The sequence below is a fragment of the Pinus tabuliformis genome, chromosome 7, assembly GCF_031772625.1.
Source record: "Pinus tabuliformis cultivar Carrire ecotype Pingquan chromosome 7, CPIR1, whole genome shotgun sequence".
Classification (NCBI taxonomy): Eukaryota; Viridiplantae; Streptophyta; class Pinopsida; order Pinales; family Pinaceae; genus Pinus; species Pinus tabuliformis.
In genome coordinates, this window is record NC_142293.1 from 11,352,698 (window position 1) to 11,641,055 (window position 288,358).

Sequence of the window (288,358 nt, forward strand, 5' to 3'; positions counted from 1 at the left end):
CCTGGCTGGACATTCCATACACTTGATGTGAGAGGTCGATCTGGGGGATGCGCCATGGGATTCAATAACAAAACCATCAAATTAGACAATATATGGGGAAGTGAAGGTGTATTGGGAGCTGATATTATAGCTATTGAACTAGATGCACCACTCAGATTGATTAATATATATGGACCCTATCATAATAGGGTGGGATTTTGGGATAAACTGATGACTACATCTTTTATGGATAATGACAATATCATTATCGGAGGAGATCTGAACTTCTCCTTGGGACATGTAAAATCTTGGGGTACTCGGGCTCAGACTGATCCCTTGATGGAGTATTTTGAGCACCTATTGGATAATCATAACCTCATGAATATAGACTTAGCCAAGATCCAGCCTACCTAGCGAAATAGGAGAATAGGTGTGGATGCACTGGCTAGAAGATTGGATCGATTTATCATTAAAGCACCTTTGGTGGAGAATATGGACAGAATTAGACAGTGGGTGGGATCGGGTGGTATATCTTATCATTTCCTGATATTTTTGGAAATCATGAACTCCAATTACAAGCCAAATTCTCCTTTCAAATTTAACTCGGTTTGGCTGGAGGAAGCAAAATTGCATAATATTGTAAAGGAATCCTAGATTCACTGTGGACAAGACAATAACTCCTCACCGATCGAGGTCATAGTAAGTAATTTATCACGGGACAAGATAACAACTCCTCATCGACCGAGGTCATAGTAAGTAATTTATCACAGATCAAGCACAGGACAATATTATGGGCAAAAAGGAAAAAGATAAAGGACGATGCTACAATACTAAAAATTGAAGCAAAAATTAAGGAGATGGAGGGCACTAGTAATGCAGGTTATACAACAAATGAAAGAAAGGAACAACTGATCAGGATGGAAACATAGAAGATTAGACTCTTGAGACAACAAGAGGAGACTTGGAGATTAAAGAGAAGAGCTATTTGGCTAAAGGTTGGGGATGAAAACACAAAATTATTTCAACAATGTGCCAGGGGGAGGAAACTGACCAATACAATATGGAGTTTAAGAGATCATAATGGCAGGGAAGCCAACACTTTCAGTCAGCTTGCCGACATGGGCACCAGACATTTCTCCCAAATGTTTAGAGCACCTAGAGAAGTTACCATTGTTGAAGTACTTCGCATTGCCGGGACAATGCCTCGATTTGTGGAGGGAGAGGATGAGGAGACACTAAACAAGCCAGTCACACTAGGGGAGATCGAAGTTGTACTGAAATGGTTCAAAAAAGATAAAAGTTTGGGACCTGATGGATGGCCAATTGAATTCTACCTTACCTTTTTTGACCATATTGGAACTGACCTCCTCATGGCCATCGAGGACTGTAGGCTTTTGGGGAAAATGCATGAGGGGTTCAATTCTACATTCATTGCACTCATTCCCAAAGCTGATAACCCTCAGACATTTGATGACTATTGACCTATCTCCTTATGCAATTGCATATACAAAATCATATCTAAGATCATTGCTATCCGCATCAAGCCCATCTTATCCAAGATGATATCCAAGGAGCAATTTGCATTCCTCAATCATCAACAGATTCATGAAGCCATTGGTACTGCACAAGAAGGGATTCACTCCATTAAGCACAAGAACATTAAGAGTATCATTCTTAATATTGACCTATCAAAAGCATTTGACAGAGCTAGTTGGACATACTTACAACTTATATTGACCCATATTGGCTTTCCACACTCATTCATAAAATGGATTATGTGTTGTTTTACATATGCATCATATAGCATACTCATCAATGGGGCTGCATCCAATTTTTTCCATGCTGAGTGTGGCCTTAGACAGGGATGTCCACTATCACCCCTATTATTCCTCCTGATCATGGAAGGGTTAAGTCGACTCATATCCAATGCCCGAGCAAACGGGTCTTTATGTGGTGTCAAGATGACAGATGTATCCTATCTAACGCATCTTTTATTTGTTGATGATGTACTAATTTTTTTAGATGGATCTATATGTGACACCACTTGCTTCAAGAATATATTGTCCCTGTTTTGTAAAGCTATAGGAATGATGCCCAATTTCAACAAATCAACCATAATGCATGTGTGTTGTTTACTAAATGAGCAAAGACATGCACTACAACAATTTCAATTCACGAGGCAAGACATGGAGGCCGGTCTCAAGTATCTTGGATTCAGACTCAAGCCTAATGATTACCGCATTGTGGACTGGACTTGGCTCATTGCAAAAATTGAAGGGCGCATCAACATCTGGCAGCAATGATGGCTATCTAGAGCAAGCATATTGATCCTAATTAAATTTGTATTGGAGGCCATACCAGTATACTAGATGGCTTTGGCCTAGATACCAAAAGGCATCATCAACAAAATACAAAAAATATGTTGTAGATTCTTATGGGGGGGAAACATGTTGGTAGGACTTTTGCCTGGGCCAAAAAATGGGGAGGATGGGGCATAAAGGATTTGAATATATTTGCATCGACTCTTGCAGTAAAAATGGGCTGGCAGATAATCACATCTGACAGTTTATGGAAAGAGGTGGTTTATCACAAATATATATACCCTCTTACAGTTATGGAATGGATTCGAAGGCCGAACAGGGGAATTACTGGTTCCTCCATCATATGGAAAGCTATCACTCACTCCATATCAGTCATTAAGAGAGGATTGGCATGGCAGATTGGAACATGTGAGTTTGTTCGCCTTGGTATAGATGCTTGGTTGGGATGTGGAAATGCACATATACTACCAATGGAGCTCAAACAATATCTTGAATTGGTTGGTATCACTTAGCTCTCTCAAATTGCAGATGGGAGAAACACTACATGGCTCTCACAGGCTTGGTTATCTGCACAGGACCTCATGTTACTAGATATTTGGAGTATGGATTGGAATAGATTCATAGGGGCACTAGAAGAGTCACATGTTAGAATAACTGATCGGGAGGATGAAATCATCTAGGCTGCAGCCCCTCATGGTCGTTATACACCTTAGGATGGATACACCTTCCTTATTTCAGAACAGGAACCAATGGAGGTGGTTTGGTGGTGGCGACATCTCTGGAAGCTTAAGGCACCACACAAAGCCTGATTGTTCATGTGGTGCATACTATCAAACAAAGCACCTACAGATGATAACCTAAATCGTCAGGCCATACATGGACCATCACGATGTTGTCTTTGCAAGGAACAGGCTGAAGACATAGACCATCTCTTCCTTCAATTCCTAGTGATGAATCAGGTGTGGCATCAAATATATCTCTCCCTTGATATCAACATCAAATGGAATGGGACTCAACTCACAAATTCTTGGCATAATTGGTGGATCGCAGCAGCATCACAAAAAAATTGAAATCTTCCCCTACTAGTCTGCTGGGGTATATGGTTGGTCAGGAATCAGACCATATTCTAGGACTCTCCCATGCATTGGATATCGACATGCAATAACATTGTTGCACTATATCAATTAGTACCTTAGAAAATGGCATCAAAATCCACCCGAGACATTACTCCTGAAGTAATCGATCACACCTTCCCATGGGAATTTTTTGATGGATCGGCACCAACAATTATTATGAACTTAAAAGTCTCAAACACCTACTTATTTTTCCACTTGAGAGAAATTACAATAGGATACAGATCTTTGGGGACTCAAAAATTGTTATCAATTGGTTCAACTTTGCCTCTCATTATCACGTGCACACACTCAGGGGATTGTTGGATGAGGTCATCACACTAAAATCACAATTTGATTTTATTGTCTGCTCGCATATTTACAGGGAAAGGAATGAGATTTCTGACAGTCTTTCCAAGGAGGCCGCACAACAACTTAGGGGGCAGTGGATAATTCATGAACATAGAGATCAAGATATTCATCAGTTCTACCATAGGCCTTTCATCGAGCATGCTGGGGGAGATATACCGAATGATCAACCATGATCATTCGACTGTTATTTTGCTTTTTGTATATGATGTAGACTTTTTTGACTGATTATGATGTTATTTACATGTTTATTTTATATGCCTTTTATGTAAATATTTATGGTCCTAACTGAACATGACACTGGATAGATGGCTTGGTCCATCTTTGATAATTTAGCATATCCTTTATGCAGATGATACAACATGTAGTTTTCTTTTTTATAATGGAAATTACGATTTTTTTCTTGGAAAAAAAAAGATAGAAACGTATGAGAGAGCATATAAACATGCCCCCTACACTGTAGAGACCAAGAGAGGGCATGCCTCTCACAGACATCAAAACCCTAGTTTCCCTCCATAGTTCGACAACCGCCACCAATCTCCAGTTTCAAAAAATAATAATAATATATAAGTTAAATACATATACATTTAACAAACATGTAATAAGATTTTTAACCATGGAGATTTATAATCTATAAATAGGCTTTGTTTCAATATCATGGGTCAATAACATGTCTTATCAATACCACATGTCCAAAAAACCATATCTCATTTCATATGGCACTTGTTCATATGATTTATTTATTTTTAATTTAATTAATATAATTAAAATGACAAAATAAACATAACTACTTTTGAGATGAATATGAACCTTTGATATGTGAATATTATTAAGAATATTCTACAGAAGTTAAATCCCTACCATCCACCTAATAATTATTGATTATTAAATTAAAATTTTGACAATATTTTATTTATTTATTTTGTAAGTCGAAGTTCTATTCATTCATCAAAAAAGAAGTACATCAGTAGCAAAATGCAAGTAGTCTCAACCCTACCAAGTTTTTTGAATATCGCTATCAACATATGACAAAGAAATAGAAGAAAAACTAGAGACAAAATACACAACTAAGGAGGTAAAAAGCATCAGAAAACACTTAAAACAAGTAAAACACCTGTGACCATGCCTAGTCATTAGAGGTAATAGAAGTAGGATTGTCTTGAGCAGTCCTTAGAGGAGGAGGAGGACAGACGAAACATTGGGTGTGCTCTTCAAAGTGAGCCATCCACGAATCCAACTTCTCCACCTTTTGAGATAGCGGATTATGACCACGCCATACCACCACGACCCTCTCCCGTACATGACATTGAAAGTAATGCATCTTGTTCAATGTAGGAATAAGCTCTACATGTTCTTCCTATCGAGCCCTCTCAGAATTTTCCAGGTGGTCCATTACAGACTAAATCAGATCCCGACAATTTTCCAAACATCAATGTTGATCCGTAGTCTCCCCACGCCCAAATCGTCGCACCTTACCCCATCTTCCAGTGCCACCTATATGCGTCGTTCCACCCCTCTTCGATGTCTGCGTGGTTCGCCCCCCACGACTGGCCAACGAGCCACCTCGACCACCATGAGTCCCCGAAGCCGCCTGACCCGAGTTGTCGGTAGTTCGACCACACCGACCATAACTTGGAGGCTCCTCAACTGCCATTACCACCTGCAGATACGAGCTCTGCCCCCCTGGCTGGCTGAAATTCTCTTTGATGGGGGAAGAGAGCGAGCATTATGCGACACAAGGTGCATTGTAACAAAACAAAAGGCACCAATTAACTACGGAGCGGGTCAACCATTAACAAAGCATGCCAATGAAATGAATGCAAAGAAACTCCTCAAACACACGAGAGGGTCACCTACAAACCTGACCGAGGGAGCTACAGGAAATAGAGACACAAGTCCAACGATAAAATACTTAGCCATCGATTTACAAACCCTCGCAGATAAATCACTAATTGGAAGTCCTTAGGACAAACAACCTTCCACCAACCCAAGTATCTAATTGTCCAACCATGGTTCGTAGACGGCCATGAAAATCCCTTAAGAATACAGAACCCCAGAGGAAAACCACTTGATAGGGTAGACCGACTGCCCCAAAAGCACAAAAGAAAACCAAGAGCAGAATTACCCAACCACCCATGATAAGGCTTATGGTCATTCCAATAACCAAATGCAGAGCACTGAGACCACTTAGAAAAGCCAGAAACTGCACACAGGAAAGGAAACCTTCTAATTTTGTGACCCTAATGTTGAGGAGGGGCGTTAACTGCGGAAGCGCCACCATTCCCAAACAGGGCACCAACGAAAGAGGTCAAGAAGGCCACCAAATCTCAATCGATGCCCATCAAACCACCACAAAACCATAGTTGCATACTAGACCGGAAGAGCGCCACCCTCCATATACCAACATCGTTCACCTGCTCCCACTCCCAATGAGGATGATGGGAATTTCTCACACCAAACATTTACTCCCCGTGCTTAGAGTGTGGTGAGAGGAAAGGGAGGCCGACCCCCGCACTAACGACCAAGTGTTCAATGTCATCGACCATGCATTTAGATACCCTCTAGATTTATCACCCCATCAAAGATATAAAAATTTCATTTCAAAATAAACATACCTACCAATTTAATAAGCAGTGTTAAATCATAATTAATAATATTATTTTAAAAGCATTAATATAGGATCAATAATATTTTTAAGATCATAAAATATATATATATATATATATATATATATATAATATAAATAAAATAAAATAATAACATTTAGTATTAACATCACATGGAAAATCATTTCAAGCCAACTAAGCTACACAAGAATGAAATCAACTCAATTATTACAAAACGACAACATAAATATCAAACTATTGAAAAAGAAAGGGGTATTAAAATAAAGTAAAATCTCAACATAGATTATGATACGTAATTATTGTGCTGAAATTAAAAACAATTTCAAAAAAAGTAAATGATAGGATATGACATAGATGTTAATATTAAATTGAGGTGATGAAATTACATCAATTTTAAAATTAAAATTATTTTACAATTGGACAATTTTTTCAAAATGAAAGAATAATATAAAAGGCATTGTATAAGTTTATATAAGGTTGCATCATGAAATAATAAAAGTCAATTTCAAACCCTAAGATAAGATGATAATTTTTTTTTTTAATAAAAATAATAAAATATATATTTTTAACATAAAATTAAGAAGAAATATAATTATCAGTGATCTTCGTATTTAATATGAAGATCTCAAGAGTGATGGTACATTTATAGTATACATTTTGATGTCATATTATATCTATGTCTACATCGAAATGTTGAAAAGTTAATTTATTTACTAAAACTATATCCTTACATATTATATATATATATAAAATAATGTACATTAGTTATCTTTGTATCAGCACAAGTAAAAATATCGGAATATAGTCAACTTTATTTGGAATAAAGAGGTGCATGGTATTCCAGCGTGATTTTTTTTTATGTTTTTTTTTTATGTTGGTGTAATAGCGGTTTTTTAAAAATTATGATAAATAATTAAAATAGATAATTTGTTTTGTTAGGTCCGATAGACCATTATTTGGTCTTAGCGGACGTTAAGTATCATCATCATCATTATATATTAAATTTAAATTCGAAAGAAAGGACATTTTTATTTGGAATAAAAAGGTGTATGGTATTTAAGCTTTTGGATTGCATTTTTTATTTTTTCTCGCGGTGAAATAGTGGTTTTTTAAAAATTATGAAAAAATAATTAATTTAATATTTTGTTATTATATATTAAATTTAAATCTAAATTTGAAGAAAAGGACATCTTTATTTGGAATAAAGAGGTGCATGGTATTCAAGCATTTGGATTGTATTTTTTATTTTTCCTTGTGGTTTATTAAAAAGAAGTTAATTTAGCATATATTTAATCTAATTAGTCAATGTAACAAAAAGAAATATCATTCTTGGTCATGTTTATAACAACTCTGGGTGCGGCAACTTTTAACAATCTACAATCTAATTCTTATAATTTTGATTTTTTATATATTTTCTAATCAATTTTACTTTAAATTTGACCAATATTTATTAAATTATAATTTTTAATTATATAATTTATATAATTTAAATATTAATTATTTTTCAAAATTTTAAATCTATTTATATAATCAAAAATATATTTTAAATAACTAAAAATCACCATCTATTTCAAAATTATATTAAAAAAACATTTAGCAAATTCCAAACCACTGACCACGATCCAAAACTAATAACCACGATCGATTCAACATCCAATCACGCATATCAATGTCTCACATTGTCGTCAAACCAACACGCGGCACCACTACAGAGACAGTAATGGCTAACAACTGTTTCTGTTGTAACTACTTCAGATTCATGCGAGCCCCACGAAAACGAGGCGAGGTAATGGAATCCCAACCGAGACAGCACAATAATAGGAAACCCTGGTATTTTATCATGTCATGCCAGCAGCGAAATGCGAAATTAGCGGCACGCACGCTTTTCGGCTCTTTAATCCGTATTCGAGCGGCGCCGTACTTTATTAGACTACTATAGATTGTTACAAAGTCCAGCGAATGTGTCCCGACTCCCATGTCGTCCAAGTTGGCAGTGGTTTACTTGTATCTAAGAGATCCACGAAAATTTAATGGAATCTTCTTGAATATGCGGCCATCAGGGGTTCGAAACCCTGGAAAGCTTCGAAAAATGGGCAATCATCAAAGCTATGTTGAATTCTATGACAACTGAGTGGAGTTTGTTTGAAACCTTGGACCGCTGAGTTAAATTATGTTGAATTCTATGACAACTTAGTGGAGTTTGTTTGAAACCTTGGACCGCTGAGTTAAATTGGCGGAGATTATTTCATTTGGTGGACCACTGGTTAATTTTCGTGAGGCAATTCAAAGGAGGAAGAATTGCGCTGTTGAATGCTGTGAGAATTCAAGTAAATTTACTGAAGATTTGGGTGATCTCAGTTCAGATATGGCGATCGAAGAAAGAATGGATCTGGATGAAAAGCTGCTGCCTTCCGTTAATCCTTCCTGTCCTCGACCCGTCTTTGATTGGTAATGTAAATAGAAGCATCGCACTTTCTTGTTTGAATTTGAAGAATTTTGTTATCCATTCGTCCGATGTCTTTTTTAATTTGCAGAAACCCGAAATCCATAATTTTTTCAAATAATAATTAAAGATGCAGCTTGAATTTGCAGAAACCTGAAATCCATATTTTGTTTTTCAAATAATGACTAAAAATCTAGATTGAATTTGCAGGAATTGTTAATCTTGTTTGAAGTTGCAGACTTTTGTTATCTATTGGTCTGATCATTTCCTTCTAACAATAATTAAAATGTTCCATCCTCTCTTCTTCTGCCTCTATCATTTAGGATAATTTTGGGCGAATTACATGTATGGCCTGGAATATGGTTCAGATAAGTTTTGTTCTTACCATTCCTTTGATCTGTGAGATCTGCTATTAGTTCTCTCACTTTATTTGATCTCGTCCACTGCAAGTCAGCGCTCAAATAGGAGCGAATTATCTAGCCTGAGCAGCATGCATATCCCATATGACCAGCATGTGCAGTTAATTGGAGAGAGTGCCTTTTTTAATATGTTAAATCTCTTGTTTCTGAAATTGAAAAAGATTGGCACCATTACCCTGATCTTTCATCGACATTTTGGTGTGGCCTAAAGGGCACTCGTTCCACTCTCCTCACCACATTTTGGTATGAATTTGGAGGGAATTCTTATGAAAATCAATCCAACCACAACCGCATTCTCGCTTACCATAAACTGTGATTTGAAGGTATAATCGGGTCTCTAAACCGGACCAGAAACTGCGGTCTGAGCAACAGGAATATGCGATTTGAGGACGCCGAATTTCGGAAAGATTGCTGGAAACGGGACACTATGAATTCCAGTTATAAATGCCCAACAGTTTCTCAGCTTCTTCGCAACCTTGGGAGGATTCATAACAACAACAAACCAAAATTAGTAGAGGAGACCTTGAGCCCTTGTACTAATATAGAACAGCAAACTAAGATCAAGCTAGGAATGTCTGTGCCAATATCTAATTGCACTGGCAGAAGGTAAATATAACATGATTTAAATTAAACTTAAATTGAATGGTCGATATACTAACTAGGCTCCAACAGCCGATATGGAAACCAAACAACAAAATAAGAGTAGACTACCTTGGATGGGTTTATTGACTAGGCTGTCTGGAATCATCATGACTGTGATCTGGTGCTTTGCACTCAATTGAAATCCATGCCAAACTAGTGCATGTTGCTACTTGCGAGCCATTAGGTTGTAAATTCACTTGTCGGTCTCTCTGAAAAAAATTCACTTGTCGTTGCCGCCATAACAGTGTAGAGGTTATAGCTCCATGACTCCCCCCTAGGCAAGCAACAGGGGATATACGGCCCTTCTTGCGCATTAAATGGTTCCAACATTCCTCAACGGAACCTCAGGAATATATTTTGAAACAGAGTTGTTTACAGATGTGGAGGAATTGCCCACACGGTTAAAAGTGGCCGTAATTCAGGCAAAAAAGTTTCACAAAATTTTTTAAAGGCAGTGTTTGAACATGTTTTTATGGTGGAAATGGAATCAGCACCATCAAAAACTTTTAGGGCACCTAAAATTATGAAGTTTGACGGCTTTTATTTGGATTTACAAAAATCCCTGCCAGATTTTTTGAAAATATGGCTGGAATTTCCATAACTTTCAGCGCAAAAAAGTAGTGTCATTAGACTACGGCTTTTGAAACTCGACGTTATCATCGATAAGATTGTGTCAACCACCATTGATCTATGGCACACTCATAGGATTTGTCTAACTATTTATCATTCCGAGTGTATCTTTGCTCGATTCAATAAAATAATTTTGTGGCTTGATCGTATTTTTTTTGTTATTTAAAATTTCCTTTTAATGTATAAATAGATTCAACACCTGAAAAACTCGCGTAAGTACTCGACTTTAGAAATTAACCTTGTGATCCCAACAAATTCCTAACAAATTTTAAACAGATTTAACTGAAAATATATATGCTAAAAAACTCCAAAATGTAAAACGTTTAAGCTACTACCACACTAACCCAATCATTATAGTCATAATGATATGGAGCTTAAACTCCAAATCCATTCAAAGTTCTTGTTGTTGGGCAAGTCATAAGGGAACAAACCACTCTTCGCAAGCATTTGATAGTTCCAAAATTCCATTGAGGATGACATTTTAGACCAACTAAAATTTGTTTTTTATGCATATTAAGGTTAGATATCAAAGTTAAGATGGATCTATGAATGGTCTTTACAAAGGTCCCAGGGGTTTTTTATTTCAATTGATTCAAACCACTCTTCGCGGGCATTCAATAGTTCCAAAATTCCATTGAGGATGATATTTTAGAGCAACTAAAATTTGTTTTTCATGCATATTAAGGTTAGATATCAAAGTTAAGATGGATGTATGAATTGTCTTTACAAATTCCGAGGGGTTTTTTATTTCAATTGATTCCTAGCCTTAACTTTCCATCATATCCTTTATCTATCGAATGATGATATTTAGATTTTTGCTTAAAGGTATTTACATTACTTAAGCCTCTCTAGGCATGAGGTTACGAAGGAGGGGTACCATTTCTTGTTGGAAGATTAATTAGAGGACGGGTTAAAATTTTGGTTAGAGAGTGCAGGAAAAGAAATAGCAACACTAGTGGGTCGATATAACACACAAAGCAATAGGATTAGAATGCAGAGTTGAAGGAACTGAAGTGTCAAATAGATATGAGACATTGGGTAACTAGTGGGTAGGGGATCCAAGTATTGGAACCTCACATGTGAGGATATATTTGAATAGAGGGAGAAAAGCATATCTATGATTGCATGCAGGGGAAATGTGTCATCAATCTCATTAATGATAATGTCACTGGGAGGTCTTGAGGAGGAAAGTAATAATGTGAAAAAAAAAGACACTTTTTTTTAATGCAAGAGGATTAATCATGAATGAGTAAGTCATTAAAGAGGTGATAAAGGATGCTTATTATCAACATCTACAAGGATAACCAGCCTTTTTCCAAAAATACAAATTAGCCCTTAGTGGTTAAGAAGGGTGAAACACACACACACAAGAATTAGTTGGCTTCTATATTAAACAAAAAGAAGTATAAACAACATATCTTGGGGCTTGGCATCTAGGACACTAAGATGTTAGGAGTCACAAGATATCAAACCACAAACAATAATGTTGTCCTTACTAACTAAAAACTGAAATAACTATCTTCCTATTCTATTATCACTAGAAAAACAAGCATAACAACAATGATGGAGAGGTTGGTTAGCGCTCCCTCTTTTTAAAGACCTAATGACCATGATAAACTATGTTGGAGGTTCATCCTCCTAATGCAAGCTTCCTCCTTTGCAATTCTGATCAATAACCTCCTCCTCAACTATGATAGGATTGGAGGGAGAGGCTCCATATGCTTGGAAAGGATCAATGCTTTCCATGGGAGAACAAAGCAAGTCCATTTAAGTAGCCATTAACATTCAATGTTGAAAATCTCCCTACACAAAGTGTCAAAGTTTTTGTCCATAACATGTAGTTTATCCTAGATGCTTTGTTGATCCAATACAATTAGTATAAAAATTTTGGTGGCCCTAGTTTAAGAATGCCCAAGATCATGAATCAATCCTTGAATTATACGTCCAATTGCTCCCTAGGGAGCTCTTGCCTTTGTCATTTTATTTTCTTCTCCATATCCTCATTCTCCTTTTTTGTGACCTTAAAGAAGCAAAGATGGAAGATTGAGGCTACCCTTAATGCATCATGCTAAGCTTGGGTAAGGCATCATGGGATCTTTCCAAGAGGAGAAGGTTTAGGAGCTACAAGCATGCCCATGAAGAAGTTTATTTCTACTATAAATAGAACTTGTAGCCTAGCTAGCAGGTTTCATAGTATAGACTATAGTGTAACTAGGAAACACCACTTGAACACTCAAAATCGAGAATAAGAAGAATAAAACCACTTGCCAAAGATAGAGGATGAGACCACCCAACAATTCTAAACTAAGGAAGAGCAAACAATGATTGATAGAGCACAATGTCAATGGATTTTTGAATCCTTTCCTCTATTAACCTATCCCACCACCACACATACAACAATGCTACCATCCAGAATAAATCTCCCCTAGACTGAGAATAGTGTAAGAGTTGTACCCATTAAATTGGATGTTACCTAGGGTTAGGAACTAAACTAGTTAGGGCAATGGGTCTTTGTTGTGCAATGACAAAAAGCAAACCAGGGTTCAGGAAGAGAAAAAAAAAGAGCTTCCTTTCTAGAGAGCACCTTTGTCACCCAATAATCTCAATAAATACACCAAAGTCAACCTGAATGCATATGTAGATGAAACAAAGCCCAAACTAATAAACCGTGAAGAAAACTACTATGTAGGAGCAACAAAATATACCTAGTGTTGTGCGAATTAAACCTCAAATTCTTGATTCTAAAGAAGGGCAAGGTTGCAAGTCCTACAAATATGTTCACTTAGCTAGCATTTGCATTAGATATAAAACCTTTGCAACTGTAGAATTTCCAAGAAATTATGATCTATTGATAAGAACAACATGAAAAACACTTTCTTTTCTTACAAACACCAAATTTCTCTCCTCAATTTGCATCAGAATTAGGAACAAAAATAAAACAAAATCACATAATTCAAGACAATTTTTTTTACTAGGGAACCCAACTCGGAAAACCCTCTGCTTGATGATAATTTTATTGATAGAAAAACTGAGGAATTGATCTCTTACAAATACAACTGTTTCAAATTGAAAACAACCTAGTTTTCTTGCCTTGAACAAGGCTTGAAACCCTTGCAATGTTGAAGAATCTAGGGCAGTTAGAGTTAGAGTGATTCTTCTTCACTTGATAACTATTTGTGAGGTGTTTCAACTTATTCTTCTTATTCAATATTCACTTGTTATTATTAGAGTGTGTATTCATTAGTTCCTCAAATAGCTATCAAAAAACAAAGAGAAAAGAACACAAGATGTTGGCATTTTGCCAGGTCCAAAACCTCTCCCTCTTGGAGAGGAAAACCCACACAAAATTCTTCTTATAGAGATTCCAATTGATGAATACCAAGACCATGACACTTGACCTTCTACGCCACTCCAAGACCAAGACTCCAATCCTATTCTTTGTGTTAAACACACATGGACAGCAAAGAATAGGAAAGATAAATCATGTGAGTGCATTTTTTTTATTAACATCAGATGTACATTTATAATACAATGTTGTGACTCTTGGGTTTCAGATCCCAAGGTCTCTTGGACTTCTTTGTCCATTCGACTTCCACACTAACCCATTAGGATTAGGTGTCCAACATTCCCCCCCTTAATCCGAAGGGTTATGTATGAGTCCAAGAAGAGAGCTGTAATACAAAACGTGCAAATATGCATGGCAGCACTAGGCTGAATGTGCTCTATGAAATGTGGTATAAAGGGCGGTGGTTTAAGGATGACCACCAACACTGGAACGCTTAGTGAAGTTCCCAGAACTCTTCCAAAACTGGCAAGAAGCTGGAGTCTTCTGCTAGAGGAAGTGCTCCTATTGTTTTGAAGAGGGAAACCTTCAACCATGAAAGGGAGGCCTCACCTCGCATAAAAGGTAAAACTTCAACCTGAAAAGGGAAGTCTCAACCTGTGATGGTTTAAGGATAACCAACAACTCTGGAATGCTTAATGCAATTCCTGGAACTCTTCCAAAACTGGCAAGAAGCTGGAGTCTTCTGCTAGAGGAAGTGTTCTTAATCTGTGATGGTTTAAGGATGACCAACAACTCTGCAATTCCTGGAATTCTTCCAAAACTGGCAAGAAGCTGGAGTCTTCTCCTAGAGGAAGTGTCCCAGATTGCCAACTGAAGGCATGTTCGGGAATCTTTGTCTCTGGCTACAACTCTGAAACTGGTGTGGCAGGTTGTGGCTCAGGCTCGCTTGATGTGACTTTGAAGCTTGTAGATGACCATCATTTCCCCCCCTGTCAGGTACAAGGTGAGAAGATGGAGAAAACTCAACTGCAAGACTGTTCAATATTCTGGAACAAGTTCTGACATGTGTTTGGAATATCTTCTTGGCTGTTGATGCCCATTGCCAAGAAGCGATCCATCCAAGATGAATCTTTGTTCTTGCAGGACGTTTGTTTTTTAAGCATCTGTGTGAAGAATGGCTGGTTTTATGACAGTGCTCACATGGATGAAGATCAAAACAGTGATCTTTCAGATGGCCAACTCGATCACAGTGTTGGCATTTCTCAATCTGTTGTTGTTGTTGTTGCTGTGGAAGAGGAGTAGAATCTGGAACAGCTGAAACTGAACTATCATAAGGAGCAGGTGAACTGTCATAAATGAATCCAGCACTCTGAAACTGAATGGGCTTGGCATAGTCTGGAATATGAAAGGACAAGTCCTTGTCATATCCAAGACCAGTTCTGTGCTTGTTGTGGGCAAGCTGTTCCCAAGGTCTGATGATGGGCTTGGGAAGTGCAGACTGAGTTTCTGCATCTGCATGTACAGCTGCTGCTTTATGGGGTACTAAATCTGAATGAACTGTAACATTATTAACATGCTGCTGATGGGTGGTTGTCTCAATGTTCTGAACAAAAATAGGTTCAGAATGGTGTCTATTTTGATGTAGCTCTTCTTGCTGTAGCTGTGATTCAAGCTGCAAAAAATCGATCTTTTCTTGTGCATTTTGTAAACATGTCTGAATTTCTGAGAGAGATCCTTTGCTGATTTGTAATGTGTCATCAGTAGATAATATCAAAGTTTTAAGGAACTGTAATACTTCACTGGTTTTGGCCATCTGTCTTAATGCAGAAAAATAATATCTACTCACAGTAAATGTCAGCAAATGATCAGTGTGCAGTATAAAAGATTACAATCAGCTCACCAAAATCTTTTATAGATCCACGCATCCAAAAAACTCTGTGGGTCCTCAAAAACCTGTCTGTGTGCCGCACTGCATATTATTCATTTATAAGTAAAGTAGTCTCTCCAGAATCCTTGTGGAAGGCATGGGTAAATATCACTTTTCCTCCTCTACTAAAGCTGACAATGATATGTAGTTTATACACACCCAAGTGCTTGGCAAATGTGCAAAAATCGAGAAGCAAAAACTAATGGCAGGATCATATGATAGTTTCAAATATCACTGGACAGCGCGCATTTCAATATTTAAAAAACAACGCACATTCAATATTTAAAACGTTTCACATATCATTGTGTAACCATGCTACCTCAAAAGTGTTGTTCAGGTTCTTTAGTTCTGCGCTCCTGCTTTCTCTTGCAACAACAATAATAACGCTCAGTATCAAACGAATCTCTGGTTTTTCTTCAGTTGTAAATCTTCCATGGCAGTTCCTCAGAAAGAAGGGACTGGACTGTAGCAGCAGCTCAAAGATGCATCAATATCGGAGACTAAACAAGAATGGCGTCCCTTATTAGCCAATTCAAGAAAAAATATCGGAAAATTTTTTTTATATTTCTGTGGTCACTTTACTCATCAATACACAAAATTTCATCAATAAGAACTTTGACTTGGTTCAGGTCAAACCCTGAACCTTGATATACATTTCCTGATCAGAGAACACAGGTTTTTACACTACATTGTGCATTTCTTCACTTCCAAATATGATATAAAATTTCTTTCCAATTCAGGGCAACAAAATTAGCTGAGAAATAAAGACCGAGGAGAATTTTAACTCTGAAATTTTATAATTTTCTAAGCAGCTTAGCCTGCCTTGAGCTAATGAAACGCTTCAATCTCCTCTCTAAACAATTTAAGAAGTTCATCCATACTCCTTACTTCATGTGTTGATTTATCTCGGATGCGAACACTAACCTGTCCAGTGTTTGCTTCCTCTTCACCAACAACTAAAATATAGTTGTATTGTGCTAGCTGTGCCTCCCGGACCTTCTTCTGAATCTTTCTGTCTGACGTATCAACATCAACATAATAACCAGCTTGATGAATCTGATCACGAACTCTCAATGCATACTCTGAAGATTTCTCTGACACCGGGCATACAATTGCCTGCCGAGGACTGAGCCAGAAAGGCCATTTCCCTGCATAATGCTCCAAAAGTATTGCAAGCATGCGCTCAACAGAACCAAGTATGGCCTCGAGTAATACTAGGCTCGAGTGACAAACGCTCTGAGCCGTCACTCCTCACACACGAGAAGCGGGGGGAGGAGCTGAAGAGTCTCCTTACAGTTCTACACCGAAAATTGATGGTTGAAATGAAATGTCCCACAACAGCTTACTGTTTTGGGCGTTACAATCAAAAACAGATTCTCATTGGATATCTCTCTGGTCACCAGAGCCGAGCCTCGGCATGAGGAAAATCGAACCACGAGCGAAATCAGCTTTCTTCTACTCCACTTCTCCAGATCCAACGAAACAAGAAAGACCCACAGGATATTCTATATAGTATTTTAGGTCTAGAAGTAACAGAAAGGAATGGAATGAAGCATTGTGCGAAAGCTTGTGGCTACCATTCGGGTCAAGGACATTCTGGGATGAAGGACAACTGCAGGAATAAACACGAAACACCCGAGAGTTACTTCACTTCTCCGAAATGAAATGAAGACGACTCACATGATATCACTGACAGTTGGAGAGACTTAGGCCCCGAAATAAACAGAAGAGTAGAGAGTCTCCCATCGATTCTTCGAAAAAACGGAAGAGTAGTGAGTCTCAGAGAGTAATGACGTCCTCCCAATACTTCCCTCCGTGGTTGAAACAAAAGTTGTAAACACTATAGCATTTACCTATACATAGACATGTTGAGCTATGCTGCATCCATTAGCAAGTCGACACTGGGGATGGTTTTGGGAAACGGGTGTCCTCCCAGAATTTCAGCAACCAAATCAGTGCAGGCACAGTATCTGCACTTTCAACACATGCACGAATATCTTCACTGTGATTACAAAGATTCCCAATAAACCACATACAACTTGATTCAAGATTTGATACCTATGTTACAAACTACGACCATAACCTATCCAAATGCTCAAAGGGACCAAAGAAATCCATTTTACCAAGCTGCTTGTGAATACATGCAGCACGCATCATAACCAGTGACTGCTCAGTTTTCTAATACATATAAATCATATACACAACGACCTGCTGATACACGCGAATAAGAAATTCTTCCTCTCTGGATATCCGAAGAAAACAGGAAACTTCTGAGAGAAACCGGTTATGGAGCAGCGTAACAGTCGAAGGAGCGTTTGTATGCAGGTGGAGTAGCTACAGCAGCAACGCGTTATGGTCAGAGGTGAGCAGCGACTGTGAAGGGTCAGGTCGAATAGCTCTGAGCAGGTAAGGGGCGTTACAAACGCTCAATGCACCAGGATTATATAGCAGGCCCACCAAATTCAATTGTCAGGACAACGCTTTTCAAAACGTTTATAAACAGTAAAGAGCGCAGGCATGATTTAAAGGACAGAGATGTCAGTCAGGAGTAGCGCGTTAGCAATAAAAACGTACACAGTGACAGAGATAATGAAGACCACATCAGTGCTATTCAAGGCAGCTCAGACACAAAATTATGGGCAGAGGTGCAGGGCTGACATGCACATAACAGGCCACAGAAAAACAAGCGGCTCCGATACCATGTTAAACACACATGGACAACAAAGAATAGGAAAGATAAATCATGTGAGTGCATTTTTTTTATTAACATCAGATGTACATTTATAATACAATGTTGTGACTCTTGGGTTTCAGATCCCAAGGTCTCTTGGACTGCTTTGTCCATTCGACTTCCACACTAACCCATTAGGATTAGGTGTCCAACACTTTGTCACTGTTGAGATCTTCATTATTGTTTCCATCACTATTGCATCTTCATAGAGACCTTCACCATATCAATGAGGTCATCATATCGTTCTTCATTATGACCTTATCTTCGGTAGGATATTGTGTTGAGATCATGACTGTGTATATTACGTTGAGAGAGTATTATTGTGGGATCACAATTATGTCGAGACAATGATCAGTGTCTTATAGAGTGTATCATCTTCATCTTTAACATGCCTAGACAATGATCAACACTGAGGTCTTCATCATCATATCTATACTGAGATTGTGACTGTCTTCCTTGCACCCTAGACTGTCACCACCGAGAAGGAGAAGACTGTAACTTTCTTCCTAAAATTATACACGAGATTGCAGGGGTATCCGAGAGGTGTCTTCCTGTAATGCGAGTTTCAGACTTCTGTACTTATCCGAGAGAATCCGAGGTCTTGTAATTTATCCGAAGTTTCAGAGATCCGAGATTCTTGTTTCTCCTTTTCTGCGCAGACCCTGACTAGGTATATATAGTGGTTTTCCCCTGTATTTGAGCCGACATGTCCACCAAAAAGATGTGTCTCCATATGTGAGCTAACTTGATGTTAATATTCATTTTGAGGCTGACTTAACTGTTCTCTTCATCATTTTACAGGCAGATTTCTTTGTGCTTGTCTTGGAGGATTGTGCTTGGTCTTGGAGGGCTAATCTAGTCACTATGTACACTCATATACATTACATATATGCTCAAGAAGATATCTTTACACATGTTTTTGACTCTTTGACTTTCCTAGACCTATGGAATGAGCAAGAAACTCATTCTTATAATTTACAAAAATAATATTTTCTTTTTCTTGACAAGTACAAAGATCAAAATTACATTTGTGAATATCAAACCTAATTATACTTTCTTCAACACTCCCTCTTAAATAGGGAGGTATTTATAATGGTACTTGGTCATTCTCAATCTGAAGAATTTATCATAAGAAGAATCAGATTGGTAACCCATTTGTTATAGCATTATAGTAACCAACATTATTTATAGCAAGGCCTTGACTAACAAGTATATCTCTCATAAGATCAGAGCACAATGTTGGCGAGAACAATGATTTATAGACACCTTTATCATTGTCTCTCAAGGTAGATACCCACCTGGGTGTTCATTGAGTATGACCTTCTAGGACTATTCTTATCTTGGGTTCCCAGCCCTCAAAGAATATCGGTCCTCTTGCCTACTCTTATCTTGGATGCCCTACACATCCTCAAAGAGCATCAGATGCTAGATTATTACCCAATCCTCCATTATTTCTTCCCAGGTGAAGACAAGAATGTTGTGTCTATGTTTACATTCATGGCCTTCGCCTAGACATACGGTTGTTAGTCCTGGTCTAGTGCATGACACATGAGATAGAAAAACACAATTGTCACTCCTTTTTAATCAAGGGTGATCTAATCCAAGCTCCCTCTTGATCAGGGACCTGTTAGAGCTCCCTCTTAGCTAGGGACTCTTCTATACATCAACAACTTCTTCTTTTTGGGTCCTTCAGCTGCTTGATCAACTTCTCTCCTTGATGTCATGAAAGTTAGTTGAGCTTCTTTCTTGTAGGGCAACAGTCATCGATCACTTTCCTCCTTAGTTAGTCATGTCATTCCTTTCTTCATGGAAAGTGGCCTTCTTCATGTCTGGAACCTTTGTCATATGACTGCTTCTTTCTCATCATGCTTCTTCCATTCATCACATGAATGCTAGTTGTACTTATAAGTAGCCCTGCATGAACTTATCCAAATATTATTCAAGAAATCAAATATATCATTAAATCAAATCATACCCTACTAGGTGGTTCTTCATCATGACATCTTTATGTCGGTATCAACATCGTGCATTCATGTTGATACATCTCCCAAAGATATCCATTGTCAAGGGTTTACATCTTTTCCATTAGAGTCTTCATATCTTTGTGGGAGATTTTCTAGTCAAGTCTTCTCAATCTTTTTGGATGTTGATTGCCTTCATCAGGGTTTCATATCTCACGATCTCTTCCTTCCTTACACATTCCATTCCCAGGTGCCTTTTAATCAGATTTTCTTAGTTGTGATCAGCCACCTCATACTTCATATGGGGACATATTATGTTGATTTCATCTAGTGTGTCTTATGCCTTCCTGCATCCTTTCAGAGGAGGAGATACTTTTTCTCTTGATCATTCTTCTCAAGATAGAAGTAATGATCCATTTTACCTGCAACCATATGACATGACATTATAATTTTAAACACAAGCATACATACCTGATTTTACCTTTAGGTCATCGAGCCTTCTTCTACCAACTTCCTTGATTGAAGAGATCTTCAATCCCTTGATCTACTTCATGTCATCACATCACCATCTCATGGATTCCATAAGTTGGAGTTCCTGTTGAAACACTTGCTTCCTTTCTAGATTAGAAAACCCTACGATGAGGATTCCATCAGAGAATTTTTGAGGAACTTGTATATCCCTAATTGGCAGATGTTTCCTTTTTGACTTGATTTATGATGAGCCTTGTCCTAGATGACTTCTTCCTTTCTTTCAATGTCCACTGAGGTTCCCAAGAGCTATAGCCTTCATGTTTTGTTTGTCATGGATTTTTTCCTTCATGACTCCCATGGTGATGTCATGATCTCTTGTTTCTGATGCTTCCATGATGCTATGATGCATCTTATCATCATTGTCATATATTATAACAAAAGCTTATGATAGGACACCTTTGTTAGGGATACTATCCCAATCATAGAGATTTGTTACTCCCTCTTTCCTTGGCCCTTTTCTTTAGCTTCATCCATCTATCTGGTGACATGAGCTTCCATAATTTTTATCTATATCTATTATGCCTTGTTTGAGGACCAAACTTCCATTTTCTTTTTGCACATGATTTAGTCCTTTACCCTTCAATACGTTTGCCATCAACCTGGCTTTCTCTATTTAGCATAGAGACCATAAGCTGTCAAATGAGGTAACCTTCTTATCCCGTGGATATTTGTTACCTTGATTATCTGTTAGTGCATTATGGTTATCTTCCTCTCTAGGTCTTGTAGATGTAAGATATCCTACATCCTTTGATACCCTTTACTTTCATGTAGATCAGATTTCATGTGACCTTCTTCATTACATCTTTAGAGAATGAGTTTATCATCTACATCACTTTGATGTCTCCAATATTTCTATGTGAGGGGATCTTTCATAAGCGTCCCTTTCCATAAATTCAAAGGATACATATTGATATGTTTAATGACTTCAGCTACTTAGAGGACTATGACTATCCTCCTTATTCATGCAAGGAATCTCCATGACCCATCCAACCTACGTATTTCCTTGCAATCATGAAATCATTTAACCAAACTTAATTATAGAATGAAAAGATACTTACTTGTCATGTGAAGATGAAATCTTCTCCTTGATCATGTTGGAAGTGGTTGAAGCAGATGCATTGATACTTCCTCTGGATGAGATCCTTGTTGCACTGATAGGAAGATTGCCTTATTTTCCTTCGAGTTACTTCAACTTATACATCTGACAAACTATTGATGTACATGGGATGGCATTGCATTGCTATCACATAAGTAGACCATGGAACCTTGTAGTATGCAACATTGTGTAGAATCATAGAGTATTGAGGTCGCTTTCCATGATGTATAGAGACCCATTAGTTAGAATTGTTGTATCATAGGACTTCTTCATTTTATATTGAGTATTGTTCATATAAACTTCTATATATATTCCCTTGAATATATATCATCAAGCTATGAGAATCTGAGATTTCAAGACTTTTCCTTTTATAGAAAGGATTCAATCTGAGGTTGACATCTTCATATAGAGACTGTGGATAGAATGGGACTTGTGAAATAAATGTCATATGGTTGTGTATATCCGAACAAAACTGTTGAATGAGCTCTCCTAATCGAGTCGTCTGCCTGTGTGATCATTTGCATCTTTTGTACAATTTTTTTGAGGCTGAGAATGTGGGAAGAATCCGAGTATAGGTCATCAAGTTGAGAGAAATTGTAATTCAAAAACATGACATTGTATATTGTTGTTGTAGATTGATCCTTGAATGTCTCTTTTAGCTGCCCTTCCTTTGACTTTAGCACCTTAGCTCTGATACCATGTTGAAGAATCTAGGGCATTTAGAGTTAAAATGATTCTTCTTCACTTGATAACTATTTGTAAGGTGTTTCAACTTATTCTTCTTATTCAATATTCACTTGTTATTATTAGAGTGTGTCTTCATTAGTTCATCAAATAGCTACCAAAAAAGAAAGAGCCAAGAACATAAGATGTTGGCATTTTGCCAAGGCCAAAACCTCTCCCTCTTGGAGAGGAAAACCCGCACAAAATTCTTCTTATAGAGATTCCAATTGACAAATACCAAGACCATGACACTTGATCTTCTACGCCACTCCAAGACCAAGACACCAATCCTCTTCTTTGTCACTATGGAGACCATCATCACTGTACTGTTGAGATCTTAATTACTATTGCCATCACTGCGAACATCATTGTTGCATCTTCATAGAGACTTTCACCATATCAACAAGGTCATCATATCATTCTTTATTATGACCTTATATTCTGTAGGATATTGTGTTGAGATCATGACTATGTATATTATGTTGAGAGAGTATTATTGTGGGATCACAATTATGTCAAGACGGTGATCAGTGTCTTATAGAGTGTACCATCTTCATCTTTAACATGCTTAAACAATTATAAGCATTGAGGTCTTCATCATCATATCTATACCGAGATTGTGACTGTCTTCCTTGCACCCTAGACTGTCACCACCAAGAAGGAGAAGATTGTATCTTTCTTCCTAAAATTATACATGAGATTTTAGGGTTATCCAAGAGGTGTCTTCCTGTAATGCGAGTTTCTGACATCTGTACTTATCCGAGAGAATCCGAGGTCCCGTAATTATATGAAGTTTCAAAGATCTGAGATTCTTGTTTCTTCTTTTCTGCACAGACCTTGACTGGGTATATATAGTGGTTTTCCCACTGTATTTGAGCCTACATGTCCACCGAAATGATGTGTCTCCATATGTGAGTTGACTTGATGTTAATATTCATTTTGAGGCCGACTTAACTGTTCTCTTATTGTTTTGCAGGCAGGCTTCTTTGTGTTTGTCTTGGAGGATTGTGCTTGGTCTTGGAGAGCTAATCTAGTCACTACGTACACTCATATACATTACATATATGCTCAAGAAGATCTCTTTACACATGTCTTTGAATCTTTGACTTTCCTAGACCTATGGAATGAGCAAGAAACTCATTCTTATAATTTACAAAAATAATATTTTATTTTCCTTGACAAGTACAAAGATTAAACTTACATTTGTAAATATCGAACCTAGTTACACTTTCTTCAACATGCAAGACTGTTGATCTTTGCTACGCTCTACCAATCTGTGCACAAGCTTCTCTTGTACACTCTTCCTCCACGCACAAACTTGTGTTTCCTATTGCTTGGTCTCACCAACTCGTGCTCACCAAAATAATGATTAAACTTGTGCCTTTGTTCCTTCTTTTAAAGGCAATTCAAATGGTTAAAATTAGTGAATTTCTAATTAAGGAATTGAACCGAAGCTTTTCTAGTTAAAAAAAGTCAACATAACTAGTTAATTGGATCCTCCAAAAATTTAAGAGGCTAAATCCACTTAATCTTTCAGTTCCTAATGTAACTCACACTAGAAAATCAAGGACTTGACTTTCAATTTCAACATATCAGTTAACTGCCTCATGCACCCCTAAATTTTAGGAACTCGACTATGCACAAAAAGTAACTTGACTTTGACTCCTTGAATTAAGGCACAAATCAAGGAACCACTTTTCTTACTAATCTTCAAGAGTGACCAATATAATCCAACATTGATAACTAGCCATAACTCCTCCTTCATCATTTACATAACCACCATCCATAATTTTTTTCTTAGCTATAAAACCTTTACTACCTTCATAGTACAAATTGCACAACATTGATAGGATTAGGGGGTTCCATTTATCATAACCTCTCACTTCCCTGTGGGAGAGGCCCCCCCTTTTATAATTTCCACCCAAAAAATACAAAACATAAACTTAATCAAAATCTCAAAAAATGTTTACATACGTCCATAGTTTTAAAAACTGGCTGGTTCATTAGACAACCGAGTCGAACTAGGAAAAAAACTCGTTTTAAGGGCTGACTTCGCCAAAAAATCACAAAATCAGACCAAACTGGCTGATTTATTACTAAACCAGCCAGTTTATGGTCAAATCGATCGGTTCCATCATAAATCGGTCGGTTTATTGCCAGGCTAGTTACGAACCCCACAGAATGCAGTTTTCTAAATTTTGAAGTTTTTTGAGGGCAAATTAGGGTTGTTTTCCTCCAAAAACAACCCCTCCAAGAAAAGAATGCCTACCCTCTCATTTTCTTGACACATCTCAAACCTAGCAATGTTGGCAATTAATGGTAATGTTAAATTCTTAAAGTAAAAGTGATATTTCCTTTATTTTTCATTTTCATCCTTTTACCTAAATTTTTAAAATTACCATGAAATGACTCACGATGTTTTAGAGTGGTTTCGACCTCATTGGATTTAATATGGAGAAACTAGAATTTTAGATTTCACTCAAAATTTAGCAGACTTAATGGTTTTCAGGATTTCATGGTTTGGGGGTTTGTGATGTTTCCATTTGATTCTATCATGTACAAGGGTATGAGATTGGCATTTGATCAAGATCATTAACCCCTTTAAGAACCTTGATGTTGGTGGCATTGATTGTTGAACTTTGTTGATGTTGGTGGTATTGATTGTTGAACTCCTCTACCATAGCCTTAACAAGAATGTACCCTTCACTCAAAGGAAAACAAGTTGGTAGGCATGCTAATTTTTTTCTACCACATTGTAAGGTTGAGGAGATGAACCCTTCACTCAAACCAAAATAATTGGTTAGGCATGTTAAACATTTCAATTTCTATCATGTTATAAGGTTAAGCAATCCAAGTTTGAAGACTTTGAGCTAGATGATGTTTATGTATCTCTTGTTGATGATCCCATTTCTAGTAACGCTGAATCAATGATGAGTTTCATGAGTGACCATGTTGATCAGTGGTTTGTAGTTTTGATGTCTATTTTCGCTACTACTACTACTACTACTACTACTAAAGTTGTAGAGGAGTTTTAGGAGTTCTCAAACTCTGAGCCATATTATTTATGTAGTGGTGATGAGTTTGATCATGATGAGGAGTGATCATGTTGTTGATAACTCATATGTAAACTTGTAGTAGGTCAGTGGCCCCATATCTTAGAGCATTTTTTCAGACTCTAGAGGCCATTTAGAGCCTCATTGATTATGTATTTTGTTGCCGATATGTATTGCACTCAATGTCATTTTGATATATTCACCTTTACATGGTATATATATGAGAAAGTCTTGCATATTTTGTCTCTATAGATTTGGAATCATGGTTTTAAATCTTAAAAATAGTTTTTGGTATTAAAAACTAATTATTTCATGTATTTTTTTAAAGACCGGTTCATTGAGATTTGACTAGTCCCTATTTGACTGGTTTCGGTTTGAAACCTGATTTATTAGGTGGACTGCACTAGTCTAGTCACCGGTTACGATTTTTAAAACTATGCATATGTCTTAGATTTTTTTCATAAAAAAAATAATATATGCAAAAACATATGAATACTTACTCGATAGAGAAATAAATGTATAAATATATATGAATATTCCATATCATTGAAAGTGTTTTTGGACTCAGACCTTTTTGTCTATAATCAATAATTTAAGATATGACCAATATTCAAAATAAAAATTAGGATAAAAGGACAACATAAATGTCAAATATATGAAAATAGATAAGGGGAGTATTAAAGGGACTAGTAATGTTGAGGGAAATCCCTAGTCACTTATTATAGACATCATATGGAAAATTATTACAAGTAAAATAAACTTTATAAGAATGTTGTCAATATATGATATTAAACTTAATTTTTATAAAAGTACAAAATAGGTGTCAAATTAATGAAACAAGAAAAGGAAAGTATCAATAAAGTGAAATTTCAACATCTTTTTCTTTTCCTTATTTAGTCTTGAGTATAGGGCTAGTCTTGATATTGGATGGAAAAATGATCTACCCACTTGCAAGATGGTGTCCCAAGATTTTTTGAACCTTGGTCGAGCCTAGACACCCCATGGGACACTTTTTATCTCCCATAGGCGCCATGCACCCTAAACCCCTCCCATGAGATAAATCTCAATATCTATCATAAGAGAATTATTGTGGACATCACATTTAAAACAATTTCAAATAAAATAAATTATATAAAGATGATATGATATGGTACAGACGTTACTATTAAATTGAGGGGGGGTGCATTTGCATCCCACTTTAAAACTTGCATCTTAAAGTTAACTTGCAAATTGATAATCTTTTTAAGTGAAGAAAACCAATATATAAAGTGTTGTGTAATAGGCTTATGTAAAGGGCCAATTTCACAACCACATGATTAAGATGATACAATTTTTTTTGATCTTTCTTAATGAATAAAGACAATAAAAGATATTTTGCATCCACTTTAAAACTTGCATCTTAAAGTTAACTTGAAAATTGATAATTTTTTTAAATGAAGAAAACCAAAATATAAAGTGTTGCATAATAGGCTTATGTAAAGGGCGAATTTCACCACCACGCGACTAAGATGATACAATTTTTTGATCTTTCTTGATGAATAAAGACAATAAAAAATATTTTCTTCCAATAAAAAATGTATAAGAAGGTACATTTGAGGTTGTTATTAAGGTTCCATCAAATCCTTAATGGGGTTTGTTGTAATTGTTACCATCAATATTTGCTTTGCAACAATGAATGAGCCCACAACTATTGTATCCCTTCCATAATTTAAATATTCTAAATCATGTCTCCTCTTCCTCGTCTCTGAGAAGTCTCCTTGAAGTGAGACTAGTGGGAATGAAGTAGTCATTATAATCATGATTTATTAATGTCTTAGTTGCACCCATTGAATATGGAGACAGTAGTCATTGTTAGCACCATCAATGTAGTTTTTTTTCAATTTTGCAACTTGCATCTTAAAATTAACTTGCAAATTGACAAGTCTTTCAAAATGAAGAAAATAGATATAGAAAGTGTTGCATGATAGGCTTATGTAAGGTCCCACCATAAAGCACAAAAGGGCCAACTTCAACCATATGACTAAGATACAATAATTTTTTTTTTCTTGATGAATGAAGACAATACAAAAATATTTCATTCCAATGGAATAGTTATAAGAAGGTACAATTCTTGGTGATTCTTCACATTTAATATGAGGATCTAGGGGTGATACATATATGTGTTGTACAATTCATATCACATATATTTACACATCAAAATGTTGAAGGTGGATTTATTTGTTAAAGTCATGCCCTGACATGACTCTTTTTTAGCTTTTCCCCTTGCTTTCTCTCTTTTTGGTTCCATTAACTCAATGGGGCTTGTTGAGATTGTTATCACCAATTTTTGTTTTGTAAAAAGTGATGGACCCATAAGAATTTGATCCCTCCCATGATTTAAAGAATCTAAATCATGACTCCTCTTTCTTGTCTTTGAGAAGTATCCTTGAAGTGAGATTAGTGGGACTAAGTAGTATTTATAGTAATGCTTGTATTAGCGTCTTTGTAGCAGCCATTGAAGATAACGCAAGTAGCTATTGTTAGCAGTATCAATGTAGTTTATATTTTCAATCTTGCAAGTTGCATCTTAAAATTAACTTATAGATTGACAAATCTTTTAAAAGCAAAAAAAAATGATATAAAAAATGTTGCATGATAAGCATATGTAAGATCCCACAAGGAAGTACAAAAGGGCCAATTTCAACTTTAGAACTAAGATGATACAATATATTGTTTAATTTTTTAATAAATAAAGATAATAACATATATTTTATTCCAATAATTTTTTTTAAAGGTACAATTATTTGTGATCATTCACATTTAATATGAAAAGCCAAGGGTATATATGAACATATATACTATGTTGAAATTGTTATCATCAATTTTTTCTTTGTTGAATGGGTCCATAAACATTAAGACTCTTCCATAATTTAAAGAATCTAAATCATATTGCTTCTTTCTCATCTTTGAAATGTCTCCTTGAACTGAGACTAATAACCATGAAATTGTTAAATGTGAAACCAATTGAAGCCGATGTTGACGTAGTCAGTCGTCCTTAGTCGTCTTCTCTCCGCCGCCCACACCAAAAGATACCATGGACGCCAACCACCCTTGACTGTGCAACCATCTGAATCACTTGCAGAAAATTTTAGATCTTCCTTCTTCATCTATAAATTTGTAATCTTGCTTGAGCAAGGCCAAGGCCTATGTGTAATAGAAATCTGTGATTTTTTTCTCCATTGTAATTTTTTCTCTCTTTAATGAATTCTGCCTATTCTTGTTATCTCATTTTGTGTCTGTAATGATTTTATTCTCTGTTGTGCTTCTCTGATCTCAACAACTAGTATTATAACCTTCAGTGGATAGCACAATGGATGTGCTAGAGAAGGCGTATGAGGGCTTCATTGGATTTGCGGAGCGCATTTTGGCAGTTTGGGAATCCTCAAACACTACAAAAACACTCACAACAGAGGTCACACTCGAAAACTTCAATCAACACTCGGAGCTGCTTAGGGTTTCTCGCGACAGGGAAGAGCACTTGGTGGAGTCGGTGTGGTAGAGGATCGACTCAGAGTGCCTCATTGATGAGGTTACAGGCAGTCCTTCTTCGATCAGAGCCGACCATACTGCAGTGGGCATCCCGCTTATCAATGTCGTTAGGCTGGGGCAGATGAGTAAGGAAGTTAGGTGGCTTGTTATCAATCTCCAGCAGGGAAGAAGGAGGAGTTTCTAATTTCAACACCACTACCAATATCGTCGCTTCGTTGTCTTCTTTGCCCTGGACAGGGGCTCCGCTTGGTGTCACCTTTGGCTTCGACATGTGCTTCAAGGAGGATGCGGTGCAATAGTACGTAAAAGTCAAAGTGGGAGTGGATATGTTTCATCATAATCGTTGGAGTGTTTTATTATGGTGAAACATATATATAGTTACATGTGTTTTTAATTATGTTGAAACATATATGTTTGGACTTTTAAAGAAAATAGGGTGATATTTTTATTTGGGAAGAAATAAGAACTTAAAATATAAATCATTTTAAAAAAAGGAGATCAATTTTGGCTCTTTATTTTGAAGAGTAATAATTAAAGTTTAAAGTAGTGCTTTGATTTTTGTTGGTGTGAATTTTATTGAGAATGGAGACAACAATGGTAACTGACATGGAGAAGTTGAGCAGGGCTAATTTTTTCCTATGGAAATCACAGATGGAGGATATACAAGTTTTGAAGGATCAATATTTGTCAATTGAGGGTGTGGCAAAGAAACCCTCATTGATGACAAATGAAGAATGGAATAAGATTGATATAAAGGTGATTGCAACAATCTGCCAATATCTAGCAATGAATGTGTATTTCAATGTGTCCAGAGAAAAGATGACAAAAGGATTATAGAAGAAGTTCCATGATCTATATGAGAAGAACACGACATCAAACAAAGTGTTCTTGATGAAGAAGCTTTATAATCTCAAGATGAATGAGGGTGCTTCAATTGTTGAGCACTTGAATGAATTCAATATTATTACTAGTCAGATTACCTCTATTTAAATCATTCTGGATGATGAAATTAGAGTTATTTTATTAATGTGTTATATGTCAGACAACTGGGAAAATTTAAATGTAGCTATGAGCACTTCAGCTCCTGCAAGGACCCTGAAGTTTGATGATGTCAGCAACAATTTAATGAATGAGGAGTTGCGACGCAAGTTAATTGCAGAAAACCGGGAAGGAGAAGTTGTAGTTGTAGCTTATCGTGGTAGGAGAATTGATCGAGGCCGACAAGGGCGATCAAGATTGAGAGTTTGATCAAAATCAAGGAGGGGACGACTCCTTTTCTTTCATTGTGGCAAACCCGGGCACATGAAGAAAGAATGTCGAGTCTGGAAGAAAGGACAAAAGGATCAGAAACCGACCAATACAAATCACAAATTATCCAACACAAATGAAAGTGAGACTATTGATGTAGTCACATATTGTGATGTGTTGTTTACTTTTTCAGTAGAGGATGCATGTTTATATACATCTAGAAGTAGCTTTTATTGGATCCTTGACTCTGCGGCATCTCACCATGTAACCCCATGCAAAGATAGTTTTGTTGCATATAATCCTGGTAATGATGGTAAAGTGCATTTGGGGAATAATCATTTTTGCAGTATTGTTGGAGTGGGAGACGTCCAGATCAAGATGAAGGATGGCCAAGATATATTATTGAAACAGGTCAGGCATGTACCATAAATGTGCATGAGTTTGATCTCTATGGGACGGCTGAATGATGAACATTATTCCACAAGCTTCAGAAAAAAAGGCTAGAAAATTAGCAAAGGAGCATTGGTCGTGGCCAGAGGACCTAAGACAAGAACATTATATATATTGAAGGAAATGATAGGAAAAACATATTTGGTTGTTGTCACAAAAGAAGGAAATTCAACATATTTGTGGCATAAGCGCTTGGATCACATGAGCGAGAAGGGCTTCAAAATCCTTGTTGGTAATTATTTACTACCATGTTTGAAATCATATAATCTTGATCTTTGTAAGCATTGTATATATGGTAGACAAAGAAGGGTTTCATTCCTTAGAGGTGCCAATGACAGAAAGAAAAAAAGTGTTAAAATTGATACACTCATATGTGTTTGGGCCTGTTAACATTAAGTGATTAGGAGGAACATCATATTTTGTAACATTTATAGATTATACATCCAGGAAGGTTTAGGCCTACCCTATGAAAATTAAAAGTGAAGTGTTTGAAATATCTCAAAAGTTCCATGTTGTTGTTGAAAGAGAGACTACCAAATTGCTCAAGTGCTTGAGAACAAATAATTGTGGATAATATTGCTCAAAAGCATTCAAGGAATATTGTAATAAGTTTGGCATAAAGCATGAGAAGACTGTGCCTAGTACTCCTCAACAGAATGGTGTTGCAGAAAGGATGAATCACACCATTATGGAGAAAGTGAGAAGTATGTTGTCCAACTCTGGTTTGGAGAAGCATTTTTGGGCAGAAGCTGTAAGGACAACTGGCTATCTTATAAATCAATCTCCAACTATAGCTTTGAATGGCGACATCCCTGAAGAAGTTTGGACTGGTAAGAAGTTGAATTATTCTCATTTGAAAATGTTTGGATGTGAAGGATTTATTCACATTCCCAAAGAAAATAGAACTAAGCTAGATGATAAATCTATGAAATGCATTTTTCTAGGATACGCGGATGAAGAATTTGGTTAACGTCTATGGGATCTAGTCAAATATAAAATTATTAGAAGCAAGGATGTTATATTTAATGAGTCATAAATGTTTAAGAGGTATGTAGTTGACTTGGAGGTAAAGAAAGTTATTGACGGGTTTGAAGAGTAGCATGAAAACATCCCACCAATGCAAGAAAATGGATAGCAAATTCAAGAGCAGGATGGACAACAAGTGGAAAATGATGAACACCAAGAAGAAGGAATCTTGCAGGAACCTTTACAAGAGATTCAACCTGATAATGCACCACCACAACTAGTTCGCAGATCTTCTAGGACTCATAATTCTTCACAAAGGTATCCTCCTTTAAACTATATCTTATTGACTGATGAAGGTGAGCCTAATTGTTTTCAAGAGGCTTGTAAAGTTGAGCACATAAAGAATGGAAGAAAGCAATGGAGGAAGAAATGAACTCTTTGTTAGAAAATAAAACTTGGGAATTGGTAATGCTTCCAAAAGGTAGAGAGGCTCTACAACAAAATGGGTTTACATGATTAAGCATGAAGGTGACGAAAATGAGAGGTATACAACAAGGCTATAGGTTTTAAACCCGTACAAAAATTACCTGCATATGAATTCTAAAACACACAAAATAAACAATAGCGAGAGCATAACACATAAAACAAATATACACAGAGATTTTCCCCTGGATCCAAAAACCGGGACTACCAAATTGATTTTTCATTATGTTCCTTTCAATGTTACAATACATATATATACATGCTGAAGCATCCAATACCATGGACCGAAAACCATCGTGCCCAAAACCATGTGCGAAAACCATGCACAAAACCATAGGTAGGTCCGCCCACCTAATATAGGGTCCAAAATAAAATTCCTCGGGCCATACCCCGGACCTCGTAGAGGGGGGCTAAACACCCCCCTCAAACCCCCTGTGACTCCCTCGCTACGCAATCAACGCAACGAAGGGAGGGCTCTACCTCCCCTCTAACCCCCCGGTTCACTAGGGGAGCTAGTCATGGAAAGAATATAACACAACCCAACAGGCTGGTGGTGAAAAGATTCACCCAAAAATAAGGTATTGACTTCACTGAGATTTTCTCACCTGTTGTCAAAATGTCATCCATTAGAGTCATTCTTGGTCTTGTCGCTGCTTTAGACTTAGAATGTGAACAATTAGATGCAAAGGTTGCTTTCCTTCATGGTGAATTGGAGGAAGAAATTTATATGGAGCAGCCAAAAGGCTTCATAGAAAAAGGCAAAGAAGACTTAGTTTGTAGGTTGAAGAAGAGTCTCTATGGGTTGAAACAGGCACCTCGACAATGGTACAAGAAATTTGATTCATTCATGCTGGAACATGGTTTTCACAGGTTGGAAGCTAACCATTGTGTCTATATCAAGAGGTATGATTAAGGAAAGTATATCATATTATTGTTATATGTGGATGACATGTTGATTTTTGGGCATGATAAGAATATGATCAATATGTTGAAGAAATATTTATGAAGAAAATTTGCAATGAAGGATTTTGGTCTAGCACAACAGATATTGGGCATAAGGATTATGCGCGACAGGAAAAACAAAAGGTTGTGGTTGTCATAAGAAAAATATACCAAGAAGGTGCTTGACGAGTTTAATATGAAGGATGCCAAGCCAATTGGTACACCCCTTGCAACCCACTTCAAGTTGAGTGTTGAGTTATGTCCTAGTGATGAGAAGGAGAAGGAAGAAATGAGTAATATTCTTTATGCTTCAGCAGTCGGCAACTTGATGTATGCCATCGTATGCACACAACTAGACATTGCATATTCAGTGGGAGTAGTGAGCTGGTTGTTTCCTAATCCAGACAAACAACATTGGCAAGCAATAAAATGGATTTTGAGGTATCTCAAGGGTACTAGTCATTATTGTTAAATTTTTGGTCATAGTGAGACTATGCTGGAAGGATTTACAGATGCAGATATGGATGGAGATATGGACACCAAAAAGTCCACTACAGGTTATTTATATATATTTGCAGGTGCAACAAAGAATAGTAACTCTCTTTACAACAAAGGTAGAGTACATAGTTACAATAGAGGCTTGTAAAGAGATGTTATGGATTCAGTGATTTCCTATGAGAGATAGGAATAAAGCAGGACACATATGTGCTATATTGTGATAGTCAGAGTGTCATTCACTTGGCGAAAAACCTAGCATTTGACTAAAAAACCAAGCACGTTGACTTAAGGTACCATTGGATCTAGCATGTGTTGGAGGAAGGGTAGTTATCTTGGAAAATATCCATACGAATAGGAACCCTGCTGGTATGCTCACTAAGATTCTACCAAGAAATAAACATGAGTTATGTAGAGGCTTGGTAGGACTCGATGTCACTTGATGCATGATTCTTCATTTGGCTTCAAGTGGGAGAATGTTAAATGTGAAACCAATTGAAGTCGACATAGCCAACGTTGATGTAGTCAACCGTCAAACCAATTGAAGTCGACATAGCCAACGTTGATGTGGTCAACCGTCCTTATCCGTCTTCTCTTTGCCACCCATGTCGAAAGATACCATTGACGCCAATCACCCTTGACTGTGCAATCATCTGAATCACATGCATAAAATTCTAGATCTTCCTTCTTCATCCATAAATTTGTTATCTTACCTAAGCAATGCAAGCCAAATTCAAGGCCTCTGTATAATAGAAATCTGTGATTTTGTTCTTCATGGTAATTTTTGCTATCTTTAATGGATTTTGCATATTCCTATTATCTCAAGCTATATCTATAATGATTTTATTCTCTATTATACTTCTCTCATCTCAACAGAAATAGTTTTCATAATCATGATTGTATTAATATATTTGTCACCCCATATTTAAAATAATAGTCTTTTTTATCACTATCAATACAGTTTATCTTTTAACATACGACTTCTTATTTCTCTTTCCAAGCTGTGAAACCTTTTAACCTTAATAACGATCAACCCAAAATTTGCGTTGAAAAGCTACATATCCAATATGAACGCATATTCGCATATTCAAAAATAAGCATCGGAAATATAGTTATCTTTATTTGGAATAACGAGGCGCATGGTATCAACGCAGTAGGGTCCTCTGGTAATAGTTCAGTCCTTGTCACGTTTGTGACAACTCCTCGCTGGGACAACCTTTCGCAAGTTCCAAGCTAATACCCACGATCTATTCATATGCAATTACGAAAATCGATGTCTGACACTGCACTCCGGGCTGACACGCGGCGCCACTTCTTATAGCAACGACTAACTACGCTTCCTGTTCCAACTACTCGAGAGTAGAGAGTCAAGCTAGCCAACGAAAACGCAGGAAGGAAATGGAATCCCGACTAATAGGGAATAATCATGGGAAACCCTACAACAAACAAAGAGTAATTTATCATGCAATGCCAGCAGCGAAATGCGAAATTAGCGGCCACCAATAGATTGCTGCAAACGCAAACGCCAGTAATATGGTTCGCGCACGCTTTTCGAGTCTTCAATTTTCTTAGTCAAGTTTGGCCGGACTTTGTTACCGTTTCATACTACAGATTGCTGCAAAGTCCAGCAAATGTGTCCCATGTTGCCCAAGCTGGCAGTGGTTTACTTGTATTTAAGAGATCCAGGAAAATTTAATGGAATCTACTTGATTATGTGGAGATCGAGGGTTTCGAACCCCGGAAAGATTCGAAAAGACGGTCAATCATCAAAGTTACGATGAATTTTGTGACAGTTTAGGGGATTTTGTTTGAAACCTAGGACTGCGGGGTTAAATTGGCGGAGATTATTTAATTTGCTGGACCATTGGTTAATTTTTGTGGGGAAATTGGAAGGAGGAAGAATTGCCTTGTTGAATGCTGTGAGAACTTAAGTAAATTTGTTGAAGATTTGCGTGATTTCAGTTCAGATATGGCAATCGAAGAAAGAATGGATCTGGAAGAGACTCTGCTGCCTTCCCTTAATCCTTCGCGTCCTCAACCCGAATTTGATTGGTAATGTAAATAGAAACATTACGCTTTGTTCTTTGAATTTGAAATTTTTTATTGATCTATTTGTCTGATCTCTTTTTAATTTGCTGAAATCTGAAATCCATATTTTTCTCAAACAGTAATTAAAAAATGTAGCTTGAATTTGCTGGAATTGTTACTGGTCTGATCCTTTTTTATATGTTAAATAGAAATGTAGTTTTGATTTGCGTAGCGTTTTTATCTTGTGGCCTGATTCCTTTTGGTTTAATGGTAAAAACTTAAGCATCTTATTTGAATTTGCAGAGTTTTGTTATCTGTTGGTCTGATCATTATTTTTTTTCAATAATAATCAAAATTCCATTCTCTCTTATTCAACCTCTACTATTTAAGATAATTTTGGGCTAATCACATGCATGGCCTATAATTAGTTACTGATAAATATGTCCTTAGCATTCCTCTGTTCCGGGACCTCTGTTATTAGTTTTCTGACTTCATTTTATCTCATCCATTGCAAGTCACTGCTCAAATAGAAGCGAATTATCCAGCCTAAGCAGCATGCATGTGGCATATGACCAGCATATGCAGTTTTTTTTTCCGAAGGTGGTAAAACCTATCAACTCAGGTGTCAAACCAACAGTGAGGACAGCCATCTTTGGCTGCTATCCGCGAATGCTGGGTTGACTCATCACTGTTAAATAGGAAAACCACGCCACCTGGCATAATTGGAAAGAGTGCCCAAATTTGAAAGGTAATTTATTTTATATAAAACACTGGCGTTATAAAGGCTGGCACTATCACCCTAAACTTTCATCAACATTTTGGTGTGGGATAACGGCACTCGTTCAGCTCCCTTCCCCACCACATTTTGGTAGAAATTCTTGTGAAAATCGATGCAACTACAAGTACAATCTTGCTCACCATAAACTGTATTTTGAAGGTAAAATTGGACCTCTAAACTGTACCAGAAATGGCGTTTTGAGCAGCAGGAATATTCGATTTTAGCAATCTCGAGTTTGCTGAATTTGGGAAAGATCGCTGGACACGTTATGAATGTCCGTTATATAAATGCCCAAAAGTCTTTGCATTTTGATTCTTCTCCAAGTTTTATTTTAAATTGTGTCTTTTTTTAGGTAGAATATATTATGTTCATAGTGAAATTACAATGCACGGAGTTTCCGCTTAAAAGGAAAATTCATGTTGTAACACTCCTTTACCTTCCTTCCCACCCTATCGAATTATCTCGAGTTATGTGAGGTGTTGTTTATGACTTAACTCAAACTTCAAAGTCTGTCTTGAAGATGGGTTTACAAAAACTTTTATTTTCTCAACCTCGTTGAATCTCAAAAATGCTTGGAGAGCTTTCTTGCAACATAAATTTCATCTCAATTTGATACCTGTTTTGAGAGTTATGACTTATTGAAGTTAGACCAATTACATAATGCCATGTGTAGCCTATATGGCCCAGCCACATCTTCCTTGTGTTTCCATGTCATACCACATCACTTTGGGTGGGGTTCCACGGTGATACCACCAATCAAACCCAGGTGGTTTTTAATACTAGACAATATTTGTTTTTGGACCCCTCCCTTGTTAACTTTGGGTAGACCATGGGGCTCTAGGATGAACAAAGATCGTTGATCATTCCCGCGCCCTAGTCAAACCCACAACGGGAATCCCCATGTTATACCCCCCTGGCCCCTCTGTTAACCCATGATGGATCAAGGGGGCCCCGAGGTATCATGGACCATTAATTGAAGCTCCTCACAATCACGATGTTCAAAGACACTCATTTGATAACGAGGTCCAAGGTGTCAAACATCGACAGGTTCCTGCATGGCCCCCACGTGGTCCTTATCAAGCCCACGTGGCATTGCCACGTCAATAGAGGCACATGGTTCCCACTAAGCCTTATCTCTTATTGTTTTATGTTATAACCAGTTCCTAGACAATTTAGGGTGTCACACAACTATTGGTATGTATAAATTGATGTTGGTATACATGGATTGTGACCACTCTCCCACTTCTCCACTCTCTCTTAGAATTGGATTTGTGTGCCCCTCTCTTCAAACCAACCAATTAAAATTCACATTTAATTTATTTTATGTTTGCACGTAATGTCTCAACCAATAATGGCTTCCATGTTGGCGTTACACAATCATAATTTTAACATTACAAAAATAAACAGTAATGGGAGGGATGTTACACAGACCAACAGGAAACCAAAATTAGGAGAGGAGCCCTTGTACTAATATAGAACAACAACCTAAGATCAAGGTAGGAATCCTTGTGCCAGTATCTAATGGTGGTAGCTCAAGGTAAACATAATCTTATTTAAACTTAAATTGAACTAGTGTAACACATAAACTATGTTGAATGGTTGATATACTAGCTAGGTTTTAAGAGTAGATACATAAGCCGCACAACAAAATAAGAGTAGATTACATTGGATGGGTTTACTGTTCATAATTAGAGCTTGTATAGAATATTATTTGAAAAATATAATGACAAAAAGGCCTAGACAACACTAGCTTTTACATGTCATAGGGAAAGGTATTTTATTGTTCAATGAGAATAATACAATCACACTTACATCCTTGATCTGATATGATCATATATTAAATACTGATGTAGAGTTGATTAGCCATTATTGAATTGAATGAAAACCGAAAGCACGGAAAACAAGGAAAACTACTGGAGCAGAACACTTTACGACACTAAACGACACTTCGAACACTTGTGTATTTGGATCGATGGATCCTCGGGATCATTCCTCTCCACTTGAAAGCTTTTGGACCACAAAATTTTGACTAATTAAATAGTAGATGAGGGTAGAACTCCCTCTCTTTCCATCTTGACCTGACGATGTACCAATGCATTCGATCAATCACCTGCAGATGATGACCCTGATGATGTTGACCATGATACCTTTTGATTCGGTGACCTATTTCTTCCATCCACAGTATGAAAAACTTGTGACGATGGGCAAACATCCTGTTATCAACATGGAAATTGTATTCTTTCCACAAAGAATCATGAGTTAGTGATTTAAAAACATCTTTGAAAACAGTATTTGTAGAACTTTGTTCAATACATCTAATGGGTATTAACAATCTACTTTCTGGAATAACTGAAATATTCAAAGACTCCTTTGATTTTGACTTCATATCAATTACTTGACTTGATTTACTTTCCTGTTGACTGATTACTAAGTGAACTTGCTGCCCATAACTCATCCAACTGTGATGTAAAGATTGTTGCAACTTATTTTGATTTTGAAAGTATCTAAGTAATTGTTGATTTACTTGAATCACTATGTCTATTAATTGATATTTCCATTGACTTACACTTTTAGTTAATGCATTAGTTTTCAAACCTTGGTAAGGAAACTTTAGATCTGCTTTTGAAAATGCTTTGTCATGAAAACTTATAGACTTCCTCTCCACTTGAAGAGAGGCTTCATTACTTCTAAAAGCATGAAATGATGATGCAATACTAAAGAAATGTGACACTGACTTTCCCCAATACTGACCTGCACCCCTGAAACTGAAAATAAACATACCATCTGAAACAAGTCTCTGATTAGACTCACATGTACCATTCCCTGCAATACACTGCTGATGATGATAGCTTCTATAATTCAGTTGAATGAATGAATTGAGATTCATTCTGTCTTTAAGAAGATGTTCGTAGGACATTAAATGTATCTCATGTTGCTTATCCTGTTCATGAATAAGACTTCTTGGAAAAGAATTAACCACCTTAACCAATTGATCTATAAACTGAATCTCGCATCTCGAACAATCAACCTTATGTTGTTCCTTAATAACCATGAGTACATATTTACTTGAACTTATAAACTGCTTAACTTGATTTGAAACAATTAAATCCAAGTTTGATTTGACTTTATGTGCCCTAACAATAAATTCAACCCCTTCTTTCTTTAGGTGATATTTATGTTCTCTTTTGTAAAACACTGCATCTTTATCATAAAGATAAGGACTCCCTAAGACAACTCCACAAATGTCTACTGGGACCACATCTAATTCCACTTCATCGATGTACTTAGATGTAATTGCAAATTTTAACCGACATTGCTTTGTGACATGTATCTGAGTTGATTTATTAATCCAACCTAATGCGTATGGTCTTAACTATGATTAACTATATGTTCAAATATTAAATTTGCTTGCGATCCACTATCAAACATTGTGTCAATCTTTGTATGCTTAGAAGTTATCCTTATGTGGAAGAGTTCAACTCGTTTATCCTCATGTGGAGGACTTATGTTTGAAGAAGATACATTAGATTTCGAACTTGAATCAGTATAAGAAGTTTTACTTGTTGTAACCATGGCGGTTATTTTCTGTTCATCACTTGAATATGAACCTAGGTCTTGCTGGATTGCTGCTATGGCCTTCTTTTCATCCTTCGCCTTAAGGAACTTTTTGGGCTTAAGTTCTGGATGAAGTTTCCAGCATTTCGATTCATCATGACCGATTCTCTGACAATGAGAACAGGTAGGTCTTTCCTTCTGAATGATCACTGATTTCTTCCTCTTCGAAATGTTCCCCTTACTGTCTCTGGATTCTTTGTTTTCCATCTCTTTGGATGGCTGAGATGACAACTTGAATGATCTGCCACCTGATTCAATATGTATGGCCTGAATACACACCTCGTCAAAATCATCAAGATTAAACATTAATAAAGTATGCTGCAAATATGAATGTAAACTTCTGATGTATTTTAACAAAGTTTCACGTGTATCCAATGAAATACCAAGCGCCAATGCTTTCTTCCTGAACTCCTGAGTAAACTCCTTAACACTCTGCCCTTTACCTTGCCGCAGATGCTGCCAATGAATAACAGCTTGTTGCATGTATCCTCAAGGATAGAAATGTTTCCTAAGAGCTTTCAAAAACTTAGACCATTAAGAGATAAGTTTTCCTGTTTGCTTTACGTCTAACTGTGTTTTGCTTTCCCACCAGATTAAAGCTGTTCTCTTCATTCTAAGTGTAGCTAACTGAATTTTAGTTTTATCTTTAGAAATGTTATGAATGCAACAATACACTTCTAACTACTTTATCCAGTTATCTAACTTTTCAGGATTCATTTCACCATCATAAACAGGTAACTCAAATTTAACATCAAGTTTCAAAAGAGATGATTTCTTAGGTTTCTTATCCGTTTTAGATGCTGCACTAGAAGAGGAAGAAGAAGAAGAGGATTATGGAGATGATGGAGGTTTATCCTTCTTTCCTTTACCTTTGTCCTTCTTCGATGCCTTCGAAGAGGATGTCATATCTCTCGCCTTCTTGTCTTCGTACAATTCTCCCAACATCTGTTGCATCGTTAAGAACGCCTGCTGAAACTGTTCCTCACTCATCTTAGTCTCAGTGTTTTCACCTGCATCAGGTCCTGACATGGTCGATTTCTGAACGACTCGTCGCTTTCCAATCTCTGGATTGATCTGCTCAAGGATTCCTTCTCCTCGTTGCGACTTAGACCTGGTTAACATTCAATGGCAACTCTACAAACGAAAACCTACTCTGATACCAAATTATATGATCTGATATGATCATATATTAAATACTGATGTAGAGTTGATTAGCCATTAGTGAATTGAATGAAAACTAAAAGCACGGAAAACAAGGAAAACTACTGGAGCAGAACACTTTACGACATTGAACGACACTTCAAACACTTGTGTATTTGGATCGATGGATCCTCCGGATCAATCCTCCACATCCTCTTGGGACTATATATCTATATTTGACTTAGTAAATCATACAAACATTACATGAACTGCTATTCGTTTTGTAAACCAACACTATTATACAAACTACCAAAAATTTACATGAATAAATTGTGTTTTCTTACAAATTCTTGAATTTTTTGTCATGAATTCTAACAATCTCTACCTTGACAACAAGTTACTTGAGACCTTGCCTGAGCCTTTTCATCACCTCATTTGTAAGCCAAGAGAACTCAAACACCATTGTAACTTCTCTACCAATACTTGTTTTATCAACATGTCTATGGAATTTTCTTGAGTGTGGACCTTTTTAAGATCTACACCACTTCCATCGATTATGTGTCTTATAAATTGGTACTTAATATTAGAATACTTAATCTTACTATGATAAACTAGATTTGTAGCCAAATGGATAGCTCTTTGACTATCACAATATACAGTTACATTGTCCTGCATTGTTCCAAGCTCACTGAGAAGACCCTTCAACCTTCCTCCTTGCAATGTGAGGCAATGATATATCCTGCCTCGGTAGTGGATGAAGTGATTCTTTCATGAAACTTTGACATCTAATTAATAGATCCTCTAGCAACAATAAATATATAACCTGAAGTAGATCTCCTCTTGTCCAAATCACTTGCAAAAGCTGAATCAACATAACTGCAGACATAATCACTATAATTGTCAAAAGCGATATAATAATCATTTGTGCCTCTAATATGCCAATGTACCCATTTTGCTGAATTCTAATGCTCTCTTACTATATTTGCTATGTATCTGCATAAAACACCCATTGCATGTAAATGTTTGGTCTAGTACATACCATCATATACATCAAACTTCCTGTTGTATTAGCATATGGTACAAAATACATATAATCCTTTTATTCCTCACTACTAGGACACAAACCTAAAGAGAGCTTAAAATGGGAAGCTAAAGGGATGTTTACAGGTTCACATTATTCATACTGAATTTCACAAGTATTTTCTCAGCATACTTTTGTTGTGAAAACCTGAGCTTACAATTTTTCGGCTTTGTGTATTTCTATGCCCAAGATTTGTTTTGCTACTCCTAGACCCTTCATATCAAAGATCTTATCCATTTGAGTTGTCAACATAATGATCTTGTTCAAAGCTTGCAACGATAATATTGTCAACATATGACACCAAGATAATGAATATACCATTCAAAATTTTGAAGTAAACATAATGGTCATACTCACTTCTAGGACAATTTGGGCTCACCATGAAGGAACCAAACTTCTTGTATTTTTTCCTGGGAGACTGCTTCAGGCCATATAACAAATTCTTGAGCTTGTCAGCTAACATTATTTTGCAATGTTGAAGAAAAATCTTTGGTTGTTCCATATATATCTCCTCATCTAAATCTCCATATAAAAATATTGTTTTAACATCTAATTTCTCTAACTACAAGTTAAGTAAAGCAATTAGTGTCAATATAAAATGAATAGATACAGGCTTAACAATTTGTGAAAATATTTCATGGAAATCTATACCTTCCATCCAGGAGTACCGCTTTGCAACCAATCGAGCTTTACACCTTTCAACATTACTATCAACGCCTTTTTTCAATCTATAGACCACTTACACCCAACAATCCTTCTATCCTTAGGAAGTTCTACTAGGTCCTAAGTTTTGTTTTCTCCCAGGCACCCATCTCTTCTTTCATTTCCATCTTCCATTTAGCATTATCGATATCATTTATTGATTCTTGATAACAAGAAGGTTCCCCATCATCGTAACTAAAGAAATAGATGAAATCAAATCAATATACCTTTTAGGAGGATTTCTCCTATGTGTAAATCTTCTCAGTGTTGGTTGTGGAATTTCCACATTTTCTTGAATATCTTCAACATCCATCGATTATTTATCTCTTCTTTCTGCTCCCAAAGTTTATGTTGATGGTTGAGTCCCTAATTGAATTTGTTGATCCTTGATACTTTTTCCTATTTCAAATCAACTTTTACAATATTTGATTTAATGAGGAGGAATTCATTAAATACTACATCTTTGCTAATGATGATTTTGTGGGTAGTAGGATCCCCCAATCTATACCCCTTAGCTACATCATCATAATTAACAAAGGAACATTTCTTCAGTCTAACTTAGAACACTAATTTTTAGGAGTAAGAGCATAAGCTTCACAACCGGAAATTTTAAAATTTGAATAATCACAAGGATGACTTTTCCATATATCTATAGGAATCACAATCTATTGCAACTGATGGTGATTGATTTACGAGATGACAAGAAAGAGTGATTCCTTCTGCCCACAACTCTTGTTGCAAATTGGCATTGCTTAGCATGTTGCTTGCTTTTCTAGAAGAGTATTGTTCATGTGTTTTACAATACAATTTTGCTGGGTAGTGTATACAATGGTTTTGTGTCTTTTCATCCCAATTTCTTTGCAATCGAATTCTAAAGATGTGAACTCACATATTTTATCCTTTCTTAAACATTTGATTGTACTTCCAATTCTCTTTTTTATCATAACTTAAAATTGTTTAAATGTATTAAACACGTCAATGTTTCTTTTCAAAACATAGACTCACATTTTTCTAGAGAAATCATGTATGAATGTTACAAAATATGAAAATCCTCCAAAAGAAATTGTAGGGGATGACCCCCAAACATCTGAATGGATATAATCATGAATACCTTTACTGATATGATTTCTTGCTTTGAAATTTTGTCCACACTACTTTCCAAATATTCAATGTAGGAATTCAAATTAAAAGATTTTAAACTTGGAAGGAATTAGTGGTTTATTAGTACCTGTAACCCTTTCTCGCTCATATGACCTATTCGTTGATGTCATAAACTAGTGGATTCATTTTCTACCTCAAATACCATCGCTACTTCATTGATTTGAGTACTTCCAACTTGTAAAGGTTTCCAATATGTGTAGCCTTCGTAACCATCAAAGCACCCTTGGACACCTTTAATGCTTCACCTTGACTTGTAAATTTGTAATCCCAAAAATCCAAAGTCCCAGAGAAATTAAATTCTTCTTTAGGTTAAGCACATGTCTAACCTCTATCAATGTCTTTATAATATCATCAAACATTTTAATTTTGATACTTCCAACCCCAATAACCTTACAAGAAACATTATTTCCTAGAAGAACAATACCATCAACAATAGCTTGATAAGAAGAAAACAAACTTCTATGTGAACACATGATGAGAAGCACTATAATATAATAACCATTATTCAAATTATTGAGGGACATTACAAATAGTTAAGACTTCATCAACCATACCTAGATTAGATACAACTGGATTTGCTTCCATTTTGGAATCTTCCTTGGATGTGTTTCTCTTCCAACAATCTTTCTTGAGATGTCTTGACTTGTTATAGTACCAATCTTTGAGTTTACTCTTCTTTCCATTCGAATTTGATCTAGATGTACCTCTCGAATTCTCTCCTTTTTCTCTAGACCTACCTCAATCCACCATTATGTTGAGAATTAAATAGGGCAATGATTATGATTAATTCTCTTTACTTGATAATTGCTTGTGATTACTTTTTACTTATTAGATTTGTTCCTTATTATTATATGTGTGAAGAATCAAACAACTACCAAAAACAAGAAGAATAATGACACAATATATAGGCTGCAAGTCAGGGCCAAAACCTCTCCTCTTGAGAGGAAAACCCTTAAATCTCTTCTCTTCCTTATAGATTCTTCAATTAACAAATTCCATGAACTTAAGACTGAGACCAACACCCTCCAAGACCGAGACCAACCTCTTTGGATGGTGTGCCAACTTCGGTCTAGTCAAACTCAGTTAAGTATCTTCTAGTAGCACCTTTTCGACCTCCTGCTGCAATATTTTCGGCCTCCTACTGCAGATCTGAAATTTCGGCCTCCCAACAACTATTGTTGCCACATGTAGGAACTTTGATCTTCTTCTAGAGTCCTCCTCTAACCTTCGCTTTCCTTTCCCTGACTTATGGAGCTTGAGAGTGACCCTTGGTGACCTTCGGTTCACCTGTTTTCCTCCTTTTCTCCAAGATCAAACTTGTAGATGGATGCCCTAGGTTTGTTGTAGAAACCGTAGTCCTTTGTAGCACGTGTGAGAGAAATATAGCCCAAACATAAGTCTCCTTTGTCTTCCTTCTTCTTTGCTAGCTCTTCCTTCGCTAGAATGAGTAGTGAGTAAGTGTACTTCAAGGAGGACAAGTTCTCTTCTATTTATAGACTCTTCAAGAGTGGACATGGCTCTTCCTTTAGGTCGACTTGCCAGCTGACAGACTGAATTGGTCTTGGAGGGTATTCCGACACTTTTAAAGACAAAAATAATTTTCTTTACAAGTTACAATGTGCCCAGTGGGGTCTTCAACCTATGACAATGACGCTTTTGACTTCTTGACCTATGACAAGCCCTAGAAGCACTCAATGGGTGCTTGACTTATAAAATAAAAGACCTTGAGCATGAAACCCATGCTCCAAAAGTAGTAATAATAATTTTATTTTATTTCATAATTTACAAGAATAAAAAAAAATTCATAGTTATGAAGACTGAACCTAGTTACACATTTTTCAACACTCCCTCTTAACTAGGGAGGTATTCATAAGAGATACATGGACATTCTCAATCTAAAGAAATATCATAAGAAGAGTCAGATTGGTAACCCATATGTCTAGCATCATATGAACCAACATTGTCACATAGCAAGGCCTTGACTAACAACTCTATCTCTCCATAAGACCAAAGCACAATGTTGATGAGACTAATGATTTATAGACACCATCATCATTGTCTCTCAAGGTACATACTCCACTCAAGTGTTCACCGAGTATGACCTTCTTTGGACTATTCTTATCTTGGATAGTTAGTCCTCAAAGAATATCGGTCCATGACTACTCTTATCTTGGATGCCCTACCTCATCCTCAAAGAGTATCAAATGCCAGATGGTTACCCAATCCTCCATTCTGTCTTCCCAAGTGAAGACAAGAATGATGTGCCTATCTCTCCCTCTCAACTAGGGAGGATATATCAACCAAGCCAAGCTTGTCTCTCAAGTATACAAGCTTCTTGTTAGGAAGAGATTTTGTCAATATGTCAGCGACCTTCTCATCAATGGAGATATATTGTAGCTACAACACACCATTTTGTACTAGCTCTTGAATATAGTGATACTTGTTGTTTATATGCTTTGTCTTTCCATGAAATATTGGGTCTTCAGAAAATTGTATACAACTGGGGTTGTCACAATGTATCACTGTAAGATCCATCTGTCCTTCAAATAAGTCAGATAACAACTTTCTTAACCGGACCACTTCTTTGCTTACTTCACATGCCGCAACATACTTAGCCTCAACACTACTCAACGCAATTGTGTCTTGCTTTCTTCTCATCCATGAGATCACGGAGGATCCCAAACTGAAACATTCTCCTGTAGTGCTTCTTCCATCCTGATTGCTGCCCCCCCAGTCAGAATCTATACATCCAATCAAGTGGACATCATTCCTCCTATCATATTTTAGGCAGTAGTGGATAGTCCCTCGTAGATATCTTAGTATATGTTTTACTGCTATCCAATGATCATGCTTTGGCTCCATTTGGAATTGATTGAGATTGTTTACTACAAAACATATGTCTGGTCGAGTATTCACCAAGTACATCAATGAGTCAATCAATTGTCCATATTTGGAAGGATCCACAAGGCTTGATTCATAACTCTTTAGTCTTTTCAAGTTTGTGATCATCAGAGTGGTCATAGGTTTGCAATCCATCATGTCAAACTTCTTCAACATCTTGATCACGTACTTTCCTTGACCTAGATAAATTTCATCAGGTCCTTGCAAAACTTCTAGTCCCAAATAGTAATGCAGCAACCCTAGATCCTTCATGTCAAATTCTACTGCTAGTTGCTTCTTACATTCTTCAATTTAACCTTCTACACCTGTTAAGAGAAGATCATCTACATACATAAAAATGATTATAGGTTCTCCATCTACAATCTTGATATAAAGGTTTGGATCAACATAATTTTTTGTGAAGCCTATGCTTTGTAGGTATGCATCCATTCTAGCATACCATGTCCGTGGAGCTTGCTTGAGGCCATATAATGCTTTTTTCAATTGCAAACATATGGCTTCTTGTCTTTAACTTCAAATCCCAAGGGTTTCTCTATATAGACTTCCTCATCAATTATGCCATTCAAAAACAGAGTCTTGACATCCATTTGATGGATGTTCCATCCCATCGATGCTGCTAGAGGCCAATGAACGAATTGTTGTATACCTTGTTGACGGAGCAAATGTCTCTTCATAGTGGATGACTTCTTGTTTAGAGAAGCCCTTAGCGACAAATATTGCCTTATACTTATCTATACTTCCATCTGTCGCATGTTTGATCTTATAGATCCACTTGGAAGTCACCACAAATTTGTCCTCGGGCCTAGGTACAATCTCCCAAGCTCAATTCTTCATTATAGATTGATACTCTTCATTCATGGCATCCTTCCATTCTTGATGATTGACAACCTCTTCAAAGGTGGAAGTTTTTGCTTCTATTAGTTTTGTCATGTATGCAACATACCCAGAATATATCTTGGGTTTCTTGCTTTCTCTAAATAAGCCTTTCATTGCCCCTGACCTTATGCATCACATAGTGTATATTTCAACCAATTTGGTCTCTTTCTTGTTTGGTGAGGACCATAGGTTGAATGGGTTCACTGGGACCCTCATCTTCATGATGAGATTCTTCTTCTTCCTTGTTAACTTCTTCTTCAAATACTGGAAGTTCTTCGTCATTAGAGTCCATGGGAAGTTCCTTAGATTTCTTGAATGCGATACTCTCGTCAAATATGACATCTCGACTTACTTCTATATGGTGTCCTTCCTTTATGTAGATTCTATAAGCCTTAGAGGAGTTGTTGTAGCCAACAAATATTCCTCTCATGCTTGATGGATCCAACTTCTTCCTTTTGTCCTTTGGTATATGAATATATACGGGACACCCAAAGATTCAGAGATGATCTAAGGTTTCTTCCCAGTGTATACTTCTTTGGGAGTCATGTTTTCTAATGACCCATGGGGACTTCGATTTTGAATATATATTATAGTCTTCGTGGCTTCTCCCCACAAAAATTTTGGTAGATCTTGATCATGTAACATCGCCTTTACACTTTCTTCAATGGATCAGTTCTTTTGTTCTGCAACTCCATTTTGTTCGAGATTATATGGGACTATCAACACCCTCTTAATCCCAGACTCCTTACAGAATGCTATAATCTCCTTGGATGTATACTCTCCTCCATTATCAGATCTTAGTATCTTGATTCTTCTTTTTGTAAGGTTCTCCACTTCAGCTTTGAATTCTTGAAATTTTGTAAATACTTCATCCTTGGTTTTCATTAAGTAAACCCAGGTCTTTTTTGAATGATCATCTATAAATGTGACATAAGATAGATGAGCTTCAAGAGGTTTAGGATTCATAGGGCCACATACATATGAGTGAATGAGATCCAAGATTTATTTTGACCATGAAGCACTGCTTCCAAATGGTCTCTTGGTTTTCTTACCCAATGCACATCCCTTACATACTCCTTCACTATCTTCTTTTAGTTCAAGTATTCCATCTACTATGGAACTTAGAGTTGGAAGGATCTTGAAATGAAGATGACCAAATATTTTATGTCATAGTTCACATGGGCTAATTTCAATGTGAACCAATGCTTGAGCTAGAGGAGATATCAACATGTAAAGTCTTCCTTCTTGAATACCAATCACTCTAGCATTCTCTATGCTTGAGTTTTTACTCCATACAACAACCTTTCCATCAATGAAATCTACTCTATCACCCTTATCCTCTAGACTTGAAATGGAAAGTAAGTTCTTATGCAAACCTGGAACAAATAGGATGTTGTTGAGGTGAATGTTGCTTCCATTTTCCAGCTCTATAGAGGTTGATCCAATACCTCTTACGGGATAGATTTTGTTATCTCCAAGTTCCACTGAATAAGAAGATTTTCCCTTTGATAAAGTCTTCAATTGTTTGTGATGACTTGTCATGTGCCTAGATGCACCACTATCAATTACCCAAATGCTCTCGTCTTGGAATGTGCCAGTGAGTGTCAAGAAGAGACCTTCATCCTTTTCCTTGATTACTTCCTTCTTTGTAGAGAATAAGAGACTCCATGCTTCCTTGATGTTTTTCTTGAGATAGCTTGCTACCTTTGAACACTTCTTGATGAACTTCTTCAATGTAGTGGAGATCTTCATGATGCCCTTAGCCAACCTTAGCTTTGATACCATGTTGAGAATTCAATAGGGCAATGATTATGATTAATTCTCTTTACTTGATAACTACTTGTGATTCCTTTTTACTTATTAGCTTTGTTCCTTATTATTATATGTGTGAAGCATCAAACAACTACCAAAAACAAGAAGAACAATGACACAATATATAGGCTGCAAGCCAGGGCCAAAACCTCTCCTCTTGAGAGGAAAACCCTTAAATCTCTTCTCTTCCTTATAGATTCTTCAATTGACGAATTCCATGACCTTAAGATTGAGACCAATACCCTCCAAGACCAAGACCAACCTCTTCGGATGATGTGCCAACTTCGATCTAGTCAAACCCAATCAAATCTCTTCCAATAGCACCTTTTCGACCTCCTGCTGCAAGATTTTCAGCCTCCTACTACAGATCTGAAATTTCAGCCTCCCAACAACTACTGCTTCCACACATAGGAACTTTGATCTTCTTCTAGAGCCCTCCTCTGAACTTCACTTTCCTTTACCTAACTTCTGGAGCTTGAGAGTGACACTTGGTGACCTTCAGTTGACCTCTTTACCTCCTTTTCTCCACGATCAAACTTGTAGATGGATGCCCTAGGTCTGCTACAAAAACCTTAGTCCTCTTTAGCATGTGTGAGAGAAAGACAACCCAAACATAGGTCTCCTTCGTCTTCCTTCTTCTTTTCTGCCTCTTCCTTCCTCTTCCTTTGCTAGAGTGTACTTCAAGGAGGATGAGTCCTCTTCTATTTATTGGCTCTTCAAGGGTGGACATGGCTCTTCCTTTAGGCCGACTTGCTAGCTTCCAGGCTGACTTGGTCTTGGAGGGTATTTTGACACTTTTAAAGACAAAAATAATTTTATTTACAAGTTACAATGTGCCTAATGGGGTCTTCAACTTATGACAATGACTCTTTTGACTTCTTGACCTAGGACAAACCCCGCAAGCACTCAATGGGTGCTTGACCTATAAAATAAAAGACCTTGAGCATGAAACCCATGCTCCAAAAATAATAATAATAATTTTCTTTCATTTCATAATTTACAAGAATAAAAAATACATTTCATACTTATGAAGACCGAACCTAGTTACACATTTTTCAACACATTACTCCCGAAGAAATTAAATTCTTCTTTAATTCAAGCACATGTATAACCTAGGTCAATATCCTTATAATACCATCAAACATTTTAATTTTGATGCGTCCAACCCCAAAAACCTTACAGAAATTGTTGTTTCCCATAAGAACAATACCACTATAAACCACTAGATAAGAACAAAACCAACTTCTATATAGACACATGTGATGAGAAACACTCGAATCTAACAACAATTCTTCATAATATTGAGGAATATTACAAATAGATATGACTTCATCGACCATACTTGGACTAGATTCAACTGGATTTGCTTCCTTTGTGGAGTCTTCCTTGGATTCTTACCTCTTCCAATAATATTTTTTGAGATGCCATGACTTGTTACAGTACCAATATTTGAGTTTATTCTTCTTTCCTTGTGACTTTGATCTAGATGTACCTCTTGACTTCTCTCATTTTTCTTTGAACATACCTCTACCCACCATTACTTCTGGTGCGAAGGCTTTAATATTGGATTTCCTCTGCACCTCCTTAGACAACAATGCTCCAACAATGATCCGGATTTAAACAGGAACGCAACAAATTACAGAGATAACCATATACACAAAGATGCAGCGGAAATAATACTTCGTTTCATTAATGGAAAATACTGAAATATGCTTACAAACAGAAATGGAAATGAACTAGCTAGGGCGATGGTAGCTTATCTCTGAGAAGAGATGTGATGGCTACATGCCTCTGAACTGTGTTACAATGAGGCTCGAAGGCCTATTTATTGTTGAGAAACAATGGAAAAACCCTTAACATTCCAAAACCTAACCTTAGGAGATGAAACGCCAAACTGTGGGCCCCGTTTGGGGGTAAGTTGGTACATCAACTTCCCGGGGTCGTAACTTTGGCATATGATCTCCGTTTGACGCGTACAATAGCTCATTAGAAAGATCTATTCGAGCACTATCATTGTTGGAACGGGCAACACCAGTCCATTCCATGGACTCGTGTTGCCCTCGGATTCCCCAAAAAACGTCGTTTAGGGCCTCAAAACGGCTCCGGAAGTTCAGGACCCAAAAAACTGCTAAAAATAGTAAGTTGTGCTACAATTAAGGAAACTGAAAATGCTGAGAAAGACAATGGTGGGGGTCTAGGTGGACTTGGCAGGTGGCCACCAATATCCACCTGGATCAAACAATAAAATCATAGTCTAGGGTATCAATTGTACTAAAGCTAATGGAAGTGACTAAATCATCCCATGATTCAGACAATGAACAAAACAATGTGAATGCCTTATTTTGCTCATTGATTGTAACATCCATACTAGTTAACTAGCATATAAGAGTATTAAATACATTAAATCATCTGTAATTTTTGTACCTTCTTTCATTTTTAGATTGTATAGTTGCCTCTTCAAGAAGATTCAATTTGTTAAGGACTTTGTCATATAAAGACTCTCCATTCAACTTCATAGGCCTACTGTTGTTACTTCTCTAATAATATTAAACATGACATCATTTGTAAGACATAACTACATGGTGCTTAGAGCTCTTTCATCCAAATCTTCCCATTCTTCATCAATCATATTTGCAGATTTCTCCCTCTTGTCATCTAACAACTTATGCAATCCTTTTTGTAATAAAAAATCTTACATGTTATTCGAAGTTATTTTTACCATTAAACTTCTGTACCTCAAATTTGACATTTGTTATTTTCGCCATTAATCTCTACATATAGACTCCCTCCAAGTTGTTTTTTCTCTTTTTTAAATATGTTGATTTGGAAATATGGAATCAAAAAAATTATGCGTACACTTTCACTTGTAGCCCAGACTTGTCTTATAAGTATTGCAAACTTTCACCATTTTTTTGGTGTGTGTTTTGCATCATGTACTATTTTTTATTGGTGAATATATATATATATATATTTATAGATATTCAATAAAGAAGTCTGACCCGCTAGTACATGACCCGAATTTTACTAGTGGGTTAGACTTCTTCATTGTGGCTTTAAGAACAATGTTAACATATTCTCATCTATGTGGCCAGATCATGCAGATTCATGCACCAAATTACTGCTTGAACTCTACTCCATATAAAGTCTCTAAGCGACAACTCGAAATAGCGTGGTCTCTTGCAACTCTAACACTTCCTCGTTTTAACAGTCACCAGACTTTGACACACGAAACTAACAATGAACAAACCCTTTTCTTGGCTACTGGGTGGCCTTTATAAACAATGGGCACGATGCATTTTTCCAAGAAATGGGCATAATTTTGACTTGGGCTCCATGGCCTTTTCACCTTGAGATGATTGAGCTCCATAGCCTCTACATTGACTTTCTCTTTTGCACGATGGACATGACATAAATAAGTAAATAGTTAGCATATTTCAACCTCTTGGACCATTTCACACATATCTACACCTTGCTCATTCAACATCTAGGGTTTGGGCTTTGGCTCTTTCTCTATGCAGGTTGGGAATAACATGACGGTTAGGACCACAACGTATTCTCTTCTAACTAGAGCTCTTACTCATATCTTTCTCCTCCTTTCTGAACTCCACAGAAATGGTGTCTAGGATTTCTACTATATCATTCCTCCTCTTCCTCTAACTAGTGCTCTAATACCACTTGTTGGTAATTAGAACCTATATAGAATATTATTTGTAGAAATATAATGAAAAAAAGATATCACAGAAGCACTAAGATGACAATGCTCCAACAATTGAATAATTGTCAAGAGTATAAGTCATACTAAAGCTAATGGAAATGACTAAATGATCCCATGATTAAGGAAATGGACACAACAATGTAAACACCTTATCTTCCTCATCAATATTAACATCTATACTAGTCAACTGGCATATAAGAGGATTGAATGCATTCAAGTGATTTTTATTTTAGTACCTTCTTTCATTTTTAGACTATACAATCGCCTCTTAAAGTAGGTTTGATTTGTCATATAAAGGCTCTCCATCTCACTCCATAACCCTATTGTTGTCGCTTTTCCAATAATATTAAACAAGACATCATCTGTAAGAAATAATTTTATGGTGTTAAGAGCTCTTGAATCTAAATATTCCATTCTTCATTAGTCGTATTTGTTAGTTTCTTCCTCTTGCCATTTAACACCTTATGCAATCCTTGTCGTACTAACAAATCTTACATTTTGAGCTTCCATAATTGGAAACTATTTTTACCATTAAACTTCTCTACCTCAAATTTGCATTCATTATTTTTACCACCAGTCTCTACCCACAAGCTCTAATAACTAACACTTACAAATTAGGTTGGTTAGAATTATCATGATGTTACTTTGGTGCTTTACACTCAATCGAAAATCCATGCCACACTACCGCATGTTTCTACTTGTGAGCAATGGCTCTTAGGGTTGTAAATTTGATTTTCATTGTTGAACTAATAGTATGGAGCTTAAGCTCCATTAAATCCATGTATTGTTATAACTCAACGACCCCCAACCACTAAGGAAGTATTAGGGGAGCATATTGTTCTTCCTATGCATTAAACAGTTCCAACATTTTGTTGAGGAAACTCACAAATGATATCCTTGATAAGATTGTGTCTGGAACCAACCACTATTGGTTTCCCCTATGTGTTAATGTCATATATCAAAACGAAGATGCATTTATGTACTGCCTTGTAGGGGGTCCTAGGGTCTTCTTCTTTAAGAGGTCGTTACCCTTCAAATTCCTTGATTTTCCTCTGTCCTCTATCCATTGAATATTGTTATCTAGACTTTTGTTGGAAAGGAATTTATGTTCCAAATATCACATAAGGTTCTTGAGGCATGCAGTTATGAAGGAGCCTTTGATGGAAGATTTGTCTTCCAAGCGGTTTCTAGAAGAACAAATTTTTTAACATAGTTGTGTAGGTGCAACCCCCAATATTTTGTGTTTTTTATTCTTAGATTTGTTAATCACGCTTTTACTTCCATCATTTGTGGAAGTTCAAACATGGGAAGAGTTGGGAGTTTTGATGACCATTGAGAGAGAAAAGAGTGGAGGAAAAAGGTGAAAACCATTGGCTAGATAGAACTCACAAAGCGATAGGATTCAAATCCAAAAGTGAAGAAACTAAAGCATAGGGTTGGGAGGTAACTATTGGGGATTGGATCCATGGATTGGAACCTCACATGTGTTGATATATTTGTAGAGGGGAGAAGGGAATTCCCATGGTTGCAATAAAGGGAAAGGTATCAATCTTAGTAATGATAAATTAAGAGGTTTGGAGGAAGAATGTATTGAATGTGCGGAAAATAAAATAAATTAAAATAAAATAAAATCTTTATTTAAATGCAAGAAATGATTATGCATGAATAGGAAAGCCATTAATGAGGGGATAAAATATGTTTATTGACAATATCTACAAGAACAACTAACCTTTTTTTTTTAAACAAATTTATTCTTCATGATTGAGAAGGGTGAAACACATGGTGACCCCATTTATTATCAACAACCATATATGCGTGTCATGAGCCATGGTGGTTTGTAAGTTTGCACACTCACTTGTGATTGCCACCATAATAGCATGGACCTTAAGCTCCATCAAATCCATGTGCTATTTTATCTCACAAAATTGTAGTTGTTGGGCCAATGTTGATGGAACATTTTTTTTTTTTTTTGTGGGGATTCAATAGTTCTAAACATTTAATTGAGGAAACTCACGACAACACTTTGAAACTTGACATTACTCTTCATAAGGTAATGTGAAAAACCAACCACAATTTGTTTCCCTTGCACATCAAGTCTAGATATTAAAGTGAAGATGGATCTATGTATTGTGTTCTTTGGGGTCTTGGGGTCTTCTTCTTGAACATAGTCCTATCCTTCAACTTCCGTGTTTTCCCCCTCTCCCCATGCTTTATCCATTGGATGGTGGTATCTAGACTTTTGTGGGAAACATATTTGCATCCCAAAGGCCACTTTAGTGTATATAGGCACAAGCTTACGAAGGAGGGGTGCCACTCCTCGTTGGAGGTCCCATAGTCGAAGGTTAAAAAAATTGGTTGGCCATGGAGAAAGAATAGAGAACAACGCTAGTGGGTGGATAAAACACACAAATCAATATGATTGGAATGTAGAGGTGAAGCAATTGAAGTTCGGGGAAGGGATGAGACATAGCCTAACTAGTGAACAATTGATATAAGGATTTGGACCTTAAACACATGGAAAAATTTGCAAAGGGGGAGAAGAGAATCATTAATGGTTGCACAAAGTGAAAAAATATCAATCCAATTCTACTAAAATGACTAGAGGTATCGAGATAGAAAGCATTGGATGAGCAAAAAAAGAAAAGAAAGATAGCTTTATTTAAATGTAGGAGGACTAATGGATCTTAAACTCCTTCAAATCCATGTGTCATTGTAGCTTTTAACCTTCTAGCTGCCATGAAGGTCATAGGGGAATATACCACCCGTCATGGGGATTTAATAGTTCCAACATTCCATTGGGGAACTTAGGACGACATTTTGAAACTTGATATTAGCTTTCATAAAATTATGTCTAAGACCAACCACACTATTTTTCATGCACATTAAGGTTATAGATCAAAGTGAAGATGAATCTATGAATTGTCTTCTCACAGGCCCCACAATCTTCTATTTCAATTGATTCCTACTCTTTGACTTCTTGATTTCCATCTTGTCCTTCATTTATTGGATGATGGTACCTACAATTTTGTTGGAAGGTATTTATATTCCAAATACTATTGAAAACAAAGTTACCAACTTAACAAGAATTTGATCAAGTTCTTTTTCTTTTTTCTTTTTTTTTTTATTTAAGTCGCATTAATGCTGATTTTTATGCTCATTTTGAAAAGTGATGATGCAACATCACCCTTTTTTTAACATTTTATTTTTTCTTTATCAATAAAGTATCATTTTTTTTCAATATTATTTTTAGTTTTTTTCAAGTTTGTTTGTTTTTGTTTTGTTTTGTTTTTGTTTTTGTTTTTGTCTTTGTTTTGTTTTTTTTGTTCTTGTTTTTGTTTTTGTGTGTTTTCAAATATTAAAATTTTCAACGTTTTTCATGTTTGTCTATTTTCCTTCAAATGTTGGTTTTTAAGTGTTTTTTCAAGTTTGTCTTCTTTTTCTTTTTAAAAGAATTCAAATTTTCGGTTTTTAAGCTTTTTTCAAGTTTGTTTGTTGATTTATTTTTTAAATTTTATTTATGTTTGGGATTGAAATTATAAACTAATTGGCATTATGAGCTCGACTACTATGGAAAGTAAAATACATAAAATTGACTTTAAATCCAAAATCTGTATTACTTTTTTTTTAATAATTCATATTACAAAATAATTAAATTGAGAAAAAATTGTAAATAATTTCTCCTTCCTTCATTTTCTTTTTTTGGAAAAATCAAATATCAAGAAAAAAAACATTTTTTTTAAACTAAATTTACCCTTAAAAATACAAAATATATTAAAAAAATCAAAATTAAGAAAATGAATAAAAAAATTAAAAACATACCTCATTCAAAAAAAATGAAAATATAAATTAAATTTCTTAAACCATTATTAATAAATTAAAAAATAAATAAATATATTTGAAAAATAAATAAATATAAAAATAAATTAAAATGCAAAAAATAAATTTAAATAAATAAGTAAAATTTAGAAAAGTAAAAGAAAAATAAAAACAAAATTTAAAACTATAATTAAAAATAATAATAGAAATATAAAACATAAAAAAATTAAAGATAAAAATTGACATTTGCTTGCTTTTATTTTAATGTTTTTTAATTATTTTATGTGTTTTTAAGTGTTATTTTTTTAATTTTTGTTTTTTTATTTATTTATCTTTTTAATTTTTTAAAAGCATTGTCTAACTATTACATGTTTCGAAGTTTTTCGTTGGAATTTGGTGAATTTTTTTTGGTCAAATCTTTATCTTTGTTGTTTAAAATTGATTTTTGACTGCATATATGAATTCAACACCTTGAAAAACCCCTACCGCTCTAGGATTGTGGAGAGATCACAACTTAAACTTGTGATTCTAACACATCCCTACTAAATTCTAGACAATTAGATCAAAAAATATATCGTGAAAACCTCCAAAAACATATAATGATGATGGTGATGATGATTAACATCCACTAAGACCAATGTGGTCTATTAAACCTTAAGAAAGTAACACATTAACTGATATTCTTTAACATTTTATTTCTATGATTGGAAAGAAGGGAGGGAAGCATTCCTAGATCACCATAGTTTTGTTGACTTAGCAAGTCAGGAAGGTTGGCAAAGATTTTGAAAATTAGAACAAACGTGAGTATGAGTTGGGCATTCCAAGAGAAAGTGATTTTCATCTTCAACCCTCTTAGTATTGTAAAGGTGACAAAGTCGTCCATCCCAAGGTGTCTTGGGAATAGACCAATGCTTGATTTCACTTTGAAGCTCATGAGAATTAGTTCTTTTCTTGACAATGTTCATTTTGTTCTTCGCATTGGTTAAGAAATAAAGATAATTTTGGTTTTTGAGATTGGGGTTGATCACCTCCTTATAATACCTCAGCTTCATTTTCCCCTCTAACTCGTTATCATCCCACAACTTATCCTTAAATTTGGAAGTTATAATATTTTTAATATTATAACAAATTAGGGGTGGCAAGAGTGGGAGGGGTGATCCTTAGCCTTAATGAAAAAACTAAGATTCAATATGCTTGGGGGTTGGACGTTGCTACCATTAATCAGCCTAAATATTTTGCTCTCTAGAAAGGATATAATTATTGATTGAAAAGAAAATATTAAATCTCATGGTTTTGGAGATTCACTAATTGTAATCTGGTAAGGAAAGCAAAAAGATCCCATAACAACAATCTCCCCCTATATTGCATAGGATTTCTATTCAACTTCATAAATTCGAAAAGATTGAATTCTTTCATGTCCTAAAGCACCTGAATTCTTTAGCGCATGCATGGCCAATAAAGGGACAAGTATGGATCAAGGCATGTTAGAGTTCAATAATAAAATTCTCTCAAATACCCCATTGCCATGACCTCTTTATTTGGAAAAGATGAAATAGTCAAGGGCCCCAAAGGTCTTTTAAGCATATTGATATATGAGGAAATTGGAGATAGGAGCACTTGTGGATGGTTATGAATTCAACCCGTTGTTTGATGAAGTTCTTTAAGGTTCATCAACATCCATTTACTACTTCGTCCCATGGAACCCTTTCTGTACTTTTGCTCAAACTACTTGCAAAGATGGAACATGATCCAAATTTATCAAGTGTACAAGTGTCTGGATATGCTCTTGTACAATATCAAATTATGGATTTTTAAAGGACCGAGATCATCAACTTTACGATCTCATTCATTTCACCTTACATCATTGTTAATTCTTCACCCTCTCTGTATCTATTCATACTCCCTACAAACATTTCGAAGTAATTTGAGATTGGGTGATTCAGTCATGTAATTAATAGCTACAAGGAGAATGTACATCGGTCGACGAGGAAGTGACATGCTTGGCTTCAAGCTTCCTAACACCTATATAATGATAAGCAAGCACTACTTAGCTATGCCGAAGATAATGAGTAAGGGAGGTTGTAGCGTCAGAACAAACTTGGTGATTAGAGACAATTATTGTGCATTGAGAAGAACGACTCCATTTTGGAGTCACGTATCTAGGTGCAGTCTCCCCATGGAGAATATAGGTTCTTCTTCCCATGATACTAAGTAGGTGGACGTGAATTCTCTACTAGACAGGATTCTTGTAGCCATGGCAGGCCTTTTGAGCAATTTCAATCAACGGAACAAGGCAAAGGAGAAGGCACAAATATCCTTTCAGACACTTATCAACACTAAACTGGAATTGATGCAAATTAAACTGAAACAATTTCAAAGTGAAAATTGAACTGAGCTAGTTGTATTAAATTGCAAAGTGGTCGAGTTGGAAGAGACTTATGTGACAGGAGCGCACTTGAAAATAGTAGAGGTCAAAGTGAGTGAATTCTCAACGCGGAAAAAAGGAAAGTGAGTCCCAGGTCCGAGTGACATGTTTGACTGATGAAAATGTCTAGAAAATAGTCTAGAATGATAGGCTAGTCATCTGTTAGTTGGACCTTTTCATTTTAATTTGACTAATGCTATGTAAGTTTTGTTTGTTACAAAGAGTATTTTATAGAGAATAGGATAGGGATCTCTTTAGTAGCACAGGGCAAAAGTGCCACAACAACAAGCTTCATTTGTTTTTGGACTTCTGAAGGCATAATCATCATGGATTTGGAATATGTAAGGTTTCTAGCCCAAATCCAACTTATGCTTTTAATAGAAAATCTCTAACCGTCCCTTTGAGAAAATATTATAACAGATAAAAGTTGGGATTTTTTTTAATATAAGGGTTTTTTTTTGTTTAATTTAAAAATTTTATTCTTTTTTTTTATTAAAAGAATTTAAAAACATTTGTTATGTTAAGTGTTTTTTTTATGATTTTGTTATATAGTGACAATTTTCTAGACCATAGTTAAAAAATGTTGCAAATTTAATGTGCCATTAAAAAGAAGGTGCCATTGGTAGTCATAGTTTCCGGTTTGATGGTTGATTTTTATGTTTTGGTTACGATGGTACAAGTTGTCGTAGGTTAATATTTCAAATGAGTTATCATTTTAACCAAAAAATAAAATAAATAACTCTTGGTAGAACTATTCTATGATTTAGAAAGAAGAAAAAACAAAAAGGCTCTTGGTAGAGCCGCTCTATGATTTAAGTGTTGACTTTTAAGGCTTTTAATATTCATGATATTTGCTCCGTAATGCCCTGGTTGAAAAATTGCTTGAATTTTGAGTTTTTTGTAGTCATGATATTTGGTTTTTAATGCCATGGTTGAAAAATGTTGGAATTTTAACCCTAAAAAAAGAGTGATGTTGTATCATCATTTTTGCATTTGGCAGGGTTTTTCATGTTTGTTATGCAAAAATATGGATATTTAGGTCTAGAGTTCTCGTTTTGAGGTCACATTTCTTGTGAAGTTGGTAACTTTGTTTTAAGGCTCTTTAGACATGAGGTTATGGAGGAGGGGTGCCACTACTTACATTTGTGCATTGTCGGTCAACCACCTGGCACATGCATACACAATAACCCCTGTCTTACGATGTATGGTATATGAGGTGTTGGTCTCAATAACCAGCTTACTAATAGTGGGTGGGGCTTCCCCACTTACTTACCTTTTCTTCAATTGGAGAAAATATTTGTTTAATTTTCTTTTGTTCGGTTGGAAGATCCAAAGGGGGAAAGGTTAAGACTTTGGTTAAAGAGTGGAGCAAAAGAGAGAGAAACACTAGTGGGTAGATAGAACACACAAAGCAATAGGATTGGAATGCAGAGGTAAAGGAAATAAAGTATCAGATAGGGATGAGACATAGAGTAACTAGTGGGGAGTGGATCCAATGATTCAAAACTCACACATGCAGAGATATTTGAATAGAGGGAGAAGAGAGTGCCCATGGTTGCATAAAGGGGAAATGTATCAATCTTGGTAATGTTAAAGCCATTGAAAGGTCTTGAGGAGGAAAGTATTAAATGTGTAAAATAAAGATAACTTTATTTCAATGCAAGAGGATTAATCATGAATGATTACATCATTAAAGAGGGGATAAAAGATGCTTATTATCAAGATCCATAAGGAAAAATTTCCTTTTCCAAAAATACAAATTGGCCCTTGGTGGTTGAGAAGGGTGAAACTCATGGTGGCCCTATCTATTACCAACAACCACATTTTCCGACCAACCAACTAGCTTTGTTAAGCATGTGTGGCACATGTATAAAGGTGACATGATGGATGTGCTTTGTAAGGGAGTGGAAAACACCTTTTATTACCAATGAGACACACCCTTGCTTGATTGATTGCCAAGGAGATCAATGGCTACTTTGGAGTTGCTTATTAGTGCCTTCATTGCCATGTGTTTATTTGTCTTCAACCCAATGTATAGCCTGAGTATGCTCTAATTAAGCACCCTCGGTTGTGTCTAATGGTGATTCCATAGCCATCATGCCCTTGGTTGCCTCTTGAGGCTCCATCAAAGCTAAGTTTACACAAGAAATATTGCAAATTTCGAAACATTGATACCATTGTTCTATGCTAAGTTTCTATGGGATGAACCTCTTCCATGATGTCAACACCACCTTGGGTGAAAATTTAGGGGTTAATACTATCATTTAAATGTAAAATGTTATCATATTAATTAAGTGTTGTAGTGTGATCCTTATTGTGGCACCTGTATCTTTAAATAAAATGCTCAATCATTCCTTGATGTTTATTGAAAAGGATGTCTTAGGATGAGAACTTTCATTTGCACTATAGTTTCCATTTGATATTAGAGGCAATTGTTCTTCCTCCTTCTCTTTCACTTCTTTCTTTTATCATTTTCTAATTAATTTGTCATTGGGGTGCAAATCAAAGGAAAATTTAAACAATATGGAATTGATTAGGTTATGGAAGCAAAAGCATAAAAAAGTGAAGCAAGGAGAATAATAAATTAAACACAAATCAATATAGAATGAAGCATTGTTCATTATTATGTAAAAGTTTAGTGCATCTCTATGAGGTAAAGAGCATGAAAAAAAAGATGCTTTTTTATTACATTATGATTTATATCATACATTTTATACACAAATTAAATATTAGGTATAAAGTGTCCATTTGACTTATAAAGGTGGTTTAGTTTCTTCACTACCAATGATTGTTCATATCCTAGCATGCCATATGTTGTTGACATGTGGGTGCTATTACCCACCACCTATGGGTAATATCCATTGGTGAAACCTTTTATCCTAGATGGTCCTCAACCAACAACCCCTTGCAACCACCAGATAGCTCGATGTGCCACTTTCTCCGCCACCCGAGCCAGCCATATGCTCCCTCACCCATCTGTCATGATCGTATGTTTGAAGGTGGGCCTTCTAACCCCGAAGGTATGGCTTTTCATTATGTAGTTAGGTAATTTTGATTACTTATCGTGGACACTTTTGGGCATGGATTGGTGGGGGGATTCGATAGAAAGAGTGGCCTTGGTTTGTACTCCTGTCTCCTTTGTCCATTTTGATGGTTAAACTTGTATCCTATTTCCGTGGGATCTCCTTATTGGATACTAGCTTTAGGGGTGGCACTACATGGGAAACGTCAATTTTGGTTGCGTGGTCCCACTCCCCGACACCATATACATCATTCCCCCTCCACTCATTATAACCCCATTCGCCATATTTCCCATATGGGTCCACATTTTTCCATTGTGTCCATAAGGACTTAGCCTCCCCCTCCCCTTATCCACACCATGGGTCAGGCTTGGAACGATGCCTTAGAGGTTGATGCAACTAAAAAGAAAAGAAAGAACATAATTTGGCCACTCTCGATAGAAAATGTACCATAAAATGCAAAAGATGGCCGAGACAAACACATTTAGCACATGGGCAAAAGCCAAGCATGAGTTCTACCCCTATCATTATGGCCATCACCCTAGTTCCTAAGGTCCCTCATATCGACCCTTTCCATCATTAAGGAAACCATGATTGTCCCAACCCTCGATGGGCGACGAATTGTCCCACCTTAAAGGGGTATTCACTACTATATCTTACACATCATGCTCTCATCTCGTAGAGCCTCGAGCAATTATAAAAAAAATCAATAGAAAGAAAAAGGCATATGAAGAAGGGTGGAAAAATAAAGGTTGGGGCAACTCATGCACCACGATTGTTCCCTCCTACATTCATATACCCAAGTGTGGGCTTCCCTTATTATAACTACCCTTGTAATGTGGCATGTGGCTTGGAGCCTTCCCCTGACGCCCCACTCTGTTCCACTATTATATCATATGCTACCTGCGATTTGATGGATGTACCATGGATATGTCATCCCCTTAGAGGCTGAAACCACCTAATAAGGTCCTTGGTTAACCTTATTCTTGAACTTGGAGACACTTGTATGTTCTAAAGCCCGCTATGGAAGGGCATGCCACCATGAAGTGTCCACCTAGTTCCTTGATTTGTAAGCTCATTTACTCAATTTCACTAATGTTTGGTTGTAAAGGAAGGTGAGGGGGTGCATTGGATCTTATACAAGATTGTAGGTGGGTCTTCATCTTGGGTTTGGTTGCCCTATACGGGGTCCAAGCCCTCCAGAGGGTCATATTGCCATTTGTAGGGTGAGTGTTGAGAGCAACAAGTCTCCACCATAGCAAAGAGAAGATTGCCACTTCATGGGATCCTTTAGTGTCACCTATTTCTTGCTTGTGTTCCACCTATTAGACAATGATGATGAACCTGGACCACCTTGCCCAACCGAATCCACTCTTGCACCACACACAGGGCAGCTGATCTAGGGCCCAGATGAGGGTGTGTCTCATTATGGGAGACAATGGGAGGGCTTGCGTCGTTCTTCTATCCCTTATAGATGGGATACATTCTTCTTCAATTCATTTGGAGACCAATGAGGATGTTCTATGCCCCCATAGCCACTTGGGGGCACCATAGGTCATTTGCTTGGATATCAAGGGGCCAACCCCTTTATCACTATGTTTGGAGCTCATTCATTCATCCTGGAACACATTGGACTCCATTAGACCTCTTTAATGTGTTGAAGAATGTAACTAGAGTGAGTCTTCATAATTATATTTGAGTCATGATGTAATGTATTTGTCAAAAGAAAGAAAAATAATTTTTATTATTATAGAAACTGACTTTTTAAAGCACATGTTTCATGCTTGGGTCAATTGTTTTTAGGTCAAAGCCTCCATTGAAGTCTTCTAGGGTTTATGTCTAATATCCTTGTCCATGTCATAATGTAAAATACCCTTCTTGGGCTCTACTTGTTAAGAAAGAAAATTGTTTTAATGTGAATTAGGTCTTCTAGGCCTCTTCCACCAAGTCAGCCTCAAACTGGAAATGTCGGCCTAACTGATGGGCATAAACTCCTATATAAAGGCAACAAATCGACCTCTTTTGACACTCTCACTCATTAAGTTTGATCTGAATCTTCTGGGGCCAAAAAAGTGTGAAAATTCAGGGGAAGAAGAGGAAAGGGCTAGCGAAGGAGAAGGAGGTCTCTAACAAGCACAAGAAGTCGAAATTTTCTCTCTCTCTTTCTCACGTGTGAAGTTGTTGAGTTGTCAGAGGGGCCGAAACTACAGTGCTGAAGATGGGCTGAAATTATGAGTTGCTAGGGGGGGGGGGAAATTTTGGATAATTGTTGGGTTATAACTGTTGTATAAGAAGAGACTATCGAAGGTTACTGAATTTCATTGGAAGGTTGACTTGGTGGAGGAGGTAGGTCTTTGGGTCTAAGGTCTTGGTCTATCTCAATTTGAATTTACTAAGTGGAAGATTTTGATTGTCTTTTCCCTTATAAAGGGGTTTTAGCCTTGGCTGAGTGCCTACTTTTGGTGTCCCTGATCTTCATGTTTTTGCTCTGATGATTATTTGATGAGAAGAACATAAAGAAGTTAAGAAGAACATAACAATATCACAAGTAATTATCAACATAAGAAAATATTTTTGCCTTTTCGATTTTCTAACATGGTATCCGAGCTAAGGTGAAGTAGAAGGGAAAAGGTAGACTGAAGATCTATTGAAGAAAAAGGGGATCAACCAAAGGTCATTAAGGAAAAGGATTATATAAGAAGATAAGTCTACTATCTACAAGAACTATGTCAACTTCAATGAAGGGAGAAAACAAGCTAGAAGAGCCTCCAACTATAGGGCATGGAAAAAGAGGATAGATCTTATCATCGAAAAGCACAAAGTTTTGAATCTTGTTATGGGAAAAGTCAAGAAGCCTACTGATGAAGCAGAGAAATATAAGTTCAAAGAGACCAAAATCTTGGCCATGAATCTAATACTGGATGGAGTAAAGGACAACATAATTCCATACATATCGAACATAGTTTCCGCTCAAGAAATGTATGACGTTCTCTCCAAATTATTCATCATCAAGAACATTGGTCAAATAGCAAGCCTAAAAAACGAGTTAAGAACTATTAAGATGATGAAAGATGATATTGTATCATCCTACTTTATAAGAATATCTAGAATCATATATGAACTCCAAGCAATAGATGAAATTGTACCAGAAAAAAGCTCGTAATTACCGCTCTTCTAGGACTATCAAAATCTCGGAGTGCTTTTGCATTGGGAATTACCAGTTGGAAGGATGCTCCAACATTTTAACAAATGTGGAATGCATGCAGTCAAGAAGAAGCCTGAATATCATTAGTAAACAAAAAAAAGGAATATGAAGAAGAAAATACCTCTAATGCCTATTTTGCTCATCACAAGAAAAAGGGAACTTTCAAGAAGTTCAAAGGACCAAAGAATAAAGTTGAATTATCCAAAATTGAATGTTACAATTGTCATAAGATGGGTCATTACAAGAATCAATGTCCTAAGAATCCAACGAATAAGAAGAAAGATAGGGAACAAGCAAATATTACTGATGAAGCTCCACCTAAGAAGAACAAGAATGTGAATCAAAAGTCAAGGTCTTGTACTACTAAATCATCTCCTACATGTCTTTATTAGTCTTGTATTGTTTTCCTTTATGTTTTGATTTCTAGAGTTTGTAGGTCTAACATGTCTTGTTAAAACATTTTTGAATTATTTTAGTAAGTTGTAGGTATCCCTCAAGATTAGATTAAGAGGGAGCCTTCACCATTTTACCAAAAGATAAGTATCTTGTTCCACGTCTCCTCTGTTATGTTTGGTTCCCTCATATCAAGATTTGTTTGTATTATATGCTAATAACCTTTTGTATTTTCCTTGGTGGGAAAGATTGCAAAATACACAAACGTTATGGAGGAGACTTCAAAAGATAAAAACATGGAATAAGGTGCAAAGGAAGCCCTTCAAGAATTAATTTCCTACAAGGTTTTTTAAGGATCAACTCAAGATATGTCTTAGACTATAAGCTTTGTTATAAAGGTACGCTCATTCTTCTTTTGAAATTTGGTTTGCATTACTAACATCGTTATGTCTAGGGTTTTGAATCCTAAAGGATTCTTGTTATGATTATTAATCATTATATTAAATCTACCCTCGTCATATTATCATTTTGATCATTCTTGTGTAACCTTAACCTTTAGGGTTCACTATAAAACCCTAACCTCTTAATGCTAAGGGTATGTCTATAATGTTGAAACCCTAGCCTTATTAGGGTTGTTGATAAAGTCTAGAAATCCTATTCTTTTGATGTTTAGGGTTTTGGTATAGTTATCAGGGTTTATAAACAAAACCCCTATAATATTTATAGTAAGATCATAGGAAAGAAACCCTGGGTGTATAATCGTCAATATGATCAAAACCCTAGCTTGATTAAAATTGTTGCTTATTTAACTTTGATATATTGATGTATGTATCTAAGGTTTACTAAAATAAGTATTGATATAAGTCTATGATAATGCATCCTAGATGTGTATATACGAGTATGCTAACTTAATTATTGATAGTCATGCTTTAGTTTGTAAAATCTAGGGTTTGTAACAAAACCCTAGTAAAGATCGATGTTCTAGGATATGCTGATATTATTTTCCGATGCGATTTAGTTTTGATAAAATCTAGGGTTTGCAACAAACCCTAGTAGAGTCTAACATGTAAATTGTTGAACCCTTAGATGTATAGTAGGATTGTTATCGCAGGCTTCGTATCTCGAAGTTGGAGTCTAGGGTTTATGACAAAACCCTAGCAAGAAGTTGAAGTATAGTATGTAAAAAGATATGTCTCTTGCTAATTATGAACCTAACTAGGTTTAGGTATTTGATGTCTAAAGTTTGAACGTTTGTTGCTTCCATTGTAATGACATGATAAACATATTATAGTTTTCTTCATGCTTCTGTATATTTGTATTTGGTTGTACTTATTGTTAAAGATTTGCAGGTACATAATCTTCAAGATATTCATAAGTTGAAGATGATAGTGATAACATGATGAAGGAAGCTATGAGAATGATGATGATCAAGATGGCCTTGAGTCCATAAGAAAGAAATGAAGTCATGAAAGAATGAAGTTTCTTTGAAGCTATGATCTCCCAAAGTTGAGAGGGAGCTTGGATAAAAGAAAGGGTATATCTCTCCAGTTGAGTGGGAGGGAATATTATGACAATCATAACCTTGAAGTGAAGAATGAAATTGAATGAATGAAAGTGCTACAAATGAATGTTCATGATTCATGAAGTTAGAAGATTTGAGGATATATTTGGCATTGCTAAAGAAATGAAAGAAAGATGCAAGCTTTCGACAAATTGTATGTGGATAACTTGATGATGAAAGCAACATCAGAATGATTGAGGACCCTAAAGGTTTGTGTTTATCTATATTTTAAAGTTTATCACTAATTGGGGTTTGTAATTGTGTAGGATCTCTCCATAAAAGAGTGAATGTTTGAAGCGTTCTTGGACAAATGGATATATATGATTTAGTTTATTAGGGAGAGATAAAGAATCTAATGGTAAGATGCTTGCGAGGATATCTGGACATCCTATGTGTTGATGTCTAGATCCTCAAGAGGGAGGGTGGCGTTGGTCATGGAGCTCCAACCTTGGACACACACCTAGATCCTTGGGTTGGTGGTAGAGCTTAAAATCTTGATGGTACTTAGAGTGGCTAAAGCTTGAGTCCCTTAGTCCCACCCGGATAGAATGCCATGGTCAGGTATATAGTCTGCAACACTGAGTGTGCTATGACTCTTCATAGAACATATCATCTTGAGATCTTCCATGTACCTATGTATATATGTAATTATGAATACCTCCCTAGTTAAGAGGGAGCGTTGAAGAATGTAACTAGCGTCGATCTTCATAATTATATTTGAGTCATGATGTAATGTATTTGTCAAAAGAAAGAAAAGGAAATTTTATTATTATAGAAATTGACTTATCAAAGCATGGGTTTCATGCTTGGGTCAATTGTTTTCATAATGTTTTGAACTTGTCTTTGTGAGAGTTTTTCATATGTTTCATGCATAAGTATGGTGAATAAATGTCCTAGGGGTATATGATTGTTCATTATTACCTTGATAAGTCATCAATTGCAGCATCAAAGAAGTATAAACTTTCCTAATGACCTAGTGGCTACCTCTAGGGCCATGCAAAGTTGTTAGGAGACTCCTTGATTGGGTATAAGAAATATCTAAAAATTGGATTACATTTACTCAATTCTCCCAATAGGCTAGGCACTAGTCTAATCTTAGGTGATCATCAAAATGAAGGTTTCTTTCACCTCATCTCCTCCTTTCTAAACCCTAACCTTAATAGGTCTCCTAGGAAAACACACGAAATTAATTGTAGCCATTCAAAATTCATGAAACATAGTCAAGGACTGCATTGTGTCCCTAAGAGGTCCTTCAATTTTGAAGTTGTTATGGCCTTGGAATTTCAAGTTATTTCAAGCCCTAGCTCAAAGACCGTTTATTCATTAGGCTTCCTTTGGTTAGTGGTTTCATTAAGGATCATTGCATTAAGAATTAAATCCAAATTTTATCACCTTGATCCTTTTCTTCTCCCTCACTTGGACCAACCCCATTTGTTTGAAGTTTCACCCCAAACCCTTGACCTTGTTTGGGTCCACTACGGCTTCTGTGTAGTATCGTAACCTTGCCACTCAAATTTCACAAGGATTGCTTGGAATCCCTATTCTTCTAGGATTATTTGATATAGGGTACTTCACATCAAGAAATACCCCTCATCCTAAGGTCTAGGTCTCCTTCTATCCCTTGTTGGAAAGCCATTCATCTTGCTTCTAAAGCAAACAATCCCCATCATTAGACACTCTCCAGTGAATAGGCTCTTGGAATCACTACCTTCACACCATTGATCTATCTCTCATAGTGATTTCCCTAATACCAAGACTCCTTCCATCAATGAAAGTCTGTAAAGAGCAAAGAGATTTAGTTGAGGTGACAATGGGCTATTGCTCCATTGTTGCCCCTTGACCAGTAGTTGCTCCATTGTTGCCCCTTGACCAGTAGTTGCTCTGTAGGAACCCCTGCTAGTTTGTGCAGTAATAGGTGCAATGATCCCAATGATGGTTACATTTTTGGCATGTGTAAGGCTATGAAGTGGGAACACATTGGTCATTGAGGTGGTTGTGCATCAATTGTTATGGTGGGCACAACTGATCAATTTGTTAGAGGCATAAATTTTAGATTATAGCTTGGAGTTGCAACTTCAAGTATGCATTGGAAAGCTTGGAATGATATCTACAATGTGGAGGAGCTCAAATCCTTTTTAGACACTTTTAGACACCAAAAACTACTTTGAAAGTCTATAAAATTACAAATTTCATTTTTTAAACTCAAAATCATAAAACTTTGAATTCATCAAGATGTAAAAATTGATTAATATAATATTATTCTCACTCTTGAGACTCTATGGAGTGGAAAATTAGAGTTACGACCTTTTGGGTCATTTTTAGGATTGATCTTGAAGCATATTAAGCATGGTGAAAATTGAAAATGCACACTTTAGGGACTAAACGACATTTTTTGGTGTCAAAACTTAGCCAAAGTGGCATGGGAGTGTTGTCACATTGTTCCTCTAGTTAATAGCTTTGCAAAATTCCAAAGAACACCTCAATTGGGGTTCACTTGAGAAATATTTGGCGATGACCAATTGATTATTTCTTTGACCACTAGAACACTAAGTGGAGCCCATGCCAACCCTTATTAATCACACTTGTGGACCTAGCCATGCATGTTCTTTCGAGAAGATTATAAAGGTTCCAAATAATATATCTCTAATTAGAAGTTGGGGTGTGCAAAATCCCTAGACCTAATCCTAATGATTATATGGAGGTGTTAAAACTTTAAATTCTACGAGATAAAAAGGGTTCCATTATTTTTGAAGTAGTTTTTGTTCCATAGTAAAGTAAGTGGGTTAAAAGTAAGAATGTTATTGTTCCATATCCTAATAGAATAAGCACAAAGGATTTGGCCATTCTAGAGACTCAGTGAAATCAAACGAAAGTTGTGGACCTTCTCCATAATTGAGTAGTCTTAGGCCTTTGGTCAAAGAGAAAATAAGATAATTATCTTAATGTCTAACAAATGACAACAAAATAGGTCAATGGGACAACTAAGTACAATGATGTTGATACAAGCAAGAGGAGTAAAAGGTCTCCTATATAAAGAATAAGAGATCAAGTAAAAACATAATGCCTATATGCTAAAACATGGAAAATTGAAGCAAGCAGAAGCTTGATTGCAGAAAACATAAATTGTGTATGTGTAATTAATAAATATCTTATTCATGAAAATGTTGAATGATGATACAACCTCTTTGTGGCGGTTTTCCTAAATAAGCAGTCATTGACCACGAAGGTAAATAATCACATCTTTTTGACCTTACCCTTTCATTACTAAATTAATTAATTTAATAATGAATTATTTTTATATATTTACCTATTTAATTTAATTTTATCAATATTTAATTGATATATTTGTTCATAACATTACCTCTCCCTTAAAAATACTTTCTCCTCAAAGAAGAGGTAACGAGGGATTTTAGAACTTTTTTGTTTCCCATGAGGAATCTTCTTCTGAAAGCTTTTTCCACTTGATGAGGTATTCTCTAATGTTTTTGGAATGTAATACCTTCTCCCGAGTAGCAAGGATTCCTTCGGGTTCCAAAATGATCCTTACTTCTTCATTGAATTCAGGTATCTCGGTTTGAGCTGATTGGTTTTGTCCCAACATTTTTTTGAGACATGAAACATGGAATACATTGTGAATTCGACAATTATTGGGTAGTTTCAATCCATAAGCAACATCACTGATCTTCCTGATTATTTGGAAAAACCCATCAAAATTTCAGAGCCAACTTGTTCTTCCCTTGTTTCAAATATAATTGCTTGTAGGGTTGCAGTCTTACGAAGACCTAGTCGGCTTCCTCAAATTCTCTTTTTGTACGATGTTCATCAACTTGTTGTTTCATTCGATTGCTAGCGTTTGTGAAGTTTTCCTTTAATATTCTAATAATCCTTTGAATTTCCTCCAATTGATTCTTCATTGCTTGAACCCTGGAGTCATTTAATGTCAAATCCTTCCATTTTGAAGGTTCATAACCATACAGAGCTTGGAATGGGGTCATTTTAGCTTAGGTGTGATAGGTGGTATTGTACCACCATTCTACTAGGTGTAACCACGGAGACCATTTGTTTTGCTTATCAAATAAGAAGCATCAAAGATATGTTTCCAAACAATTATTCACTATTTTTTTTTACCATTTGTTTGTGGATGATAGGTTGCACTCATGTTAAGGGATATTCTAGCTTGATTGGAAAAGTCCTTTCAGAAATTTCCCTTAAATCTTATGTCTCTATCACTAACAATGACTTTCTGGAGACCATGTAACTTGTAGATGTTTTTACAAAAGACTTATGCAATTTGCTTGGTTGAGTCTATTTTCTTGACTACCATGAAATTTGCATATTTAGTGAGTCTATCCACCGCAACAAGTATCTTGTCCTTATAGTCAGACATAGGTAACCCTTCGATGAAATCCATTGAGATTTCCTCCCATTTTTTATTTGGAACATGTAAAGGGTGTAACAAACCAGGTGTTAGGATGTTTTCATTTTTATTTCTCTGACAAATGTCGCATTTAGCGACATACTTATGAATTTCTTTACGGATTCCCTTCCAATAGAACGATTGGCGTGTGTTGTAGTATGTCTTGAAGAACCCAACATGCCCAACTACAGGGGAAATGTGTGATTCTTTTAGAGCTTTAATTTTAAATTTGGATGACAAAGTTAAATAAATTCTACCTTTATACCACAATATGTCATTTTTCCATTCGAAGTTGGGGTGTTGATTAATATTTTCAATTATTGAGCAAGAATATGGATCCTTGGCATATTCAGTTTGAATTTCATCCAATCAATCCGGAATTACTTCCAATGCGGGACATGTTGTGACATATTTGTCTTTTGTGAGAGAGCATCAACGACTACATTATCCTTTCCTTTTTTATGTAAAATTTCCATGTCAAATGTGAAAAGTTTCTCCATCCACTTTTGTTGTTCTGTTGATAAGGTCTTTTGTTGCAACAAAAATTGAAGACTATTGTGATTTGTACGAATCAAGAATTTGCTTCCTAATAGATATTGACGCCACTTATTTAGTGCATGTATGATGGAAAGCATCTCCTTGTGGTAAGTAGACTTCAAGCTTTCTCTTTTGTTGAGCTTCTAACTCTCGAAAGCTATGGGGTGATTATCTTGCATTAATACTTATCCAATCCCGAATCCTGAAGCATCACATCTACGACAAAGGGTTCAGAGAAGTCAGGGGTTACTTGAATTGGAGTAGATGACATCACTTCTTTTAATGACTCAAAACACTCATCTACCTTGTTATCCCATTGAAAGGAATTTTTCTTCAATAGGTTTGTTAGGGTACAATTATTGCACATAGTTGTTTATAAACCTTATGTAATATCTTGTTAACCTAAGAAACCCTTGTAGTTTCGATATGTTTTTTGGTTTTTACCATTTCTTGATTGCTTTAATCTTACTGGGGTCTAATCTGACTCCTTCCTTTGATATGATGTGTCTAAGTTATTCAACTTCCTTTTTACCAAAGGTGCACTTTGATAGTTTGGCGTAAAAATGATTCTCTTCTAGTAAGGAAAGTACTTCTTCCAGATGCTTGAGATGCTCCTTCCAATTTTTTTTGTAGACAAGGATGTCATCAAAGAAAACTAGTACAAACTTTCGTAAGTATGGGTGAAAAAGTTCATTCATTCTTTCTTGGAAAGTGGCTGGTCCATTGGTTAATCCGAATAGCATTACTTTGAACTCATAATGTCCTTAATGAGTTTTGAATGCAATTTTCTTGATATTTGCCAACCTTACTCGAATCTGGTAATATCTTGATCTTAGTTCTAACTTTGGGAAATACTTTGCACCATGGAGTTCGTCTAAAAAGTCATATATAAATGGAATTGGAAATTTGTTTTTAATAGTTATTTTGTTCAATCCGTGGTAGTGTATACATAGTCTAAAGGACCCATCCTTTTTTCGAACTAGTACTACTGGAGCAACATATGGACTTCTACTCCTTGTAATAACTCCACATTATAACAAGTCTTGGACTAGACTTTCTATTTTTGTTTTGTGATTATGAGGATAACGATATGGTTTGACATTTATAGATTCCACATCTGGTTTGACTTCAATGATATGTTCTATCTTCCTTTCTAGAGGTAATTTCATAGGAAATTCTTGAAATGCCTTGTTATATTTTTAGATCAAGGTTGTAACCTTAGGTTGTTGTACTGATGCTCCATTTGTAGTTAATAATTCCAATTGTTGACATTGAGCGATGAATGCAAGTGCTCCCTTCTGGATGAGTTTTTTCATCTATTATGTTGATACAATATGAGTAGGGGGGCTTGAAAATTGAACAAATTATATTTTCTTCCAACCCATTCAAGCTTTATAAATTGCTTCTGGTGATTTGTGGAGTATGTCCCGAATGTTTGTAACCATTGCATTCGCAAGATGACATTTACACCTCCGAGGGGTACTATGTAGAAGCTAGATTCCATTTCGTAATCACTTAATTGCAATTTGACTTTGTGACATTCCCAACTCTATCTATTCTCTTACCATATGCCACCATTAACTCTTATATCTGTTGCAGGGTACATAAACAGGTTTAATCTCCCTGCTACGTTAACATCAATGAAATTATGGGTGCTTCATGTGTCTATTAATACAATGACATTTTCTTTCCTTATATGTTCGTTTAACTTTAGGGTTTGTGGTTGTGTTAATCCCATGATTACGACTAGGGAAATTATTGGCATAGCCTCTTCTTCTGGCTCTGTATTTGGAACTTCATTCCCCTCATTAGCATCTTCGTCCAAGTCACTACTCGAGGAGTCCTCTTCTTGTTCTGCTTCACAATTGTAGAGTTTTTGTGTATTGCATTTGTGTCCTGGTGAAAGTTTGTCTCCGCACTTCTAGCATTTTCCATCCTTCTTCTTTTTAGAGCTTGAATATTGGTTACCTTATTCTCGCAATTGAGGTGGTATATACTTGTTAGGCTTGTCCAAGGAATTCTTACTTGATTTCCCTTTCGAGTAGTTGCTTGTTTTCTCGGAACTGAAATATGATGACTTGTTGAATTTACTTTTTTTGTTCAATAAGCTTGTTGCATGTCTGGCTTCTTTGATAGTTTGTGGTTTGTACAATTTCAATTCTACACGAATATAGTCTTTAAGTCCACATCTATACATTTTAAGTAGTTGTTCATCAGTAAATCCTCTTTGTCGTGTAGCCAATACTTCCCATTCATGGGTATATTCGCTTATAGACCCTTTTTGCTTGAGATGGACAAATTTGTTGTAGACATCATCTTCTTCTTCGTCGAAGAATCTTTTTAGCAAGGCATCCACAAAATTCTTCCAATGAAAAGAACGAGCGTCACATTTTCCAGACCACCATAGGAACCAATCATATGCTTTTGCTTCCAAATTGTTCGATGTCGTCGTGATTTTCTCACGTTCACCTAATGGTGGGTTTGATTTGAAAACAACTTCCATTTTATTAATCCAAACAATAACACATCTATGGTCTTTATCACGCGGGTCAGCAGGTTCATGCACATTCATGTTTTGCAGGTTGGATTTTGGTCCTTGAAAAATTTCGATTGTTAGGATGTCCACCTTCTCCATTAATTGATTAAGTCGTTCGTTATGGTCGTCAAGTCTCTTGGTGGTTTCGTCAAATTTGTTGTCACTTTGTAATATATTTTCCCATCATCAATATTAAATTCTTTTGACCTTCATTAAATTCTATCTGCGCTTTTTCTAAATTACCAAGATGATATTGCATGCCATTACCCTTTAAATTATATCTATATATATCTATCTATCTATATATATACATATATATATATACATACATATATATATATATATATATATATATATATATATATATATATATATATATATATATATATATATATATATATGTTTTACTAAAATAAATTAACTATATAGTACTTTATGTACTATAAAACTATGTAATATGGGATTATATATCTTTATAATTATAATATATAGAACTTATGAATATAACTTTATAGTTACGAAAGATTGTGGACATGACATGACGGTCGAGGCAATGTATGGTGGCAGGGATGAAACAACATGGGAAATAGGAATTAGGGGCATGGAGCGCGACATTAGCCGGAAGGGATGACGGGGAACCAAATAGAATGATATACATGAGTTGGTAGAATAAATTACGACGAATAAGATCTCAAACAATGGAATCACAGACAAAGGGAAATGACAACAATAGACTTGGTTGGGAGAAATCGTATACAATGCAGGGACAATCGTAGACAAGGAAATTGATGTTAGAGGTAGTAGAAAAATGATGGGGCAAGAAGCGACATAAGCGAGAAGACAATGAGACAGGTAGATGGCATGCAACTGTGGGCGTTTGACTCGGTAAAAATGGGTGAATGAATCAATGACTATAATGACTGTTCAACTTGGATAGGTGCAGCAAAAAAACACCAAGGCAGAGAACAATGAGTCGAGGATGACAACGAAATAGGTGTGGAAGTTAGGTGCACGAGGTGGAGCAATAGTGGAATGATGGAGAGGGTGAGTATTGTCACGTTCTCAGCACAGGCGAGAGAATCATAGGCTCTGATACCACTAAAGCAAGCAGAAGATTGATTGCAAAAAACACAGATTGTGTATGTGTAATAATAAATATTTTGTTAATGAAAAAGTTGAATGATGATACAACCTCTTCGTGGTGGTTTGCCTAAATAGGTAGTGACTAGCCACGAAGGTAAACAATCACATCTTTTTGACCTTACCCTTTCATTAATTAATTAATTTTACATATTTACCTGTTTAATATTTATTTTATTAATATATTTGTTCATAACAAAGAAATTTGACTCTGAGGGCTCATGGCTACATAAAGGAGCGAGTGGCTAGGTAATAGTTCACTAGATCTATCTGTCCTAACACTCGAGGCCAAATGAAGAAAAGTCAAGATAGAATGGTGCCCCAAGGGAGAATTAGGGGAAGATTTGGACCCTATGTTGTGTTTCTATCGAGAAGAAGTAACTCGCGTTTGTGTCTAGGGATCTCAATTGCCTACTGGTAAGAGATATGGTTTGGAAATGTTTTTGAGGTCTTTGGGAAAGTGGAATGGACCCTTAGTTGCACCAGTTTGGAGTTTGAAGCAATGTTGCTATCAATCAATCTATTGGTGCCCCTAGTTTATGGGAGCAAAGTTGTTGTGGAGTTACATTGTCTTCCAAAGTCAAGGAATTTATTTCTTTCCATGCTCAATGAGAGAGTAGCCACTTTGTATACATTTGTACTAGAAATTTCAAGAGAGCATAATCATTTTATAGTTGGAGTTTTCCTTCATAGTTATCTCCTAGGTAAATCATGTGTTTAATGGTGTGATAATTGTATATTTGTCTTACAATGCCATCTATTAAATCTCTATAGATCAATGGGTTATGTGTTCATAGTAGAAATAATAAGCATAAGTGAATGCGTGTACAATAGAGCACATAACCATTGTAACTACAAAATAAGTGAGTGCGATTACATCATGCACAATGAGCACAATTTTGTTGTATCGAAGTAAGAGTCACAATATTTAAAAGTTCCATTGTGATGCATTGATCATTGAAATATTCAACACAATGTACAAACCATTAACACTTGTTGGAAATAATAATTTGAATGACATGAATGGTTCTTTGAATCATTAATGGATTGCCTAAACACACTATTTCCTAGTTTACTTTCTCATATAGGAAAATGGGAGGAGGTATATCCTCATCTTCAACATCATTCTCACTTTCTTTGTCGTTTCCTCCTTTTCATAGTATAGCTTTTCTTCATCTTCAATACCACCATTCTTATATACTTTGTCGAGATCAACTTCATATATTTTCATAGACATAAATGTCTTTACTTCCTTAAGATGCATTATTCTTTCGATTTTTAGATCTTCTTTCTTATTGATTTAGATCTCTTTACTTTTGTCAACTTTGCAAATATCTTAATCATAGGCACATTGTTGTCTCCTTTGTATGAATATTCCACCTCTTAAAAAGGCATTGAAGTAGAATGTTAGATTGAACCCACTTATTGATTCAGAGCATTATGAGAATATCCATTTTGCATCATAAAATTTATAGCCTAATTATACATATTTGTGTCCATTATACCTTGGTTTAGGACAATATTGATCCAAAATGTGCTAGTTTTCAATGATTGGTTTTGGCATGGAATTATGAAGTTGGTCATAGTTTCACCTTGATCAAAGTTTCACTAATAGTTTTGTGAACCCTAGGGGTTTTGAAGGTCTCCAAATTGGCTCAAAATCTCACAAATCTAAAACAAAGTGGACCTTTAAAAACTATAAAATAAGTTTTGCCATACTCCAATAAAAAAGGTAAAAGGTTTTAAATGAACTTTATCCCACACCTTATACCTTTACATATAGGATTAACGACATAACATTGTTACACCATTATTCTCTTCTTACCAATCAAAAACATGTAACATATTCTACTAACCAAAAGGCTCCTCTTTTGAAGTCAAAGAACTTTATTCTTTGTTCACCATGCTTGTGATTTTATTTCAAATCATTGACCCCTTAATTATTTTGTTTTACAATCACCTCCTTTTCTTTCTTTTATTTTCATCACTAAAGCTCTCAAGTTAGGCTTGTAATAAATGAATAAACTCTTTAGATTTATAAGCTATTACTTTTCCTCAAAACTTCGCAAAGTTATTTTGTATCTATGCAAGGTTTCCCATTTTTGGGCATATGAGCACTAGAATAGAACACTCATAATTGCTTGAAAATGACATTTGGGGTGTTGGAGTGTTTCCAAGAGTTCCCACCTCTATGCCCTTGTTATAGAAGTTGCTCCTATGATTTTCCTAGTAGTGGGGAGCTCTGTGAAACTCTTGACCTATTAAAGAGCACATGGGCCTTATCTTGGTGTTGAAACATGCTTTTAAGGGGTCCATTTCAATGCCTAGTTAGCCATGCCAACCTACCAAAGGTCCTAATGTGTTGTCAAAAACCCTAGAATCACATGATATTAATGAAAAGCTCCAAACCTTAAATCTATTCGTAAAAATGCCTTGTACCTTGTTTTATTCTTTCTTCATTTTTTGCTTCAGAATTTTGATGCAGGAGCATCCAGCTAAGGGCACCATGACCGGGTGTTGGTCTCCGTCAAGGTGGAAAGTTTTATCAGTGTTTGGTTTCTTTAAGTTTAATTAGTCAAAGCAGAATGTAGGGACTTGTTGTTTCTTTTTAATTTCAGTATTAGTTAAGAAACAATATAGTTAGTTAGGGTCACTGTCAACATTGTCTGTCTTTTAGTGAATAACTGTTTCTTCCATTTAGAACAAAAAAAAAACATCCATGTTAATTGTAAAATCTTGCAGTGCAAGAAGAACCGAATGAATTAACAGTTATGTAACTAATAAAGAAACAACTGAAGCGTAACTGTGCACAGTTCAGGTAACTGTGGGAAAACAGTACAAATACAAAATGTAAATCATTCTGAGGGGTTCAGCATATGAGTACAGTAATAGAAGACAGAGAATAATTTTCTTTCATTCGAATCCATCTGTAACAGTCATTGAAATGTTTTATCTACGTTTTCCTAGTCATTGAATAAACCAAAATAAGCAGATATTGTGCATGCATACTCTTTCATTTATTTTCTCTCCTAAAGAACAGAAGGTAGACAAGGAAAATTGCACGAGAACTCCCAGCACGAAGGCTGGCAAACAACAAACGGAGTCCACGACCGAAAGAACCAGGCACGTTTCGAGCAGTTCAACCAAGAACGAGTAAATAAATGCCGAGTAACCAAATCCAGGACAGAGGTAACAAATACAACCGAATACACTGTATTTCCTTTCATTCCGAAAACAAAATATTTGTATACATATGACAGAGTCCAGGTATAACCCAACGAACAGTCAAAGAACCAAATGAACCAGCAGAACCCTAGGTGAGGGTTTTGGACGACCTAACTCCTATACAGAACTTGACAATTCCAGAACTGCGAAATACAACCAAGGGCTTGTATCAAGCTCCAAAACAGTATTTAACAATTACACAACCGTGGATTACAAACGAGGGTTTGTATCAAACTAGCCGGGTCACATAGTGACAACACAGGAGTTCCAAATAGACAAGATCTGGACTCAGTCCAACAAAATCGACAGAGGCTAACAATTAAAAAACAAGTTGAAACAGTGGCAGAGCCTACCGGGAAGGAGCCGTGGCGCTCACACCAACCACGTCAAGGAGCAAACCCCCAACCTGCGCAATAAAAAACAGAGCAAGATTGTCAGCCCAACTGTCAACAGTGAAAGGCAAACGAAGGGTAATGAACTGTATACATAGTGAAAAAAAAATTTACCTGGAGGTTTAGCCGCGCGGGAAGAATGCAAACCAACTGAGCCACAATCCACGGTGACAACCTGAGACTTAGGGACGATTTTTGTTAGAACCAGAAAAAGACAAGGAGAAAAATAAATCATGAAGTGATAGCTTACCTGGAGCGAATTGCGAGCAGGAGGAGGTCACCGCAGCTACGACCTGTAGCATGCACACCATTAGTTAAACTTAACAAGCAGGAGAACCACAAAGAAACGAGAACAACGGAACAACTATCAGTTGAGTAGCCGAACAGACAATTACAATGGTCATTTTCTTACACGAACGAGCAAACCACCATTCTGTGCCCAAGGAGCTGAGCAAACCAGTCACCAGGACAAGCGACAGAGCCACACTAGCAAGTAGCACAACCCATAGCCGGTGCAGGCAGAGCCTGTGGCTCATTTCCACCCATCCACAGCCAAAAACTCACTTCCAGACCAAACCCTCAGTGCAACAAAGTTACAAGAGCAAAAATGAACAAATGACATGGTAAACAGGGTTTTGGCGTAGACCGAGGAGCGGAAGAACGATAACCAAGGCAAGGACCGCCAGCACAACGAGATTAATGTCAGTCATAAATGCCACCCAAACGAAGTCCAGAATCATCCAATAATTAACCGCTAATCACCATTGTTAAGCCATAAAATCACTGTTTAATCATTTACTTATTGATCAGTGCATTATTGTGTTATTTGATTAGCATTATTGCGTGGAACTACGGGTTGGTCCCATCAAATTTCATTTGGATTGAAGGGACACTAAGGAGAGGAGTGTTGAGGACAAAGTGGACAACAAACCTCAACAAAGCGTGAACAAAGCAACAATTTGAACAAACCATGGTTGCAATTTATAACTAGAGTGGAAAATGGTGTTATCCTAAGTTACTCATGAAATATATATTGACATATCTTTAGGAGCAACTAACCATGGTTGCAATTTATGGCTAGAGTGGAAAATGATGTTATTCTAAGTTACTCATGAAATATATATTGACATATCTTTAGGAGCAACTGCGACCATGAAGTTGCTCATTTTTTGGACAACATTTGACCATAAAATTAAGACATATTATTGTTCAAATGAACATTGCCATAAAATCGAACTGTTACCACTATAGCCACCGAGGTTTTCACCATTGCTCCTACCATGTATACGCGTAAATCAGAGTTTGAATTTGTGACCTTTACACAAAAATTGTCTTAACAATACAACTTGTTACCAACTAAAATACACCCTAGAAATTGAATTACAAATTATTTTAAACATCAATGCTGTTTTGATTAAAATATGTATAAACTCATATTAATAAATATAAATATAAATGAATTAGGTTACCCTTCAATTATCAAAATGTTATCCGAAACTATATATATCTATATGGAGACATGAATTGTAATTCAAAATGTTTATGGAGTGAGAAACATTACTAGTACATGTTATGTCATGGTACTATGGATAAAGAAACGGAGTTGTCTATAGTGTGACTTTTTAGACAGGATTCGGTAAAAGAATTTGAGGTGAAACCTTGATTTGTGGAATTTAAACTAGTTTTTTGACTATATATATGGATTCAACACCATGAAAAACCCATAAGACACTTCGATTGTGCAGGGTTATCTATCAAACTTGTGATTTCAATAAATTCCGACTGGATTTTAGAGAAATTAAATTGGAAAAACCCACCTAAAAAACTTCCAAAAAATCACACTAAAGACAACGGATAAAGAAACACCACCCTACATGTTACGAATGCATTTTGTACTCTAGAAATTGATGTTTGTATACAAAATCTTTAAAACACAAACTCAAAACTAAAATCAAATTTTGAAACATCATGTAAATCAACTCTTAGGTGGTTCTGTGCTCTTTGTTTTTTGGTCATGGATGGGTCCATCACTGGAAAAAGCCTAAAAATAAATTGTGATGTAAAACTTATTTTTTTAAAATCAAAATATGAAAAATGTAAAAAAAAGAGAGCGCCCCTGAAAATAAATTGTGATGTAAAACTTATTTTTTTAAGAATCAAAATATGAAAAAGGCTTGACTTTTTGTTCACTTTTCAAATTTGAAATAAAAATTACACACGACAAGGTTAAAAATTTTAAGAAATCTTTGCGGAATAAATCAATGTTATGTTTTTTTTAAATAAATGTTAAAATTTTATTTATTTATTTTATAATTATAAATTTTAATGATGATGATAAAAATATAGTTTAATTTACAGATAAAATGGTTATTAATTAAAATTTGTAGGGATTTTTAAAAATTTAAGTTAAAATTGTTTAATTTTTGAAATTTGAATGGCTAAATTTTTTTCAATAAACAAAATTTATTTATACATTTAAAAATATATTTTAAATAACAAAAAAACTATAATTTTACTTAATTTTTAGTGAAAACTATTTCATTTATAAATTATAAATTATATTTGGTTAGAATTAAAAATTTGAAATATAAAAACTCTATATATTGAAATATGAATATTTTCCCATTGTATCCGATTTTTTTCAAAATACTAAATTCATTTTTATAAAACCATTAATGAATTTTTTTAAAACGTTTAACGCGCTCTCATTAGCTTAACCACATTACCGACCTCACGGGCATTACCCACATGATATTACCCACGTTACCGACCTCACGGACATTAGTTACATGTCGCGTCGATGTCAATGTTGGATAGCGCCATTGAATTGAGATGGGGCGTCACTGTAGATAGCAATGATTACTTTATTGGTGGTAGCTAACTACTTCATTCAGATTCACTGAGAGCCGACGAAGAGGTCGTCTGGAATTAAAATCGACACCATTAAAATCGACACCATGACAGCGGAAATGCTGGAAATCCTCCGGCCAAGTCACGTAAGCAGCTAAATGCGAAGATCACGGCAGCCAATAGTTTGGTGCGAACGCGCCATTTCACGCATCCTTTTCAACTCTTCGATTGTATTCAAGCTCTGCCAGGTTCTGGGAGCGTTTCATGGTACAAATTATTACGAAGTCCCCCAGTTTTGCCCCATGTTGTCTAACCGTACAGTGGTTGACTTCTCTCTAGTAAGAGATCCGCGGAAATTTAGGAATTTACTTGATTTGCGGGGATCGGGTGTTCGAAACCCTGGAAACCTTCGAGAACATGGTTGATCATCAGAGCTATGCCGAATTCGCTGGTATCTTAGTGGTGTTTGTCTGAAGTTGTGGGCTGTGGAGTTAGAATTTAATTTGCTGGATCATTGGTTCTGTTTCGTGTGGAAATTCGGAGGAGGAAGAATTGCCCTGTTGATTGCTGTGGATTCAAGTCAATTTATTGAAGATTTGTGTGATTCAGTTTAGATATGGCGATCGAAGAAATAATGGATCAGGAAGAAATGCTGTTGCCCTCCCTTAATCCTTCCCGTCCCCGTCCGAACTTTGATTGGTACTGTAAATACAAATTATGCATAGTGTAGTTTGAATTTGCAGAGTTTTGTTCTTTGATATCTGATATTTTATGTTGGGAACAATAACTAAAAATATAATTAGAATTTGCAGATTTTTGATATCTATTGGTCTTTTTTCGGATTGCATAAATTAAAAATGGCCGTTTGACTTTGCAGAATTTGTTGTATATTGGGATAATCCCTTTTTTCATTTCTATAATAATGAAAAAAAGTAGTTTGAATCTGCAGAAATAGTAATTTGCTAGCATTTTTTATTAACTTATAATTAAAAAATAGTTTGAATTTGCAGATGATTGTTATTTACAGTCTGGTCTAACTTTAAATTAATAACTTTTTTGGTTTTTATCTGCAGAATTTTATTGTTAATCACCCTCCTCTTTTTTTTATAATAATAAAAAATGTAGTTTGAATTTTTTATCTATTGGTATAATTTAAAAAAATAAAATAATAATAAAAGGTTATATCCTCTCGTGATGCAAGGGTAACCAAGCCACCCATACTGAATAGTATCTAGACTTATATCATCAATCAGCTCAAAATTTGGGTGTAATAGACACTCTGGCCACCAGAGCGTGCAGAGTCTCTGATAGAGTGATCCTTGATCAAGAAGGAGTTGACCTTATTCAGGTTTTTAAAAACAATGGGTGCAAGTTAAGGAGATAGTTCACGAGGCAAGTGGACGAACTCATAATAGGTATCAAGACATAATTGCAAAGGTTGTCCTTCCTAGGTTTTCCTTCCTTATATTCAAGGTGTCACAGAAAGGACAATTTTTGTAATTATGAGTGTGTATTTTAGTTATCACGGAGTTGTATTAAACAGGGTTTTTGTAAAAATGTACAGTGACAAATATAAGTTTAGAGAGGTAATTAAAATTGCTAAGCATTTACATAATTTTAATGATGGTGGAAAACGTAAATTTAGAGAAGCCATTAAAATTGTTAAACACTTTCATAATTTTAATGATGGTAGTATCATGTGTGCTGGATTTGTTGCTTCAAAATAAAAAGAGACTCTTAATAATAATTATACTAATATTAGTAACATTCCAGATATTAACAATAATAGTATTTATTAGTATTAATTCTAATACATACTGTTATTAATAACACTAATGTAATTCATTTACTTACAATGATGAATACCGATAATAAAGATTATAATAAATAGTAATTGTTATTATAGCTAGCCTTTCATTTTAACTTTAGATTTATCAAGTACTTAGAGGGATCAAATCTCTTTTCACTTTAAAAGAGATTTGTATCTTAAGAGATTTGATCCCTCTTGACACTTGTTAAATCAGGAGTTAAGATGGATCTAGGCTGGTTATTATAGTAATCATACATGAAATACAATAATAAGTTTCCAATTTAAAAATATTTAGTAGATAATTAATGTTCATATTTATATTAATTGGAAAAAAATACTAAAATTACATATAATCCATCATGATTCCTACCATATTAAATTAATATGGTAAATAAAACTTTAATATAATTAAATTCTAAAAAAAATATAATTTTTTTTTTTTAAATCTACAAAACTTTAACATAATTACAAACTTCCCAAAAAAAACAGATTTAATATTCAAACAAAAAATTTATCAAATTCCTCGTTATTATAGTAAATCATACCAAGAATAAAATAATAATTTTTTCTTTTAAAAATATTTATAGATAATTGACATTCCTAAAATAAATATTAATGTTAAAATCACTTTAAATTAACTAGATAAATAAAACATTAATATAATTAAATTCTAAAAATAATTATGTTTTAACTTTTAAAATAAACCAACATATAAATATTTATGCTTACAAACATTAATAAACATTTATGCCTACCTATCTCTTTGTACTAAACTTCTTAACTCGATAATGATAATGATAATGTTAAAAATAATATAAATAATAATATATATTTTAAATAAAAAAATTACATTATCAATATGCAACACTAATGATATTAAACTTAAAAAACATTATTAAATGAATAACCCACAAATAATAATAATTAAGGTACGCTGATATTAATAAGTATAACAATAATAGTTAGAACTTAGTATATTAATTTATGAATAGTGTTAGGAATAAGAAATAATGATAATAAATTTAATAAGAGTGGTTACATTATTAGTGTAAGATAGCGAGAATACTGACAAAAGTTTATTATAGAACAGCTGATCATTATCCAAGATAACTCCAGCACTACCAGCAGCATAAATAGACTATGATCAACACTCTTTTCTTTGACTTTTTACTGTCTTGATGATGAGCCTAGCTTTGGGTTCAAAATGTTGACATGATAACTCTGGGTGCGGTACCTTGTGAAGCACTGATGGACAATTCAACAGACTGCAGATGCTTCAAAGAATTTTTTATCCTTTCTTATTTAACCTCTATTATCTAAGGTAATTTTGGGTGCAAAACATTTACTGACTGGATTATAGTTCTGATAAGTTTTTTCTGAAGCGGTTGTTTGATCTGGGATCTCTATTATTACCTTTCTGACTTCATTCATCTCGTTCGCTGCAAGTAACTACTCAAATAAGAGCAATTTGTCCAGCCTCCAGCCTGAGCAGCATGCATATCCATTATGAATAGCATATTTAGGTGATTGGAGAGAGTACCTTTTTTTCCTCTTTTACATGTCTTGTATTTGAAAATAAAAGGTTTTTTTCTTTGTATAAAGACATAAGTATCATAAAGGTTGGCATGGTTACTTTGAAACTTTCATTAAAATTTCATCTGCGTCGAGCTTCTTCTCAACTGTAGTCTTGAAGTCTTTTAAATTGAACAATTTTATTTTGTAGAGAAAAAGTCTACTTATGTTATATTCACAATGAAATTACAATATTGATAATTTGATACATAATTTCCCCGTAGGAGGATTACGGGAACCCTTGTACCGAAATGGTTTTGGAACATCATACCAAGATCAAGGTAGGAACCCCTGTACCGATATCTGATCACACCAGCCGAATCCACATTCCATACATAACATAATTTAAGCTTGAAAGTGGACCAGTCTAACTTGTAAACTAGGCTGAATGGCTGAATTGCTGATATAATATTTGGCCTCCAAGAGCTGATAAATAAACCAAACAACAAAATAGAATGGGATATTATTGGATAGGCTTATGAGTATGGTGTCTGGCAAGCCTTGAATAACTCCATTGTAGAATATTTTTCTAATATAAGCCATACATAAATGCATTGAGATATGACTTTTGCTTTTATCTTCTTATAGGTTCGCTGATGGGGTTCGCTGATTGTTCGTATTCACCTATGACTCTTCATATTTCATAATAATAATTATTACAAGACATCATAATCCCTAGGATCAGGTATCTAAAATTTCTCCTTAATTTGAAGGGGTGTTTGTGAGTCCAAGCATCTTTCTGAGCTTTTAAAACTTTTTTCATCCAAGCACTTCAGTGAAGATGCCTGCAATTTGAAGATGTCGGCAATTTACTCACTTGTGGAACAATGTAACGAGATAAATGGTCATGGCCTCTACATGATGTCAAATTAGATGGCACTTCATGCTGATGGCTTTGTTTGATCATGGAATCTAGGATTCTTGGCCAACTTTATTTCAAATGTGTTGTCAATCAAAAGTGGACTAGCATTCACCTATTCCTCTGGTTACCAATCAATTTAGCAAGGTTGCTAAGATCTTGGCAACCCGCTATGATTGACCTACATAGGATGAGGGTCCACTGTCACCTTGGCTCAAATGCCACACTTTAAGCCCAACTTCCTTCAGAAAGGCTATGGGAGGATTCCCGCTTGACACCTCACTCAGTCAAATAAAGACTAGTGCCTTAAATGGAGTCTGTGAATGAGGTGGAGGAGTTAATTGTTTGCTGTCTCACTAGTTTCTGTGTGAAAATCTACAGAGAAAACCTTTAACTGGCAAGATATACACTCAAATACACAATATATCAATATGAGTAGTCACAATGAGTGTACTAAAAATATACTAAATGAAATCTGATGTTATTTCTATGATTAGTACTTTGGTTTGAAGGGTTATAGTGTTATTTTGCTTGAGGTCGTGTGACTACAGACTGTAAAATCTGTAGTAAAATGTAGGGTCAGCCACAAATCCCCTTGAAAATGACCACCCAACTAGTCCTCCATGCTAAGTAAGAGAAGCCCAACGTTCTGGCTCTCAGGGTGCTCTGGGATGTATATGAACTATTCAAGTTATCAAAACTTATTCAAAAGGCCCAATGCTCTACCAAAAATGGGCAAAGCTGCATCTGTTAAATCATCATGCTCTATGGAATGCAATGTATGGATTGAGCATCATGTGGAGTAGGGTGCCCTCAAGGCCTTTGCTTCTCTAGACCACCTGGCAAAAGCAACTCAAACTCAAGTGAAAGAAAGCAACCATCCATTAGGGACTAAGATAATAAATGCATCTAAGTGGACCATACTTAAGTTTTAAGGGCATATCAATACTTCAAACTGAGATAACCTTCAAATATCTAACTAGACCAAGTCTCATAAAGGTGTTCCCTACCTTTTGTAGCGGTGGTTAAGTAGTCAACCCTATTAGGTGCTTCTAGTCCCCAAGGGGAGGTGGAATTTCCAAGGTTAACTCTTCAATCAATAGGCATTGATGTAAGTGAGTGGCAATGGGGGGAAGATTTCGTGGCCAAGTGCCATGGTTAAGAAACTAGCTTATGGGAGTCAACATCCTAAGTGTAATGGAGGGAGCAATTGTGGATGCATGCCTTACTCTATTCCGCCGCCTGCTTTTTCCATCCCTTTGATGTGCCTTTTACTTTTTTTTTTTTTTTTTTAATTCTTTGTATTTTGGTGCATAGCTGAAGGATCAAAGTTTGCTCTTTGTGATATAACATTCAATTTACCCCTTAAGATGAGCCAATTTATCGCTCATCAGGGACATGCAGGGGTTCCTTTTGATGAGATGGAGCATCAAGTGGTTAGGAATCAGGTGATGGCTACTGAGGGTAGAGCTTGTGCTAGGCTTTTTTCCACACGCTTATGTCTCGAGCATCTTTTGCATATCGATTTTCTTTTCTTTCATTGTGGCCATATTATGCTTTTCCCTTCTTTTAGCAGCATCAACCTGTAGGGAAATCTTTCTGATCCTACTCAAGGATGTGGACAAGAGAGTGCCAAATCTTAATGAACCAATGATAATTAAACCCGAGGAATGGAGATGGTATCAAGGGTTGATAATGTGATATGGAAAGTGTTAAGTGTGGTAAAAGGGATATGAACACGATTTTTCAATCTAGGTCCTCTAAGTAGTGCCCCTCTTATAACCCTAATGTAGTAGAGGAGGTCCCATTGGACTAGGGCTAAAAATTAACCCCTTGGTAAGGTTAGAGAACAAATTTACAATGAAGATAGTTCAATCATCTAGATTACCCTTTTATCCATACTAAATGCCCAAAACATTAAGTAAAAGCACCTGATTGCAAAATGACCAAAGTACCTGTTGAGTGGTAGACCACCTTCATTCAAGAGGAATGTCGAATGGTGAGAGGTGTAGTGATTGGTGTAGATGGTGGAGGAACTGGCATGTCATCGTCATCATTAAGTCAATATGTAAGGCTTTTGGATCGCTAACTGTCCAAAATAGTAGAACTTTTTTTCCTAGTGGGTTACCCCTTTTGGTGGGTAACATGAAACAACAACAAATCAATTGTTGGGTGCAAGGGATAGGGATCAAGATGGTAGTAAGGCTATTTGCAGTATAATGAGGGGTTTAGAGGTGTGTTAAGTGGGCAGCCTAGACAGGTAGAGAGTGGTGTACATGCCAATAGAGAGGCTAGGCCGAGATAACACTTGGGTGTTGAGACAGTGGTACAACAACCATAGGAAGCCATACCAGTAGCACAAATTTTCTTCAATTAAGTGTGCTTGATGGGACTTAGAACATATGTTCGACAAGTTCTGGTGAGATGGTTGCAGGTGGTCTTTGGTTTGAAGATAGGTTGGATGGAACCTCAAATGTTCTACCTTGGAAGGCTAGGGTCACCTTGGTTCTCAAGGAAAATGATCTTTGGGAGATCCTTGAGAAGAAAGTCCTAGAGTTGACAAATGCGAAGGAGAAGGCCACTCTTGCTAAGAGGGAGATAAAGATACAAAGGGTATTTTTGGATGCAGTGAAGGACCATTGAATCCCTCACTTCTTCGAGAAGAAATTAGCCAAGGGGATGTTTGATGCTTTGGTGGGTCTATGCTAGAGCAAGACCATTAAGAAGAAAATGGTGTTGGGTGACAAGCTTTGGTCTATGTAGGTGACTAGATCTGACTTAATGACGAGTTACTTGATGAAGATCACTCAGATTTGTGATTAGCTTGCATTAGTGGGGAAAAGGTGGATGATGCAAAGTTAGTGAATGTAGTGTTGAACGACTTCCTGAAGACATGGGATCCATTTGTCAGAGGAATCTATGCTTGGGAGTGGGAAGGTGATAAGGACTTGGCTTTTGTTGGTAAGATAATGAAGAAAAAAGGAAAAGGTTCAAGCAAGAAGGATGAGTGAGCCTTACAGTAGTAGAAGAAGAAGGACTTGACTAAAGTCAAGTGTTTTGCATGATATTAGACGACACAATGCATCACAATATCTAGAGAGGAAGAGGGTGGAAAAGGTAAAAATTCGGTTGTAGCTATATCTGCAGAAGTTCAAGAGAAGAGTTTGGTAGGAAGTTTGAGACAAAATTTACACTTGTTTCCTACCTTTCCTCAAGCACCATACTAGCTAGTGTGTAGCTATTGGATAGTGGAGCCACATGTCATATGACAGAAGAACGAGGTTTGTTTAATAGCTTGACAGAGTGGGACTTAGAGATGAATGTGGAGTTTAATGTTGATTTGAAACATGAAGTGAAGGGAGTTGGGACAATGTTATTCCATCTTGAGTCAGAAGGCGCGTTGAAAGTAAAGGATGTGTTATGGGTGCCAAAACTAAGGGGAAGTTTGATCTCAATTTCTATTATAAAGAATATGGGGTTTGTTGTAGGATTCTAAGATGGATAAACACTAATCAGACATATGGGATCTAGCTCTGATGATGGCCATGCCATTGGAGTCAGAGAGTGCTACTTGTTTAGGCTAAAGGTCCATCCAATTTAAGAAATGGCAAGCAACAAGATGGTGAAAGAGAACAAGAAGCGACAGGTTTTGAAGGTTGAACAGAGTAGAGGGAGTCAACCTTTAGGTTCATGTGGGGAGGAGTAGTCAATAGATTCTTCTAAGTTTGTCATGAAGGTCTCATGGTATGAGATAACTTTGCAAGATGCTCAAGAGTAGGAAGCTTCTAGGGGCAAGTTCAAAGGGAGCGGACACTTGCAGAAGATTTCGAACCAATTGGTAGGGAAGGGTTCTAGTTCAAAGGGAGTGCCATGGTGGTGGATGAGGCGTGGGATCTTCATTTAAAGGTTGAAAAAGTGGGAGTGTGAAAGTTCCATGTTGTTGGCGAGTTGAAAGGGGTGTGACCTATTGCCTATGGTTAGCAATTGTTTCATCACTTTGACAATTTTTCTATGCTTTTATTTAGCTCCAGTTTAGTCATTTATTGGGATTTGCCCCCTCACTATTTTTGTTTGTTTATGTTTGGAACCTTGGGCTTTAGAGTCTAGGTGAGCAACAATAGAAAATATCCACTCGTGCTCTTATACTAACTAGTATTGTTCTTATGGAACTATTGCTACAACTATAACCAAGTAGGGCACTTGTGCATTGAAGGGCGGATGGCACTTGCAAATCTAAATAATGGAAAAAGACATTCAAATAAATTGGTTGATTGTACTAATAAAATGATAGTCGCAAACGAGGGGGGGAACCGCTCTTTATAGAAGAAAAGGTTAAAACCCAAATTGCAATTTTAGTTACATTATTCTCTTACAAATATTTAAATATGGCACTATAATGGGCTAGGGTGAGAATATTATTTCAAAACCATTTGCTTAGATGAAAAATCATTCATGTACATAGAGGTCTAACGTCTAAGAAAGGTGTTGTGGTTAGGCACTTAAACAAGCTGAATATTTCTAATGCATTGGAGGATGCCAAACCTTATAGATCATCTAATTGGGTAGAACACGGATGACTTCCAAATAATTTTATTGTACTTACAGGCCGTTCTACACCCTGGTATTAGGCTGTTGCTGGAATGTGGGTAACCGCTGATGGCAGCAAATAATGTCATCTGCTGATGTCAGCAATACCTGCCCCCCTTCCCCCCCTTCCACAACTTCAACAAACACACACATATTACCATGTGTACAGTCAGATGCGCAATTGTGAGGTTGAGATGATTGCATTACCGCGTCAAAATTTAGTATTAAAAAAAAGGACCACATTTGTAAAATCCCTTTTGACCCCTCTTGGTGCTTGATGGATCTGGGGTTGACATGGATCCACTGATGTATTGATAGTGAAACTACTTAATTACAGTATTATGATATTTAAAGTAAACTTACAATGTAAGCCCTAATATTCAATATTGTGTCAAAATACAAAATCAGGACTAATCATGAAACCAGGTGCATTGCAGGATTTCTATTTCAGTTCATAACTTAAGTAGATTTCCTCACAGACCTTAAACCTCAGATACATGACTTAATGTAGCTAGTTGTGAAAGAGAAAATAAATTCCACATATACCTCGTAAGCTTCTCTTTGGGTGTTGGTTTCCATTTTTTGATTTGTCACTAATGGCTTGTAGCAGCTAATGGCGCTGCCTCCATGAATTATTTATGTTTATGGTTTAATAGCTCAGTATTGTGGTGTTTACTGAAAGTAATGGGGGCCAGCAATAAAATGCATCTACAATTAGCAAATTGAATAGAGGGAAGTATTTGATGTGCTGTACAATCTCGTTGAAAAACTTTTTAAGGCCTTAGTTATTTTTATTTGTATTCTTGCGTCCTAACATTTGCTTTCTGATCAGGAATCAATCAAGTGCACACGTGAAAAGCTTCAAGATAACCATAAGGACACTGCAATTGGACCATTCTGAGAAATGGTGGAGTTATGCTTCATGGACTGTAGGGTTTTTGATGATATTGGTCATTCCTATACTAAGGCTTATTTTTTTAAAACCTGCAGACAACAAATCGAATCATCAGGTTAGTAATTTCTTTATCTTCTTTTGTAGTTTTAATTTAGTCATGCTGCCCTAAACTTCCTATAAACTGTAACAACATTCGAACAATTGTTGATAGATAATATGATAAGGATGCAGGAACCACTTTCTTCTGATGGATATTGTGCATAGATAGCAATTCCAATTACTGTACTTCAGGTGAGAGAACTGCCTAGATGTTCCATAAGAGCTTTAAAAAAATACATTAGGAATAAGCAACACGGGGGCAGTTAATCACTCAACGATTGAACGCAAAATAAAACTATGATACAAACTACCCCCAAGCCTATTCAGGCAGTTTGGTACATCGTTTGTTCTCATAAGAACAAAGTTATTTATTGAGTACATGCAAGCATTAACATACAGAATTGAGTCAAATAAGATTGTGATAGAAATTGTGCTGCATAAACATCAGCTCTATATGGTGACATCAACATGACAGTAACTCATTTCCATCAAAGGAAATCTTCTCCTAGCAATTGATTGTAATGGCATAGTGCATGAGACTATATTCTACCTACCTATAAAAAAGCCCTGTTGGCATATGGTTAACTGTATCCTGATCAATGTTCGTTATAACAATAACTAACCACTTAGAACAAGTAAGCATTGAGATATAGATTATTTTCATGCATCACATGATCTTAATTTTCCTAGCAGCATGGCCCACAGGGCATAGAGCAGATGGTGAAAGAGTGTTCTGTTAAGACACTCCATGGTGAAAAGGTCACCAGTACAAAACCCCATGGGCATAAATCTAGCGATGAGTACGGCTTGGTGTGGCCCAGGCAGGGTGCAATCCCCAAGTGATTTTGATGGGTTAGATGCCCCTGGGTCATGGTTTCTCAAGCCACAGGTTAGTCTATTGATTTTTAGGACTAGATTTTTCTTTGCTGAAGATAATTGCATTTTCATCATTTACACATTACATTCACCCCATAACATCTTAATATCATTAGCATTTATGTAGAAAGAACAGTAACATCAATAATGCAGCGGAACATTAAGGAACAATAGAAGAAAAACATACACAATAGAGACACCGGAATTTAGGTCAGAGACCAGGGCAAAACCCCACAAGGGGGAAAACCCAAACCAGATTCTTCTTGTATTAGATATTCATCAATTGTTCAGCTGAGATACAAGCTACAATAAGACACATCAATCATAATTTGCCACCTAGCGCCAACCAGGGATCATACATGATCCTCGCATGTCAAACTACATGCCATGAATATCACTATCACATGAGCTTCCATACATCCCTGTCCATATACAGCCACTGTTGTATTGATCTGAGATCACTGTCATCATTAGGTCACTTCCATATCACTGCCATCATTTCCATAACACTATTGCACGACACTGTTATATAGGTACTATCATAACTGTCATAGATGCATTGTCAAAAGGCACTGATACAACTGTCATAGAATATTGTCATTTCAAGGGCATTGCCATACTGTCATATCACTATTACAACTATATCAAAGGTTATTGTCATATGTCATTACAAGCATAGGAATGACCGATATATGTCATTGTCATGTAAATTGTGATGGTGACATAGATCACTTTCTCACTGTCAAAAGGTCGTTGCATCAAGGTTATTGTAGAGTCAAAGTAATTGCCGTATATCTTGTTCCTTATCTTTGTGAACATTTGTTAAAATTGGCAACTAAGGCCAAACTCCACATGGGTCATCTTATTTATGACAATTGATATTTTTCTTGGATTCCTCTCTCCGGGAGGTGTAGGATTGATCTAAAGATCATCCGATTCTGACATGTACAAATGAAGTTATGAATTTATTTTGATCATGGACAAATTGTCAAGGTTGGCCAACAAACTCATGTAGGCTCAAAAGCCCAACAATCACATCTGTGCATCCTCAACGTTAGCCTATAAATACATGATGCCTCATCCTCATTTGGACACACTTATCTTCACACATCTCTCTCTCCCCTCATCCGATTGGGTACGGATTTCTGGGCAGCTCCTCTCTCCACACTTGCGAAGGAAAGCAAGGACATTTTCTGTTTCATTGTTGACCAAGTTTGATTGAATTTCCAGAAGGCTGTTTTCGGCTGTGTTGACCAAGTGTTGACCTGTTTGACTGTGTTTTTATGAGGGTTATCTCTAATTGGGCAGGCCACATTTCTGGGCACAGAAATCGAGGCAATCCATTCACTGTTTCACTGGCGTTGACTGTGGTTAGGGCTGATCGCAGGTTGACTGTTTGATCAAACTTTGACTGGGTAGAATTCGACTATTTTGAGGGCTGTTTCATTTTGCTGTTTGGAGGCTGAAGTTGACTGAAGTTGACCAAATCTTTGAGGGTCAAATCTGCCCTGTTGACCAATGTTGACTTTTCTCGTTAAGGCTTTTTTGCCGCTGTTATAAATTATCAGAATTTGTAAATTTTACTATCTCTCTTTGCTGAACTATTGAAGACTAAAAGAAGAATTGATCAAGGGTTTCTCCACATTGGGCGTTGCCCCTAGTTGGTGCCACATCTTGTGTCCTCTTGTCTTGGCTTGTCTTCTACTGTTTATGTTTAATGTTCTATCTGCATTTTACTATCATGATGATGTGATTGCTTGACTGGATATTGATATTGGGCTAATAAAGAAATTGAATTAAAATCGCTGTAAAGCATAGAACATACCATTGTTGCCTAAAATTAACATGGTATCAGAGCTGAGGTGAAGACAAAGCCCAATCAAGAGTGAAAGAGCAATCACCAAAGATAATTGGACAAGGACAAAAGACTCAATGGGTTCCTCATCCTACTTTCCGGCTGAAGACAAGCTCCATGATAAATCTGACTATCATGGATGGAAGATGTCTCTTGATTTGACCTTGGAAGAAAAAGAAGTGATGGATTATGTGCAGGGTAAAATCCCTGAACCTCCTTCAAATGCACCGGCTGCTGCGAAGACCAAGTACAATAGGGCTGAAGTCAAAGTGAAGAAGATTATCAGGGATTCCATTGACAAGCATCTGGTGGCCTATATCTCTGAATTGAAGACCTCCAAGGAGATCTATGACAGGTTGGTCGACATGTTCAAGGTTAGTAATGTTAATCAAATTCTATTTCTCAAGAATAAGTTGAAGGATATTAAGAAGGGTGAGGACGAGGACATTCAATCCTATTTCTTGAGGCTTACTGAGATCAAGAATTATCTACTCTCGATTAGAGAAGTCATTCCTGACAGGGAACTTACTCTCATTGCCCTTGGAGGAATCCCACCTGAATGGTATGTATTTAGAACCACTATACTCAACAATGATCGAATTCCAGGGTTTGAAGAATTGATGTCGAGATGCATTCAAGAAGAAATAAGAATGGTGGAGCAAGAAATGCCTTCTAATAGAAGCAACCCCATTGCATTCTCCGCTCATGCGAAGAGGAAGAACAATGCAGGTTCAAAGAAGCAAAGTCAAGGAAGACTAGGATTCAAAAATGGAAGGAAGGGAAGATGCTTTGTTTGCAATAAATTTGGCCACTATGCAAGGGAGTGTCCTAATAGAAGGGATACACCTCGAGATGATGACTATCATAACAACTCTAGGGGCAACTTCAATAACAACGATAAAAGGAATGGCAGGTCCAATGGCAAAGGAAAAAGGAATGCGGGACATCAAGGAAATGGTCGTCCCTCCAAGAAATCAAGGAACTCCAGGTATGATGAATCCAATGTTGTTAACAATAAGCAAAAGAGTACTATCTTATATCGACCCTCTCCATTGCCTCTCCTGACACTTTGGGAAATTGGCTGATTGATAGTGGTGCCTCAAGGCACTTCACCAGGTACAAGGAAGCCCTCTCTAATCTAATAGAGAAGGAGACAAACTTGGAGATCATCCTTGGAGACGATGCCACCTATCCTGTGAAGGGAGTAGGGAATGTTACCCTTCAATTGAATCAAGGTAACATTATTCATTTGCAAGAAGTACTATATGTACCCGATCTCAAGAAGAACTTGGTGTCCATTTTAGCAATGGAAGATGAAGGATTCAACGTGGCTTTTATCGATAGAAAGGTACGTGTTTGGAAAAGAAATTTTAAAGATGCTTTTACTCTTGGGTTCAGGGTTGACACTTTGTAGCAAGTTGGAGGAAGTCCATTGGGAGCCATGTCTTGCGACAGATCTCTACAATTTGAACTATGGCACCGGAGGTTCGCCCATCTTCATTATAAGGCCCTACCTGATGTGAGATAGATGGTGACAGGTATGCCCAAGTTCAAAGTAGAGCATGAAGGTGTATGTCCAGGATGTGCTGAAGGAAAACATACAAGGGGACCATTCCCCTCAAGTAATAGCAAGACCACATACATATTGCAATTGATCCACTCCAACATATCTGGTATGATGCCCGTAAACTCCTTGGGAGGATACTTATATTATCTCACCTTTGTGGATGATTATTCTCGCAAGACCTGGATCTACTTCTTGAAGAAGAAGGATGAAGTGTTCACCTAGTTCCGACATTTCAAAGCCTTGATCAAAAACCAATTCGAGAAGAAAATCAAGATATTGAGGACTCGTAATGGGACCGAGTACGAATTCAATGAATTTCAAGATTATTGCAGAGAAGCTGGCATTAAGAGGGAGACTACAACGCCATACACTCTCGAGCAAAATGGTGTGGCTGAAAGGAAGAATCGCTCTATTGTAGAAGTTGTCCGTGCCATGCTTCATGATCAAGGCCTTCCGAAGTTTCTATGGGCTGAAGCTGCAAATACGCCGTGTATGTTCAAAACCGATGCCCTCATCAAGCATTGGACTCCAAGACTCCCGAAGAAATGTTCACTGGTAAGAAACCCGATGTCTCTCGTTTTAGAATTTTTGGAAGACCCGTATATTTTCATGTGCCGAAAGAGAAAAGAAGCAAATTGGATGCATTTGGGAAGAAAGGAATCTTTGTGGGCTATAGTGAAAATTCCAAGGGATATAGAATTGATCTGGCTGTCAAAAGGAAGTTGAGATAAGTCATGATGTCACCTTCGACGATGATATGGCCCTCAGGAAGATCAACAACCTTCCTATCCCTAGGAAGGACAAAGAAGCTGACAAAGGAAATCAGGGTGAAAAAGAGGACGAAATGATGCTTGATGTTGATGAACCTATGGATCTTATTGATCCACTCCCTCATGAGCCTTCCTCCTCCAAGAGGAGATCCTCATGGCTTAGGGAGATTCTCGAAGATGCTGAGAGGCACATTGCACCAAGGGGAACTTTCCGTGAAAGCAAGAAGCCTGACAGGTATCAAGGATATTTGACTGCCATGACCACTATCATTCAAAATGAGCCTTCATCATTCGAAGAATCCGTGAAGAAACAAGTATGGAAGGATGCTATGAATGAAGAATACGAGTCAATTATGAAGAATGATGTCTGGGATGTGGTCCTTAGACCCCAGGACAAATCGGTTGTCACTTTTAAGTGGCTCTACAAAATCAAGCATGGAGCTGATGGAAGTGCAGAAAAGTTCAAGGCTCGCTTTGTTACTCGAGGCTTCTCCCAAAAGGAAGGTGTAGATTACGATGAGATATTTGCACCTGTTGCCTAATACACCACCATCTGCTTGATCATAGCCCTTGCTGCCTCGCAAGGATGGAACCTACATCAAATGGATGTCAAGACCGTCTTCTTGCATGGTTCAATAAAAAAAGAAGTCGATGTGGAACAACCCGAGGGGTTTGAAGTTCATGATTGAGAATCTCATGTAAGCAGGTTTAAGAAAGCTCTCTATGGATTGAAGCAAACACCCCGGGCTTGGTATGAGGGGATCGATAACTATCTGATGAAGCTGGGATTCACTAGAAGTGAAGCCGATCCGAACCTTTAAGGTTGAAAATGATAAACCTCTCATTCTAGTACTTTATGTGGATGACCTCTTTCTGAGAGGTGCAGGCCCTCTCATTCACAAATGTAAGAGGGAGTTGGCTTCTGAACTTGAGATGAAGGACCTAGGACCGATGCACTATTTCCTAGGGTTGGAGGTCTGGCAAAAGCCGGGTGAAATTTTCCTCTCTCAAGGAAAATATGTTGTGAGGATATTGGAAAGATTTGGGATGTTGGGCTGCAAGCCTGTGACTACTCCTATGGAACTTAAATTTAAGAAGTTATGTGGTAGTGTTGCTGGACCTGAATTGGGAAATGCTTCTGAGTATCGTCAACTCATAGGAGCACTGATGTTCTTGGTGAACTCCCGTTCGGACATATGTTTTGTAGTTAACACATTGAGCCAATACATGGTTGAGCCTCATCATATACATTGGATTGCTGCCAAGAATCTTCTGAGATATCTTCGGGGCACAATCACTCATGGATTGAGATACACTGCTGGAAATGTGAGGCTGCATGGTTATTCTGATGTTGATTGGGCTGGCAGTGTGGTGGATCGCAAGAGCACTTCTGGATGTTGTTTTTCTTTGGGTTCTGCTTCGATATCTTGGATGAGCAGGAAGCAGAAATCGGTTGCCTTGAGCACCACCGAGGCCGAATACATAGCTTGCTAGTATGGCCTCCTGTGAAGTTGTTTGGTTGAGGAAGCTCTTCAGTGAGCTGTTTGGACATGTGCTGGATACCACCGTGATCCTCTGCGACAACTAGAGTGGGATTCGATTATTAGAGAATCCCGTGTTTCATGATCGCTCCAAGCATATCAATATTAGGTACCACTTTATCTGGGATATGGTACAATGAGGAGCAATAAGGCTCCATCACATTGGGACTGATGAGTAGGTTGCCGATATTCTGACAAAGCCCTTGGGGAAGGTCAAATTCTTGTCCTTCCGAGAACGAGTTGGAGTCATGGAGAGACCCTCTTATGAGGGTCTTGTATGAGATGGACATTGAGCTTTGGGAGCTCTGGGGGGCTTAGGGTACTTCTTGGAGCGGTGAGCAACCATAGGGTGAGTGGTTCAACCTTCCCCTAGTGGTTTGCTATGTACAGGGTAAGTGGTTCATCCTTCCCTTGTGATACCCCTTGGCGACATGTGAGCAAGATGAGTGGTTCATCCTTCTCCTGTCGAGGCATCCTACCCATGTAGTCTAGGACTCATGGGAAGTACCTCTCATCTGGCCAATGAGTAGGGAAATGAGGATAGGGACCATAGTACTATCGATGGATGCATCATGTACTACCACACTCCCTATGCTAGGATGTCCAATATTGATCTGGGATCAATGGGAACTGACTTCGGGTCAGTAAGAGTGCTATAAGACACTTTTTTTTGATTGGAACTGACTTCGGATCAGTAAGAGTGGTATGAGACACTCTCTTTTGATTGGGACTGACTTCGGGTCAGTAGAGAATGGTATGATACATTCTCGATTACTTCTTCTTCTTCATAGTTCAGCAGAGCAGAGCAAAGCAACACAAAGCAGTGCATGGATGGAAGAGATAGTACAAATTGGCAGATGGATTAGCAGGTGGAGTCTCCCTAGTTGAGAGAGAGTGTTAAAATTGGAAACTAGGGCCAAACTCCACATGGGTCATCTTATTTATGACAACTGACATTTGGATTCCTCTCTCTGAGAGGTGTAGGATTGATCTAAAGATCATCCAATTCTGACATTTACAAATGAAGTTATGAATTTATTTTGATTATGGACAAATTGTCAAGGTCGGCCAGCGAACTCATGTAGGCTTAGAAGCCCAATAGTCACATCTATTCATCCTCAACGTTAGCTTATAAATACATGATGCCTCATCCTCATTTGGACACACTCATCTTCACACATCTCTCTCTCTCCTCATCTGATTGGGTACAGATTTTTGGGTAGCTCCTCTCTCCACATGTGCAAAGGAAAGGAAGGACATTTTCTGTTTCAACGTTGACCAGGTTTGACTGAATTTCCAAAAGGCTGTTTTGGGCTGCGTTGACCAAGTGTTGACCTGTTTGACTGCGTTTTTGTGAGGGTTATCTATGATTGGGCAAGCTGTATTTCTGGGCACAGAAATCGAGGCAATTCGTTGATTGTTTGACCAGCGTTGACTATGGTTAGGGTTGACGGCAGGTTGATTGTTTGAGAAAACTTTGACTGGGCATAATTCGACTGTTTTAAGGGCTGTTTCATCTTGCTATTCGGAGGCTGAAGTTGACCAAATCTTTGAGGGTCAAATCTGCCTTGTTGACTAGCGTTGACTTTTTTGGTTAAGGCTCTTTTGCTGCTGTTATAAATTATCAGAATTTGTAAATTGTAATTTCTCTCTCTGCTGAACTATTGAGGACTAAAAGAAGAATTGATCAAGGGTTTCCCCACATTGGGCTTTGTCCCTCGCTGGTGCCACATCTTGTGTCCTCTTGTCTTGGCTTGTCTTCTACTGTTTAGGTTTAATGTTCTATCTGATTTTTACTATCATGATGATGTGATCGTTGAACTGGATATTGATATTGGGCTAATAAAGAAATTGAAGTAACATTGCTCTAAGGCATAGAACATACCATTGTTGCCTAAAATTAACAACATTTCAAGGGTGCAACACTTATAACCATTCAATATTTACAAGAAAACATATATAATACGAGCCATACCAAGGGTGAGTTACTATAGAGATTTCAGGCCATTGTATAGAGGGATCATATCACAGAATGAGCCATACCTCATAACGAGCCATTGTGGCAATCTCAGAGCATAACATAGAGCAATGCTATTCAGAGCAATGGCACACACAAGTTACGCGAGTCACTGAAATAAGATCAAGTCACTAAGATACCATTGCGAACTACTGTGTCGAATGAGAGCTACTGTAGTGAGTTTGAGCCACATAGATCATTGCAAGTTGCTATATTGTATATGCGAGCCATAGGATCTCTCTCTCTCTCTCTCTCTCTCTCTATATATATATATATATATATATATAGAACCTTAGAGAAATCTAGTCACAATGGTTCGAGCTCATCCGAACCATACATAAAATGCGAACCACTTATATAGCACATACGAGTTATCTGGAATGCGAGCCACTTACATAAAAGATGTGTACTATAACAAGATGCGAGTCACAACAAGAATGTGATGCCATGGTAAGATGTCTTATTGTAATGCGATGCCTCACTATATGACATTCGATGCCATGGAAGATACACCATTGTGATGTCACTGTAGCGATGCCACTATATAAACCACAAAACGAACCATACAACAGAGCAAACCATATACGGGCTACTATATAGACCACCACAGAGAAAGTTATATGCGAGCCATGCAGAAACAATGCGAGTCTCAAAAGATTGCAATACGAGCCACATCTAATCATAGAGAGATATGCGAGTCATAGCGAATTAATGCGATCCACAGAGAGTTACTAACCACTGAGGATAAATGCAATCTTACGAACCAATGTGATTCAAGAAGATGTGCATGTAATGAGTTTCACAACTTGATGTTTTATACAATTTGATGAGGAGTCAAAGGGGTGCTTGAAAGTCAACGAGAACATTCTTTTGGTGAGGCCAACTTGTAATCTTTTGGAGGGAAACATTTGAATTTAAATTCACTCACCATAATATTTAAAATATATTTCTTAATGATTGCTTGCCCAATTTACATTATATCAATATTTCTTTTTATTAATTTGAATCCTCCTTTGGGGCAAGATGGGCTTGTCTTGGGGTCTTAGGGTTTCTATGGGGGAATTCATCCCATAGTTGCCCCCAATTTTCAACATAGTCTCACCAATTTGAGACAAACTAACAAAAAAAAAATTTCCTAACAACATGCACTGATGTACCCTAGGTAATTTGTTAGTAATATAATCTATGTCACCATGTTTGGTGATTTTTGTCATTGAAATTTGAAAGTTGATGAGATTTTTAAAGACAATTATTAAGTTCAGTGATTATAATCAAGATGATTTGAATTTGAATTTGTTCATCAAATCTTGTTTCGAATTGAAATCGTCTTGAACATGATTGCCAAGCCTAATCAAACTTGATCATTCTTTCAAAAAATACATCAATTTTTGAATTTCAATGGTAAAAATTACCAAACATGGTGACATAGGTTATATTACTCTTAACAATTCTCTGGGTACATTAGCATATTCTGCTAAGAAAATCAATTCACATATGATAAAAACACACACACACACTCACCAAACATTATATAGAAAAATTTATAAATTGTATTTTTTTGGTTAGGGTATATACCCTCTCTTGACACATTGGGAACCTTCAGCCCCATCTCCAGATTGTTGCAATAAACCCATATTAACTTTTGGTTGCCAGACTCTACCAACCTTTAACATTAACTGGGGCTCTATGCCCATCGGGGTTTGAGACAGGTTATTTGCTATTTATTGTGGTGATACTATTAGAATTTCTTGAACCCAATACCTAGTTTCGGTTCTGAGCAATTAATAAGCAGAACAAATACATGACCAAATTCCTTACTCATACCTATAGCGGAAGCAAAAAATTATTCGATCTGAATCACGCACACATATACATATTTCTACCCAATCAATAATTCTTAATTAATAAATTAATCACAAAACTTACTTGGGCTCCCATACTAGGGATAATGGCTCTGTTATCACACAATCTAGTAGGGGTCCTAGGCGGGGTTCCAAAGGGACTTTTACTAGACCAAGTGACAACAATGGGACAAGGACCCACTATCACCTCAATCAATGTCTCCTACTTTTTACAGACTTTCACTGATGGGAGGAGTCCTGGTATAAAGGAAATCACTAGAAAGATAAGGATAAGAACAATGTACAATGCGATTTCCAAAGCCCATTCAAAGGAGAGGGTCAGATAATGGCTTGCTTGCTTTAAAGGCAAGGTAAGGGCTCTCCAAGAAAGGCTTATGGGGAGGGAGGCCTAGGCCTAGGGGAAAAGGCTACTCAATGCAAGTGTTATACCTAGAATCAAGGCTTCCTAAAAAGGGTAAAGGACCTCTCTTAGGGTTTTGTGAGATAACAAGCATGCAAATTGTTTGGGACCACAAGAGAGAGCTAGGGGATCCAAGCAAGGCCTAGGATTTGGGATAATCATCAACAATATGACTAGGTCAGGCAAGGATGGGAGGAAAGGGTCAAAGAGAGGTGAACATCCAATGCGTTTTCAAGAGTAATTGACCCTAGAAATGCCACTAACCATGATGGATGAAGGATAGAAATGGTTTCAGAGCTAGGGCTTGAGATTTCTCTTAAACTAGCCACAGGAATTATCTCAAATTTGAAGGGAACTTATAGGACTCACCAACGTAGTTGCCTACCAACTCTCTCTCAAAAACTCACATCCTAAAGAAATTCGTGCTATGCCCTAGGAGACCAGTTAGGGAAAAAAGGGCAAAAGAAAAAGGTTAGGGTTGATAACTAAGATCACCCAAGAACCTCAATGTTACTCCAAAGATCACCTCTAACGCTGCAATCAATGCTCAGCTCCAAACTCAAACCGAACTCCAATTGCTCACACAAACTCAAAGCAATGGTATAGGAAATGTTACTGAGGCTGCTCCAAAAACCAACTCCAATTGCTCACACAAATGCAATGAGATCGCTGTAAGGAAATATGAGGGGATTGCCACACCTTTATAGGTGTGGGAGAGGGGTAGAGAGGCTAGGAAATAGTTTAAACAGAAAAAAATGTGATTTCAAGTCCACCCAACCCACCATTTTTTCCCATCACCGAGACCGACTTGTTTAAGTGGGGCTTGGTCGGTCCGGCCACCGAACGAGATAATTGACCTAGTTAGTCCGCGTAGAGGTATGGCTCAGTCAACTAGGCCGATTCCGAGTAAGACATGCATAGTTTTAAAACATAGGCAATAATTCAATAATCCTACGCCTTTAAGAATTTCGCATCACATTAGGGCACAATAATGAGATTATTACAATGTATTCCATACATTAGGCATGCAACAACAATGAAATAGCATCAAAATTGCACTTACAAGAGAGAGCGAGTATATCTATCCTTCATAATTGCAATAAAGAAGCTCCAAGAATGAATAGTGAAAATTTCCATACATGAAAGTGCATTCCAAACATCCAAATTTTGTCCAAATTGCAGGTCCGAATTCTTTTCTTAGGAGGAATAGAAATCCAAGTGATGATGAGTGACACAATGAGGCTCTCTTGTATTTGTATGAGCCTTTAAGGTATTGGAATGGCCTAAATTAGCCTAATGATGCCCCTAGAATAAAATAATGTACAAAATAACACTACTTTGGTGACAAGCCCACCAAATAGCTCCAAAAGATGAATAATAAGCCTCTCAAGAGGGCCGAAATGATAGAACAATAGCTAATAGGGTCGTTGGAAGGCCAAATCAAGTCCCTCATGTGCCATAATGAATAGGAGGGCTCCAATAACAATGATAAAGGGGGTGGCCCCTTAATCTCCAAGCAAATAACCTATGGTGCTCCCAAGTGGCTGTGGGGGCACAAAGAATGGCCACATGGGTCTCCAACTAGATCAAGCAAGTTTGTGCTCCATCAATAAGGGTTGGAATGATGATGCAAGCCCTCCCTTGTCTCCCTAGGTGAGACAAAACCTTATCTGGGCCCCTGATCGACTGCCAAGTGTGTGGTACAAGTGTGTTGTGGATTGGGAAATGTGTTCCAACTTCTAAGTGCATCATCATCATCGAATAAATGGAACACAAGCAAGCAATAGGTGGTGTTGAAGGATCCCATGGTGTGGTCCATTATGATCCTCTGGAGGGCTTGGGGAAACAAAACCCAAATATGGAGACCCATCTGCAATCCTGTATAAGATCCAATGCATCCCCTCACCTTCCAGTACAACAATTCATTAGTGCAATTGAGCAAATGAGCTTACAAATCATGGAACCAAGTGGGCAGGTGGGCTTGACCATATGAGTAGAGTAGGCAGTTTCTCTATAAAGAATGAAGGGGGTTCCATGAGATTGCGGAATAGTGGCATATGACAAGTCCATTTGAAGATGGCCTCCAACAGTGGCTCCCCACTTCCTTGATAACAACATCCCCCAAACATCAGGGATATCTATGACCACATCATCCATAAGTAAAGATATATTGAGATTCATAGCCAATGAAACCTTAAGATCCTTTATGAGGTCCTCTACTTCCACGGGTTTGGAGTTAAAGGCACACACACTTTTATACTTTTGAGTGATGCTAAGATCCAATTACTCCATGATTTTTAATGGCATAATGTTTGCGGAAGCCGTTGAGTCTAACACGCAATTATGTAAGAGAAGGTCATTCACGGCTAAGGTAAGCATGAATGGTTCATGTCCCGAGTTTAGATTAGGAAGGTGGATATTTTGAAATGCCTTGGGTAATTCTTCCTCTTCAAAGCTCAGGGATTTCTTGACTTGCCATTGTTGTCAGGGAAGCTTCACAATCTCCTTTAATGGAACTTGCATAGTCATCTTCCCTATAGAAGTCTCTAGATCTATATCAAGTTCGACCTCTTTACCTTTATCCTTTTTGATTGTCTCTTTCCTTTGAGGATCCTTTTTGGGATTGAATTTCTTTGGAGGATCCTTCTTTGGGGGAGCTTTAAGGAGAGATTCTTTGTGAGAGACTTGCTTGGGAATTGAGTCATTTTTGTTGGTTTCCTTGGAGGTTGTGAGGTCTTTGTTGTTGTCTTTTCGCGAATGTTGGACCCCTTTGAATCTTCCGTTATCATCAGCCTTAAGGGTTGGCTCTTCCTTCTCTTCCTTGATAGTCACCTCACTAATGGGAGGATGAGTATATGATCCTCCCAACAAAATGTTGAAAGCTTCGGCTTCTACGACATTAGCCTGCTCGTTGGCTTCTTCATCGTCACTTTCATCACTTTGCTCTTCCTTAGAGGATGAATCTTGCTCCACAACATTTGTTGGAGCCAAAGTGTTTGGGACTTGAGATGAGCTTGGCTTATCTTCCTCATTTTGCTTCTTAGGGAAAGGCTTCCCTTTTGGGATATAACTTGGTTTTTGGGCCCTTTCCAAGGCAATGAGCTTGTTCATGTAGAGCCTATCTCATGAATTCATTTCTTCGCTGAGCTTTTCCATTTTCTTGAGAAGTACCAAAAGGGTTTCTTTGTGTTGATCCTTGGATTTTCCCTTCTTGACTTCGACCTTAACCTTGTGGTGTGCATCAACATCCATCTTGGAAATTTGTAGGTTTTGTTTGACTTACGTAGCCATCTCTTTAGCCTTAGCCAAGGTTTTAGGTTTCTTATCCCTTAATGCATAGGTTAGGTGGCCACCCACAAATTTGATAAATTTGTCAAGTATGTTAGCATCAAGGGGCCTCAAATGGTTGGGGATATCCCTAACTACCCTATCAAACTTTTGGATGAATTCTCTGATGTCTTCCCTTCCCCTACTTATTTGATAGAACTTCTCAATGTTGAAGGTTCCTTGTGCATCACATGACCATCTCCTTGTGAACATATCTTCAAGTTGGTCAAAGTTGTCAATGCATCCCGAGGGAAGACTAAGGTACCATTCCCTTGCTTGTCCTTCCAAGGACAAAGCAAAAAGCGTCATGATCCTATCTTCGCCGAATATTAGCTTAGGAGAAATGTTCCAGTAGAACTTTTCGATATGGTCACGAGCGCTTATGGTAGCATCACCCTTGAATTTGGGAAACCGGTTATTGTATTTCTATTAGGGTCATTGCTCAAGTTCAAGGGGGTGAAGACACTAACCAAACACCTTTCATTAATAGTCATTTTAGGTTGGTCTTGATTTAGGTCAGTGCTAGAGTCAGTTTCCATCTTTGGGGTGGGGTCACATACCCTTTCATAGGGAGAAAGACAGTTCTAATAGGTGATGGAGACTGTTCTCCCCTTTTTGCAGTAGCCCCAGTTAGAGGAGGAATGTTGTCACCTTCAAGTAAACTAGGGTTTTTGACAATGAATGGAGTAGCCATAGGAATATTCAAAATGTCGTCTATGAATCAATTCCTCAAGGATTCACTAGGGAGGTAGACCTGCTTCCTCCCCGACAATTGCGCCAAAATGTTACCGCTCAAACTAGCAGGGGTCCTAGGAGGGGATCCTATAGGGCAACTACTAGGTCAAGGGCAACAATGGAGCAATAGCCCACTGTCAGCTCAACTAAGGCTCCCTGCTCTTTATGGAATTTCATCTGTGGAGGAGACCTGGTATATGAGGAATCACAGTGATGAAGATGTCAATGAAAGGATGAAGTGTGATTCCCAAGGCCTATTCACAAGAGAGACTCAATTGTATGGCTTTCTTGCTTGGAAAGCAAGGTGGTAGGCTCTCTAGGAAGGGCCAAAAGGATTCTTGAGGCTAGGGTTTGGAATATATCTTGAAAAGATGATTCCTAAGCCTAGAAATCCTTATGGAGACTTGGTCTTTACATGATCTTTGCGGAATTGGAGCTATAAAGCTGCGGGACCACACAGGACCAAGTGGACCTAGAATTAGGTCAAGGAAGTGGAATTAATCACTCAAGGAGGGGCGTGACTGAATTGTGGAAGAGAAGAGGATTAATGGACAAATCTTCTTGGAATAGAATGCAATGATTCAAATGAGGTCACTAGCCAAGGGAAACCTAGGGCAAGAGACGATACTTGGGCTAGGGATTTTAGTATCTCGAGATCCCACTGCCGGAATTTCGTGAAATTTGGAGAGCCTCTAGAGAAAATCCCAACGCAGTAGAGGACAAGAGATCGAAGTGCTTTGATGGCTAGAACGTGAGATAATTGATGCCTTAGATGACCTATGAAGGCTAGTCTTAGAAAGAGAGAGAGGTGAGAGAAATATGAGTTGAAAGTGATCACCTATGGAAGGACCAATACCTTAACCTTCGGGAGAGATGGAGTCAGGAGAATTTATGATTTGGAAGAGGTTCACCCAATCAAGGAGGTCTTCAAGCAACTTTGCATGGCACTAGGGCATGAGAGCAACTACTTGAGATCTTTACACTTCGATATGCAATAAATGATGACTTGTTTAGATGGATTTTAACCAAAATAATCTTTAGGAACATTCACCCATTCATACATGGCCCATGCAATGATGCAACACTATAAAAGATCAAAATTTCCACAATTTCGCATAAGAAAGTAGTAAATTTCAGACTTGTATAGCGAAAATCCCAACAACATTCATGTGACAAAGTAAATAACAAGAATAAGCATGAACATGTTATTTACATATACAATAGAGTATATCCAATCATCATATTATGCCAATAATGAAGCTCCAAGACATGAGAGATAAATCCAAACATCAACATTCATCCATAACATCCAAACTTGTCCTCCAAAAGGGAATGTGAAGTTCACAAGAGCTACTAAATCCCAATCCAAGTGATGATTATTAGAATGAATCACCGCACTTCTATTTATACAATCACTAATGAATTCGATTTGCCTATAGGCCTATTTGAGCCCCAAAGAAAAAATAATGTGCAATAGTAACATTCCTTGGTGGTAAGCCCACCAAGATAGCTTAATAACATAATAATAAGCCTCCCAAGAGGGTCGAATGATCAATAAAGTGAGTCGTTGGGCCTTTGAGGAAGCTTAATGAAGTCCAAAATGTGCCATGATGTGAGAATGGACCCCAAACATACTAGATGAGGGGTTGGCCCCTTGTTTTCAAGCAAATCCATGTGGTGACCCCAAGTGGCTGTGAGGGCACAAGGACATCCTCGTGGGTCTCCAAGTGGATAAAAAATGCTTGTAAACCATTTGTAGGAGCTAGGATGATGTCATAAGCCCTCTATGGTGCTCATTTGGACCCCGGATCATTTGCCAAGTGTATGATGCCAGTGTGGAGCCGGTTGGGCATGGTGAACCAGGTGCATCATCCTCATCCCGAAGGTGGAACACGAGCAATCAATGAGTGGCATTGGGGATCCATGAAATACTCTTTGCTATGGTGGAGGCCCATGGCTCTCAACGCTCACCCTATAAGTGCCAGTGTGGCCCTCTGGAGGGCTAGGACCCCGTATAGGGAGACCAAGCCCGAAATGGAGACCCACTTGCATAAGATCCAATGCGTCCCCTTGCCCTCCAATACAACAAATTATTAGAATAATCAAGTAAAAGAGCTTACAAGTCATGGAATCAATGGGGCACTTAATGGTGGAATGCCCTTCCAAAGTGGGCTTTGACATGTACAAGTGTCTCCAAGCTCAATAGGGGGTTAATCAAGGACCTTATTAGGTGGTTTCACCCTCTAAAGGGGGTGACATGTCCATGTTACATCCCTCAAATGGTAGGTGGCAAATAATACAGTAATGGAGTAGAGTAGCATCAAGGGAATTATCCAAACCACATGTCATGGTACAAGGGTAGTTATAATAAGGGAAGACCACACCTGGGTATATGATTGTAGGAGGGAGCAAATTGTGGTACATGAGTTACCTCGACCTTTTTTTTCCACCCTTCTTCATATGCCTTTTGCATTTGATTGATTTTTCTTCGTAACTGCCCAAGGCTCCAGGGGATGAGAGCATGTTGTGTAATATATAACAGTGGATAACCCCCTTTCAGGTGGGGTAGCTCATTGGCTACCAGGGGTCAGGACAGTCATGGGTTCCTTAAAGTTGGAGGGGGCTCATTTAGGGCCCATAGGAACCAAGGTGATGGTCATGGATAAGGGGTAGAGCTCATGTTTGGTTTTTGCCCACTCACTAAATTTGTATGTCCTGACCATCTTTTGCATTTTGTGGTACATTTTGTTGTTGAGAGGCCAAATTATGCTTTTTCTATCAACTTCTGGGCATCGTTCCAGGCTCGACCCAAAGTGTGGACAAGGGGAATGGGAGGATATACCTGTGTGGACCTAATGGACACGTGGACTTGGATGGGAAAAGAAATGAATGGGGCCTAAATGAGTGGAAGGAGGATAATGTATATGGTGTCGGGAAATGGGACTAGACAACCAAAATTGGGATTTCCCATGACCTAAAGCTAATGGCCAGTAAAGGAGATCCCACGGGACTAGCATATAAAGTTAATCACTCAATCGGGCAGTGGAGATACGAGTGCAAACCTAACCCACTCTTTCCATCGAATCCCCCCACCAATCCATGCCCAAAGATGCCCATGACAAGTAAGGAAAATTCTCAACTATACCAATGAAAAATCATACCTTTGGGGTTGGGAGGCCCACCTTCAAACATACAATTATAACAATTGGGCGAGGGACCACTTGGTTGGCTCAGGTGGCGAAAATAATGACACATCGAGCTATCTGGTGGCTGCAAAGGGCTACTGGTTGCCAATATTTCTCCTGTATACACTACCAACAAGTGGTGGGTAACATCTAGCTCCAACTGGTACAGGAGCTCTCGGAGAAGTGCATGAAGCTACTCGAACGACAGGCCTTTAGAGAACCAACAATCTCTTGGTACCGAAGACCTGTTACCTGCACATATCGAAGACCAATCACACGGGGCAACATGTTTTTGTGGTGTCATATGATGACCCATGCTTAGTATAGGACATAAAAATTAACAAGAAAGTAAATGAAAATTTAATCTAAATGCAACTAATCTATCATGAAGAATATCATATGATGTTACGTTTAACGAGAAAATGAGCATGCAATGCATCCTAATCTAACATGCGTGTAATACAATGTCAAGTGTCAAGGAAAGGGGTGATACGACTTAATGTGACCAGTTACGACCAAAGTTTGTTGTTAAGTTTGGCAATGTAGTAATAATCTTCCTCGACTTTCCCATGAATCTTGACGGGTATTGGATTTTTATCTACCAAGACCAAATTTCGAACCTTGTATTCTCTCTTGGGCTTCCACTTTTTGTTTGCTTTGTGATTTGGTCGCTTGAGAATACAAACCTCTTGCGAAGGGAGAATGGGAGAAGGCTTCTCAATATCATGTGTCTTGCAATAAGGGGTTGGTCCTGGCTTGACCAAATGAGTAGGGTAGGCAAGCTCTCTATAAAGAATGAAGGGGGTTCCATGATGTTAATTTTGGTATGTTCTATGCTTAAGAGCAATTTACTTCAAATTTTCTTACTAGCCCAATATCAATTTCCAGAATAGCAATCACATCAACATGATAGTAAAATGCAGATAGAACATAAGTATAAACAGTAGAAGACAAGCCAAGACAAGAGGACACAAGATATGGCACTAGCCAGGGACAAACCCCAATATGGGGAAACCCTTTATCAATTCTTCTTATATTCTTCAATAATTCAGCAGAGAGAGAGATAGTACAATTATACAAATCTGTAATTTTATGACAGCAACAGCAAAACCCTAACCAGCAAAGTCAAAGCTGGTCAAATAGGTTAGATTTGACCTCTAGACAAACCCAGTCAACGCTTAGTCAACTCGGCCTCCAACAGCAAGGAAAGACAACCTAAAAGAGTTTGAAAAGTACAGTTAAACTTTAGTCAACACTGGACAGATCTGCAATTAGCCCTCATGACAGTCAACGCTAGTCAATGCATAGTCAAAACAAGTCAAAGGTGCTGTCCAGAAATTCGGCGTGCGAAGGAGAGGCAGCCTAACCCAATCCGCATGCAAGAATCAGTCAATGTTGGTCAACGCTATCAATTCTGCCCACCTGCAACTCGGTCAACCCTAGTCAACGCTGCCCTAACCAGAATTTGCGTCCTCCTTCTTCACACATGTGAGAGATATGCTCCTCTAATGCATACCCAATCAAGCTAGGAGAGAGAGAAGAATGTGAGATGAGATGAGTGAAATAATGCCACAAGGTCTCCTCCTTTTATATGAAACGTTGAGGATAAGCTGGGGGTGAAAATCACTGTTTTGCTTGCTAGCCGACCTTGACAAATTGTCAAGAATACAAATAAATTCATATCTCCATGAATACATGTCGGAATCGGATGATCATTAGATCAATCCTACACCTCTCGGAGAGAGGAATCCAAGAAAAATATCAGCTGCCATAAATGAGGTGACCCATATGGAGTTTGGCCCTAGTTTCCAATTTTAACACTCCCTCTCAACTAAGGAGAACTCCATCTGCTAATCCATCTGTCTGTCGGTACTATCTCTGCCATCAATGCACTGCTCTGCTCTGTTGAACTATGAAGAAGAAGTGATCGAGAACGTATCATACCATTCTCTACTGACCCGAAGTCAGTCCTAGATAAAAGAGAGTGTCTCATTCCACTCTTACTGACCAAAAGTTGGCTCCAATAAACGGAGTGTGTCATACCACTCTTATTGATCCGAAATCAGTTCCAAATAAAGAGTGTCTCATACCACTCTTACTGACCCAAAGTTAGTTCCAATTGATCCTAGATCAATGTCATCCTAGCATAGGGAGTACGGTAGTACACGATGGGTCCATCGGTAGTACTATGGTCCCTATCCTCATTTCTCTACTCATTGGCCAGATGAGAGTTACTTCCCATGAGTCCTAGAATGCATGGGTAGGATGTCTCAACAGGAGAAAAATGAACCACTCATCTTGCCTACATTTCGCCACAGGGTATCACAGGGGAAGGTTGAACCTCTCACCTTGTACATAGAAAACCACTAGGGGAAGGCTGAACCACTCACCCTATGGTTGCTCATCACTCCAAGAAGTACCCCAAGCCGCCCAGAGCTCCTAGAGCTCAATGTACATATCATACATGACACTCATAAGAGGGTCTCTCCACAACTCCTAGTCATTCTCCTCATTGTACCATATCCTGGATAAAGCTATACCTGATATCAATGTTCTTGGAGCGATCATGAAATACGAGATTCTATGATAAATGAATCCCACTCTGCTTGTTGCAAAGGAATACAGTAGTATCCAGCGTATGTCCAAACAACTCACTGAAGAGCTTCCTCAACCAGACAACTTCACAAGAGGCCATACTCGCAGCAATGTATTCGGCCTCAACGGTGCTCAAAGCCACCAACTTCTGCTTCCTGTTCGTCTAGGATATCGAAGCAAAACCCAAAGAGAAACAACACTCGGAAGTGCTCTTGCAATCCACCACACTGCTTGCCCAATCAACATCGGAATAACCATGCAACCTCACATCTCCGACAATGTATCTCAGTCCATGAGTGATTGGGCCCCGAAGATATCTTAGAAGATTCTTAGTAGCAATCCAATGTCAGTGATGAGGCTCAACCATATATTGGCTCAACATGTTGACTACAAAACATATATCCAGACGAGAGTTCACCAAGAACATCAGTGCTCCTATGAGTTGACGATACTCAGAAGCATTTCCCAATACAGGTCCGGCAACACTACCGCATAACTTCTTGAAGTTAAGCTCCATTGGGGTAGTCACGGGCTTGCAGTCCACCATCCCAAATCTTTCCAATATCTTCACCACGTATTTTCCTTGAGATAGGAAAATTTTGTCTTGGCTTTTGCCAGAGGAAAATTTTGTCCTGGCTTTTGCCAGACCTCCAACCCTAGGAAGTAGTGCATCAGTCCTAGGTCCTTCATCTCAAATTCGGAAGCCAACTCCCTCTTACATTTGTGAATGAGAGGGTCTGCACCAGTCAGAAAGAGGTCATCAACATACAACACCAGTATGAGAGGCTTATCATCTTGAACCTTAGAGTAAAGGTTCGGATCGGCTTCACTCCTAGTGAATCCCAGCTTCATCAAATAGTTATCGATCCTCTCATACTAGGCTCGGGGTGCTTGCTTCTGTCCATAGAGAGCTTTCTTCAACCTGCATACATGAGATTCCCGATTATGAATCTCAAACCCCTCAGGTTGTTCCACATAGAGTTCCTCTTTAATCGAACCATGCAAGAAAGCAGTCTGGACATCCATCTGATGTAGGTTCCATCCTTGCGAAAGCAAGGGCTATGATCGAGCAGATGGTGGTGTATCAGGCAACAGGTGCAAATATCTCATCGTAATCCACACCTTCCTTTTGAGAGAAGCCTCGAGCAACAAAGCGAGCCTTGTACTTTTCAGCACTCCCATCAACTCCATGCTTAATTTTGTAAAGCCATTTTGAGGTGACAACTGATTTGTCTTGGGGTCTGGCAACCACATCCCAGACATCATTCTTCATGATGGACTCATATTCTTCATTCATAGTATCCTTCCATACTTGATGCTTCATGGCTTCTTCGAATGATGAAGGCTCATTTTGAATGATGGTTCTCATAATGGTCAAGTATCCCTGATACCTGGTCGGCTTCTTACTTTCACAGTAAGTCCCTCTGGGTGCAATATGTCTCTCAGCATCTTCAAGAGTCCCCCTAAGCCATGAGGGCCTCTTCCTAAAGGAGGAGGGCTCTTGAGGAGGAGGACCAATAAGATCCATAGGTTCTTCAACAGCTGGCATCGTTTCATCTTCCTTTTCATCTGGCTTCCTGGTGTCAACTTCTTTATCCTTCCTTGGAATAGGAAGATTGTCAACCTTGCTAAGAGCCATATCTTCGTCAAAGGTGACATCATGACTTATCTCAACTTCCCTTTGACCAGCCACATAAATTCTATAGCCCTTAGAATTTTCGCTATAGCCCACAAAGATTCTTTTCTTTCCAGATGCACCCAATTTGCTTCTTTTCTCCTTCGGAACATGAAAGTATTCGCGACTTCCAAAAATTCTAAAATGAGAGACATCGGGTTTCTTACCAGTGAACATTTCTTCGGGAGTCTTGGAGTCCAATGCTTGATGAGGGCATCAGTTTTGAACATATACGGTGGTATTCACAGCTTCGGCCCATAGAAACTTTGGAAGCCTTTGATCATGAAGCATGGCACAGACAACTTCCACAATCGTATGATTCTTCCTTTCAGCCACACCATTCTGCTCAGGAGTGTATGGTGTTGTGGTCTCCCTCTTAATGCCAGCTTCTTTGCAAAAGTCATGTAACTCCAGCTTCTTTGCAAAAGTCATGTAACTCATTGGATTCATACTCGGTCCCATTATCGGCCCTCAATATCTTGATTCTCTTCTCGGTTTGATTTTCAATCAAGGCTTTGAAGTGACGGAACCAGGTGAACACTTCATCCTTCTTTTTCAAGAAGTAGATCCAAGTTTTGCGAGAATAATCATCTATAAAAGTGAGATAATATATATATCCTCCCAAAGAGTTTACAGGCATCATGCCAGATATGTCAGAGTGGACCAACTGCAATATATTTGAAGTCTTGCTATTACTTGAGGGGAATGGTCCCATTTTAAGTTTTCCTTCGGCACATCCCGAACATGCACCTTCATGCTCTACTTTGAACTTGGGCACCCCTGTCACCATCTATCTTACCTCGGGTAGAACCTTATAATGAAGGTGGGCAAACCTCTGGTGCCATAGTTCCAATTGTAGAGATGTGTCGCAAGACATGGCCCCCAATGGACTTCCTCCAACTTGATATAAAGAGTCAACTCGGAACCCAAGAGTAAAAGCATCTTTAAATTTTTTTTTCCAAACATGTACCTTTCCATCGATAAATGCCACCTTGTAGCCTTTGTCTTCCATTGCCAAAATGGACACCAGGTTCTTCTTGAGATCAGGTACATAGAAGACTTCTTGCAAGCGGATTGTGTTACCCTAATGCAATTGAAGGGTAATATTCCGTACACCCTTTACGGGATAGGTGGCAGTGTCTCCAAGAATAATCTCCAAGTTTGTCTTCTTCTCTATCAAATTAGAGAGAGCTTCCTTGTAACTAGTAAAGTGCCTTGAGGCACCACTATCAATACGCCAATTTCCCAATGAGTTTGGAGGAGAGGTAGTGGAGAGGGCTGATATAAGATAATACTCATCTTGCTTATTGTTAACAACATTTGATTCATACCTGGAGTTCCTTGCTTTCTTGGAGGGTTGACCATTTCCTTGATTTCCCGCATTCCTCTTTCCTTTGCCATTGAACCTACCATTCCTTTGATTGCTGTTGTTGAAGTTGCCCCTGGAGTGATTGTGATCATCATCATGTGATGTGTCCTTTCTATTTGGACACTCCCTCGCATATTGGCCAAATTTATTGCAAACAAAGTATCTTCCCTTCCTTCCACCCTTCGATCCGGGCTTTACTTTGAAATGACCTTTAGACCCAGAATTATTTCTCCTTTTGGCATGAGAGGAGAAAGCAGTGGTGTTGCCTCTATTTGAAGGCATTTCCTGCTCCACCATCCTTGTCTCTTCTTGAATGCATCTCGACATCAATTCTTCAAACCCTGGAATTCAATCATTATTGAGAAGAGTGGTTCTAAATATATACCATTTGGATGGGAGCCCTCCAAGGGTAGTGATAGTTAGTTCCCTGTCAGGAATGGCTTCTCCAATTAATAGAAGATCATTCTTGATCTTAGTGATCCTTAAGAAGTAGGATTGAATATCCTCGTCCTTGCTCTTCTTAATGTCTTTAACTTATTTTTGAGGAACAAAACTTGATTTGCATCACTAACCGTAAACATGCTTACCAATCTATCGTAGATCTCCTTGGAGGTGTTCAAATCGGAAATGTAGGCCACCAAACGCTTGTCAATAGAATCTTTGATAATCTTCTTCGCTTTGACTTCACCCTTAGTGTACTTGTTCTTTGTAGCAGCCGGTGCATTTGATGGAGGCTCCAGGATTTTACCCTTCACATAGTCCAACACTTCTTGTTCTTCCAATGTTAGATCAAGAGACATCTTCCATCCGTGATAGTCAGACTTCTCACGGAGCTTGTCTTCGGCCAGGAAGTGGGATGAGGAACCCATTGAGCCTTTTGTCCTTTCCATCTGTCTTCGGTGATTGCTCTTTCACTCTTGCTTGGGCTTTGTCTTCACCTCAACTCTGATACCATGTTAATTTTGGTATGTTCTATGCTTAAGAGCAATTTACTTCAAATTTTCTTATTAGCCCAATATCAATTTCCAGAATAGCAATCACATCAGCATGATAGTAAAATGTAGATAGAACATAAATATAAACAGCAAAAGACAAGCCAAGATAAGAGGACACAAGATGTGGCACCAGACAGGGACAAACCCTAATGTGGGGAAACCCTTGATCAATTCTTCTTATATTCTTCAATAATTCAGCAGAGAGAGAGATAGTACAATTATACAAATCTGTAATTTTATGACAACAACAACAAAACCCTAACCAACAAAGTCAAAGTTGGTCAAACACGTCAGATTTGACCTCTAGACAACCCCGGTCAACACTCAATCAACTCGGCCTCCAATAGCAAGGAAAGTCAACCCAAAACAGCCCAAAAATTATAGTCAAACTTCAGTCAACGCTGGACAGATCTGCCGTCGGCCCCCATGACAGTCAATGCTCAACGCATAGTCAAAACAGGTCAAAGGTGTTGTCCAGAAATGCGACCTGCCAAGGAGAGGCAACCTAACCCAATCCGCATGCAAGAATCAGTCAACGCTATCAATTATGCCCACCTGTAACTCAGTCAACCTTAGTCAACGCTGCACTAATTAGAATCTGCGTCCTCCTTATTCACACGTGTGAGAGATCTGCTCCTCTAATGCGTACCCAATCAAACTAGGAGAGGGAGAAGAATGTGAGACGAGATGAGTGAAATAATGCTAGAAGGTATCCTCCTTTTATATGAAACGTTGAGGATAAGCTGGGGGTGAAAATCACTGTTTTGCTTGCTCGCTGACCTTGACAATTTGTCAAGAATACAAATAAATTCATATCTCCAAGAATACATGTCGGAATCGGATGATCGTTAGATCAATCCTACACCTCTCGGAGAGAGGAATCCAAGAAAAATATCAGATGCCATAAATGAGGTGACCCATATGGAGTTTGGCCCTAGTTGCCAATTTTAACACATGAGATTGTGGAATAGTGGCATATGACAAGTCCATTTGAATATGGCCTCCAACAGTGGCTCCCCACTTACTTGATAATAACATCCCCCAAACATTAGGGATATCTATGACCACACCATCCATAAGTAATGATATATCGAGGTTCATTGCAAAAAAACCTTAAGATCCTTTATGAGGCCCTCTACTTCCACGGGTTTGGAGTTAAAGCCACACACACTTTTATACCTTCAAGTGATGATAAGACCCAATTGCTCGATGACTTTTAATGGCATGATGTTTGTGGAAGCCCATGAGTGTAACAGACAATTATGTAAGAGAAGGTCATTCACGGCTAAGGTAAGCATGAATGGTCCATGCCCTAGGTTTAGATCGGGAAGGTGGATATTTTGCAATGCCTCGGGTAATTCTTCCGCTTCAAAGCTCAGGGATTTTTTGACTTGCCATTGTTGTTGGGGAAGCTTTACAATCTCCTTTAATGGAACTTGCACATTCATCTTCCCTATTGGAGTCTCTATATCTATATCAAGTTTGACCTCTTTACCTTTATCCTTTTTGATGGTCTCTTTCCTTTGAGGATCCTTTTTGGGATTGAATTCCTTTGGAGGATCCTTCTTAGGGGGATCTTTAAGGAGAGGTTCTTTGTGTGAGACTTGCTTGCGAATTGAGTCATTTTTGTTGGTTTCCGGAGGTTGTGCAATCCTTGTTGTTGTCTTTTTGTGAATATTAGACCCCTTTGAATCTTCCACTATCATCAACGTTAAGGATTGGCTCTTCCTTCTCTTATTTGATAGTGACCTCACTAATGGGAGGATGAGTATATGAGCCTCCCAGCAAAATGTTGAAGGCTTCAGCTTCTTCGACATTACCCTGATTGTTGGGTTCTTCATCATCACTTTCATCACTTTGCTCTTTCTTAGAGGATGAATCTTGCTCCACAACATTTGTTGGAGCCAAAGTGTTGGGGACTTGAGATGAGCTTGGCTTATCTTCCTCATTTTGCTTCAAAGAGAAAGGCTTCCCTTTTGGGTTATAGCTTGGTTTTTGTGCCCTTTCCAAGGCAGTGAACTTGTTCATGTAGAGCTTATCTCGTGAATTCATTTCTTTGCTGAGCTTTTCCATTTTCTTGAGAAGTAGCAAAAGGGTTTCTTTGTGTTGATCCTTGGATTTTCCCTTCTTGACTTCCACCTTAGCCTTGTGGTGTTCATCAACATCTATCTTGAAAATTTGTAGGTTTTGTTCGACTTCCATAGCCATCTCTTTAGCCTCAGCTAAGGCTTTAGGTTTTTTGTCCCTTAATGAATAGGTTAGGTGGCCATCCACAACTTTGATGAATTTGTCAAGTATGTTAGCATCAGGGGGCCTCAAATGGTCGGGGATGTCCCTGACTACCTTATCAAACATTTGAATGAATTCTCTGATGTCTTCCCTTCCCCTACTTATTTGATAGAACTTCTCAATGTGCATCACATGACCATCTCCTTGTGAACATGTCTTCAAGTTGGTCATAGTTTTCAATGCATCCTGGGGGAAGACTAAGTTACCATTCCCTTGCTTGTCCTTCCAAGGACAAAGCAAAAAGCATCATGATCCTATCTTCGTTGAATATTGGCCTAGGAGAAATGTTCCAGTTGAACTCTTCAATATAGTCACGAGCGCTTATGGTAGCATCACCTTTGAATTTGGGCAACCAATTATTGTATTTCTCAGTTAAAGGTTTAGGATCATTGCTCAAGTTCAAGGGGGCGAAGACACTAACCAAATGCCTTTCATTTCTAGTCATTTTAGGTTGGTCTTGGTTTAGGTCAGTGCTAGAGTCAGTTGCCATCTTTGAGGTGGGGTCACTGACCTTTTCAAATTCAGGGAGAAGAGAAGTTCTAATAGGTGATGGAGTTTGTTCTCCCCTTTTTGCAACAACGCTAGTTAAAGGAGGGATGTTGTCACCTTCAAGTGAACTAGGGGTTTTGACAATGAATGGAGTCGCCAAAGGAATATTTGAGATGTTGTCTATGAATCAGTTCCTCAATGGTTCACTAGTGAGACAGATGTGCTTCCTCCCTGATAACAACGCCAAAATGTTGTTGATCAAACTGGAAACAGTCCACGGCCTGAGCCAACGCGGCCACTTCAGGCAATTTATTAATAAAAGAATGAAATTTTACATAAGCTTCTCTCATGAACAGTGAACCTACAAATGACCCTCCATGCTCTTTAAATAGAGATCATGGACCAATCGGGTGTTAAGCCACGGATCAAGTGTCGGTAATACTGAGGAGAGAATGAACCGTCGGATCACTACATATCGTGACCGTCGGATTGTAAGTTACAAAATGTACTTAGTAAAGAAACACACTTTACGTAACTCTATACTAGACCAAGTTATACTTAACTATTTCCTATGTGTCGGAATATCCTAACATCCCCCCTTAAGAACAACTTGGGATAGGATTGAAGGATTTACAAATATGACACAATAGGAGAAGGAAGGAGGCACTAGAGCCTATCCCCCCTTAGTGACAAGTTCCTGAACTCCAACCATAAATAGAAGTTTAGTAAACTTCGCCTCTGTGAGAGCCTTTGTAAAGATGTCTGCAACTTGATCATCTGTTGAACAATATTGCACTTCAAGAACATGGTCATGAATGAGCTTTCTGATGAAGTGCATGTGCAGTTCAATGTGTTTGCTGCGCCGTAGGAATTTACAGGGTAAATTCCTCAGACAGAACACCAAAGGATATCGCTCACACACAGATCACAGATCAATACACCAGTATTTTGACGTGGTTAAAACCCTCAAAGAGGGAAACAGTCCACGGCCTGAGCCAATGCGGCCACTTCAGGAAATTTATTAATAAAAGAATGAAATTTTACATAAGCTTCTCTCATGAACAGTTAACCTACAAATGACCCTCCATGCTCTTTAAATAGAGATCATGGACCAATCGGGTGTTAAGCCACGGATCAAGTGTCAGTGATACTGAGGAGAGAATGAACCGTCGGATCACTACATATCGTGACCGTCGGATTGTAAGTTACAAAATGTACTTAGTAAAGAAACACACTTTACGTAACTCTATACTAGACCAAGTTATACTTAACTATTTCCTATGTGTCGGAATATCCTAACAAGATCAAAGTCCTTTGATGGCTAGAATGTGAGATAATTGATGCCTTAGATGACCTGTGGAGGCTAGGCCTAGAAAGAGAAAGAGAGGTGGGAGAAATATGTGTTGAAAGTGATCACCTATGGAAGGACCAGTGCCTTATCCTTTGGGAGAGATGGATTTAGGAAAATTTATGGTTTGGAAGAGGTTCACCCAATCAAGGATGTCTTCAAGCAACTTCGCATCTCACTAGGGCATGAGAGCAGCTTCTTGAGATTTTTACACTTCGATATGCAATAAATGATGACTTGTCAAGATGGATTTTAACCAAAATAATCTCTAGGAACATTCACCCATTCATACATGGCCCATGCAATGATGCAACAGTATAAAAGATCAAAATTTCCATAATTTTGCATAAGAAAGTGATAAATTTCAAACTTGTATAACGAAAATCCCAGCAACAGATCATCTGCCAAGTGTATGATGCAAGTGTGGAGTCGACTGGGCATGGTGAACTAGGTGGATCATCCTCATCCCAAAGGTGGAACATGAACAATCAATGAGTGATGTTGGGGATCCATGAAGTAGTCTTTGCTATGGTGGCGACCCATGACTCTCAACACTCACCCTATAAGTGCCAATGTGGCCCTCTAGAGGGATAGCACTCCGTATAGGGAGACCAAGCCCCAAATGGAGATCCACTTGCAATCTCGCATAAGATCCAATGCGTCCCCTTGCCCTCCAATACAATAAATTATTAGAATAATCAAGTAAAAGAGCTTACAAGTCATGGAATCAATGGCGGACTTATTGGTGGCGTGCCCTTCCATAGTGGGCTTTGGCAAGTACAAGTGTCTCCAAGCTCAATAGGGGTTTAATCAAGGACCCTATTAGATTGTTTCAACCTCTAAAGGGGGTGACATGTCCATGGTACATCCCTCAAATGGTAGGTGGCAAATAATATAGTAATGGAGTGGAGTGGGGATCAAGGGAATTATCCAGACCACATGTCATGGTACAAGGGGAGCTATAATAAGGGAAGCCCACACCTGGGTATATGAATGTAGGAGGGAGCAAATTGCGGTACATGAGTTATCCCAACTTTTTTTTTCACATTTCTTCATTTGCCTTTTGCCTAAGATTGTTTTTTCTTCATAACTGCTTGAGCTCCAGGGAACGAGAGCATGTTGTGTAATATAAAACAGTGGATAACCCCCTTTCAGGTGGGGTAGTTCATTGCCCACCAGGGGTTGAGACAATTATGGGTTCCTTAAAGTTGGAGATGGCTCATCTAGGGCCCATAGGAACCAGGGTGATGGTCGTGGATAAGGGGTGGAGCTCATGTTTGGCTTTTGCCCACGTGCTAAATTTGTATGTCTTGGCCATCATTTTCATTTTGTGGTACATTTTCTGTTGAGAGTGGCCAAATTATGCTTTTTCTTTTCTTTTTATTTGCATCAACCTCTGGGCATCGTTCCAGGCTCGACCCAAAGTGTGGACAAGGGGAACAGGAGGCTAACCCTATGTGGACCCAATGGACACATGTGGACCCGGATGGGAAGAGAGATGTATATGGTGTTGGGAAACAGGGCCACACAACCGAAATTGGGATTTCCCATTAAAGGAGATCCCACAGGACTAGGATACAAAGTTAACCACGCAATCGGGCAGTGGAGACACAAGTGCAAACCTAACCCATTCTTTCTGCCAAATCCCCCCATCACTCCATGTCCAAAAGTGCCCATGACAAGTAAGGAAAATTACTCATCTATACCAATGAAAAGTCATACCTTTGGGGTCGGGAGGTCCACCTCCAAACATGCAATCATAACAAGTGGGTGAGGGACCACATGGCTAGCTCAGGTAGCGGAGTTAATGGCACATCGAGCTATCTGGTGGCTCTAAGGGGCTACTAGCTGCCGACTAAGGACCATCTAGGAGAAAATATTTCTCCTATATACACTACCAACAGGTGGTGGGTAACAACCCCCATACTCTTTTCGGTGGATTTGGTTTGCAACCAACTTATTTTATTAATATATGTACAAATTTGACATCATGATTACCATTCTAGGATCCCCAACCTCACAACCTTTAAAGGCACATATTCCCTGGTCACACTAGCCCGAAAAATATATAAACATATTTACATGGCCATGCAGGCCACCCTCAAAAATATAAACCTTGGCTCACCAGCCTAAATATCGTATGTACATATATTTACATCAAAGGGATTGAGCAGGGGTATTACATAGTGTGATCTACTTTGGTAACTATAGGTCTAGAGTGTTGAAATTGGGTAGCATTGGGAGGTACTCCCACAAGCCCTCAGTGCTAGGCTTGTGAGAGAAAATCACCCACAAAGTTGATGTGTGGGATTTGCACCTGAGTTTGGGGTTTTGGACACAAAGGAGTGGGCTTGGAACTTCTCGTCTTTTAGATTGTACAAGCACCATGACAACGGCTCAGGGCAGGGGCTGTCACTTTGATCCCTGCTCACTCCATTCTAACTGTCTCCCAACCATAGTTTTAAAATCCGACTGGATTGAACCGAAAACTGGTCAAATTGGTTGTTTCATTCGGTGACCGGGTCAAACTGGCCAAAAAACCCGGTTGAAGGGTCCATTTAGCCCAAATTTCTCAAAAATTGGCCCAATCGACCGGTTTAGGATGGAACCCGCCGATTTATGGTCAAACCGATCGGTTCTGTCCTAAACAACTGGTTCATTGCCAAGGCTGTGAGGGACCCACACGGTGTGGTTTAGGAAGCTTCTGGGGTGTTTTGGAGGGAAAATAAGGGTTGTTTTCCTCCAAAAACACCCTATCCAAGCCTTTAAAAGCAACTCATCCCTCTCATTTGCCTCACGCATCTCATTTGGAGTTTTTGTGAGTTTGATTGGGAGCTTGGAGAGTGTTGATATTTCGCTAGAGTAGTCATATTGGAGGCTTGGAGTTGGAGTTGGAGCTATTTTGGAGATAGTTTGAAGTTGTCAGTAGAGTTGGCATCTTCAAGAGGAGGCTAAGGAAGCTAGTTTGCATTTGCAGGTAAATATTTTCACTTGAAAAATTCCTCATTTCACTGCTGTCCATGTATTAATTTTTTTTATGTGTTCTATGCTATCAAATCTCTAATTCTATTCTATCAAATTTTGTAGGCTACTATGTGCATTTTTTTCCTAAATTTATCTTTGGTTTTCCATTTTTCTTAGCTGCAATTTTTTTTTCTAAATGGAAGATTTCTTTGCAAATTTTAACTATTTCAAGCCAACATGGCTCCAAAAGCCAAGGACACTGCATGGGCTCATTGTGATGTGATTGGTGGAAAAATGATATGTAAATTTTGCAATAAACCTATTGGAGGTGCGGGTATTCTCAGATTGAAACAACACTTGGCTGGGATAAGAGGGCAAGCCATGTGAAGCACCAAATGAAGTGTTAGGTCTTGTTAGGGCAGAATACCTTTCCAAGTTTCAAAAGTTTGAGGAGAATAAGGCTAGGGAGAAGGCCATCCAAGATGAATTGTAAGGAAGAGGCAATTATTAGAAGCCATGAAAGACAGTGGGTATGATGATTATGAGATTCAAGACACCTCTTCTATCCCTTCCAGCAATGACCCTTTCCACTATGTTCTTCCTACTCTTGGCCAACAATCTAAAGGAACAAAAATAACAAACATCCAGAGTTATTTCTCATCCTCTGCCACCACTGCCTCTGCTAATCCCACTTCCTCCCAGCCAAATCGTCAACCCACTTTGGATCAACATTGGAAAAAACAATGCAAAAAAACTTCTTGTCAATACATTGCTAGATGGTGGTATGATGTAGATATCCCATTTAATGATGCTCGCTCACCTTATTACCAAGCGATGTGGGACTCTATTATAGCTGCAGGAAAGGGCTTCAATAGGCCCTACTATGCATGACTTGAGGGGAGCTCTTTTGCAAAATGAGATTTCTTCCATTAATAAGTATTTGGCTAAGTATAGAGAGTCATGGCTCAAAACAGGTTGTTCCATCATGTCAGATGGATGGACCAATGGAAAGAACTGCACTATCATTAATTTCCTTGTTTCTTGCCCTCAAGTAACCATGTTTTTGAGATCAGTTGATGCATCTGATAAGGCGAAGGATGCAACCCTTCTATTTGAGCTTTTGGATGAGATTATTCAGGAAGTGGGGGATCAAAATGTTGTGCAAATCATCACAGATAATGCCTCAAACTATGTTCTTGCTGGAAAGATGCTTGAGTCCAAATATAAGACCATATTTTGGACTCTATGTGCTACACATTGCATAGACCTCACGCTTGAGGACATAGGCAAAGTGGAGTGGGTAATAAACATTGTAGAGCATGCCAAGTGCATTACGAAATACATCTACAACCACTCATGGGTATTGAGCCTAATGAGCAAAAAAACTGGGGAAATAGAGCTTGTTAGGCTTGCTATTACGAGATTTGCAACTCACTTCCTCACGTTGCAATGTCTCAATTCTCAACAAAAAAACCTGCAGAAAATGTTTTCTTTTGATGATTGAACTGAATCTTGGTGGGCTCATAGACAAGATGGCAAAGACACCAAAAAGAAAGTTTTTGAAAATTATTTTTGGAAAAGGTCTGCAAAGCTTGTGAAAATAACTGAGCCCCTTGTTAAGGTGCTAAGAATGGTGGATGGGGAAAAATTGGCCATGGGCTACATTTATGAGGCTATGGATCAGGCAAAGGAGCAGATACGGGCAACTTACAAGGATAGGTTAGCTAAATATGGCTGTCTATGGAAGATCATTGATAACATATGGAACAATCAACTCCATCGTCCTATACATGCAGTTGGGTATTTCTTGAACCCAAAGTATCATTATAAAGCTCGGCTACGAGATCTATAGGATGGGGAGGTCAGAGATGGATTGATTGATTGCTTGGAGCGCATGGTCCCTATCCATGCAAACTAGTTGGAAATACATAAACAACTTACTCTTTTTAGTATGGCAACTGATACTTTTGGAAAAAACTTGGCAAAGATGGCAAGAGATGTGGATCAAACAAGTAAGCAATTCCAATTTATTTTTATTTTCAAGTTAAATTGTTTACAAATTTACAATTCAAACTATCTATAAATACTTGTAATTTGTAAATAAGTAATGAAATGAACTAAGTTACTAAATAATGTCTTTTCGTTTGCAATACATTGGCGAGAGTCATTTGGCGCCCAATGTCCTCAATTGCAAAAGTTTGCAATTAGAGTCCTCAGCCAAACTTGCAGTGCTTCAGGTTGTGAGCGCAATTGGTCTATTTTTGAGCGCATACACATGAAGAAGAGAAACCGTTTGGAACAAAAACAGTTAAATGATCTTGTCTTCGTGCAATACAACCTTCGACTAAGGCGGAACCAAATGATGAACATAACACCTGATCTAGATCCCATTGTATTGGACGATATTGTCCAACATCAGAATGGGAGGAGACTGAAGATCCTGTGTTTGATGCTGATTTTGATATTGACATGGTATCAGGGGGGATGAAGCAGATTTGGTAGTGCCATTAGAACCAAGATTAGTAGTCGCATCAAGCAAAGGCAAACAACTAATAGAAGGCACTAGTCGTGCAGCTCGCCGAACTCGTGCTTTCATTAGGTCCACTTCTATTGTTATTGGTGGCAGTGTTACTACTGAGGTTGCAGATGAGGTTGAGGCATCCTCAGAGTTTGAACCAGATGATGTCTATGTAACTCCTGTTGATGATCTTGTGTCTAGTAGTGGTGATGAATTTGATGATTGATCATGTGTACATTGTAGACTTGTAGTAGGCCAATGGCCTCATAGCTTGTAGCATTGTTTTTGGACTTTATAGGCCATTTAGAGCCTCATTGCTTATGTATTTTGTCAATGATATGTATTGCACTCGGTGCCATTTTGATATATTCACCTTTACATGGTATATAAATGAGAAAAAATTGCATATTTTGTCTCTATTGGCTTGGAATCGTGGTTTTAAATCTTAAAAATAGTTTATTTTCATTAAAAATTAATTATTTAATGTATTTTTTTAAAAGCCGGCTCATCAAGATTTGACCAGTCCCGGTTTGGCCAGTTCTGGTTTGAAACCCGGTTTATTAGGTGGACTGGTTCGATCACCGGTTCCGGTTTTTAAAACTATGCTCCCAACAAGAAGTTATGGGGGTAGTCCCTATGGGAATGTGAAGGTGGAAAGCAAGTTGGAAACCAACAAGCCCGAGAGACACAATTGAGTGGCCTAGCTACTTGGTTAAATTTAACAAGACTCAAAGATTAGATTAGATTCTGATATGAGACTAGTGCCTTATGGAGTCAAAATTCTTGCTTATTATATTTTAAGTCCGAGTAATCACATGGACAACGGCTACTTAGATGCTTCACTAACCTATATGAGATGCAAGTCCTAAGATCTAGATGAAATGCAATGATCTTGGTCTCTTTTAAGTTATATGCCTAGTCTAAATGGAACCTCCCTCTTAATTGTTCTGAGACTAGTCTTTAGAATACATTGTGGGATGGAAGCCAACGGGAAGCATGCAAAGTCTTAATTAACAATACCTCCCCCTGTGTTCCAACCACCCAGTGCCTCCGACGCTGCAGAGATTGTGGCTCTGACGACTGCAAGGTCACTATGTTAACCACTAAAAAGGTGTTGAATCCCTCAAGCTAGGTGAGAAAGGGTGGCCTTAGAATGTTGAAGAATGTAACTAGGTTCGGTCTTCACAAATGTATTTAAGTCACAATATAATATATTTGTCAAAAGGAAGAAAACAATTTTTTATTATTAATAAAATTGACTTATTAAAGCATGGGTTTCATGCTTGGGTCAATTATTTTTAGGTAAAAGCCTCCATTGTAGACTTCTAGGGTTTGTGTCAAGTGTCCTTGTCCACGTCATAATGTAAAGAACCCTTCTTGGGAATTATTTGTCAAGAAAGAAATTTGTTTTTATATTAAAATTAGTCTTCTAGACCTCCTCCACCAAGTCATCCTTAAAACTGGACAAGTCAGCCTAAACTGGGCAACATAATCACTATATAGAGGTAGCTCAACCTCATTTGTCACTCACTCACAACAAGTTCGATCTGTTGTAATTGGGTCAATAAAAAATGTGAAATTCAAGGAAGAAGGAGAAGAAAGATAGTGAAGGAGGAAGAGCATAAAAATTGAAAATTTCTCTTTTTTTCCCACACGTGTGAAGTTGTGCAACTGTTGGAAGGGGGCCGAAATTCTGTAGTAACTGGAAGGTCGAAATTCTGTTGCTGGGGGTTGAAACTCTGCAACTGGGAAGTCGAATTTCTGGATTGGTGCTGGGTTGGAGTTGTTGCATAAGAAGAGACTACTATATCATCTTGGAAGGTTAACTTAGTGGAAGAAAGTTTGTTGTTCTAGGGTCTTGGTCCATCTCAAATTGAATTACTGAAGGAAGAGTTCTTGACTTGGTTTTCCCCTATATAGGGGTTTTAGTCCTGGCTGTCTGCGTACATATGGTGTCCATGATCTTCATATTTTGTTTTTGATAATTGCTTAATGAACTAAGATAAAAGAACATAAGAAAGATACAAAGAATTCAAAGATATCACAAGTAATTTTCAACCAAAGAAAATCCTTTTGCCTTTTTGACTTTCTAACATGGTATCAGAGCTAGGTGAAGAGGGAGGAAAAAGGCAGGTTAAAGGATCTATCAAGGAAAAAGGAGATCAAGAAAAAGGGACATTAAAAGGGGGAGCACACAAGAAGACAAGCCTACTATTTACAGGAACAATGACAAACTCAATGAAGGGAGAAAGAAAATTAGAAGGGGCCTCCAACTACAGGACCTAGAAAAAGAGAATAGATCTCATTCTCGAAAAAAACAAAGTTTTAGATCTTGTTCAAGGAAAAGTCAAGAAGCCTATTGATCAATGAAGTAATGTAGAGAAGTGAAGTTTAGAGAACTTGAAATTGTGGCTATGAATCTAATAGTGGATGGAGTTAAGAATAACTTAATTCCATACATATCCAACATAAATTCTGCTCAAGAAATGTATGAGGCTCTCTCCAAGTTATTCACAATCAAGAACATTGGTCTCATGGCAAGCCTCAAGAATGAACTAAGAACTATTAAGATGACAAATGATGATACTGTTTCATCATACTTTATAAGGATATCTAGAATCAGGGATGAGCTACAAGCAATAGATGAAGTTGTCCCAAATAAGGAGCTTGTAATCACTGCCCTTCTAGGACTACCTAAATCTTGGAGTGCTTTTGCATTAGGACTTAACAATTGGAAGGATACTCCAACATTTGAACAAATGTGGAATGCATGTAGTCAAGAAGAAGCCAAAATATCGATGGTAAACATCAAGGAGAGTGAAGAAGAAAACACCTCAAATGCTTATTCTGCTCATCACAAAAAAAAGGGAACCTTCAAAAAGTTCAAAGGACCAAAGAAGAAAATGGAGCTATCCAAGGTTGAATGTTACAATTGCTACAAGATAGGACATTACCAAAGTCCTTGTCTCAAGAATCCAAAAAATAAGAAAAGAAATAGGGATCAAGCAAATGCCACTGATGGAGCTCCATCTAAGAAGAACAAGGCTGAACAAGAATCGAAAATCAAGGATTTATACTACTAAGTCCTCCCTTTCAGATATCCTCCCTTGGTCTTCTATTCTAAGTTAGAATTTCCTTTATGTTTTCTAAAATTTGTAGGTCTAACATGTTGTGTTAAGACATTTTTGAATTATTTTTATAAGCTGTAGGTATCCCTCAAAAGATTGGATTAAGAGGGAGCCTCCATTTACCAAAAGAAAAATATTTTATTCCTTGGCTCTTTTCTATTTGGTTTCTCTCTCATATCAAAGTATGTTTGTATTGTATGCTAATGACCTTTCTCTTTATATTTTTCCTTGGCTAGGAAAGCTTGCTAATTGCTCTAGGGTTACGAAGGAAACTTCAAACAATAGACTTTAAGCATGGAAAAAGTTCTAATTCAAAGAAGCCCTTCAAGCATTGATGTCATACAAGGTTTTTATGAAACAACTCAAAGGTATGCCTTAGACTATAAACTTTGTTATAAAAGGTATGTTCATCTATTTTAAATTTTGCTTTACATTGCTAACATCGTTATGTCTAGGATTTCGAATTGTACGAGATTCTTGTTTGGGTGATTAATCATTAGATTGGATCTACCCTCATTATATTTTGATCATTCGTATGGAACCCTAAAAGGTTCTCTATAAAACACTAACTTAAGGGTATGTCTATATTTATGAAACCCTATTCTACTTAGGGTTAATGATGAAGTCTAGAAATCCTATTCTCTTGATGTTTAGAGTCTTGGTACTGTTATAGTAGAAACCATAGTCCTTTAGGATTTGCTGTTAATGTTTAAATGAAACCTAAGATCCTTAGGGTTTATGAGAAAAACCCTTGTGATGTTTATAGTAAGATTCTAGGGATAAAACCTTAGGTCTGTATTCGTCTGTTTGATTGAAAGCCTAGTCTTGTCAAACTTTGTTATATGTCTAACTTCAATATATTTATGTCTATAGGATTACCTAGTAGATAGTGTTGTGATTCGTCAATGCATGATTATAAAATCCTAGATATGTATATAGGCTGACCTATTTGTCGATTTAGTGCTTGAATTCTAGAGTTTGTAACGAAGCCCTAGTAAAAGTTTGATATTCTAGAATATGATGATATTGTTTCCGATATGATTTAGGCTTTGCATCAAACCTTAGTAGAATCTAACATATAAATTCTGAAAATTGTTGAACTATTAGATGTATTGTAGAATTGTACTTGTTTGAATTGCTTCTAGGGTTTGCAATGTATCATAAAAGAGTCTGACATGTATTTTTGAAAGTAATGTCAAGGCCTTAGATATAATGAGATCGATATTCTAATGGAATTGCTTTATGTTGTAGTCTAGGGTTTGTAACAAAACCCTAGCAAGAAGTTGAAGTTTAGTAGTATGTGTCTCTCGCTGATTATGAACCTAACTAGGTTTAGGTATTTGTTGTCTAAAGTCTAGTGCTTCCATTATTATTGGTGCTACGTTGGATCTACTGCATAAGAAGAGACTACTATATCATCTTGGAAGGCTGACTTGGTGGAGGAGGAAGGTCTTTTGGTCTAAGGTCTTGGTCCATCTCAAATTGAATTATTGAAGGAAGAGTTGTTGATTGGGTTTTCCCCTATATAGGGGTTTTAGCGCTGGTTGTTTGCTTACATCTGGTGTCCCTGATCTTCATATTTTGTTTTTGATAATTGCTTAATGAACTAAGATAAAAGAAGAACATAAAAAAGATACAAAGAATTCAAAGATATCACAAGTAATTATCAACTAAAGAAAATCTTTTTGTCTTTCTGATTTTCTAACATAGAAGTCTATCAACCAAGCTTATGCTTGGAGGTAAATTATTAGTGCAACTAGGCCTAGAATACTTATGTAAAGGTTATGAGTGAGTTCTTGGTTTAAGATTGACTTATAGTTTAAGTTGTTAGTTTTTGGTAGCTTTCGAAGTGCTATAGCCTTGAAAATTGGTGGAGAGGCTAAGGCACATGAGTTCTAAATAACCCAAGAACCGTTTGGTGAAATTCCACCCGGATTGTATTTTATTAAAATAATTAATATTTTTAATGGAGTTCCTAAGTCTAAACTTAGGGAAATTAAAATGTTAATGGGTATTAATCAAAATATGAGTGAGAATGATCTAGAATGTGGATCAAGTCATGTTTTAATCTTAGCCATTGATTAGAGACTTAATCTCGACCGTTGAAGACTCAACAAAAAAGTATAGAATGGAGGTTTGAGATTCATTTGAAAACACACACAGAGAGAACGAATTGATCTAGAGTTTGATTTCTGGGGCTAGGAAGCTGAAAAATTTGAACTACGTGATCATTTAGCAGCAGAAGGGCAGTGAGAATTTGGAAGAAGGAGTTTCCGGAGAACACTGACAGAGAGGCGAAGAGAGCTTGCAGAGAGGCAGCGCAGTAGCCGGGAGACTGAGGCTGGGCCAGTCTGGGCCCATGCAGTCCTGACGCAGAGTCAGAAGGTCCAGCGCAGAGCACGAAAGCTGCCTGTCACGCAGAATCCAGAACTGCCGGGAACAGTCGGGAATTGCTGAAACAGCCGGGATAGCTGACGCAGAGGGCATAAGAGGTGACGTAGGGTTGACGCAGGGCGTGCATAGGGCTAGCGCAGAAATAGCCGGGGTTAGCCAGTCTTGCGCTGAATTAACTAGAATTCTACCGGGTGAAGTGAGGTAAAACTCACTCAGATTTTCCGCCAGTATTTTTCTCTGTAAAGGATTGCTTGATGAACATTCTAGATTTGTATTCATATATTTCTCTTGCATAATAATAAACCCTCAGAACTGTTGCACTGGTTTTCCCGCTTTGTGTTTTTCCGGGGACTATTGTGTCCAAAAATAAGTGTGTCCAATGTATCTTGTTCTTTGCTCTGTTTTATGCTTCATGAGATCAAATATTTAATAAATGTAGGCTGCAGAAGTAATTTGCTTCAGTATTTAGAAGAATAACTTAATGAATGTAATTTAAAAATCAAGTAGGTGAAGTAGATTCAGATTTGCTGCAGTAGGGGTTCCTTTAGAGTGTAGGAATTTTCACATGGCATTAGAGCATTGATTTTGAAATAGGAAGAGTAGATCAATTGTTGAGCAGTGAGGCCGAAAGCTGCACTTGGCAGCAACTTGAATCCCCTTGAAGGGATTGCGCAGTCCTTGCCGGGAATTAGATCCGAGGAAATCTCTCTCTGAGTGAGACGACAGAGGTACGATTTCTAGTTCGTGAGTTTGCAGAGGCAGAGGGAGTGACATAGAGCCTTAGCGTAGTGCTTGAAGGAAGCAGTTTTTGCTGGGGGAAAAATCCACTGGAAAAGAACAAAGACACGTTGAAGGGGAATTTTCTCCTCAGAGAATTTTCCGCCAGAAAGTTCGAATTTCTCACTCTCTGAGTTGCTGCGCAGTGCTAAGCAGTGACTAGAGGAGTCGGTTCGATAGTTGGGTAAGATGGCATCGCGTAGGCTCAGAGATTAGAACATGTTGGAAGGTGCTTCCAACTATCTCATATGGAAGATCAAAATCTTAGCTGTTCTGGAGGAACATGATCTCGAGACCTACGTCAATAGTGTTGTAGCTGTTTTTGCTGACAACGATCAAAAGAAGAAGTACAAAGTCGAGCAGGGGAAGGCAAAGAGGCTCATTCACGATGGAGTTCGAGATCATGTGGTCTCACACTTGCAGGGCAAGGATACAGCCCAAGAGATGTGGGAAGCCTTGTCTTCTCTGTATGAAGGCTCTTCCGAACATCGGAAGATGTATTTAGAGCAAAAGTTGCAGAAAGGAGAAGGGGTGAACCTCTATCTTCAACGTCTCCATGACACTAGAGACCAACTTGCTGCAATGGGGTCCACTCCTCAGCCAACCGCAATGGTGAGAATAGTCCTGAATGGAGTCTTGGATGAATGGCAAGTTTTCATCCAAAGCATATTGGGCAGAGAAAAACTACCTTCATGGGAGGAGATGTGGGCAGCTCTTCAACAGGAGGAGTTGAGGGACCTAGTGAAGGTCAACCTTAGTGGTAGTAGTGGGAGTGACACAAAGACGAAGGAGGAGGAGGAGAACACAGCTCTAGCATCGAAGGGACAACAGAAGCCGAAGCGAAAGGACATTTCGAAGGTGAAATGTTTCAGTTGTGGTGAGATGGGCCACTATGCATCCCAGTGTCCTTTGAAGAAAAAGGACAAGGATGAGAAACATGATCCTAAGGCTGCTTCAGCAAAGATTGACGAGGATGAGTTTGCCATGAGTGCCCACGCATCTCCAGGAGGGAGATGGGGCGATATTGAGCTGTAGTCGGGAGGACTACATGTGGGCAGGATCCTTGAGGAGTCCACCTCTTGGATCAATTCCTTACTACGGGAGCCAAAGATTCAACAATAATGAGATGGACTTAGTGTCAGATGATGCAGTGGAGTGTTTGGAGGACACATGCAGTATCTGGGGACCAGAGACTAATCAGCGCAGAGCAAGGTTGACAGCAGTGCAGGAGTCAGCAGCAGCACAGAAGATTCAGAGGGTCAAAATCAGCAGCAATCAAATTCCAACATTCATTATATTATGTTGAACACAGTTAAGTTAAACTAATTTTGGATGTTTTTCAGTTGCTTCTCTCAACAACTGAGTTGCAATACGGATGCAGTGTTAGCAGTGGCAGTGCTGGCAGCATAGCAGATGCAGTGTTTAAGAGGGAGTTGTAGTACAGATGCAACAGTGGCAGTGTCATGGGCAGCAGTGCAGTAGCAACAACAACACAGTGTTGGTGGAAGCAACAATGGAGAAAGGAGGTGCTTCAGAAACAGAGCAACATGTAGGTGGACATTGTTGCTAGAACACTTTCCTTGCTAAGAGGGAGTGTTAGTTTTTGGTAACATCAAAAATGTTCTAGCCTTGAAAATTGGTGGAGAGGCTAAGGCACATGAGTTCTAAAGAACCCATAAACTGTTTGGTGAAATTCCACCCAGATTGTATTTTATTAAAATAATTAATATTTTTAATGGAGTTCCTAAGTCTAAACTTAGGGAAACTAAAATATTAATGGGTATTAATCAAAATATGGGTGAGAATGATCTAGAAGGCGGATGAAGTCATGTTTTAATCTTAGCTGTTGATTAGAGACATCTCGGCTGTTGAAGACTCAACAAGAAAAGTATAAAATGGAGGCTTGGGGTCCATTTGAAAACACACACAGAGAGAACAAACTGATCTAGAGTTCGATTTCTGGGGCTAGGAAGCTGAGAAATTTGAACTAAGTGATCATTCAGCAGCAGAGGGGCAGTGAGAATCCAAAAGGAGGACTTTCCGGAGAATACTGACAGAGAGGTGGAGAGAGCTTGCAGAGAGGCAGCGTAGTAGCCGGGAGAGTTGACGCTGGGCCAGTCTGGGCCCACGCAGTCCTGACGCAGAGTCAGAAGGGCGAGTGCAGAGCAGAAAATCTCCCTGTCACGTAGAATCTAGAACTTCCGGGAACTGTTGGAACAGTCGGGATAGCTGACGCAGAGAGCAGAAGAGGTGATGCAGGGCTAACGCAGAGCCTAAAACGCTGACTCAAGGCCAACGAAGAAATAGTCATGGTTAGCCAGTCTTGTGCCGAATCAGCCGGAATTCTACCGGGTGAAGTGAGGTAAAACTCACTCAGATTTTCCGCCAGTATTTTTATCTGTAAATGATTGCTAGATGAGAATCCTAGATTTGTATTCAGATATTTCTCTTGCATAATAATAATCCTTTAGAACTGTTGCACCGATTTTCCCTCCATGGGTTTTCCCGGGGACTATTGTGTCCAAAAATAAGTGTGTCCTATGTATCTTGTTCTTTTCTCTGTTTTTTGTTTCACGAGATCAAATATTTAATAAGTGTAGGCTGCAGAAGTAATTTGCTTCAGTAATCAGAAGAATAACTTGATGAATGTAATTTAAAAATCAAGTAGGTGAAGTAGATTCAGATTTGTTGCAGTAGGGGTTCCTTCAAAGTGTAGGAATTTTTACATAGGTACCTAAAGTTATGATTAATCTTCAATGACAAGAATATTTATGAAAATAAATCTTATTACCAAGAGTGTGCCAATTATTAAGTGCCAATGATTGTCAACACAAGATGCCAATTTCTCAAGATATTCCAATGATGGTTATCAACAATCTTATGCCAACAATAATTATCTAAGGTAATGCCAAGATTATGCTCTTTAGGCAATGTCAATATTAAAAGATTCTCAATAACGCTCAACAAAACTTAAGATGCCAATTGCTTAAGATAGACAATAAAATTATTGAAGCTTCTTAAGATTGTCAAAGAGCACAAGATTATGAGCTTAAATTAGAGAAATTATCCAAAAAATTCTTAGCAATGTTTAAACAAACTTAGATCTTAATCACTAAAACCATCAACAAGATTAGAAGATTTAAAGCTTAGTGATCTAGGAGGATCCTTAAAATGCTCAAAGTTCAAAAGTCTCATATGCTCGCAAAATCAGCGCCAAGTCGAAGAGCTCGTCGCACTGATTCCAGCAGTATATTCAGTTTCAAAAATGGCTTCCGTATGAATGAGAAAACACACTACAAAATTTATGGCAAACAGGGAAAAAAATGAGCCTTGCAAGCCAAGTGGCAGTCTCTCAGAGCGACACATGGCGGTCAAAGTCAACGCAGGTACAGTACAAAGGTTGGATGAACAGGGTTGGGGTCGAACCCGCTACCTCTGCCAACACATTCCAAAATCCTAACCATTGGCCTACGACTTCACTTTGTAATACATTGGCGCATAAGTAATATTAAGTATTATGGCATGTGGCAAATGGGGGTAGGGTGTCGGAGCTCGCCACATCCGGCGGCTCCACCAACCCAAAGACAATGGTTTGGCGCTAATATATAACAGAGATGGCCTTAAAACCATGGCGCAGAGTGTTACTATGTGGCATGGGAGGTGGCAGTCCAACGACGCAGAGTATGGGATATTGCAATGGAAGCACACAGGATGAGCACAGTTGGCAATGCCACGTATGGTGCGGAGTTTTTAATATCACATGCCACGAGTTAGGGTTTGATACCACCGCCGAAAGGGTTAAGTTATATACCATATAAAAATAACATACGCCAACCATAATATTTAATACTATGCTCCAATTTAAAACTCAATAATGATATATGGTTTTAAACCATACGAAATGCGCCAAATCAAAACTTTGTTACAATGCATTTGTAACTATACCATATGCAATTGCCAAGTATTACAACGAATTTCCATATTTTCCACGCAGGTCCGAGAGGTTTGTGGGTTTGACCCCGGGACTTGCTCGCGACACTATAAAAAACTATGCCAATGCGCCATGAGCCAAGGAGTGGTATAGTGAGTCTGTGTACTGTGTATCCTGCAAATGCCTTTTTGGGCATATCTTGGCCATCCTTGTGCCTTTTTGAGAACGAAGAGTTGCGTTGGAGAGCAGAGGCCAAGGCCTTCACTCTGATAGTAACCAGTGTTGTCTGCGTGCCTAGTCCTGATTGGTGAAATTTTAGGTAAAGAGCCTTTTTGAGCATTCCTAATACAATAGACACCCATTGGAAGCAGACCTAGAGATGTAGTCCAGGAGGGACGAACTCCGTCATCAATGTTTGCTGTGTTTCTTCTTTTCTTGCTGTTGCATATGTTTATTTTGAGTTCTCAAGTTTATGTTTAAGGCACTTAAAAACTCAATTTTCTCTCATTCATTCACATGAAAGCAACCTTAGTTAACATTTGGTGAAATTGAGCAAATAGTCAATCCTATGTTTTCGGATCATATTTTGGTATCAGAGCAAGGTTGATCATGTTTAAGCAGGATATTTGTCATTGTGAATGTTGACTAGATCTAGGTCGCAACGTGGAGAAGGGAAACTTGAAGAGTTAAATCTAGAGATTTGAAAGAGGAATGTCTCGCAAAAGATGGCAGGTTCAAATGAAGGAGAATCTCCTGAGACAAAGAGAGATGAGCAATTTTAGTAGATGTTCCTTAATATGCAAAGGATGATTGCAGAACTTTATGAAGACAAGAAGACTAGAGATGCAAGTTCGTCTTCTAAAGGCACGAAAGTGAAAAAGGGCAAGGAAAAAGTTGATGGTAATGAACCTCCTTCTCCTCCATCTTTGTCTTCTTCTTCATCTTCTGATCATTCTAGTTCAGATTCAGACTCACAAAAGAAACAAAATAAATCTCCTTTTTTGAAGCTTGATGTTAAGTTTGAATTGCCAATATATGATGGTGAAATGAATCTTGAAAAGTTAGATAACTGGATAAAGCAACTTGAGGTGTATTGTAGAATTTAGAATATTGTTGATGAATCTGCAAAAATTCAGTTAGCTACACTTAGAATGGGGGGAACAACTTTGATTTGGTGGGAAAGTAAAACTCAATCAGATTTGAAGCATAAAGGTAAAATTATCTCTTCATGGTCTAAGTTTGTTAAAGCTCTTAGAAAGAAATTCTATCCTTTAGGATATATGCAATAGGCTGTAATAGATTGGAAACATATAAGGCAAGGTAAAGGACAAAGTGTGCAAGAGTTTACACAGGAATTCAGGAAAAAGGCATTAGCACTTAATGTTCCATTAAACACATGAGATACTTTGTTAAAGTATATTGGAAGTTTGCATTCTTATTTGCGACATACATTGCTTATGTTTAATCCAACTGACTTTGATGAAGTGTGTGTACAAGCCATTCATATTGAATTAGGATGCAAACCTTTTTAGACAAACTTTCCAAAGAAACCATTCAAGCATTCAGAAAACAAAGACTCCAAAGACAACAAAGGGAAGAGCAAATCAAAGGGGAAGAAATCGACAATAGTTAAGAAAGAAGGAGAAAGGCCTACTTGTACTCATTGTTAGAGGGTTGGACATGATGAGTCCAAGTGTTGGAAGCTTCATCCAGAACTTAAGCCAAATAAGTTCCTTAAGAAGAAGGTGAGATGAAAGCTAATGTTGTAGTCCAACAAGATTTGGGATCTGACTCCGGTGATGAAAAGAAGATAACTACTATGGGTCTGATAGTCAATCCTTCTGAATCTAGCTCTAGTTCTACTTGTTCTGCATCTTCTTCAAAATCTAATGATGTGATTGAAGAAAAGAAGAAAGTTCAATTGTTTCATATCAGGATGATCTCTAAGCACACTAAGATAAATACATTATTCGATAGTGGATCGCAGGCAAATCTAGTATCTGAGGAACTAGTAAGGCAATTGGGATTGCAAACTAAAAATCATCCAAACCCTGACCCTTTAGGATGGTTAAAGGAATACACTTAGAAGCAAGTCACAAAACAATGTTGTTTAAGGTTTGGAATTACAACTAATTTTGTTGATGAAGTTGATTTAGATGTGATTCCTTTGGATATATGCAGAGTTGTATTGGGTAGTCCTTATCTTTATGATCGAGATGCCATATTTCATAGAAAGGAGAATAAGTATCATCTTCTTAAGGATGGAATTGAATACATTGTCAGGGCACACAAAATGAAGACAAGCTTGGATTTAATCAATCTAAATCAAATGAAAAGACTTATAAGTTCAAGTAAAAAGTATGTTCTCATGTTTATTAAAGAACAACCTAAAGATAAGTATGATGCTTTTCAAGGGTGTGATTCTCAGTTTAAGGACAAATTGGTTGAGATAGTAGATTCTTATAAAGAGTTATTTAGAGAACCAAAAAGTCTACCTCCAAAACGAGAAATGCAACATGAGATTCAATTACAATCTGATGCCCCTCTTTTGAATATTGGCATGTATTGTATGTCGGCCATAGAAAATGAAGAAATTAAGAAACAAATTCAGAAATTGGTTGATAAAGGCTTCATTCGACCTAGTTCTTCTCCATGTGGATCACCAATCATATTAGTCCCTAAGAAAGACAAAACTTGGAGATTGTGTGTTTATTTTAGAGCCTTAAATAAAATCACCATTAAGAACAGGTATCCTCTTCTGAGAATAGATGATTTGCTTGATTAGTTAAAAAATGTTGTTTACTTTACAAAATTGGATTTAAGAAGTGGTTATCATCAGATTCGTATTGTAGAGAATGATATATGGAAAACTGCATTTAAGACTAGACAGGGGCTTTATGAATGGTTGGTTATGCCGTTTGGTTGATGCAACACTCCAACAACTTTTGTGAGTGTGATGAATGATGTGTTTCGTCCTTTTCTTGATAAGTTTGTCCTAGTCTATCTGGATGATATTCTTATTTTCAGTTCAAATTGGGAAGAACATGTAAAGCATGTGAAACAAGTTTTTGATGTGTTGCAAAGAGAGAAACTGTATCTCAAACTTTCTAAGTGTGAATTTGGGAAAAATTCCTTAGTTTATCTTGGTTACATAGTTGGAGGAGGTCATCTTAAAATAGATCCAACTAAAATTGATGTAATCATTAAGTGGCCAAGACCTCACAATGTGATGAAAGTTAGAAGTTTCTTGGGTGCAGTTCAGTATTGGAGGAAATTGATTTCTCATTTCTCATTTTTTGCATCACCACTTCATGCTTTAACAAGTTCTAAAGTCTCCTTCTAGTGGGGAGGAAAACAACAAAAAACATTTGACACTTTAAAGCAGAAAATTGTGACAACTCCAATCTTAGCATTACTAGACCTTCAACAACAATTTGAAATAGAAACTGATGCTAGTGGGTATGCAGTGGGTGCAGTGTTATTGCAAAAAGGGAAGCCTATTTGTTTTCATTCAGAAGCATTTTCTAAAGCAGTTGCTAACTATCCAACATATGATAAAGAATTGTAAGCATTAGTGGTAACTATCCAACATATGATAAAGAATTGTATGCATTAGTGGGAAGTGTTAAAAAATGGAAACATTACTTAATGGGCAAAGAAACAATGATTCATACAGATCATCAGCCACTTCAATACCTTCAATCTCAAACTAAGTTGTAACTGTCTTGACATTATAGATGGATGGGTTTTTTGCAATAGTTCCACTTAGTAATCAAATATAAGAAAGGTACCACCAATAAAGTAGCTGATATGTTATCACGACCATCTTTGAATGCTTCAGTTATTCGTCAAAATAGTTCCTTAGCACATGAAAGTTACATTGAACAATATGCTAAAGACACTGATTTCAAATATGTTTATGAATCACTAACTCATGGTGCTTCGGTGGAAGAAGTGAATTATCATGTTCATGACAGGTTATTGTACCATCTTGGCAAGTTGTGCATACCATAGGGAAAAAGAGTGCATGTGATCAAGGAAGCACATTCTTCTCATGTTTCAGGGCATTTTGGTGTAGGTAAGACAGTGACACAATTACAAAGGTATTGCTATTGGCCTCGAATGAATGAAACAATTGCTAAGTACATCAAAGGTTGTGTCATGTGTTCAACAAGCAAACCAGACAATAGAAAGTTAGGTTTGTATATGCCATTTCCAGGTCCTTTTCGGCCATGGGACAATATATCTATGGATTTTGTAGGAGGACTTCCAATGCTTAGAAAAGGGCATGATTATTTATATGTTGTGGTTGATATATTTAGCAAAATGTGTATTCTTGTTCCATGTAGAAAGCAAGTTATTGCTGAACAGTCTGCACAATTGTTCTTTCAAAATGTATGGGTTCATTTTGGGTTGCCTAGTTTCTATCATTTCGGATTGGGACTCTCGTTTCATGGGAGAGTTTTGGTCCACTTTGTGGGGACTCATGGAAACTAAGTTGAAAAAGAGCACAACTTTTCATCCACAAATCGATCGGCAAATAGAGGTGGTGAACAGAACAATGGTACATCTTCTCAGAGGCTATTGCAGCAAGCATCCTAAGTTGTGGGATGAATCTTTACACTATGTCCAACATGCTTACAATCGGGCCTTGCATTCTTCTACTGGTAGATCTCCTTTTGAGACATGTTTTGGGTACCTGCCAAAATCACCAATGGACTTCATGTTTGGTGAAGAAGCTCAGGAGGATGGACATGGAGATGTCGACAAAGCAATCAAGTTCATTCAAAGAATCCAAAGATTCATGAAGCAGTGCAGGATCAATTGGAGAAAAGTTAGGCCAAGTACAAAATGCGCCATGACAAGCATCGGATGGATCATCACTTCCAGGTTGGTGATCAAGTATGGCTATACATCAGCAAAGAAAGGATGAAAGGTGAAGGTAAAAAGTTGAAACCTATAAGGTATGGTCCATTTAAGATTGTTGAAAAGATTGGGCACAATGCATTTCGGTTAAATTTGCCTCCATACATGCACATATATTCAATTGTAAATGTTGAAAATTTGAAGTTGTATGAACCTCCTATGATCATGGATCTAGAGGAAAATGCTCAAATTTCAATTGTAGATGATTTTGCACCTGAATGTATGACTGAGTTACAGGAAGATACCATTTTAGACAGAAAGGTCTGTACATCCAGGCGAGGAGATGTTGAGTATCTTCGAGTGGGACTCAAAGGCATGAATCCAAGCAAAGCAAGGTGGATGGAGTTTGGAAGGGTGAGGGAGGTGTACACTCACCTCATGTCTGCTTAAAACCAAACTTTCGGTGGTCCAAAAGCTTCCAGTCGAGAGGAATGATCCAGGAGGATCCTTAAAATGCTCCAAGTTCAAAAGTCTTATATGCTCGCAAAACCAGTGCCAAGTCGAAGAGTTCGTCGCGCTGATTCCGACAGTATGTTCAGTTTCGAAAATGGCCTTCCTATGAGTGAGAAAACACACTTTGAAGTTTATGGCAAATAAGTAAAAAAAATGGGCTTTGCAGGCCAAGTTGCAGTCTCTCAAAGAGACACGTGGTGGTCAAAGTCAACACAGGTACAGAACAAAGGTTGGATGGGCAGGGTTGGGGTCGAACTTACGACCTCTGCCAACACATTCCAAAATCCTAACCATTGGCCTACGACTTCACTTTGTAATACATTGGCGTAAGTAATATTAAAGTATTATGGCACGTGGAAAATGGGGGTAGGGTGGCAGAGCCGCCACATTCGGCGGCTCCGCCAACCCAAAGACAATGGTTTCGTGCTCATATATAACGGAGATGGCATTAAAACCATGGCGCAGAGTGTTATTATGTGGCAAGGGAGGTGGTAGTCCAGTGGCGCAGAGTATGGGATATGGCAGTGGAAGCACTCGGGATGAACACAGTTGCCAATGCCACGTATGGCGTGGAGTTGTTAATATCACATGCCATGAGTTAGGGTTTGATACCACCATTGAAAGGGTTAAGTTATATACCATATAAAAATAACATACGCCAACCATAATATTTAATACTATGCACCAATTTAAAACTCCATTATGTATTGCAATAATGATATATGATTTTAAACCACAGGAAATGTGCCAAATCAAAACTTTGTTACAACACATTTGTAACTATACCATATGCAATTGCCAAGTATTACAACGAATTGCCATATTTGCCAAGAAGGTCCGGGAGGTCTACAAGTTTAACCTCAGGACCTGCCCGCGACACTATAAAAAACCATGCCAATCTGCCATGAGCCAAGGAGCAGTATAGTGAGGCTGAGTATTATGTATCTTCAATTTTCCAAGATAAGTTTAGTAACTCTTTACGGCTCCCAATATTTGCTGTAACGAGCCCTGACAAAATCTACATCTTTAGTACTGCCCTCAAACGATCACCAAAGCAGTTAGCTCATCAATGACAACTTTGTCTTCTCATGAAGGTGTCTACACAACTCTTCATATTACCCAAACAATTTCTCCAAGGTCACCTCATGATGACATCAACAATGCATCATGGTATCCAATAATGTCTCCAATAGGCTTCTAGATGACTCTCCAAGGTATGCTTAAGATCAACTCCAATTGCTCTTCAAGATCTACAAGATTCCAAGATCAGATTCAAAAAGTCTCATGGATGATCCAAAGAAACCTGCAAAATCAGCTCCAAAGGGGAAGGATGTATACTCTAATACTACTCCAGAAGAGTCTTCAAAATCAACCCTCCTTCAAGAGTACTTCAAACTAGTTCAAATCCAGGGTCTGCCCCACTACAGTTCCTCAACAAGGTTCTTCAAATTACTTATTCAAGATGCTGTTACGAATAAAATATATAAATAATATAAATATAAGTAACGAGGATAATTGTAATAATGATTAGTTAATCATAATCAGTAGTTAGGTTGAAGAGGCATGTTTAATAGGACATGACTCTCCATGAAGAGACACTTGCTTGGTATATAAGCAAGCCTCTCGTTCTTGTTGTAAATCATTCATCATCATTCTTATTCACACATTTAATATATAATATTTGTATCCTCATGGATATCTTTATATTCCAAGTCTTCTGGACTAATTAATTTATAGAAGGAACTTTGTTCGCTTCATTTGGTATCAGAGCCACGTTTGGCTGATCACCAGGCCCTTGGCCATCAATCGTCATCAACCTTGTTGTTGTCATAATTTAAGCGTTTCTCTACACATTGGGAGATTCTCCATTTTTCAAGTCTTTGGCCACTTGTTAAAAAAAATATAGAAAAAAAAATCAAATTCAAAAAAGAAAAAAAAAACAAAAGTGTGCTGCTGACAAGGTTGCCACTATTGCTCGTCTGGCACACAGCCATTGTCGTCGGCACCTTTCAAACAATCTGAAGCTACTGCAACCAATCGTCTGCCTGTTTCCTTCCACTGCACCCACCACCATCTCATTGCTCGATTGTGCTCGGCGAGCTGCCGCTTCCTTCTCAACTGCCATCATTTTTTCCGCTGCGTATACAACATTGCCATCGTTATCCCAGAACCGCAATTCTCCGCCACCCTTCCTCAAAAAAATCGCAGGGCCATTGCGACAGTCGTGCCCTGTCGCACACCGGAAACGCCACGAACTTCTGTCTGCCACTTGACGAATTCTATACGACGACGCAACCCACCGTAAACGTCGACGACAACGCCCCAACCACCATTGTCCCGCCATTGACCAACACCCGATCATCATTCTTATTTACTCATTTAATATATAATATTTGTATCCTCATGGATATCTTTATATTCCAAGTTTTCTGGACTAATTAATTTATAGAAGGAACTTTGTTCACTTCATTTTCTATCAGAGTAGTCGATCCTCTGGCTGCTTCACCGCTGCACAGAGCCACGCTCTTCGATCCAGGCCCTTGGCCATCAACTCTTCGTCAAATTTATTGCTGTTGCAATTCAAGCATTTCGTTGCAATCTGGGAGTTTCTCCGTCACTGATCCGTTAGAAGCCTTTGGCCATATTAAAAAACAAAAAAATCTCTATATATAAAATAAAAAATAATAATTATTATATTAAAAAATTAAGAAAAAAAAATTATTAAAAGGGTGAACAAAAAAAAACAAGAGAAGTAAATTTTAATTAAAAAAAAGGAAAAAAAGAAAAGAAAAAGGGTTTTGTATTAAAAAATAATATATAAAAAAAAATTAAGAGGAAATTAGTAGAGTCAAGACTATTTAAAAGAGGAGAATATTTGGCAAAAAATATATAGAAAAAAAGGGATTTATTTAAAAAAAAAGTGATTTAAAAAGTATTTAATATTCAAGAAGCAAAAATGGAGTCTAATACAAAAATGAAGGCCATAAGATTCCCAAAAACCTTACCCAGAGATGGTAAAGCGTTATTTAACATTAAAGGAAATCTCACAGGAAAAGATGTTATTATTTCTATTTCTTTGGCACAAGATGCAAATTATATAACACCTAAAATCACAAACCAACTAGTGATCCCGGAGTCAAATATAACTGAAAAATTAGACTTTTTTCGCAATAAAATATATGACATAGCTAATTTACAGTTAAACATTGAAGATTATACTTTTGTATCACAATTCTCAGTTCACACCCTATTGAACAATCAAGGTCCTGAAGGCCGAACCTGAAGGCTGAACCTGAAGGCGAACCCCATTCGAATTTGAACCTCAACGCAAACCTGAAGGCGAATTTAATCGAATTTGAAAAAAAAAAAATTGGGGTTCGATCTTACGGTTCGTAGGTTTTATTTAATTGTTTAGCAAAAAAACCATGGGCGCACAATGGTTTTCGGCAACCTTGTTCCCGCCATTTTTTTTTTGTTTATAAACCATGCCGCTGAAAGGATTTTCCACAAGCTAAATGGTGAATTTCCACTATCGACTCTCGAGTAGAGTGTGTAGTGTGAATTTCTGAGTGCCGTGAGGATCGATCTGAGTGTGACTCATGCATTTTGCAAACATGTGTAGCCGAGCGAGTGTGAGTCGTGAGTCGTGACTGTGCAGCGTGTGCGTCTTGCAAACTGGAAGGCTAGCAGCCTGCGCCCAACCGGCAGCATCGTGCGACTCCGACTCACGAGCTGTAAACTTGTAAGTAACGTAAGCCTATTCTTTGTGGCACAATTTTTGTATTCTGAATGATGAATTAAATATAATTTTCATTAAAAACTGGGCAAAAGAAATCATGGCTCAAGATTTCAGAGTCAAATTCCCTAGTTTTTTTGTAGGATGTAAGTAGTAGTTACAAATTTGTAATAAAACCTTGTGCTTTTCCTGCGTGGCATTAGTATGTGCTTTATCGCATCCTCGATATATAACCTTGTCGCGATATTTATACATAACCTCCAACGCGTGGATTGTGTATAACCTCCACATTGCCCTTTGATATGTAATCTAAGCATGCTTTGAATAAACCCTATCGCATGCATTGCATGTAATCTTTCAATGGTTTCCATATCTCTTTTTTGATATACCTTTCCCAATCCTACGTTGGCATACAACCTTTCAATGTGACTATTATATTTCATAATATCATTCGAAGTGGTTTTTGACTTCCAACGTAGCGTAACTCATAGCTATCATCACAGTGGTTTGGCACAAGCTTTATCACAGTTTTAATATATTAACTCTGATGTATAACCTTCCTTGTTTGCTGGTTGTTCACCTTAAATCAATTTGGTATTCACTCATCGCACTTTTCCATCGCATTAGTCGCAGTTTGATTTTGAGAGGATGCGATGTTATTATACTCTACGATTGTGCTTTTGTAGATGCAGTACTTTTAGTAGTAGGGGGAGCCTGGTTTGCTTCTCTACAATGCCTTCCAACGTAGCTTGATATGCTTCAACGTAGCTTGTTAAGGTATTACTTTAATGCAATTGTGTTGCCACCTTTGTAACGCATTGTTCCCACAACTCAATTGTGTTGCTGTCTTTGTAACGCTTAATGTTGTATTATATTCCCACAACTCATTGCAATATCATTTTTCCAGTTATTGCTTTGCAGTGTTTATTATGGAGACCACATGCCTTACATTCATAGTTTCCAACACACTTTAATGTATCCTTTGCAATCACTTTAATGTGTTTTTTATTTCTCAACACACTACAATATTTGATATCTCTTTGAAGCATTTGATATATCTCTCCAACACATTTGATTCATGACTTTTGGTAGCAAATAATATAAAACCTCCTCTTGCAATGTTTTGGTTATAGTCCTTCAACGCCCTTTAGTTTGCTTGCTTTTCCAATGTTGCTTTGCATTCAATATATCCTTTGCATTGGCTCAACGTAGCGGCACATCCTCTTATATCAAAAGATTCAGAACATTTTTAGCGATCCTTGCTTGGATAGTCTTGTTTTGCAACACGAGTTTGGGAAAATATCAGCCAAGTATTTTGAGTTTCATAAGTTCCTCCTTTCTTTTGCAATGCATTGAGGACTTTATTCTTCTTTTGGTAAATCCCTATTTAAAAATTAAAATAACCACCAATAATCGTAGATCCTATTGTACAACTGCAGTGTTGTGTCTATTTCTAGAGAAAAATAATTGAGCAGTAAACTAAATTATCACAGAAAGATTTGTTGATTTTAATCCAACTGCATTTTACTCGTTCCATTTCAAACTTGCATTTTTAAAGCATTCTATTTGGATATTTAAATACTATTATTCCGAGTATTGCTTTGATCAGCGACAAATTTGCATGAACCTCGAATATATTCGAAGAGTATGTCATATATATATATATATATTGAAAAATATGTATAATCGAACCTAATGTCGAACCTCATACGAACCTGATCGGAAAATTCGAATTGGAATTGAACTTAATCATTGTCGAACTCGAATTCGAACCCGAACCGTGTGACATAACATGTATGTGAAGGCCGCCTTCATAGGCTTAGGGTTCCATACACATAGGTTTCCATTCATGTATCTTAAGGGCATCATAAGCATCTTCAACAAGGCTAGAACATCATATTGTCATTCTTATGCATGCATGTGCCTAGAGGATTTTATGGTAGAGACTTCTTCATCCATCATTAGATCATGCATCATCTTCATGCTTAGGGTTTTCTCCTATGGTTTGCATGAGGTTAGGGAATGTATCACAAGAATATTTTCCATCACAAACAATGCCATATTGACATCAATGACAACCTTGATCAACAGTCTCCCCCTTTGTCATTGATGGAAATATTCTTTCCCTTTCAACATTTTCTCTCCCTTTGACAACAATGGAAAATGGGGTGCCCAAGTACTCCCCCAAACAGGTTGCTTCTCTTCATTGTCTTTTCTTCATCAATGATAGTTCTCCATGATAGATATGTTGCTCCCCCTGTCATGGTCCTCTTCCTTTTGGCAATGTGGTTCATGATAGATGTGTTTGCATTTCTTCATGTGTAGAACCAACTCCCCTTGCCTGCATAAACTCCTCTAGCTCTTCTTTTTGCTCAAGATTAGAAAGATTGTTGCCTTGTGATCAAGTGGAAGACATCTTCATAATATCGTGATTTTTTCAGTGGAGTTACTCCTGAGAGATGATCTATTAGGAGATGATTATTCATGTGTGACTCATAAAGGATTTCATAGGGCTCCTCATGAATAGCTTCTGCAAGAATAGTCAAGAATCACAAGCTCCCCCTAACAGTATGCATGGTCTTCTTCTTGGCAGAATTTCAACTTGGAATATGTACGCCAAAGATATACTTATCAGATCAACAACATGGGTTGATGCTTTGATTGTTCAAGACATTTTCTGATCTAGTTTGGTTCCTTCTCCATACTTGTGTGACTTTCTTTTCTTGCTTGGTAGACATGTTTTTAGCTTGTTTAGGGACCAAATGTTACAATCACGAGCCATATGTCCAATGTTATGGCAATTGAAGCATTCCATTCTGTATGAGGATGCATGATTTCTTCTTGCAAAGCTGCTTCTAGGAGACTGATGGGGACCATTATATTTGTCCTTAGGTATGCCTTGCAATCCTTTGCCATGTGCCCAAAATTTGTACAAGAATTGCAATAACCAAAAAATGTACTTTGGTACTTGGAGGATGGAGTTTGCCTTGAAGTACTTCCAAAGTCATTTTGTCTTGGGATTCTTTTATCAAATTTGTTGCTTCTTGCATTCTTGACACCATCTGCATATCTTCTTGAAGTAGGGCTTCTTCCAACATCTTGACTCTTCTCCTTGACTTTGTTGGAACTTGGGACATCAATATTTCTTCTAAGCTTCTCCACATCCTTGTTGTTTGAAGTATTAGGGTTTGCATCATTACTACTTGAGGGTTCACCTGCATAACCAAGACCTGATTTATCAAGAGGAGATCTTTGATGACTTAGGATGTCATCTAGGATTTGAGAGCTCTTTAGACTCTTGTTCAAATGATCAACTTTTTTCCTTAGGAGATCAATTTCTTCTTTCATCATCTTGCATTCTTCATCCTTCTTTGCTAGATGGTTCTCCATTTCTTCCTTCATCCTTGTTGCTTCACATGTTTCAGCCTTGAGAGAGGTGATATTTGATTTTAGTTTGAAGATGTCATCATCCTTTTCTTCTAGTTGGTATGTCATGGTATTTCTTTCCTTTTCAGCTTCATCAACTTGTACTTCCAAGAGGGTCAAAACTTCCATCACCCTTTCAGCCCCTTGTGCTTGTTTCTTTTCTTCTTCCAATTGAGATTTAAGGGAGGAGACCTCTTCCATATATTGACCAATTTTAGCTGCAAGTTTGTTGAAGTCCTCATGTCTTTGTTCAAGATGGCTTGACAAAGTGTCTTCCCTTTATTTTGCTTTATTCATTTGATTTGTCATGGATATGACTTCTTCATGATGCCTTTCATTGTTTTGACGAAATTCCTTCTTAAGCTTGGTGAGCTCCTCATCTCTTTCTTGAATTTGAAGCTTGAAAACATCAACTTCCTTCCAAGTCTTGTCTAAGTCATAGTCACCATCTTGTGCTTGCTTCTTGAGCTCCTCATTTTCCCTATTCAATCTGCTTATCTCTTCTATGGCAGCTACAAGTTTTTCCTTGAGATCTTCCTTGGGATCATCTTCAATTTCTTCATATTCTAGGTCCTCCTTGGTCTTGATGTCTTCATTCTTGTTTTTAGCTTCCTTTATGGGTTCTAGATTTCCTTCTTGCTTTCCATCATCTTCATGAATAGAAGTCATGGTCAATGCTCCTTTTGAGTGAAGATCTTGAAGTTTGTCCCACAAACCTTTTGCCGATGAACATTTCTCCACTTTGGCCTTTATAGGATCTGGTAGCCCACTCAAGATTGCTTTTATCGCTCTTGCATTATACTCCTTGGATTCTCCTTCCATCGTGCTTTCAGTAATCACTGATTCCCAGACTTCAAAATCTTGAGCCATTAAGAAATTCTTCATTCTTGCCTTCCATATATCAAAGTTTCCATTGAATAATGGAGCTTTCCCAATTTGATTATCTTCTACTTTCATGGTTGAAGAAGAGATATCTTTAGAAGGATTGGAGGCTTTCTTCCTTGGCTTTGCCATTTGTGTTCTAAGGATCTACCTTCAAGCTGTTAGGCTTTGAGTGAAGGTATTGGCTTTGATACCAATTGTTGGAAATACTGAGAGGGGGGTGAATCAATATTTCTTTTCAATTGTTATTTTTACCAGTTAAGATCACTTATATTTAGAACACAAAATGAACAATATAGAATAAAGGATTTTATTAATCAGATATAATGAGGACTTAAATCCTCTTCTTTACAATGAATCAAGTACAATAATAGTTTAGGGCTCCAACCCTAGATGAAGACACCAATCTTCAATCTCCCAGGCTCCAACTTGTACTTTGCCAAGCACCAACTTGGACTTCACGAGGCTCCAACCTCTAGGGCTCCAACCCTATCTTCCAAGGCTCCAACCTTGTCACTTTGAGGCTCCAACCCTATCTCTGGTACATGCACCAACCTGGTCTTTTTGAGGACTCCTATCCTCTAGGGATCCAACCCACAACTTCAATTCTTCAAGATAAGTTTAGTAATTCTTTATGGCTCCCAATATCTTCTTCAACGAGCCCTGACAAATTCTACACCTTCAGGACTGCCCTCAAATGATCTCCAAAGCAATTAGCTCATCAATGATAACTTTGTCTTCTCATGGAGGTGTCTCCACAACTCTTCATATTACCCAAACAATTTCTCCAAGGTCACCTCATGATGACATCAACGATGCATCATGATCTCCAATAATGTATCCAATAGGCTTCTAGATGACTCTCCAAGGTATGCTGAAGATCAACTCCAACTGCTCTTCAAGATCTACAAGATTCCAAGATCAACTTCAAAAAGTCTCCAATGGATGATCCAAAGAAACCTTCAAAATCAGCTTCAAAGGGCAAAGATGTATGCTCTAAGACTGCTCTAGAAGTGTCTACAAAATCAACCCTTCTTCAAGAGTACTTCAAACTAGTTCAAATCCAGGGTCTGCTCCACTACAGCTCCTCAACAAGGTTCTTCAAATTACTTCTTCGAGATGCTCCCAAATATTTCTTTGCATGATGCCTTTTCAAAGGATAACTTCAATAATCCTTATTTGATGTTTGCAACAGGTCAATGATTAGTGACAATATGCAAACTTTGAGGCACTAGTCCATCCACTGCACCGAGCTGTTGTGACTATCAAGGATGCCACAAAACCGAGCTCCTACAGGACTGAGGTCCGAAGTATTGTAGCTTTTCCACAATTGTGCTTACCCTTGTCCTGAAGTCCAGGCTAGAAATGGATGACTGTACACACAAATTTTGAAGGTCAAGTTTGAGCCTTCACCAAGAGATTGGCCAAGCCTTAGTGATGAGCCAAGTTGACATAAATTGTTATTCCTCCACTAGCTGCTACATGACTAAGACTATGGTTCAAATGCTGGTCCGAAACTGAAGTCTAAGGTGAGGTCTTCACATTGTTCCGAGCTCCAACACTGTGCTTATTGCCTGTCAGAAATCCATGTTTTTTAACACAGTTCTGAGTAATGTTTAGGATCTAATCCGAGGTGCTCGAGTGTAGTCTGAGCTCCAATAGTCCACCCTTGTCATAGATAAACTCAGGTCCGAGGCTAAGGTCTTCACTTCTTTAACCGAGTCTTCAAGTGACTATCCAAGCTTGAATATGAGAATGTTCTCACTTGTCCAACGTATCACAGTTCTGACCCTTCCACAACATGTTGTGTTATATAATACGAGATTAACTCCTTCTACAGGTGGCTTTCCACTGTTCTCTTGTTTCGGGCTTCAATAGATGACTGTCCTCCACAGTTCTGGAATTAGGTCAACACTCTGTCTATGTGCGATTTCTGTGACAACAAAAGTATAGGTCCCAAAAATCACCACAGGACCGAGGTATAAATGCTATCTCCACAAGTCTACAAACTTGGAGTTATCATAGGTTGTTGTTCTAAGGTTTATAATAGAGCTATCACAAAATTGCCCTTAATTCGAGCTTGAAAGGCCAACCCAATAGAAAAATAGCCTAACCAATAATTCTTCTATATCCTTCTCGGCCACCTGTTTACCTTCTGTGCCCTATCTTTGAAATCTTCACCGAGATTGATGGGAGGAATGACGAGTTTTGACTTCAATATATACTGGTTATGGCCTAGTGTGAAGAGACACATCCCTTGGACATGGAACCGACTTGTGCATGTAGGCTCATGTTGGCCAGAATTAAAAAATTATTTATTTCAACTTGAAAAATCATTTTCTCTCTGACAATGAAGAATTAGAGGACAAGTAATAACTTGTTGGAAAGAGGAAAAAGTCCTCTACAAGCCTATGCCAATCTCATCCTTAAGTAAGGCCATTTTACCATCAAGAAACTTAAATTTGTGAGGCTGTCATTCTAATTTTGTTCGTGGAAACACTTAATATTTTATGTCTAGGGCTCCTTCAAGGCTTGACATTAATGGACCTCTTAGGATTAGGCTTCTGTCATCATGAGTCAAGGTATAAAGGATTAGGGCTTCTTCATCAAGAGAAAGGACACCATTTAGCTAGGGTTTCATTAGGGCAAGGGCTTCTTCATTAGGATTAGCTTCATTCATGTATGTGAAGGTCTTCTTCATAGGCTTAGGGTTCCATACACATAGGCTTCCATTCATGTATCTTAAGGGCATCATAAGCATCTTCAACAAGGCTAGAACATCATATTGTCATTATTATGCATGCATGTGCCTAGGAGGGTTTCATGGTAAGGACTTCTTCATCCATCATTAGATCATGCATCATCTTCATGCTTAGGGTTTTCTCCTAGGGTTTGCATGAGGTTAGGGCATGTATCACAAGAATATTTTCCATCAAAAACAATGCCATATTAACATCAATGACAACTTTGACCAACATCTTCTCACTTAATCTCACCTGCACAAATGAATTCACAAATACCCAAAAGCCCAATATATACAAACTTTCAAAATAGTTTCAAAACTCCAGAAACCCAACTGCAAACAAGGGTTAAAAAATAAAATTATTTACAAAATATACATGTATAAATGCTTGAGAAAATTTTGAGAAATTAATTTTTTTATAAACCCTTAATATTGGCTAAATGTATTTTTCGAAAGGTAAATGCAAGCTACAACCTTAGAGAAGTTATAAAAACCATAAAAATATTTAAACTCCAAACAAGGTTAGTCTGTGCCCATAATTTGTGAACTTGGAGCCCAAGGACTGGGCAACCTGCAAACACTATATAATTCTTCAAGCATAATGCATTAGAACAACAATGAATCAGAGCATCTACGATAAACCCACAACATATCAATAGAATGTTCCTATTATCTATAATGAAATAATAATTTAATTTAAAATTTAAACACAATATAGGAATGCTCGTACCCTGCACATACCACAAATGAGTAGACAATATACACCATGAATTGCACCCCAAAATATTTATTATGATTCAAAAAACGTTCCCAACGAGATAGTAGCATTACTTAAGCTTTTTTGCAAAATTACATTAGCCAAACATCAGATGGCTTGAAACAGAAATGGCTTTCAATTTATAGATAAATCTTCCAAGTGGAAAAATAACGGCTAGTTGGCTTGATCCCCGTCAAAATAATCTTGTTTATCGAAAAATATTTGATCATCTTTTAATCTCCACCGTTGAAAATACTTATTTTTGAGGAATTTTCGAATTTCTCATTTAACCCATTTTTTATTAGCTCAAAATTAATTATTTTACGCTAATTTTCTCAAAAAATTAACTTTGACTTGACCACCAAGGCCCAAGGGACCAATTTTCCCTGAAATTTCCAATATTCCCTTGGTGGGGGACCTCCACAAAATAAATCTCTTTGATACCCACAAATTTTTCCACTTGAAGAATTTAATTCCTCTAAGACTCTAAATTTGACTTTAATTAATTAATTTTCTGGCTTAGGATTAATTTAATTTTTGCAAAAAAATTAATTAATTGATATTTGAGGGGATTAAATATTTTTTCTACCCTCTAATATTTTAGCCATAATGTCTAAGTATGTGGGACGACATACTAAAATATTTTTTACATAAGGTCTTACATAATTCAACCATCAAAGGGGGAATACCCATTTGCTATAAACCCTCAAATACCATACCCAATTCTGCGACACAATATGATCTAGTAGACCAAGTGATTTGTAATAAAATAATTTAGCCAGTTAGCTTAAATTATTCCCAAGTCACTTTTACATAAGACTCGCCTAAAACACTAGGACTCACCTAAGACTTTGACAATAAATTCCACTCTAGCTGTTGGGTGAGGTAGGACTAAGGAGGGAAAAACTCTGCTGACCATTTGTGTTTAGAGACATAGATGAATCAGTGAGACGAAAAGCCTCCCAAGATGAAATTCATCGCCAAAATAATAGGCTTACCTAGGTTGTTATATATATATATATATATATATATATGGTCTTACTAGCATCATTTACATTAAAAATTTGCAGAATGGGTTTACAATGACACAGTAGCTGATGGCTGATGATCTCGATCTTTCAAGAAATTGGTACACCTGCTTCCTTGGAACTTTGACAAAATGTGTGCAACAGAACCCAAGAAAGGGAATTTAATATTCAAATTTATTGTTGAGTTGGTGTTGGGGATTTCTTAATAAACAAAGATCCTTCCAATGGGACCTTTTGGTTGAGTATAAATATAAGGCAAGGAGAGGTCTGTAGGTGCAGGCCATAGGTGTTTCAGGGCAAATAGGGCTGGCGGCAGGCGGTAGGGCCTTACCACAGACATTGAAGGAGGCCTGTAGGATGCTGGCTGCACCTTGGTTTAAGGAAAGGAGGTCCGCAAAGAGCTGGCTGTAAGTGCTGAAGGTGTCCAAGGTCTAAGGGAGCAGACCGAATGCCAAAAGGAAGTCTATTAGGGCCTGTTGCAGGCAAGGAAAAAGCTAACAGCAAGGTGAAGAAATCTGACTGCAAGGGACAGCAACAGCAGTGAAGGACTGCAGGCTAAAGGATTATGTCCAGGTGAGCCGAGTTGTATTTTGGTAATTTATGGTGGGCTGATTAGGCCCTAGTAGTGCTACAGCTGTGTGATTTAAGAGCTGTATGTGTTGTTATTTGCTTGGGCAGAGAGGGCTTGGAGGACAAAGCCTCAGCCCTAGATTTTGGTCTAAAGGAGTTGACCTTGTATTTTGAGTATTGTACTGGGATTGTAAAGGGCCACTTTCCCTGGTACGAGAGCCCTGAGGTTTTCTTGTTAAAGCAGTGATAAGAAACAAGTTTGGGCACATTAATTCTTGTGTACTATTATTGATGTAATTGTTGACATATTCCACTGTGTAAGAGTTGTTTAAAGTTAGGCATCTTCAGTGTGTTTATGTTTCCTAGATAAGGCATAGACCAGATCTGGGGTGCGTGGATTTCTAACATGAAGAAGGTGCAAGGTCTAACCAATTTGGACGTTGGTGCCATTTAGGGCTCTAAAAGTTACCCTCAGTCATATGCCTCTAACATTGAGGGGAAGAAGGAAACAATCAGCCTCACAAGGTTTGTCTTGGTTGGATGCTGTAAAATTTGTTCTCTGAGACCCAATGCTTCCCTCAAGGAAAAAGCTAGGCACCTCTGGTCTGGGTACCGAAAACTAGGACTTCAATGATCAAAGAAACATACTCTCTCCTTTTATGTACAATTTACTATCTTTCCTTTTATGCATAAAATTGACAGATTAATAGGCTTGTATATACTATAATCCATGTGGCTTAGGTCTTAGTATTTACCTCCTCCACAGCCCTCTGTGAAGCTTCCAGGTTATCATTGTTGGATCAGGGAATACTGGATACTGATTCATAAATGTAGGTCTGGTATGGGTATCAACATGTCAATAAACTGTCATAATTTACATCCTCAATAAAGCTGGTATTTGTTTCTGTTAATTGGTTGTGAATATCATGGATATCTATTTAATCACCCAGTTTCAATATATTCACATATCTGATGGGTATATATTGAATGGATAACAAGTTTGTAAACAGCAAGCTATAGTTTTCTCCAACATATTTTTACTATGACAGTGTTTGATCTGACTGTTTCGTTTGTATGCAGCTTGTATTTCAACCTATTGTAGTTGTGGTTGGGATTCTTATATCTGGTGTATCTTTTATATTTTTGAGCCAATCCATGAGGAAATATGGCATACAAGGAATCCTCCACCTTGATATTGCGGCCGAAGAAACAACTCAGATACGTGAAGAATATAATAAAATTATTCAGGTACCTTATTTAGTATAATTCTTTATATCTTAGATTTAAGCATCAGTGCGGTTACACAACAATGTATGATGTTGTTTCCTGTATTCCTAAATATATTATAGGATATTCACACATTTTTATTTGAATGGCTCTTCCTGAAATCTTACAGAATTCTTATTTTTTCTCTTATGCACAGCGCGGGGCAAAACAACTAGCAAAGCTATTTTTTCCTGCTCTTGTTCTCTATGTACTTCAGAAATGCTGGTTTTACATTAATATCCCACTTGCATCTTTGCCCCATTTGAATAATAAAGTGGCAAATGTTGTCATTATCAGCGTTTTAGTGGGAATATCATGGATTTTCCAGACCACAACATTTTTGTATTCCTGCATTTTGTTTTGGAAAGTCTGCTTTCTACAAGTAAGTTTCTACTTTTGGAAGTGATTTTCTTTACAATGCACTTTAAAAAGGATTTTTTTTTTCTTTATTTTGTCACTGGAGACAGTAATGTTATCAATGAGTCATCGATCAGTCTTGTATGTGTAAATACAAATTGATATTTTGTTATTAATCTATAGCCGTATTGCTGTTTTACTTGGCTTATCATATCTGCAAATAAAGGAGCTGAAAATGAAGCTGTTCAAGGATTTGCTGCCACAGAGATATGATCCTGAATTTTATTTCAACAAGTATGCATCAATAATAAAATGTCTCCGTTCTACAAGCCGTAGGTTCAGATCATTCTTGGCCCTAACTGGTTTGATTACCGTCTTTTCTGCATTGGCTTCAATGTATGAAGTGGTTGTCCATCGCAGTGGAACCAGCATTTTCATGGCAGGTGAATTGTTGGTAAGTTATCACGTCACTCGCAGGCTTACAAATATATAATATGCTCTCTGTATTCACTATGCTTAATTTTCGAGGCATAGATAAGTAGTTGCCAGCAGTTAAATTCTTCACAGAAGAAAAAGCTTATACAGGCCTCATTATTTAAGTTGTTAGAATTCCACGGGACTTAATTATTAGATTTTTTTTTATCTTGCTTGTTTGTACAATCAGTATCCAATTTTGTCAACTAATGTCTGTTTTTTACGTTCTTTATTTGAACTGTTCATGGCACATGATTTATTATTATATGGGATTCCTAGACTTCAGGACAAGAGATGCCATAAAATATCAGCGTCTTATCTTCTGGTTTTTGGTTTCAAATGTATTTCTATTGTTAATAAAATGTCAAAATCGGGCCTATAGGAAGGAGTTCCAATACAACAGATTCATGCTTAAAATAGCATTTGGGTTACCAGCCCCAGGACATCAAGTCAAAATGTATATCAAGCAAAAGTGATCATAGCCTTTACCATCCCACACATGATGTGCTTAGAAAGAAATTTCATTGCTCAAGCTAATTATTTGTGATCCCATATTTGTCCTACTCATTCTTGACATAAAATCCTTGGTATCGTTGTTTGTTCTACTCATCCATGACATAAAATCCTTGGTATCATTGTTTGTTCTACTCATCCCTGACATAAAATCTGTGATGCAGGAAAGTGTTCCCTCTGTTGACAGAGGCAATCAGGAAAGTGTTTCCTCTGCGGACAGAGGCAATCCTTCTAGCCCTAGAGTGGGTCTAGTCACAACAAGGACAAACAACAATTGATTCCCTTAAATAGTCACGTTAGAATCCTACCTCAAACCGGTGGTTGATGAAGTTCCGTTGCGCTGCTCCAGCGTCCGTTTCCTTCTCCTTAATGAGCAATTAACCTGAAACACCACAAAGAAACAACAGAACATGTAACCGAGAAACAACAATGATCTATTCACTTACAAAGTCAAGAAGTCATGAGCTATCAAGTAAATTACATACAAGACATAGGAAATCATCATTGATTGTATTAATAATGAATCAAGAGTAAAGCTTACAACCAAGTCTTGACGTCGCAAGCCTTCTCAGAGGGTCCAACCAGTGTGTTTCTTCAAGCATTCACTCTCAAAGATGGGTCTCCCAAATAGCAATATATATATCTCTCTTTCTCATTCACAAGCTTTACACAAGGTTAAGGGCACTCCACACCTTCTTGCAAACTACAAAGCAATCCCACACTTGTCACACTCACACCAACTATCTATCAAACTCAAAAGCAGCAGCAGCACTGTACAACCAAAAGAACTAGCAACTAAGGAAGTAGCAGATCATGGTGAGTGATTTTATAGGAGGAGGAGCCTCCGTGAAATGAGGGAGAGGGAGCTTATTCTCAAAGAAGGTAGCACAAAAGACGGAACCACCATCCTAGAAGCGGAAAGACGATCCAAAGTGACCCAACAACCAGCTCTATAAACCTCCAGAAGGCCGACTGTTTGAACTAATTCGCCAAATCTGGATTGTCGCGGGTCATGAACTGGGGGCTAGCGACGACGTCGCAACAATACAGTGCATGACAGAGAACCGTTGCGGATTTTAAGGGTTTACTAGCGATGATGCAAGAACTTGGTAAAAAAGGGTCAATCTTCAGCATCAAAGAGCATTTGCTTAATCTTCTTACACTGGTGGGAAGATATGAACATGTTTATTTGACACATGACACAGTAGAGGGACTGGGGTGAAGGTAGTGACAAATTACTATGTAACAGATGCCCCCTAAAGTATGAAGCCCAAGAGAGTGGGAGGGGTGAAATGCTTTACGAAACTGTCTGAACTGGAACACCACCTGGAAGAACCTGCAGATGCAAGTACAACTGATATTTCTGATAGTGAAATACATGTAGTCTAGGCATGGGCGCAGCCATCCAAAAGACATACGAACTAGGTCTATGGTATGGACGCAGCCACCCAGTTGATAAGACCATATATAATGACAAAGGTATGGTCGCAGCCATCCATGAAGACTCAAGTATGGCCGTAGCCATCCATCAATGAATCATGTAATCACGAATCAATCCACGCAGTCCGAACATATGTAATCTTAGTCCCGGGTTTTGAAACCCAACCAATCATAGTACAAATTCTAGCATGCGAACAGATGTGCTGAAGTCGAGCATGATAGAAAGTCGCTTGATTACCGGTCAATGATGAAAACCGTTAACAAGCGTGAGAGAAACCACCAATAATGCCAATGGCTCTCAAGGTACTATCTAGTACAATCCACGAAGTGTGAAGAATGAGCTGAAGTCGAACACTCGTGGAATCACCCAATCGACGACCAATGATGAAAGTCGACCGTCAGGCGCGAAGAACTTGCCATTGAGGCATGCAAGCTCCAAGGTACCAAAGGGGATCTCTAGATCAGTCTCCTGGATAATGAGCTGATGTCGACAAGAGACGATCCGTCGCAGGAGGGCCATAATGTTTCCCCCATCAACGACATGAGATAGGGAACAAGTGGTAGATGGTGAAATAGAGTATCAGAGGAGGAGGTAAGGATGTGAACTGCAGAAGGATTATACTCTTGAACATGTCGGCGACACGACTCCAGAGGGTGGCAGCATTCAGGTACCAAGGGATCAGAGGCTTAATGGAGACAACATAGATCAGATGGAATGAGGCTAAATGGCAACCCAAAACCCCGGAAGGCCAAATGACGATGTATGGATATCCCAACCCGACAAGAAGCAAAAGTGTCGATGTTCAAGAGTGACTAGTTGCCGTAGGTAACCAATAACAACTTCCAAATTTTCCCCCACCATTGCTGGCGAGTACCCCAATTATTTTTGAAAACAAGCTTGAAGGGGATAGCATATGCTTGTAATATAAGTTCGACCTTCGGTCGAATCCAACCTAGTAATAGTTTAACGAGCCCTAGGGAGGAGAAGCTTGAGTCTTGTCATGGTGACGAGTCCAATGTCGTCAGGGTTTAACAAGTCCGACATAGGTAAAACTCGGAGTTTTTTTCATGTTTAGAGAGTTTGAAAAAGACACGGAAAAGAAAACTCCAGGGGGTTCCTTTTTCGTAGATTTGTCTCTCGAGCCCGAAAAAGTATAAAACAATACTTGAGAGAACCGCTTGACCGTTACGATCAAGGAGTACTTTTCGTCATTAGTGACCTCGATCCGAAAGAGTAGAAAAGCGATCGAAGCCACGTCGTTTTGTAACCAATATCGACAAAAGTCCGGCAATCTTTTCGTGTTTATACGGTCGGAAAAAGAGCTGAAAGTGGACCGCCCTTTTAATTCCGTTTAACGAGTCAAAAAGGAAGAACTCGGCAATCTTTTCATATTTTACGAGTCAGAAAAGAGGTTAAAGGCGACTCGTCCTAGAGGAACGAGTGGTATAAAGTGTAGCAATTGGTTCCGACAATGGTGGAACTGCTCAAAACATGTAATGGTCAAGAGGCTGGCTAATAAAACCACTCATCGCTATAGTTCCTCAGGAAAGGAAAAACAACCAAGTGAAAGCATATGATCGGCCAAAGAGATGGTGGCGATGGAATGAAACAACCAAGGCTCATATATCAGAATTGAGTGGATAAAAACGACAATCACGAGATGTAAATCAGGTATGGGTTCATTTTTTCACAAGCTTGAACCATGGAGAACTTTGCTTGGATTCGGTTTCATGTTTACACAAGCTTGAAACGAAAAACTATGCTTGTTATGAGTTCGCATGCCCCCAGACATAATGACGCAAATCGAGGTTCATGCCCGCCAAGCTTCATTGCATTCAACGAGGTGGATGGAATGAAGGTTCACTTTCGAGATCTTGGAAAGACTCGACTTGGATTTTACGAGATCTTAATCAAAGACTCGATTTGGAAAGGGAGTTGTTTCATTTTTTAATGAGGTTGACACAATAAAAAAGAACTATCCTCATAACCCTTGTTTCATTTTTTAATGAGGTTGACATAAGATCAAGAACTTTCCTCAAGACTCCTTGTTTCATTTTTTAACGAGCTTGACACAAGACAAGGAACTGTGCTCCATGATCCTTGTTTCATTTTTTAACGAGGTTGACACAAGATCAAACTATCCTCATCACTCCTGTTCATGGGCCATATGAGAACATGGCTCCCAAGAGATCTTCACGGGATGGAAGAACTACGCTCTAGGAGGAACACATGTCATTAGACACCAATGACAAATCAGGTTCCAATGCCCCCAGTACATGATGTACGAGACCATCTGCATGATCGTCAGCAGAGACGGAGACGGAACGGGTGGCCACATAATTGACCTGTGGCAAGGAAGGTACTGCTTGCGGATAAGAACCGATAGGGGACGACAGCTGCACAAGAGGCACCGGGGGACTAAAGAATGATAATTGATCTATGGTCACCATTCTTCCGTCGTGTGGAAAACAAACCACACGGAAAAGTGAAGAGACGAGGGCCCCCATGGCATAAACATAGTCATGACCAAGGAGAAGACTGAAATCTAAAGCACCTTGGACAACCATAACGTCTATATAGACGGTTTTGCCCCCCAAAGTAACAGGAAGCTTTGGGAGGATCCCTAAAGGTTGACAGGTTCCTCCGTCGAACGCCAACAGATTCTGCGTGACCGGCACAAGCTGTGGGGAGCCCAAAGCTTGCCAAGTAGTGGAAGGCATAAGACTGACAGACGCACCCTCATCCAAGACAGTGCCAGGTACTGCCTTATCATAGGCATGTACTGTAATCTGGAAAGGCACATAGGATGGAAGGCGGAAAGCAGTCAAGTGACTCTAGTCGAAGGAAACGACTGAAAGACTTGGTGGGGGAATCGTATGGTTGCCCCCTTGCTCTATAGGAACCGAAGAAGGACTCTCTTGACCAGTGGGGATAGGAGGGTCATTTTCGGACTCAGGAGAATCTGACGAGACGAGAAGAACATGAGCATGATGCTCTTCTGAAACAGAGTGATCAACAGGTGGTGAACCCAAGTCGACACTCTCTTCGGCCAATGGTTGGTCAGGAATAGGCTTAGCACAGCCAGGTTCGGAAAGAGGAGGACGGACAAGAGAAGAATCTAAGTCAATCTCTTTGTCAACGGGGAGAGGGTTTGAAAAGAGCCTCTAATAACCAATGGGAAATTGGGGTGAAGAAGCTGTAAGACTTTCCAAAACAAAAGAAGCTTTAGCCATGAATGGACAAAGGTGAAGGGGATGGTTGCCCTCACACAGTCTACAGGGGAATCGAATCTTCCCTTTCTTCGTACCACTGCCAGTTGATAGGGTAGCATCGTCATGAGCTTCAGAGGACGATGAGGGACGAGCCGGATCGCAAGACCATACGTCTAAGATCCTAGGAATACCAGGACAATCACGAAGAAGATGGTCACCCTTGCACAATTTACAAGGAAACTTAACCTTCCACGGAGGAGCAGAAGGTGGTCCGACCTGAGATGTACTCGGAGCAGTAGCTGCACAGGTGGCCTCGTGTTTATCGGACTTCTTCTTCTTCTTCTTAGTCTCCTGGTTACTAGATGTGAAACTTTCACTAGGCGAAGGAGGAGATGAAGGTGAAGAAACAGGGGAAGAAGGCATAGGCTCAACCTTGGAATCAACGTGTCGTGATTCAAACGAAGGAGACGGTGGAACAGGAGTCATGACGCTCGGGACCACCAAGGTTGAAAACAACCAAACGAGCAAACCGATGGTTAACCCAGGCAAAGACAATGTTGCCATATACGGAGCACCGACATTTCCAAAAGAAGGAAACGGACCAGGGTTCCCATCTGGGGGAAGACCTTGATCGGTGGACTCGGGGACTGTTGCCATCGGGAACGAGCTTGAGAAACACTCTTATCACAACTAAGAACTTGAACTGTTACCAGTGATATTTCGTGGGCAATAAATTTTTATGACACAAGAACAAAACTTGATCTTTTCATGTTTCAAGAGTCAAGAAAAGGACAAGTGCTCAGATGGACCTTTTCTTTTAAGGAGTTCGAAAATGAACGAAAGTGACTACTCTGGAGAAACTAGGCAAAAGGTTTACCAAACAACCCGTAAAACTGCATATACACCTTGGCGATCATATGAAAACCAAGGACTTTCCGTACGACAGTCAATCTTCTCGAATGCTGTGTTCGGTGCGTTACGGTTTGCAAGGCAGTAGACACGACTTCCTAGGGATATAGGATGATAACCTAGTGGGGTCTCCCAACATATACTCGACGGTACTGGGAGCACAATTCCGTACTAGATCTCTATTGAGTCACAGAAGGAGGAATCACCCAACTTTGAGTGAAAACAATAGTGACTAGGTTTAACGACGTTGGAGCATGTTTCTAGCCTAGACCTCTAAATAGTGTGCGTTATGTTCCAATGCGTTATTAAATTCATTCAGTTCATTTTAGTGTTGATCTTGAATTATGTTTCAATTTCCAGGCCCTACCGTATGTATATCAAAAAAACCTAGGATGCAGCTAGAATGAGTAAAGCATCTTTCATTTCGATGAACACCTACCTACAGAAAGGTAGAGAGTTCATTCCCAAACCAAGACAAGCGAATGCAAACACTAAGAAACACAATGCTTCAATACACTAATCTCATGATGCATCGATACTACTAATGAAAGATTTAGAGTTCTCTTTCCAATTTCTCATACATGAAAATTCGTAATGCAAATGTACTTTCACTTTCGTATGCTAAATGAATGCAAACTTTTGGATTTTTTTTTTTGAATTTAAAGAGACAAACGAGCAAGTGTGAACTGATCGATCCAAACAATTGTGATCTATGCTTGGTAGTGAAGAAATCGAATCAACATAAAAAATTGGTTCAATAATCGACACTAAAAATCAACCAGCAAGAAAACAAGCAGCGAAAAAGCCTCAAGCAAATCACAAGACGATTGTGGATGAACCTTGAACAGACAAGTAACCCAAGCAAACGGTTTCGCGACGACACTTTTAAAGGGCTAGGTCACATGGTCTAAAAACACAAGACTCACTCAATGAAATCAAAGAGACAGTACCCTAACCAAAAGCAATTAAAACAAGCTAATGAGAGACAAGAAACAAGAGGGGATAAACAAGATTGATATATTCAGGAAGTAAAGTTGTAAAAACAACTTTAAAGGAATCGTCACGGGTGTTACACTGACAACTAGAGACGGTCGCTAAAGTACACCTATTTTCCGTGACGGTCCGATTTCAAGAGTCGTCGCGGGAGTTAAACTAGCAACCCGAGACAGAAGCCAAATCGTCGCAGGTAGAAAGCTATAACATCAGCGATGTCGTCGCGACTGTTAGGCTATCTTCAACGACGATCTTAAAAACAATGATAGATGAATAAGAAACTCCCAAACAAAAACCAGCCAATCCTACAGATAATAAAGGGATTTCCCAGATTGACCCAGGTAATCGAAAAGACTGATAGTTTATCCCCAAAATTCAAAAGACACCAAATCAGAATCAAAACAAGAGCAAACAAGAGAAGACACATGCAAAGGACTCCCCAATGGAGTCACCAACTTGTGATGCAGGAAAGTGTTCCCTCTGCGGACAGAGGCAACCTCTCTAGCCCTAGAGTGGGTCTAGTCACAGCAAGGACAAAACAACAATTGATTCCCTTAAATAGTCATCGTTAGAGTCCTACTTCAAACCGGTGGTTGATGAAGTTCCGTTGCGCTGCTCCAGCTTCCGTTTCCTTCTCCTTAATGAGCAATCAACCTGAAACACCACAAAGAAACAACAGAACACGTAACCGAGAAACAACAATGATCTATTTATTCACAAAGTCAAGAAGTCATGAGCTATCAAGTAAATTACATACAAGACATAGGAAATCATCATTGATTGTATTAATAATGAATAAAGAGTAAAGCTTACAACGAAGTCTTAACGTTGCAAGCCTTCTCAGAGGGTCCCACTAGTGTGTTTCTTCAAGCATTCACTCTCAAAGATGGGTCTCCCAAATAGCAATATATATATCTCTCTCTCTCATTCACAAGCTTTACACAAGGTTAAGGGCACTCCACACCTTCTTGTAAACTACAAAGTAATCCCACACTTGTCACACTCACACCAACTATCTATCAAACTCAAAAGCAGCAGCAGCACTGTACAACCAAAAGAACTAGCAACTAAGGAACTAGCAGATCATAGCAATGGTGAGTGATTTTATAGGAGGAGGATCCTCCATGAAATGAGGGAGGGGAGCTTATCCTTAAGGAAAGTAGCACAAAAGATGGAACCACCATCCTAGAGGCGGAAAGGCGACCCAAAGTGACCCAACAACCAGCTCTAGAAACCTCCAGAAGGCCGACTGTTTGAACTAATTCGCCAAATCTGGATCGTCGTGGGTCATGAACTGGGGACTAGCGACAACGTTGCAACAATACAGTGCATGACAGAGAACCGTTGTGGATTTTAAGGGTTTACTAGCGACGATGCAGGGACTTAGTCAAAAAGGGTCAATCTTCAACATCAGAGAGCATTTGCTTAATCTTCTTACACTGGTGGGAAGATACAAACATGTTTATTTGACACATGACACAGTAGAGGGACTGGGGTGAAGGTAGTGACAAATTACTGTGTAACAAAATCCCTGGTATTGTTTATATATATATATATATATACAATTTTACTTTTTCCAAATTGAAAATGCTTCATATATTACCTCAAAGAATAAACAAGTACAATAGAGTTCAAGAGATCACTAGACAAAGAATAGGGAAACCAAGTCCTGCTTCACGAGAGCTAGATATGCCATCGTATGGGCTTGGTCTCCATGGGGATGGACTCAATATCACTGCAAAAATTATGGAAGTGAATTCACAGGAGTAGAGTCAACTCCTACTTAAAATTCCATAGATCCGCAATAGAAAGGGGATGAGGAACCTCAATGAAAGTTACCTTTACAACATATTTCCATAAAAAACAATTGCAACTAAATGCATTGAAAGCAAGAGTAGTTTGCAGCTATCCATGACCATCCAAGTATTCCCCAAGGAGGGACTCTTCAAGGTGAGCAGATTTGCAGGCAAAGACTGAAATTCAACCTGAAACCAGGACTAAAAATCTTAGGTAGATTGACATTCCCCAAAAACATGTTGCACTGTGTATTCCTTGCTGCAGATTACATAGGATGAACTGTGAGTATCCATTTTGTGTGACTTACTCTTAACACCTAATCCATGATGACGTAATAACCAACACCAAACTTTATGTTCAAAAGAGGCACAAGCCTTCCAAATGGATTGACAACACTTCAACATTCTCTCCACCAAATCTCCAAGCTGCAAACCCCCATCTTTTACTTAAGTGGGGCCCTATGTCAAAAGAGTGTCGCTTTGACTAATAAATATCCTTCACTTGATAGATATAAATAGGCTTCCCACTTTGGCATCTTGAATCCATCTAGATAAGAAGCCCTGGTATTTGTAGCTTATATAAACAACTCCCTAGACACACACAACAAAGATTGACAAGAACATCCTTGTCGACATTAGAAAACTTTTGACCACAGTTCATAGTCCTCCTTGTATGCCATTGTTAAGTGCTTGAATTCTATAAGTCCTTCCAAAAAAAAGTCTTTGTAATCTAACCTTTTACTGACAAACCTTGGAGAGAGCCCAAGCTGACCCTCAGACAATTGGGTTGTCCAGATTGTTGAGATGGTAGATCCCAAGCATCCTAAGAACAATTAAACTGCTAATTGAGAAATTTAGACACTGTTTACCATGCTGCTCACATCCTCTTACGAGGAATCATACCTAGGATCATAAACGCCTTCACATTACTAATAATGTCATAAATCTTGAAAGGGCCTTTAATTCCTTTATCATGATGAGCTAAGTGAATTTGGTGATGCACTAAGACCTGCCAAGGAGCATCCTTCCATTGCCTGTGCCCAAATCACTGTTTCCTTGCAAGGGCAATCTTTTTGGCTTGGACATCAAAAGGGCAAACCCCTTGACCATGTTGAATTTCCATGATCTTGGGTCTAGGTTAGAATCTTAAATCTCCGACGCTACCAAACCAAGAATCTCAACAAGAGCTACTTTGCATAGCGGAAACTATAAAAGAGTAATCACATATGCACAAGTATACACAATTTTTAACAAAATTGTATAATAATGTACAACCCAAAATTCGTTATATTAAATCAAATCTGGATGATACAACAGTCTATGGTATACAAGATACAATGACATACTTTGCTGCAGCTTCTATGTCGTATCTTGTCCTGTCGGTCTTTGGCTAACGTACTTACTGCTCACTAGCTGCCCCTTAGTCCTTCAAAGGACAACACATAGAGACTCCAGGAGGGCTGCCACCTAACACTGCTGCAAGTCACTTCTGCTGCATGTACACGGGTTGATCCAATCTTCTCTCTAGGCTAGCCAATACCTGAGCTCCAATTTGCCAATCTAGCAGTCACTTTCGTCCATCAAAGTGTTGCACATTAGGCTCAAACTTCACCCAATTTTCAGCTCTCTTCGTCACTTCAAGATTTCTTGTCTAGGGCTACTTTGGGTAGCCAACACGCTGCCCTCCACCAGACCAATGGCACCCAATACAATCATTGCAAGATCTGCACTTAGTTGGAGTTTCTTCTTGCCAAAGACAACTCCAACACTTGGTTCCCATAGGCTTCTCAACAAACTGATCCAAAACTGGTCAAATCTTTGACCCAACACACGACACAAATGCTGCTCCAAGTCTGTTGTACTGTTGTTCCTGGTTAGGGCAAGTGTACATTGCAACCGCCCTCAAATACCCACTCAAATAGCCTCCCTTTTGCTGTGGCCTAGGCAAGGAAGGTTCCTCCTTTCGCGTGCTGCTGTTCTCGGCACTTTGCAGCCCAAAAAATTCCCATGCTGCCCTGTTTTGAGGTGGTTAGGGCTACGGCCTACCACAATCCTTGCTGTTGCCTAATAGCCCACCCAAACAGCCTCTCCTTATTTCGTTTCTGCCCCCAAATAGACCAGCGTTTGCCTCTGTTGAAACTTAGCCTCCAATCCAACACCTCGGCCCTCAAATAGTTGCCCGGTCACCCTGAAACGAGCCATAAAACAATCCCTCTGCCTCTCCGTTCTGTACTCCTTACTGCGGCCCTGGACAGAAGTATTCACTCTCCTCTATGAGCTTCACTCTTGTATTGTGTTGCACAAATGGACAAGGAAATGCCTCCATCTCACCTCCTATATATACACATAGAGAGGGCCCCTCAAAACATCTAACAAGGGCTTGTACAACTGTCACATGCCTTCTTAACACCAAGCTGACTTAGAATCCTCATGTGCAAACCCATACACAGACCTCAAAAAATCACAACTCTATTTCTAGAGCTTCGATTTGAGTGATCTTCGAAGCACTGGAATCACCACGCCAAGCTCTATCACCTCAAATTTTCTCATGCTTAAATTCTTCATGGTTTTGGCCCAAATCCCAAAGGGTGCAAAACCCTAAGCTTGGGTTCCATGCCCACAAGTGAGTCTTGTGATGGTTTTCCTTCCAAAGTCCGAACCCTAGGGCTTGGAGTACCTCCCAAACTAGTCAAAATCAGCACTCCCTCTTAGCGAGGGAGGTACTTCCAAGACTAGGAAGTAACTCATCATCATGATCACTGCTTGCAACACTTGCCCAACTCTTGGCGCTCTCCACTGCAACAATCCCTAAAGCATGAACTACGCCTCTCTCGGAAGTGTCACCGTCATTGTTGGAAGCATCCTGCTTCTTATCTTGTAATGGCTTCCACTCTCTCCATGATTCCTTCTTGGCAGCTATAGGAACACCCTTGCTCCCCATTGACCACGCACTCTTCTTGAGCTGCAAAGTCTCCCTCTGAATCTGCAAGCTCCCTCTAGAACTTGACTCCCTCTGAGCCTCTGGAATCTGGACCTTCTTCTCGGGAAGGTGGACCTTCTTCGCGGGAACCTGCACCTATCCCTTTGAAGCTTGCACCTGCACCTGCTCCTCTTGCTTCTTCTTTCCATGATCTACATGCTTGCCCGTCAACCTGTAGAGGCCATGCTGTCTAACTCTAAGTACAATCCCATTTGAGCTAGATCCTCTAGGCTCGAGTCTTGCCTTCCCATCCTGGAACAAGACCTCAAACCCCTTCTTCTCGATCATTGAGACATAAATCATGCTCTATCTGAGTCTTGGTACAAACAATACATCTTGGACCCGCATCACTCGTCCTGTCTCTATCCTGAATGGAACTGACTCTTGTCGCCCAACACCATGTGCAACTTCGAGTCCCATTCAATTAGAGTCTCAAAAACCTCTTGTGACCTGGTCATATGCTTCGACACAACACTGCCCATGTACCATCCATCCTCATCGAGAGTACCCTATGAGAAATGAGATATCAAAGCAAAGTCCTCCTCCTCCAATCTCCTGGTGAGATCATCTATCTCAACAGAAGTGGCAACACTAGCGACCTGCTTCCCTCTCCTCTTCTCATCATCTCCCTTCTTCTTCATCGAACATCTTGATGAAAACTGACCCATCTCGCCACAGTTGAAACACTTGACTTTACTTAAGTTCTTCTTCTGCTTACCCTTCATTCGTGTTGCAAGTGCCACGTCCTCATTTATCCTTTTCATCAGATGAAGATCCTCGTCTCGCAACTCTTCCTGAATGAAGTCGTCCCATAGCCTATTCCAGTTTGGCAACTTTTCTCTGGCAATGATTACTTTGATGAAGAGCTTCCATTCCTCAGTGAACCCTTTCAAGGCAATCCTCACCATATCACTATTTGAAATAGTCACACCGGCGACAGCGAGCTTATCTTTGATCCGAGACAATCTCGTCAGATACGAAGTCACACCTTCATCCTTTATTATCTTGGTGGACTTCAACTTATCCTCCAATACCAATACCCAGTTCTCGTTCTTATTCTGGAACAAATTCTGAAGAGCCATCCACATCTCATGTGCGGTGTTCTTCCCGGACAAATGAGGTATTAGGGCATCCTTCACGCCATCTAGGATGTTCAACGTTTCCCTCATATCCAAATCCTCGTACACTTACAGCTCCTTTAGGCCAATTAGCTTCTTGATGGCTTTCTCGGAAAACTCCTAGATCCTGTTGACCTGCAAGACCAACTTGATCCTTTCTTTCCATGGACTATAGTTGGACAAGCCCTCCGACCTGCCCTCATACCAGACACCAGCTTGCAACTTCGACATTGTTACCTATAATGTGACCAACTCCCTCTTAAGTTGTACTTCGTTGTGCACAACTCTGATTCATTGACTTCCAAAGTAGCTTAGACACGCTCTGATACCATGTTGAATTTCCACGATCTTGGGTCTAGGTTAGAATCTTAAAATCTATGATGCTACCAAACCAAGAATCTCAACAAAAACTACTTTGCACAACGGAAAATATAAAGCAGTAAATCACATATGCACAAGTATACACAATTTTTAACAAAATTGTACAATAATGTACAACCCAATCTTCGTTATATTAAACCAAATCTGAATAATACAATAGTCTATGGTATACAAGATACAATGACAAACTTTGCTGCAACTTCTATGTCGTATCTTGTCCTGCTAGTCCTTCGCTTCTGTACTGTTCACTAGCTGCCCCTTAGTCCTTCAAAGGACAACACATAGAGACTCCAAGAGGGCTGCCACCTAACATTGCTGCAAGTCACTTCTGTTGCATGTACATGGGATGATCTAATCTTCTCTCTAGGTTGGCCAATACCTGAGCTCCAATCTGCCAATCTAGCAGTCACTTTCATCCATCAAAGTGCTGCACATTAGGCTCAAACTGCTCCCAATATTCAACTCTCTTCGTCACTTCAAGATTGCTTGTGTAGGGCTACTTTGCATAGCCAACACGCTACCCTCCACCAGACCAATGGCAACCAATACAATCACTGCAAGATCTGCACCTAGTTGGAGTTTCTTCTCACCAAAGACAACTCCAACACTTGGCTCCCACAGGTTACTCAACAAATTGATCCATAACCGGTCAAATCTTTGACCCAACACATGACACAACTGTTGCACCAAGTCTGTTGTACTTCTATCACTGGTTAGGGCATGTGCACATTGCAACAACCCTCAAATACCCACTCAAACAACCTCCCTTTTGTTGTGGCCTAGGCAAGGAAGGTTCATCCTTTCGTGTGTTTCTTTTCTAGGCACTTTGTAGCCCCAAAAACTCACACGCCCCCTTGTTTTGAGGTGGTTAGGGTTGCGGCCTACCACAGTCCTTCCTGTTGCCTAATAGCCCACCCAAACAACCTCTCCTTACCTCGTTTTTGCCCCCAAACAGACCAATGTTTGCCTCTGTAACATTCGGCCTCTAATCCAACACCTTGGCCCTCAAACAACTGCTCGGTCACCCTGAAACGTTCCCTAAAACAGTCCCTCTTCCTCGTTGTTCTGTCCTCCTTACTATAGCCCTCAACAAAAGTATTCCCTCTTCTCTTTGAGCTTCTATCTTGTATTGTGTTGCACAAATGGATGAGGAAATGCCTCCATCTCACCTCCTATATATACACATAGAGAGGGCTCCTCAAAATGTCTAACAAAGGCTTGTACGACTGTTACATGCCTTCTTAACACCAAGCCGTCCTAGACTCCTCATGTGCAAACCCATACATAGACCTCAAAAAATCATAACTTTATTTCTGGAGCTCCGATTTGAGTGATCTTCAAAGAATTGGAATCTCCACGCCAAGCTCTAACACCTTAAATTTTCTCATGCTCAATTTCTTCATGGTATTGGCCCAAATCCTGATGGTTGCAAAACCCCAAGCTTGGGTTACAAGCCCACAACCGAGTTTTGTGACACTTTGCCCTCCAAACCCCGAACCCTAGGGCTTGGAGTACCTCCTACGCTACTAAAAAATCAACAGACCATAGGGTAAGGTATGTTCTAAGCTACCAAAGGGAAACCCTTTGCTTTGCATTGTTTGTCATAGATAAAACTCTGAAGCACATTTTCTAACCACCCTTTATAAGCTTCTTTGGAAGGAGAGCCAGAGGAGTTCTGGGATGGGTGACCTCCCGGGAAGTCCTGGTTACCGGGTGCAAGCCCCGGAAGTGATGATTGATGCTATGTGATTCATTTCACTAGTTTCAATCCCACTTCTTCACCCCTGTGAGCATCACCCGATGCAATGAGTGCTAAGTGAACTATTCGAAAATCATGAGAAATTAGTCAGTTACGACTACCTCTCATGGAAATGGTCATACGTGAATGACTTACTTAACACAGTTGAATCCCAAAATGATATCTAATATAGTGCACTGCGTAAACCCCCATACTTAAATTCAAAAAGAGTCAAGGGATCTCTACTTGAATGGTTCATGAGGCACAATACTTGCTAAGGTTTTGCAAATGGGGTAGCAAGCTAAGTGGGCTTGATTGTGGGGAAAACTCCACAGTTAAGCGCGCTTGAGCTAGAGGAGTTCTGGGATGGGTGACCTCCTGGGAAGTCCTGGTTACCGGGTGCAAGCCCCGGAAGTGATGATTGATTGTTAAATTTGGACAACTAGGTCCAAACTCCATGTTCCGATGCTCAGATTAAGAGGCTAATATTTTTGTTGGATTCCTCTTTCTGAGAGGTGTAAAATCCATATAAAAATAGTCTTAATCCGATGAGCAGAACTTATATTTTGAATTTATTATTCTTAATAAATTATATGTGCAAAGGTCAGCCAGTTTTGTAATGTAGGCTCACATGCCCAACAGATGTGTCACACACCCTCATTGATGGATATATATATACAGGAAAAGTTGGAGAGAATTTGATCACAAAAAACAACTCACATCTTCCTCTCTCATCCTAAAAAGTACGAGCTACCTGGAGGACGAGTTTCAGCCACACGTGGGAAGGACGAAGAGGATTTTTCTGCTGCTAGGGTTTCTGCTGCTAGGGTTTCGCAGAAGTTTGACCAGCGTTGACTTTGGTCAACGCTTGGTCCAAACAAGCTGAAAACTTGTGGGAGGTTCGATTTTTGAAGGCCATACTACCTGGCACAAAAATCGAGGTCAAAGGGTTGACCGTTTTGCTGCTGTGTTGACTTTTAGCTTGCTGCCCCTGCGTTGACTTTTCAGGACAGCGTTGACTTTTGTAGAACTGACTTGGGTTGACTCATCTACTGGTTGGAGGGTTGTTGTGACACATGCTGGGCTGGCTAACCAAAGGAGACTTTGCTGGTTGAAGCATCCTGTTGACCGCTGAAACAAACACATACATTTTTCTTGTTTCTGATTTGTCTTCTGTAAGATCTGCTTATATGTTCTATTTGCATTTTGCTTATCTACTTGTATGATTGCTGTGAGAAAAGTGAAATTTCTCTTAGCATAGAACATCTACAAAACTTTACATGGTATCATAGCTGAGGTGAAGACAAACTCTATCTATAGCAATCATCATCGAAGGAAATGGATTCCTCTAAGCTTGAATTCAGGGAGAATGACAAGCTGACTGGAAGTGATGACTTCCATGCCTGGAAGATGTTATTAGATCTCAAATTAGAAGATCATGATCTCCTAGATCATGTGACAGGGAAGATTCAAGAACCTCCATCAAATGCCTCTGCTGCTGTTAAACACAAGTATAAGAAGGGAGAAATCAGAGCAAAACTGCTGATCAGGGAATCCATAAATAAGAGTCTGGTTGCCTACATATCTGAACTAGGCACATCCAAGGAGATGTATGACAAACTGATACTTATGTTCCGAGTAAACAATGTGAACCAAGTGCTATTCCTCAAGAACAAGTTGAAGAATATGAAGAAGGGCCGAGACGAGTCTATTCAAACTTTCTTTATGAAGTTGACCGAAACCAGGAACAATCTGCTAGCTATTGGGGAGACAATAGCTGATCGTGAGATGGTTCTCACCGCACTTGGAGGACTTCCATATGAATGGAAAGTATTCACAACTACCATTCTCAACAATAATACCATCCCTAACTTTGATGAGCTTCTGTCTAGATGTATGCAAGAAGAAACAAGGATGAAGGAATTTGATAATGAAAGAAATGCTGCCTATGTTGCTCATTCCCGAAAGAAGAACTCTGGTGGTTCCAAGGACAAAGGAAGGACTAAGACTCAAAAGAAGAAGGGTAAATGTTTCACCTGCCATAGGACTGGACACTATGCTAGAGAATGCCCCTTCCAGAAGAATTCTCCCGATAGTGACGACAACAACAACAACCGAAGGAATGGGAATCAAAGAAATGACAAATCCAAAGGAAAGAGGAAGGCTCACTTTGAAGGAAACCATCCACCTTCTAAAAGGACCAGAAATACCAGGTATGAGGAGTCTAATGTTGTTGATAAAAGAAATGAGTATATTCTAATATCTGCTCTCTCAGCTGCATCTCCGCCCGACACTATGGATGTCTGGCTAATCGATAGTGGTGCCTCAAGACACATCACCGGATTCAAGGAAGCACTTTCTGACATGGTTGAAAGGGATACTAATCTAGAAATTACCCTTGGGGATAATGCCACTTATCCTGTGAAAGGGACCGGGACTGTGACCCTCCACTTGTCTCAAGGACAAGTCCTCCATCTACAAGATGTACTCTATGTACCCAAATTGAAGAAGAACCTTGTGTCTGTATCTGCCATGGAAGACAAAGGATTCAATGTAACTTTCTCTGATGGAAAGGTACTCATGTGGAAGAAGAGCTTCAAGGAAGCTATCTCAATTGGTTTTAGAGTTGGTACACTCTACCAGGTTGGAGGGAGTCCGTTGGGAGCTATGACTTGTGATACTATCCGTCAAACCGAACTATGGCACCGAAGATTTGGACACCTTCATTACAAGGCTCTTCCCGAAGCAAGGAAGGTGGTGACAGGGATGCCTGATTTTGGAAATAATCATAAAGGTGTATGTAAGGGCTGTGCTGAAGGAAAACATACAAGGGGACCTTTCCCCTCAAGTGTCACAAAGACATCTGAGATATTGCAACTGGTCCATTCTGATCTTTCCGGTATGTTGCCTGTAACATCCCTGGGGGGATGTTCTTACTATATGACATTTACTGATGACTTCTCTCGCAAAACCTGGATATACTTCTTGAAGAAGAAGGATGAGGCTTTCATGTGGTTCCGTACCTTCAAAGCCTTGGTGGAAAATATGACCGGAAAGAAGATCAAGATTTTGAGGACTGACAATGGCACTGAATATGAGTCAAATGAGTTCAAAGACTTTTGCAGAGAAGCTGGCATTAAGAGGGAGACTACCACTGCATATACTCCTGAGCAGAATGGTGTTGCTGAACGCAAGAATAGGACTATTGTGGAAGCTGCCCGTGCCATGCTATGTGACCAGGGTCTTCCAAAGTTTCTGTGGGGAGAAGCTGCAAATACTGCTGTGTACATTCAAAACCGATGCCCTCATTCCGCTTTGGACTCCAAAACTCCCGAAGAGGTTTTCTCTGGTAAGAAACTTGATGTCTCACATTTTAGAATTTTTGGATGTCCTGTCTATTTTCATGTGCCGAAAGAAAAGAGAAGTAAGCTGGACGCTACTGGGAAGAAAGGAATGTTTGTGGGCTACAGTGAGACTTCTAAGGCATATAGAGTCTATGTACCTGGTCAAAGGGAAGTAGAGATAAGCCATGATGTCACTTTTGACGAAGATGCTTCCCTGAAGAAAGTAGTAGATCTTCCTAGATCTGAAGAAAACCATGAAGAAAGACCTGGAAATCTGGAAGAACCCCAGGATGAGACTATGCCTGATGTTGAAGAGCCAATGGACCCTATTGATCCTTCCCCTTCTCTAGGAAAGAGGCCATCATGGCTCAGGGACACCCTCGAAGATGCTGAGGGTCATGCTGCCCCAAGGGGAACATTCCGAGAAAGCAAGAAGCCGTGTAGATACCAAGGGTATCTAGCTGCCATGAGTACTATTATACAATCTGAACCTGGATCTTTTGAAGAAGCCATCAAGCATCAAGTCTGGAAGGATGCTATGCATGAAGAATATGAGGCTATTATGAAGAATGATGTCTGGGATGTGGTCCCGAGACCGAAGGACAAATCTGTTGTCACCGCTAAATGGCTCTACAAGATTAAACATGGATCTGATGGGAGTGCTGAAAAGTTTAAGGCAAGATTTGTTGCCCGTGGCTTCTCTCAAAAGGAAGGAATTGACTATGACAATATATTTGCACCTGTGGCTCGATATACCACCATCCGATCCATCATAGCCCTTGCTGCTACGCAAGGATGGAGTCTTCATCAGATGGATGTCAAGACTGCTTTTCTGCATGGTGCAATAAAGGAAGAGGTGTATGTAGAACAACCTCTGGGATTTGAAGTTCAAGATCGAGACACTTATGTCTGCAGGTTGAAGAAAGCCCTCTATGGGTTAAAGCAAGCACCCAGAGCTTGGTATGAGAGGATGGATTGTTACTTGATGAAGCTGGGCTTCACTCGAAGCAATGCTGATCCAAACCTTTACTTTAAGGTTGAGGAAGGAAAGCCTCTCATTCTAGTGCTGTATGTGGACGACCTCTTCCTGACAGGTGATGACCCTCTCATTCATCAATGTAAGAGGGAGCTTGCTGCTGAGTTCGAGATGAAAGACCTAGGACTGATGCACTATTTCCTAGGCCTGGAGGTCTGGCAGAGACCTGGAGAGATTTTCCTTTCTCAAGGAAAGTATATTGTGAAGCTTCTGGAAAGATTTGGGATGGTGGACTGTAAGTCCGTGTCGACACCAATGGAACTCAACTTTAAGAAGTTGAGTGGCAGCGCTGCAGGGCCTATCTTGGCCAATCCTACTGAGTATCGTCAACTCATAGGAGCTTTGATGTTCTTAGTGAACACCCGTTCGGACATATGTTTTGCAGTGAATACTTTGAGTCAACAGATGGTTGAGCCTCATCATTTTCACCGGGTTGGTGCCAAGAATCTTTTGAGATATCTTCGGGGCACAATAAACCATGGGCTGAGATACACTGTCGGGAGTGTGATACTCCGGGGATATACTGATGCCGATTGGGCTGGCAGTGTGGTGGATCGTAAGAGCACATCTGGATGCTGTTTCAATCTTGGTTCTGCTTCGATCTCATGGATGAGCAGGAAGCAGAAGTCGGTGGCTTTGAGCACCGCGGAGGCCGAATACATTGCTGCTAGTATGGCCTGTTGTGAAGCAGTTTGGTTGAGGAAGCTCTTTAGTGAGCTGTTCCAACATGTGCTAGATACCACTGTAATACTCTGTGATAATCAGAGTGGGATTCGTATGACTGAGAATCCTGTGTTCCACGACCGATCCAAGCATATTGATATCAGGTACCACTTTATCCGGGATATGGTACAGCGAGGCGCCGTAAGGCTCGATCATATAGGAACTGATGAGCAGGTCGCGGATATTCTCACTAAGCCCCTGGGGAAGGTCAAGTTCTTAACCTTCCGTGAGAGTCTTGGTGTCGTGGAAAGACCCTATGATGTGGGTCCTGTTGGACAATGAGCTCTGGGAGCTCTGGGGGGCTTTGGGGATAGCTTCTCGGAGCTATAAGCACTCATAATGCTTCTGCCCCACCCTTGTGATTATTGAGCTGGTTCGCCACTCATTTAATCTGTGCCCCGTATGCATCCTACCCATTGAGTTCAGGGCTCATGTGAAGTACCTCTCATTTGGCCAATGAGGTGTGGAAAAGCTAGAGACTATTAGCAAAGACTGATGGACGCATCAGAGATTGCCGTACTCTCTATCTAGGATGGCATGGTCCAACCACTTGATCTGGGATCAAGATTTGTGAGGTCTGGGACCTCTGGACTGATTATGTCAGTCGGGGAATGATGTCTTTGTGACTGACCCACTTCTGTTCTGAAATAAAGAAGCCAACAAAGCAAGTTTCGGCGGGATGACTCACGATGTTAATTGCACTAATAGATGGAGTTCTCCCTAGTTGAGAGGGAGTGTTAAATTTGGACAACTAGGTCCAAACTCCATGTTCTGATGCTCAGATTAAGAGGCTAATATTTTTGTTGGATTCCTCTTTCTGAGAGGTGTAAAATCCATATAAAAATAGTCTTAATCCGATGAGCAGAACTTATATTTTGAATTTATTATTCTTAATAAATTATATGTGCAAAGGTCAGCCAGTTTTGTAATGTAGGCTCACATGCCCAACAGATGTGTCACACACCCTCATTGATGGATATATATATACAGGAAAAGTTGGAGAGAATTTGATCACAAAAAACAACTCACATCTTCCTCTCTCATCCTAAAAAGTACGAGCTACTTGGAGGACGAATTTCAGCCACACGTGGGAAGGACGAAGAGGATTTTTCTGCTGCTAGGGTTTCTGCTGCTAGGGTTTCGCAGAAGTTTGACCAGCGTTGACCTTGGTCAACGCTTGGTCCAAACAAGCTGAAAACTTGTGGGAGGTTCGATTTTTGAAGGCCATACTACCTGGCACAAAAATCGAGGTCAAAGGGTTGACCGTTTTGCTGCTGCGTTGACTTTTAGCTTGCTGCCCCTGCGTTGACTTTTCAGGACAGCGTTGACTTTTGTAGAACTGACTTGGGTTGACTCATCTACTGGTTGGAGGGTTGTTGTGACACATGCTGGGCTGGCTGACCAAAGGAGACTTTGCTGGTTGAAGCATCCTGTTGACCGCCGAAACAAACACATACATTTTTCTTGTTTCTGATTTGTCTTCTATAAGATCTGCTTATATGTTCTATCTGCTTTTTGCTTATCTACTTGTATGATTGCTGTGAGAAAAGTGAAATTGCTCTTAGCATAGAACATCTACAAAACTTTACATTGATGCTATGTGATTCATTTCACTAGTTTCAATCCCACTTCTTCACCCCTGTGAGCATCACCCGATGCAATGAGTGCTAAGTGAACTATTCGAGAATCATGAGAAATTAGTCAGTTACGACTACCTCTCATGGAAATGGTCATACGTGAATGACTTACTTAACGCAGTTGAATCCCAAAATGATATCTAATATAATGCACTGCGTAAACCCCATACTTAAAGGGATAATACTAATGTTTTGCTGGTAAAATTTTGTCCAAAACTGTAATGCGCCCTGTTGCCGCTCAAACTAGCAGGGTCCCTAAAAGGGGATCCTTGAAGGGCTACTACTAGGCTAAGGGAAACAAATGGAGCAATAGCTCACTGTCACTTTGGCTAAGGCGCCTTGATCTTTACGGACTTTCACCGATGGGAAGAGACCCGTAATGATGAGGACCACTAAATGGATAGGCCGATGATAGGGTGAGGGGTGATCCTAGAAGCCCATTCACAAGAGAGGTTCAAATATGTGGCTTGATTGCTTTGGAGGCAAGGTTTAAAGCTCTTAAGGAAGGGTTTAACGGGAATTTCAAGGTTTAGGTTTAAGGTATGTATCTTATAATGGAGGTTCCTAGGCCTTGGAATTCTTGTGAAAGCTTGGATTCCCAGCGATCCTTGAAGAATTACCCTTAATAGTGTATGGAACCATACGGGACCAAGTGGACCCGGGTGTAGGTCAAGGGGGTAGGGTATAGCAACCAATGATATGCTTGACCTATGCTGGAGCGGGAAAGGGATCAAGGAATGAATTTTCAATAAATGGCAATGCAGAGATCCTAGTGAGGTTTCTAGCCTAAGGGAAACTAAGGGCAAGAATTGGTCTTCGAGCTAGGCCTTGCAATATCTCAAGATCCCACCGTCGGAATCTCATGAAATTTGGAGGGCTTCTTGAGGGCACACTAGCACAGTTGTGGACAAGAAATCAAATATTTGGAACCCTAGATTGTGAGATAATTGATGCCCTAGGTGACCTAACATACTAGTCCTAGAGGAGGAGAGGGGAGAAGGAAATTAAGTTTAAGGTGATCACCTTATGGTGGACCAATTCCTAATCCTTTGGGGAGATTTGGATGTTGAAATTTGATGACTAAAAAGTTTCCTACAATCCCAACCTGGTTTTAATTTCACCTCATCACTCCCATTCAGTTAAATGCCCTTTCCCATAAACATACATTCAACATATAAAATTCTGGAAATGAAATTTTCAGATTAAAAGACATGGGACTGTCAACCAACGCTGAAAATAAATATGGACATAAACAAACCAGCAACACATAAAAATACACATAGATTTTTGGTAAACTTAGACCCAGGCAAAACCCCTTCAATCTTCTTCGGGGAAAACCTGTTAGAGAGATCTTCAAATTTATTTATCTTTCAAGTTCAGGAAAAATACATTTGCAGAAAAAACAAAACAACAAAATACAACTTATGTCTTCAACCCAAAAGTCCTTGAAAATCGTGCCCACTTTGCCTCGATTTTCCGTGCCCACTTGAAGCTGAAAATATGTACTATACGGATGCATGTTGTACTGACTGTACTGTACGGATTCTAAACTGATTGTATGGATTTCCGTACCACTGTACAGACGGTATGGATATTCATTTTTTTCAAAAACTTCTCTTGAACGACGTGCAGCTCACAACATTAAATGTTTTTTGTACTGTACTTTTTGTTGTCTTTTATGACTTGATTTTCCTGCCCAGCTTTGCCCAGAAATCACTCCTTCAGCTTGCTGCAACAAATTTCTCCTTCAGAACTTTTCTCCAGCTATCAGCATCCTTTCTCCAATCTGCTCATGAAGAATGAATGTAGTCTCTCTCTTCTTTCCCCCTTTTGTTTCCCTAAATGCTTTTGGGCAACCCTAAGATCTAATGGCTCAGATTCATTTAGATCAAGGGATGAGAATAAATGTGCATTTAATTCTCACTTTCTACTTTTTTAATTCACCCATTAAATAAAGTACCCACATTGTACTTTATGTCTAAAGTCACTTTATAATTTAACATTGACTTTACTACTTATAAAGTCACTTTCACTTTATAAAGTCACACTTAGGAAAAGAATTATTTTGGACACTTTTCCCTAGGTAGAGACTAACCCATGGGAAACCACTTGTCTAAGGTACATTAAAAATCAACACTCCCTCTTACCGAGGAAAATGTTTCTCACCACACCCATCTTGTCCATGGCCAAGGACCTGGATCGGATAACAAGCTCTACGCAGCGGTGGAGCGGCTAGAGGATCAACTGCTCTGATACCAAATGAAGCGAACAAAGTTCCTTTTTCAGATTAATTACTCCAAAAGACTTGGAATATAAAAATATCCATGAAGATACAAATATTATATATTAAATGTATGAATATGAATGATACAATAAGAGTGAGAGGCTTGCTTATATACCAAGCAGGTGTCTCTTCATGGAGAGTCATGTCTCATTTAGACATACCTCTTCAACCTAATCACCAATTAACTAATAATTATTTATGATTATTGTTTTTTACATTATTTCCTATAAATTTATTCATAACACAATCTCTGAACATATCTGGGGATCCATGGAATGTTGTCTACTGCTGTGGAGGCCCATGGTTCTCTACATACACCCTACATGTTCCATTGTAGCCCTCTAGGGGTGGGGACCCCCTATAGGGAGACCAAACCCAAAATGGAGATCATCTGCAATCCTGCATAAGATCCAATGCGTTCCCTTGCCTTCCAGTACAACAAGTCATTTAAAGAAATCGGGTTAAAGAGCTTACAAAACATGGACAACAGGTGGGCACTTCATAATGGCATGCCCTTTCATAGTGGGTTTTGGCATGTGCTAATGTCTCCAAGCTCTAAGGGGGGTTAACCAAATACCCTATTAGGTGGTTTATACCTTTAAAGGGGATAGTATGTTCGAGGTACATCCTTTAAATGGTGGTGGCATGTGATAAAGAGATGAATGGAATAGGGAATGAAAGGGGCAATCTTGGGCCACATGTCGGGGTACAAGGGTAGCTAAGGGAGCAATCATGGTGCATGTGCTGCCTTGGCCTTGATTTTTCCACCCTTCTTTATAAGCCTTTTTCCATTTATGATTTGACAGAGAGGTAAGATTTCCAGTTCATGATTTTTCAGTGGTAGAGGGAGCAACGCAACAACAGATCCAACGATGAGCAGTCTTAAGGTGGGATGCAGTTTTCTGCAGCAGTTGCTGGGGCAGAAAAACATCAGCAGAAGGAAGGAGACACCTTTTAAGGGAATTTCTTCCTCGGAGAATTCCTAGCCAGGGAAATCTATTTCTTAGTGGCTGAGCAACAATAGCGAGGAGCAAATCTACTAACTCCAACATGGAGTGCGTAGGCCAGCCTAGTAGCTGCGCAGAGGAGAGAGGGAGAAGTTCGAATTTTGTTGGCAGAAATGGCACTAATGGGTTGAGAGATCAAGATTGAATGGACGTAGCATCCAACTATGTGCTCTGGAAGGCTAGGATCTCATGCCTTCTAGATGAGCATGAACTCAAAGCCTATGTCGATAGTGTGGTAGCTGAACCTGCCGATGCAGATCTGCTAAAGAAGTACAAGGCTGAGATGGCGAAGGCCAAGCGGTTGATCCTCGACGGAGTGAGGGATCACGTTGTGTGTCACATTGCTGGCAAAGGGATGGCCAAAGAGATGTGGGATGCCTTGGCTACATCATATCAAGGATCTTCAGAGCAGTAGAAGATGTACTTGGAGGAGAATATGAGATCAAGAAGGATGCAGAAAGGGGAACACATTGATCCATTCCTATCAAAGTTTCAGGAAGTCCGAAATCAGTTGGTAGCTGTAGGATCATCATCTCAGCCTACAGAGATGGTGAGGTTGGCCCTGAATTCAGTCTCAGAAGAATGGCAAGTATTTGTCTAGAATATCCTGGGTGGAGAGAAATTGCCTAATTGGGAAGGAATGTGGCAACTCTTCAATAGGAAGAGATGAGGCGAGACTTAGTCAAGTGCAAACTTGATGGCAACAGTAACAGTGGGACGAAGCCCAAGGAGGAGGAGAATGCAACCCTTGCATCAGCGAAGGCAGAAGAAGGGCGTCTCAAAGATCAAATGTTTCTGGTGTGGTGAATTTGGTCACTACACTACACAATGTCCTCTCAAGAAGAAGGACAAGGAGGAGAAACATGATCCACAGGCTACAACCGCAAAGATCGAGGAGGATTTTGACATGATTGCCCAAATACCTCCAGGGGAGAGGTGGGGTGATCTAGTACTATAGTTCGAAAGAAGTGTAGATGGGCAAGATCCTTGAGGAGTCCACCTCTTGGATCAATACCTTGCTAGGAGAGCCCATATCAGAAGTAGCAGGATGGACCAATGTTAGTTGGTGCAGAGAAGTGCTGGTGTAACAGTGGCAGTGTCTAGGAGCGCCAGAGACTAAGCAGCGCAAAGAAGAGTTGGAAGCGCAGCAGTTGGCACAGTGCAGGGTTAGCAACAACATAGAGGCTTCAGAGGGTCAGCACAGAGACTAGCAGTAGTCAAAACTCCAGCAACAGATGCATCATGCTGAACACTTATTCAGTATTTTGGATGTTTTTCTGTTGTAGTTGTTGTAGAAGGCAACAACAACAGTTGGAGCAGAGTTGCAGTGTAGATGCAGTTGGCAGCAACATGCAGAGTCAACAACAACACAAATGCAACATTTGCATAGTAGTTGGTGGGTAGTGATGTCAGATATCAACAACGCAGAAGGAGATGTTACAGAGTCAGGGTGATGCTTCAACAGGTTGCATTCCTAGAGCACATTCCTCGCTAAGAGGGAGTTTTGATTTCTGGTAGCATCGGACGTGCTCTAAGCCTCAAAATTTGTAGGGAGGCTAGGACACATGAATTCCAAAATACCCAGAAATCGTTTTGGGAAATTCCACTCGGGGACAATTTTATTAAAATAATTAATTATTTTTAATGGATGCCTAACTATAAACCTAGGAAGTTAAAATAATTAAAGGGTGTTAATAAAACTGGCTGTGAATATTCTAGAAGAAGACGGAGATCGAGTCAATATGATCCGAGCCATTAATTAGAATTTAATCTGGGTCGTTGATTACTCAACAAGAAGATTATAAGGACTTCGATGGGCATTTGGAAGACACATCGAGTGGGATCAAGAGTTCGATTTCTCAAGAGAGCAGCATAGAGCAGCCGAAGAGATCATCGAGGAGATTCTTGCAGTGAGGGGCAGGGATAGTTTTCCAGAGGAAGAGTTTCTAAATCCGGGGATACATCTTAGAGAAGGCAGAGCGAGATCCAGAAGAGGCAATGTAGTGTTGACCTAGGTTGTCATTGATGTCAATATGGCAATATTCTAGATACTAGATGATGATATGAAGCCAAGGGGAAGCAGAGCAGATCCATGAAGAGACAGGAGCAAGGCCATCAGGATAGCCAAGCCATAAGCAAGAGTCTATTAATGGAGGAGTCAACAAGAGAGGCATACTGTAGAATATCAGAGCAAGAGAGGCATATCGAAAAAGGCAGAAGCCATTAAGGTATGAAGGTATCAGAGGAGGACTTTGAAAGACATTGTCAAGTCAGAGGAGCCACATTGGAGCAAGAGGAACCACAATCGGAGCTACAAAAGGAGCCATATATATATGTCATATATATATGCCATAGAAGAATATATCGGAGGAGCAAATGGTATACAGAGGAGCAAACAAAGGAGCAAACGGAGCAAACAAAGCTATCGGAGGAAGCAGAGAGCAAAATAGAGCTATCGGAGAGCATATCGGAGGAGCAAAGAGCGGACAGAGCCATCGGAGGAGAAAACAGAGCTATCGGAGCTCAGGAGGAGTCTTATTGGGAGTAATACATGCCAAAGTGCCAAAGAACGGAATACATATATAAATGCCGAAGAGTCAAAGGCAGAGTTTATATATGTGTGCGCAAAATAGTAAAATACACTATCGGCGGCAACAACCTATACATATATGCAAATACATATATATATATATATATATATATATCTATATATGTCGACGATATGTTAATCAGTGGTTCGTCTATGCGCCATTACCCCAAACCCCCGACAACGACATATATATATATATATATATGTATGTATATATCAACGATATGTTAATCGGCGGTTTGGTTATGTGCCATCACCCCAAACCCCCGATTGCGATACATATATACGTGGACCCGCTGCAACATTGTGCTATGGGTTAATAATGTATCGCATCTGCCCATCGCAATGATACACAAAGGGCTGTCCTCCTACAAGCGCCGATTGCGATTACACTGCGGACCCGATACAGTATAGATGCGGGTGTAATAATTCTTGAAGTCCGCCCTTTAGCGTTTCAGTCGTTTTTCTCGTATATTCCTGTGTATTTCAAAAAATGTATTGCGCGGGGTTTGAAGGGCCAAAATGCATATGATAACGGTCTCGATAGTTCAGGAGGCCTGAATGATAGTTCAATGGGCTGAATCATGGCGATGGCGATTGTGATTGGAACGTGGCATGTTCGTTAAACTGTAAAGTATTGTGTATGCTTTTTATCATTAAAAAAAAAGGGGCTCTGTTACAGTTTTAAGAGGCAGCAGTTTTGCTTTGTGTATTTGGTCCTTTCTTATGAATGAACGTGTCCCGTGAGCACAAAGAGACAGAGGAAGCTACAGCGACCGAGAAGCCAGGAAGCCGAAGGGTAAGCCAGCGCAGAGGGAGCTGAAGCGAGCGTTGAGGAAGCCAAAGAGCCAGCAGAAAAGAGGAAACTGATAGTCGGAGGTATCATGAGTATATGCAACAAAAAAAACAGAGAACAAGGCGTGTTGAATGAGGTTGTAGCTGTGTTGTTGAAATTAGCTGGAGGAAACAGAGGCAGTAACAGGGTCCAGCAGAACGAAAAAAGGGCCGAAGGACCAACAGGACAGGAGGCATTCGAAGGGTGAGCTTCTCAGCTAATTGTGTTACCCTGTGAAAGAATTAATTAGGTATACAATGCAGTCTGAAGTATAATTCTGTGATGTAATGAATAGAGTTTTATCTAACATTGTTTGAAGGCAGAAGTAGCCAGCAGAGGCCCACGGGGCTTTGGATTGACGGTGAATGGGTGCACTGTTAAGGCACTCCTTGCGATAGGTCACTGCTTCAAATCGCCAAAAAAAGTAGCCAGCAGAGAAACAGTCATGCTGAAGCATTCACTGTGACAATAAGAACATATGCTTGAACAAAAAGCAGGTTCTTTATGCAGAGGTTAGTGCATCTAACGGTAGACTGACTAAAGCTGTGTGAAGGCATTATCAGAGAGCACGAAGTCTATTGGAGACTCTGTGTAGACAATATGAAGAGTTGTAAAGACTCCTTCATAGGAAGATTGGTTGTCATTGATGATGTAGCATGGAGACTACAGTGAAGTAGTATACAGATAGAACTCAGTAATGAAGAGCTCTGAGAGCAGAACATTACTATCAAATGTGCCTTGACAAGATTGGGTCGGAACCCTTGGCGCTGGTTTCTTAGAAGTAAGAAGGATTGGAGTCCTTGGGACTGATGCCTCAGAAGTAAGAAGGATTGGAGTCCTTGGGATTGGTGCCTCCAAAGTAGGAAGGATAGGTGTCCTTGGAACTGGTGTCTCAGGAACGGGAAGGATTGAAGTCCTTGGGAGTTGGTGCTCCTAAGTCCAAGATTGGTGCCTTGGCAAAATAGAGTTGGAGCTCTAGAGGTTGGAGCCTCACAAAAGCCCAAGTTGGTGCTTGGCAACTGATTGCAACCACTTATATATTTTATCTATTTTACTGCAAAGATTATATTAATAAAAGCATTTATTCTTGTTGTTCATCTTGTGTTCTGAATATAAATGTTTTAACTGGTAAAACAATAGTCGGAAAAAGAAATATTGATTCATCTCCCCCTCAGTATTTCCAACAATTGGTATCAGAGCCAGTACCTTCATTCAAAGCCTAACAGCTTGAAGGTTGATCTTTAAAACACAAATGGCGAAGTCAAGGAAGAAAGTCTCCAATCCTCTTAAGGATGTGTCTCCCTGTACTACTAAAATAGAAGACAATCAATTTGAGGAGGCTCCAAGGCTCAATGGGAACTTTAATATATGGGAAGCAAGAATGAGGAATTTCTTACAGACTCAAGGCATTGAAATCTGGAAATCAGTGATTGGTGATAGCAGGATGGATGGAGAATCCAAGGAGAACAATGCAAAAGCAATGAAGGCAATCTTGAATGGACTTCCTGATTCTATAAAGAACAATCTAGGAAAACATTCATCAACAAAGGGTATATGGGACAAACTTCATGACCTTCACTCAAAAGGAGCATTGACCATGACCATCAGTCAAGAAGATGATGGAAATCAAGAAGGAAATCCAGAACCCATCATAGAAGCTGAAAATGAGAATGATGACATCAAGGCTGAAGCAGACCTAGAAGATGAAGAGAATGAAAAAGATTTTGTAGAAGATCTCCTTGCTCAACTTATGGCTGCCATGGAAGAGATTAACAATCTGAAAAAGGAAAATAAGGAACTTAAGAAGATAACACTAGCTGGTGACCAAGATCAAACAAGGGAGAAAGTTGACCTTGTCAAGCTTCAAGTACAAGAAAGGGATGAAGAGCTTGCCAAGCTTAAGAAGGAATTTCATCAAAGCAAAAGAAAGCATCATGAAGAAGTCATATCCATGACAAATCAATTGGATAAAGCAAAGAAACGGGAAAATACCTTGTCAAGTCAACTTGAACAAAGGCATAAGAGCTTGAACAAACTTGAAGAAGAGATTGGTCAGTACAAGGTAGAGGTCTCCTCTCTCAAATCTCAACTACAAGAAGCCAGGAAACAAGCACAAGGAGCTGAAAAGACCATGGAAGCATTGGAAGTCATAGAAGCACAGGTTGATGAAGCAAGAAAGGAAAGAAACACAATGATCTGTCAACTGAAAGCAAAGGATGAAGAAATCTTCAAATTAAAATCTAACATCAAGCTTCTCAAGGCTGAAACATGTAAAGCTACAAGGATCAAGGAAGAAATGGAGAGCAGTCAAGCAAAGAATGAAGAAATCTTCAAAATGAAGTCAGATATCATCTCCCTTAAAATAGAAGCAAATGAAGCTACTCGTATCAAGGAAGAAACTGAGAAACAACTTGCTAAGAAGAATAATGAGTATGAAAGATTGGAAGAAGAGATTGTCTTCCTCAGAACAAAGTTTGAAGGGATGAACAAAATCTTGAAGAACTCTGAGGCCTTGGATGACATGCTCAGCTATCACAGATGTCCATTTGATAAATCAGGTCTCGGGTATGCAGGTGAATCCTCAAACAAGAATGATAATGCTTCAAACAAAAGGGATGTGAAGAAGCCAGAAAGAAATGGTGATGCTCCTAGTTCCAGCAAAGGCAAGGAGAAAAATCAAGGCTACAATAGAAGAAATCCTGCTCCAAGAAGAAATGTAGATGATGTCAAAGATGCGAGAGGCAATGGTTATCATCAAAGGATCTCAAGGCAGAAAGGCTTCAAAAGTACATCAAGGAAATCTCCATCTCCCAGGTACCAAAGTTCATTTTTTGGTTATTGTTATTCTTGTACAAACTTTGGTCACATGGCAAAAGACTATAAAGCATATCATAAAGATATATGTTATGGTCCCCAACCATCATAGAGATAGATATTATAGTCTCCAACAATCTCCAAGAAACAATTTTGCAGGAAGAAATCATGAATTCTTATTCATGAACATTATAGAATGCTTCAAGTGTCATAACATTGGTCATATGGCACGTGATTGTAACTTAGCTTGGGCTTTTACACAAGCTAGAACCATGCAAAAGAAGAAAGCTACACAAGTATGGAGAAGGAAGCAAATACAATCCGAAAGTCCCTTGAGCTCTCCAGCGAACAACATATATCATTGGCCTGAATTTTGACAATTTGAGCGTTTGATGGGAAGTCTCTACCAAAAGAAATGATGCATACAGTTAGGGGAAGCCTGTGATTCTTGATCATTATTGCAGAAGCTATTAGTGAAAGGGTCCCTATGAAATCCCTGTTGAGCTATATTAACAGTCATTCCTTGATAAAGATCATTTCTCAGGGGTACTCCATTGAAGAACATGATCCTGTAACCATTCTTTGGGCTGTTGTTAAAGATGCTTTCCACTTAATCTCTAAGTAGTATTTGGAACAACAGAGAATGGCATCTAATACTAAAGAAATAGGGCAAATAACTATGGTGCTGATATTACAGATGCTAAATGTCTTGACTCAGGGATTTAATGTGAGAACAGATAAATTATGGACACTAATAGAGGCAATCTTCAAACAAACAGATACATCTGGAATGGAGTTTTGAAGTAAGAGCAACTGGCAGCATATAACAAAACTGAAGCATTGTTTGAAGATGCAAATTGACAATTGTATTTAAAAGACAGTCATAGACTGGATATCTAAATCTGTTAGTGGAAATAACTTGCAGAGATGTGTACAAGAACACAAGGAAAAGATGGCTCATAGAAAGGAGAATGTTGTGCAGTCAAAAATAACTTACGCTGATATTGGCCACTTAGAAAATATAGCAACAGTGAGGCACAACCTCTCACCATTTCATCCAAATGAAATGATGTTGAACACTGGATGGCAGTGACTTAAGGAGAAGCACAGAGACACAAAGGAACTCAGATCTGAAGAAATATAGCAAGAAAGACAATCTCAGTGGCATTTTCTCTTGATTCGGACTATGAAGGCCTCTCAATTCTGCCTGTGGAGACAACAATATGGATTGAAGCATAAAAACCTGGACTTGGACACTTGGTGTATGGCTATTTGCAATCTGATTGAAAGCATTGAAGTAGAGCATCTTTAAGCATTGTTGAAGCCATGATAAAGTAGTTCTGAGACATGAAGAGGGAGTCACAGACCCTTGAAAATCTACCATTCATGAAAAATGGAAGCGGTTTGATAGGGGAGTCCCAGAGCACTCCTTTGCCATTGATGTCAAAGGGGGAGAGAAGAAGAATATTGCCATCAATAAGAAAGGGGGAGATTGTTGACCTAGGTTGTCATTGATGTCAATATGGCAATATTCTAGATACTAGATGATGACATGAAGCCAAGGCGAAGTAGAGCAGATCCATGAAGAGACAGGAGCAAGGCCATCAGGATAGCCAAGCCATAAGCAAGAGTTTGTTAACGGAGGAGTCAACAAGAGAGGCATACTGTAGAATATCAGAGAAAGAGAGGCATATCGGAAAACACAGAAGCCATCAAGGTATGAAGTTATCAGAGGAGGACTTTGAAAGACATTGCCAAGCCAGAGGAGCCACATTGGAGCAAGAGGAGCCACAATTGGAGCTATAGGAGGAGCCATATATATATGTCATATATATATGCCGTAGAAGAATATATCGGAGGAGCAAATGGTATATAGAGGAGCAAACAAAGCAAACAGAGGAGAAAACGGAGCAAACAAAGCTATCAGAGGAAGCAGAGAGCAAAACAGAGCTATCGGAGAGCATGTCGGAGGAAGCAGAGAGCAAAACAGAGCTATCAGAGAGCATATCGGAGGAGCAAAGAGAAAACAGAGCCATCAGAGGAGAAAACAAAGCTATCGGAGCTCAGGAGGAGTCTTATCGGGAGTAATACATGCCAAAGTGCCAAAGAGCAGAATACATATATAAATGCGGAAGAGTTAAAGGCAGAGTTTATATATGTGTGCACAGAATACACTATTGGCGGCAACAACCTATACATATATGCAAATACACTATCGGAGCGGAAACTCACCTATATATGCCATTTACACTATCGGAGGCGGAAATCACAGTTGCATTGATATACACTATTGGAGCGGGCAAATATATATATATATATATATATATATATATCGGCGATATGTTAATCGGCGGTTCGGCTATGCGCCATCACCCCAAACCCCCGACAGCGACATATATATATATATATATATATATATATATATATATATATATATATATATATAGCGGCGATATGTTAATTGGCGGTTCGGTTATGTGCCATCACCCCAAACCCCTGATTGTGATACATATATACGTTGACCCGCTGCAACATTGTGCTATGGGTTAATAATGTATCGCATCCACCCATCGCAATGATACACAAAGGGCTGTCCTCCTACAAGTGCCGATTGCGATTACACTACGGATCCCATACGGTATAGATGCGGGTGTTATAATTCTTGAAGTCCGCCCTTTAGCGTTTCAGTCGTTTTTCTCGTATATTCTTGTGTATTTCAAAAAATGTATTGCGCGAGGTTTGAAGGGCCAAAATGCATATGATAACGGTCCCGATAGTTCAGGATGCCTGAACGATAGTTCAGTGGGCTGAATCATGGCGATGGTGATTGCAATTGGAACGTGGTATGTCCGTTAAATTGTAAAGTCCTGTGTATGCTTTTTATCATTAAAAAAGGGGGCTCTGTTATAGTTTTAAGAGGCAGCGGTTTTTCTCTGTGTATTTGGTCCTTTCTTATGAATGAACTTGTCTTGTGAGCACGAAGAGACAGAGGAAGCTACAGCGACCGAGAAGCCAAGAAGCCGAAGGGTAAGCCAGCGCAGAGGGAGCTGAAGCGGGTGTTGAGGAAGCCAAAGAGCCAGCGGAAAAGAGGAAACCGATAGTCGGAGGTATCAAGAGTATATGCAACAACAAAAACAGAGAACAAGGCGTGTTGAACGAGGTTGTAGCTGTGTTGTTGAAATTAGCTGGAGGAAACAGAGGCAGTAACAGGGTCCAGCAGAACAAAAAAAGGGCCAAAGGACCAACAGGACAGGAGGCATTCGAAGGGTGAGCTTCTCAGCTAATCGTGTTACCCTGTGAAAGAATTAATCAGGTATACAATGTAGTTTGAAGTATAATTCTGTGATGTAATGAATAGATTTTTATCTAACATTGTTTGAAGGTAGAAGTCGCCAGCATAGGCCCACGGGGCTTTGGATTGACGGTGAATGGGTGCACTGTTAAGGCACTCCTTGCGATAGGTCACTGTTTCAAATCGCCAAAAAAAGTAGCCAACAGAGAAACAGTCATGCTGAAGCATTCACTGTGACAATAAGAACATATGCTTGAACAGAAAGCTGGTTCTTTATGCAGAGCTTAGTGCAGCTAACAGTCGACTGACTAAAGCTGTGTGAAGACATTATCAGAGAGCACGAAGGCTATTGGAGACTCTGTGTGGACAGTATGAAGAGTTGTAAAGACTCCTTCATAGGAAGATTGGTTGTCATTGATGCTGTAGCATGGAGACTACAGTGAAGCAGTATATAGACAGAACTCAGTAATGAAGAGTTCTGAGAGCAAAACATTACTATCAAATGTGCCTTGACAAGATTGGGTCAGAATCCTTGGGGCTGGTGCCTCAGAAGTAAGAAGGATTGGAGTCCTTGGGACTAATGCCTCAGAAGTAAGAAGGATTGGAGTCCTTGGGATTGGTGCCTCCAAAGTAGGAAGGATAGGTGTCCTTGGAACTGGTGTCTCAGGAACTGGAAGGATTGAAGTCCTTGGGAGTTGGTGCTCCTAAGTCCAAGATTGGTGCCTTGGCGAAATAGAGTTGGAGCTCTGGAGGTTGGAGCCTCACAAAAGTCCAAGTTGGTGCTTGGCAATTGATTGCAACCACTTATATATTGTATCTATTTTACTGCAAATATTATATTAATAAAAGCATTTATTCTTGTTGTTCATCTTGTGTTCTGAATATAAATGTTTTAATTGGTAAAACAATAGTCAGAAAAAAAAATACTGATTCACCCCCCCCTCTCAGTGTTTCCAACATGTAGTTCCATGCAGAGGCAATGTAGAGCTTTAGAGGGAGTCCGAGATTCAGATGGGAAGTCGAGTTCCAGAGCCAAAAGCCAGGGTGTGAGACCGGAGGGCCAGAGGAATGAAGTTCTAGACAACAAAAGATCCGTTGAAGAGGTGACACAGACCCCTAGTTCACTATAAAAAGGAAAGTACATTTGTCCAACTTGATGGAAATTTGCTCTGCAATAATACATTTCATATTTTCTTTGTCAAAACAAGGATATGGAAGCTTCTTGTCATTTGTTCTACTTCGCTCAAGATCAAGGCGATAAGTTGAGTCTATGGGAGATTCTGTTGTCTAGAATTCAAAGTCTCTTCTGCGTTATCTCTATATATTTTAATCTATGAAGTGGTATGTTTGTGATCTCCTCCGAATTGAGAAATTTGCCCTCTATTGAAGTACGAATCCTGTTGAAGGTGATCTAAACTAATTTAAGGTCTGTTGAAGTGTTTCATAGCCTCTTGAAGTATCTGAGTTCTCTATTGCAGTATTCTGAAGTGTGTTTAAGGGATCCAAAGCCTTCTGCAGAAACCTAAAGTGAGTATGAAGTGATCCCTAGATTTGATCCTAAGCAAGTCTGAAGTTTACAACCACAAAAAAGATCTGAGGTCTATTACATATCGAAATTTTTTGTAGAGTTAGAAGTCCGTTACACATCCGAGATTTCTGCGCAGTTAGAAGTTAGTGGAGATCCAAAGTCTGTTTCTGTGGAGTCCCAAATTTTGAAGTAAATAAAGGTCTCACCCTTATCTAGAATGAAATAAAAAGTCTGATAAAGTTTTGATGTCCGATTAAACTTTGTAAAGATAATAGAGGCTTGAAGGAACTGAGATTCGAGTTCTGTAAAAAGGACCCTAGCACTTGTGGAGGGCTACTTAGACTTTGATTTTTCACGTTGATCCGAAGAATTCTCTAAGAAGAAGGTTGCTTGGTTTTTCCCTTTTGAGGGTTTTCACAGGATAAATCTCTCATCTTTGTGCTTTGTTATCTGGTTTCTTGTAATTGAACTTCTAAATGTATAATTGTTTGTAGAATGACATAACTAAGTCAAAATAAGATCATATTCACAATTTAATTATTAGAGTTCAGAAGTGGTTTTTCTAACACTTTCCTCATACGACCCTTGTGCACTCGAGAAAATTGCCCCACTAGATAAATCGACCTCTCCACAATTCGACTTCCTTTATGCTTTAGCTACCCAACCTATCAATTTCATGAACTTGGCCTCCTTTGTGCTTCAGCTACTCGGCCTCTCAATTTCCTGAAGTAGACCTAGTGGAAATACTCCCAAAATTTCCTTGCATTCTCCCTCCCTTCTCTTCAGTCTAGCTGAGCCTCTCACTCTAGAGAAAATTACTTCCTCCACTTAAGTGTCTTCATCTCTCCCTTATGCTTATTTTATAACTTTATTAAGCCTAATCTCCTAAGTGATTGATAGTTGATAGTGGATCTCGCCTCGCTTGAGATCAATAATTGAGATCTTATTTAAGTCACTTAAATAATTTTATTATTTATCCTTAGTACTTTGGCTTAATAGTCCACGATAATTAATTGACTTTAATTATTGTACTTTTCCTAAGTTAGACTTTGAAAGAAGTCATAAATCACTTACTCTACGAAGCAAGCACCTAAAGAGGATATCAACCATCTCCTACATACTAAGACACCAAACTCATGTAAAAGACCTTATGAAGCTACCAAGTACTTCAACCACATATTCTGCCTTTATTGTGGAATTTGCTACAATTGACAATTTGCATGACCTCTAGGAGATAGTTCCTAATCGAAGACTCATAAGGTAGCCTGAACTTGATACCCCATTTTTTTCCAATCAAAGTCTAAATTAGAATATCTAATCAAACTAAAGTTATCCACTTGTGAATACTTGAATGCAAAATCATGAGTTCCTTTCAAGTATTTTAGAACTCTTTTTGCAGCATAGCAATGTCCTTCACAAACCTTTTGCATAAATTTGGAAAGAATTCTAACAACAAATGAAATATTTGCTCTAGTGGTGGTGAGGTAGATAAGACTTCCACAAGTTCTCTGTACTTGGTTGCATTCTCAAATTTTGTTTCATTGAAGTAGATAAAGGATTACATTCAACCATGAGAAACCTATTCAATAATTCTCCAATATACTTCTTTTGGGAGAGTTATATAGTTCGGATGTTGTGTCACTTCAATGTCCCAAATTTATTGTCTCATAGTCCCTCTTCAACTCTTTCTTTATGGGTGCAACAAGGTTTTCATTGTTCCTTGTTATCAACAGATCATCCACATATACCACAAGATATACAACAATTTTTCCATCATTCTCGACAAAAAAGTTGCAGCATCAAGGTTAAAGTGTTCTAAATTTAATTTTTAGAAAATTCTCTATTAAGTTTTCATACTAGGCTCACAGTGCTTGTTTTAGGCTATATAAAAATGTGATGAGTTTGCATACTTTTTGTCTTGTCCCTTCAAAACAAAACCTATTATTGGCTAAGACATGAAGACATTCTCTTCCAAGCTCCATTCAATAAAGTAGTTTTCACGTCAATTTGATGAACTTTTCATCTATTCTAAGTTGCCAAGGCAAAGAGAGTTTGAATGGTGGCCCATTTTGTTGTGGGGGAAAATCCTTTTCATAATCAACACCTTTCTATGCAAATCCTTTTTCCATGAGCCTTGCTTTGTGTTTGTCAAGTGAGCCATCTGATTTGGCCTTTTTCTTGTAGATCCACTTGCAACCTGCTGCCATATGCGTGCTGCCTGCAACCCTCTATCCCCGGCAATGGCCCCAGCCTGTGTTCCACAAACTATCTTCATCCATTCACATTAGGGACTGCCCCCTTGACTTGTCTAGGAGAGAGTCTAAATGGAGTAAGGATTAGAGTAACAACCCTTACTCTGAGCGTTGCTGTGGTGCCTAGACACTTTGTGCTACAACACAACCAATTGGTTTGGTTCTGAATGGAGGGTCCACCAACTTCCATGTTCCTTTTTTTTATGAGTGCATCACACTCCTTTTGCATCGCTTCTTTCCATTCATCATGAGAAGCAACTTTTTTGAAAGAAGTTGGTTCAAAGTTAGTAGATAAATTCAATTCACAATCATATGAAACATCCATATCATCAGTGTCAATTCAATCATAATTATCTACATCACATCCATCTTGTTTGGTGGCACCTCTCGTACTTGTCTTTCCGACCTCATTAGGATGAACACTTTCAAGAGTTTTGGTGAGCCATTTTAGGGGACCTTTTGGACATGGTCCATGTTTCTTTGTTGATTGAGATGGGGTTGCATCAAAGTTCAATTTTCCAATCTTATCAATCACTTCACTCAAAGGGTCTTTCTGATTTGATGAAGTGGCCAAAACTTCACGAGGGGGAGATGGTGCTTCAAAAGGAGATTCCATAGATTGATCCAAAATAGGGATTTCCCTTTCAAGATGTGGATTCTCATTATCAAATTCATGCTATATCCTTGGATGAGAGAGCCCATCAAACAATCAGAATGCCACTCAATAGTATCGTCAGTATTGGAAGATTCAAGAAAATTACATCCCTTGAGGAAATAAATTTCTTGTCCCCCTCATCATAAAGAGAATGTGCCTTGGCAGTATCTAAACACTCCAAGAAGATGCACTTATGACTCGTTGCATCAAGGTTGCTCCTTTGTTCCTTGAGAATCAAGGCATAGTAGGTGGAACCAAAGATCTCAAGGTGTCTTACCGAAGGAATGCAACCACGCCACATTTCATAAGGAGTCTTATTTTTGAAAGCATGAGGTGGACATCTATTTTTCACATATAAACACATAGAACTGCGTCGACCCAAAACATCAACTTTACATTTTTTAAAATATCATTAGAGTGAACCATATTCAAAGTAGTCTTGTTCATTTTTTCCGCTACACCATTTCGTTGAGGGTTGTATGAAACAATGTGGTTTGATGTTGAATCTCATGTTGACGAAAATAGTTTTTAAATTCATTAGAAGTATATTCTTTTCCATTATCAGTATACATGGAATAATGCTTTCATTAGTAAATGGGTAAGATTAGTTTGTTGGTTGCTGAGTTTTGTTGAGAGATTCTCTCAACAAACAATTCCTTGTTTGGAATCTGTTGGATCTCATGAGCACTATTTACGTGGCTGCAATTTCGTTTTGAAAGTAATATGCAAATTGTTTTCACTAAATTTGTGCACCATGTCTGCTCCTCTAATTTCTAATTTGGTATCAGAACCTGTATGGGCTTGACTCCCTCAGGGGAGGGCCCGAGAAGATGGAACAAATATGAAGAGCTAATCCTCTGTATATGTGATTAGAATTAGAATAGCATCATATATGCTTGTTTTATGTTGTGTGTATGACTACGTGTGGAAAGAATTGTTGTGCTGAGTGTCAAAAATTCTCGTCTCTTCTTTTCCCTTTTCACTGTCCAAGGCCACGCTGGTATTGACTAGTGCTTCATCGAATGCTCATTCATGCATCACGACCGGAGAATAAAAGGGAATTTGTTGAGATTGGCATTGGTTTGCGCGTGAGGCATGTCGAGAGAGAGGATATACAACGAAGGAGTGTAGATTTGTGTGAGTACATGGTCGAGGTCACTGGTTGGGATATGATCACTATGCAAATAATTATTGTCTAGAGAAGTGTGGATGCCCAAGTGTGTCTTGATCTCCAAGACGTATTTCGTTGCTTTTCCTTCGACATCACTTGTTGGAATAGACTCAGATTCGATCCCATGTCTCTTCTCGCCGATCTCTTGCGGGTTCCTTCCCATACTGCCCTGGACAGGGATCTAGAAGCATGCATGTGTGCACTGCTTATGCCTGCCTTTTGTTGCAGCACATTGGGGCCTCAGAATGGAGCGCAGAGTTCATGTTGCTCATAAAAATATGGATCGTTTCTATCCCAAACCATTGCGTTTGGAAAGAAAAGCATGGTAACTTATTACATTGTGAACCACTACACCGAGGGTCGACCTGAGGATTTCCCTGGTTTGCTGCGTGCATCATGACAAATTGAGAGTTTGTTCTGCCAAAATAGATTAATGTTAGTGCATATGGATTGCATTTGTCCATACCATGATGGTCAGTTTACATCAAATCTATATTTAAAGGGTATCTATCTTTTAATTATCAGTGCATATCCGCAATCAGAGAACAACATCTGTTTTTCAGTATCACCAGTTGCAGAAGTAGAGAGTGCTAATTAGTAGACTATCTTAATGGTCGATGATCCAGGAGGATCTTGTCAGTCCAGTGTATCTAGAGAATTCAGGGCGTCTTCAACTTCGTCAGCTTCGCTAGTGTTCTTCAGTGTCTGGTGTTGTCTTCAGTTCTTCTGGTGTTGGTTACTTTGTCATGGTAGATTGGTCCAAATTGTCGATCGATGGTGTTTGGTGATTGATTGTCACATGGGTGACAATATCATTTGTAATGGTTTTTTTTATATAAGGTGATGAAAAAGGTTTATAATCTAAGCTAAGTGTAAAAACTAGCAATCAAGGGTTTAAAACCTAAGTAATAAACCACTTCGGATCATATATTAAAACTGTTGAAATTTGGTACCGGAGGACAGGTGGTTCCATTAGGCTTTGATCTTTGGCCTAGGGAAAAGTGTCCAAAAGAATTTAATTTTTCTCCTAAAGTGACTTTATAATTTTATAAAGTTAAATCTAATTTAAAAGTGACTTTAAGTGATAAAGTTACTAAGTCTAATTTTAAAGTGACTTTTATAAAGTCAATGAAAAATTAGAAAGGAAAAGTGACTTTGGAAATAAATGACTAAGTGGGTCTTTATTAAAGTGGGGTGAATTAAAAAATAAAAAGTGAGATTTAAATGAGCATTTAATCTCAGCCTTAGATCTCAATCTATTTCAGCCATTGGATTTAGGGATCACCCAAAAGTCACTTGGGGTTAGATTAAAGGAGGAAAAGGAGGAAAAGGTCATTCATTTTTTCATGAGCAGATTGGGAGAAGGAGAGCAAGAGAGCAAGAGAGATTTCTGAGCAGGGAGGAGAAGGAGACAGCAGCTTGGCACACATTCCAAGGCAGCAGTTGAGCAGATTTGTATAGCTGATTCAGCACACAGTGAAAGGCAAATTTTGGCACGATTTTCGAGGAGTGGTTTGCACAACAATCGAGGAGCAGTTTGCTGATTTTTATGCACGCAAAACGAGGGCCGTATAGCGCATTTATTGCAGTCCATACAACGCATTCCATGCTGAAAGTGGGCACGAAAATTGAGGAGGCCATACAACATTTATTGCTGTCCTGTTTGCTGTAATTTCTAGTTTGCTGTGAGGCATGGGAAAATAGATAAGTTGTAAATTTATTTGCTGATTTTTTGCTGAATATTTCTCACTGTAAAAAGACAATTTTTAGAAATAAAGAAGAGCTCTCAAACTGGTTTTCCCCAAGAGTTGTAGGGGGGTTTTTCCAGGGTCAAGTTGACCAAAAATCTCAGTGTTTAAATGTGTTTTAATGGCTATTTATTACTGCTGATTTTTATTTCTGCAATTTCCAACATTCTGTAAAATTTCCAGAATTTGTGTTTTCAGCGAATTTATTTTTTCCAACTTGTTAAATGTATGGTTATGGGAAAGGGCATTTAACTATATGGGAGAAATAAGGAGAAACTGAAAACCGGGGTGGGAAAATAGAAATTTCTACATGGTATTAGAGCTTGGTTGCTGAAGGGCAGTTTGGGATAGCAAAAGGAAAAATTACAGTTGCTGATTTTTCACTCAGAAAATTCCAGCAAGCTGATTTTTTCATAAACAACAGTTTTATCTTTACTTCAACAGTGTTATTTTTCAGTTTTAGGACAGCAGAATGTCATTGGGATTGAGGGTGGAGGATAGGCTAGATGGGCATACAAATTACAACGTTTGGAAGGAGAGAATGCAGAGTATCTTTGAGGAGGTAGAAGTTTGGGATATCATGGTGCATACCACACAGAACCCTGTTGTTGTGCATACTGATGCTACTCAGTTGACAGCTTATAATAAAAAGAACAACAGGGCTAAGAGGCTGATTCTAGACGGAATCAAAGACCATTGCATTCCTCATGTGAGAGGAAAGAGCAATGCCCATGAGATGTGGACAACATTGTCCAATCTCTACCAGAGTACCAATGAGAACCGGAAGATGGTCCTGAAGGAGAAGCTGAAGAACATTAAGATGGGTAATGATAGTGCGGCTGGATATCTCACAAAGATTACTAATGTGAGAGATGAGTTGACAGCGATTGGAGAGGCTATTCCACCCACTGAGTTGGTGCGGATTGCAGTGAATGGTCTCCCCCGTTCATGGTTGAACTTTGCTGATGGGGTTTGTGCACGTGAGACCCTTCCCACATGGGAGAGGTTTTGGGATGATTGCATTCAGACAGAGATCAGGAAAGGTCAGCTTGGGGCAGCCAAGCCAGTTGAGCAGGATGAGGATGTAGCACTGGTGGCAGGAGGCAAGAAAGGCAAAGGGAAGAAGCAGGCTTCCACAAGCAGTGGTGGGGGCAAAGGCAAAGGTAAAGGTAAACAGGGGAAAACACAGAAGGACTATTCCAAGGTGAAGTGTTGGAATTGTCAAAAGATGGGACACTATGTAGTTGTGTGTCCGGAGAAGAAGAAGAAGAAGGGGAAGAACCAGGACGTGGCAGCTTCAGCAGAGATTGAGGACTTTGCAGGTCGTTTTGACCGGGAGTTTGTGTTCACTATGTGTGAGTCCTCTAGTGCAGGATCCCCTGCCACACAGGTTCAGAGGGAGCATGCTTTTCCCTCGATTAGCGGAGCATCTTCAGGTATCTGGTATGTGGACAGTGGGGCTTCACGTCACATGACAGGAGTCCGTGAGTACTTCTCAGAGCTTTCAGAGAGTGGCACTGATATTGAGGTAGTACTCGGTGATGATAGAGTTGTTAGAGCAGTCGGGGTGGGGACACTGACATTTTAGAAGGAGTCCAAACCTCCCTTAAAAGTTTCAGATGTTCTTTATGTGCCAGGGATGAGGAAGAACCTCATATCCGTCTCAGCGTTGGAGGACAGAGGATATGAGGTACTGTTCAGGGGAGGACAGGTGTTGATGTATCCCAGGGGCACTCCAGCTGATTCAGCTAGAGTGATAGGTGTACGCCATGCAAAGGTGTACAAGTTTGCATTCCAGCCCCTTTTGGCATTGAGCAGTAGTACCAACAGCAGAGCTAGCAGTTCTGAGCTGTGTGAGATTTGGCACTGCAGGATGGGACATATGTATCATGGAGCCTTGAGGACATTGCGGGAGATCACTACAGGTGTGCCAGATTTCAGTATTGATCACTTTGATACTTGCAGAGGTTGTGCGATGGGCAAGTTTGCCAAATCCCCTTTTCCCAGCAGTGACAACAGAGCGACTGGAATACTTGATTTGATTCATTCTGATGTGAGCGGTCGGATGTCTCATGTTTCCTTGAGTGGATATGAGTATTATGTTTTATTCATTGATGATCACTCCAGGAGGACCTGGATTTATTTCTTGAAGACCAAGAGTGAGGTCTTCAAGCGGTTTTAGGAGTTCAGAGCTCTTGTGGAGACACAGACAGGTCGGAAGATCAAGTCCCTAAGGTCGGACAATGGAGGAGAGTACACCCTTGGAGAGTTTGTTGACTATTGTGCGGAGGCAGGCATTAGGAGGGAGTTCACTGTTCCTTACAACCCCCAGCAGAACGGGGTTGCGGAGAGGAAGAACAGATCCATCATAGGGGCTGCCAAAGCCATGTTACATGATCAGGGGTTACCATTGTTCTTGTGGGCAGAGGCATGCAACACAGTTGTTTACTTGCAGAACAGGAGTCCGCATCGTGCCTTGGGGCACATGACTCCGGAGGAGGCTTTCTCTGGGAAGAAGCCTGATATTGGTCATCTTCATATCTTTGGATGCATTACATACTCCTATATACCCAAGGAGAAGAGGACCAAACTAGAGCCCACCGCAGAGAAGGATATCTTTGTGGGCTACAGTGAGACCTCAAAGGCCTTTCGGATTTACATTCCTGCACAGAGGAGAGTTGTTGTCAGACGGGATGTGAAGTTCGAGGAGGACAGGGCCTTTAGGAGGTCACGGGAGTTAGAGTATCTGGATCAGCCAGACCCTCAGCAGTAGTTGAGTCAGTCGCAGGGATCCAGTGGGCAGGGATCAGGAGGATCCGGGGGTACATCTATGAGGATGTCAGGTCCGTCAGTGAGCAGTGGCTCACCAAGCCAGAGGGGTGGTGCTCCGGGCAGCATGCAGAGCAGTTCACTAGGGAGTCCACTGATGGATAGTTCACATGGTACCTCTGCTTCTACAGGTTCAGGTGCAGGCAGGAGGACAGCAGACAGACAGTCAGGAGTTCAGGCTCCTGATGATGATGAGGAGGAGGAGTTTCATTCTCCGGTGGGAGAAGTGCGCTTAAGGAAGAGGAAGCCCAAGTGGCTTCAGGACACCTTGAGAGATGCCTCATCTGTTGCTGAGCCGAAGAGGCCGGTCAGAGAGAGTAGACCACCTGAGAGGTTTTGTAGCTATATGGTGATGGTTACCAGCATCCTTGATTCTGAGCCTTCTAGCTATGAGGAGGCAGCTAGCCAGCAGGTCTGGAGAGAGGCCATGCAGGAGGAGTATTCTTTTATCATGAAGAATGATGTTTGGGAGGTGGTGCCAAGGCTTGAGGGCAAATCCGTGGTTACTTCCAGATGGCTTTACAAGGTAAAGCATGTTGCAGATGGCAGCATTGAGAAATTCAAAGCAAGGTTTGTGGCTAGAGGGTTCTCCCAGGTAGAGGGAGTTGATTATGAGGAGACCTTCGCTCCCGTGGCTCGATATACTTCGATCCGCTCCATTATATCGATAGCAGCAGAGATGGGTTGGAAGATCCACCAGATGGATGTGAAGACTGCATTTCTCAATGGCTTCATACAGGAGGAGGTGTACATTGATCAGCCACAGGGCTTTGAGGTGCATGGGAAGGAGTCCCATGTGTGAAGACTGAAGAAGGCCCTTTATGGCCTGAAGCAAGCTCCCAGAGCTTGGTACTCCAGGATAGATACATATTTGCAGGGGATGGGTTTCACAAAGAGTGAGGCAGATCCAAACCTTTACTTTATTGTGATTGGTGAGGAGCCTCTCATTCTGGTGCTGTATGTGGATGACTTGGTCATTACAGGTGCAGAGAGACTCATAGAGCACTGCAAGAGAGATCTTGCGACGGAGTTTGAGATGAAGGACATCGGCTTGATGCATTACTTTTTGGGCTTGGAGGTGTGGCAGGAGGAGGGGCATTTCTTCCTGGGGCAGGGGAAGGATATTGTGGACATCCTTAGCAGATTCCACATGGAGGATTGTAGACCAATGTCGACACCGATGATCACCAACTGGAAGAAGCTTCATGCTTCGGATTCCGAGTTGGTAGATCCCACATTGTACAGGCAGCTGATTGGTTCCTTGATTTATTTGGTCAACACTAGACCAGATATCTGTTTTGCAGTCAACACGATGAGTCAGTTTATGTGTGAGCCTAGGAAGGTTCACTGGGTGGCTGCAAAACACATTTTGCGGTACTTGCAGGGGACAGTGGATTATGGTCTGGACTACAGGCAGGGAGATGGAGTGAGATTGGCAGGATACACTGATTCTGATTGGGCAGGTTGTGCTTCTGATAGGAAGAGCGCTTCAGGGTGCTGTTTTGGGTTGGGTTCAGCAGTAGTATCATGGTTCAGCCAGAAGCAGCAGTCAGTAGCACTGAGTTCAGCGGAAGCAGAGTATATGGCAGCCAGTCTAGCTAGTTGTGAGGTTATCTGGCTTCGCAAGATGTTGTTTGGCTTATTTGGTCAGCCGTTGAGACCTTTAGTGATTTATTGTGATAATCAGAGTTGCATTAAACTCACGGAGAATCCAGTATTTCATGACAGGTCAAAGCATATCGGGATCAGATATCATTTCATCAGAGACTATGTTCAGATGGGAGCTGTGAAGCTTGAGTATATTTCCACTGATGAGCAGGTTGCAGATATTCTTACCAAAGCCTTACCACGGGGCAAGCATGTCTACTTCAAAGACAAGATGGGTGTGGTGAGGAACACCTTCCTCGGTAAGAGGGAGTGTTGAAATTTGGTACCGAAGGACAGGTGGTTCCCTTAGGCTTTGATCTTTGGCCTAGGGAAAAGTGTCCAAAAGAATTTAATTTTTCTCCTAAAATGACTTTATAATTTTATAAAGTTAAATCTAATTTAAAAGTGACTTTAAGTGATAAAGTTACTAAGTCTAATTTTAAAGTGACTTTTATAAAGTCAATGAAAAATTAGAAAAGAAAAGTGACTTTGGAAATAAATGACTAAGTGGGTCTTTATTAAAGTGGGGTGAATTAAAAAATAAAAAGTGAGATTTAAATGAGCATTTAATCTCAGCCTTAGATCTCAATCTATTTCAGCCATTGGATTTAGGGATCACCCAAAAGTCACTTGGATCACCCAAAAGTCACTTGGGGTTAGATTAAAAGAGGAAAAGGAGGAAAAGGTCATTCATTCTTTCATGAGCAGATTGGGAGAACGAGAGCAAGAGAGCAAGAGGGATTTCTGAGCAGGGAGGAGAAGGAGACAGCAGCTTGGCACACATTCCAAGGCAGCAATTGAGCAGATTTGTACAGTTGATTCAGCACACAGTGAAAGGTAGATTTTGGCACGATTTTCGAGGAGTGGTTTGCACAAAAATTGAGGAGTAGTTTGCTGATTTTTCTGCACGCAAAACAAGGTCCGTACATCACATTTATTGCAGTCCATACATCGCATTTAATGCTGGCCATACAACAACATTTAATGCTGAAAGTGGGCATGAAAATCGAGGAGGCCGTACAACATTTATTGCTGTCCTGTTTGCTGTAATTTCTAGTTTGCTGTGAGGCATGGGAAAAGAGATAAGTTGTAAATTTGCTTGCTGATTTTTTGCTGAATATTTCTCACTGTAAAAAGGCAATTTTCAGAAATAAAGAAGAGCTCTCAAACTGGTTTTCCCCAAGAGTTGTAGGGGGTTTTTCCAGGGTCAAGTTGACCAAAAATCTCAGTGTTTAAATGTGTTTTAATGGCTGTTTATTACTGCTGATTTTTATTTCTGCAATTTCCAGCATTCTGTAAAATTTCCAGAATTTGTGTTTTCAGCAAATTAATTTTTTCCAGCTTGTTAAATGTATGGTTATGGGAAAGGGCATTTAACTATATGAGAGAAATAAGGAGAAACTGAAAACCAGGGTGGGAAAATAGAAATTTCTACAAAAACAATACAAATCAAACCATAGTCCCTAGCCGCGCGGGTTTGGAGACTGCAGCGGGACCGCAATGTGTGAACACTGCTCGGGTAACCGCAGTGAACCTTTACCGCAGCGAAGAGCAGACTTAACCATTAGCGGAGGGCGACATGTGAACGGTTGTTGACAGTTGACCAGAACCGTCAGGGGTAAGCCGTAGACGAAGTCGTAATCGTGGGGTTTTGGAAGCTGTCACATGGCGGAGTCAGCATATAGTTCCAAAACCCCTAATCCAACCTGTAAGGTGTCTGCCTATGGTAAGACCGCAGTAGTGACATGGTTGCAGTTAGCTATTGCGTGCTGTTAGGTGATCGCCAGAGTTATCCTAAGTCTATTTTGGGTTTTCAATGGTTGTAATGTGTTTATTAATAAACCACCATGTAACCTCTCACCCTAGGTGTCACTATGTGGTAAGACCGAGACCCCATGATTTTTAATGCTCAACCAAATGCTATGTTTGGCCATGGAAGCTCGAAATTGAACCTGCAACTCTATAAATTCATCCTTTTACTCATGGAGGAGACATGAGAGTGATTTTGAGTCTTGTAAGTAGATGCTGAGCTAGAGAGGCAGTTATTGTTTTCAGTGTATCTTGGCCGTCCGGAGGCGGAATTGGGAACCGAGACAGGCGTTGGAAAGCTAGGAGAGAGAGATTTCTGTTGACAGAGACCAGAAGTGCCTGTGTGCACATTCAGTCTAGTGTTTTTTTGGTGTAAAAGACCTCTTTTTATTATTAAATTTAGATGTCACAATTTTTTTCCCTGCTTTAGATGTCACAAAACTTTTATTTTCAGTTTTAAATGGTAATTTTGTTTTCAGTTTTAAATGCTACCAAGGAAGTTTTAAATGTTACCAAGGGAAAAAAATGTGTAGATCAATCCTAATAAAGCGGAAGCCCATCTTGAAAGCGGACCCGGAGACGTAGTCCATTAGGGACGAACTCCGTAATCAATGTTTGTTGTCTTCTATATTTGTTCTTACTGCAAATTCATGCTTAATTATGTTTCTTAAGTTATTGATTAAGTCTTAAATCAACTGCTTTCCTTTAGTCTTCCACATTCAATACTTAAGGTTTACGATCATTTCATTGTTGGTAATTAATCCATTCTACTTCAGTGTTAGTTTATGTTCGATTTCAGAGCATAATTTGGTATGAGAGCAGGTTGCATTTGTGGAATTTTTGCCAGTGAATGTTAACTACGTCTAAGTCGCGACGTGGAGAAGGAACACTTGAGGAGTTTGATCCAAAGATTGGAAAGCGAAAATTCGCTTATAAATCGACAATGACAGGATTTGATGCAGGTGAAATTCCGGAAGAGAATTTGAGTGAGGAACAGTTTCAGAAAGTGTTTTTGAGCATGCAACAGATGTTGAGAAAATTGTACGAAGATAAGAAGGCGATAGATGCAACTTCTTCTTCAAAGACATCGAAGAAGGACAAGGGAAAATGCAAGGGCTGATAAACCTCCTTCTCCTCCATCATCTCCATCATTATCTTCTTCTTCTTCTTCTTCTAGTTCAGATTATGAAACATAAAAGAAACCTAAGAAATCATCTCTTTTGAAACTTGATGTAAAATTTGAGTCACTTGTTTATGATGGCGAAATGAATCCTGAAAAGTTTGATAACTGGATTAAGCAGTTAGAAGTGTATTGTCATATTCAGAACATTTATGTTGAAAAGACAAAAATTCAGTTAGCTACACTTAAAATGGGGGGGGAACAACTTTAATCTGGTGGGAAAGTAAAACTCAAATAGATGTAAAGTGGAAAGGTAAAGTCATCTCTTCATGGTCTAAGTTTTTAAAAGATCAGGAAACAATTCTATCCTTTAGGATAGATGCAACAAGCTGTTATTGATTGGCAACATTTGAGGCAAGGTAAGGGGCAGAATGCTCAGGAGTTTACTCAGGAGTTCAAGAAGAAAGCTTTGGCGCTTGGTATTCCATTAGATACGTGTGAAACTTTATTAAAGTACACTGGCAATTTACATTCATATTTACAACATACATTATTGATGTTTAATCCTGATGACTTTGATGAAGTGTGTGTTCAAGCCATGCATATTAAATCAGGTGGCAGACCGTTCAAGTTTTCACAGGAACCATCCCGACAGTTGGAAATCAAGGATTCCAAACATAGCAAGAGGAAGGGCAATTTGAAGGGAAAGAGATCAACGACAACTCAGAAGGAAAGTGAAAGACCTACTTGTACTCATTGCGAGAGGATCAGACATGATGAATCCAAATGTTGGAAACTTCACCCAAAACTCAAATCAAAGAAGTTCCAGAAGAAGAAAGGTGAAAAGAAGGATAATGCAACAATCCAACAAGATTTGGGCTTTGACTCAAGGGATGAAGGTAAAATAACCACAATGGTTTTGATAGGTAAAACTTCTTACACTGGTTCAAGTTCTAGTACTTCTGCATCTTTTTCAAACATAAATCATCTGAATGAGGATAAAAGGGTTGAATTATCTCATATAAGGATAAATTCTAAGCACAAGAAAATAGATACATTATTTGTCTGTGGATCACAGGTAAATTTAATATCTGAAGATTTAGTTAAGAAATTGGTTTTGGAGACACATAATCATCCAAGACCATACCCACTAGGTTGGCTAAATAGAGAGACTCAGATTAATGTCACAAAGCAGTGATGGTTAAAATTTGCCATAAAAACTAATTACATTGATGAAGTGGATTTAGATGTATTCCAACAGACATATGTGTAGTGCTAGGAGGTCCTTATCTCTATGATCGTGATGCAGTGTTTCATAGGAAAGAGCATAAATATCACCTTAAGAAAGATGGGATTGAATATATTGTCAGGGCACATAAACTCAAATCACACTTGGATTTAGTTTCAGTTAATCAGATGAAGCGATTAATAAGTTCAAGTAAGAAATATGTACTCATGGTTGTAAAAGAACAACATAAGGATCGATAGGATGTTTTTTCAGGTTGTAAGTCTCAGTTTAAAGATAGTTTGGTTAAAGTGGTAGAATCTTTTCCAAGTCTATTTAAAGAACCAAAACATCTTCCTCCTAAGCGAGAAATACAACATGAGATACAATTGATGTCTGATGCCCCTCTTCCTAATATTGGAATGTATTGCATGTCAATTATAGGGAACGAAGAAATAAAGAAACAAATCCAAGAATTGATTGAAAAAGGTTTTATTCGGCCCAGTTCATCTCCATGTGGCTCACCCATAATTTTGGTTCCTAAGAAAGATGGGACATGGAGAATGTGTGTTGACTTTAGAGCCTTAAAAAAATCACAATAAAAAACAGGTATCCTCTTCCCAGGATAGATGATTTACTTGATCAACTGAAAAACGTTGTTTATTTCACTAAGTTAAATTTAAGAAGCGGGTATCATCAAATTCACATAGCAGAAAATGACATCTGGAAAACTGCACTCAAAACTAGGCAGGGTCTATTTGAATGGTTAATAATGCCTTTTGGTTTGTGTAATGCTCCAACAACTTTCATGCGGGTTATGAATGATGTATTCCGCCCATACATTGATAAATTTGTCATAATCTACTTAGATGATATTCTGATTTTCAGTTCAAGTATGGAAGAGCATGTTAGGCATGTTAAGCAAGTGTTTGAAGTGTTGCACAGGGAAAAATTGTACCTTAAACTTTCCAAATGTGAGTTTGGGAAAACTTCACTAAATTATCTTGGTTACATAGTTGGAGGTGGAAGTTTGAAAATAGATCCAGCTAAAATCGATGTGATTGTTAAGTGGCCAAGACCATAGAATGTGACTGAAGTTAGAAGTTTTATAGGTGCAATTCAGTATTGGAGGAAATTTATTGCTCAGTTTTCTTTGATTGCATCACCATTACATGCTTTAACAGGTTCTAAAGTTCCCTTTCAGTGGGGAGGAAAACAAAAAAAAGCTTTTGATACAATTAAGCAGAAAATTGTCACAATACCAATCTTAGCTTTACCAGATCTTCAACAACGATTTGAAATTGAAACAGATGCTATTGGTTATGCAATGGGTGCAATCTTACTTCAAAAAGGGAAACCAATTTGTTTTCATTTTGAAACTTTTTCTAAGGCAGTAATGAATTATTCGACATATGATAAAGGACTGTTTTCTTTGTTTGAAAGTGTTAAGAAATGGAAACATTATTTAATGGGTAAGGAAACAGTGATTCACACGGATCATCAGCTGCTTTCGTACCTTCAGTCTCAAACTAAGTTGCAACAATCTCGTCATTACAGATGGATGGGATTTCTTCTGCAATTTCACTTAGTAATTAAGTACAAGAAAGATGTCACAAACAAAGTAGCTGATATGTTGTCTAGACAATCTTTGAATGCTTCAGTAGTGTTGCAGAATAATTCTTTAAAACATGAAAGTTATATAGAACAATATAGTACAGATGTTGATTTCAAAGATATTTATGAATCACTAACTCATGGTGCTCAGGTGGAAGAAATCAATTATCATATTCATGACAGGTTGTTATATCATCTGGGTAAGTTGTGCATACCACAGACAGAAAGAGCGCATGTCATTCGGGAAGCACATTCTTCTCGCATTTCAAGACATTTTGGGGTAAGCAAAACAATGGCACAAGCTCAAAGGTATTGTTATTGGTCTCGCATGTATGAAACAATTGTTAAGTACATTAAGGGATGTGTGATGTGTTTGACTAGCAAGCCAAGCAATCAAAAGATCGGTTTGTACATGCCACTTCCAGTTCCTTTGCGACCATGGGACAACATTTCCATGGATTTTGTTGGAGGACTTCCTATGTCTAGGAGAGGGCATGATTACATGTATGTTGTGGTTGACAGATTCAACAAGATGTGCATTCTTGTTCCGTGCAAAAAGCAAGTGACAACTGAACAGATTGCAAAAATGTTCTTCGAACAAGTATGGGTTCATTTTGGGTTACCTACTTCCATTATTTCTGATCGAGACACTCGTTTTGTAGGAGAGTTTTGGTCCACTTTGTGGGGACTCATGGACACACCGCTGAAGAAGAGCACATCTTTTCATCCACAAAATGACGAAGAGACATATGTGGTAAATAAGACAGTTATACATATTCTCTGAGGTTACTACAGTAAACATCCTAAGTTGTGGGATGAATTTTTACCTTATGTGCAACATGCTTACAATCGAGCCTTACATTCTTCAACTAATCGGTCACCATTCGAGACATGTTTTGGGTATCTACCAAAGTCACTGATGGATTTCATGTTCGGTGAAGAGGATAAAGTGGGTGAACATGATGCAAACAAAGCAGTTAAGTTCATTCAACGGATACAATAGATACATGAAGCAGTGCAGGATCAGTTAGAGAAAAGTCAGGCCAAGTACAAAATGCGCCATGATAAGCATCGAGTCGATCATCATTTTCAGGTCGGCAATCAGGTATGGTTGTATATCAGTAAAGACAGGTTGAAGGGAGAAGGTAAGAAACTGAAACCTATTAGGTACGGTCCTTTCAAGATTGTGGAAAAGATTGGAAACAATGCATTTCGATTAGATTTACCTCCTTACATGCGTATTTATTCAGTTGTAAATGTAGAAAGCCTGAAGTTGTATGAACCTCCGATGATCATGGATCTTGAGGAAGATACACAGATTTCGACCATTGATGATTTGGCACCTGAGTATATGAATGAGTGCAGGAAGATACTATCTTGGACAGGAATCTTCAAGGCATAGAGATGTTAAATATCTTCGAGTGGGACTCAAGGGCATGAATCCGAGCAAGGAAAGGTGGATGAAGATTGGAAGAGTGAGGGAACTGTACCCTCACTTGATATCTGCTTAAATCAAACTTTTGTGGTCCAAAAGCTTTTCAAGTGGAGAGGATTGATCCAGAAGGATCTTGTCAGTCCATTGTATCTAGAGAATTTAGGTTGTCTTCAGCGTCGTTAGCTTCGCCAGTGTTCTTCAGTGTCAGGTGTTGTCTTCAGTTCTTCCGGTGTTGGTTACTTCGTCATGGTAGATGTGGTCCAAATTGTCGATCGATGGTGTTTGATGATTGATTGTCACATGGTGACAATACCATTTGTAATGGTTTTTTAATATAAGGTGATGAAAAAGGTTTATAACCTAAGCTAAGTATAAAAACTAGCAATCAAGGATTTAAAACCTGTGTAATAAACCTATGCAAATAACCCACTTAGGATCATATATTAAAACAATACAAATCAAACCACAGTCCCTAACCGCACGGATTTGGAGACCGCAGCGGTACCGCAATGTGTGAACACCGTTCGGGTAACCGCAGTCAACCTTCACCGCAGTGGAGAGCAGACTTAACTGTTAGCGGAGGGCGACATGCGAACGATTGTTGACAATTCACTGGAATCGCTGGTGGTAATCCGCAGACAAAGCCATAACCGTTGAGTTTTGGAAGCTGTCACATGGCAGAGTCAACATACAGTTTTGAAACCGCTGGATCCAACTTGCAAGGTGTTTGTCTATGGTAAGACCGCAATAGTCACATGGTTGTAGTTAGCTATTGCGCCTTGTTAGTTGACCGCCAGAGTTATCCTAAGTCTATTTTTGGTTTTCAATGGTTGTAGTGTGTTTATTAATAAACCACCATGTAACCTCTCACCCTAGGTGTCACTATGTGGTAAGACCGAGACCCCATGATTTTTAGTGCTCAATCAAATGCTATGTTTGGCCATGGAAGCTCGAAACTGGACCTACAACTCTATAAATTCATCCTTTCACTCATGGAGAAGACATGAGAGTGATTTTGAGTCTTGTAAGCAGACGCTGAGCCAGAGAGGCAGTTATTGTTTTCAGTGTATCTTGGCTGTCCGGAGGTGGAATTGGTAACTGAGACAGGTGTTGGAAAGTTAGGAGAGAGAGCTTTCTGTTGACAGAGACCAGAAGTGCCTGCGTGCACATTTAGTTGGTGTTTTTGTTGTGTAAAAGACCTCTTTCGATCAATCCTAATAAAGCGGATGCCCATCTTGAAAGCAGACCCAGAGACGTAGTCCATCAGGGATGAACTCCGTAATCAATGTTCGTTGTCATCTATCTCTGTTCTTATTGCAGATTCATGTTTAATTATGTTTCTTAAGTTATTGATTAAGTCTTAAATCAACTGCTTTCCTTCAGTCTTCCACATTCATCACTTAAGGTTAACGATCATTTCACTGTTGGCAATTAATCCATTCTACTTCAGTTTTAGTTTATGATCGATTTCAGATCAGTCGAAATGCTCTTCATTTTGCAGTGACAAATGGTCGTTCCTTATGTTCAATAGGAGGACCACATATTTAGCGAGGGTTTTGGCAAGGTTCTGCATGGCAATCAGAGAATTTCAATATGCATTTGCAATATTTTATATTGTAGCTAGTTAGTGTGATCACTTCAATGATAGTTGAATGCCACTTATCAGAGTAGCCCTGAGTGAGGAGACCCTTCATGTGGTGCAGCGATACCTCGAGCCGATATGGCAGCAAGGGGTCGTTTGAAACTGCTGGCTATTTTTTTTAGAGTTTTGTTTTGATTCACTGTGCAAAATATTGTTTTTATGGCTATGTGCAGATGATTCGTTTCATTGTTTTTGGTGTAAAATTTGTGTGCTTGTACATGAGTTTGTAAAATTGCCGAACCAATTAATGAATAGAGGATCATAATTAAACTAGTGGTTCTCAACATTCTTTAGTGCCGAGAGAACATATCGCGACCCTGTTATATGCTGATCGGTCTTGTTGTGCTTCGGGCTTCAAGAACATCACTTACGGGCTACTTTTATGAGATTCATGTGTGTGAGAAAGGTCAGTTGCATAATTCACTGCTAGAGACACTCACCCAGAGAATTCACTTATACATTCATCAAAAGTGCAGTTCGCTACATTTTGATAGATGGGAGTTTGTCCGTAGAGTGGTCTAGTATCGAGATTGTCTTACGGGAGATCAAGAAGCATCAATTATACAAAGTTCATCAAAGATGGTTAGAGGCGTTTATGTTTTAAATGTTGTTCAAGTGATAGCTTGAAGATGAGTTGGTGAAGAAAGAGCAGTGTTTGCGAGATTCCAAAGTGGATGTGAGTGTCAGCGAGACGTATGTGACTATATGTAATTTATGATTTTTGTAATAATCTTTGTAATGATGTAATGTAAGCATTAGAGGGGGAACTTGGAATAATGCTTACATTAGCAAATAAGTAAGATTAGTTTGTTGGTTGTTGAGTTTTGTCGAGAGATTTTCTCAACGAGCAATTCCTTATTTGGAATCTGTTGGATCTCAGGAGCACTATTTATGTGGCTGTAATTTGGTTTTGAAAGTAATATACAAATTTCTAATTAGGATAAAGGGAGTCAATATGCGATTGAGCACTACTTTCAGAAATTTTCAAAAGCTTGTGATTTTCTTTTCAACAATTATACTTAACACATCTGAGCGTAATTATTAATAAAATTCATCATATATTTATTGCCATTTAGGAAGGAACAGGCATACGGCCACACAAATAAGAATGAATCAGTGCAAGTTTTCTATGTGCTCTTAAATTATCTTGGTGTAACAGTTAAACGAGTCCTACGCTGGATTTTGCAGGTTTTGAATATGGTCAATTTAACAGGAATTGGCCTGTGCCTGAAATCGGCATCGAAAATTGCCCATCTGCATCGGAGGATTGTAAAAGAAGCATCGTCTATGCATGCAAAGGCTACATTTGCTGCATCAAAGGGCTACCTCTTAACTCCGGGCAAAGGTCAAAGCTTTGAGTTTCAGGAAAAGGTGGAGCAGTTTTGCCAAGCACAGGATGCTTGGTCCCGACGCTCTGCTCTCGGTAGGCAAAAAACAGACGGCATATTTATTTTCTTTATTTGACGAGTAGCATATCCTTAAAATGCAATATTCAAAGTTATTTTTGAGCTTAAGTTGTTGAATGATTGAACATTTTGATTTGCCATGCTGCAGTTAATTTTTTAACCAATAACAGTGCGGGAATATCTGTCTATGGCTTTGTTCTGGACCGTTTCTTCGTGCATACAAGTGTTGGAGCTATCCTGACGACTGTCTGGTTTTTCTTGGGTCGATCTCTAACTGATTAAAGACACTTCGACGGGATATATCTACTCTTATTTTTGGAAGGATGTAGGAAGTAGGTGAATGTTTCCTTTACTGGGTTTGATTTCTTGTTTATATAGAGTTTCAACTTTCTGTATCATCATGAATCTTGTCTGTGAATAATGAGAAAATCCTGGCGTTGAGATCTTCATTGTTGGATATTCACCTGCTCTTCCGAACTTACTATTTACATAGATGTTTCATGAGTGGTTCGTTGGATTTGTTTCAATTATGAGTTGTAACTCTTGGAAAGCAGCTTTTGAGGCATGTAGAAGGCAATATAGTTTGCCCTGCCCTTTTCCAGTTATTTTGTCCATAATATTGCTCTCCGACAATTTTCTAAGCTGTAATCTAATCTAAGTTTAGCTTTCTTAGTTTCGAATATGTGTGTATTTATCAAAATAATGAGATCGCAGAAAATATTGTTGCAATATAAATTTCAGCAGATGTACTTCTTTTCCAAGATTTATTTATCACATTAAATTAGCACCACTGGGCGTGATACAACAGAGCAACATATTCAATTTGGTGTGCAAACGATGTCCAGAAGATTGGAAATCAAGTCTTATCAATGCAAGTGCCCTCAACTTACCATTTTAACCGTTCAAACAAGAACGGGTGGCGGAGTGTACTTGTTTTCAAATCCTAAATTTTCTAAATTTACAGTTTTTTAGTGATAAAATTATATCTCTGTACAGAAAACTATTGATGATGTATGAAGGTAATATAATTTTTTTTTTAATTGCGAAATAAACCTACAATAATATCAATCATGTCGATTACCACCACCCACAAGGGGGCATTAATTTATGTAACAACGAACATTCATTTTTAATACAATTAAGTAGAACCATTGAATTAGATCCATAGCTTCCATATATAAAACTCATAAAAGAAACATCATGTACAATATGATAAGGAATACAAAAGATCCATACAAGTATTTGATATCCTATTGATAAATTATTTCTTCCATTTGATAAATTATTTTTTTGGGATTCCTTACCGGTTGGCAAGCCACAGTGGAGGACATGATAATAAATCCGTCCTATAAGGAATCCCTTCAGTCTAATAATAGTTTTGGGAAAGATGGGTCCCCGTCCTCTTTTTTCAACAAATCAAAGAACCCAGTCAAGACTGTCCCCCCCCGAAAGCTGTTTCTGTGGAGGATGCTACCTTAGCTGATAGAATCGACAGCCTGAAGAACTTAGCACTGGTAGGGAAGTGGCAATTCCCGGAGATGGGTGATTCGGACATGAGGAAGTGGCTATCGGAAAAATGGTCTCCCTTACTAGGGTATACCCCCATCATCTCTCGGCTCATGAAGGAATGGTACTCATTCCATTTCTTAAAAGCCCAAGACCTTGAATTAATCCTGAATAACCCCTGGGTATTTGGTAGAAGTTTCCTGGCACTTTCTCGCTGGTACATTGGTTTCGACCCATTAAAGAACACCCCATCGAATAGCCTGATATGGGTGAAACTTCCGAACCTGCCGCTGGAACTTTGGTCAGAAGAGACCCTTGCTAAAATTGGTAATTCGATAGGTAAGTTCGTGTATGTTGACCCCTGGTGCAGGGGAGAGAAGGATAAGCGAATAGCTTGGATCCTTATTGAGAAGCAATATAAGGGCGGATATCCTGATCATCTGGAGATCATATGGGGAGGATCTAATATCCATCAAAGGTTAGACTTTTGGGGCATTCCCTTCAGGTGTTCCGGTTGTCATAAAACGGGACATCTGATAAAAAATTGCAGTCTTCGATTCTCAAGAAGAATAAAGAAATCAGTCCTCAATCGAGACAGGAAATTAGAATCTGAGCATTCTCAGGAGATATTAGATGTCCGTGAGTCTTCATTTCAGAGAGAGCAGAAATTACAAGGAACAAATCCGAACCATAAAATATCTTCCCAGGATCTTCCACCTCAGTCTGATATACTCTTCTCTTCTCTTGATCCTCCCGGTCGAACTGATGCATTTTCTCCGCCTCCTAAAATTGCTCATATTCCGGAACCCCGTGAGGACTTCCCTGTATCTTCCCCCCCAGATATGAATCAGAGGGACTTTATAATTGGATCTCTTCCAATTCAGATTTCATCCTCTACTCCATCTCCGGTCAAAGTCCACTCAAAAGGAAAGGAACCTATTCTGTCACAAGGGAATGATCTGCCTTCATCGGACAATCAGCTTTTGGAATCTCCTGTTAATAACCCTGACAGCGACTTAGACTTCCTTTTCAATAGATCATCTCTGGATCTAGAACCCCTGACCATTCATAAGCCGATTAGCTCTCCCAATTAGTACATCAGTCCAAATTCGGCCAAAAATATTACGGTTAGGAAGAAATCCAAAGGGGGCAGTCGTCATTTTAGAGGAAGGTCGGTAGTCTCTGCACATGGTGTGAGGAACTTATCATTAGTGGAAGTCCCTGTCTTGGAATCATCTGAGTTTCAGCCCCTTAGAGCATGTGAGGCTGGCCAGTCTTCAAAATGACCTTTCTTGTTTCGATGAATATCAGGGGACTAGGCGCAGCCCCTAAATTTAATGCGCTAAAAGAGGTCTTCTTCAGGGCTCATCCAAAGGTCATTTTTATTCAAGAAACTATGCATCCTAGTAATGCGTCGATTGTATATTTTAGGAGAATGTTTCCAAAGTGGTACATGGCTGCCACTGAGGCAAATGGTCAGTCAGGCGGTCTTGTTGTTATGTGGGATCCAGAATGGATAAGGGCAAAAGCTTATAAATGCAGTGCAGGAATCCTACTAACAACTTCTATCAGGGGTCAAGACTTCACTTTCAACTTGATAAATATTTATGCGCCATATAAAAATAGACTTGCTTACTAGGAAAGGATCTTTCAATCCAGAATTCTTGAAATCGAATCTCTATTGATGGCCGGTGATTTTAATCTAGTTCTGGGCTCTGACGAATGTTGGGGTAATTGCAGGAGGTCTGATAAAATGGCTGGCAGAATCAGGAAAGAACTTCTAAACAGGGACTTGGTCGACATCGCGCCGGAAAATATGAGACCAACATGGGACAACAGCAGGACCGGGCAGGGATACATAGCAAAGCGAATCGATAGAGTTATTATGCATGCTAGCGTTATTGCAAAGATGGGAATGCCTGTTTTATCCATAGGAAGTGATCACACATCAGACCACAGACCCATCATCCTAAAATGGAGAGAAAAAGTCTTCAGGCTCGGTTATCCCTTTAAATTCAATAGGATTCATCTAGCAGATCCTTCCTTTAATGAAAAGATCTCCAACAAATGGAAAAGTCTTCTTGAAGATGATATGGCGCCGTTTATGCCTTTCCGCATCAAAATGGATAGGCTGCGGGCAGTGACGATGGAATGGCAAAGACATAAAAGGAGGCTGGATAAACAGGAATTGGAAAATACGAGAAGGGAATTGGACTCCCTTTTTCAATCAGCTGACCCAAACAGTCTATCTATTGATCAAAAAATTATGATTAGGAATCTGGAGAAAAAGAAACACCAGATCTTGCAAAGGGAGGAGGTTACCTGGCGTCTCAAGAGTAGAGCCATCTGGCTCAAAGAAGGAGATAGGAATACAAGATTCTTTCATAGGTTTGCAAATGCTAGGAGGGAAAGGAATTCCATATGGAGCATAAAAGACGATATGGGAAATATCCTCTCTTCTCAGGAAGAGATCACAAAGGAGGCAGTGAGATTTTTCCATAGCCACTTTAAAAGAAGGGAGGTTCTCTTTCAAGATGTTTTGTGGGGCATAGAGATGGTTCCGGAAATGCTGGATGGTGCTGCAAATGAAGAATTTATCAAGCCTATATCAGAAGAGGAACTCTTAAGCGCTATTAAGTCTTTCAAAAAGGACAAAAGTCCGGGTCTCGATGGGTGGCCAATAGAATTTTTCTCCCACTTCTTCGATCTTATTAAATCGGACTTGCTGCGGATGCTTGAAGCTTCAAGGATGTCCGGAAGTATTCATCCCGACATCTCTTCAACTTTTATTGCTCTGATTCCAAAAAAATTCAGGGCGGAGACCTTTCAGGACTTCAGGCCTATCTCGCTCTGTAATATTTTGTTCAAACTATCTTCTAAAATCATTGCAGAAAGATTGAAGCCATTTCTTAATTGCTGCATTTCGGGGGACCAGCATGCCTTCTTAAAAGGCAGGTTCATCTTGGACGCGATCGCCATGACACAGGAAACTCTTTTCTCTATGCTATCCAAAAATAAGGACGCGACCATCCTCAAGATCGATTTGCAAAGAGCTTACGACTGCGTGGATTGGGGTTTTTTAAGAATTCTACTGGCTAAAATTGGGTTGAAGACTCCTAGTGTCAACTGGGTCATGAGCTGTGTAGAGAATGTTAAATATTCAGTGATTATAAATGGATCTCCCTCTCCTTTTTTTCAGGCGGAGAGAGGCCTCCGACAGGGGTGTCCCTTATCCCCTTTGCTCTTTATTCTGGTTATGAATTCTCTTAGCTTGCAGCTGAACAAAGCAGTAGCAGAGAGGTGTTGTCGGTCGGTAAAGATATGCAAAAATGTATCCCTTTCTCATAATCTCTTCGTAGATGATGTTCTAATTTTTGCTATGCTTTGCAAAGACTCTTGGTTATGCATAAATGATATTCTTGTTAAGTTCCAGAGAGCCACAGGCCTGTTTATTAATAGGGGAAAATCCTTCTTATTCCATAATGATTCGAACATGGAAATAGTTCGCTGGATTGCTGACCTGATGAGCATTGCTCCTATTTCTATATCGCAAGGGCTTAAATATTTGGGCTTTCCTTTAAAAGCAAAAGGCAACTCAAATTCGGACTGGTTATGGCTCTTGGATCATTTTTATAAAAGGATTTCAAACTGGGAGTATAAACTTCTTTCCTTGGCTGGCAGACTCGTTCTCGTTCAGGCTGTTCTCTCTCAACTCTCAGTTTATTGGGCTCATTTATTTTATCTTCCTTCAAGTACTATTAAACATATGAACAGATTGATTGCAAATTTCCTTTGGGGTGGACACTCTTTTCATAATAAAATGCACCTTGTTAAGTTAATGGCTATATCTAAGCCTAAAAAGGATGGAGGTTGGGGTCTCCTAGACTTGCGCACCTTTGGAAATGCTCTTCTATGTAAATCTCTCCACCGAGGTATTTTCGGAGTCGGGCTGTGGAGCAAGATCATAAAGGGTAAATACTTAAGAGGTAGATGCATTGAATTCTGGTACAGGAGGGGATCCGTTGGCATCAGGAAAGGATCGTCGATCTGGCAGAGTCTCAGGAAAGTTCAACCTTATTTCCTGCAGTATTTAAGTTGGAACCTCTCCTCGGGTACCAGTATGCTCATTGGTTTCGACACTATCTCATGCGCGCAGGGTTTCTCCTTTCCTCATCCGCTGGTTCTCTCTCCATAGGGAGGGTCTTTTCACATGGGATAAGTTGATAAAGCAATGGTTGGGTTCTGTCCCGGTCTGGAAAGAAGGGGAGGATCTGTTTTTGCCGCCTTTATTGCACCCGCTTTGGGATTCGACTAAAGCTAGTCTTGGCTGCATGGGAATTAAGCGATCGGGCACACATGATCACCTGGTGTGGTGCTTAAAAGGATCCAATCAATCTGCAAACGTGAAGCTCATTTATGCAGACCTGATTTCATCTTCAGCAAGGAGTCCCTTTTCGCTCTTTCCCTCCTGTTTCTGGAAGGCTACTTGCCCTCTTAAAATGATCGTTTTTTCCTATCTGTTATTTTGGAATAAGAACCTCACTTGGGAAGTTCTACAGAGGAAAAATTGGCAGGGACCGAGCAGATGTTCCATGTGCTTCAACGATGCCGAATCAAATCTGCACTTGTTCTTTCAATGCTCCTCGTCCCTCAAAATCTGGTATGAATTGTCTTTACAGTTTGGTTTTCCTCTCATGTCTTTTTCTTCTGTTCAGGAAGCTTTTCTTTGGTGGAGTAGAGAGTCCTCTCCGGGGAGATCGCTGTTCATTATATCCTGCTGGTTCTTATGGTTATGGCGGAATGCTCTAATCTTTCAAGATTCTAAAGAGCCCATTCAGGTTATTCTTCAGAAGATTCTGGCCTTCTATGATTCGTATATCCAGAATGCCGACCTTTCAGCTCCTTGACTCTATGTTGGTGTTTCTGCTTATGATGGCATCAGTCTTTGTGTTTTTCCATCGCTCTTTGGCAGTTGAGGTTTTGGTCTCTTTTTCCTTTAGGAGGCTGTCACCTTTTTCCAACTTCTGTAATCTGTCACAATCTGTGGTTACTTTGGACATATGGTTATTTAGATGGCTCTGTTAGGGGCTTTTTTCTGGATCCAATCTTTGGACGATATGGCTACCTGTCAATGGTGCAAACTGTTGGGAGGCTCGTTATAGCTCGTCCATTTGCCTTATGTATTGTTATATGTCCTTTTATATTCTCTTAATATAAAACTATGCTGGTTTTTTTTCTCTGAAAAAAAAAAAAAGTGCAGGAAGTGGGAAGTATGGAAGAGGTTCAGCATCAGATTTCTTTCCCTCATGTAAATGAGATTTGTAAGGCATTTACGCATCATGTAAATGAGAGTTACGAGGTATTTATGGATCACAATTCGTGAAAAAATGTTTTAAAATAACATTTTAACTTTTTAAAAGATAACATAAATATGATTATGTGAAATTTATAAATCATAAATTTTTTGATAATTAAAAAAGGTTACATAATATTATAACTTTTAAAAAAATGGATAACATAATTATGATATGCAAATTAATAAGATTATTGTAGGTTAATAAGATTATCTTATGATTTTAATTTTTTTAATACCAAATTTTTTTATATTTTTTTCAATTAAAGTGAGTTTTTACAAAGTATTTTGCATTATGTCAAATGAAGATTATATAGACAAAATATATTATATTGATGGTTTGTCCAAAGGGAAACCACATTGGTAACACAAATTCAAAGTCTTGAGATTGCTAAGACCTTGTCTCACTAGAGGATCTTGTAAATAGAAACTTATAAAAATAAGTTGGTTGTGCTAAACCATGATATATGTTGACATGGGAAGACAAAAAGGACTATTAGCGCTGCAAGCCAAAAACAAGCGAGTCATAATAATTATTGGGTTGAATCTTCAGGCATCTGTGTTGGCTAGTCACTACCCTCATCTAAAGAGATGGAGCTGTTGATTGATCTCCATGCTAGAATGGTAAGCTTGTGGCCTATATTGTCAATTTTTTCATCTGGCAATGCCAATCTGAAAGAATTCTCCCGTTGAGTTCTATTCCTCTCTATGCAACTTGCAATATTAAAATTGTTACACATACATGGTAGAAAAAGAAGATGAATGATAGGCATGAGAGATAATCTGTTATTAACAAATGATATACATTTATAGTACATTCATATGACCTTTGGTTTCGTATTCCAAGGTCTCTTGGACTTCCTTAGACTATTCAGCGTCTACACCAACCCTTAGAGGATTAGGTGTCCAAAATTCCGCCCCTTTAATCCGAAGGGTTATGTATGAGTCCAAGAAGAGAACTGTAATACAAAACGTGCAAAAATGCATGACAACACTAGGCTGAATGTGCTATCTGAAATGTTGGTACAATGGGAGGTGGTTTAAGGATGACCACCAACACTGGAATGCTTAGTGCAGTTCCCAGAACTCTTCCAAGTCCGGCATGAAGCTTAGGTCTTCTGCTAGAGGAAGTGCTCTTGATGTTTTGAAGAGGGAAACCTTCAACCAATAAAGGGAGGTCTCACCTCGCATAAAAGGGAGAACCTCAACCTTAAAAGGGAGGTCTCAACCTGTGATGGTTTAAGGATGACCAACAACTCTGGAATGCTTAATGCAATTCCTAGAACTCTTCCAAAACTGGCAAGAAGCTGAAGTCTTCTGCTAGAGGAAGTGTCTCAAATTCTTTGAAGAGGCATCACCAACTAAAGGCATGATCAGGGGCATCTTTGTCTCTGGCTACAACTATGAATCGGGGATGGCAGGTTGTGGCTCAGGGTCGCTTGATGTGGCTTTGAAGCTTGTAGATGACCATCATTTCCCCTCCTGTCAGATACAAGGTGAGATGATGGAGAAAACTCAATTGCAACACTGTTCAATACTATAGAACAAGTTCGGACATATGATTGAAATATCTTCTTGGCTGTTGATGCCCATTGCCAAGAAGCGATCCATCCAAGATAATTTTTTGTTCTTGCAGAAGGTTTGTTTTTGAAGCATCTGTTTGAAGAATGACTGATTTTATGACAATGCTTACATGGATGAAGATCAAAACAATGATCTTTCATATGGCCAAATTTGTCACAGTGTTGGAATTTAACAATTTTTTGTGGATGTTGTGGAAGATGATCAGAATATGGAACATTTGAAGGTGAATTGCCATGAAGGAATCCAACACTCTGAAACTGAATGGGCTTTGAGTAATCTGGAATATGAAAAGAAACCTCCTTGTCATATCCAAGCCTTGTTCTATGTTTGTTATGGACAAGCTCTTCCCAAGGTCTGATGATGGGCTTGGGAAGTGCAAACTGAACTTCTACATTTGCATGTACAACTGCTGCTTCATTAGGTACTAAATCTGAATGAACTTCAACAATATTGACTTGTTACTGATGGGTGGATGTCTCAATATTCTGAACAAAAACAAGTTCAGAATGATGTCTATTTTGATGTAGCTCTTCTTGCTGGAATTGAGATTCAAGCTGCAAAAAACCAAATTTTTCATGTGTATTTTGCAGACAAATTTTAATATTAGAAAGTGTATCATACCTAATTTTTACCATTCCATCAACCGTGGAATGAATTAGGATATTTAACAATTCTAATGTATCATTAATTCTAGCCATTGTCTCAGCAAAGAAATGAAGGCTCAACACTCCCAGTGGAGACTGTAGCAAGGCTAGAGAAACCCCAACGATTGAAGATTTCAAAAATGAAGAATACTAGTTGTGCATCAAACCATCATTGAATATATAATGCAGGCATAAATGTCTCTTGAATCATTTAGTGATGCCACTCATAGAATTTCCTTCTTTAGACCTATGCATGAAATAGTTTGGATCTCTCGACCAGTGCGAGATTCACTGAGTTAGTTGATAACTTCAGTCAGGCCCAAATTTCAGACCAGACTTTCAGAGGTGATAGAAAATCCAACCAACAGTCAACAAAGGATGCAATGATTTGTTATAAACACAATAAATGAATCGTAGCTCCTTCCATTTCACCAGTAATGGCCCAGAACTCCAAGCAGTTAGCACAAGATCCAAAATCGAGCCTCTATAAGGTGATATACAGCCTCAATGCACATGAATAATTGTGGCCTTCGAATAGACTATAACTCGGCCCAAAAAATATCCAGCACTAGTCCAGACTTGGCAGTGAGGGGATTCGACCCTCTTTCCTCCTTGGAATCACACCAGAACTGTGATAATCGACTAGCTTTAATTGAGGAAAACCCTGTGATGTTTAATCTTCAAGGAATTGTTCTGCTATCTTCAGGAATGCTCGGCTAGGCTCATTAAAATTGCGTTGTCCATTAACTAGTCTAAGCAGACATGTCTCTGGCAAGAATCATTAGTGAAAATGACAATTACCTCACACATGGCGAAGGCTTCTTAAGATCAGAATCATCATCTCCACATGCATGAGGGTTCTGAAGTTGATCCGCTACCTGGTTCGTTCAATTTCGTTTCTCTGCCTCCGACAACCACTGGTGCCGGGGAGCCCCCTTGGAGTTCGAACCCGCGACCTGGTGAATTTCAATCGTCGGCCACGCAGACGATTCACGTCCAGGAATTGAAGGGACAGATTCACCTCCCACTGTGGTCGCCAAATGTTTGAAGCTTCTAGGGAAGAAGTTGAACGCAAAAGAATGCTTGATGAGAAATCAAATTTCAGGCATAAGCAGGTAATGCTTGAAGCTTATGACCAGCGGTGTAATGCTCTGATTCAGAACCCAATTTCTTTATACCACACACATGCAAGTTCGTGGTCACAAGGCTCCATCAAGTTTCAGGAAGTTCCACTACGATGTATACATTTAATGGGATTCTGCTCAACGCAGGCAATACATTCATTTGACCGAATCATTGAAAAAGAAAAGATTGAATGTAGGAGTCAATACAAATAATCCAACGCACACTAGAGAAACTGACTAGCTGGCTTAGTGTGCATATGACTAGTCTTATAGCTTATAACTATTCTCTCAAGTATACAAATTTCTAACCCAAGCATATAAAATGAACCAATAAAGTTGCCGAATTCAAAGATTTCAAAGCAAGAAGTTGCCTTTCAATACTGTACGTTATCACCTCAAATACTCAAGGAGGCCAAGAAGCTGCCGTAGGAGGAGTGCCTCACACATATGAATTAGAAGGTTTGGAACGATGGAAATATCGATCAACAGCACTCTGCGATAGCATTATTGATCCCAAGGATCCACGTCTCAGAGAAATTGGTTCATTTTTCAAGAAGGCAGTGTCTGACTCAAATGCACTAGTCCAAGAAAAGGCGTTGGATGCGTTGATTGCATATTTACGTGCAGCAAATACAGATATTGGAAGGTATGCAATGAGTAGAATGCCTCACAATGAGGGGAGGCGCAATAACCGCTAAAACTTCTGCAAAGAGCCAAAAGGTCGGCAACTCTCGAGCCAGGCCAGGGAGCGACAGTGGGAGTAGAATGCCTCACAATGAGGGGAGGTGCAATAACCACCGTAGGAGTTAACACAATAATGGAGGGAGTGTTATCTAATATTCAACAATCATATGATAGAGGCAGATTTATGACTGTTGGGTGGTAATATAGGCGGTAGTATTAAATAGCCAACATTATATGTAGGAGCAGAGTTGAGTGTAGTCAATGGTAATACCACAATTGAACTTACATTCATGCACAAGGAATCACCAACGTTCAGATTCAATATGCCGCTCGGTATATTCTACGAATCAGTCTCATAGTAGTGAGGTCGACAGTGCAGGCTTGAGCACAAGAATAAACATCTGAAAAGATAGGAACATCAGAGTCGTGAGCAGGTATGAGTAGGAAGGGGCGTTAACTTCAAGTTGCCAGAAGTCACAGAATGAACGAACCCTCTTAAAATAACAAAGTAATCAGACCATATCAGCAGGCCACAAAACCAATGGCTCACAATAAATAGGCAGAGCAAGAATATACTTGCAGCTTTGATTCCATGTTAAACACATACATGGAAGAAACAAAAGATGAATGATAGGCATGAGAAGAGAGAATCTATTATTAACAAATGATATACATTTATAGTACATTCATATGACCTTTGGTTTCGTATTCCAAGGTCTCTTGGACTTCCTTAGACTATTCAGCTTCCACACCAACCCTTAGAGGATTACGTATCCAACAAAAATGATGTTTAACCTTGTGTTGGCTTCGTGCCATGATCGATGAAGTGACGTGAGTGCATGCAATGCGCCAAGTATAATGGGAGCCACATCCCCTTTTTGTGTTAGTTAGCATCTTATCAAGGTGGGTGGTGGGGACGTGGGTGAGAATGATCACTCTTGTGCACCCTCCTTGGGGGATTCCATCAAAGATTATTATAAAATAAATAACTTGAGAGATATACCAAGCTCATAGCTATGCGCACGCACATGTGTGTACTTCTTTGTTTTTGTTGTATTTTATGTTATCCCTCGATATAAAAGCTCCAATCATACACTATACTTTAGGTTGACTTAGAGACTATTGAAGGAGCTAGTCGGGTTGATCGACTAGTCGAATATGAAAAGGCTAGTTGGCCTCATTGACTAGCCTCATTGTAACAGATTGTAATATGACAGTTGGATAACTAATGACAGACTAGACAATGTGATTAATCTGAGAGTTAGACTCTTGTAACTATCTTATCAGTCTATATATACCTGTCGGTATACCAATGTAAGAGGTGATTCCATATATAATACAAAATACATATATGCGACTTGGTTATCTCCCCATTACTATGTCTTGTCTCTTTTACATTCTTTTTGTATGTTTACTCGCCTTTCTACCGGTAACAATGCATAATTTCCACTAGATTACAACATTGGTTCCATTGCTGTTAGAAAGAACTCGATTCCAATATAATATGAAAGCGTAAATGTTAACCCTAGACGAGATACACTTATGGTGGGAGCAAATATCAATAACTATATGAAAAATTATGCACGAAGGAATCAATTGTCGATTGCGGAAGCCAGGGTAACTTTTTCGCAGAAGCACATGAGCATTTTATCGAAGGAGTTCATGTAGAAATTAAAAAGTTCTTTGATAGTGTTATGAATTAAAAAACCTCAAAACCAAACCAATGCTCGGTTTCTATTGAAACTATTAAATAACGGTCAAACGAATTTACACGAGTGGCTCGAGTTGATCTCGGAATACTATTGTGAAGAACAAGCATTAGAAGATCAAACATCTTTCAAACATATAAAAACTAGATTCTACGACGATCTACACGACGGGTTCTTCTGCACGATACCAACCCTACTACATAAATTCTTTTTTGAGAAAGGTGCAGGCCACATCGTCGAATATCCATCACTGTTAGTGATTCCAACCAACACCGACTCGAAGGACCAGACGAAGTGGGGTAAGTTTCTGGATGCTCGGTGTAAAGACACAAAATAAGTGTGGGGTAATTTTTTAAATAAATAAGTATGGCCGACAAATACTCCCTCATGAACCAACACTAGTTGGGTCGGCATGGGGGGGGGTAGCGGATCGTGAGGAATAAAAAGGAAAATAAAATAATAAAATAAAAAGTTGGAGAAGTATTGCAGTGATTGAAAATGGAAGAGAAGAAGTCATTCGTCAAGAAGTAGAAACAAAAAAATAAGCGACCAAATAGTGATCGACAGTATAAACAATCGATTGACATACAAAAATTAGCAAGGGACTTGAGACAACGTTGACGAGAATAAATTAGAGAACAAGAATACCAAAAGAAAAAAATGAAGAATTGGGAGCATGAAAGCGAAGATGCACGAGACTCCTAAGAAGAGTTGAGAGGCGTAGCACTGCCTGCCCCGACAGATAATGAAGGTTTACTGGTAACTCCTAGAGAGAAAGTAGATGCTATGGAAATAGATGATTCTGGTCCAACAATAAGAAATAATCCAAGGAGATCCTTGTCGAGTCCCAACATAAGAGAATTTCTTCAGTCAAGGAATTATTCTGAAATACCCGCAGTCTGGTATACCGACTATCAACAAAGAAACATTCAAGAAAATTAAAATTCTATTCAAAACCAATCAAATAATAATAATGAATTAGAACAAATACTTCTCCAACTGTCTAACCTCACATTCATACCCCCCTGCCACAACTTGTATTCGTTGAAGAAAACCGAAGTTCATAATTGGTCGACAAAGAGTCGCGACAACAAACAAGTCGATTCATGGAATATATAGATAGGGAGTGTCAAACCGACGAATCATCGTATCAAGTCATCGACATAAGAGAACAAAGTAAATACCTAAGCTTCAACGATGAAACTAACGAAAATGATCAGTTTCACCTGACTTCTTACCAAACGACCAAGATGGGCCTAAATCATATACCCATTTATGAAGGAGACAGAGATCCAAAGAGACACTGGTTCGTTTGTGAAAATTTTTGGGCCGCAAATGACATCAACGATGAAGATAAGAAAATGGCAGAACTTGCTCCAGCATTAAGGAAATGAGCCCTGACATGGTTCATAAACTTAATGGAAAAACAAAATAAAACAAAGGATGAGATCAAGACTAGTTTCCTCACCTTCTTTAAAGCACATGATGTTAAACACTTGGCAACACAAAAACTAAAAGAAATAAAATAACGGTCGAACGAATTTGTACGCGAATATGATAAACGATTCAAATATTTATTAAGTCAGATTCCATACATTATCGACGAGAATCTACTAGTATAATGGTATCTGGACGGACTAATTCAAAAAATATGAGGGATATTTCAAATGTATAAAATCAAGACATGTGAAGAAGCTCTTAAACTAGCCCAACGAATTGAACAAGATGACGAGAATCAATCAATCAATTCACTGACCAACAACAAAATTGAAGATAGATTAGACCAACTACAAAACTCTCTACTATAGTTATCGCTTCAAAAGAATCATTTATGGTGCACCAACTGCCACATGGAGGGACATACCAAAGATACATGTAAGTTCTTAGAATATTTTGACCAAGACGTTAGAAGAATACAAGATGATGTGTACTATGACATCTGTCAAACTGCTTCTAATCATTCTACTAAATATTGCCAGTATAACCTACAAAATTCTAAACCGAAATGGTGTGCAATCTGTGAAGACAATGCACATTCCACCTAGGAATGTCCATTGAATGGAAAAACTAAACCCAATTATCATGTTGTATATCATACCCAGGCCACCAACCAATTATCAAAACCACCTCCATTCAATGGAAGAGGACGAGGTCGAGGAGGCTATGGTGGTCAACGAGGTGGTTATAACAATAAAGGTCATTGTCGGGGTCGAGGACGAGGGAGATTTTACTGATATACTTGATGGCAAGAGGGACATATTGCGTCTGAATGTCCCTTAAAGGATAAAACCGACTTACACTTTTGTAACATGTGTGGCGTAGGCGATCACTCACTGGAAGATTGTCTCAAAATCATAGAAAAAGTTTTAAATAAAAGATCTTTTAATCTACTACAAACTGTCACAAAGCATGAGATTCTGAAATCTAAAAACCTTCATGTAGTTACAAGGTTAAGAGTTTAGAGAGATAAAAATAATCAAAATAATCAATTGATCCGACCTGTCAAGAAATCAATGAAGTATCTAGATATACAAAAAAAAATCAAACAATGTTTAGAGGAGTTGAATTCTTTACAAAAGAAAGTGAAGACCAAAGGGTATCTAAGGACATAATTTTGGACGAATTTCTCAAGATTTTAAAGGAAGAACTCTATGTCGCCTGACTCGTGGAATTATTGAATATGTTGAAAAATAGCAACAAAAGTAGAGAAAGAGGGAAAAATATCAGACAACCACATGGTAATCAGGTAGATGCTCATGACCCACAAGTTGACTTGGAAATAAACAGGTTCATTGTTAGACAAGTTGTTGTCAATTTTGGATCTCAAGTAAATATTCTTCCAAGAGACACATGGATCAACATGGGACAACCAAGTATACACAGAACAACTAATTATCTTAAATTGGCCAATCAAAGATTCAATGAACCAAGCAACACACTATGACAAGTTCAAACGTTGATAATGGGGATCTCGATGACAGTCGACTTTGAATTCATCGACTTAGTCAATGGAATCCTTGCTTATCAAACGTTAGTTGGCCGACCAAGGGGATGAAGAATGAAAGCAACTATATCACTAGAAAAATATAGAATCAAATTAAAAGACGATAACAAAAATATCATCATTCCTTTAGATCCTCATGAAGGCAAGCCTTGGGTAGAGTCTACTGATGAAGAAGATGGAATACAAAAAATATATCAAGTATTACATGAGGAGTGAAAAAATGTGGAGCCAAACGCTTTGGGAAAAATCTTAATTGGATCTCCTCTTTCAATAGGACAGAACTCAGATGCTGAACTATACGAATGGAAAATAGAGAACCATGAATTAAAGGCAAAGGAGTGATGGTGTATAAAAGCTATCCCAACATCTAGAATCTGACCTTGTTATTCCATCAAGGTCATGCCAATCATACGAGAAAAGAATTGTCGATAAACAACATCCTTACTCCTAACTGATTTAACAATTGACTCTAGTTCTCACATCTATTTTAAAGAAAGGGCATCCCCCATTAACCATGTAGAATAAGTAACAAAATCAATTGGTGAACAAGGACGAATGCAGAGTCTAGTGCAAACTTTTACTGGTCAGGCAACGAGATGGTGGGATACACACTCATCCTGACTTTAGACCTGGACGACTGCAACCTCTTATTTTATTGAGCGATTTGGAGGAAGAAATTTATCTACACAAGCAAAAATACCAACTTTCAGTGCTGGTCAGGACCTTGTTGAACATATCAAAGTTTGTGAATTAGAATGGCGAAAAATCAGATATAAGGATCAACGTTTTTGGCCACACATGTTCCTAGACACACTAGTTGATCTCCCAAACAATTTGTACAAGTTATAAGAAGCGAGGGGCCAATCCCTCCAATGGAAGGAATTAAAAGAAAACTTCATTAAAGATTTCTAGTTTCAACAAGAGGCGAAATTGAAAGATGTAGTCCAAAAAAATAAAGAATCTGTACAAAAAAAGTCAGTCAATCCACATGAATTTAACAAAACTAATCAGATATTGGCCAACTAAATTTATTATATTATTCCTTTCATAGCCCATATATATACTCTAAAACACAGCTCCTGGATACATCATTAATATCTTCTTAAATCTATTGACGCATCCCCTGATGATGGACTCACTTGGTAGTCCGAAACGTTGGGTTCATAAAACTCTATAACAGGTCATTCCCCCTCTATCAAAAATAAATAATTCGTTAACTTGCAATTATATAACCTCTACTACAGAACACAAGATGGACAAGCAGTAAGAAATGGAAGAATCACCCATTATTGGCTAGAGTTTTACCTTGAATAAGCATCATCCAAAAAAAGTATAAATAAATCCAATCAATATACAAAGTCGACAAAAATGATATAGATAAATTAGACAAGTTAGATTTCCTATCGACATATTAGGAGCTAAATGTCGAAGAAAAACAACTTGACGAATCTAAAGAACCCGACTGGATGGACACATAAATTAAAATAAAAAAGTCTACATATCAAACGTCGATTGAACAAAAATCGCCCAACTTGGTGACTATTGGTCGAAGAAACAAATAGCGGAATTTGTCGAATTGCTTAAAGAATACCAAGATGTATTTTCTCAATACTACAAAGACTTAAAAATATTGGTTAAAGAAATGGGAGAAATGAAGATTAATCTAATCCTAGGAGCCAAGCCAATAAAGAAGAGACCGTATAAATTAGCTCATTAATACAAAACCATTGTACAAAAAGAAATAGAAGGAATGCTTGCCACTGATATTATATACCCAATAGAAACATCAGAATGGGCAAGCCTTATGGTTGTTCAATCAAAAAGCACGATAGACTGTAGAAATTATGGTGTAGATTTGCAACTGCTCATGGAGTTTTAATCAAAATCACAAGACACAAACCTACTCTATTTCTATGTGGAATTCAATTCACAATTTAGAACATCAATCACAATCATGCAATGAAAAATAACACACATGCACACAATATATTTTCCAAGGGCAAGCAATATGCTAAAAATCCCTTGCCTGCTTGCATTATTATGATGAATAGAGATGCATTACAATTGCTTTGCTCAACTGGGCACAACCTGCAAGTGAATTACCTATCTCTCTGCTCACTGAGAAGCTCTGGCCCATACTTAGTCAATTTCTGCCTCTGCTTGAGCTCCTATTTCCTTGCACAATTCCATGAGAAATTTGGCCCCTATTATTTAGGAATTTCTCCAAAAAGGATTGTGCAATTCCCAAGGTTGATCATCTGACTGCATGCAACACCTGTACACTCAAGACTAGTCTATAACTGATGTTACTTTGCCTTGGAATCTCCACCATAGTGGGGGAACTCAAATTCTCTGCCCACACTAGCTATTTTAGGTTGATTGATCACTGAGTTTGACTGAATTCCCACTATGTAACTGACCTTCCACTTGTTCCTCCAACAGTTGGAACTAGTTTAACTGAAAACAACTTGAGATAACTGGACTTTATTATTACAAACTAGCAATCACACATGCTGAATTGAACTCTAACTCCTCCAACTTGAATTTACTGAGTAAAATGGGTGACACAAGCCATGTCACACAAGTTAACTGCATCTAAGTTGTCTTCTGATGTGGAAATTTGAATTTTCTCAATTTAATCAAGGAAAAATCAAATTGAGAATTTCTTGCTACATTTTTCAACACTCCCTCTCAGCAAGAAAGGGATTATCATCCACCCCTATCTTGCAACTGTGGAACTCGAACTTGCCTCTTGATAAGGACTTTGTCAAAATGTCAACATCTTGTTCCTTTGTTGGAATGTATTGTAGCAACATTATCCATATCTGCACACAATCCTATAAATGGTGATACCAGATATCTATATGCTTGGATCGATCGTGAAATATAGGATTCTGAGAGAGCTTGATGCAACTCTGATTATCACAGTAGATCATAGTAGGATCCATCATCTGACCAAACAGTACAAAAAGTATCTTTCTCATCCAGATCACCTCACATGCTGCTTGACTTGAAGCCATGTATTTCTTCGGCCAAGCTAAGCGCCACAAATTTTTTCTTCCCTCTATACCAGGAAACAATTGTGGACCCAACACTGAAAATTCCACCTGATGTACTCTTTTGGTTTGATGTACTCCCTACCCAATCTGCATCTGTGAATCCACACAACTTCACGCCCTCTGTCCATTTGTAGCATAGTCCAAACTAGGTAGTGGCTTTGAGGTATTGTAAAACATGCATAGCTTCCTTCCAAAACAATTTGGTCTGCCTAACCATAGCTTGGCTCAACTGGTTGACTGCATAGCACATATCTGGTCATGTGTTCACAAGGTACATCAGTGAACCCACTAGCTGCCGATAAATGGTAGCATCCACTTCCTCACCTGAAGTGACATCCTCCTTCCTCCAGTTGGTCGCTAGAGGTGTCTCCATGGGTTTGCAACTTTACATGTAGAACTTTTGTAGTATCTCATTTTCATACTTTCCTTGAGAAACAAATAGTTCCCCATCACCTTTCCATACTGCCAACCTGAGGAAGTAGTGCATGAGACCCATGTCCTTAATTCCAAATTCCCTTTCAAGGTCCTCCTTGCAAGATCTGATCAGCTACTCATCACCAGGTAAAATCAAATCATCAACATATAAGACAATAACAGGAAATTTACCTTCTACCAAGATATGATAGAGGTTTGCATCCGCTTGACTTTTGGTGAAGCCCAAACTGGTGAGATAACTATTGATCTTGGTGTACCAAGCAAGGGTTGCTTCTTTGAGACCGTACACACTCACTTGAGTCTGCACACATGCTACTCCTGATCAAATGTCTCAAAAACTTCTGGTTTCTCGATGTACACCTCCTCCTCAATAATCCCATTGAGGAATGTCTTTTTTACATCCATCTAGTGGATCTTCCACCCCATCTGTGCAACCAATGCAAATAATTGATCTAATGGATGAGTACCTTGCTACAGGAGCAAAGGTCTCTTCATAGTCAATTCCATCAACTTGAGAGTATCTCTTGGCCACACATCTAGCCTTAGACTTCTCTATGATTTTGATTACTACATGCTTAACCTTGAATATCCATCTCAAGCCCACTCCTAAATTATCTACTGGTCTTGGGACCACTTCCCAAACAATGTTCTTTACAATGGATTCATACTCTTCCACCATTGCATCAATCCATACAGGTTTCTATACTTCTTCCTCGAAATAGGATGACTCAGTCTCTACAAGATCATACATTAGAGCCATGTAGCCAGTGTGTCGATCAAGTGACCTCCTCTGCCCGTGAAAATTTGAAGAAGCTCCCACATTCTTCCTCACATCCTGCATAAGTCTATCAGCTTCCTTGGTCCTTTTGTTGCCTTCTCTGGATGGTTTTGCTTGAGTGGTTGTCTCCACTCTGTGCTCCTCTACTTGTGGATGATCCACAACTTCCTAAGGCTCCTCCTTTGGAGCTAAAAGTTACTCTTCTAGTGGGATATGAAGCTTCCTCTCAATAGAGCACTGCCTCACTTTCTCCTCACCAAAATTTACATTCCTTCACACAACTGTCATTCCAAGGGATGGAAAGTACACACGGTACTTTTAAGGATTTTTTGTGTAACCCACAAATACCCCCAATTCTGTTGTCGGCTCAAGCTTCTTCCTTGATTCTTTAGAGACATGGAAGTAAACAAAGGCTCCAAAAATCTTAAAGTGTGACACATCTGAATTTCCCCCGAGGAAAGCCTCCTCCAGCGTAATCATGCCCAGAATCCGATGAGGATTCTAGTTCTGCAAATAGATTGCTATGTTACATGTTTCAACCCACGAATGCAAAGGTAGGCTTTGGTCATGCAACATAGCCCTCACAACTCCCACAATGCTACGATTATTTCTCTCAGCCACCCCATTCTGCTATGGGTTGTGGGGTGGTGTCAACTCTTGTCGAATGCCTTCTTTCACACAAGAAATTTTGAATTCATCCAACATGTACTCACCTCCATTATCTGTCTTGAGAGCCTTCACCTTCTTGTCGATTTCTTTCTCAACCGGTGCCTTGAATTCTACGAACTTGGAGAATGTCTCATATGTAGGTTTTAACCTTGTACATAAATTACCTGCATATAAATTCTAAAAAAAAGAAAATAAATAATGGCGAGAACATAAAACATAAAATAGATATACACAGAGATTTTCCCTTTGATTCCAAAACTGAGACTACCAGATTGATTTTTCCTAATATTCATTTCAATGTTACAATACACATATATACACGCCGAAGCATCCATAAAACCCAATCCATTAACTTTGGATTAGAACATAACCATAGTTCCCTTAACTAGATCTACAAGATACCATGAGTAGAAAACCATCATGCCCAAAACCATGTGCAAAACCCATGAAAAAAACCATAGGTAGGTTCGCCCACCTAATATAGGGTCCAATTTTGTCTTCTTCCTTGAGCGACTTGATTCCATCCTCCAGGCTACAGATAATTTCTTCTTTTGGGATTTGCTTAGGGGATAAGGCAAAATTGGGTCCTTTCAAAATTATAAGACCTTTGTGACAAAAAAAATATTATGATGAAATGTATTAATTATGAGTGATTGGAGACTTCCACAGTGAATCAAATTGTTAGAGATTTCCAAACAGATCACACTTAGTACACAATGTTTTTTGTTTTGTTTTGTTTTTTTTTTTTTCCGAAGGTGGCAAAACCTATCAAACTCAGGTGTCAAACCAACAGTGAGGACAGCCATCTCTCGCTGCTATCCGCGAATGTCGGTTTGACTCATCACTGTTACCAAGGAAAACCACGCCACCTGTAATAACCCGCTGGTGGTCTGTAAGGGAGCAGGCTTTCACTCCTGCGAGATGCCTCTGGGTCTTGGGCCGTTAACCTGTTTCCTTACGTCCGAGGAAGACGAGCTCTTAGCCAAGCAGAAGCAGTTTTACGGCATACTCCAGACCGACTTAGTACACAATGTTAATCAAGAAATCTCTAACAATATATTAGTTATTTTAATTTACATGTAAATATAAAATTTAAATTTAAATTTAAAAAAAGAAAAGAAACCGAAAAAAAAAGAAAAGAAGTAGTTAAAATTATGTGTGTTAATATTCTAAAATCCAAACATCTTTTTTATGAAGTTTTATCCGTATTTATTTATTCTTATATTGTTAATCAATTCGATTTCCTAAATCACAGCCCTATTATGTGGTATTGTCTAAATCATTGAATATGTTTCACAGTGCAGTGTGTTTCCTCCTGTATAGACTCTATCCTCGCCGAGCCATTATGTTATTCATGGTGTCCATCAACAATAATGAATTATTAAAACATTTGGGTGGCAGGCAGCTACATTTTCGTTTTTATTTTCTTTGGACTCTTACCATCGTCCAAGCTTTTAATGCAAATGTTTTCTTAAAAAAATTATTGCCTCCATTGTCCTTTTTATTCTCATGTTCAACGCTTTTAATGGAAATGTTTTTTTAATGAATTATTCCCTTCCTTTAGAAATCTATTTGATGTTAATTCAGTCTTTCATTCTATTGACTAAACGGATGCATAGCATTAAAGATGCTTTGACAGCAGTTATTGAGTTGTACAATTTCCTTATACTGTTGTTGATGAAAGTTGGTTAAGCAATTTATTTTTTTGGTTTTGACAATATAATTAATAAACCGATTTCAAATATTTATTTTAATAATTTGTAAATAAATAGTTTTTTTATTTATAAAAAAGTGTTTTTATAAAATAAATAAAGTATTCTTCCGTTCAAGTTTTTATGATTCATATCGGCCTGGAGTATGCCGTAAAACTGCTTCTGCTTGGCTAAGAGCTCGTCTTCCTCGGACGTAAGGAAACAGGTTAACGGCCCAAGACCCAGAGGCATCTGGCAGGAGTGAAAGCCTGCTCCCTTACGGACCACCAGCGGGTTATTACAGGTGGCGTGGTTTTCCTTGATAACGGTGATGAGTCAAATCGACATTCGCGGATAGCAGCCAGAGATGGTTGTCCTCACTGTTGGTTTGACACCTGAGTTTGATAGGTTTTGCCACCTTCGGAAAAAAAAGTTTTTATGATTCATAATGTTTTAAAATAATTATTCTAAATTAATCACAAGTAATTTTAGGTTGAGGTTTTGAACCCATCAATGTGGTTATTATCAAGGTAAAGATTATGATGAATCACGTTGGTTGGTTTGAAATGTAGACCTAAAAATACTCATTGTGATTAATCCGAAAGAATTATTTCAAAATAAAAAATTATTATTTATAAATCAAATATGTTTTTAATTAATATCTCAATTTTCTTAAAAAAAAATCCTTCTTTTTTGAATGAATGAAGGTTTGATTAAACTTACATAGAAAAAACATGAAAGAGATGTAACTACCCAAGTCAAAGGGCGAGCATGCATATGAAAGGGTTGCACAATCCAAGTAGAGGAGAAAGAAAGCAAGAAGAAAGCTCACAAAGCGACAAGTCTACCATATGAATGGAAGGAGACAACACGTAAGTGAGGTGTAGTCTTATGCAAGTCGCAAAGGCTGTGCAAACTAAATGAAAAGGGATTTCACATGACTTTGTCATGTGGTAAGACACAATAAAGCACACAGTTTAATTGGAACATGTGGAACAGATGGTACAACATATTAGTTCTGGTGTGCACCACCGGAGTCAAATGGACTAGGTGTGTGCATAAACTGGGGTCTTGGAATAACTCAATGTATTAGCACGATCATGTTAGGGGATTGCTGTATTGTTGTATTTATCTTGTGAATGATTGTTATGCCCAAAATTTTTGTAACACTATGTAACTATTTATCGAGTGGTGGAATGATTGGGTTGCCCACACATAAAAGCTACTTTTTGATTGGCATGGATGAATGATTAAGTGCTGAACTATTGTAATAAGACTCAATGAAACAAAGAAATAAGTGAGTGTAGGAGTAGTCTAGGTTTAGTACATTCGATGTTGGGCATATCACCAAGTTGGAATATACACGGTGTCACACATCCAAAAGTTGACAAAGTGCCCATATTTGCGTACATCCTCTAGCATCATGACAATTGGCTTCTGATGTAGATTGACACACTTATATGAAATTCAGGAAACCTAAATTAATAATATATTTTGCTATCTTTACTAGTTTCTTTAGTTTACATGACTACTTACTTTGATTTTTTTTTTGATTATTATATTGTTTTATTTTTTATTAATCTTTTAATATTTAATATTTTCTATATATATATTTTTGAAATTATACATAACCACTAACTTTCAACTTCATATGTGATTTAACTATTTTGTCCTACTTTTCTATTGAAATTTACTTTATTATTTTCAATATCGCTATCTATAAATACATGCCTAGATATTTAATGTCATTTATTCATAATTATTAACCTTCCTCTGAACATAATCCTTATTCATAACCAATGGGTTGCAAGTTAGCAATAATAGATATGGATTAAGTTAGGCATCATCCTTGGTCGGATGTGAACATCTAATTTATTTTTTTTGTATATATAAGGAAATGAGAATATTGGATAACATGGTAAAAAAATGAAAAATAAGATATATAACTGTCCATCTCACTAAAACTATCATCAGGCTCTTGAGTTGTGGCAACTTCAATCGTGAGCAGTTGAGGTTTCGAGTACTTGGGTTCTTTTTCTCAAACCAAATTTATACAAATTTGTTAATTAGATTTGATTATATAAAAAATGGAAGGTCATGTTTCTCTATGGGTGAACATATTTCTTTTGAGGGGTGACTGTTTGGTTCTTATCAAATAAGTGCTGGAAAGTATCCCTATTTAATGGACATCCATCTCTTCCATCCCAAAATGTATTCTCATTAAAATTGGGAAGAAAAGATTTCAATACATGTGGTTAGCTAATCGTAATTCAAATGCATTTCATTGGTTAAATGGTCAACAATTACAATGCCTAAAAGTGAAGGGGGTTGGGGATAAAAAAACTACTTATTCAACCAATCCTTAGTAGCTAGGAGGCTTTGGAGGCTCATTCACAATTTATCCTTATGGGGAAGAGTGAGGAGATCTAAATAACTAGCATGGATGTCAATGGACGAATGGTACAGGGACCCTAGAAAGTTCGCAAAAAATGATTCCATTGTATGGAAGGCTTTGATTGGTGCCTTTCCTCTTGTATTTAGTTGGTCAATGTGGAAGGTGGGAAGTGGAAGGAAAGTAGGAATTGAGGAAGATCCTTGGTTTGGATTGGATGATGAATTCCACCTTTTTGGTTACCTAGTTCAAATCCTTCATAATGCTTGTATTTTATCCCTTGCATATGCCAAAGCCTAAACCCCTCAAGAATGAGGCCAAAGAGGATGGAAATTAAAGGAGAATTTATGCCTAAGAGGTTTGGATGTAGTTGAATGACATAAATATGCATGTAAACCATGCTACAGGTTTATTCACCTTTCAAATGAAAATGAAAACTCCTTGTATTGGTCAAAGAACCCCAACACAAGATAATTCATTGCCAAAATTGGTTATGATGTTCAGGTTGAATCTATTTTCGATGGATAGTGGAAGTGATGGTGAGTTTATATTTAGAAATACCATGGTCCTTTAAAATGCAACATTGTTCTATCGTTAGCTCTAAATAACAAACTTCTCATTTGGGATAATGGAATCAAAAGAGGCTAGACAATGTTAAAAATAACAAGAAGAAATTCCAATTTAATTTGTCTTTGAATTAAAATCGAATAATATTCTCATAGCAACTTGTAAATAGTTAATTGAGTTTAAGACTTAGGAATTTTGAGTTGGAAGTCTATCTGGAGTCATGTAAGTGTGATCTCTAAATTTTAGGGGTCCAGGTTGAGTTCTTTGGGGTTGAAATTAGATAACTCAGTTCAACTGAGTTATAGTCAGTTAAACTAGTTCTAACTGTTGGAGGAACTAGTAGACGTTTAGTAGTGAGTCAGTGCACGAGTGCATCCTCAGTGCCACACCAGTTAACTGAAGATTCACTCACAAATAATTCATGCATGTCAGTTTAGAGGAAGACCTAGTTGAGAGTAGAGTGTAGGGACAATGTATTATCGGTTGTATGATTTTTCGAGTTGTACAGATCATGCATGCAATCAGTTGAGGACCTAAGTGTGGATTGCGCAATTTTAGAAAAAAGATTTCCTAATTCAATGTGAGTTGATCCTCTTAGGAATTGCGCAAGGAAATAGGGGCTTGGCAGGCAAAAAAATTGGTTGAGTGTTGGCTAGAGCGGGCTTGTGAGGCAGAGAGGTTATCATACTTGTGCAAAGATTGTTCTAGTGAGAACAAGCATTGTATTTTCTTCTTAGATTTTTTATTAATGCAATATAGATAGTGGGGGTTTTGAGCAGCTGCTTTCCCTTGAGAAATATTGTGTTATGTGCGATTGATATTTTTCCTCTTGCCAATTATTGTTTTCATCAATCATTATTGGTTTCCGCTGTTAAGAGTAGAGTAGATTATTGTCTTATGTTTTAGTATATTACATGAGCTATTGAATCTACAAAAAACTCTACATGGTATTGAAGCTTAAGACAGTATAGAAAAGGAGATTTCTAGTTTGGTTGTGCAGGTGAAATTTGAATTTGTAGTTCATACTTCAGAGTCAGCAAATGGGTTTCTACGGTTTGAGACTTGAGTATGCCTTGGAAGGCAACTCGAATTACATAGCCTGGAAGGGAAGGATGGAAGCAGTGCTAGAAGACAATGGCCTCAAGGAATTCATTGATCAAGACATTCCTAAGCCTCCAACATCATATGTTAATGATATCCAAATAGATAAAGTGTGTGGCAAAGGCGAGGCAGATTATTCTTGAGGGAGTTTGAGACCAAATTGTATCGAGTATCCATGCAAGGAAAATCTGTATGCTATGTGGAAGGCATTGACAGATCTGTTTCAGAATAGCAGCTACCATAGGAAGTTAGCGCTGAAGGACAAACCAAGAAAGATCAATATGGAGAAAGGCGACTCAATTCCGAAATAATTGACCAAGTTCACTCATTCTCGTGATGAGCTTGGAAGTGTTTGGATTACTGTTCCCGAAGATAATATGGTGAGCCTAGCTCTTCTAGGACTCCCCAAGAGTTGGCACAATTACTAGGACTCTGTCAATGGGAGGGATAAGTTACCATATTGGGAACGACTGTGGTCAGGTTTGGTACAAGAAAAGATTCAAAGGAGCACTAGGGACGGATCCTCATCAAAGACTGATGATGATGAAAATTGTACCTTAGCAGGTAAGGAAAAGAAAGGGAATGGGAAGGCATCCCATTCCAAATCGGATTCTTGTCATGGAGGTAAGAAGAAGGACATGTCGAAAGTCAAGTGTTTTCATTGTCACGAGCTGGGACATTTTGCTACAAATTTTCCGCTTAAGAAGTCCAAGAAGAAGTCCTCAGGAGGAGCGGTGGGTGATGCTTTTGCCTCACAATTCGAATTGGACTTTGCCCTCATCACATGCATGGTGTAATAAATGATGGGTAGTGTATGATACTCAAACAGTGGAGTTTCTTTCCACATGACTAGTAACAAGGAACTCTTCAGTGACTTGGAGGAGAAGGATCTCCACATGCATATCGAGATGGGTGATGACAAGAGGTATAATGCTACTGGGTTGGGTACAATTACCTTTCAGAGGGAGTCGGGTGCTCCCCTCACTTTGCGATATTTTATGTATGTTCCTGGTTTGAAGAAGAACTTGGTATCTATTTCTATGTTGGAGGATAGAGGCTATGATATGATCTTTTGTAAGGGAAAGGCATTCCTTCGTCACATACCCACGAGACAGGTAAAAAAGATAGGGATTCGGGTGAAGAATATCTACAAGTTGGAGGTAGAAGATTGTGCTGCCTTAAGCACGAAAGCAGAGAAGGTGCAGAGCCGAGACATCGGTGATTTGTGGCACAGGCAGTTGGGTCAGTTGCATCATGGCGCTTTGAAAATCATGCATTAAATTTCTACAGGTCTTCTCAAAGGTACACTAGAGAAAGTTGATACATGCAAAGGGTGTACTATGAGAAAATTCACTAAAGCTTCCTTTCACGAAAAAGACAGTTGAACACAGGCGATCCTCGATTGAGTCTATTCAGATGTGTGTGGTCCGTTCTTGACAGCATCCACGATCAAGCACATGTATTATGTTATATTTGTTGACGATTTTTCTCGTAAATGCTAGATCTTTTTCATGCAGAAGAAAGATCAAACTTTTGTGAATTTAAAGCATTGGTTGAGAAAGATACTGGAAGAAAGGTTCAATCTCTCAAGAGTGATAACGGTGGAGAGTATGTGTCAAATGATTTTAAAAACTTTTATGCAGCATAAGGGATTAAACGGGAGTTCACAACACCCCATAACCCACAACAGAATGGGGTGGCTCAAAGGAAGAATAGAAGCATTGTAGAGGAAACACGAGCGATGTTGCATGATCAGGGACTACCACTACACTTGTGGGTTAAGGCATGCAACACAGAGGTTTATTTGCAGAACAGAAGCCCCAATCGGATTCTTGGGATGAGTACACTAGAGGAGGCTTTCTCAGGGAAGAGACCAGATGTGGGTCACTTCAAGATTTTTGGCTCATCAGTATATTGCCATGTGACCAAATATGCACAGAAGAAGCTTGAGCCAACATCAGAGTTGGGGATATTTGTGGAGTACACTAATACACCTTACAACTATCGGGTGTATATGTCGACCAATGACATGACAGTGGTTCGCAGGAATGTAAAATTCGATGAAGAGAAGGCCATGAAATGTTCTCTTGAGAGGGAGATTCATCTACATGCGATTGAGGAGCTTTTAGATCCTAAGGAGGAGCCTCAGATTGATGTGGAGTAGCCACATGCAGAGGATCCAGGAGTGGAGACACCCATTCAGGCAGAGTCTTCCAGATATGGGAGAAAGAGCACTAGAGAGGCTTACAGGTTATTGTAGGATGCGAGAGAGAATGTGGGAGCACCCACATCATAGCGAAGACAGAGGAGGTCACCTTAGAGGTACACTGGATACATGGCTCTTATGAGCGGATGTGTTGAGACAGAGCCATCTTCCTTTAAGGAGGCAGTGCAACAACCAGTTTGGGTTGATTCCATGGTGGAGGAGTATGACTCCATTGTTCGTAACAGTGTTTGGGATGTGGTCCCAATACTGGCAAACAAGTCAGTGGTGAGTTCTCGATGGATTTACAAGGTAAAGCAAGCACCATATAGTAGTGTGGAGAAGCATAAGGCTAGGTTCATGGACCGAGGCTTTTCTCAGGTAGAGGGGATTGACCACGATGAGACCTTTGATCCTGTTGCAAGGCACTCATCAATCAAATCCATTTTGGCACTATCAACGTAGATGGGTTGGAAGATACATCAAATGGATGTAAAGACAACCTTCCTTAATGGCATGATTATGGAAGAGATGTATATTGAGGAGCCTCAAGGTTTTGAGACCTTTGACCGAGAGTCGCATGTGTGTCGACTCAAGCGAGCGTTGTATGGGTTGAACTAGAGTTGTATCAAACACTCTGAAAATCCAGTTTTTCATAATCGGTCCAAGCATATTGATATCCGATATCATCATCTTCAAGATTGGGTACAGAGACGGACTATGTTGTCCCACAGAGGTGCAGGATGATGACATTTTGACAAAAACATTGTCAAGATGTAAATTCGAGTTTCACAGAGATAGGATAGGGGTAGCTGATAATAATTTTCTTGTTGAGAGGGAGTGTTAAAAATAGCAACAAGAAATTCCAATTTAATTTGTCCATGAATTAAATTGTGAATTAAAATCGAATTTTATTCTCATAGCAACTTCTAAATAGTTAATTAAGTTTAATTGACTTAATTGACTTAGTAATTTTGAGTTGGAAGTCTATTTGGAGTCATGTAAGTGTGATCTCTAAATTTTAGGGGTCCAGGTTGAGTTCTTTGGTGATGTAATTAGATAACTCAGTTCAATTGAGTTATAGTCAGTTAAACTAGTCCTAACTATTAGAGGAACTAATAAAGGTTTAGTAGTGAGTCAATGCATCCTCAGTGCCACACTAGTTAACTGAAGATTCACTCACAAATAATTCATGCATGCTAGTTCATAAGAAGACCCAGTTGAGACTAGAGTGTAGGGACAATGTACTATCAATTGTATGATTTTCTGAGTTGTACATATCATGCATGCAATCAGTTGAAGACCTAAGTTTGGATTCCACGGTTTTGGAAGAAGGATTTCCCAATTAAATATGGGTTGATCCTCTTAGGAATTGCACAAGAAAATAAGGGCTTGGCAGGAAATAGAATTGGCTAAGTGTTGGCTAAAGTGGGCTTGTGAGGCAGAGAGTTGATCATACTTTCGTAGGGATTGTTCTAGTGAGAACAAGCATTGTATTTCTTCTCAGATTTCTAATTAATGCAATATAAATAGTCAGGGTTTTGAGCGGTTTCTTTCCCTAGAGAAATATTGTGTTATGTGCGAATGGTATTCTTCCTCTTGCTGATTGTTGTTTTCATGGATCATTATTGATTTCCATTGTTAAGAGTAGAGTAGATTCTTGTCTTATGTTTTAGTATATCACATGAGTTGTTGAATCTATAGAAAAATCTACAACAAGGCCTAATAGATATTTCCCATGTAAATTAAGCACATTTTTTTTTCACAATTGTTCATTTATTACCCATATGCAACACAATTATGGTCACTTGTGGCATGTGCTCTAAATTCGACCTTTAGATGGAATATGCCAAGTTTAGAGGAATGTATTCAAGACTCGTTATAGGATTCAATAGTCAAAGATTTTGGTTCTTTTGCATATATTATGATTTATGATATTTTTTAAGCATGTAATTCATGCATTTTCCATGACAAAGAATTCTTCTTGAGGTGAAAACAAAACTTATTGAAAAAAAATGTGTAAAGAATACATGTTAAATATTAGGGGTTTACGCAGTGCATTATATTAGATATTGTTTTTGGGATTCAACTGCGTTAAGTAAGTCATTAATGTATGACCATTTCCATGAGAGTTAGTCGTAACTGCCTAATTTCTAATGATTTTTTAATTGTTCACTTAGCACTCATTGCATCGGGTGATGCTCACAGGGGTGAAGAAGTGGGATTGAAACTAGTGAAATGAATCACATAGCGTCAATCATCACTTCCGGGGCTTGCACCCGGTAACCAGGACTTCCCGGGAGGTCACCCATCCCAGATCTCCTCTGGCTCAAGCGCGCTTAATTGTGGAGATCCTCGGTTATGCATTAGTTGGAATTGGATATTCCTTGGAATTATTTTGATGGTGCAAGTCAAGGGGCTCCACCTAGATGTAGGGTTGGGGCAATGTTATATATTAATCAAAGAGATTAGTTTCATATTCGTTAGGCTCCAGGAAGGGGTACAGATACAAAATCTAAATTTTTTGCTTTACGGTGCCTTCTCTATTTTGGAAAGAAGTAGGGATTAAAGAAAATTCAGGTGGGGAATCCAAGATAGTGATCGATTGGGCATACAAAAAATATGTTTTTGAAATTGCTTGTGCATACCACCTTCTGCAAAAAATTTAAAACACCTTGCTTTCATTCTAGTGGACTTCCTTGAGGAACATTTACATGGAATTGAATAAAAAAAAAGATAAGTTGTCTAAAGAGGTGTTGGAAATGTAGTTGAGTTCTTTCAAATTCTATGAATTCTATGATAGCCATGAGATGGAAGCAACAAAGTTTCTTTTTAATTTTACTGTTGTCCTATTGTGATGTCTATCTAATCTATATTAGTCCCCTTGGTTGTTTTATTATTTTTTTGGTTAAAATATCTTTGAAATAATATAGTCATTGTAAATAAGGTTAGGATAGGTTATATTTTTGGTATAGAGGATCTATGAGGGGTAAAGGAGGCACTGTTTTGAGAGACCTTTTGATCAATCCATATGGACAAAATCATGCATATTCATTTGAATATGACTATAAATGGTTTTTTTCTTGGAAAACAAAAACTAGTAGCTAGGATATTCATTACTACCTACTATCTTCAAATGCAAGTTGACTCATCATCCTTATTCAAGATAAACTACAATACCTAAAATAACCCCATCTTTCAATCTTTCCACATGTCTCTAGATCTTAAATGAAGTAGAGATAGTTTTTAAAGTTGAGGAGCTCCACCTAGATGTGGGGTTGGGCTAGTGTTATACATTAATAAAATAGATTATTTTCATATCCATTATTCTCTAGGATAAGGTACAAATACAAAATCTAAATTCTTTGCTTTATGGTGCCTTCTCTATTTTGTAAATAAGTAGGGATTAAAGAAAATCTAGGTTATGGGGAAATCCAAAACAGTGATTGATTGGGCATGCAAAAGATTTATTGTTGAAATTGCTTATCTTAGGCTTCCATCTGCAACAAATTGAAAACACCTTGTTTTCATTCTAGTGGACTTCCTTTGGGCATATTTACAGAGAATTGGATAAAAAAGCATATGAGTTGTCTAAAGAGGCTTTGGAAATGCACTTGGGCTGAGATGGAACCAATAGAGTTTCTTTTTAATTTTTATGTTGTCATGTTATGGTGTCTATCTAATGTTTGTTAGTCCCTTGGTTGTTTTTATTATTTTCTAGTTAAAAAACATTTAGAACAATGTAATGATTGTAAGGTTGGGATAGGTTATGTTTTGGGTATAGAAGCTTAAGGGAGGGTAAAGGACACAATATTTTGAAGAGGGGTAAATGAGACAATATTTTGGGAGACTTTTTGAACAGTCCATATGGAAAGAAGGAAGCATGTATATCCATTTGAATGTGACTATAAACGATTTTTTTCTTTGGCAAAAAAACAAAAAAACTAAGCATATTCATTACTACCTACTATTTGCAAATACAAGTTGACTCATCATTCATGTTCAAAAAAACCACACAACCTCAAATAACCTAATAATAATAAAAGATAAATCTTCAATCTTTATGCATCTCTAAATCTTCAACAAAATAGAAATGATTTTTAAAATCATAATTCAAAAACAATATATATATATTAAATGAAATAAACATATATTTCTCAACTTCTCAATTTTCTATATATATTAAATGAAATAAACATATATTTCTCAACTTTTGATTTTTCTTTAATTATGAATGGTTAAGTTGATTCAGATGAAGAAGAGATCAAAGCTGATAATAAATTTGAGTAATGAAAACTCAAAATAAAACACTAAAAACGAAGCAATATAAAAATATGTAATTTCTATTTATTGTAATACAATGGATACTAATGGGTATCAGCATTTAATTCATATCACAGGCATAATGTTAACCATCTTCACACTGAAAATCATCAGCAATATACATCTTATGACACAAATAATAACCAGCCACCATAAAGACTTTTGGCAAATCATGAAAATAAATATTGAAGAGACCCCAAACCATTATTCAGATTATCTGCACCCATTCTCGTGGTGTTATGTCAGCCGATCCTCTCTGGGCTGTAACGTTACCTTGAGGCCCTGTTGGATGAACATAGTCAGCCCGAACTTGGGCTTCACGGGATGCCCGGGATCGATTCTCACGCGGTAACGCAGAAGAATATGAGCGGCCACACACTTCATGTTAACATAAGCCATCTCCCTTCCCAGGCACAGCCGAGGCCCGGCATTGAAGACGGGGTACTTATAGTCTGATTCCTTTATGCAAAATCCATCTCGGCCAATCCATCTCTCGGGCTTGAATTCCCTGCAATCCTTACCCCACACGCTCTCCATCCGATTCGTGGCATAAATAAAATACAGAAGCTTTGAGCCCTTCTTGACATTGGTCCCATCCGGTAAAAGGACGTCGCGTATTGCCTGCCTGTAACTGACAGGAACAGGAGGATAGAGCCTCAAAGATTCAGACAGAGCGGCATGCAAGTACTGTAGACCTTTCAGATCATCATGACTAAAGCGAAGCGTATTCAAATCATAAGAATTATTAGTAAATTTAACCTTCAAGATCTGGTAGAGTTCTGACAGAATTTTTGTCTCTACATCTGGATGCTGGTTTAACAGCCAGAAGAACCATGATAACGCCAGCGAAGATGTATCTCTGGCAGCAAGAATTACGCTGAGACATAGATCTCGCACAGATTTCAGGGAAGGAAAACGTCCTTCCTCTGTCTCCAGGTGAATAAAGGTAGACAAAATGTCTCTACACTGTGAGCGTTTTTCACTGCTCATTTTCTCCAGCTCCCCCATTTTGAACCTCACAAGCTCTGAAGCATATTCAAGAATTATCCCCATGGCTCTTCTGTGCTTTCTCTCAAAGCCAAGATTGAGAAATTTCATCACTTTTGATACAATTGGAGGAATAATGAGACGGTAAGTGCAGGATTCAATGGCTTCATCAAAGGCTCCAGCAAAGGGAACCTCTGGAAGATCTGGTTGCAAGAACCCGGCGTCTTTGCCCGAAAGAGCCAAACATATGTTATCAAAGTTCAAGCGAAGCAAAATGTCCTGTATATCCAGAGAAGAATTCTTCTTGCAAGATTCTTCCAGGACTGGAATCAGTCTTTCCAGGGTTAATCTTTGTATCTGATTTATGTTCTGCTCGCGGAAACTGTTGCTGCTCATGGCTATGGCCACGGCCTTCCTCTGCCGCTTCCACAGCTTGCCGTCTGCTACAAATAGACCATCTCCAAATATGTCAAAGAAAACAGACTTGAAACTGGGACCCCTCGGCAAATTGGCGAAATCGTCTTTGAGAATGTACTCTAGATTTGGCGGGCTGGATGTCACGACTTCGAAAAAATGCTTGCTCCCCGACGGTCCCTTGAATCTGAATGTCCCGCCATTGCGAATTACTATTCCTGCTGCCCATTCGTATGCGTTGCTGAGATTCCAGAGCAACGAAGGCACCATGCCCACAATTGGCCAATTTACAGGATCACATTTATTTTTTCTCGATTTGATCAAGTACCATAAAATAGCCGCGCTCCCTATGAGCGCAGCGATGGATCCGCTAGAGTAGATTTCCATATTTTAACTGGAAGAATCAGGATTTCTGCAAGAAACTCAACTCAACCCCGGGGTTTACTTAAAAAAAAAACCACTCTATACTGCAAATGAAATTGAATTTAATGAAAACCCTGAATTTTATGAAACCCTAAGGACGAACAATATGTATATGCATCTGAACAATGAGATCCACTATCCCTCACATGAAAAGTACTTCCGGAAGAAGTCCTCTGTTTCTGATTCGCGGAGAGAAGTTGAACGTTCACATTATCGTTATGAAATAACAGGGAAAGATCGCTGTGAATAGTTACGCTGATCAGAGTGAAGAATAAATAGAGCCGTGCGGAAGATGGTACCTGTCATAAATCCAGGGTATAAATATAAATACTTAGCAATTAGAGGTATAAAGATCTCCGGGAGCTCAAGGGTCAGGGTTACCCCAATTTATTAATTCGGTTGTTAAGCATTTTTGTTATTGGAAATTATGGGTTTAATTTTCAGAAGCATTTTTTTTTTGTTATACAGAGGTTATGGATTCAATTTTTGGAAATTATGGTTCAATTATCCAGACACTTTCAAAATTCTAGATTCAATTCTCAGAAATATTTTTGCTACTAAAAAATCATGAATTCAATTCTAGGAAATTATGATTCAATTATCTAAACACTTTTAAAATTATACACTCGAACAATATTTTGTGGACCCAACAACTCACCAAAATAACATTAAAAAAAGGCATTACATTAATATCCAGGAGATCAATTTTAATGTTCAGGAGTGACGAAACCCAGACCTCGCTGCTCAGTACTTGAGAGCCCAGCCCGTGCATGGGCAGTCATAAAAAGGGGGCAGCCACGTTAATTAGTTTGTGAAGGGTGATTAAAATGTGATTGACGCAGCTCACCTGCCCGAGAATGTGATCTCAATAATGAAGCTGAGGTTTTGGTGAACCTCATAACTGCTAGCATTGCTGTTGCACCTCTCGTTCATCCAGGGTGGCCAATCGCTATTCTACTTCCTTTCCCGACCACCTCTCGTTCATCCAGGGTGGCCAATCGCTATTGTACTTCCTTTCCCGACCACATTTAATGTAATCATTAAGTAAAGGTTGTTTATTAAATTTTAAATTTAATTGGAGTAAGATGTTTGATATGGAGGGTATTATTATATACTAGCACAATCACATGCGTCAATGTGGTTGATATACGTTAATAAAGTTATATCAACCACATTAATAATTATTATGGATATTTAAGATTATTAATAATTATATAAGATTATTAATAACTATATAAATATTAACAATCAGATTATTTATATCTATTACTGTATAAATATTATATTAATATTATAATAATTATATAAACTCCTAATATATATTAATTAATAATAAGAATAGCTCATAATAATATTAGATTATCATTATATTATTTAAAAAATTTAATAATATAAAATTATATAAAAAAAATAATAACAATTATATTGTATTATTATTATAATAATAAAATATAATAATAATAATATTTGATTATAATATTATATTATTATTATATTGATGATGATGATGGTGGTGGTTAACATCCACTCAGACCAAACTTTGCTCTATCGGACCTCAAGAAACAAATTATTTAGTTTGATGTAAGATTTTATTCCTATGCTCAAAAGGCTTAGAGAGAAGCCTTCCGAGCTCACTATAATTTTGACATCGTAAAAGGCTAGGAAGATCAGTGTTGTCACAAAGATTATGAAACTGAGATCTAATGTGGTTATACACGGGGCACTCTAAGAGGAAGTGGTTTTCATCCTCGATATTCCTATTCTCACAGAGATGGCAGATCCTTTCCATCCATGGTGTTTTAGGAACTGCCCAACGACCTGTTTCACTATGGAGCTCATGAGAGTTCGTTCTAATCTTCGCTATATTAATTTTCTTCTTTGAGCTAGTTAAAATAGAGAGATACTTTTGATCTTTTAGGGTGGGGTTGATGACCTTCTTATAATAACTTAATTTTCTTTTAGCTACTAAATCTTTCTCACACCACATTTTTTCTTTGAACTTAGAAGTAACAATATTTTTAATGTTATTAATGTTTTGCAATGCATCATTCTCGTTGATCTCCCAATGGTTTAACCAGACCCTCGTGTCTTTATACCACCCCTGTTTGAGCCTTAGGTGGTTTTGGTTGGAATTTAAAGCTAGCTTAGGAAGTCTATGATCTCCTATGTTATTGAGCTTGTGTTTGTACAACAAAAACCTAGTCATAGCTAGGCTCTCGATAGGGGAAAGACCTACTTATATAAGGAAAATATGGTAGGGTGTATTGTTTTTAATTTTCAGGTTATACGTTATAAAGCGCTTTCGGATTTGCTCAATCTTTCTCCAGGATTCTCTAGAGATGCGGCAACCCCAAACCTCACATCCATATAAGATAACGAGAGTGACTAAAGTTTCAAAGAGGAACTTATTTTTATCCCACATTACGTAAGCTTTCCACCCCCATTAATCCTTTTCTCAATGATATAGTTTCAGTTGAGCTTGTGATGAATATCAATTCCTAGGTACTTGTAAGAATACACTTCCTCCAAGTTATTATTGTCATACATAAAATTAGCGTAGGTGTCCTTCTTGGATTTGATAATCATAACTTTTGTTTTGTCAGTTTTAACAGTCATACCCATGGTAGAGCAGAAATCCTTAAGAAGCCTAAGTTGCTTATCAAGATCAGATGGACACCTTGCGAGGAGAACAATATCGTCAGCATAGAGAAGAAGGATGATGACTATCCCAGCTAAGATCGTGCCAGCACATCCTGCTTCCTCTAAATAACCTTCGAGCTTGTCAATGTAAATGCCAAATAGGGTAGGGGAGAGGGGGCAACCTTATTTAACTCCAATATTACACTTAATATCTTTCAACCACCCCTCATTGCTCTTTAGCTTGGCAATTACATTCTCGTATAACCTTATAGCGGCAGCTCTCAACTCGAAAGGAACCTTTAGCTCTTCTAATCTATTCCAAAGGTTGTTTCTAGGAACCGTATCAAAAACCTTTCTAAAGTCCACAAAGCAACAAAAGAGATTGGATTTATCATTATGACATTCCTCCACAATGATCCTAAGTGTAACGAGGTGGTCTGTTGTTGAGTGATGCCTTCTAAAACCCGCTTGGCCTTTAGCCTGCTTACCTTCACTTTCAAGCCATATGCTCAACTTCTTTTCCAAAATACTACCATATAACTTAGCTAAGAGATGGCTGATCGTAATTTTCTGATAATTAGAGGGGTTATTTGTATCCCCACTTTTAAAAATAGGGATAATGAGGCTCTCAGTCCATAGCTTAGGGAACCCTTGCTTGACTGCTTGATTGAAAAGCTTGTGGATGTGGGGGATGAGGACAGGGCCTCCAATTTTTAAGATTTCCACCTGGTAACCTTCAATGTCCTTAGCTTTCCCATTAGCCAGGCATTTAACCCCAAAATCAATGTCTTCTAGAGAGAAAACTTCTTTCGTTGTGGGCAGGGTTTCAAAGTTATCCGTGACATTTGGAGATTCATAGAGCTTTTTAAGATAGGAATTCCAATCGTGTAAAGAAATTTTATTATTATCTTTAGTTTTCCTAGTCAGAATCTGCCTCCAAAATTTCTTAGGAGCTACCTTAGAGAGGTGTAAGAGATTCTCTTGTCTTTTACGAATGTACTGCCTCTTTTTCCTTTTAGTTAGGGCTTTGTATATTTTTATCTTGCCCATTTTAAGAGATTCATCAACAACTTCCTTAATTGCTCTCCTTGCACTTTTACAATCTTTGTCATACCATGGGTTGGTTTTGCTATTTCTTTTATTATTTGAAACTTCAGCTGAGAACTTGTTAATAGAATATGAGAGGGTTGTAGTAAAATTATGATAGAGGTCTTCTATGTTGTCTATACTAGATAAAGGAAGAAAATTGGTTTTTAACTCATTTAGAAAGAGATCATTTTTATTTCTATCAAATATTAAGTTCTTTTGGCTATAAGGATTATTTTCTATGGGATCTCTATGCATGACAAAATTGAGAGTTATAAGTAAATTCTTATGATCAGAGTCAGGCTCGTGGTCGTTTAAGACGTCAATTATTTCGTTGTATAAAGGGAGATCGGAAATAACATAGTCTACCACGCTGCTACCAAGCCCATGGATGCAGGTCATCTGGCTAGAATTAGGCCACTTCTTTAGACCGTTGCAAATTATGAGATCCTGAGCACTACAGAGCTTGACTAGCTCTGACCCAAACAGATTCTCCCCGAGGTCTTCAGAGCTCCTTTTGTACCTACTAGCTAGAGTAGGGTCTTCGTCCAACCAAAGAGGATTAGGGTTGGAATGATTGCTTAGAATAATAGCTTGTTTTCTTGAAGTTTGAGCATTAAAGTCACCTATTAAAAGGATATTACCTTCATTCCTTAGGCTAGAAATATCATTCTCCAAACCATTGTAAGGATTATTTTTATCTAGATTCTTCTTCTTATAGAAGTTAGAATTGATGGGGGGAAAATAACATATTGCTATGTAGGTCTTTTTATTATTAATGTCAGTGATCTCTATCCAACTATATTGGTTGTAAGGGTCATTTTTATAAATCCTAGCATGGGGGGAGATGTTCTTCTTAATGTAACAAGCTATTCCCCCAATGCCTCTACGGGAGGATCGCTTGTTCCAGGCAGACCTATAGGTTTTAACCCCATACAGAAATTACCTGCATACAAATTCTAAAACACAGAAAATAGACAATGCGAGAGCATAACACATAAAACACATATACACAGATATTTTCCCCTGGATCCCAAAACCGGGATTACCAGCTTGATTTTTCATTATATTCCTTTCAATGTTACAATACATATTTATACATGCCAAAGCATCCAATACCATGGACCGAAAACCATCGCATCCAAAACCATGGACCGAAAACCATAGGTAGGTTCGCCCAACCTAATATAGGGTCAAAAAAAAAATTCCCAGGGCACTACCCCAAACCCCGTAGAGGGGGGCTACCCACCCCCCTCAAACTCCACTGTGACCCCCCCTCTAACCCCCCGGTTCACTACATAGGTTAGTCATGGAAAGAATATAACACAACCCAACATTCTCCCACTTGTTGTTTTCTTTCCAGAGGGGGCCATAGGAGAGCTTAGTCATTTTTCAAGCCTGAAACACCCATTGTTTCTCTACAGCAAGAGAACTTCTCAGAGCTCACAGATTTTGTCAATGCATCTGCAGTATTCTTCAAAGTGTCCACCTTTACCAGCAACACCTTTTTGTCTTCTATCATGTCCCTCACAAAGTGATACTGAACATCAATGTGCTTTTTCTTTGAATGGTAAGCAGGGTTCTTTGCCAAGAAAATTGCACTTTGGCTGTCACAGTCTATCCTTATAGCTCCCTGTATTAACCCGATACTTGAACACAATCTCTGCAACCAAACTACTTCCTTGATTGCATGAGTGGCTGCCATGTATTCTGCCTCTGTAGTTGATAGTGCCACTACAGATTGTTTCTTACTCATCCAACTGACTGCACCTCCAAATAGGTTAAACACATACCCACTTGTAGATCTTCTCTGATCCAGATCTCCAGCCCAGTCTGCATCAACAAAGCCACAAATATCCAATACTTTGTCTAATCCTGGTCTTCCTTGGTAGCACAAACCATAATCACTAGTGCCACTCAAATACCTGAAAACCCGCTTCACTGTTGTCCAATGCTCCTTCCCTAGTTTTGACATAAACCTGCTCAATACTCCCATTGCATGTGCAATGTCTGGCCTAGTACAGACCATTGCATACATCAAGCTACTGACTGCACTTGCATATGGAACACAGGACATATCCTCTTCCTCTTCTTATGTCTTGGGACATTGTTCAGTAGATAACTTTACACCTACAGGGATAGGAACCTTCACTGGTTTACTATCCTGCATATTAAACCTCTGCAGTATTGTCTTGACATACTTCCTCTGGTTTACTAGAGCTTCTTCTTTGCCTGATCTCTTTTAATTTCCATGCCCAGAATATAGTTTGCAGCACCAAGATCTTTCATGTCGAATTTGGGGGACAATTGGGTCTTCAAATCCTAGATAATTTCTTTGTCATTTCCAACCAGCAACATATCGTCCACATACAAGACCAGATAAATAACACAGTCACCAATTAATTTAAAATACACACGTTGATCTGCTTTGCTTCTAGTGAAGCCAAGTACCCAAATAAATGTATCAAATTTCTGATACCACATCCTTGGTGACTGTTTTAACCCATAGAGAGACTTATTTAACTCGCATACCAGTTCTTTCTTACCCTTCACCGCAAAGCCTTCAGGTTGCTTCATGTAGATCTCCTCTTCCAGATCCCTGTGAAGAAATGTTGTCTTCACATCCATCTGTTCTACCTCAAAATCAAAAGCAGCAGCAACAGATAAAAGTAACCTAATAGAAGTTATATTGACAACAAGAGAAAAAATATCACCAAAATCAATTCCTGGCACCTGGGAATAACCTTTTGCTACCAACCGAGCTTTGTATTTCTCCAACTTTCTTTCTGCATTTGTCTTCTTCTTGAACACCCATTTTCTGCCAATGGTTTTCCTTCCAACTGGCACCTCCACCAGATCCAAAGCCTCATTTTTGTGCAAAGATGCCATTTCATCAACCATGGCCTCTTTCCAGAGTTTTCCATCCTCTCAACCTACTGCTTCCTTCATAGTTCTAGGATCATCATCAGTAATAGATAAAGAAAAATTTGAACAGAAAGCAGATGGGCTATACCTTTTTGGTTTCCTTCTTTCTCGAACTAATCTTCTTACACCTGAATTTTGTGGCTCTTCATCTTCTGATTCCTCCTTTGCTGTAGAGTCTGATTCTTCCTCCTTTAGCTCAAACTCTATCTTCTCAGGTTCCTTTGGTTGGACTTCTTGTTTAATAACATCTTTCACCTCTCTGAACACCACATCTTGGCTGTACACAACCTTCCTTGTTGCTGGGTTTCAAAGCTTATAACCCTTTAAACCATCTTTGTACCCAATAAAGATGCATTTTTCAGATTTACTATCCAACTTGGTTCGTTTCTCCTTTGGAACATGTACATATGCATCACATCCAAATACCCTCAGATGTGAAAGAGAGGGTTTCTTACCAGTCCATACCTCTTGTGGAGTCTTATCCTCCAACGCTGATGAAGGTGATCTATTGACCAGGTAACATGTTGTCTCCACCGCCTATGCCCAGAATTCTTGTCCTAACCCGGCACCACTGAGCATGCTTCTTGCCCTTTCCATCAACGTCTTGTTCATTCTTTCTGCAACTCCATTTTGCTGAGGTGTATATGGAGTAGTCTTCTGCCATGTTATACCACACATCTTACAGAATTCTTCAAATTCCTTACTGCAAAACTCTCCACCATTATCTGTCCTCAGCACCTTTATCTTCTTCTCTGTCTGGTTTTCCACTAGAGCCTTAAATTCTTTAAACCTGTCAAAGACTTCAGATTTATTCTTAAGGAAATATATCCATGTATTGCTTGAGAAGTCATCTATAAATGATACATAGTACACAGACTTACCCAGTGATGGAACCTTCACAAGTCCAAACACATCAATGTGCACAAGCTCTAATATCTGTTTCACCCTCTTACCACTAGAGGGGACACTCACCCGATTCTTCTTCCCATATACACAATTTTCACAGAAATCAAAATCCAAAGAGCTATTACTCATACCTTCTACCATACCTTTACCATGAAGTATTCGAAGGCCCTTCTCTCCTATGTGTCCAAGCCTTTGATGCCACAGCATGGTCTTCTCTCCAGAGACCACTAGATTTTCTGCTCCACTTTCAGGAACCACAGAACTATTGCACCCATCAACAATAGTGCTACCTTGCAGCTTGTACAAAGTTCCAGTCCGAACTCCTCGCATTAATGCCAGTGCTCCTCGAACCATCTTGCAAGTATCCTTCTTGAACATTGTTTTTACACCTGCATCATCCAGCTTGCTTACAGAAATCAAATTTTTGGCTAATGTAGGAATATGCAGAACACCCGTAAGTGTTCTAACCCTTCCACCTTGCAACTTTAACTTTACCTTTCCGCGACCAACGATTCTAGCCTTCCTATCATCTCCTAAGAAGACATCGCCGCCATCATATTTATCATACTCACAGAACCACTCCCTATGGGGAGTGAAGTGAAAAGATGCACCTGAGTCAATGAACCATGCCTCATGATCTACATCTGTACTTGAAGAAGCCAAGTACACATCCCCACCTTCATCTGAGGTGGTTTTCACCTCTGCAGAAGAAGCATCATCAGATCTCTTTCCTTTGTTAGGAGCTTTAGATTTATAGTCCCTTTTGTAGTGCCCTTCCTTTCCGCATTTCCAGCACACCACTTTTATAGGTTTTTTGGGAGATTTTGATCTCCCACTCGATGACTTATTTTTGTTTCTATTCTGGGACCGTCCTCGTACAGACAAGGCATCACCATTCTAGCTCTCGATATTTTTCCGTCTCATCTCCTCCATCAGCAAGGATGAGACTATTTCATCAAACTGTAAGGCAGTTGCATTGCTACCTATTGCAATAACCAGACTATCCCATGAATCTGGTAGAGAACAAAACAAATTAATGTACTTATCTTCATCTGAAATTTTGATATCAACATATTCTAACTGACTTACCACAGTATTAAATGCGTTCAGATGCTCTGTCACTGAGTCTCCATCTTTCATCCTCAGGTTATATAGCTTTTTCTGCCGGAACAATTTATTCACTAGAGACTTAGATTGGTACAAAGTCCCTAACTTGTCCCACAAAGCCTTCATCGTAGCTTCCCCTGATATATTCAAAAATACTGAATCTGAGACACACAATCATGTTGTGCTCTTTGCCTTCCAATCCAGCTTCTTCCATTCTTCATCGGTCACTCCCGTTGGTTTAGTACCCGGATCTACCGCGATCCACTGATATTTATCCACCAACAAATCCTCCATCTTGAGTTTCCACAACTCAAAACTCTGACCATTAAATTTCTCGATCTCTATCTTTCCACTGCTCACCATCTTCTTTCACCACCAGAATCGATCTTGCAGATCTCCCACTGAACAGGGTCTACCACAGGCTCAAGCGAAACCCCTCAGCAACAAAGGCATCCCCTTGAAGCCAAAACAGCTCTGATACCAAATGCAGGTTTTAACCCCGTATAGAAATTAACTGCATATGAATTATAAAACACTAAAAATAGACAATGTGAGAGCATAACACATAAAACACATATACATAGAGATTTTTCCCTGGATCCCAAAACCGGGACTACCAGCTTGATTTTTCATTATATTCCTTTCAATGTTACAATACATATTTATACATGCCGAAGCATCCAATACCATGGACCGAAAACCATCGCATCCAAAACCATGAACCGAAAACCATAGGTAGGTTTGCCCAACCTAATATAGGGTCCAAAAAAAAAAATTCCCAGGGCGCTACCCCGGACCCCGTAGAGGGGGGCTACCTGGCCCCCTCAAACCCCTTGGACAGGGGGGGGCTGCCGCCCCCCTTGTGACCCCCCCGCTGCGTAATCGCCGCAACGAAGGGGGGCTCCACCCCCCCTCTAACCCCCCGGTTCACTACGTAGGTTAGTCGTGGAAAGAATATAACACAACCCAAAAAGACCATAGTGTAAAGCCATTTATGTTAGGGACCTTAGATTCTTCATTCTCCCAAGTTTCAACAAGAAAAATAATATCAACATCATTTGAGATCCAGCTTAGCTTGGGGCCTTTGTTCCATGGAAAACCCCGACAGTTCCAAGAAAGAATCCGGAGCATGTTGAATTGCTATTTAGTACTATCTTTTTGGTTTCTATCTCGAATAAAGGCTTTTCTATTTCTGATTATTGCCCATTTTCCTTCCTTTCTAGCTTCTTTTACCTTTTGAACCTCCTTTCTTAATTCTGCTTGATCTTTTGGGATGAGATCTTCATTTATAAATATTCCTATTCCTTTTAGACTTGAGGTTTTACTAAGTATGTCATACTAATGATCAGTAGAGCTCACCTTTATTCAGATCAATCTTTCTTTATTTTCAGTTAATTTCCCCAACCTTGTTGCTTCTCTGAGACATGTTGTTTCAATTTGTAATCTATTATGTAATTCTGTCTGGGCTATGGCTAAAGTATCCTCATCTACCTCCTCTTTTAAACCGAAGATTATAAGGTTCAAGGCCCTTTTGTTAGGCTCATGGTCTAATTCTATTAATTTGTTCATTTCATCTTTAATTAGTTTGATATCTAATTTATCTACCACATTATTTAGGGTGAGACGGCTATTAACTTTTTCTTCTAGTTCTTTAATCATGTGCTTCATTTTAAGGCTCTCTAAAGCATCTCCTTGTTGGGATGTTTGGATAGTATCTTGGTTTTGTTTTTCTATAACCTACAACCTAGTCTCTATTGCCACCATTTTATTCTCCAATAGTTCTATTTTATTTTCTATTTGTTTTTGGATTGTGTTTTCAAGAGATGCAAATTTATTTTCTAGCATGGCTTCTAACTTTGTTTGTAGCTTGACTTCTCTTTCTTCTCTACGTTTCTCTAAAGATTCTATATACTCATAAAGGCTTTGTAGAATAATTGTGCTAGGTCTGCCTTTGGTAATCTTTGGTAGCTGTGGTGAAATATTCATACTTGAAAGTATATGAGCAAATATGTATTAGAAAAATATAAGTAAAGTGTGCACCTGATATCAAACCTGTCTGCAGATCGCACGTGCCCACTGCAGCCGGCAGACCTGATTAGATCGAGTTAAGAAGATATATACGTTGTCGACAAATGCAAGATCACCGAACAGACCCTTATTATTTGAATGCGAGCCTCAGAATAGGAGCAAGGATATAGTTTAGAATGCCAAGTTCGTCGACAAACCCAAGATCACCGAAGAGACCTGTTAGATCCATATTAGAATATCGAGTTTGTCGACAGACCCAAGATCACCGAAGAGTGAGCGCGAATATATATATATATATTGTTTGAATGCCGAGTTCAGAACTGGAGCAGACCCAAGATCACCAAAGAGCGAGTGAGGATATATATATTGTTTGAATGTCGAGTTCGTCGACAGACCCTGGATATATTATTGTTTGAGTGCCGAGTTCAAAACTGGAGTAGACCCAAGATCACCGAAGAGTGAGAGAGGATATATATATTGTTTGAACGCCGAGTTCAGAACCGGAGTAGATCCAAGCTCACCGAAGAGTGAGCGAGGATATATATATTGTTTGAATGCCGCAGACCCAAGATCCTAATATATATTAACTCCTAATATATATTAATTAATAATAAGAATAGCTCATAATAATATTAGATTATCATTATATTATTTAAAAAATCTAATAATATAACATTATAAATAATAATAATAATAATAATAATAATATTTTATTATAATATTATATTATTATTATATTATTATAATAATATACAAATATAATTATTATTATAATAATAATATAATCAATATTAATATTTATGATAATTAATAATTATACAAATAATAGCAACTATATTCTTATATATTTATATATTTATGATTATTATATGAATTTTATTATAATAATATAAACTCATAATAATATAAAACCTATGATTAATATTATAAACCCAAGGAATTTATATGATAAACCTTGTCTAGTCAATTTAACATCTTAAATTGCTCTACATAAATTATCAATCCGGGTATCGTAAACTGATGAAGTGTGGTGCACCATATGTGCTTAGTTAACTTTTTTCTTACTTCGTTGTTTTATAGATTTTATTTTGTTTTGGGGTTTTGTTTTTGTTGGTTTCCTAAAGTGTCTAATGCAAATGGAAATCCTATTCTAAGGTCTTAAGAATACTTTTAAATGACAAGTATGGATAGATATTTCAAGACAAGGCCTAAGGCCTAAGTCCCTAATGGTAACTTCCAAAACTTTAGCACTTCAAAAGATCTCAAAACATGTTATTGATGGAATTAGTACTTAAACAAAAGTGTAAATATGCAGCTACTTCAATCAAAATGGAATGCAACAACCAATCAATGAGCTAGTGACTATGAAACCCAGTATCCTTGCTGCTGTATGAAAAAAAAAGTAAAAACTGAACTTAAAGCAACTAATTCATCACAGTACTTCAACTCTTCTGATCCTTTACCCTTCAGCTCAATCTACCTTATGGGAAGCAATCATGAACAAGTTAAGCAATATGATATCTAAATTGCAAGAAATTAAATTGCATAAAGGAAAATAATCACACTACTTCAACTCTTCTGATCCTTTACCCTTCAACTCAATCTACCTTATGGGAAGCAATCATGAACAAGTTAAGCAATATGATATCTAAATTGCAAGAAATTAAATTGCATAAAGGAAACTAATCACACTACTTCAACTCTTCTGATCCTTTACCCTTCAGCTCAATCTACCTTATGGGAAGCAATCATGAACAAGTTAAGCAATATGATATCTAAATTGCAAGAAATTAAATTGCATAAGGGAAACTAATCACACTACTTCAACTCTTCTGATCCTTTACCCTTCAGCTCAATCTACCTTATGGGAAGCAATCATGAACAAGTTAAGCAATATGATATCTAAATTGCAGGAAAGTAAATAAGCAAAACAAAACTGATTGAAATAACAATGCTGGAATTAGAACTCAAAAAAAATAAATCAGCAGAAGGACAAGATGATTCCGTCATGTCATTAGTCATTAAAAAGCTATGTGCATTACTAAACTACAATCAATCGGTTGAACACACTTGCATGAATTAAAATTGCATGAATGAAAAATCTAATCTACCAACTTGAAAGCAATCCAATGACATAATGAAATCAAAGCAAAATTTACAAAATGAAATCTACTCTACCTTACATTCTAATATGCTCCATGACATCTACTTCACATCTCCTTCCATGTTGAGAACATCAAAGCTTTATTCAAATTCTTCAAAATTACAAAGTACAACAAAGCTCTCCAAAGATTTCAAAAGCCATCAAGGAAGAACTACAAACTCCAAGCTAAGAACTCACAAGCTAAAAGACTAACAAGCTAAGCTCCCAAATGAAGGAGAGAGATCTCCTATTTATACAAAAAGATGAGAAGCCATCTCATTAATGAGAATCCATGAATCTCTCCCTCTACCTCTAGAGTCCTAATTAAAATAGGAACTGATAAGACACATGTCTTCTTAGAGTTACAATACAATTAGGAGATGTGACACATACCCTTATGATCCCATGATTCTTTCCACTCAAATTCGAATTTGGCCTTAGAATGCCACATAAGAGTCTTCTAGAAGCCTCCTTTCAACCTACACATGTCAACAATCTCAACCCATTTGTTAGGTATAAACATATGCACATTATTTTCTAATGTTTAACCACAAATTCACTTAAAAGGCTTAGAAATAATAAAGATTGGAAAAACATAAAGGTGGCCCAATGATAATGAAAGTGGGATGAATGTGGTGACATAATAGTGAAATGGAGGTGAAATGGAGGTGATATAATGGACATAATAGTGAAAGTGTAATGGAAATGAATGACATTTTCAAGACTCAACAAACCTAATGGATTATAAACCCAAAGAATCTATATTAAACACTCGTTAATATTATAAACCCTATCAACAATATTATATGCTAAGAATATGAACCCTTAGATTAATAAACTTAAGGGATTGATAATATAAAACTAAGGAACTAATAACAATAAGGGATTAATACTAAAAACCTAAAAAACCAAAAGGATTAATAGTATAACCCAAGATATATAAAACTAATGCAGGGATACCCCACACATACCCACAGTATGCATAAAAATGCATAAACACATCAGTCCCAGGTATTTAACTCTCAAAGGAGTCAAAACATCACCCACAAATGGTTAAGGCCCTCTTTTATCAGTTCCTTTATATCAGAACTGATCCAAAAACCATCTAGGTCTTCAAAATCTTTTAAAAGATCAAAACTATCACATGAGGATGAACTCTTAAAACAGGCAAAAAACACTATTAGCAGCAAAAAACACAAGAAACAGTGGAAAAACAAGTTATCGGCAACGATGCACAGGAGCCATCGGATCTGGCCGATCAACGGTCCAGATCCAATCAGCACATCACAATAAAAAATGGCAAGCAGAGGTAGTCGGGGGCTATCACATGACAGTTGCAATCGCGATCAGCGCAGGTCAATGAGGACCATCGATCAAGTGCGCAGATCGACAACCCATGTTAACGTGTGATATCGCAATCGGCAAACACAGAGGAGTGATTATAATCGGCCCGTGGTATGTGCGATATGCGATTGCGATCAATCACATTGCAATATCGTGTCGACACATTTCAATGGAGCGGGGCCGATAATAAGGATGACAATGATAGCCAGACCCGATAAGATTATAGGTGATCTTCCATAAAATTTGAGATATGTCAAATGACAGATTTCTATGTATTTCGTGTATTTCGTTTATTAAACGAAATACGAAGGGAAGCATTGATGCGATGAAAACTGGACCCGACGGAATCTATGAATGTGATATTATAATATTTCAAGTCCAATAAAGTCATGTTACAGGGTTTTTCAATGTTTTAATGTATTTTTAATATAAAAGGAAACCACAAAAACAAGTGGGATTTTAGGAGAGCCAAAGACGGTAAATGGTTTGGGCTGGGCTTCGCCCGATCCCATACAATGGCTGCCACGTGTCTAGGTTGAGGAGAGAGAAAACCACCCTCATCGGGCAGTTAACCCTTGTACGAAAGGGCCGCCCGAAATGAACCATAGTCGTTGGATCTAGATCTCCCAAATCAACGGTGGAGATGCGATGCCGATGTACAGGCAGACCTGATAGGAGCTATAAGGCGGATTCATAATGTTTCAAGTTCGATAAATGGAGATTTGGCAGAATTTCACAGTGTTGAATGAATTTCTCTGTGTAAACCAAGAATGGTTATTTCGGGGTTTTCAAAGGCCAATGACCCATTCCATTACAGAATAGGTGGCCACCATCCTTGAAAGAATTTAGCAATGATTGCTAATGCTCAGAGGGGGATCTGAGAGGACGGAGGTCAGGAAGCCAGAGAGCCCGAGAAGATGAAATGAACAGACAACACAAATTGGCTTTAAAGCCACAGATTGACAAAAAACAGGATAGGCAGTGCTGAGACAGAGCAACAGAGACAGAGAGTCAGTGAGGAGAGTCTGTGTACTCAGAAGAGACTTGGGGGATCCAAGTAAAGCCTTATTGTTTTGTATCTGTTGTGTGAGGCTCAAATTGAGCTCACTGTTGTAAAACTCTGTTTTGAAGACATAATAGAGAGGTCACCACTGAAGGCTGGACCAGGAGATGTAGCCCAGGAGTGTTGGGTGAACTCCTTATTAAACTTGTTGTGTTTTTGTGTGTTGTCTATTATGTTCTTTAACTGCTTCATTGTCTATGTATTTCACAATCTTATCAATCCATTTCACAAAGTAACATAGGCATATTCATGCACATGAGTCTTTAATACCTTAATAATTGTCTAAGATCTCATTATCAGATCAAGTGGTATCATAGCTTTAGGTTTACCAAGGTTAGACAAGCTTGTGCTGGATTGTTGAATGCTAACTAGGTCAAAGCTCAAACTAGGAGAAGGAGAACTGATTGAGACTAACACAGAAATAGGAAGAGTCCATCCTACGAGGAAAATGGGAGAAGAAATTCCCTTGGAATGAGACTCTCCATTCATGGACAATTTCATGACCATGAGAGCCATGGTAGAAGAGATGTATCGAGAATTTAAGAAAGGCCGAAGTGAAGATACTTCCACCTCCAAACAAGAAAAAGGAACAGATGAACCTCTTCTATATGGCCATTTAGAAGGCAAATGGAAAGGGAAAGAGCCTCCTCTATCAACACCTCCTTCTAGCCCTTTGATTAAATTAGATGTAAAATTTTATTTGCCAATATATGATGGAGAATTAAATGCAGAAAAGCTAGATAACTGGATTAGATAGATTGATGTATATTGCAGGGTGCATAACATTGATTCAGAAAGGAGAAATATTCAGTTGGTCAGCCTTCGCCTTGGAGGAATTGCCCTAGTGTGGTGGGAAGGCAAGACACAAGCTGATTTGAAGAAGCATGGTAAAATTCTTTCTACCTGGAATGAATTTGTTTCTGCCATTAAAAAACAATTCTATCCACTAGCTTATATGCAGCAAGCAATGATGAGTTGGCAAACTCTTTGCCAGCTAAAAGGGCAAAGTGTACAAAGCTATACCTAGGAATTTAGAAAAATATCTTTAATTCTAGGTATTTCTCTAGACTCGCCTGAAACTTTGCTGAAGTATATAGGTGGTCTACACATCTATTTGAGGCACACCATTCTCATGTTTAACCCTACTAGCATAGATGAGGTATTTGTTCAGGCTACAAATCTAGAGGTTAGAGGCAAGAATGTGAATCCAAAGATTGGGGGATCATCAAAACCCACTACAAGAAAGAACAAGGAAAAGAGGAAGCATAAATGGAAAGAGAGGAAGGCAAACGCTGTGCAGAAAGATAAACCTTCATGCACTCACTGCGAGAAGGTTGGAAACAATGATGAACATTGCTGGTCTTTGCATCCGGAGCTGAAACCTAAGAAGTTCGATGGCAAGAAGAAGAAGACTGCTGCTACTACTAAAAAAGATTTTGGGTCAGACTCAAGTGATGAAACAACAATCACAGCTACAGGTATAAAAGATAAAAATTCTGGAGCATCAACTAGTAATTTTGCCTAATCTATTGATAATGAAGAAAATGAGAGGAAAATACATGAGCTTTTTCATAGTAGAGTTATTTCCAAGCATCAAAAGAATGATACTTTATTTGATAGTGGTTCACAAGTAAACTTGATTTCTGAAGCAATTGTAAAGAAGTTCGGACTACTAACCACACCTCACAAAAAGCCATATCCATTAGGTTGGGTATGTGATAAAGCAAAGCTACAAGTGACTAGACAATGTAAACTTAGGTTTGCTTTTGGGTCAACTTTTGTAGATGAGGTTGAGTTAGATATAGTTCCCTTGGATATATGTGGTATTGTTTTAGGAAGTCCTTACTTGTATGATAGAAAAGCCATTTTCTATAGAGCTGAAAATAAGTATCAACTTGCAAAAGATGGAATAGAATATAATGTAAGAGCTCATTAGCTCAAAAATAACTACTCTCGTTAACTCGGGGCAGATGAAAAGAATTGTAAATTCATGCAAGCAATTTTTACTAATGGTTGTAAAGGAAAATACCCCTGATAAAACCAATGTATTTGAAGGTTGTGATGCTAAACAGAAGGCTGATTTAGAAAAATTTGTTTCAGAATATGATATCCTATTTCAAGAACCTAAAGGTTTGCCACCCAAAAGGGAAATAGTACATGATATTCATTTGCAGCAGGATGCTCCATTGCCTAACATCGGAATGTACAGGTTATCCGCTTTAGAGAATGTAGAGATCAAGAAGCAGGTACAAGAGCTACTCGACAAAGGGTTCATAAAGCCAAGCACATCACCATGTGGAACTCCAATTGTCTTGGTGAGAAAGAAAGATGGCTCGTGGAGGATGTGCATTGATTACATAGCACTGAATAAAATAACGATCAAGAATTGTTATCCTCTTCCTCGCATAGATTATCTATTGGATCAATTGAAAAAAGCTGTTTACTTTTCCAAGTTAGACTTGCATAGTGGCTACCATCAAGTCAGAGTTGCAGAACAAGATGCATGGAAGACTGCTTTCAAAACAAAGCAAGGGTTTAATGAATGGCTAGTTATGCCTTTTGGCTTAACTAATGCTCCTGGCTTAACTAATTCTCCTGCCACTTTCATGAGAGTTATGAATGATGTACTCCGACCCTTTATTGATGATTTTGTAATTGTATATTTAGATGACATTCTTGTTTTCAGTAAAACATGGGAAGAACATTTGAAGCATGTAAAGCAAATTCTAGATGTTTTGAAAAAAGAAAATCTCTACGTTAAATTATCAAAATGTGAATTTGGCAAATTATCTTTGAATTATTTGGGTCATATTGTATGGGGTGGTGAATTGAAGATAGATCCCTCTAAGGTTGAAGTCATTGTGAACTAGCCTAAACCCAAATCTGATACAGAAGTTAGGAGCTTCCTAGGAGCAGCACAATATTGGAGAAAGTTTATTGCTAACTTTTCCTTGATTGCAGCTCCCTTACATGCTTTGACAGGATTGAACAAGGTGTTTCAGTGGGGAGGCAAACAATAGAAAGCCTTCAACACCTTGAAAGAAAAAATTAGTACAACACCAGTACTAGCATTGCTAGATCTTCAAAGACCATTTGAGATTGAAACAGATGCTAGTGACTATGCCATGGGAGCAGTGTTGATGCAACATGGTAAACCCATATGTTATCATTCTGAGACATTTAATTCTGTAGTAGTTAATTATCCCACATATGATAAAGAATTGTATGCATTAGTGCAGAGTGTAAAAAAGTGGAAACATTACCTATTGGGCAAAGAAACAGTTATACATACTGATCATCAACCACTTCAATATTTGCACTCACAAACTAAATTGCAGCAATCAAGACACTATAGGTGGATGGGGTTTCTACAACAGTTTCATCATGTCATCAGATATAAGAAAGGCATACACAATAAGGCTGCAGATATGTTATCCAGGCCCATTATAAATGCATCTACTATACTTAAGCATAACTCAGTATTGCATGAAAGCTACATTGAACAATATGCTCAAGATGTAGATTTTAAAGATGTATATGCAACTTTAAGTCATGGAAAACAAGTAGAATAATTGGATTATCATGTTAAGGACCAACTCTTGTATCATTTGGGAAAGTAATGCATTCCTCAAACTGAAAGAGTTAACATAATTCGAGAAGCACATACTTCTCTAATATCAGGTCATTTTGGTGTAAGTAAAATAGTTGCATAACTGCAAATATTTTGTTATTGGCCAAGAATGCATGAAACCGTTTCTAGATATATTAAAGGGTGTACCATGTGTGCTAAAAGCAAGCCCAGCAATAGAAAACTAGGCTTGTACACTCCACTTCCAGTTCCTTCTCATCCTTGGGAAAGTGTTTCCATGGACTTTGTTGGGGGATTGCCAAAATCTAGAAAAGATCATGACTATTTATATGTTATTGTGGACAGGTCCAGCGAAATGTGTATTTTAATACCTTGTAACAAGCAGATTATAGTTGAAAAAACAACAAAGTTGTTCTTTTAGCATGTATGGGTTCATTTTGGGTTATCCACTTCTATTGTCTCTGATCGAGATTTCCGATTTGTTGGGAAGTTTTGGTCAAGTCTATGGGAGTTAATGGACACCAAATTGAAGAAAAGCACAACATTTCATCCACAAACAGATGGCCAAATAGAGGTGGTCAACAAGATAGTGATCCAGTTGCTCAGAGGCTATTGCAACAAGCATCCCAAGCTTTGGGATGAATATTTGTGTTATGTGCAACATGCTTACAACTGTGCTAAACATTATTTTACACAAAGATCTCCTTTTGAGAATTGTTTTGGTTTTACACCCAGGTCTCCCTTGGATTTTGTCTTTAGTAATGACATAGCAGTTGATGGACACAGTGATGTGGACAAAGCAACCAAGTTCATTGAACAGATCCAAGAAATTCACCAGGCAGTGCAGGAACAGCTGGAAAAGAGCCAAGCCAAGTACAAGGCAAGGCATGATAAGCATCGAATTGAGCATAGCTTCCAAGTTGTTGATCAAGTCTGGATGTACATCAGCAAAGACAGATTGCAAGGTGAAGGTAAGAAGCTGAAGGTATGGGCCTTTCAAGATACTTGATAAAATTGGTGAGAATGTTTTTCGCTTTGATTTTCCAGTTTACATGCACATCTATTCAGTAGCTAATGCAGAGAACTTGAGACTATTTGAACCTTCATTGATTGAAGATCCTTAAGAGAAAATTCAGTTGCCTTCTATTGATGATCTATTGACTGAATATCTCAATGAGTTGCAAGAAGATATAGTTGTGGGCAGGAAGGTGAGAACTACGCACAACGGGGATGTTGAGTACCTCAGAATTGGAATCAAAGGTTCAAAGCCAAGAAATGCAAGATGGATAGAGATTGGGCAAGCGAGGAAGCTATATCCTCACTTGATTGATGTTAAAAACCAACTTTTGGTGGTCCAAAATCCTTTTTAGTGGGAAGGCGTGATCCAAAATGGATCCAAAAACCCTCTAAGTCTTCAAAATCTTTTAAAAGATCAAAACTATCGCATGAGGATGAACTCTTAAAACAGGCGGAAAACACTATTGGCAGTGAAAAACACAAGAAACAGTGGAAAAACAAGTTATCGACAATGATGCACAGGAGCCGTCAGATCTGGCCGATCAACAGTCGAGATCCGATCGGCATATCGCAATCGGTGATGGCAAGTGGAGGCAGTGGGGGGCTATCACATGACAGTTGTGATCGCGATCAACGTGGGTCAACAAGGACCGTCGATAAAGTGTGCAGATCGACAGCCCATGTTAATGTGCGATATCGCAATTAGCAAACACAGAGGAACGATTATAATCGGCCTAGGGTATGTGTGATATGTGATTGCGATCAATTGCATCGCAATATCACATCGGCACATTTCAATGGAGTGGGGCCGATAATAACGACGACAGTGATAGCCGGACCCGATAAGATTATAGGTGATATTCCATAAAATTTGAGATCCGTCAAACGACAGATTTCTATGTATTTCGCGTATTTCGTTTATTAAATGAAATACAAAGGGAAGCACTGATGCAATGAAAACCAGACCCGAAGGGATATATGAATGCGATATTATAATATTTCAAGTCCAATAAAGTCATGTTACGGGGTTTTTCAATGTTTTAATGTATTTTTAATATAAAAGGGAACCACAAAAACCAACGGGATTTCGGGAGAGCCAAAGGCGATAAATGGTTTGGGCCGGGCTCTGCCCGATCCCATATAATGGCTGCCACGTGTCCAAGTTGAGGAGAGAGAAAACCACTCTCATTGGGCGGTTAACCCCTGTACGAAAGGGCCGCCCGAAATGAACCATAGTTGTTGGATCTGGATCTCCCAGATCAACGATGGAGATGTGATGCCAGTGTACAGGCAGACCTGATAGGAGCTATAAGGAGGATTCATAATGTTTCAAGTTTGATAAATGAAAATTTGGCGGAATTTCACAGTTTTGAATGAATTTCTTTGTGTAAACTGAGAATGGTTATTTCAGGGTTTTTAAAGGCCGATGACCCATTCTGTTACAAAATAGGTGGCCACCATCCCTGAAAGCGTTTAGCAATGATTGCTAGCACTCAGAGCGGGATCTGAGAGGATGGAGGTCGGGAAGGCAGAGAGCCCGAGAAGATGAAACAGACAAACAACATAGATTGGCTTTAAAGCCACAGATTGACAGAAAACAGGACAGGCAGTGCTGAGACAGAGCAACAGAGATAGAGAGTCTGTGAGGAGAGTCTGTGTACTCAGAAGAGACTTGGGGGATCCAAGTAAAGCCTTATTGTTTTGTATCTGTTGTGTGAGGCTCAAATTGAACTCACTGTTGTAAAACTCAGTTTTGAAGACATAATAGAGAGGTCACCACTGAAGGTTGGACCAGAAGATGTAGCCCAGGAGTGTTGGGTGAACTCCTTATTAAACTTGTTGTGTTTATGCGTGTTGTCTATTATGTTCTTTAACCGCTTCATTGTCTCTGTATTTCACAATCTTATCGATCCATTGCACAAAGTAACATAGGCATATCCATGCACATGAGTTTGTAATACCTTAATAATTGTCTAAGATCTCATTATCAGATCAGGAACCCAATCACCCCACTAAAACCTCCTATCAGAACTTTAATTAACCTTTGAGCCTTCATATAAGACTTTATTGAAGTCTTTCATTAAACCTTCCTATCGGTGCCTTAAAACCCTTCATAACCTTTGTTTATGACTCTTAACCCTGTATATATAACCTTTTCCTTTATGAACCATTTGTTATATATAATTAACACATGAAAACCCTTTATCAACGCTATTTCCCTTATAACCCATTTACAAAGGAAAATACATGCAAACCATACCTTTTTTCGCTTTTGGTACGGCCTTGGCACACTTAACAAGGATCACCTTTATCGTTATCGCAACCTTCCATTCCCATGGTCATTTTAACACACGACTCCATCTCACATTAATTCATATAAGCCACGCTTAATAAATCTTCGGGTCCACTCTTATCGCATACCCCGATCAAAATACACTATCGATGGTTATTCCATGAAGAATGCGCTAACACGCAAAATGCGCTATCGGCGGGGTTATTCCATAAGAAATGGAATAACACTATCGGCACTCTGCTATCGCGATTCCATTTGACTTGCCGATATGCGATTAGCGATCAAATCTGGGCCGTCGATCTGGACTCTCGATCCGACGGTCCATGATGCATCGCATTATCGCAATCAGTCTTTTCAATGGTCGGACCCCATTCACTCCAAAGCGCCAATCCAACCAAACTTCTGGACCCGATAAGGGTATAGGGAAACTTTTATAAGTTTTCAAGTCTGCTTTACGGATCCGCTAAGTGTTTTTGCGTGATTTCTCAGTGTAAACTGGAATTCGTTGCCTTTGATGGATTCTCGTTTACACTAAGAAATCACGCAAAAACACTTAGCGGATCCGTAAAGTGGACTTGAAAACTTATAAAAGTTTCCCTATACCCTTATTGGGTCTAGAAGTTTGGTCGGATCGGTGCTTTGGAGTGAATGGGGTCTGACCATTGAAAAGACCGATTGCGATAATGCGATGCATCATGGACTGTCAGATCAAGAGTCCAGATCGACGGTCTAGATGCGATTGACGATCGCATATTGGGGAGGTCAAGGACTAACAATTTATGAATGTTGTGATAATGTGATGTTGCAGAACGCCAATACGCCGATAGCGATAAATCAGCGATCAGAGGAATCAGAAGTCGGGTGTCGACAATCAGAGCTGTGGAAAGGTCGGAAGAGTGGACCTGATCGTCTTTATAGATGCAGGTGTATGAATTTTGAAGTTCGAACTAAGGGTTTAGAGTGGGTTTTCATGGTTTTCCCGTGTATTTCCCGTATTCTGATAGATGAATGGTTAAAGGGGTTTTAAGGCTTAAAGGCCTATATGTAATGCTTCCGATAGTATAAAAGCCCCGATAAAGTTATATGGCTCCGATTTAATGTAAGTCCATGGTTGAAAGGCTCAAGGCCTAAAGAAATGCTTCCAATAGGCTTAGTGGGCCATAACCCATAGGCCTCAAGATCGATATTTTTTTAAGGAAAGGGATTTTGGTTAACCCCCAAGATATTTTTTCATCAAAAACCTAAGATAAACAAAAGGGACTAATATTATAAACCCGAGGAACTAATAAATCCAATGGTTTAATATTATAAACCAAAGGAATTATTGAACCCAACGGATAAATATTAAAAACCTAAGGGATCAAGAAGTGCAAGGGATTGATATTACAAATACAAGAGATTAATAAAGATGACCATGATTGATATTATAAACCCAAGTTAATAATAAACCCAAAGGATTAATACTAAAACCCCAAGGGATTATGAACCTAAGGAAATAATATTAAACCCAAGGGACTAATATTATAAACCCAACATTGGTAAACCCTAATATAAATATTAGAAAGACTAAAATAAACATGGTTTATTTTCATGGTGAGACAATCCTTGTCACGATGTGACATTCAACCATGGTTGACCATGGTTGTCTATGATTGACAATGGTTGACTATGATCGATATTATAAACCTAAGGTAATAATAAACCCAAGGGATTGATATTATAAACCTAAAGGAATAATAAAACTAAGGGATCAATACTAAAACCCCAAGTGTTTATGAACCCAAGGAAATAATATTAAACCCATGGGACTAATATTATAAACCCAAATATAAACACTACAAACACTAAAATAAACATGGTTTATTTTGATGGTGAGATAATCATTGTCACAATGCGATATTCAAACATGGTTGACCATGGTTTGCTATGATTGACAATGGTTGACCATGATTGATATTCTAAACGCAAAGCAATAATAAAAGGAAGGGATTAATACTAAAACCCCAAGGGATTATGAATCGAAGGGAATAATATTAAACCCATGGGACTAATATTATAAATGCAGCATTGGTAAACCCAAATATAAATACTACAAACACTAAAATAAACATAGTTTATTTTGATGGTGAGACAATCCTTGTTACAATGCAACATTCAAACATGGTTGACCATGTTTTGCTATGATTGATATTATAAACCTAAGGGAATAAGAAACCCGAAGGATTGATATTATAAACTGAAATGAATTATAAACCCAAGGGATTAATACTAAAACCCCAAGGGATTATGAACCCAAGGGAATAATATTAAGCCCAATAAACCCAAGGGAATAATATAAACCCAACATTCGTAAACCCAAATATAAATATTACAAACACTAAAATAAACATGCTTTATTTTCATGGTGGGACAATCTTTGTCAAAATGTGACATTCAACCATGGGAATAATTTTAAAACCCAACATTGGTAAACCCAAATATAAATACTACAAACACTAAAATAAACATGGTGTATTTATATGGTGAGACAATTCTTGTCACAATGCGACATTCAACCATGGTTGACCATGTTTGGCTATGATTGACAATGGTTTACCATGATTTATATTATAAACCTAAGGGAATAATAAACCCAAGGAATTGATATTATAAACCCAAATGAATAATAAACCCAAGGGATTAATACTAAAACCCGAGGGATTATGGACCCAAGGGAATAATATTAAAGCCAAGGGACTAATATTATAAACCCAACATTCGTAAACCCAAATATAAATATTACAAAGACTAAAATAAACATGATTTATTTTCATCGTGAGACAATCCTTGTCACAATGTGACATTCAACCATGGTTGACCATAATTGATATTATAAACCTAAGGGAATAATAAACCCAAGGGATTGATATTAAAACCCAAATGAATAATAAGCCCAAGGGAGTAATACTAAAACCCCAAGGGGCTATGAACCCAAGTGAATAATATTAAACCCAAGGGAATAATATTATAGATCCAAAATTCGTAAACCCAAATGTAAATATTACAAAGACCAAAATAAACATGATTTATTTTCATGGTGAGACAATATTTGTGAAAATGGGGCATTCAACCATTGGACTAATATGGTAAACCCAAATATAAATATTACAAACACTAAAATAAACATGGTTTATTTTCATGGTGAGACAATCTTTGTCAAAATGCGACATTCATCTATTGGATTAATATTATAAACACAACATTGGTAAACCCAAATATAAATACTACAAACACTAAATTAAACATGATTTGTTTTGATGGTGAGACAATCATTGTCACAAGGCGACATTCAACCATGCTTGACCATGATTGATAATATAAACCTAAGGGAATAATAAACCCAAGGGATTGATATTATAAACCCAAATGAATAATAAACCCAAGGGATTAATACTAAAACCCCAAGGGATTGTGAACCCAAGGGAAAAATATTAAACCCAAGGGATTAATATTATAAACCCAACATTCGTAAACCCAAATATAAATATTACAAAGACTAAAATAAACATGATCTATTTTCATGGTGAGACATGGATTAATACTAAAAGCATAAAAAAAACCAAAGGATTGATATTGTAAAGCCAAGGTATATAATCCCTAAGATAAATATCATAAACCCTAAAACAAGCATGGTTGATCATGTTGACCATGATTTATGCTTATATTGAGACAATATTTTTCAGAATGTGGCATTGGACCATGGTTGACCATGATTTTCATATAAAGAGAATCCTTGTCACAACATGACGTTGGAGCATGGTTGACCATGGTTGATTTTCATATTGACAATCTGTGTCAGAGTGCGACGTTGGACCATGGTTAACCATAGTTGGCCATGGTGACCATGGTTGTGACAATGCGACGTTGTACTATGAGACAATCTTTGTCATACTGTAAGCATGACTATTGATGATATTTGACCATGGTTTACAATGGTTGATTTTGATATTGAGAAAATATTGATCACAATGTGACATTAGAGCATGGTTGATAATGGTTGATGATGGTTGATGATGGCTAATTTCGATATTGAGACAATTTTTGTCACAATGTGACGTTTAACCATGGTTGATAATATAAACCTCAGGGAATAAGAAACCCAAGGGATTGATATTATAACCCAAATGAATAATAAACCCAAGGGATTAATATAAACCCCAAGGGATTGTGAACCCAAGGGAATAATATTAAACCCAAGGGACTAATATTATAAACCCAACATTCGTAAACCCAAATATAAATATTACAAAGACTAAAATAAACATGATTTATTTTCATGGTGAGACATGGATTAATACTAAAAGCATAAAAAAACCAAAGGATTAATATTGTAAACCCAAGGTATATAATCCCTAAGATAAATATCATAAACCCTAAAACAAGCATGGTTGATCATGTTGACCATGATTGATGTTCATATTGAGACAATATTTTTCAGAATGTGGCATTGGACCATGGTTGACCATGATTTTCATATAAAGAGAATCCTTGTCACAACGTGACGTTGGAGCATGGTTGACCATGGTTGATTTTCATATTGACAATCTGTGTCAGAGTGCGACGTTGGACCATGGTTAACCATAGTTGGCCATGGATGACCATGGTTGTGACAATGTGACGTTGTACTATGAGACAATCTTTGTCATACTGTAAGCATGACTATTGATGATCTTTGACCATGATTTACCATGGTTGATTTTGATATTGAGGAAATCTTTATCACAATGTGACATTAGAGCATGGTTGATAATGGTTGACAATGGTTGATTTCGATATTGAGACAATTTTTGTCACAATGTGACTTTTAACCATGGTTGATCATGCCTGATTTTCGTATTTACCATGATTGATTTTCATTTTGAGACAATCTTTGTCACAATGCGACATTTGACCATGGTTGAACATGATTGGCTATGATTGAATATGGTTGGCAATGATTGATTTTCATATTGAGACAATCGTTGTTATAATGTGACATTGGACCATGGTTCACCGTGAATGACAATGCTTGGCGGTGGTTGATTTTCATATCGAGACAACCTTTGTCACAATGTGCCATTGGGCCATGGTTGACCACGATTGACCATGATTATAAACCCAATGGATTTATATTAAATCCTAGGATTAATATTATAAACCATATGAATAATATTATACCCTAGGAATATGGACCCTTAGATTAATAAACCCAAGGGATTAATATTATAAACCCTAGTGACTAATAAACAAAAGGAATTAATACTAAAAACTGAGAGGATTATAGACCCAAGGGAATAATATCAAATCTAAGGGCATAATATTATATACCCTAGGTATATAAACCCTAAGATAAATATTATAAACCACAAAATAAACATGGTCGACCATTGTTGACTATGGTTGATTTTCATATTGACACAATCTTTGTCACAATGTGACGTTCAACCATGGTTATCCATGATTTATTTTCATATTGAGACAATCTTTGTCAGAATGCAACGTTAGACTATGGTTGACCATGGTTGATTTTCATATTGAGACAATATTTGTCACAATTGACGTTGGACCATGGTTGACCATGGATGGCTATTGTTGTTGGACCAAGAGACAATCTTCGTTACAATATTTTTCATAATGAGACGTTGGACCATGGTTGACCATGGTTTATTTTCATATTGACATAAATATTAATTATAAATAGTTGACCATGATTGATTTTCATATTGAAAATGTGATGTTTGAATGAATATTATAAACCCTAAAATAAACATGATTGGCCATCATTGACCATGGTTGATTTTCATATTGGCATAAATATTAATAATACTAAAAGTAATATTAATATTCACATTCACATTAATTAATATTATTATTAAAATTAAAATTAAAATTAGTATTAATATTAAAATTAAGGTTAATGATATTCATAATAACCATATTTATTAGTATTAATATTAATATTATTAATAAATTAAAATAATTTAAAATTACCACATTAAATAAATTAAAATTAAAATAACTTAAATTTATATTATATAGGTTTCCATTAAAAGTTTTCACTTTTTTCAACGCCCAAAGTCAAGCTGTTAAAAAGGTTTCCATTAAAAGTTTGTTTTTTGAACGATTTCATAAATTGTTACGGGTTATATATATTGTTAAACTATTATAAAGGAGTATTGAATATTAAAAAGGGTTTTGGCTTTTAATATTTAGAGTTAAGTTATATTTTGGTAAAAGTCCGAATTCAAACCATTAAAAAGGTTTCGATTAAAGTTTGTTCTTTCACGATTTCATAAATTGTGACGGATTATATATATTATTAAATTAATATAAATGAGTATTGAATATTAAAAAAGGCTTTGGCTTTTAATATATAGAGAAGTTATTTTGGTAAAAATTTAGTTTTTAGAATGTTTGTTTGCGAAGTTATTTCTACTAAGTCATTAGTAGAAAAAGGTTTAAATATTTCTCTTAAGATTTATTTAAAATCATTTTTTTGTGTGATCAATTAAAAAAACCACAATTCATATTACTATATAATATGATAATTATTTATGTTATTTTGTGTATTAAGTCCGTTTCCTTTAAAACAAAAATGGAACTCCTTATTATGGTAATTATTTATGTTATTTTGTGTATTAAGTCTGTTTCCTTTCCAACAAAAATTCCATTGTATAAATTAAGATGGCATTAGTCTAAATTTATTAAAAAGTCCACCACATATTTATTTCAGTCTGCAACAGACGACATTTATAAAGTACATTAAACAATAGACGACAACATTTATAGAAAACGTTAAAATATACTAAGTCGATGAAAGGAAGATCATTAATTTATCGATTGATAATTTTTCTATGCTAAAATAAAATCAAAGGACAAAATAGTTTTTCCTCTGTATTTAGTTTTTATTTTGTAAGTGTTATTCTGAATTACTTTATATACAAAATTATATATTTCTTATTTAATTAGTTAATTTGTATTATATATATATATATATATATATATATTAATAAATTATTATTTCGTTTTAATAATAATAATTTAATTTAATTTAAAGCTATATATCAAATTAGTATAGGGGTCTTTTATTATTGACCTCATATATGCTCTATCAAGCTGAATCTTAAGCGAAAATCATCTATTCTTTGACGATATATAGAGATAATACAAGAATATAAAAAAATACAAATACAAATAGAAAAATAATACCCAACTCAATATGACCACAAACTCCTTTTGGATAATGATGTTAAGGGTAAATTGCTAAAGCGTCCACGCTGCCAACAGTGGCGAACGTATTGTTTTTGGAGTCGCGAGAAGGCGTCGGATTCTCATACTCCAACACAACCTCTGATTTAACTAATACTGGCGATACACTTACCGGTAAAGTGTGAATTTTTGGGTTTAATTACATTAAGATTTTTTACATTTATGTTTAATGACATTAAGAATCAGAACCAACATCTGGCCTTTGAGTTGTGTGCTTAGCGAAAAGCTCTTATGTAATCTTTTTCTGGATAATAAAGAAAGACTTTGGGGTTAAGTTCCGCTGGTGTTATCATTTTTCAAAAACTTAGAGCGATCGGATCTGGAGCAGCAAGAGTGCCCTGTGACTGTGCATCTGCGTTTGAAGCCGTCGCCTTGGCCCTAAGGCCGTGAGGACTCAACCTTCTTCGTGTGGTGTTGTTCCTGCGAGGTGTCGTAATGGTGGTTCGACCTCTGTTGCGTCTTTCTAGGGCTTCCTCCGTGCAGATCTGGGGGCTATGTCCGCTGATCTTGGGTGAGCTCGATTAGATCGAGCTATGGCTGCTTCAATGGAGACGCCCCCTCTCTCTGAAGCCGAGGCTTTTGTCAAGCTGCTGAGCTCTCTTCCTAAAAAGAAAACGACCGAGGCTTCGAAATTTGTAAAGCACCTGGATGACATTCCTGAGATCTCGCTTCCCCCTGAGAAACCGATCCAGGTCGCCCTCTCTCTAGCGGAGCGGGCTTTGGTTGGGCAGTTCACTGGGCTCTGGCCCTCCCCAAAAACTACGGAGAGCTGGGTCGCAAGGAACTGGGCGCCGCTCATTAAAAACAGAGTCACTTCGTATTTTCTGGGGAAGGGTTTCTTCCTGTTTGAATTTGCTGAAAAAGAAGATAAGGAGCTGATATTTCGCAATGGCCCCTATTTCATGGGCCCTCAGGGGCTGTATCTCAACAAGTGGATGCCCGATTTTGATCCAGCAGTTGACGTCCCCTCAGCCGTCCCTGTGTGGGTTCGTTTGCCCAACCTGCCAATGCACTGCTGGAACTGGGAATCCCTCAAGCACATCAGAAACACCTTAGGTAAATTCATCGATCGTGCCAACAACAAAGATCAATTTGATTGCGCTAGAATCTGTGTTGAAGTTGACCTTGAGGTCGGTCTGCCTGAGGCAATAAAGCTCAGGGTCGGAGGATGGACGCATGTTCAGAAGCTGGATTACGAGCAGCTTCCGTTCAAGTGCAGGAAGTGCCATGTCTACGGCCATTTTGCTAGAGGCTGTCCAAAAAACAGTGAAGCAGAGAAAGGCAAGGAGGAAGGGTGGATGCAGGTTAAAAGAACCAAAAACAAAGCCCCAAGAACTGGTAACAACAATGCCAAAGCTCCCCAGACTGGCTCTGGGTCCCAAATCCCTCACATGGAAGAACAAGGTAATAAATTTATCCAGTTAAGTCCAGCATCAGAGGACTCTCAAGGAATAGAGATACTGAATGAAGAACCACCCTACAAAGAGCCCCCATCGGAGCCAAAGCAAGTCGAAAGCAATGTAGACAGAACGGAAGAGATACCCTCAGAAGAGGCTGAGGAAGTGCAAAGCTCAGAGGACTCAGAAGAGGAAGGAGAAATAGCAGGTTCACAATCCTCGGCCAGAAGATCATTGAGAGGCCGAAAATCTGCCCGCGAAAAAAGGGAGCAGGAGACTTACAAAGACAAATTACAAGGAAGTCAGCCTACCCTCGAGAAACTCTTGGCTAAAACACCGAAGATGACTAGAAATCAGCTCCAGAGCTCTAAAGGAGCTCCCCACACCAAAAGCAAGTGATGAAGATCGTCTCCTGGAACTGTAGGGGTATGGGGAGCAAAATAAAAGAAGAAGCCGTCAAAAGTCTGATAAGATCTGATTCTCCTGACATACTCCTCATCCAGGAGACTAAAATGGAGGATAAGGCCTTCCTCCATATCGGCAAAAATCTATGGAAGAGAAGCGAAGGACAAGCAGTCTCAGCCCGGGGTGCCTCAGGAGGCCTGGGCACCCTTTGGAACGCAAACAAATTCTCAAAGATTAAAGAGGTTGCCAACTCACATTGGCTGTTCACAAAGCTGAAACATGTGGACTCAGAGGAGTCCCTCTGTCTCTTTAATGTGTATGCTCCAGTTAGCGCAGGAGAGAAAAAGAGCTGCTGGGATTCCATTAGAGGATTGGCAGATTCCGAAGATCTAGCAAACATCATCATTGCCGGAGATCTAAATCTCACATTAACTTTGGCTGAAAAACGTGGAGGAAGCATAGTAAGGGATCCGGCGCGCGAATGGGTGGAGGATCTGCTCCAGGATTGGGATATGATCGACATCAAACCCTCATCGGGCAAGTACACCTGGTCCAACAGAAGGCTCGATCCGGGTCACATAGCGACAAGGTTAGACAGATTTCTTATTCAAAGTTCTTTCCTTCTTCTTGGTTTAGAATCTAGAATGAATATCCTTCCTTGCAGTGTATCTGACCACAAGCCCATCAAACTTGATCTTGTGGACCATATGGATCAAGGCCCTATCCCCTTTAAATTCAGTCCACTTTGGGTCAAGGAGTAGTCCTTTATGCAATTAGTAAAAGACACATGGAAGCAACCTGTCAACGGCTCTGCCTTCTACGTTTGGGAAGAAAAGCTTAGGAGAGTGAAAGCTGCATTAAAAACTTGGGTTAAAACCCTTCCCAACCCATCAGTGGAAAGGAAGAAGATTCAAGAATGCCTCAAGAACCACCATCTGAAAGCAGAAAATGAAGTGATCACAAAAGAATCCCTTGACAAGGAGGCAGAACTTCAGCAAAAGCTTCTTAAAGCAAGCTTGGCCGAGGAAGAGTATTGGAGGGTCAAATCTTGTAGACTTTGGCTCAAGGCAGGAGATAGGAACTATGTTTTCTTTCACAAGCAAGCCCAAGCTCGGAAAAATTTCAACTCTATCTCTGAAATCAAGGAAGAGAACTCCATCCACAAAGATATTCAAAGTATAAAAAATGCTGCTTTCCTTCACTTCAAAAATCTGTACAGTGAAAAAGAGGACCTGGGGCAGACTTCAATCTTAGCAAATGAGGTGCCCACCCTGATTTCGGCCAGAATGAATCAGCCTTTGGAAGCAGAAGTCACTAATGAGGAAATCAAAACCGCCCTTTTCGCCATGGAGCCTGATAAGGCCCTGGGCCCAGACGGCTTCACTGCCAGATTCCTCCAGAACTGTTGGCAGATTGTGGAGAAAGATTTAGGCAGAATGGTTCAGAAATCTCAAAATTGTCAGAAAATAGGAGGAAGCACCAACTCAGCTTTCTTGGCCCTCATCCCTAAGGAAAAAGGAGCCAACACCTTCTCTAGATTTCGCCCTATCTCCCTTTGCAACATAGGCTACAAACTGATAACAAAAGTGATTGCCAACAGGTTGAAAATCATCCTCCCTTCCATTATTCCAGAGAACCAGGGAGGTTTTATTCAGGGAAGACAGATAGTGGATAATTTTATCCTAGTCCAAGAGGTGATTCACACAAGCTTGACCCGGAAAGAGAAAGGAATGGTTGTCAAATTGGACCTGGAAAACGCCTTTGACAGAGTGAGGCACAGATTTCTGTTGGATGTCTTGCACAAATTCGGGTTTGGACCCAAATTCATCACCTGGATCAAGGCATGCATCAGCGAGCCATGGATCGCCCCTTTGGTGAACGGTAGGGCCACAGACTTCTTCAAAGCCTCTAGAGGGCTCAGGCAAGGGTGCCCTCTATCCCCCTTGCTTTTTGTCCTTCAGGCTTCTGTCCTCAGTTTCCTCTTGAATAAAAAATAGGCAGACCAAGAAATAATGGGACTTAACATTGCAAGAGGTGTCAAAAGCATAAATCATGCTCTGTTCGCGGACGACTCTCTCCTGCTTGGTGCTGCCTCCTTACTCTTGGCCCAAAGATTCAAATAAGTGGTGGATGCTTATTGTGAAGACTCAGGAAGTAGCCACAATAAAGACAAATGTCACATTTTCTTCTGGAATGCATCGATCAGAATGATTCAAGCCATTTCTAATTGTTTTGGTTTTGCAGCCTCCTTTGCTTGGTCATCCTTCAGGTATCTGGGTCTCCCTGTCTTCCAAAAAAGAGCCCTCAGTAGAGATTGGCTGCCTCTGCTGGAAAATTTCAAGTCCAAAATTCGCTCCTGGGGATTCAACTGGCTCAATTTAGCAGGTAAGACAGTGCTAATAAAAGCTGTTCTGAATAGTCTTCCCATCTATCAGGTTGCAGTGATGATGGCTCCTATTGGCATCACGAGGAAAATGGAGGAATATATAAGGAAGTTTTTTTGGAAAGGTGGTAAAGCAATTGAGAAGAGAGTCCCATTAATAAGCTGGGACACAATCTCCTTGCCCAGAATGGAAGGCAGGTTGCACTTCAAGAACATTAGCAAACAAAATATTGCTTTGGGGGAAAAACTGGTATGGAGGATCATCGCTCCAAATCCGGGTTGGGCTCAGCTTGTGTTATGGAAAAAGTACTTCCGTGGGTAGAGAGCACGCTGTCTAGACAATCCTATCACCACCCCTGGTACTATGATCCATAAGTTGTGTGAAAAAGCCTCTGTCTTAATTAAACAGCATGCGCACTGGATTCCGGGAAATGGAAAGCGCATCAACATTTGGGAGGATCGCATTATGGGCAGCGACCCCATTGCTGAGGATCGCTCTCTGGTCCTGTTAAAAGTCTGGATGGATAGTGCAGGCGTCAAAATGTTGTGGGACTTATCCCAATGGGAAAATAATAAATGGCAGAGATGGAGAAACCTTGAGGTGCCAACGCAACTCTCCAAAGAATACACCACCTTCCTCGCCCATTTAAAAGGCAAAGCTCCATTGGATATCAGGAAAGCAGATGCTCGGGGATGGGGATCGATCCCGGGTAGTTACACAGTATCGCAGGGCTACAAACAGCTTACTCAGCACCTGAATGTGCCGCCTGATCCGAGGCCCTGGCAGGGGATCTGGTCCCATACAACGTTCCCCAAGATAGATATCTTTTGCTGGCTCCTTTGTCATCACAGGATCCTGACAGAGGACAGACTTCGTAAAAGAGGCATAATCGGTCCCTCACGCTGCCCGCTGTGCGAAGATCACGAAGAAACTACCACTCACTTGATGCTCTCCTGTAAATACGCAGCTATTCTTTGGAAGGAGGCGTTGAGCCCTTTGAACTCTGACTTCGCTCCTCCAAATCATTGCTCAGAATTGTTTTCAAACTGGAAGCGCTTATATCCTGGTGGCATTTCTCAGAATCCGCATGTCAAAAACGCCTGGCTCGCCCTCCCCAAATTAACCTGCTGGCACATTTGGTTGGAAAGAAGCCAAAGGATCTTCAATGACAAAAAGAGCGACCCCAAGATAATCTGGGTCAAAATCAAAAGCCACTTGAAAGAGTGTCTGGGAGAACAGCTAGACAGTGCATACCTTAGTGACCAAGACGCTGTATGGGGAGCCTCTTTGGGCCTTCAGTTCGTTGAAAATGTCAGACTCCCCCCCACTAAAGAAATGGCAAATCCATCTCAATGCTACAGAATTCGTTGAGTTTTGCAGAAAAAAGGCAAGGAAAATTCTCTTCTTTGACGGTGCTGCAAAAGGCAACCTCGGCAGTTCCGAAGCAGGTGGTGTTGTTAAAAACACAGAAGGCAAAACTAAATCTAGATATTCTTGGGGAGTGGGCTTCAACTCCAGCATTCAAGCTGAAGCTCTGGCTCTCCTTCAGGGGCTCAAGCTGCTCATATCCCTGGGTATCAAAGATGCAATTATTTTTGGGGACTCTCAGTCCATTATAATGGCCATGGTGGTTAATTACTCTCCTTCAGATTTAAGATTATCAAGACTCCTGAGCTGAATTAGATTCCTAACAAACACCTTTCAGAATTTGGAGTTTCTTCATGTTAAGAGAGAAAATAATAAAGAAGCCGATGCTGAAGCTAACAAAGCGGTTCTTCTCCCCCCGGAGTGCTCCTAAGAGACAGAGACGAAGGGTGGGATCCCATCCCTTAACCGTCAGTTTAATATGTTTTACTGTCTTTTATTGAAGCAGTTTGTCTGTATCTGCAAGCTAGGAAAGATAGATAAAGCTACAAGAATTACAGTTAGTAAAAATCACAGACTTATTAGAAAGGAAGTCAATTGGTTCCTGACGGATGAGAAATCTGATCTCTGTTTACCTCATTGTAATCTGAATTAAGGCTTTTCAGCCAAGAATCAATACATCAATCTAACCGTTCCTGTAAAAAAAAAAAAAAAAAAGAATCAGAACCAACACTTCAATAGAATCCTAATTGCCGAGTCCTTTAACTTTTTAAACGGACCTGAAATGAAGCTTTTCCAGCTCTCTAAACTTTTTCGGGTCCGATATTGGAGATAACCCTCGAGCTTTTTAATCGCCCGAAATACTTTGGAGTCATGAGATCCCAAAAAGCCTTATCAACTCGTCCGAACGATAACTGTTCATATGGACCCGAAACAAAAATTAAGCACCGCTAAAAGGGATTTCGGGTCCATTTGGTAAATTAACGCTCTTGTTGTTTAGCACCCGAAATCCTTAGGATGCTTGCGATAACTCCAACCTACCCACTTTTTAACTGATCAGAAAACCCCACAAATCTAAAGGTTAGATGCATCGATAATTAACATTAAAATTAATATTTATAAATATTAGCATTATTAAAAATAATATTCGTATACATATTAATTAATATTAATAACAATGAATATTGAAATTAATTTATGCCTCCTTTCATTTCTGTTTGGTTTCAATTCAGAGGTAAAGAATAGTACCGCATGCAGCAATCTAGAGTCTTGAATAGCGTGGTAGAGGTAAAGAATAGCACCGCATGCCAGAGTCTCCTTATATATTATAATTACAAAATAACAGTAAAAAAAAAATTAAAAAATTACATATATCATATAGGCATTCTTCAATCACATGGTCTTTCTTGCTCTGTAATCACTCTAATTCATATGTATTCAATGGTCGGTTGCATCGGCCCCAGTGGTAGATGGTGGAGCTAGAAGCCACATGATCTGTCTCTCCATTGCCCAAAATCAAAGGATGGCCTGGAATCATCACATTTGAATACTGTAATTTATAAAACACTAATTCCTATTCTCAAACACAGTCTGCATACCAACATAATCCAAAGAAACAAAAAACTCACTCAAGATTTGATAGCAAGAAAATCGTTGCGCGCTGTCTTTCTGCAACATTCCATGAACGAGTTCCTTTGTAGAATCAGATATGAACCTCCACATATGGCTATTGAGATCTGGGTTTGTATTCTGTATTTTCTTATACATGGCCTTGGCATCCTCATGCTCACCATAGAATGGTGTCTTTCCACTAAGAAGAACATACAACACCACTCCCGCGCTCCATATATCAACTTCATACGAGTAACCATTTCCGCAGAGCATCTCTGGAGCAGAGAATGCCAACAGTCAAGTGTTTCATGATTAAATGATGGGATAACTACATGTTGCCAAGTTGCGCATATGGAAGGAAAATTGTTGTTCCATCCTATATTGTTTCATATTCTTTTTATTTTATTTTTAATTTCATTTTTCTTAATCCTACATATGTGGAAAGAAATAAGAAGCACAATAATTTTTTAATGATCATTTGATAAAAAATTAATTTAAGTAGCGTTTAAACACTTGATTTAGATATGCAAGGAAGTTATCACTTTCAATTTCATTCATTGATATAGTGACGACTACGAGAAGATATTGGCATCTTTCAATTCAGGCCATCCGATCAAAACGATTAATTAAGAAAATGATTAAGTTGCCGATTCCGATAGGAGGGATGCCTATCGGTGTAATTAGTATAGATTTATTTTAAATATTGATTGAATAGATTTATTTTAAATACGGATTTAATATGAGTCAGGAGAGATTCAATTTTCTCAAGTGTAAATTTTTTTATGAGGTGGTATTATTTAAATGTTTTATATAGGTATTAAGATTTTTTATTTTTAGATTTTTTAAAATTTTTATTTGACACGACATAAGAAAAATTTCAAATTTTATGACGGACAAACACCCTTACACATCATACTGGGTTGTAGAATGAGCCTTTCAGCTCAATAAACAAGTAATTGCTTCAAAAGGTGAAAAGATACACTAAATAAATATAAAATTTGGGAATATACCTCCTTATGAATAGGCTAAAAATAAAAATAAGTTTAGAATTCAAAATCAACGACATAATTTCAAAAAAAAAAAATTAATAACACAAATAATCATAATTTTTTATTTATAAAATGCAAATAATTAAATAAATTTAATTACATTCAACATAACGATAACAAACAAATATTCATTTTTTACTAAAACTTTACGTGCACACAAAATTTGTAATAAAAAATATTCTAAATCTTACACCCCGTTTAATTTTGAATATAGCATTTATAATGATTTTATTGTGATAGTTTGTCATAATGATATTAGACATGGAATAGGATATGTGCAAGGGGGGTTTGAAGAAGAGAATGAGGCGCAGAGCTAGGGTTTCACATTGTTGCAGGGGCGGTTCTCCATGGAGGGGCACAAAGGGGGGAGCTCTACTCCCTCCTACAGGCAGGCCGTGGCTAGCCGAGGTAAGAAACCATTAGAATCCGTCAGAGATCCTTCGAAGGAAGGAAAAAGAAGCATGGAAGAGGATCAAGGTTTTACCAAATCAAGGAAGGACAACAAAAGCAAAGAAAATGAGGAAGAAGACAAAAAAAGGGGAGCAGAAAACAAGGCGCATAAGGGGCCATGTAAACCTAAGGTTGACGTCACTCCCAGAGTAGTTTTAAATGATCCTGCTCTGCAGGCACATAGGTATCACATGCGGACTTATGCTATCATTTGAAAATTCATGGGATTATGGCCCGCTGAAAAGGCTCTGCAAACGTGGATCAAATACCACTAGAAACCAAAAGGAAGCATAGACCTACATCTGGGGTTAAAGGGTTTCTTTACTATGGTATTTACAAATATTGAGGAGAAAGACAGTGTGTTTGAAGGAGGGCCCTACTTCTATGCAGCAGCAGGCCTCTACATGCGGCCGTGGATGATGAATTTTGTCCCGGAGCGAGAGACTTTCACCTTGGTCCCAATCTGGGTAAGAATCTATTCCCCACCTCTTGATTACTAGCAAACGGAATCGTTATCTGCCATAGGAAATAAACTAGGGCGTTTTGTCAAAGCTTCAGAG

General features: G+C 38.4%; 1 protein-coding gene and 3 pseudogenes across 4 annotated transcripts; 2 read left to right on the plus strand and 2 right to left on the minus strand.

The window, feature by feature from the left end:
* Window positions 1–8,315: 8,315 nt before the first annotated feature.
* LOC149244881 (uncharacterized) lies at window positions 8,316–215,739 on the plus strand. Of its 4 annotated transcripts, none has more exons than XM_089457589.1 (7): window positions 8,316–8,856; window positions 92,949–93,126; window positions 157,319–157,486; window positions 157,662–157,886; window positions 158,088–158,315; window positions 214,842–215,076; window positions 215,208–215,739. In XM_089457589.1, exons 1-7 carry the CDS (start codon window positions 8,774–8,776, stop codon window positions 215,339–215,341), a joined length of 1,251 nt encoding a protein of 416 aa, XP_089313715.1. In that variant the 5' UTR covers window positions 8,316–8,773; the 3' UTR covers window positions 215,342–215,739. The 4 variants fall into 4 exon arrangements, with proteins under 4 accessions (XP_089313715.1, XP_089313714.1, XP_089313713.1 ...); XM_089457588.1 differs by lacking the exon at window positions 8,316–8,856 and adding an exon at window positions 35,385–36,014; XM_089457587.1 differs by lacking the exon at window positions 8,316–8,856 and adding an exon at window positions 83,265–83,987.
* LOC149244882 (threonine--tRNA ligase, mitochondrial 1 pseudogene) lies at window positions 16,345–17,909 on the minus strand (annotated as a pseudogene).
* On the plus strand, window positions 29,194–29,677 carry LOC149244883 (mediator of RNA polymerase II transcription subunit 32 pseudogene; annotated as a pseudogene).
* A 32,150-nt stretch (window positions 215,740–247,889) lies between the features above and the next one.
* On the minus strand, window positions 247,890–249,991 carry LOC149244884 (cytochrome P450 86B1 pseudogene; annotated as a pseudogene).
* Between the last annotated feature and the right edge of the window lie 38,367 nt (window positions 249,992–288,358).

What these genes read in the sequence shown, in the direction of transcription:
- LOC149244881 (XM_089457589.1), top strand. Translation starts at nt 8,774, where the DNA reads ATGGCGATCGAAGAAAGAATGGATCTGGATGAAAAGCTGCTGCCTTCC. An exon ending in CCTCGACCCGTCTTTGATTG is followed by an intron (nt 8,857 to 92,948) that starts GTAATGTAAATA and finishes CTTTCTGATCAG; the next exon opens with GAATCAATCAAGTGCACACG. An exon ending in ACAACAAATCGAATCATCAG is followed by an intron (nt 93,127 to 157,318) that starts GTTAGTAATTTC and finishes GTTTGTATGCAG; the next exon opens with CTTGTATTTCAACCTATTGT.